The sequence below is a fragment of the Pimephales promelas genome, chromosome 3 (genome assembly GCF_988280905.1).
Source record: "Pimephales promelas chromosome 3, fPimPro1.hap1.1, whole genome shotgun sequence".
Taxonomy (NCBI): Eukaryota; Metazoa; Chordata; class Actinopteri; order Cypriniformes; family Leuciscidae; genus Pimephales; species Pimephales promelas.
In genome coordinates this window covers 9,324,745-9,599,149 of record NC_142771.1, presented here as the reverse complement: position 1 = coordinate 9,599,149, position 274,405 = coordinate 9,324,745, and the positions used below count along the sequence as shown (strand labels likewise).

Genomic DNA, 274,405 nt, shown 5'->3' with positions numbered 1-274,405 from the left:
ACTATGAATTAGAAAGTTGTCTGGCTTGAGGAGTACAATGTATATAACGATTTTTGTAACTGTAGATAAAAATAACAACCCCACTTTTGTCAAAAGGTGGCGCTATTTAGTCCCTGCACCATGCCCGTTTCTGAAACTTTGCACATGTCTACTGGCTAATAAATGTGATGTGTCTGTTGAGTTTCATGCAATTTCAAGCATGCTAAGAGTCTCAAAAGCATCCTAAAATAATTTCAAAGTTTGAAGCTTTGCCACGGCAACAGTTTAAAAGATATCAAGAATCCATTCACAGGTCTACATCTACCGTATGTTTACATTATACAGATGAAGTTTTTCATCTGTTTTTCATCATTATACAGATGACGTTTTCATCTGTTTACATTATACAGATGAAGTTTTTCATTCATATTATTACATGCAAGCGTGTTTGATTTATGGACCAAGTTTTCGGACCCCGTTCCAGGGGGCGCTGTCTAGCCCCCCTGCCACGCCTAGGTACCATCTTCAGCCCGGGCCTGATGGCTGTGGTATATGACCTGTGTGCAAAGTTTCAAGAGTTTTCAAACCCGTTAAGGGCCTCAAAAGCCATTAAGAGTCTCAAAATCATCAAAAAAAAAAAGAATTTTAAAGTTTGATGCGTTGCCACGGCAACAGTATCAAAGATATCAAGAATCCATTCACAGGTCTTCATCTGCCATGTATTTACATTATACAGATGAAGTTTGAAGCAAATCGGGTAAAAATAAGAGGTTGATTTCAAAGCATTTTGAAAGTGACACACTTCCTGCTGCCAGTTGGTGGCGCTATAACTTTGACTCGAAATAGTCACATCCATGTGATCGTCCTCTTACAGCGAACACACTGATGAAGTTTCATCAAGATATGTTAATGTATGCTGAAGTTATAACACACTTCCTGTTTCACGTTTCTCGCCATAATTTCGTTTCCTCGCCACGGCCAAACCGTTTGAGATATCAAAAATCCCCTCACAAACTTTCATCCTCAATGTCTTGACTTCTTGCACACCGAGTTTGGTTGTGATTGGTAAACACATGCGTTGTAATTTGATGTATTTCTCCTAGGACAACTATTCAAACAACCCATAATTCTCAACTTCCATTTTAATTGTCGTAAAACTTAGAGGACGAAAGTTGTTTGGCCTGATGTGATCTATAATTGTACCGAGTTTCATATTAATTCACGCAAGTGTGTTTGATTTATGGACAAATGTTCGAATCCCAGTCCAGGGGGCGCTGTCGAGCCGCCCTGCCACGCCCGATGACCAGCTTCAGCCCGGCCCTGATGGCCATGGGTTCTGACCCGTGTGCAAAGTTTCAAGAGTTTTAGAGGATGTTAAGGCCCCCGAAAATGCCAGAGAAGTCGCACACAGCAAATAAAGGGTTAAAATTAACCTGACAGGCGCCCCTCCTCTCACTCACACAGAGAGACACTGAGAGACTGGCAAAATTCTAAGATTTTCTCTACATTCAAACAAAGATATCTGACTTTCTGTGGGTCCTAGCTAATGAGTGTCAATTAGAAAGTTGTCCGGCTCGAGGAGTACAATATACATACCGATTTTTGTAACTCTAGTTAAAACTAACAACCCCACTTTCGTCAAAAGGTGGTGCTACTGAGCCCTCACCACGCCCGTTTCTGAAACTTTGCACATGTCTACTGGCTAATAAATGTGATGTGTCTGTCGAGTTTCATGCGATTTGAAGCATGCTAAGGGTGTCAAAAGCATCCTAAAAGAATGGTAAAGTTTGATGCGTTGCCAAGGCAACAGTTTAAAAGATATCAAGAATCCATTCACAGGTCTACATCTGCCGTATATTTACATTATACAGATTAAGTTTGAAGCAAATCGGGTAAAAATAAAAGGGTGATTTCAAAGCATTTTGAAAGTGACACACTTCCTGCTGCCAGTTGGTGGCGCTATAACTTTGACTCACAATAGTCACATCCATGTGATCGTCCTCTTACAGCGAACACACTGCTGAAGTTTCATCAAGATCAGTTAATGTATGCTGAAGTTATAACACACTTCCTGTTTCACGTTTCTCGCCATAATTTCGTTTCCTCGCCACGGCCAAACCGTTCGAGATTTAAAAAATCCCCTCGCAAACTTTCATCCTCAATGCCTTGACTTCATGCTGACCGAGTTTCGTGCCGTGTGTTTGAATTCTCTAGGAGGAGTATTGCACATTCCACTGCGAGCGTTTTACAAACAAACCTCAATAGCCGACTTCCTGTTGGGCTGGGGTAAAAAGTAAAAGCACGAGGTATAGATGAAACGATGAGATCAACATGTGTACCGAGTTTCATATTATTACATTCAAGCGTGTTTGATTTATGGACCAAGTGTTCGGACCCCGTTCCAGGGGGCGCTGTCTAGCCCCCCTGCCACACCCAGGTACCATCTTCAGCCCGGCTCTGATGGCTGTGGGATCTGACCTGTGTGCAAAGTTTCAAGAGTTTTCAAACCCGTTAAGGGCCCCAAAAGCCGCTAAGAGTCTCAAAATCATCAAAAAAAAGAATTTTAAAGTTTGATGCGTTGCCACGGCAACAGTATCAAAGATATCAAGAATCCATTCACAGGTCTTCATCTGCTATGTATTTACATTATACAGATTAAGTTTGAAGCAAATCGGGTAAAAATAAGAGGGTGATTTCAAAGCATTTTGAAAGTGACACACTTCCTGCTGCCAGTTGGTGGCGCTATAACTTTGACTCACAATATTCACATCCATGTGATCGTCCTCTTACAGCAAACAAACTGCTGAAGTTTCATCAAGATCAGTTAATGTATGCTGAAGTTCTGACACACTACCTGTTTCACGATTCTCGCCATAATTTCGTTTCCTCGCCACGGCCAAACCGTTCGAGATATCAAAAATCCCCTCGCAAACTTTCATCCTCAATGCCTTGACTTCATGCTGACCGAGTTTCGTGCCGTGTGTTTGAATTCTCTAGGAGGAGTACTTCAAATTCCATTGCGAGTGTTTTATGAACAACCCTAAATAACCGACTTCCTGTTGGGCTGGGGTAAAAAGTAATAGTTTGAGGTATATATGAACGATGAGATCTATATGTGCACCGAGTTTCATATTATTACATGCAAGCGTGTTTGATTTATGGACCAAGTTTTCGGACCCCGTTCCAGGGGGCGCTGTCTAGCCACCCTGCCACGCCCGGGTACCATCTTCAGCCCAGCCCTGATGGCCGCGGATTCTGACCCGTGTGCAAAGTTTCAAGAGTTTTTGAGCATGTTAAGGGCCCCAAAAGTGCCCAAATAGTCGTATAAATAATAATAATAAATATAGCTGCGAGCAGCGATGAAGGGCCCAAGCCGGTGGCACCGCAACCCCGGTTCCTTAGTTACCTAAAAGCACCAGGGTGGCCATGCCATTGGCTTTGGCCCTTCATCGCGGATCACAGCTATATATATATATATATATATATATATATATACTGTATATATATATATATATATATATATATATACTGTATATATACATATATATATATGAAGCCGGTGGCACCGCCACCCTGGTGCCTTTAGGTTTATTGTGCACGACATGCAAAATGTAACCCTGCTTTGACTGATGCAAGCTCTACAGCACAGTTTATAGTAAGAAAGAATATAGTAAGAAAGAAAAGTAAGCTGTTACTCTGAGATGGTTTGGGAAACCAACGTGATCTCATGAGAATACGTATGTATTTATACGTAAAGTGTCGTTCTATCATACGTATATATAATTACGTTTTATATGCGCAGAAACGTATAATACTGACGTATTTACAGTACTAAAACGTAAAATATTTACGTATTGACAGCACAAAAACGTAATTTATTTACGTATGAACAAATCCACCGACGTACACAATGTACGTATCACAATTTATGCATATTAATATCGTAGCAGCATTATGTTTTGACTCTGTTGCATTCCACTGTCTTATTAATGAAGTTTTCAGTCGCATTTATTGATATAATACTCATATGAACATTTTGCTCGTTTCGCCTACATGTTGTTAAACAATACACTATAAAACCTTAAAAATACAGTCTTTAACGTTAGCTACTCATTCAACCATTTTGTAATAGTTTATTTACCTTGAGACACATAAAGCGTTTTCTCCTATAAAACACAACAAAAAATCACAAAAGACATCAATTTGATTAGTTTGATGTAATCCAAATCTTTAGAATCCATAGTTGTTTGTAAGAAACAACTCCTAATTCAGCCTCTTATCCAGTCGTGATCTCTCCTCAGCAGCGACCGTCACCGTACATGTCAAACCCCGCGCTGATGAATTCAAATTCAAAAATTGCGCCCTTGAGAAGCGATACGTCATGTTTTACGGCAGTGATATCAAACGTTCATTGGCTCTTCCCTGCTTCGTCACAGTTTGCGACATGAAGGACTGTGCCGGTTGGTTAGTTTAGTTCATTTGAATTTTGAAATGGAGAAGCGCGAACCGAAGCCGGATTAACATTTTCATTATTTAATTTCTGCTCTGTACTTCATACAAAACTATTACAATACTGCCAGAGACAGAGAGAAGACTGCGACTGCAACGCTTCATCATGTGAACGGCTTTTGGTATCGGTTTTGACATTTTTGCAATAAATAAATTATTGTGATTATACTTGTCTGTTAGTTATGTTTTTCTTAATAATTGTAGTTTGTTACGTAGTTTTAAGGAATTGTTATGGGTAACGTTAGGTTTAGGGGTAGGATTGGTGGCTCAAAATATATTTTAATGTTATATTGTTATTAAAACTACCCTTTCCCAACACCTGTCCGTTACGTTTTATCCTTTTTTTATATTAAGTATAAAATGGGTATGTTTAGGTTTGGGATTAGGGTTACGGGATCTTACATTTATGTATAAAATGGTAAAAAGGGAAATTATACAGATATCTTTATGATATAGAATATACGTAAATAGTTTACGTTTTGTAGCTGTAAAAACGTAATAATGTTACGTTTAAATGTTGCAGATACGTCTATATTATACGTTTCAGCACCTATCCAAACGTACTAAAAAGTACGTTTTTTATCTTTGCAAAAACGTAAAATACCTACGTATTAACAATGAGACCAGGCTGGGGAAACAAACATTCATCATGTCGCATTGGTTTTAGTTACTTGTCCTCGAACAGAGCCCTAATCTGTTTATATTTCAGTTACACATTCTACATTGATTAAAAAAGAAAAATCAAATGTTTTTAATTCATACAGAAATAAAATATTTATAATTCAGCTGAGAATAAAGTTAGTTCAAATTTTAAGAAAAACAAATATATGATCTGAAATATAGCACATTCATTTTTAAATTCATTCAGGTTCAATTACCAAAAATACAATCTTAATTTAATTTAAAGCAAATAATAAATCTAAAATATATGGGTTATATGCATATTTTGTAAAAAAAGAAAAAAAAAGAAAGAAAGATATATATCCAAAAACACAAGGCCTTAAACTTTAACAAGGATGCAACTCTTATCACTACAACAAACATAGTCACACACACAAGTCAAGTCACTTACATTTTAGATGCAATATTGACTTTTTAGATGCAATATTGACTTTTTTCTGTTTCAGCAGAGAAAATAGTTAAACAAAGATCACAGCGACCCATCGCGCATCTCAAAGCAATGTGTTTTCTCATTACTGAATGATTCAGCATTTTGAATCCATGACTCGTTCATTAAGAGGGTCATCTGGCGACACCTTATGGTGATTTAGGGTTATGTTTAAAAGTATCGTTCTTTACAGCGATTTTTAATTGACTCCTGTTAAACCAATCTCGTAACATTATTGTGTAACCGATTTAATTTGATCAGCCTTACCTAGGGTAACAGCCCTATAGTGTCTTATTATTCTAAATTATTGAATTTATTGATCAAATTTACTAATGAAAAATGAAGCATACATTTATTAAGACTAGGCTGCCCTGCAGATATTAGGCTACAATATGGAGATTTAAATATACCATTTATCAAATAATCTGTTTATTTTTAGGTTACACATTACATTGTTTAAAAAATGAAAATCAAATGTGATCCGCTCTGGCGAAATGAGTCGGAAGTTGCAACCTTCCATTTTAAGATATGGGCCGATTATGTGGAAAAACCATGAAATAACAAAAAAAAAAAAAAAATTTTTTTTTTGCTAATTTCAAAGAACAGACATTCAAAAATAATCTCACAGGGTTTCGTAGTCGAGATAATTGAGTAAAGGTATTTAAATAACGATTAAAGTTGTCAAAGCTTTAAATTCGCTGAAATAAACATTGCTCTTCTCAACTCCCCTCGTCACCTCTGAGCATTTCCCGGGTATCCCCTGAAACGTTGAACTCACTGGAGGCTTCTAACCTAAACTGCGTGAGTATATTTATCTGCAAGAAGAATATAGCCTATGTAAGGCTGTAACGATCGCGACACTCAGATCCACGAACCTGTGTCGCGGTGTGAGAAAACAGAATCACGACACCGACACGTCCCTTCAACTCCCGAAGTTATCCTTCACGTCCAGACCCAATGCTAGCTACAACATCTTTAAATTACTATTAGTATTATTTGAAGTTAACATTATAAAATACGTAGACTTGCACCACAAAACTTAAATTACAATTTTTTTAAAAAATTGGGCAATTTCAGCATCCAATTCCCAGATAATTAAATATTTTAATAAATTGGCCTATGTGAACCACACTGCACAAACCAAAAGTAATACTCACCGGATGAAGAAGAGTTGACTCTCTCCAGAACATAAAATCTTTATTTTATTTTCCGTGTTCGCATTTATGAGGAAAAACAATCCGAACGTGACCGTTCTCTGGAAGCAGCACTAAAACTTTCACATAGCTTAAACATGCAAGCACAAAGCCTTTCTTTAAAGTAAATTTCGTTTTAAAATAATTATCTTAATTTAAATCAATGTTTCATCAACCAATTACTAGGATTTAATAATAAGAAATAAATTGCAGACAATAGGCTAGGCCTAATCACGACGCGGAGACGCGCGGCACGTGAACTGAAGCTTGTCTCATGAACCGAAAGTCAGCGTATAAGGTATCCTCACAGACATATATATTGAAATGTCTACTTTTAAACACAACCATTCAAAATGAAAGAAAACAGACTGCTCTCTGCTTATGTGGGCTAATCCGTATGAAAACTGAATTTCTCTCTGACTCCTCTTTAATCTTTCTGATTTTAGAACATTTTTGTAAAAGTGACTTTTTAATTATTTATTTCAAAAAAATTAAAAATAAGTTGAGTTTCAGCCTCGTTAAATTGCATTTATATGTTAATCTATTTGGTCAAATTAAGCTATATAAAATAAATAGTTTATCCCTTAAAATGCTATGGATTTTGAAAGATATCAAAAAAAAAAAAAAAAAAAAACGGGCAAAAAAACTTTAAAAGCGATTTTCTTAGGTTTTCAATTGGAAAAAAAGGACGACCAGAATTCAAATCTGTATATCGTTACAACCATTCAAGGTATGACCAAGGTATCATTTGAAAGCTTACAGTGTCCTCTTTCCATTAATATCAAAATCTCAATTTTTAAATTTGGGTCACTGTGACTAATTTTGCTGGATCAGTTCGGTCACAAATGTGTTTTTTATTGTAGTATTATTTTATACAGAAATACATTATAATTATATATAATATACAAAATATAACCGTGGGCGCGATTAAACAGTGTTACAATAAAACTCAACATTGTGTTTTTTAAAAATAAATTCAAATAATACAAATCCCGAAATTGAGCTAATTTTAAAATTAAACTAAAACTCATGGCTGCACAAGCATTCATAACTGTGCGCGCCAACAGCGAGGAACCAGCAGAACAGAGTGAACGTTCATTCTGTTTAGTTCAATCCTACTTAATAGGAATTTATTTAAAATGCTCGCTCTACTCCACAACATTAATGTCTTGTGCGGATATCTGTATTTTGACTTTCGGTTTTAAGTAAGCGATTTAAAAGTTCCCGAGTCCCAGCGGAGTCACACGTTGATTAACCGGTGGGAATATACACAATAGGCCTAACTAATATTGAACACAAGAGGGCAGTATAGCACTACGTATGACTCAGATTATTTTTTCTTCTTCTGAATTTTAAAACCATTCTGGCTGTTTTTGAACGTAAACATAATTCTTAAATGAAAAAAGGGAAAAACTGGTTTAATTATAATATTTGTATAATTTAATTTAGAAACAAATGATGTATAATTACATTTTTAGAAGATATGAGGCTTTTAGTGTTTACTGTTTACTTTTTTGACATTACTTTAATCTTTTGCCAAAGTTGCACATGCCTACTGGCTAATAAATGTGATGTATCTGTCGAGCTATCTGTATCTATCTATTTCAAGCAATTTCAAGCATGCTAAGAGTCCCAAAAGTATCAAAAAAGAATGTTAAAGTTTGATTTGTTGCCACAGCAACAGTATCAAAGATATCAAGAATCCATTCACAGGTCTACATCTGCTGTATTTTTACATTATACAGATGAAGTTTGAAGCAAATCGGTTAAAAATAAGAGGGTGATATCAAAGCAGTTTGAAAGTGACACACTTCCTGCTGCCAGTTGGTGGCGCTATAACTCTGACTCACAATAGTCACATCCATGTGATCGTCCTCTTACAGCGAACACACTGCTGAAGTTTCATCAAGATCAGTTAATCTATGCTGAAGTTATAACACACTTCCTGTTTCACGTTTCTCGCCATAATTTTGTTTCCTCGCCACGGCCAAACCGTTCGAGATATCAAAAATCCCCTCGCAAACTTTCATCCTCAATGCCTTGACTTCATGCTGACCGAGTTTCGTGCCGTGTGTTTGAATTCTCTAGGAGGAGTATTGCACATTCCATTGCGAGCGTTTTACAAACAAACCTCAATAGCCGACTTCCTGTTTGGCTGGGGTAAAAAGTAAGAGCGTGAGGTATAGATGAAACGATGAGATCAACATGTGTACCGAGTTTCATATTATTACATGCAAGCGTGTTTGATTTATGAACCAAGTGTTCGGACCCCGTTCCAGGGGGCGCTGTCTAGCCCCCCTGCCACACCCAGGTACCATCTTCAGCCCGGCTCTGATGGCTGTGGGATCTGACCTGTGTGCAAAGTTTCAAGAGTTTTCAAACCCGTTAAGGGCCCCAAAAGCCGCTAAGAGTCTCAAAATCATAAAAAAAAAAGAATTTTAAAGTTTGATGCGTTGCCACGGCAACAGTATCAAAGATATCAAGAATCCATTCACAGGTCTTCTTCTGCTATGTATTTACATTATACAGATTAAGTTTGAAGCACATCGGGTAAAAATAAAAGGGTGAGTTCAAAGCATTTTGAAAGTGACACACTTCCTGCTACCAGTTGGTGGCGCTATAACTCTGACTCACAATAGTCACATCCATGTGATCGTCCTCTTACAGCGAACATACTGCTGAAGTTTCATCAAGATCAGTTAATGTATGCTGAAGTTATAACACACTTCCTGTTTCACGTTTCTCGCCATAATTTCGTTTCCTCGCCATGGCCAAACCGTTCGAGATATCAAAAATCCCCTCGCAAACTTTCATCGTCAATGCCTTGACTTCATGCTGACCGAGTTTCGTGCCGTGTGTTTGAATTCTCTAGGAGTAGTACTTCAAATTCCATTGCGAGTGTTTTATGAACAACCCTAAGTAACCGACTTCCTGTTGGGCTGGGGTAAAAAGTAATAGTATGAGGTATATATGAACGATGAGATCTATATGTGCACCGAGTTTCATATTATTACATGCAAGCGTGTTTGATTTATGGACCAAGTTTTCGGACCCCGTTCCAGGGGGCGCTGTCTAGCCCCCCTGCCACGCCCGGGTACCATCTTCAGCCCGGCCCTGATGGCCGCGGGTTCTGACCCGTGTGCTAAGTTTCAAGAGTTTTTGAGCATGTTAAGGGCCCCAAAAGTGCCCGAATAGTCGTATAAATAATAATAATAATAATAATAATAATAATAATAATCCTAAGGAAAACAATAGGGCCTTCGCCCTTTCAGGGCTTGGGCCCTAATAATCCTTAGGAAAACAATAGGGCCTTCGCCCTTTCAGGGCTTGGGCCCTAATAATTTGTGGTTCAGATAACATAAAAAAAACAAAAAAAAAATATAGCTGCGAGCAGCGATGGCGGGCCCAAGCCGGTGGCACCGCAACCCCGGTTCCTTTAGTTACCTAAAGGCACCCGGGTAGCGGTGCCGAAGGCTTTGGCCCTTTTATGATTAAATGTTAAAACGGCTTGCCATACTCTGTCATTTCGACTAGTCACAATTATGTTACAGATGTCTTAAATGATAATACAAACTATCCAAAATGTAATTACGAATAGACAGAAAGACGTTGTTGATATCTACAATGTTAATTCCGGACAGGCAAACTTAGCTTTTAAATGTTAAAAGGGCTTGCCATACAGGGACGTAGGCTCAGAGAGAGGCTCACCATATTCAAACCAAAATATCTGACTTCCTCTTGGTCCGAGCTAATGACTATGTATTAGAAAGTTGTCCGGCTTGAGGAGTACAATGTATATACCGATTTTTGTAACTGTAGATAAAACTAACAACCCCACTTTTGTCAAAAGGTGGCGCTATTTAGTCCTTGCACATTGCCCGTTTCTGAAACTTTGCACGTCTACTGGCTAATAAATGTGATGTATCTGTTGAGTTTCAAGCAATTTCAATTTCAATTTGACTGTTGAAAAGAAGTGCGCCGATTAGATACTCAGGATCGGTATCGGCTCTGACACTGCCATCTTTGACGAGGCTGATTCAAATTCTATATTGTGCATATACTATTCTGTTAGGCACAAAGGCACAAAAACTTTCTAAAGTACCATAAAGTTTTTGTGTACTGTATTATTAGTGTTCTGAAGCTATTATGTGATATAGAAATTAATATTTAAGTCATTAAATTCAAGAACACAAACTTTTCCCTCTCTGCGCCTGTCAGTCATTCTCCATTCAGCATTCAAACAGCACGTCACATTCGGTTACAGTCAATGATGAAACGATCTTCAATGATTCAATGTTAATCCTATTATACTGGATCTTTAAGATAAAGGTCTAAAGGTCTATATTTTCGAATGAAGAAACTTTTTCTTGCTGGACTTTATTGCTGTAACTTAATCGTGTTACTTTCTACCGGGTGTCGGACGCTGTCGGTTAGATCACAACACTAGAGTCAGAGCACTATAATTGTTCTTCACGCGCACACAGTAACTGAAATTTAAAACCTTTAAAAGAAAAGGCTCAATAAACTATTGCATAGATAGATAATGTATAATACACTGTTCATAAATATGTATTTCCTTTGTGCTTTGAACTTTTCAATACGGACTCAATGCGCTGTAACTTCATGTGGCTTCAAGCACATCATTCTCCACTCGGGATGCACATAAGTGCTTTGTGCTGCACCGTATTGGAGCCGTAATATCATAATGCAGTGACGTAATGACAGATTATTAATTGCCTTTCAATTATATGTTGCTTTATAGCAGCCATGGCTATATTTTTTTTTAATGATTTTTGTTATCTTGTTTTTCATGAATGTATTTTTCAAAAATAAGAGCAATGTGTATTATCTATTATTAATATGGTTTATAATAGCATTTTTGTCATAGATTATGACAAAGTAATCATATGATCCACCAGCGAGGAACCAGCAGAACAGAGTGAACATTCTTTCTGTTTAGTTCAATCCTACTTAATAGGAATTTATTTAAAATGCTCGCTCTACTCCACACCATTAATGTCTTGTGCGGACATCCGTATTTTGACTTTCGGTTTTAAGTAAGCGATTTAAAAGCTCCCAAGTCCCAGCGGAGTCACACGTTGATTAACCGGTGGGAATATACACAATAGGCCTACCTGATATTGAACACAAGAGGGCAGTATAGCACTACGTATGACTCAGATTATTATTTTTTTATGAATTTTACAACAATTCTGGCTGTTTTTGAACGTAAACACAATTCTTAAATGAAAAAAAAGGAAAAATTGGGGAAGTTATAATATTTGTATAATTTAATTTAGAAACAAATGATGTATAATTACATTTTTAGAAGATATGAGGCTTTTAGTGTTTACTTTTTTGACATTACTTTAATCTTTTGCCATAGTTGCACATGTCTATTGGCTAATAAATGTGATGTATCTGTTGAGTTTCAAGCAATTTCAAGCAAGCTAAGAGTCCCAAAAGCATCAAAAAATAATGTTAAAGTTTGTTTCGTTGCCACGGCATTTTGAAAGTGACACACTTCCTGCTGCCAGTTGGTGGCGCTATAACTTTGACTCACAATAGTCACATCCATGTGATCGGTCTCTTACAGCGAAAACACTGCTGAAGTTTCGTCAAGATCAGTTAATGTATGCTGAAGTTATAACACACATCCTGTTCCATGTTTCTCGCCATAATTTCGTTTCCTCGCCACGGCCAAACCGTTCGAGATATCAAAAATCCCGTGGCACTTTTTCATCCTTAATGTCTTGACTTCACGCTGATCGAGTTTCGTCGAATTTGGTTCAGTGCTCTAGGAGCAATAATTTAAATTACATTGCATGTGTTTTAAACACAACCCTAAATAGCCAACTTCCTGTTGGGCTGGGGTAAAAAGTAAGAGTGTGAAGTATATATGAAACGATGAGATCTATATGTGTACCAAGTTTCATATTATTACATGCAAGTGTGTTTGATTTATGGACCAAATTTTCAGACCAAGTTTATTGACCAAGTTAATCTGATTAATAAACTAATTATATAAAACTATTGTCAATTCACTACAATTAAACTAGTTATATGCCTTTACTTATAAAAAATAAAAATAAAAACTTATTTAAAAAATACCAGGCTTGAGAAATGTATTTTCTTTATGCAGGTCATACACACAGCAGTGAAATGGTTAAGCCCCCTCCCCCTGCACACACACACACACACAGACAGCCAGCCAGCCAGCCAAAGGCTCAGAGTGGCCATATTCAAACAAAAATATCTGAGTTTCTGTGGGTCCTAGCTAATAAGTGTCAATTAGAAAGTTGTCCGGCTCGAGGAGTACAATATACATACCAATTTTTGTAACTCTAGTTAAAACTAACCACCCCACTTTTGTCAAAAGGTGGCGCTACTGAGCCCTCACCACGCCCGTTTCTGCAACTTTGCACATGTCTACTGGCTAATAAATGTGATGTGTCTGTCGAGTTTCATGCAATTTGAAGCATGCTAAGGGTCTCAAAAGCATCCTAAAAGCATCCTAAAAGAAGGGCAAAGTTTGATGCGTCGCCACGGCAACAGTTTCAAAGATATCAAGAATCCATTCACAGGTCTACATCTGCCGTATGTTTACATTATACAGATGAAGTTTGAAGCAAATCGGGTAAAAATAAAAGGGTGATTTCAAAGCATTTTGAAAGTGACACACTTCCTGCTGCCAGTTGGTGGCGCTATAACTTTTACTCACAATAGTCACATCCATGTGATCGTCCTCTTACAGCGAGCACACTGCTGAAGTTTCATCAAGATCAGTTAATGTATGCTGAAGTTATAACACACTTCCTGTTTCACGTTTCTCGCCATGATTTCGTTTCCTCGCCACGGACAAACCGTTCGAGATATCAAAAATCCCCTCGCAAACTTTCATCCTCAATGTCTTGACTTCACGCTGACCGAGTTTCGTCGAATGTGGATCAAAGCTCTAGGAGGAGTATTTCAAATACCATTGCGAGCGTTTTACAAACAAACCTCAATAGCCGACTTCCTGTTGGGCTGGGGTAAAAAGTAAGAGCGCGAGGTATAGATGAAACGATGAGATCAACATGTGTACCGAGTTTCATATTATTACATGCAAGCGTGTTTGAGTTATGGACCGAGTGTTCGGACCCCGTTCCAGGGGGCGCTGACGAGCCCCCCTGCCACGCCCAGGTACCAGCTTCAGCCCGGCTCTGATGGCCGCGGGTTCTGACCCGTGTGCAAAGTTTCAAGAGTTTTCGAGCACGTTAAGGGCCCCAAAAGTGCCCAAAAGGTAGTAAAATAATAATTATTATAATAATAATAGAGAAGAAAAATAATCGCAAGGAAAACAATAGGGCCTTCGCCCTTTCAGGGCTTGGGCCCTAAATATAGCTGCGAGCAGCGATGGCGGGCCCAAGCCGGAGGCACCGCAACCCCGGTTCCTTTAGTTACCTAAAGGCACCCGGGTGGCGGTGCCGAAGGCTTTGGCCCTTTCATGATTAAATGTTAAAGCGGCTTGCCATACTCTGTCATTTCGACTAGTCACAATTATGTTACAGATATCTCAAATGATAATACAAACTATCCAAAGTGTAACGACTAGACAGAAAGACGTTGTTGATATCTACAATGTTAATTCCGGACAGGCAAACTTAGCTTTTAAATGTTAAAAGGGCTTGCCATACAGGGACGTAGGCTCAGAGAGAGGCTCACCATATTCAGACCAAAATATCTGACTTCCTCTTGGTCCGAGCTAATGACTATGTATTAGAAAGTTGTACGGCTTGAGGAGTACAATGTATATACCGATTTTTGTAACTGTAGATAAAACTAACAACCAATGTAGTAGCACTTCTCTTTTTTTGATTGGCTGATGCGTAGCAGGGTCGACTGCTGAACTCCAGGCGAGACGCGCTTGATTCTCACGTGAGAGCGGCGCGGCCAGAGAAATTGCGTATATTAAATATATTATTAATAGTTTTTCCGCATGAGAAATACAATGTGTGACGGGAGTGTGAGACAAAAGACTGAAACGAGTGACTGTCATGCTCAATGCGTGACACACTACAAAAAAATATTTCACACTGACTCCACATTTAGGGGGCCACAAGGGGGTCCAAGCTTGTTGTCGCAGGGGCACTGGCCCCCCCAGGCCCCCGCCTAGAACCGCCATTGCTCACACACACACACACACACACACACTTTCTCTCTCTCTCAAGAAGCAAAAACATGACTGCTAAAGGTTGTATCAGCGATGGCGGGGTAACATCACTTAACATCACGAGTGCTATTCCCTTAGGCCACGCCCCCTTGTCTCCCCAAAGTATTATAAGCAATCATGCGCATCCCGTGTGCAGAATGATGCACTTGAAGCAACACCAAGTCACAGCACGCAACGCTTCACATTGAAAAGAACATAGCGAAGGGATGGTATCTATAATCTATGCTTAGTAGGGCTGCACGATTTGGGAAAATGTCATATTGCCATTATTGAGCCAATATTGCAATTGCGATTTGCGACTCCGATATAATAAAATGGTTTCATGAGTCCAACTTGCTTGGTTCTAAAGTAAAATGCACACACAGATTAATGTTTATTTCTCAACTCAAACTAAAAACAACAACAACAATAAATGATTGATAACACCTATAATGATCAATAAACCATCAACCAAACCAACATTACAGTGATTCCATCAATTGAAAGCCATCAACTTTTTAAAAAATTATTACGCTTAAAAAAAATATATAACAGCTTTTAAATTAAGTGAACTTCAAACAATCCCCACATAAACCCATAATAAAAAACATATTTACCTGTGCCCTTCCTGTCTTAACAGGTACAGAAATTGAATAAAGTTATCAAACAGTCTGCGCTGCCTGAATCATAAATTATATATATAATAATCCTTATTAAAGCTACAAAAGTTCTTTACTCAAGATCAGTGAGTAATTTTCTAATTTCCCTTTGTTCTTTTAACTTTACTGAAAGAACGCTTTATTCGCTGCTGGCCCTTTAAGAGCACCCGTTGCCGAGACGCGGATCTCACACGCGCCTCATAGCACAACTCTTTTCATCCATAGACTTTTCTTATGTTATGAAGATACTAGACAAAATCACATTTTGGCATAATTGTGTGTGCTATTGTTCGTTCAAGCTCGAAAGAGAACTGTTTATTCTGGGCTGGCACACGGTCAGTGCATGCGCATTATGCGAGTCTCATCTATTCTAATCTAGGGCACTCACAGGCAGCTTTTCACTTCTTGTCGTGCAAAATGCGAAAAGGCATTTGAACCAATAAGAGGGGGATCTTGTAACACTAGTCAAAGGATGACAAAAAAGAAGAGATGCTGCGCTAATAGCCCTACTTTGTTTATTTCATATAAAATCGCGGCATTTTGCGTTATATAATTGCATAGGTTTGAGATCGCTATTACGACTGCGATATAATTAATCGTGCAGCACTAATGCTTAGTGTATTCTAAAGGGCAATAAACTCCACTCCAGCAAGATAGTCATTTTATGCAAATCATAGACCTTTATGCCTTATCTACAAATAAAGTATAATATTGGGAACATTGATCTTGAAGAGAGTGTCGTCGTGTTACTGTCGCAACCGAACGCGACGCGCTAATGCTGATGCATGGAGAATGTCGGACGTCACTTATAGGCTAAACTGTTTTTATAGATAAAACTATTTACATTCGGCAGTCATGAAAACAAATCTCAGATAACGGTTGACTAGGTAACAATGTGATATTTTGCGCCGGAGTTCTCCTTTAACTTACATTAGCTAGCTAACTACGAACGAGCTAACCAGATAACATTAACAAATTGACAAGCACTTACTGGGCAGAATATGGCTCTTCAAATGACGGACGAAATTGGAGGTTGTCATCTGACTGTCCGCGATCTTAACGTTGCATGTCTTGCAAAGCGCTGTTCTTTTGCCATCTTGTTGTAAGAAATTCTTGAATCCAAAAGCGACGACGACCCTCGTTATCCCTCCGGCTGACATGTTGATGTGATCTGATGTAAGTGGGCGTGGTGTGCGCGTAAGGTATGAGAGGGCATGACTGAAGATCTCTGATCCAGTCATGACAGCGCTATTCTCAGCCTGCGCTCCAGCTGGATCAACTTTATTTTTTTTTACATAATTTATATATTTTATATTCAAACTGAAAACATGATGTGATTAACACTCAAGTCATATTATTACATGCAAGTGTGTTTGATTTATGGACCAAATTTTCAGATCAAGTTTATGGACCAAGTTAATTTAATTAATAAACTAATTATATAAAACTATTAATGCACTACAATTAAACTGGTTATATGCCTTTACTTATAAAAAATAAAAAACTTATTTAAAAAAATACCAGGCTTAAGGCATTTATTTTTTATGCAGGCCATACACACAGGAGTGAAATGGTTAAGACCCCTCCCCCTACAAACACACACACATACACAGACAGGCAAAGACAGAGATGTAGGCTCAGATTAAGCAAGACCACATTCAAACAAACATATCTGACTTTCTGTGGGTCCTAGCTAATGAGTGTCAATTAGAAAGTTGTCCGGCTCGAGGAGTACAATATACATACCGATTTTTGTAACTGTAGATAAAACTAACAACCCTACTTTTGTCAAAAGGTGGCGCTACTGAGCCCTCACCACGCCCGTTTCTGAAACATTGCACGTGTCTACTGGCTAATAAATGTGATGTGTCTGTCGAGTTTCATGCATTTTGAAGCATGCTAAGGGTCTCAAAAGCATCCTAAAAGCATCCTAAAAGAAGGGTAAAGTTTGATGCGTCGCCACGGCAACAGTTTCAAAGATATCAAGAATCCATTCACAGGTCTACATCTGCCGTATGGTTACATTATACATATGAAGTTTGAAGCAAATCGGGTAAAAATAAAAGGGTGATATCAAAGCATTTTGAAAGTGACACACTTCCTGCTGCCAGTTGGTGGCGCTATAACTTTGACTCACAATAGTCACATCCATGTGATCGTCCTCTTACAGCGAACATACTGCTGAAGTTTCATCAAGATCAGTTAATGTATGCTGAAGTTATAACAAACTTCCTGTTTCACGTTTCTCGCCATGATTTCGTTTCCTCGCCACGGCCAAACCGTTCGAGATATCAAAAATCCCCACACAAGCTTTCATCCTCAATGTCTTCACTTTACGCTGACCGAGTATCGTCGAATTTGGATCAAAGCTCTAGGAGGAGTATTTCAAATAACATTGCGAGCGTTTTACAAACAAACCTCAATAGCCGACTTCCTGTTGGGCTGGGGTAAAAAGTAAAAGCACGAGGTATAGATGAAACGATGAGATCAACATGTGTACCGAGTTTCATATTATTACATGCAAGCGTGTTTGATTTATGGACCAAGTGTTCGGACCCCGTTCCAGGGGGCGCTGTCTAGCCCCCCTGCCACGCCCGGGTACCATCTTCAGCCCGGCCCTGATGGCCGCGGGTTCTGACCCGTGTGCAAAGTTTCAAGAGTTTTTGAGCATGTTAAGGGCCCCAAAAGTGCCCGAATAGTCGTATAAATAATAATAATAATAATAAATATAGCTGCGAGCAGCGATGGCGGGCCCAAGCCGGTGGCACCGCAACCCCGGCTCCTTTAGTTACCTAAACGCACCGGGGTGGCGGTGCCGAAGGCTTTGGCCCTTTCATGATTAAATGTTAAAACGGCTTGCCATAGTCTGTCATTTTGACTAGTCACAATTATGTTACAGATATCTTAAATGATAATACAAACTATCCAAAATGTAATTACGACTAGACAGAAAGACATTGTTGATATCTACAATGTTAATTTCCGGATAGGCAAACTTAGCTTTTAAATGTTAAAAGGGCTTGCCATACAGGGATGTAGGCTCAGAGAGAGTCTCACCATATTCAAACCAAAATATCTGACTTCCTCTTGGTCTGAGCTAATGACTATGAATTAGAAAGTTGTCTGGCTTGAGGAGTACAATGTATATAACGATTTTTGTAACTGTAGATAAAAATAACAACCCCACTTTTGTCAAAAGGTGGCGCTATTTAGTCCCTGCACCATGCCCGTTTCTGAAACTTTGCACATGTCTACTGGCTAATAAATGTGATGTGTCTGTTGAGTTTCATGCAATTTCAAGCATGCTAAGAGTCTCAAAAGCATCCTAAAATAATTTCAAAGTTTGAAGCTTTGCCACGGCAACAGTTTAAAAGATATCAAGAATCCATTCACAGGTCTACATCTACCGTATGTTTACATTATACAGATGAAGTTTTTCATCTGTTTTTCATCATTATACAGATGAAGTTTTTCATCTGTTTACATTATACAGATGAAGTTTTTCATTCATATTATTACATGCAAGCGTGTTTGATTTATGGACCAAGTTTTCGGACCCCGTTCCAGGGGGCGCTGTCTAGCCCCCCTGCCACGCCTAGGTACCATCTTCAGCCCGGGCCTGATGGCTGTGGGATATGACCTGTGTGCAAAGTTTCAAGAGTTTTCAAACCCGTTAAGGGCCTCAAAAGCCATTAAGAGTCTCAAAATCATCAAAAAAAGAATTTTAAAGTTTGATGCGTTGCCACGGCAACAGTATCAAAGATATCAAGAATCCATTCACAGGTCTTCATCTGCCATGTATTTACATTATACAGATGAAGTTTGAAGCAAATCGGGTAAAAATAAGAGGTTGATTTCAAAGCATTTTGAAAGTGACACACTTCCTGCTGCCAGTTGGTGGCGCTATAACTTTGACTCGAAATAGTCACATCCATGTGATCGTCCTCTTACAATGAACACACTGATGAAGTTTCATCAAGATATGTTAATGTATGCTGAAGTTATAACACACTTCCTGTTTCACGTTTCTCGCCGTAATTTCGTTTCCTCACCACGGCCAAACCGTTTGAGATATCAAAAATCCCCTCACAAACTTTCATCCTCAATGTCTTGACTTCTTGCACACCGAGTTTGGTTGTGATTGGTAAACACATGCGTTGTAATTTGATGTATTTCTCCTAGGACAACTATTCAAACAACCCATAATTCTCAACTTCCATTTTAATTGTCGTAAAACTTAGAGCACGAAAGTTGTTTGGCCTGATGTGATCTATAATTGTACCGAGTTTCATATTAATTCACGCAAGTGTGTTTGATTTATGGACAAATGTTCGAATCCCAGTCCAGGGGGCGCTGTCGAGCCGCCCTGCCACGCCCGATGACCAGCTTCAGCCCGGCCGTGATGGCCATGGGTTCTGACCCGTGTGCAAAGTTTCAAGAGTTTTAGAGGATGTTAAGGCCCCCGAAAATGCCAGAGAAGTCGCACACAGCAAATAAAGGGTTAAAATAAACCTGACAGGCGCCCCTCCTCTCACTCACACAGAGGGACACTGAGACACTGGCAAAATTCTAACATTTTCTCTACATTCAAACAAAGATATCTGACTTTCTGTGGGTCCTAGCTAATGAGTGTCAATTAGAAAGTTGTCCGGCTCGAGGAGTACAATATACATACAGATTTTTGTAACTCTAGTTAAAACTAACAACCCCACTTTTGTCAAAAGGTGGCGCTACTGAGCCCTCACCACGCCCGTTTCTGAAACTTTGCACATGTCTACTGGCTAATAAATGTGATGTGTCTGTCGAGTTTCATGCGATTTGAAGCATGCTAAGGGTCTCAAAAGCATCCTAAAAGAATGGTAAAGTTTGATGCGTTGCCACGGCAACAGTTTAAAAGATATCAAGAATCCATTCACAGGTCTACATCTGCCGTATATTTACATTATACAGATTAAGTTTGAAGCAAATCGGGTAAAAATTAAAGGGTGATTTCAAAGCATTTTGAAAGTGACACACTTCCTGCTGCCAGTTGGTGGCGCTATAACTTTGACTCACAATAGTCACATCCATGTGATCGTCTTCTTACAGCGAACACACTGCTGAAGTTTCATCAAGATCAGTTAATGTATGCTGAAGTTATAACACACTTCCTGTTTCACGATTCTCGCCATAATTTCATTTCCTCGCCACGGCCAAACCGTTCGAGATATCAAAAATCCCCTCGCAAACTTTCATCCTCAATGCCTTGACTTCATGCTGACCGAGTTTCGTGCCGTGTGTTTGAATTCTCTAGGAGGAGTATTGCACATTCCATTGCGAGCGTTTTACAAACAAACCTCAATAGCCGACTTCCTGTTGGGCTGGGGTAAAAAGTAAGAGTGTGAGGTATAGATGAAACGATGAGATCAACATGTGTACCGAGATTCATATTATTACATTCAAGCGTGTTTGATTTATGGACCAAATGTTCGGACCCCGTTCCAGGGGGCGCTGTCTAGCCTCCCTGCCACACCCAGGTACCATCTTCAGCCCGGCTCTGATGGCTGTGGGATCTGACCTGTGTGCAAAGTTTCAAGAGTTTTCAAACCCGTTAAGGGCCCCAAAAGCCGCTAAGAGTCTCAAAATCATCAAAAAAAAGAATTTTAAAGTTTGATGCGTTGCCACGGCAACAGAATCAAAGATATCAAGAATCCATTCACAGGTCTTCATCTGCTATGTATTTACATTATACAGATTAAGTTTGAAGCAAATCGGGTAAAAATAAGAGGGTGATTTCAAAGCATTTCGAAAGTGACACACTTCCTGCTACCAGTTGGTGGCGCTATAACTTTGACTCACAATATTCACATCCATGTGATCGTCCTCTTACAGCAAACAAACTGCTGAAGTTTCATCAAGATCAGTTAATGTATGCTGAAGTTCTGACGCACTTCCTGTTTCACGATTCTCGCCATAATTTCGTTTCCTCGCCACGGCCAAACCGTTCGAGATATCAAAAATCCCCTCGCAAACTTTCATCCTCAATGCCTTGACTTCATGCTGACCGAGTTTCGTGCCGTGTGTTTGAATTCTCTAGGAGGAGTACTTCAAATTCCATTGCGAGTGTTTTATGAACAACCCTAAATAACCGACTTCCTGTTGGGCTGGGGTAAAAAGTAATAGTTTGAGGTATATATGAACGATGAGATCAACATGTGTACCGAGTTTCATATTATTACATGCAAGCGTGTTTGATTTATGGACCAAGTTTTCGGACCCCGTTCCAGGGGGCGCTGTCTAGCCCCCCTGCCACGCCCGGGTACCATCTTCAGCCCGGCCCTGATGGCCGCGGATTCTGACCCGTGTGCAAAGTTTCAAGAGTTTTTGAGCATGTTAAGGGCCCCAAAAGTGCCCAAATAGTCGTATAAATAATAATAATAAATATAGCTGCGAGCAGCGATGGCGGGCCCAAGCCGGTGGCACCGCAACCCCGGCTCCTTTAGTTACCTAAAGGCACCGGGGTGGCGGTGCCGAAGGCTTTGGCCCTTTCATGATTAAATGTTAAAACGGCTTGCCATACTCTGTCATTTTGACTAGTCACAATTATGTTACAGATATCTTAAATAATAATACAAACTATCCAAAATGTAATTACGACTAGACAGAAAGACATTGTTGATATCTACAATGTTAATTTCCGGATAGGCAAACTTAGCTTTTAAATGTTAAAAGGGCTTGCCATACACGGACGTAGGCTCAGAGAGAGTCTCACCATATTCAAACCAAAATATCTGACTTCCTCTTGGTCTGAGCTAATGACTATGAATTAGAAAGTTGTCTGGCTTGAGGAGTACAATGTATATAACGATTTTTGTAACTGTAGATAAAAATAACAACCCCACTTTTGTCAAAAGGTGGCGCTATTTAGTCCCTGCACCATGCCCGTTTCTGAAACTTTGCACATGTCTACTGGCTAATAAATGTGATGTGTCTGTTGAGTTTCATGCAATTTCAAGCATGCTAAGAGTCTCAAAAGCATCCTAAAATAATTTCAAAGTTTGAAGCTTTGCCACGGCAACAGTTTAAAAGATATCAAGAATCCATTCACAGGTCTACATCTACCGTATGTTTACATTATACAGATGAAGTTTTTCATCTGTTTTTCATCATTATACAGATGAAGTTTTTCATCTGTTTACATTATACAGATGAAGTTTTTCATTCATATTATTACATGCAAGCGTGTTTGATTTATGGACCAAGTTTTCGGACCCCGTTCCAGGGGGCGCTGTCTAGCCCCCCTGCCACGCCTAGGTACCATCTTCAGCCCGGGCCTGATGGCTGTGGGATATGACCTGTGTGCAAAGTTTCAAGAGTTTTCAAACCCGTTAAGGGCCTCAAAAGCCATTAAGAGTCTCAAAATCATCAAAAAAAAAAGAATTTTAAAGTTTGATGCGTTGCCACGGCAACAGTATCAAAGATATCAAGAATCCATTCACAGGTCTTCATCTGCCATGTATTTACATTATACAGATGAAGTTTGAAGCAAATCGGGTAAAAATAAGAGGTTGATTTCAAAGCATTTTGAAAGTGACACACTTCCTGCTGCCAGCTGGTGGCGCTATAACTTTGACTCGAAATAGTCACATCCATGTGATCGTCCTCTTACAGCGAACACACTGATGAAGTTTCATCAAGATATATTAATGTATGCTGAAGTTATAACACACTTCCTGTTTCACGTTTCTCGCCATAATTTCGTTTCCTCGCCACGGCCAAACCGTTTGAGATATCAAAAATCCCCTCACAAACTTTCATCCTCAATGTCTTGACTTCTTGCACACCGAGTTTGGTTGTGATTGGTAAACATATGCGTTGTAATTTGATGCATTTCTCCTAGGACAACTATTCAAACAACCCATAATTCTCAACTTCCATTTTAATTGTCGTAAAACTTAGAGCACGAAAGTTGTTTGGCCTGATGTGATCTATAATTGTACCGAGTTTCATATTAATTCACGCAAGTGTGTTTGATTTATGGACAAATGTTCTAATCCCAGTCCAGGGGGCGCTGTCGAGCCGCCCTGCCACGCCCGATGACCAGCTTCAGCCCGGCCCTGATGGCCATGGGTTCTGACCCGTGTGCAAAGTTTCAAGAGTTTTAGAGGATGTTAAGGCCCCTGAAAATGCCAGAGAAGTCGCACACAGCAAATAAAGGGTTAAAATTAACCTGACAGGCGCCCCTCCTCTCACTCACACAGAGAGACACTGAGAGACTGGCAAAATTCTAAGATTTTCTCTACATTCAAACAAAGATATCTGACTTTCTGTGGGTCCTAGCTAATGAGTGCCAATTAGAAAGTTTTCCGGCTCGAGGAGTACAATATACATACCGATTTTTGTAACTCTAGTTAAAACTAACAACCCCACTTTTGTCAAAAGGTGGTGCTACTGAGCCCTCACCACGCCCGTTTCTGAAACTTTGCACATGTCTACTGGCTAATAAATGTGATGTGTCTGTCGAGTTTCATGCGATTTGAAGCATGCTAAGGGTCTCAAAAGCATCCTAAAAGAATGGTAAAGTTTGATGCGTTGCCACGGCAACAGTTTAAAAGATATCAAGAATCCATTCACAGGTCTACATCTGCCGTATACATTATACAGATTAAGTTTGAAGCAAATCGGGTAAAAATAAAAGGGTGATTTCAAAGCATTTTGAAAGTGACACACTTCCTGCTGCCAGTTGGTGGCGCTATAACTTTGACTCACAATAGTCACATCCATGTGATCGTCCTCTTACAGCGAACACACTGCTGAAGTTTCATCAAGATCAGTTAATGTATGCTGAAGTTATAACACACTTCCTGTTTCACGTTTCTCGCCATAATTTCGTTTCCTCGCCACGGCCAAACCGTTTGAGATATCAAAAATCCCCTCGCAAACTTTCATCCTCAATGCCTTGACTTCATGCTGACCGAGTTTCGTGCCGTGTGTTTGAATTCTCTAGGAGGAGTATTGCACATTCCATTGCGAGCGTTTTACAAACAAACCTCAATAGCCGACTTCCTGTTGGGCTGGGGTAAAAAGTAAGAGTGTGAGGTATAGATGAAACGATGAGATCAACATGTGTACCGAGTTTCATATTATTACATTCAAGCGTGTTTGATTTATGGACCAAGTATTCGGACCCCGTTCCAGGGGGCGCTGTCTAGCCCCCCTGCCACACCCAGGTACCATCTTCAGCCCGGCTCTGATGGCTGTGGGATCTGACCTGTGTGCAAAGTTTCAAGAGTTTTCAAACCCGTTAAGGGCCCCAAAAGCCGCTAAGAGTCTCAAAATCATCAAAAAAAATAATTTTAAAGTTTGATGCGTTGCCACGGCAACAGTATCAAAGATATCAAGAATCCATTCACAGGTCTTCATCTTCTATGTATTTACATTATACAGATTAAGTTTGAAGCAAATCGGGTAAAAATAAGAGGGTGATTTCAAAGCATTTTGAAAGTGACACACTTCCTGCTGCCAGTTGGTGGCGCTATAACTTTGACTCACAATAGTCACATCCATGTGATCGTCCTCTTACAGCGAACACACTGCTGAAGTTTCATCAAGATCAGTTAATGTATGCTGAAGTTATAACACACTTCCTGTTTCACGTTTCTCGCCATAATTTCGTTTCCTCGCCACGGCCAAACCGTTTGAGATATCAAAAATCCCCTCGCAAACTTTCATCCTCAATGCCTTGACTTCATGCTGACCGAGTTTCGTGCCGTGTGTTTGAATTCTCTAGGAGGAGTATTGCACATTCCATTGCGAGCGTTTTACAAACAAACCTCAATAGCCGACTTCCTGTTGGGCTGGGGTAAAAAGTAAGAGTGTGAGGTATAGATGAAACGATGAGATCAACATGTATACCGAGTTTCATATTATTACATTCAAGCGTGTTTGATTTATGGACCAAGTATTCGGACCCCGTTCCAGGGGGCGCTGTCTAGCCCCCCTGCCACACCCAGGTACCATCTTCAGCCCGGCTCTGATGGCTGTGGGATCTGACCTGTGTGCAAAGTTTCAAGAGTTTTCAAACCCGTTAAGGGCCCCAAAAGCCGCTAAGAGTCTCAAAATCATCAAAAAAAATAATTTTAAAGTTTGATGCGTTGCCACGGCAACAGTATCAAAGATATCAAGAATCCATTCACAGGTCTTCATCTTCTATGTATTTACATTATACAGATTAAGTTTGAAGCAAATCGGTTAAAAATAACAGGGTGATTTCAAAGCATTTTGAAAGTGACACACTTCCTGCTGCCAGTTGGTGGCGCTATAACTTTGACTCACAATAGTCACATCCATGTGATCGTCCTCTTACAGCGAACACACTGCTGAAGTTTCATCAAGATCAGTTAATGTATGCTGAAGTTATAACACACTTCCTGTTTCACGTTTCTCGCCATAATTTCGTTTCCTCGCCACGGCCAAACCGTTTGAGATATCAAAAATCCCCTCGCAAACTTTCATCCTCAATGCCTTGACTTCATGCTGACCGAGTTTCGTGCCGTGTGTTTGAATTCTCTAGGAGGAGTACTTCAAATTCCATTGCGAGTGTTTTATGAACAACCCTAAATAACCGACTTCCTGTTGGGCTGGGGTAAAAAGTAATAGTTTGAGGTATATATGAACGATGAGATCAACATGTGCACCGAGTTTCATATTATTACATGCAAGCGTGTTTGATTTATGGACCAAGTTTTCGGACCCCGTTCCAGGGGGCGCTGTCTAGCCCCCCTGCCACGCCCGGGTACCATCTTCAGCCCGGCCCTGATGGCCGCGGATTCTGACCCGTGTGCAAAGTTTCAAGAGTTTTTGAGCATGTTAAGGGCCCCAAAAGTGCCCAAATAGTCGTATAAATAATAATAATAATAATAATCGTTAGGAAAACAATAGGGCCTTCGCCCTTTCAGGGCTTGGGCCCTAATAATAATAATCGTTAGGAAAACAATAGGGCCTTCGCCCTTTCAGGGCTTGGGCCCTAAATATAGCTGCGAGCAGCGATGGCGGGCCCAAGCCGGTGGCACCGCAACCCCGGTTCCTTTAGTTACCTAAAGGCACCGGGGTGGCGGTGTCGCAGGCTTTGGCCCTTTCATGATTAAATGATTAAATGTTAAAACAGCTTGCCATACTCTATCTGTCATTTCGACTACTCACAATTACATTACAGATATCTATTAAATGATAATACAAACTATCCAAAATGAAATTACGACTAGTCAGAAAGACGTTGATATCTACAATGTTAGTTCCGGATAGGCAAACTTAGCTTTTAAATGTTGAAAGGGCTTGCCATACAGGGATGTAGGTTCAGAGAGAGGCTCACCATATTCAATCCAAAATATCTGACTTCCCCTTGGTCCGAGCTAATGACTATGAATTAGAAAGTTGTCCGGCTTGAGGAGTAAAATCTATATACCGATTTTTGTAACTGTAGATAAAACTAACAACCCCACTTTTGTCAAAAGGTGGCGCTATTTAGTCCCTGCACCATGCCCGTTTCTGAAACTTTGCACATGTCTACTGGCTAATAAATGTGTCTGTTGAGTTTCATGCATTTTGAAGCATGCTAAGGGTCTCAAAAGCATCCTAAAAGCATCCTAAAAGAAGGGTAAAGTTTGATGCGTTGCCACGGCAACAGTTTAAAAGATATCAAGAATCCATTCACAGGTCTACATCTGCCGTATGTTTACATTATACAGATGAAGTTTGAAGCAAATCGGGTAAAAATAAAAGGGTGAGTTCAAAGCATTTTGAAAGTTACACATTTCCTGCTACCAGTTGGTGGCGCTATAACTTTGACTCACAATAGTCACATCCATGTGATCGTCCTCTTACAGCGAACATACTGCTGAAGTTTCATCAAGATCAGTTAATGTATGCTGAAGTTATAATACACTTCCTGTTTCACATTTCTCGCCATAATTTCGTTTCCTCGCCATGGCCAAACCGTTCGAGATATCAAAAATCCCATCGCAAACTTTCATCCTCAATGCCTTGACTTCATGCTGACCGAGTTTCGTGCCGTGTGTTTGAATTCTCTAGGAGGAGTATTGCACATTCCATTGCGAGCGTTTTACAAACAAACCTCAATAGCCGACTTCCTGTTGGGCTGGGGTAAAAATAAGAGTGTGAGGTAGAGATGAAACGATGAGATCAACATGTGTACCGAGTTTCATATTATTACATGCAAGCGTGTTTGATTTATGGACCAAGTTTTCGGACCCCGTTCCAGGGGGCGCTGTCTAGCCCCCCTGCCACACCCAGGTACCATCTTCAGCCCGGCTCTGAGGGCTGTGGGATATGACCTGTGTGCAAAGTTTCAAGAGTTTTCAAACCCGTTAAGGGCCCCAAAAGCCGCTAAGAGTCTCAAAATCATCAAAAAAAAAGAATTTTAAAGTTTGATGCGTTGCCACGGCAACAGTATCAAAGATATCAAGAATCCATTCACAGGTCTTCTTCTGCTATGTATTTACATTATACAGATTAAGTTTGAAGCACATCGGGTAAAAATAAAAGGGTGAGTTCAAAGCATTTTGAAAGTGACACACTTCCTGCTTCCAGTTGGTGGCGCTATAACTCTGACTCACAATAGTCACATCCATGTGATCGTCCTCTTACAGCGAACACACTGCTGAAGTTTCATCAAGATCAGTTAATGTATGCTGAAGTTATAACACACTTCCTGTTTCACGTTTCTCGCCATAATTTCGTTTCCTCGCCATGGCCAAACCGTTTGAGATATCAAAAATCCCCTCGCAAACTTTCATCGTCAATGCCTTGACTTCATGCTGACCGAGTTTCGTGCCGTGTGTTTGAATTCTCTAGGAGTAGTACTTCAAATTCCATTGCGAGTGTTTTATGAACAACCCTAAGTAACCAACTTCCTGTTGGGCTGGGGTAAAAAGTAATAGTATGAGGTATATATGAACGATGAGATCTATATGTGTACCGAGTTTCATATTATTACATGCAAGCGTGTTTGATTTATGGACCAAGTTTTCGGACCCCGTTCCAGGGGGCGCTGACGAGCCGCCCTACCACGCCCGGGTACCATCTTCAGCCCGGCCCTGATGGCCGCGGGTTCTGACCCGTGTGCTAAGTTTCAAGAGTTTTTGAGCATGTTTAGGGCCCCAAAAGTGCCCGAATAGTCGTATAAATAATAATAATAATAATAATAATAATAATAATAATCCTAAGGAAAACAATAGGGCCTTCGCCCTTTCAGGGCTTGGGCCCTAATAATAATAATCCTAAGGAAAACAATAGGGCCTTCGCCCTTTCAGGGCTTGGGCCCTAATAATAATAGAAAAGAATAATCCTAAGGAAAACAATAGGGCCTTCGCCCTTTCAGGGCTTGGGCCCTAATAATAATCGTTAGGAAAACAATAGGGCCTTCGCCCTTTCAGGGCTTGGGCCCTAAAAAAAAACACAAAGAGATTAAAAAGTAAAAAATGAAATAAAACTGCCAGAGGACAATGTTCTTATAACAAACAAAAGAAAAAGAAGAACAATTCATTCAGACCTGAGTGCTTTTGTGTTTGTTTGTGTAATTATTTCGATGTTTGGAGTGAGAACTGTTACTGAATGCCAAGTCAAAGTTTGAGATCTGTGAAGGGAATTGATCTGTGTTGCCATTTTTATTTTTACCTTAATCTCTGATGTTGTCATTTATCTTTGGGAGATCACAATGTTTAAATTGACCCTTCGCTAAGCCCCGCCCTCCCTAGTTACTGTTGCTACGCCTGTCAAGCTTTCGCGGCTGGCCCATCTATTATAGTGTGGATGCACCCGGTGTCAGACATTCCTAATGAGATAATTAGTAATTTTCGGCGAACAAGTGAAATATCTGAGAGAGCAAGACAAAAGGGACTACAGTATGCATTCGAGGGATATATTCACGACATTATATGCAACCTATTAGAGAATAATTTCTTAAAAATTTAAGTTAAAGCCTAACGTTATAGTCCCAGCGCAAGCAGCAGCGCCTCATACGCTGACCGTTCAAATGGGAAACACAAATCGAGGAACAGCTATGTTCATACACAGCAGGGTATGTGAAAATAATCGTAATAATTATAAATCAAACAGGTTATCAATAAATCTTGTGGAATAACACTAATACCGGGAGAGCCGCGATTGGATTGGGTTAAGTTACTTATTAAGGGGTAGGCTAACGTTAATAGGACGTTGAGTAACAAAATGCTGAAATATATTTTAAAGTATATCAGTGAGCCTTTGTCTTGTCTCTTTAATCGTCTTATTTTACGTTATCATTATGACCAAAGAACCGTCAATATTTCCAAGCAATAGGTGTTTTTGTTAAGCATGTCGACATTTATCAGTAGTTGTGAATGGGTCTCGCACATAAACGCTAGATCACGCCAATCATTTTTTCCCTTGGCTTTCAGATTTTCTGGAAGGAGAACAATTCCTCTCCCCCGTCCAAACTTTTGGTATACCGGTATCAGATTTGCACAATCCATACGCACAATGCTTCAGCATGTTTCCCTCGTTCGAAAGCTTGCCAGACCTCCCGCACATAGTTACGGTTGCCATAGCTGTCAACATTGAACATTGAAAATAAGGGAGTTTTCCCGGAATCCATCCCCAAAATAAGGGATTTTTTTTTTTGCACGATTCTCACCCACAAACTTTAAAAATAAAGCACTAATCCTTAAAAGTCTAAGGTGTTCATAACTAGCCTATGTGTGACAGAGAAAGAGACAGTGTCATTTAAAGGGAAAAAAAATCTACATTCTGATTAGCGTGTGTTGCTCTAGCATTTGGACAACAATTTCAACATTTAGCCTATCACACATCTTCCAAAATCCGCAAAATTGGGAAGTGGGCTGTCTGTTTATTTCAATTACATTTACACATTTTGTGTAGCTTTAAAGAGCCTATTTAGCCTGATGGTGGACCATCACTCAGAAGACACACTATCTTATCTTTATATCCTCCTATAGGCCCAGAACGTTTTTTTTTCTTTCAAGTTTTTCTTCTTCTTCATGTAATCACATTGTTAAGAGCATAAGAAACAAATGGAAAAAAAGAAAATATATTTTATTCATATATTTGAAAATATATTTATAATAATTATTATTTGTTTAAATTACATTGATATCTGAATTTATGTAAAAACCTAGACTTTCAAACATCAAAATGTAATGTATTAATATGTATTCGAGTACAAAATTACATACAGCTAGCCTAAACATCGTTTCCTATTTTTTATTTATTTTTTTGCCTGGAAACGCAAAGAAATTCCAGGCAAAAAACACGCTTGCCTGTCGCGTGAAAAATAGGCGTCAGTTCTATTTCTAGCATGCACGCGTTTTCTGAAGTCACGTCACGCAGGCAGCATGCAATAAAAACAGACACGTCACGCAGCCAGTGTGTCTCCGGCCAGCGTGCGCGGCACCGCATCCGAGGATAAACGACTTCAAGCCGAATCTGTCTGAGCTCGTACATCTCACACAATCAGAGAGTAAAAATACGGTATATTTTACGGGAAAATACTAAAACGGGAAGACAGTGGGAAAAGAGCTAAAATACGTGAGAAACACGGAAAAAACGGGAGGGTTGACAGCTATGACGGTTGCTAAGACATGATTGGCCAGTGGCGGTTTTCGGGCGTGGCTTAGCGAAGGGTCAATTGAAATGTATTGAACAAATACCTCTAAATACTTCATATTAACCCTTTAATGAGAACTGATCTAATAATGATCTAATTCTATTGCAATTAATTCAGTTATGAGAGAATCAAACAAAGTTTAGAATCATATGGACATATAATGGTGTAGTTATTTACTGTCATTCATGTTTTTGTATTACTGAGTAATGTTTGTATTACTTTTATCCATCCCACATTGTGAGCAATAACAGTGTTGTCTTTCAATATAGCAGTTTTACAGGCTTTTATATTCTGACTCAAATAATATGTTTCTAACAGCAAACACTCAGAATAAAGTGAGATGGATCTGCTGATGATCCTGAATGGCTTGTTGAGTGAGTGTTGATAGTCTGAGGCTCATCGAGATTAACAGACCTGCTAAAAACACTCTTTACTTCATGACAATAGAACATGACAATAGAATTTATTATGCTGATGTCTTCACATGTCCTGTAAATGGCCAGTTGAAGCTAATCTAAGAGCCCCTAAAGGGAGATGGTGGAAAATATTTGGGAGGGAAAAAGTAAAACTTTTGCATTCCCTCTCAAAACTTTTACGTTCCTTCGCAAAACGTATTGCGAGCTCGGACAAAGACGTCATGTTTAATGTCCCGCTGGAAATGTTTCAGTGATCTGTATGTCAACATTTATGGAGTTCGGTTAAGTTGGCAATATATTCATATATCTGAAGTTCCCAGATCCATAACTCTTGAGCTAAATTTTGTTCAAACACAAATGCCAGCTATTTCCAAATTATCTCTATGAGCAGTGGAGAGACACATCCTTTAATGTTAAAAACTTGTCACCAAATTCAGTTTTCACATCAATGGTTTCCTATTGTCATGTGCTTTTATATATTTAATACCATTATTCCATGACTCTGTAACACACCAATAGTTCACACAATACTCACGGCTGCTTTTTCAGCCCTTAGTCTCATGTTCACCGCTTTACATGTATTGAACGACCGCTACACAACTCAATATTTGAATGAAGAAGGATAATACTTTTAGGGTTATGACTTGAGCGAGCATCAGTTAATTGATAGACAGATATACATGATTTTATTGTCCTTTTGTATAAAAACAAACTCACTGTGTTTGGCAGATCAGCTCCTCCCACATCAATTCATCATCAGTGAAGCTCCTCCCACAGCAGTTACATAGTCAGTGAAGCTCCTTCCACATAAATGCTGGAATTCCCCTCAGCTACAAGTGAAGACAGCATCAGAAAGAGGCGAGCTGAAATCTATTAAAGAGGACAGTCAGAACATGAGTGATCCAAAACCCTGCAGAATGAAACACACTGAAGAACAAAGAGGTTGGTGTTTATTCATTCATTCATATATTCATTCATGATGCTGAAGAACATTCATGTTAGAAACATTCACTTCATCACATAATGCAGTTAAAGGTGCAATGTGTAACAAAGTTGAGTATCTATTAACAGAAATGCAATATGACATCCATAACTATGTTTTCAGTGGTGTATAAAGAACTTACTTAATTAGCCGTAATGTTTTTATTACCTTAGAATGAGACATTAATAGCTCCATAACCGCGGGAATCCCCTTCTATGAAGGTCGCCATGTTGTGACGTCATATTCCTACCGTAGCCGAACGCGAACAAACAGCGCTACAGAACGCGTTTCATCACTACCTTGAAAGAGAAGTAGCGGAAAGCTGGAAGCTAGCCTTACACTCCGTGAGTAGTGACTTTTCCCTTGTGAGTGGTGTAAAATATGTATTTGGGATTGTTTCATGTAACTTAGTTCTCCCTCGCTGTGTTATGGGTTTGTTATGTTGGGGATAGATGTGCTGTTACGTTCGTGAGACAGCTGATGATTAGTATTCATGTCATTGACCGTAAAACAGTACGTTACAGGAATCACTAACCCGTCGATAGAGACTTTTACTAAAGTCTTTTATCACTAAAGTCGATCGCGAAGAATTTTAAAAATCAGAGAAAAAAAGCCTATTGTGTGTAGTAAATAGTATCTATGGGATGCGGAGATGACATGATTGTAACAGCGCGCGCAGTTCCGACCTTTGGACTCATGCAGACGCGTCCCAGCTCAGCCACAGTAACAGCTCATATTAGCCAGCTAAACTATTACTACCCTGTTAGAAAAAATATATAGCTGCTCCCTCGCTGTATTATGGGTTTGCTACAGTATGTGTGGAGAAATGTGCTGCTGGTTACGTTTGTGAGACAAGAATCAGCTGATTATTATTTTATTAAATTATATATTAAAACCCTTGATCCTCACCTGACTATGGCTTTGTAAACAGACAGTATTCATGATGTGGTTTATAATGGACTGTGGTACAGAAACAGTGACAATGTTACACACTCTTGGCTTACTCTGGCTATTCTCTGCTGTCTCAGCCGACGAGATGTTTGTCCCGTTTTCGCAACCGTAGCTTCTTCGAAAGGGAGGGGTGAGCAGTGGGCGGAGCCCTTAGTGCAAACCTGGTGCAAACTCGCAACCGAACCACTAGATGTCGCTAAAAGTCACACATTGCTCCTTTAAGGCGAGACACGGCAGACAAAAACATCGATTTTCATGCAGTGATCAGTTTTGAGAATTTGGGCTAACTTAATTTACTCCTTCAATAAGTGTTCTTTCACGCTGCAAAACGTCGAAAATATTAAATAAATTTTTTGTTTTATTACATTTAGTTTACCTGCGACAGTAAATTTCTCCCGAATTTACCGAGAAGTTAGCATTCCAGCGCGTCATACCGCGCTCCGTCTGTTTACTGAAGTAAAACGGTAAAGCTCTGATTCTTGTGCACAACGGTGTGTAGCCCAAATATGGGCATTTCCTTTCTATCAGTAACCAATCGTGAATATCCAAAGGGTGGTCTAATGAGGAAACCTCATTGGCTACTGCTGGTTTCTGCTAACGTGATTCGCTCAGACGCATATAAATATAATGCAATATAAATGTATTAAATTCCCTACTTAAATCCTTAAATGCCTTTTTCTCAACATATTTTTTTTTATCATTCTCCAATAGAAATATCTCAGCCTTTGTAGCACCTAAGTACAATAAAATACATGGCGAAAATCGTTTTTTTTTTTTTTTTTTTTTTTTAAGGGTATGGACAGTATATTTTGATTTCCAAGGTAATGAAAGCATATATCCTGTAATCCCTCTGAACTTTTTTTTTTTCATCTTGTGTGTAAACAAAATGAAAAAGAATTTTGCACCTGGCTTTATCACATGTTCAGATCTATCTACCGAAAATAAATGTAAAATTGTGCATATTTAATGAGATAATTGCATAATTAAACATACAAATGTCAAGATTTTCAACAAATGGTCGGTAAAGGGAGGAGAAACTTTCATATTGATTGTGAACATCAGATCAAACTAAAAATCTGGTCAAATTAGCTCCTTTCTTTTACACTTAGGCTATGGTTTGACTTTTCTTTTGTTGTTTTGTAATCCCAATTCACCCCTTGGCCCTACACCTCCATTTTGAGCGTTCACCCTACCTACGGGGTAGGGTGTACAGATGCTTGTTGAGATTGAGGGGTAGGGCGAAAGGGTAGGGCTACATAGCCCTCAAAACAGAGATTTTTCAGAGAGACACTAAAGAGAAAGTTCACAGAATGCATCGCAAATCACCGGTGAGATGGCTTCGCAAACAGTTAAAGAATTCAATTTAGCGCCAGATGATTCCACCACGCACTTTATTTACTCTTATAATAACACTATAGTTGTTTAAATTAAGAAATGGTATAATAAATTACCTTTCCGATCAGAAAAGACATACATTTCGAGGAAGGGATGTTATAATCATCATGTTTATTCAAAGTTAAGAGCAGCTGCGCTGATTGTCAGTTGTTGTCATGGAGAAATTCCTGTAGAAACTCGGTAACGGCAGAGCCATCGCCGACGACTGATGACGTTTCAGGTTCATGAAGGGTTGTTCCATTTCGTAGGGGAATATTTCAACCCCTTGGCCCTTGTAACTCTGTTTTAAGGGCCAGGGGGTACACTCGAAAACAAGGGGTGAATTGGGATTAAGCCTAGTCTCATTATTTGATACATTGAGTATCCTTACCCCTTTTAAAGAAGGGTGTGAAATAATAACTGATGGCTTTCTTAAGGCTGATGATCTGCTGAATTTAAAATGTGCTACAACTTCATGATTTCTTATATTCTGCGTCTGCTCTCTTCCCCTTTGGTAAACGGGTTGCATGTATGTATGTGTATGTATGTTAGAGTAGTTTAAATGTTTAGTCTAGTTAATAAAGTCTTGTTTATATCACACGTAAAGTTGTCTGTGTCTCAAGCTCATATCCGGAGTCACTAATCATACCGATTTTGACTTCTTGCTCTTAGTAGTACTTAGTAGAAAAGACGTTTCCTATGCCACGGAAATGTACATTTCTATTAATCAATTAATAACCAATATTGAGGGTTCACAGGATGAACTGAGTAATCAGGTGTAATGTTAAAGGACAACTCCGGCGCAAAATGAACCTTTGGTCTAATTACACATTGTTACCTAGTCAACCGTTATCTGAGATTTGTTTTCATGATTGCCGAATGTAAATAGTTTTATCTATAAAAACAGTTTAGCCTATAACGCTAGTATAATGCTAGTATATAGGGCATACAGTAATGAAAAATAAAAATCGCTTGTTATTACCACTAACAAGGCTCAAAATAGCCCCACACTAACACGACAGCATAATAAGGGTCCCTACATTCAAACCGAAGCATTGAGAACCTTGTCAGTGTCCATACAGTTTAATAAGAATATATTTTATACACACAGTCAACTTCACAAATACAGGAAGAAGCCATCTTTGAAAAATAGTCTCTACCAGTCGATCTACGAGCGCCGATCCAAGTGCGCTGGTGAAATGTGAATAAGGTGATAAGGTGAGCGCGAACAGTAGGCTACATGTACATATTGAAGAGAAGAAAATGGTTCGTGTTTGTGTTTCTTCCGAAAACAACAGACCATATGATATTCTGCACAGTTCAGCGCACATAGATCGGCGTTCGTAGATCGACTGGTAGAGACTATTTTTCAAAGATGGCTTCTTCCTGTATCCGCTAAGTTGACTATGTGTATAAAATATCTTCTTATTAAACTGTATGGACACTGACAAAGTTCTCAATGCTTCGGTTTGAATGTAGGGACCCTTGTTATGCTGTCGTGTTACTGTGGGGCTATTTAGAGCCTTGTTAGTGGTAATAACAAGCGATTTTTATTTGTCATTACTCTATGCCCCATATACTAGCATTATATAGCGTTATAGGCTAAACTGTTTTTAGAGATAAAACTATTTACATTCGGCAATCATGAAAACAAATCTCAGATAACGGTTGACTAGGTAGCAATGTGTAATTAGACCAAAGGTTCATTTTGCGCCGGAGTTGTCCTTTAATGTAGCTAGCTCAATTTAATCCGACAAACTGATTCAAATATTCAAAATCAATTATAACAAGTTATGATTGGTTATTAATATTTCATAGAGCTCATTTCTAATTTTGATGTACTGTCAATGAAATTACACCTTTTTTTCCTTTCATTTCAGACCCGATGGAAAAGAACGAGGAGAGTGAAGAGGAGGAGGAGAGTGAAGACCTGAGTGAAGAACCGAGTGAAGAGGAGGAACATCACGTCAAACCTGGAGAAAAACCTTTGAGGCGCTCAAAGACTAAAGATACATTTTTAAAGAAAAGAAAAGCCCAGAAATCTTTTACCTGTACTCAGTGTGGAAAGAGTTTCACAAGCAAACCATATTTTAAACTTCACATGAGAGTTCACACCGGAGAGACGCCGTTCACATGTGATCAGTGCGGAAAGAGTTTCTCACAGAAACAAACTCTTAAACTTCACATGAGAGTTCACACCGGAGAGACGCCGTTCACATGTGATCAATGCGGAAAGAGTTTCTCACAGAAACAAACTCTTGAGCTTCACATGAGAGTTCACACTGGCGAAAAGCCGTTCTCGTGTGATCAGTGTGAAAAGAGATTCTCACAAAAACCACATCTGATCGAACACAAGAAGATCCACACTGGAGAGAAGCCGTTCTCGTGTGATCAGTGTGGAAAGAGATTCTCACACAAACAAACTGTCAAAGGTCACATGAGAGTGCACACCGGAGAAAAGCCTTTCCCATGTGATCAGTGTGACAAGAGCTTCTCACACAAACAAAATCTCAAAATTCACATGAGCGTTCACACCAGAGATAAGCCTTTCGCATGTGATCAGTGTGACAAGAGCTTCTCAAACAAACAAAATCTCAAAAGTCACATGAGAGTTCACACCGGAGAAAAGCCATTCACATGTGGTCAATGTGGGAAGAGTTTCACACACAAAGCAGGGCTCACTGGGCACATGAAAATCCACAGTGAAGAGAAACCATATGAATGCAATCAGTGCGGAAACTGTTTCAAAGACAAATGCTACCTTGACGTTCACATGAGGATCCACACTGGACAGAAGCCGTTCACATGTGATCAGTGTGGAAAGGGTTTCACGCAGTCAGCACATCTTAAAGTACATATGAAAGTGCACACCAGAGAGAAGCCGTTCATGTGCGATCGGTGTGAAAAGAGTTTCTCAACCAAAAGCGGTCTTAAGTGTCACATCAGGGTCCACACCGGAGAGAAGCCGTTCTCATGTGATCAGTGTGGGAAGACATTTTCTAGGGCATCACAACTGAAGGTACACCTGACAGTTCATATGAAGGAGAAGCCGTATTCATGTTCTGTGTGTGGAAAGAGTTTTTATCAGCACCACATGTTGCTTAACCATGGGAAAATACACACTGGTGTGAGAGAGTACATGTGCTTTGAGTGTGAGAAGACTTTTATGACAGCGAGCTGTTTAAAAAAGCACCAGCGGATTCACACTGGAGAAAAACCTTACAAGTGTTCACACTGCGACAAGAGATTCACTGTGTCAGAAAATCTGAAAACACATGAGAGGATCCACACTGGAGAAAAACCTTACAAGTGTTCACACTGCGGCAAGAGATTCAGTCATTTAACAAGTGTGAAAACACATGAGAGGATCCACACTGGAGAAAAACCTTACAAGTGTTCACACTGTGGCAAGAAATTCGGTCATCCAACATGTCTGAAAAGACATGTGAGGATTCACACAAGAGAGAAACCGCACACATGTAAGACCTGATTTTCCTGCTGAGCTGAGATGAAACTCACCCTGCAATAAAGTAAATAAAATAAACCCTGGACAGAAGATCTCAAAGGAGAAGAAGATGACCGTGACCTGTCCAAACTTTTCTCCAACGTTGGGCAGTATGATTAGACCGAAACAACTCTAAACAAAATTTGTACAAGTCTGAGTATGTAGGGGTAAGTGGAAGAGCAGTCTTCAGGAAATCCCCAATGCAGTGTGTGTCAGTGTTAGCTCACACACCACTGTGTATCTCTGTCAGGAATGCATTTCTTACTCTTGGAGTCATCTTTGTCATGTATTTAGTATTTCTGAATTGGCTTTTAATCATTTACTTGTGTAATTGGGATGATACAATTTTACCTGACAAATAAAATGATATATTTGAATCATTCTGCATTTTTCTGGAATCATTATTCCTAGCACACTGTTAGACCTCACCAGGTTTTTTTTTTTTTTTTCAAAGTAAAATAATGGCAACACTGTTGCCAGTAATTCAAGGTTAATTATACACTGTAAAAAAAATATTGTTGGTTTAACTTAAAAAGTAAGTAACCTGGTTGACTTAAAAATTTAAGTTGATTGAACTGGAAAAAGTGAGTTAATGCAATGAAGGAGATTAATTGAATCATCAGAAAGTCAAAATAATAAGTTATCTCAACTAAATAAATAATTTAAGTTGATTTGACAAAAGAAAAAATGTTGTGATAACAAATCTTGAAAAAAATGTTTTTAGTTATTTACTGCAATCTACAGTATGTTACTGTACTAATGCACTAAATTAAAACTCAACTTGTTTCATTGGCAGAAATGGACTGCCTTAAATTGAACAACTGTCATTATAAATGTATTAACTAAACTATATAATGTATTAATAATGTGAGCAAAGTATTACTGTGAACTTGTTTAATTTGAGACCACTTGAACATAAAGAGATTTCCACTGGACCAGAAACTACACATGCACTGCACGTTAAATAAAGCAACATGCAGCATATCATCAATGTTTTTAGATTTTCTCCTGGACTGAAGAACTGGACTTCATTCAAATTGAGCTGTTTGTGTGGTTACAACACCCTGTTTCCGAAAGGTTGTTGGAGTTTAAGGCTTTTTTTATATTTCCATCAGGATAAACTCAGGATTAAACACAAATCATGATCATCATCCCAAGCATAGACCCTAGACATGCTGCGCGAGTGTTATTTCAAGTTTGAATAATAAGCCTGAGTGTTATTTATTTGTGGAGACCGATTTCAAAATTTTTTAGACAGTCATCCCCATAGACATGTCATTCCAGTTGCATAGCTCGCCGATGCTAGGCTAGCGCGAATCAACTGTAACTGCTAGCCTGCCATTAAAAACATTTTACCCACCCCAGTACACCAAAAGCAAATAAATTATAACGCCAGACTATTGATGTAAATGTCTGTTCAGAGAATAATGTTAGAAATCAAAACTACTCTTTCATTACATTGCAATCGTTTTTTTCTTTTTTTGTGTTATATTTAGTTTAATAGTTAATTTATTAGCACAATCTACAGCAGCAACGGATTGATATGTAGTTACCTAGGCAACCGAGAGAGGTAGTGCAGGTAGCCGACGGCGTACCCCTGCAGACGCGAACCCATCTCCAACCCCTCCGCCGTAGCTCGACGTGCACCTCAAAAAATTTGTAACTCGTCGAGGCGACTGCTCAGGTTTCAGGAGTGTAGCTTTTCCGGTTTCCCCTTCCCACTATAGCACCATTTGTAACATTTGCACCCTCTTACTGATTTATTTACCCTCTACACTTATAAAGAAAGTAAATAAAGAATTAAACTAAAAATAAACTGTATTGTTTTTTTATGTCATTGTTATGTCTATATTCTTTTCTTTCTTATTTGCTCGCAATAAAATTTAATCAATCAATAAATCAATGTTCGTTTTGAAACACAGTTTGTTGTCTATTAACAATACAATGTCCACGGTTACATCATTGATAATCACCAAAACAAACTAGCAAAGAGATTCGCGAACCACATACCCCCCTAGCTAGCGTTCTGCCGGTGAAATGCACCGCGATGCAACACAACGTGACGCAGAAGCATAAAATGGCCATGGCACCGGTTTAGCTATGCCGTGGAGTTGATGCAAAGCATAATGAGGCCTTAACCGGAGCAAAGTAAAACTCTGCCGTTGCTGAGAAACTATTTCCTTTGGGATCACTGAGATGCAAGAGCAGTTTGATTTTTAACGTTATTCTCTTAACAGACATGTACATAGATAGTCTGGCGTGATAAGTTATTTGCTTTTGGTGTACTGTGGAGTGGGTAAAACAATTTTTTATGGCAGGCTAGCAGTTACCGTTGACTCGCGCTAGCCTAGCACCAGTGAATTATGCAACTGGAATGACTGGATACAATTTTTTTAAACTGTCTGCACTCATAAATAACACTAAGGCTAACTTGGAAATGAGGCCCGATGTCCAAAATCCTGAACCTTAAGCTGTGGTCAGCAGGCGAAAAAAATTAGCAGGGCCAACATAAAGAAACCGAAACTAAAAAGAGCATAGTATGCCTATAGGCAAAACATAAAATAATGTCAAAATAAGGGTCCACATAATATAATACCAGATCATAAACCTACATTTAATTTTAACTTTGAGCTCTACTTTACAAGGCTCAGCTGAGCAGCAATGCGGCACATGGGCAAGCTGATGCATAACAAAAATCAATCGTGTGATGCAGGCGAGCGTGTGTTTCAGAGTTGGCAACCCTGTGATTAATTAACGGGCTCCGCCCTAAAGACGTCCTGATTGCCTGAGAGTGTTAATTCAACCTGTTCTGAATTATTAAGAGCGTTTAAATAACACTGGCATCAGTGCAGCTGATTTAGAGTTAAGCTGTAGAACAGTGTGGGTCTCAACAGAAGTGGTGCAGGGTTTGTGAAAGAGACTCTTGATTTCTGTCTAGTCTTGGATGATTGCTCTTCATGGCTGTGAGGGAGATTTGTGTTTGGAGAGGGCTCATTTTAGCCCTTTTCCTCTTTGCTGTTGATGGACAGAAAAGGCCGTAAGTGCTATGGGCTTGAAGTGAAAAGTGGTCTAATGTCTAATCTTTGCAGAATGATGCAGTTTTAAAGATGGCAAAATGAAGCACCAAAGCATGAACCATTTGGTAAAAGTTCATCACGTTGTAGTTTTTCTCATCAAGTGGTCAAAGGATGAGTGGGACCCAACTGCTGTTCATTAACACTCGTCCTTTGTCTTTTAAATACAAGTCACTGAGTTCTTGTGCTGTTGGGGTTATTGTTCCTCAAATATATTTCTGAACAAAATGGCTGTCTTGTGCTCATGTTTTGTGACCCTAGCACAGTTGCCAAATCAGTTTGATTTTTCCCATGTTTTTTTTAAAGGTTTGTCCCACCAAGACAATCAACCTGTGTTTGTTACTTCAACCCACTTGCTGATGGAGAGAACTGCTTTGTCCCATGTTTGTTTGATTGGCTGTTAAGCTTGTTTTGATGCACAGGCCTGTGATTGCCACTTTCTGTGAATGTTCAATCAACATGTTAATCTGACCCGATTTCCTTTAGTCTCTGAAACTAAACGTCATGATTTTTCCACAGGTTATTTATGGTGACGTTCCCTGCAGTGATTGAATCTGGATCAGATGCCAAATTGTGTGCAAGTCTTCTGAAACCCCAAGAAAGTCTCACAATGACCGTTTCCCTGCTTGACAAAAGGACGACTCGACTTGTGCAGCAAGTTTCTTCAAAGCCATTTCACCGCTGCTTTAGTTTCCAGGTTTGTTATCACAAGACATGGCTTTTTTTTTGTCTGATGGTTTAGTTAACTGAGTTTCCCTACAGGCTCCTCGAGTAGATGGAGAATCTGTTCAGATGCTGAAGGTAGAAGTTCAAGGGAATGCCTTCAGGGCGTCTGATGAGAGGAAAGTCCTGTTCAAACGTTACTTGCCTTTGACCTTCATCCAAACAGACAAACCCATCTACAATCCAGGACAAACGGGTGAGTTGTGAATGAGCCTTGGTTGAATATGAGAGGTGTAGAAAGTCCATTATGGTATAAGTTCTGATCTTTAATCGCATAATGCATGTGTGTTTATTGCTGTTTTTACAGTGAATTTCAGAGTTGTCACCATGGATGCCAAATTTGTGCCTCTTGATCAGATGGTAAGGATCAAATTGAACAAATGCAAATTTATTGTTGGTTATTTTTTCTTGCACAGTTTTGCAGTTCTCTTCAATGACTGCTGCAATATGATCTTTTAAATGCTTAATATTCCTGTCTTTGTCTTTCAGTACAATCTGGTGGTGGTGGAGGTGAGAATTTGATCTGGTCCGAGTCTTTGAATGGAGCAGCTGCCACTTTGCTCATTTTGTTTTCCGTTTTTATGAGCTGTTACTGTTTTAATAGGACAATAACAATAACCGGATTGGTCAGTGGACAAACATTTCCTCAACGGACTGGATATTGCAGCTTTCTCACGAGTTAAACCCAGAGGCTCAGATGGGGATGTACACATTAAAGGCTTTTATTGGTGAACAAACAATCTCCCATGTGTTTGAGGTGAAAAAATACGGTAAGTTGATGTGAATATGTGCAACAGTACAACGACAGATTTGAGGTATTACAGCATTTAATTTTTTGTCTTAGTTTTGCCCAAGTTTGATGTGACCGTAAACACACCACAGATGTACAGTGTTGGAGATGTGGGACTGAAAGTTGAGGCTTGTGCCAAGTGAGTTAAACATACAGATATTTATTATCTTGTGGTTGGGTAGTTCTTGACTTTGTTCCTTGTGGTGTTTCTCAGATACACATATGGCCAACCTGTACCTGGCCAAGCCTTGGTGGAAGTGTGCCGTGATCCCTTTCCATACGCTGCGGTTCCTGATTTGACCCGTCGTTGCCTGACTAAAACTGCAAAGGTTTGACTCCTGCCTTACAGTGGAGGGTTTTTCTTGTGCTTGAATTTAATGTGACTCTTTGTTCTGCTACCAGATGAATGCCACTGGCTGTGTCTTCCTAACTGTCGATGCATCAGTGTTTTTTGGCACCAAATTTGAAAATAATATGCAAGACACTTTTCTTGTAAATGTGAACGTCACTGAGGAGGGAACAGGTGAGCTATTGGCTGCTCTGAACCAATGTCATGTGAATGAACAGGATTGGTTTATTCAGTTTCTTTCTCTTCTTCAGATGTAGTGATGTCAAAATCTGCAACAGTGTCCATTACGTTTGAAGTTGGCAAAGTCAAGTTTGTGGACATCCCGGAATATTTTGAACCTGGATCAATGATTGATGGAAAGGCAAGTACATTTTTAATCCCTGTTGCAGAAGCCTTCACAATGGTTGGAAAGATCAAGGGTTTTCCATCTCTGCTCCAAGGCTTTGGAATACTTTACCTATTAGCTTAAGACAAACTCCATTTCTTCTGACTTTAAAAATCCAGATTAAAAACTTAATTTCTAAGACTTGATTAACACCGTATCTTGTTTTGTAATTTTTTTTTTTGTATTTTGTTTTTTTTTTTTTTTTTTAAACTTTGTGAGCTTTAGGTTTTTTTTTTTTTGTGTCACTTAGAACTTGGCTACATTGTGGAAAGCACATTGGTCAAAAGCGGTTTTAAATTGTGTTATACAAGTTGTCATTGGTTCCCTTTCCTAATCTTGATCATTCCCGACAGATATCAGTGTCTCGTTTCGATGGTACTCCAATTGCAAACAAAGTTGTTTATCTCCTGGATGGCAACAGCTGGCCCAATAAACTGCTGATGGATCGGACCACAAACCAGGACGGACTGGCCACATTCTCTCTCAACACTGCCAATCTTCCTAAAGCTGCTCTCAATCTGGTGGTACGATTTGCTCTTTGTATTATGAGATGTAGACGTCTTAATTACTGCTACAAGAAACTGATTTAATTTGTTGTTCCCCAGGCAAGTGTGACTGCAGTGGTTGATAATGGTTACAAATCGCCATACTTCACTTCAGATACAAGGGTTGTTCAGCTTCTCCAGCCTGATTCCTCCAGTAACCCATCTAGTGCACTGACTATAGTGAAGCTCGAGCAGCCGCTCAAATGTGATGCTACGTTTCCAGTGACCGTGAAGTATTCTTTTGTTGGAGAGGCTGGTGACTACAGCACTGACATCATCTATATGGTGAGTGGACATGAATTGTAGCTTATTTTATTAGGAACATGTTATGTATCTGTCTGCCTTTTGTCAGGTCTTGTCCAGAGGAGTGATCGTCCTCCATGGATTTGAGACGGTTAAAGCGAGGGCTTCTAGTACAGTCACAAGTGGCTCGGTGTCGTTCCAGCTATCTGTCCGTGTCGATATGGCTCCAGAAGTGCAGATTCTGGTCTACTGCGTTCTGCCCAGTGAGAATGTGGTTGTTGGTAGTGCGTTGTTTGAGACCGAAACTTGTCTCCCAAACCAAGTATGTGCACTGGGCTCTTTTAGTTTAAGGGACTTGGAATGGTAACTTGTCCTGAGGTTTTTTTTTGTTTTTTTTGTTCCAGGTGTCTCTAAAGTTCTCTCCTGCTACGGCTGTTCCTGCGGAGAAAAATGTTCTGACAGTCTCTGCTCAAGCAGGATCTCTGTGTGGCATCAGTGCTGTAGATCAGAGCATCCGGATCTTGGAGCCAGGAAGACGCCTGAGTGCAAAAATGGTATCAATGTGCAGTTTATTGAAAATCTTGGTGGTCTTGACCGACTTTCAGCTTTAAAATGAGTAATACTGATAGATCAATTAGACAAATCTATTATCAGGGCTTGACAGTAACTTTTTAGCTTGCTAGCCAATGTGGCTAGTGGTTTTGCAAACAAACTTGACACATTTGTGAAACTACCTGATTAGTTGACACTGGTGTGCTTAAATAGGCTCTATGCCAAACTTGCGTCCCCATTCTCTGCACTCAAGGCCTGGTGCCTCTTGAAGCTGATGTATTAAGGTACAAATCTTGCATGATGCTCTTTCAATAAGAGATCTGTGAGGTGTTTATGGGTAGGCCTACTAAAATATTAGACTTTATAGCCAATAATGAATTTCAAACCTGAGCTGAACTTGGATCAACAGTCTGTCTTAGTCTGCCATTAAAAAAAGCCATGTCAACAAAACGAATAAGTAAAAATTTGCTTATCTACATCTTGGTAGAACTTGAAAAGATGCCTCAGCCAATGAGCCACCGGTGGATTACTTGTCGTGATTATCGCAAGATTTGTCGGGAGCTCCTCTCAAACTCGCATTGCTGGTTTTTCCAGCAGCATCCCCCCCTAAACTTTACTAGCAGGACTATTCATTTACCACTGAAATGCACTTTAAGAATGAGAGGCAGGCCTGAATTTTATTTGTTTTGTGTGACCATGAAGGACTGCTTTCCTTTTTGTATTTGTTTTGTCATTAATGTATTTGTTCTCGCCTCCTTTAATACTCATGAGAGTTGTAGCGTCGCACTGCAATATGGCTTTACAGATGTCTTTTTTTTTTTTTTTCGTTATGGTTCTTTTCATGTTTACAGGTGTTCGACTTGCTCCCAGTGCGATCACTGACCGGTTACCCTTACAATGTTCAGGATGAACCAGAGTGTCTAGGTTTTCGACCCCGTCTAGCTTTAGTCAGAGATCCTGCCTACACTGCTCCTACAAATGAAGCCTATACAACCTTCAAGGTAGAGAATGTATTTTGTCACTACATGGACATGAATGGAGTCATTGACTTAATCTGTCTTGTGTTTTGACCTGTCACTCTGACAGAGCTTAGGAATGAAGGTCCTAACAAATCTCGCTGTACAAGCCCCTCCGTGCCCGCTGTATCCCAGATTTCCAGAGGGTAGGTCTATGCAGATGCCATTATTTTAGTGAAAAATTCTGCATGACTTGTTGAACTTGCATTCAGTTTTGTAAGATTACAACTCCTTTGTGAATCAGCAAATTGTTTTGTTGGGTGCGTTAATTTCTTCCATAAACGCAATAAGAGACAGATTATTCTATAGAGACAGTTTAGTCTAAAATTGCTTTTCTCTTTCAGTGATGGTTATGAGACGTCCAGAGGCTCTTCCAGATGGAGGCGACACTTCCTTTTCTGTAGTGACTGTCAGGAGTTACTTTCCAGAAACATGGCTTTGGCAGCTTGTTCAAGTGGGGTTAGTGAAGCATCTGGTTCCTTCTAAAGCTACTAACCCAATTTTTACTTCTGTTCCTCTCATTTCTCTTGTTTCAGAAACACTGGATCTACACGAGTTCCTCTCACTGTTCCTGACACAATCACTACATGGGAGACTGAGGCGTTCTGCCTGTCCTCTAAAGGTTTTGGTCTGGCTCCTCCTGCTCTGCTGACTGTCTTCCAGCCCTTCTTCCTGGAGCTCTCCCTGCCCTATTCCATCGTCCGTGGAGAGTCGTTTGATCTGAAGGCCACGGTCTTCAGCTATCTGTCCAAATGCATCATGGTCTGCCATGGGTTTTTTCTCTTTCTTCTGTATAGAGAAGTTCATGTGTCTTAGCCCTGTGCTCTGTTTCATTGGCAGGTTAAAGTAACGCCAGATTCTTCCACGACCTTCACTCTTCAACCATATTCTGAACCGTATGTGTCCTGTCTTTGTGCCAATGGGAGAAAAACATTCAAATGGGCTCTATCAGCTTCAGTTCTCGGTCAGTTTTGCATCCTCTCTCTAAGTTAAGTGTATATTAGGTGGTGCTCAATTCCTGTCTGTCACTGCAGGAGCTGTCAATGTGACTGTCAGTGCTTCAGCTGAACCATCCCGGACTCGATGTGGCACTGAGGTTGTGACTGTGCCGACGAGAGGACGTATTGACGTAGTCACTCGAAGTCTACTTGTCCTCGTAAGTGGTTAAAAGCCTTCTGGAGTTTGATCACAGATCTCCTGCAGGTTTACTAATGTGGTGTTTTGTTGCTTTAATAGCCTGAAGGAGTTGAAAGGACCAACACCCAGAGTTGGTTACTGTGTCCAAAGGGTTTGTTTGCACTCAATTCCCAATACAATTTCCCTGTACAGCCAAACATCAGCCTTCCCCTCAATGCTATCCATTCTGTTCCGTCTGCAGGAAACGTTCTTTATGAAGACGTGACTCTGACATTTCCAACAAACGTAGTTCAAGGATCTGCCAGATGCTCCGTTTCAGTCCTTGGTAAATCATCTCAATGATTAGAAACTGAAATGTCAAGATTAGTAGAACTGTTTCTGATGTGGGTTTTATGCTTGACCTTTTGTAGGGGACATAATGGGTCGTGCACTGAAGAATCTAGATAGGTTATTACAGATGCCATCTGGCTGTGGAGAACAGAATATGATCATTCTTGCTCCCAATATTTACATCTTGCTGTACCTGAAGGTCACAGGGCAACTCACTGCAGCCATCCGAGAGACCGCCACAGGCTACCTTCAGAGCGGTATGAGTGACCAAATCCACTGTACATGTATAGGATACTTAATTTCAAGTGAGCTTAGTCCAGTCCTTTCCGTTGGAATATCATTTTCCTTTTGACCAATCAGGATACCAAGGACAACTGAACTACAGGCACACTGATGGATCATTCAGCACATTTGGTTATGATGCGTCCAATACATGGTGAGTTTCACACTGTTCTACGGTTGTCTGTAATCTGTGGCACCAGTATTTTAATTTGTTTGACATCTCTATGGCCAGGTTGACTGCCTTTGTCATGAGGTCCTTTGGTCTTGCGAGGGAGTTTATCTTCATAGATCCGAATGTCCTGCAGAGTGCAAAGGATTGGTTGATCAGCACGCAGGGTTCAGATGGTTGTTTCATTCAGCAGGGAACTCTGTACCATAGTGAAATGAAGGTGCATTTCATCTTTCTTAATGCACTGGCACCAATGGACCAACAGTGAGTGTTCTTAATATTTCTTTTGTTTTCCTTTTTGTTTAGGGTGGGGTTGGTGACAGTGTGACCATGACTGCCTACATTGTTGCAGCGCTGCTTGAACTAGGTGTCCCTACCACGGTAAAACCGGTCCAGTACTTGGTGCTCCTTGCATATGATCTTCCTGTTCTGGCTCTGATATCTGCTTTGTGTTTTTTTTTTTTGTTTTTTTTGTTTTTTTTTTAGGATCCTGTAGTTACCAACGGTCTGTCATGCTTGAGGCCGGTCATTGGGAACCTGGGAAACACTTATGCCACAGCTCTGCTGACCTACACCTTCAGTCTGGCTGGAGAGACCACCACTCGATCACAGCTTCTAACTGCCTTAGACAGCCTTGCTATTTCTGAAGGTAAGATTTACCATCTGCTTGTTTGAGATGTTCATCAGGGTCTTTAGCATCAACTTTCTCCCCTCCATCTCATCCTAAGGCACTAAACTCCATTGGTCTCAGACGACATCTGGTGATACTCTGGCGGTGGAGATCAGCTCTTACGTGCTGCTAGCAGTTCTCGCTGTTCAGCCTCTCACAACGGCTGATCTGGGCTATGCTAACCGCATTGTCAACTGGCTCGTGACCCAGCAGAATCCCTATGGAGGCTTCTCCTCCACCCAGGTGCCTATGACTACCAAACATAAGTGCACATAATTGAGGTGTTTTTAATCTGGTGCTTGTTTTTAGGACACAGTGGTGGCTCTTCATGCCCTGTCTGTGTACGCTGCTCAAGTGTTCAGCTTGGACGGCTCCAGCTCTGTTACCGTACAGTCTTCAGGAGGAGACTCTTACAGCTTCAAAGTGAATCGGGACAACAGGCTGCTGTATCAGGAGAAGCCGCTGAAGAACGTTCCTGGCAAATATAGTGTAAAAGTGTCAGGATCCACCTGTGTGTCTTTACAGGTCTGTATCTTCACCCACTCTATGTATTGTGCACATCCAAGTATAAGTGTCTTTGTTCTACTTGTACTATAGGTTGCGTGTTTCTACAACATCCCAACACCCGTTAAAGTCTCCAAGACGCTGCGTGTCGAAGCGAAGGTGACTGGAGACTGCCAAGCGCGTGTAGCCAATCTCATGTTGAAGTTCACTGTGAAGTGAGTAGCATTGTGTCCTGAAACTTTTTTTGACTTCCAAAATTGAAGGGTGTTCTTACCTTGTCAACCTTCTATTCCCCACTCAGATACGACGGTGTAAAATCAAGCACTAACATGGTTATCGTGGACATTAAACTCCTGTCGGGCTTCACTGCAGATACATCACTGGTTTGTATTTAAGATTTAGAAAGTCAATTTTTTTTTTTTTTTTTTCAATTTTTTACTGTGTAAATGATGGTGTCTTCCCCTCAGCTCGGTTCTTCACCCCAATCGTTTGCTCCGCTAGTGGAACGGGTTGATGCTGAAGATGATGGTGTCATAGTGTATCTGAAAGAGGTGAGACTGTACACTTGGTATATTACTAGCTGCCATTTTCTCATACGCTGCTGTTCATCCTTCTCGCAGGTTCCCAAAGGCGTCCCCATGAGTTACACTCTGCAGCTGAATCAGGTTCTTGCAGTGGAAAATCTCAAGCCTGCAGTCATAAAGGTTTATGACTACTATCAGACAAGTATGCTTTCTAATCGTGCTTTGCTCTGGCTGAATTCCCTGAGAACGATCTGGTTAATTCTTTTCCTCTTTTTTTCAGGTGATTCGTTTGAGACTACCTACACATCTCCCTGTTCATGATTTGGTTCAGTACTGGCTATAGGATGCTTGACAAATAAAACCTCTTTTATAACCAGTTCTGTTGCCTCTTGTTCCTTCTGTGACTGTGGTTTGAATTAGAAGCAGCAGTGTTCATGAGTGTCTATTTGTCTTGTGACTTCAAATCCTTAACATGGCTAATTCTACAGTTGTGGTTCTTTGAACTTCTTTTTTTTTTTTAATTACTTTCAAATTGTGGCACTTTGCTTGCAGGTGAGCCTTCATTAATAAACTGCCAAACTTAACCTTTTCATTTCCAACCATGGTAATAAGCTTTAAGTGAATTTAGGGTGTTTTACACTGAACTTAACCCTGGGTTATTGTCCTTCTTAAAGGGGTCATGAAGGCTACTGTTAGCCTAGCATTAGAAAACGCTAGCTTCTGGCAGCAATGTATATCCTGTCACTTAACGTGTCTGTAAATAACCGAGATAACGAATGTTAACAATGTTGGGCTGAATGACTCCTGTAAATAATGTAGTACCAAACGGTGATGCAACTATATGTGGTTTACACAAGCCACTTGTACATTTTTGCCTGGAGCTGAAGCTTTTCATTGACCACCTCTATGGGCTATATGCACGCATAAGTTCTGCATTTGACGCAAGGATGCTCATCCATTTCCGGTTGTGGAGATTAAAGCGGAGGAAAACTGAGGAAAACGGGATTATGGCAGAGTCTTCAAAATTGAAACAAAACGTACATGTTTTAGATGAAATTTTATTTATAGTTATGTTTATTTAATATAATTTTATAAAGAAGCATAAACACAATGAGGGCTGTCTGTTTTATCTGTTTTTGTGACTAATGTTTTTTTGGTATAACCATGGAGTATAAAATTCAATATAAATTCTCGGTATTGCATTGGACTCTACGATCGGCGGAAGTTATCGAGCATCCTTAAACCTTCACCGGAAATACTGCCGTGGCCAACACAGCTTTTTGTACTTTTGCTTTGTTTGTGGTTTTTCCTCTGAGCTGACAATTGTTTTATTAGGACAGTCATAACCAAATTGATCAGTGGACAAATGGGCTACGGGGCTTTCTATGATGCTTTCGTCTCAAACGGTTTCAAAGATTTTCGCAAATGATTTTTAAATGCTTATTTACAATTTTGTGCTAACCATAAGGCAAAATCTAAAGAAAAAAAAAAGTTTGTCGGCATGGTCTGAAAAAGATCTGGTTCAATTTTTGTGAAAATTGGATCAACCATCTAGGATGAGTTTGAAGTGGTTTTATCATTGCTAGCTTAAAGGTTTTTGGTACGTATCCTAGTGACAAAGACGAATTAATGATATTAAGAAGAGGATCTATGACCTCTGGAAGCATTCCTTTCAGTAGTTTAGTCAGTATATGGTCTAGCACACAGGTTGTTGATTTAGATGAATAAACGAGTTTGCAAAATTCTTTCTCTCCTATAGCAGCAAATGAAACAAATCTTTCCTCAGAGAGACAACAATGCACCCCCTGATGCGATACTGTAGTAGACAGTTGCATAGTTATAATGGGTGAAATGCTCCTTTAATTAGCGGGGCTCCGCCCTAAAGACGTCCTGATTGCCTGTGAGTGATGAATCAACCTGTTCTGAATTATTAAGAGTGTTTAAATAACACTGGCATCAGTGCAGCTGATTTAGAGTTAAGCTACAGTGTAGGACTCAATAGAAGTGGTGCAGGGTTTGTGAAAGAGACTCTTGATTTCTGTCTAGGCTTGGATGATTGCTCTTCATGGCTGTGAGAGAGATTTGTGTTTGGAGAGGGCTCATTTTAGCCCTTTTCCTCTTTGCTGTTGATGGACAGAAAAGGCCGTAAGTGCAATGGGATTTACAGCGAAAACTGGCCGAATGTTTAATCTATGCAGAATGATGCAGTTAAACCGTTCAGAAAAAGTTAATCCTGTTGTACTATTTCTTATCAATTGGTCAAAGGATGAATGGGACACCAAATTGCTGTTCATTAACTTCTTTTTTTTTTTTTAAATACAATGTTCAATTGAGTTTGTGTGCTGTTGGAATAATACAGTAGTTCCTCGAATATATTTCTCAACAAAATGGCTGTCTTGTGCTCTTATTTTTTGACACAGGCACTGTTGCCAAATCTGAGCTTTTCCTGTGTGTTTTCAACTTTCATAATGTTAAAAGCTTGTCCCACCAAGATGACCAACCCATGTTTGTTATTTCAACCCACTTGCTGATGGAGAGAACTGCTTTTGGCCCAATTTTGTTTGATGGGCTGTTAAGCTTGTTTTGATGCACAGGCCTATAGGAACCCTGTGATGGCCACTTTCTGTAAATGTTCAATCAACATAAATAATCTGACCTGATTTCCTTTAGTCTCTGAACTTCATGATGTTTCCACAGTTTATTCATGGTGACGTTCCCTGCAGTGATTGAATCTGGATCTAATGCCAAATTGTGTGCAAGTCTTCTGAAACCCCAAGAGAGTCTCACAATGACCGTTTCCCTGCTTGACAAAAGGACGACTCGACTTGTGCAGCAAGTTTCTTCAAAGCCATTTCACCGCTGCTTTAGTTTCCAGGTTTGTTATCACAAGACATGGCTTTTTTTTTTTTTTTTTTTTTTGTCTGATGGTTTAGTTAACTGAGTTTCCCTACAGGCTCCTCGAGTAGATGGAGAATCTGTTCAGATGCTGAAGGTAGAAGTTCAAGGGAATGCCTTCAGGGCGTCTGATGAGAGGAAAGTCCTGTTCAAACGTTACTTGCCTTTGACCTTCATCCAAACAGACAAACCCATCTACAATCCAGGACAAACCGGTGAGTTGTGAATGAGCCTTGGTTGAATATGAGAGGTGTAGAAAGTCCATTATGGTATAAGTTCTGATCTTTAATCGCATAATGCATGTGTGTTTATTGCTGTTTTTACAGTGAATTTCAGAGTTGTCACCATGGATGGCAAATTTGTGCCTCTTGATCAGATGGTAAGGATCAAATTGAACAAATGCAAATTTATTGTTGGTTATTTTTTCTTGCACAGTTTTGCAGTTCTCTTCAATGACTGCTGCAATATGATCTTTTAAATGCTTAATATTCCTGTCTTTGTCTTTCAGTACAATCTGGTGGTGGTGGAGGTGAGAATTTGATCTGGTCCGAGTCTTTGAATGGAGCAGCTGCCACTTTGCTCATTTTGTTTTCCGTTTTTATGAGCTGTTACTGTTTTAATAGGACAATAACAATAACCGGATTGGTCAGTGGACAAACATTTCCTCAACGGACTGGATATTGCAGCTTTCTCACGAGTTAAACCCAGAGGCTCAGATGGGGATGTACACATTAAAGGCTTTTATTGGTGAACAAACAATCTCCCATGTGTTTGAGGTGAAAAAATACGGTAAGTTGATGTGAATATGTGCAACAGTACAACGACAGATTTGAGGTATTACAGCATTTAATTTTTTGTCTTAGTTTTGCCCAAGTTTGATGTGACCGTAAACACACCACAGATGTACAGTGTTGGAGATGTGGGACTGAAAGTTGAGGCTTGTGCCAAGTGAGTTAAACATACAGATATTTATTATCTTGTGGTTGGGTAGTTCTTGACTTTGTTCCTTGTGGTGTTTCTCAGATACACATATGGCCAACCTGTACCTGGCCAAGCCTTGGTGGAAGTGTGCCGTGATCCCTTTCCATACGCTGCGGTTCCTGATTTGACCCGTCGTTGCCTGACTAAAACTGCAAAGGTTTGACTCCTGCCTTACAGTGGAGGGTTTTTCTTGTGCTTGAATTTAATGTGACTCTTTGTTCTGCCACCAGATGAATGCCACTGGCTGTGTCTTCCAAACTGTCGATGCATCAGTGTTTTTTGGCACCAAATTTGAAAATAATATGCAAGACACTTTTCTTGTAAATGTGAATGTCACTGAGGAGGGAACAGGTGAGCTATTGGCTGCTCTGAACCAATGTCATGTGAATGAACAGGATTGGTTTATTCAGTTTCTTTCTCTTCTTCAGATGTAGTGATGTCAAAATCTGCAACAGTGTCCATTACGTTTGAAGTTGGCAAAGTCAAGTTTGTGGACATCCCGGAATATTTTGAACCTGGATCAATGATTGATGGAAAGGCAAGTACATTTTTAATCCCTGTTGCAGAAGCCTTCACAATGGTTGGAAAGATCGAGGGTTTTCCATCTCTGCTCCAAGGCTTTGGAATACTTTACCTATTAGCTTAAGACAAACTCCATTTCTTCTGACTTTAAAAATCCAGATTAAAAACTTAATTTCTAAGACTTGATTAACACTGTATCTTGTTTTGTAATTTTTTTTTTTTTTTGTATTTTGTTTCTTATGTTTTTTTTGTTTTTTTTTAAACTTCCTTTGTGAGCTTTAGGTTTTTTTTTTTTTGTGTCACTTAGAACTTGGCTACATTGTGGAAAGCACATTGGTCAAAAGCTGTTTTAAATTGTGTTATACAAGTTGTCATTGGTTCCCTTTCCTAATCTTGATCATTCCCGACAGATATCAGTGTCTCGTTTCGATGGTACTCCAATTGCAAACAAAGTTGTTTATCTCCTGGATGGCAACAGCTGGCCCAATAAACTGCTGATGGATCGGACCACAAACCAGGACGGACTGGCCACATTCTCTCTCAACACTGCCAATCTTCCTAAAGCTGCTCTCAATCTGGTGGTACGATTTGCTCTTTGTATTATTAGATGTAGACGTCTTAATTACTGCTACAAGAAACTGATTTAATTTGTTGTTCCCCAGGCAAGTGTGACTGCAGTGGTTGATAATGGTTACAAATCGCCATACTTCACTTCAGATACAAGGGTTGTTCAGCTTCTCCAGCCTGATTCCTCCAGTAACCCATCTAGTGCACTGACTATAGTGAAGCTCGAGCAGCCGCTCAAATGTGATGCTACGTTTCCAGTGACCGTGAAGTATTCTTTTGTTGGAGAGGCTGGTGACTACAGCACTGACATCATCTATATGGTGAGTGGACATGAATTGTAGCTTACTTTATTAGGAACATGTTATGTATCTGTCTGCCTTTTGTCAGGTCTTGTCCAGAGGAGTGATCGTCCTCCATGGATTTGAGACGGTTAAAGCGAGGGCTTCTAGTACAGTCACAAGTGGCTCGGTGTCGTTCCAGCTATCTGTCCGTGTCGATATGGCTCCAGAAGTGCAGATTCTGGTCTACTGCGTTCTGCCCAGTGAGAATGTGGTTGTTGGTAGTGCGTTGTTTGAGACCGAAACTTGTCTCCCAAACCAAGTATGTGCACTGGGCTCTTTTAGTTTAAGGGACTTGGAATGGTAACTTGTCCTGAGGTTTTTTTTTGTTTTTTTTTTTGTTCCAGGTGTCTCTAAAGTTCTCTCCTGCTACGGCTGTTCCTGCGGAGAAAAATGTTCTGACAGTCTCTGCTCAAGCAGGATCTCTGTGTGGCATCAGTGCTGTAGATCAGAGCATCCGGATCTTGGAGCCAGGAAGACGCCTGAGTGCAAAAATGGTATCAATGTGCAGTTGATTGAAAATCTTGGTGGTCTTGACCGACATTCAGTTTCAGCTTTAAAATGAGTAATACTGATAGATCAATTAGACAAATCTATTATGATCAGGGCTTGACATTAATTTTTTAATTTGCTAGCCAATGTGGCTAGTGGTTTTGCAAACAAACTTGACACATTTGTGAAACTACCTGATTAGTTGACACTGGTGTGCTTAAATAGGCTCTATGCCAAACTTGCGTCCCCATTCTCTGCACTCAAGGCCTGGTGCCTCTTGAAGCTGATGTATTAAGGTACAAATCTTGCATGATGCTCTTTAAATAAGAGATCTGTGAGGTGTTTATGGGTAGGCCTACTAAGACTTTATAGCCAATAATGAATTTCAAACCTGAACTGAACTTGGATCAACAGTCTGTCTTAGTCTGCCATTAAAAAAAGCCATGTCAACAAAACGAATAAGTAAAAATTTGCTTATCTACATCTTGGTAGAACTTGAAAAGATGCCTCAGCCAATGAGCCACCGGTGGATTACTTGTCGTGATTATCGCAAGATTTGTCGGGAGCTCCTCTCAAACTCGCATTGCTGGTTTTTCCAGCAGCATCCCCCCCTAAACTTTACTAGCAGGACTATTCATTTACCACTGAAATGCACTTTAAGAATGAGAGGCAGGCCTGAATTTTATTTGTTTTGTGTGACCATGAAGGACTGCTTTCCTTTTTGTATTTGTTTTGTCATTAATGTATTTGTTCTCGCCTCCTTTAATACTCATGAGAGTTGTAGCGTCGCACTGCAATATGGCTTTACAGATGTCTTTTTTTTTTTTTTCGTTATGGTTTTTTTCATGTTTACAGGTGTTCGACTTGCTCCCAGTGCGATCACTGACCGGTTACCCTTACAATGTTCAGGATGAACCAGAGTGTCTAGGTTTTCGACCCCGTCTAGCTTTAGTCAGAGATCCTGCCTACACTGCTCCTACAAATGAAGCCTATACAACCTTCAAGGTAGAGAATGTATTTTGTCACTACATGGACATGAATGGAGTCATTGACTTAATCTGTCTTGTGTTTTGACCTGTCACTCTGACAGAGCTTAGGAATGAAGGTCCTAACAAATCTCGCTGTACAAGCCCCTCCGTGCCCGCTGTATCCCAGATTTCCAGAGGGTAGGTCTATGCAGATGCCATTATTTTAGTGAAAAATTCTGCATGACTTGTTGAACTTGCATTCAGTTTTGTAAGATTACAACTCCTTTGTGAATCAGCAAATTGTTTTGTTGGGTGCGTTAATTTCTTCCATAAACGCAATAAGAGACAGATTATTCTATAGAGACAAAGTTTAGTCTAAAATTGCTTTTCTCTTTCAGTGATGGTTATGAGACGTCCAGAGGCTCTTCCAGATGGAGGCGACACTTCCTTTTCTGTAGTGACTGTCAGGAGTTACTTTCCAGAAACATGGCTTTGGCAGCTTGTTCAAGTGGGGTTAGTGAAGCATCTGGTTCCTTCTAAAGCTACTAACCCAATTTTTACTTCTGTTCCTCTCATTTCTCTTGTTTCGTTATCTTTCAGAAACGCTGGATCTACACGAGTTCCTCTCACTGTTCCTGACACAATCACTACATGGGAGACTGAGGCGTTCTGCCTGTCCTCTAAAGGTTTTGGTCTGGCTCCTCCTGCTCTGCTGACGGTCTTCCAGCCCTTCTTCCTGGAGCTCTCCCTGCCCTATTCCATCGTCCGTGGAGAGTCGTTTGATCTGAAGGCCACGGTCTTCAGCTATCTGTCCAAATGCATCATGGTCTGCCATGGGTTTTTTCTCTTTCTTCTTTATAGAGAAGTTCATGTGTCTTAGCCCTGTGCTCTGTTTCATTGGCAGGTTAAAGTAACGCCAGATTCTTCCACGGCCTTCACTCTTCAACCATATTCTGAACCGTATGTGTCCTGTCTTTGTGCCAATGGGAGAAAAACATTCAAATGGGCTCTATCAGCTTCAGTTCTCGGTCAGTTTTGCATCCTCTCTCTAAGTTAAGTGTATATTAGGTGGTGCTCAATTCCTGTCTGTCACTGCAGGAGCTGTCAATGTGACTGTCAGTGCTTCAGCTGAACCATCCCGGACTCGATGTGGCACTGAGGTTGTGACTGTGCCGACGAGAGGACGTATTGACGTAGTCACTCGAAGTCTACTTGTCCTCGTAAGTGGTTAAAAGCCTTCTGGAGTTTGATCACAGATCTCCTGCAGGTTTACTGATGTGGTGCTTTGTTGCTTTAATAGCCTGAAGGAGTTGAAAGGACCAACACCCAGAGTTGGTTACTGTGTCCAAAGGGTTTGTTTGCACTCAATTCCCAATACAATTTCCCTGTACAGCCAAACATCAGCCTTCCCCTCAATGCTATCCATTCTGTTCCGTCTGCAGGAAACGTTCTTTATGAAGACGTGACTCTGACATTTCCAACAAACGTAGTTCAAGGATCTGCCAGATGCTCCGTTTCTGTCCTTGGTAAATCATCTCAATGATTAGAAACTGAAATGTCAAGATTAGTAGAACTGTTTCTGATGTGGGTTTTATGCTTGACCTTTTGTAGGGGACATAATGGGTCGTGCACTGAAGAATCTAGATAGGTTATTACAGATGCCATCTGGCTGTGGAGAACAGAATATGATCATTCTTGCTCCCAATATTTACATCTTGCTGTACCTGAAGGTCACAGGGCAACTCACTGCAGCCATCCGAGAGACCGCCACAGGCTACCTTCAGAGCGGTATGAGTGACCAAATCCACTGTACATGTATAGGATACTTAATTTCAAGTGAGCTTAGTCCAGTCCTTTCCGTTGGAATATCATTTTCCTTTTGACCAATCAGGATACCAAGGACAACTGAACTACAGGCACACTGATGGATCATTCAGCACATTTGGTTATGATGCGTCCAATACATGGTGAGTTTCACACTGTTCTACGGTTGTCTGTAATCTGTGGCACCAGTATTTTAATTTGTTTGACATCTCTATGGCCAGGTTGACTGCCTTTGTCATGAGGTCCTTTGGTCTTGCGAGGGAGTTTATCTTCATAGATCCGAATGTCCTGCAGAGTGCAAAGGATTGGTTGATCAGCACGCAGGGTTCAGATGGTTGTTTCATTCAGCAGGGAACTCTGTACCATAGTGAAATGAAGGTGCATTTCATCTTTCTTAATGCACTGGCACCAATGGACCAACAGTGAGTGTTCTTAATATTTCTTTTGTTTTCCTTTTTGTTTAGGGTGGGGTTGGTGACAGTGTGACCATGACTGCCTACATTGTTGCAGCGCTGCTTGAACTAGGTGTCCCTACCACGGTAAAACCGGTCCAGTACTTGGTGCTCCTTGCATATGATCTTCCTGTTCTGGCTCTGATATCTGCTTTGTGTTTTTTTTTTGTTTTTTTTGTTTTTTTTTAGGATCCTGTAGTTACCAACGGTCTGTCATGCTTGAGGCCGGTCATTGGGAACCTGGGAAACACTTATGCCACAGCTCTGCTGACCTACACCTTCAGTCTGGCTGGAGAGACCACCACTCGATCACAGCTTCTAACTGCCTTAGACAGCCTTGCTATTTCTGAAGGTAAGATTTACCATCTGCTTGTTTGAGATGTTCATCAGGGTCTTTAGCATCAACTTTCTCCCCTCCATCTCATCCTAAGGCACTAAACTCCATTGGTCTCAGACGACATCTGGTGATACTCTGGCGGTGGAGATCAGCTCTTACGTGCTGCTAGCAGTTCTCGCTGTTCAGCCTCTCACAACGGCTGATCTGGGCTATGCTAACCGCATTGTCAACTGGCTCGTGACCCAGCAGAATCCCTATGGAGGCTTCTCCTCCACCCAGGTGCCTATGACTACCAAACATAAGTGCACATAATTGAGGAGTTTTTAATCTGGTGCTTGTTTTTAGGACACAGTGGTGGCTCTTCATGCCCTGTCTGTGTACGCTGCTCAAGTGTTCAGCTTGGACGGCTCCAGCTCTGTTACCGTACAGTCTTCAGGAGGAGACTCTTACAGCTTCAAAGTGAATCGGGACAACAGGCTGCTGTATCAGGAGAAGCCGCTGAAGAACGTTCCTGGCAAATATAGTGTTAAAGTGTCAGGATCCACCTGTGTGTCTTTACAGGTCTGTATCTTCACCCACTCTATGTATTGTGCACATCCAAGTATAAGTGTCTTTGTTCTACTTGTACTATAGGTTGCGTGTTTCTACAACATCCCAACACCCGTTAAAGTCTCCAAGACGCTGCGTGTCGAAGCGAAGGTGACTGGAGACTGCCAAGCGCGTGTAGCCAATCTCATGTTGAAGTTCACTGTGAAGTGAGTAGCATTGTGTCCTGAAACTTTTTTTGACTTCCAAAATTGAAGGGTGTTCTTACCTTGTCAACCTTCTATTCACCACTCAGATACGACGGTGTAAAATCAAGCACTAACATGGTTATCGTGGACATTAAACTCCTGTCGGGCTTCACTGCAGATACATCACTGGTTTGTATTTAAGATTTAGAAAGTCAATTTTTTACTGTGTAAATGATGGTGTCTTCCCCTCAGCTCGGTTCTTCACCCCAATCGTTTGCTCCGCTAGTGGAACGGGTTGATGCTGAAGATGATGGTGTCATAGTGTATCTGAAAGAGGTGAGACTGTACACTTGGTATATTACTAGCTGCCATTTTCTCATACGCTGCTGTTCATCCTTCTCGCAGGTTCCCAAAGGCGTCCCCATGAGTTACACTCTGCAGCTGAATCAGGTTCTTGCAGTGGAAAATCTCAAGCCTGCAGTCATAAAGGTTTATGACTACTATCAGACAAGTATGCTTTCTAATCGTGCTTTGCTCTGGCTGAATTCCCTGAGAACGATCTGGTTAATTCTTTTCCTCTTTTTTTCAGGTGATTCGTTTGAGACTACCTACACATCTCCCTGTTCATGATTTGGTTCAGTACTGGCTATAGGATGCTTGACAAATAAAACCTCTTTTATAACCAGTTCTGTTGCCTCTTGTTCCTTCTGTGACGGTGGTTTGAATTAGAAGCAGCAGTGTTCATGAGTGTCTATTTGTCTTGTGACTTCAAATCCTTAACATGGCTAATTCTACAGTTGTGGTTCTTTGAACTTCTTTTTTTTTATTATTACTTTCAAATTGTGGCACTTTGCTTGCAGGTGAGCTTTCATTAATAAACTGGCAAACTTAACCTTTTCATTTCCAACCATGGTAATAAGCTTTAAGTGAATTTAGGGTGTTACACTGAACTTAACCCTGGGTTATTGTCCTTCTTAAAGGGGTCATGAAGGCAACTGTTAGCCTAGCATTAGAAAACGCTAGCTTCTGGCAGCAATGTATATCCTGTCACTTAACGTGTCTGTAAATAACTGAGATAACGAATGTTAACAATGTTGGGCTGAATGACTCCTGTAAATAATGTAGTACCAAACGGTGATGCAACTATATGTGGTTTACACGGTCACTTGTACATTTTTGCCTGGAGCTGAAGCTTTTCATTGACCACCTCTATGGGCTATATGCACGCATAAGTTCTGCATTTGACGCAAGGATGCTCATCCATTTCCGGTTGTGGAGATTAAAGCGGAGGAAAACTGAGGAAAACGGGATTATGGCAGAGTCTTCAAAATTGAAACAAAACGTACATATGTTTTAGATGAAATTTTATTTATAGTTATGTTTATTTAATATAATTTTATAAAGAAGCATAATCACAATGAGGGCTGTCTGTTTTATCTGTTTTTGTGACTAATGTTTTTTTGGTATAACCATGGAGTATAAAATTCAATATAAATTCTCGGTATTGCATTGGACTCTACGATCGGCGGAAGTTATCGAGCATCCTTAAACCTTCACCGGAAATACTGCCGTGGCCAACACAGCTTTTTGTACTTTTGCTTTGTTTGTGGTTTTTCCTCTGAGCTGACAATTGTTTTATTAGGACAGTCATAACCAAATTGATCAGTGGACAAATGGGCTACGGGGCTTTCTATGATGCTTTCGTCTCAAACGGTTTCAAAGATTTTCGCAAATGATTTTTAAATGCTTATTTACAATTTTGTGCTAACCATAAGGCAAAATCTAAAGAAAAAAAAAAAGTTTGTCGGCATGGTCTGAAAAAGATCTGGTTCAATTTTTGTGAAAATTGGATCAACCATCTAGGATGAGTTTGAAGTGGTTTTATCATTGCTAGCTTAAAGGTTTTTGGTACGTATCCTAGTGACAAAGACGAATTAATGATATTAAGAAGAGGATCTATGACCTCTGGAAGCATTCCTTTCAGTAGTTTAGTCAGTATATGGTCTAGCACACAGGTTGTTGATTTAGATGAATAAACGAGTTTGCAAAATTCTTTCTCTCCTATAGCAGCAAATGAAACAAATCTTTCCTCAGAGAGACAACAATGCACCCCCTGATGCGATACTGTAGTAGACAGTTGCATAGTTATAATGGGTGAAATGCTCCTTTAATTAGCGGGGCTCCGCCCTAAAGACGTCCTGATTGCCTGTGAGTGATGAATCAACCTGTTCTGAATTATTAAGAGTGTTTAAATAACACTGGCATCAGTGCAGCTGATTTAGAGTTAAGCTACAGTGTAGGTCTCAATAGAAGTGGTGCAGGGTTTGTGAAAGAGACTCTTGATTTCTGTCTAGGCTTGGATGATTGCTCTTCATGGCTGTGAGAGAGATTTGTGTTTGGAGAGGGCTCATTTTAGCCCTTTTCCTCTTTGCTGTTGATGGCCAGAAAAGGCCGTAAGTGCTATGGGCTTTACAGCGAAAACTGGCCGAATGTTTAATCTATGCAGAATGATGCAGTTAAACCGTTCAGAAAAAGTTAATCCTGTTGTACTATTTCTTATCAATTGGTCAAAGGATGAATGGGACACCAAATTGCTGTTCATTAACTTCTTTTTTTTTTTTAAATACAATGTTCAATTGAGTTTGTGTGCTGTTGGAATAATACAGTAGTTCCTCGAATATATTTCTCAACAAAATGGCTGTCTTGTGCTCTTATTTTTTGACACAGGCACTGTTGCCAAATCTGAGCTTTTCCTGTGTGTTTTCAACTTGAATTTTTCATAATGTTAAAAGCTTGTCCCACCAAGATGACCAACCCATGTTTGTTACTTCAACCCACTCGCTGATGGAGAGAACTGCTTTTGGCCCAATTTTGTTTGATTGGCTGTTAAGCTTGTTTTGATGCACAGGCCTATAGGAACCCTGTGATGGCCACTTTCTGTGAATGTTCAATCAACATAAATAATCTGACCTGATTTCCTTTAGTCTCTGAACTTCATGATGTTTCCACAGGTTATTCATGGTGACGTTCCCTGCAGTGATTGAATCTGGATCTAATGCCAAATTGTGTGCAAGTCTTCTGAAACCCCAAGAGAGTCTCACAATGACCGTTTCCCTGCTTGACAAAAGGACGACTCGACTTGTGCAGCAAGTTTCTTCAAAGCCATTTCACCGCTGCTTTAGTTTCCAGGTTTGTTATCACAAGACACGGCTTTTTTTTTTGTCTGATGGTTTAGTTAACTGAGTTTCCCTACAGGCTCCTCGAGTAGATGGAGAATCTGTTCAGATGCTGAAGGTAGAAGTTCAAGGGAATGCCTTCAGGGCGTCTGATGAGCGGAAAGTCCTGTTCAAACGTTACTTGCCTTTGACCTTCATCCAAACAGACAAACCCATCTACAATCCAGGACAAACGGGTGAGTTGTGAATGAGCCTTGGTTGAATATGAGAGGTGTAGAAAGTCCATTATGGTATAAGTTCTGATCTTTAATCGCATAATGCATGTGTGTTTATTGCTGTTTTTACAGTGAATTTCAGAGTTGTCACCATGGATGGCAAATTTGTGCCTCTTGATCAGATGGTAAGGATCAAATTGAACAAATGCAAATTTATTGTTGGTTATTTTTTCTTGCACAGTTTTGCAGTTCTCTTCAATGACTGCTGCAATATGATCTTTTAAATGCTTAATATTCCTGTCTTTGTCTTTCAGTACAATCTGGTGGTGGTGGAGGTGAGAATTTGATCTGGTCCGAGTCTTTGAATGGAGCAGCTGCCACTTTGTTCAGTTTGTTTTCCGTTTTTATGAGCTGTTACTGTTTTAATAGGACAATAACAATAACCGGATTGGTCAGTGGACAAACATTTCCTCAACGGACTGGATATTGCAGCTTTCTCACGAGTTAAACCCAGAGGCTCAGATGGGGATGTACACATTAAAGGCTTTTATTGGTGAACAAACAATCTCCCATGTGTTTGAGGTGAAAAAATACGGTAAGTTGATGTGAATATGTGCAACAGTACAACGACAGATTTGAGGTATTACAGCATTTAATTTTTTGTCTTAGTTTTGCCCAAGTTTGATGTGACCGTAAACACACCACAGATGTACAGTGTTGGAGATGTGGGACTGAAAGTTGAGGCTTGTGCCAAGTGAGTTAAACATACAGATATTTATTATCTTGTGGTTGGGTAGTTCTTGACTTTGTTCCTTGTGGTGTTTCTCAGATACACATATGGCCAACCTGTACCTGGCCAAGCCTTGGTGGAAGTGTGCCGTGATCCCTTTCCATACGCTGCGGTTCCTGATTTGACCCGTCGTTGCCTGACTAAAACTGCAAAGGTTTGACTCCTGCCTTACAGTGGAGGGTTTTTCTTGTGCTTGAATTTAATGTGACTCTTTGTTCTGCCACCAGATGAATGCCACTGGCTGTGTCTTCCAAACTGTCGATGCATCAGTGTTTTTTGGCACCAAATTTGAAAATAATATGCAAGACACTTTTCTTGTAAATGTGAACGTCACTGAGGAGGGAACAGGTGAGCTATTGGCTGCTCTGAACCAATGTCATGTGAATGAACAGGATTGGTTTATTCAGTTTCTTTCTCTTCTTCAGATGTAGTGATGTCAAAATCTGCAACAGTGTCCATTACGTTTGAAGTTGGCAAAGTCAAGTTTGTGGACATCCCGGAATATTTTGAACCTGGATCAATGATTGATGGAAAGGCAAGTACATTTTTAATCCCTGTTGCAGAAGCCTTCACAATGGTTGGAAAGATCGAGGGTTTTCCATCTCTGCTCCAAGGCTTTGGAATACTTTACCTATTAGCTTAAGACAAACTCCATTTCTTCTGACTTTAAAAATCCAGATTAAAAACTTAATTTCTAAGACTTGATTAACACTGTATCTTCTTTTGTAATTTTTTTTTTTTTTTGTATTTTGTTTCTTGTTTTTTTTTTTTTTAAACTTCCTTTGTGAGCTTTAGGTTTTTTTTTTTTGTGTCACTTAGAACTTGGCTACATTGTGGAAAGCACATTGGTCAAAAGCTGTTTTAAATTGTGTTATACAAGTTGTCATTGGTTCCCTTTCCTAATCTTGATCATTCCCGACAGATATCAGTGTCTCGTTTCGATGGTACTCCAATTGCAAACAAAGTTGTTTATCTCCTGGATGGCAACAGCTGGCCCAATAAACTGCTGATGGATCGGACCACAAACCAGGACGGACTGGCCACATTCTCTCTCAACACTGCCAATCTTCCTAAAGCTGCTCTCAATCTGGTGGTACGATTTGCTCTTTGTATTATGAGATGTAGACGTCTTAATTACTGCTACAAGAAACTGATTTAATTTGTTGTTCCCCAGGCAAGTGTGACTGCAGTGGTTGATAATGGTTACAAATCGCCATACTTCACTTCAGATACAAGGGTTGTTCAGCTTCTCCAGCCTGATTCCTCCAGTAACCCATCTAGTGCACTGACTATAGTGACGCTCGAGCAGCCGCTCAAATGTGATGCTACGTTTCCAGTGACCGTGAAGTATTCTTTTGTTGGAGAGGCTGGTGACTACAGCACTGACATCATCTATATGGTGAGTGGACATGAATTGTAGCTTACTTTATTAGGAACATGTTATGTATCTGTCTGCCTTTTGTCAGGTCTTGTCCAGAGGAGTGATCGTCCTCCATGGATTTGAGACGGTTAAAGCGAGGGCTTCTAGTACAGTCACAAGTGGCTCGGTGTCGTTCCAGCTATCGGTCCGTGTCGATATGGCTCCAGAAGTGCAGATTCTGGTCTACTGCGTTCTGCCCAGTGAGAATGTGGTTGTTGGTAGTGCGTTGTTTGAGACCGAAACTTGTCTCCCAAACCAAGTATGTGCACTGGGCTCTTTTAGTTTAAGGGACTTGGAATGGTAACTTGTCCTGAGGTTTTTTTTTTGTTTTTTTTTTTGTTCCAGGTGTCTCTAAAGTTCTCTCCTGCTACGGCTGTTCCTGCGGAGAAAAATGTTCTGACGGTCTCTGCTCAAGCAGGATCTCTGTGTGGCATCAGTGCTGTAGATCAGAGCATCCGGATCTTGGAGCCAGGAAGACGCCTGAGTGCAAAAATGGTATCAATGTGCAGTTGATTGAAAATCTTGGTGGTCTTGACCGACGTTCAGTTTCAGCTTTAAAATGAGTAATACTGATAGATCAATTAGACAAATCTATTATGATCAGGGCTTGACATTATTTTTTTAATTTGCTAGCCAATGTGGCTAGTGGTTTTGCAAACAAACTTGACACATTTGTGAAACTACCTGATTAGTTGACACTGGTGTGCTTAAATAGGCTCTATGCCAAACTTGCGTCCCCATTCTCTGCACTCAAGGCCTGGTGCCTCTTGAAGCTGATGTATTAAGGTACAAATCTTGCATGATGCTCTTTAAATAAGAGATCTGTGAGGTGTTTATGGGTAGGCCTACTAAGACTTTATAGCCAATAATGAATTTCAAACCTGAACTGAACTTGGATCAACAGTCTGTCTTAGTCTGCCATTAAAAAAAGCCATGTCAACAAAACGAATAAGTAAAAATTTGCTTATCTACATCTTGGTAGAACTTGAAAAGATGCCTCAGCCAATGAGCCACCGGTGGATTACTTGTCGTGATTATCGCAAGATTTGTCGGGAGCTCCTCTCAAACTCGCATTGCTGGTTTTTCCAGCAGCATCCCCCCCTAAACTTTACTAGCAGGACTATTCATTTACCACTGAAATGCACTTTAAGAATGAGAGGCAGGCCTGAATTTTATTTGTTTTGTGTGACCATGAAGGACTGCTTTCCTTTTTGTATTTGTTTTGTCATTAATGTATTTGTTCTCGCCTCCTTTAATACTCATGAGAGTTGTAGCGTCGCACTGCAATATGGCTTTACAGATGTCTTTTTTTCATGTTTACAGGTGTTCGACTTGCTCCCAGTGCGATCACTGACAGGTTACCCTTACAATGTTCAGGATGAACCAGAGTGTCTAGGTTTTCGACCCCGTCTAGCTTTAGTCAGAGATCCTGCCTACACTGCTCCTACAAATGAAGCCTATACAACCTTCAAGGTAGAGAATGTATTTTGTCACTACATGGACATGAATGGAGTCATTGACTTAATCTGTCTTGTGTTTTGACCTGTCACTCTGACAGAGCTTAGGAATGAAGGTCCTAACAAATCTCGCTGTACAAGCCCCTCCGTGCCCGCTGTATCACAGATTTCCAGAGGGTAGGTCTATGCAGATGCCATTATTTTAGTGAAAAATTCTGCATGACTTGTTGAACTTGCATTCAGTTTTGTAAGATTACAACTCCTTTGTGAATCAGCAAATTGTTTTGTTGGGTGCGTTAATTTCTTTCATAAACGCAATAAGAGACAGATTATTCTATAGAGACAGTTTAGTCTAAAATTGCTTTTCTCTTTCAGTGATGGTTATGAGACGTCCAGAGGCTCTTCCAGATGGAGGCGACACTTCCTTTTCTGTAGTGACTGTCAGGAGTTACTTTCCAGAAACATGGCTTTGGCAGCTTGTTCAAGTGGGGTTAGTGAAGCATCTGGTTCCTTCTAAAGCTACTAACCCAATTTTTACTTCTGTTCCTCTCATTTCTCTTGTTTCGTTATCTTTCAGAAACACTGGATCTACACGAGTTCCTCTCACTGTTCCTGACACAATCACTACATGGGAGACTGAGGCGTTCTGCCTGTCCTCTAAAGGTTTTGGTCTGGCTCCTCCTGCTCTGCTGACGGTCTTCCAGCCCTTCTTCCTGGAGCTCTCCCTGCCCTATTCCATCGTCCGTGGAGAGTCGTTTGATCTGAAGGCCACGGTCTTCAGCTATCTGTCCAAATGCATCATGGTCTGCCATGGGTTTTTTCTCTTTCTTCTGTATAGAGAAGTTCATGTGTCTTAGCCCTGTGCTCTGTTTCATTGGCAGGTTAAAGTAACGCCAGATTCTTCCACGGCCTTCACTCTTAAACCATATTCTGAACCGTATGTGTCCTGTCTTTGTGCCAATGGGAGAAAAACATTCAAATGGGCTCTATCAGCTTCAGTTCTCGGTCAGTTTTGCATCCTCTCTCTAAGTTAAGTGTATATTAGGTGGTGCTCAATTCCTGTCTGTCACTGCAGGAGCCGTCAATGTGACTGTCAGTGCTTCAGCTGAATCATCCCAGACTCGATGTGGCACTGAGGTTGTGACTGTGCCGACGAGAGGACGTATTGACGTAGTCACTCGAAGTCTACTTGTCCTCGTAAGTGGTTAAAAGCCTTCTGGAGTTTGATCACAGATCTCCTGCAGGTTTACTGATGTGGTGTTTTGTTGCTTTAATAGCCTGAAGGAGTTGAAAGGACCAACGCCCAGAGTTGGTTACTGTGTCCAAAGGGTTTGTTTGCACTCAATTCCCAATACAATTTCCCTGTACAGCCGAACATCAGCCTTCCCCTCAATGCTATCCATTCTGTTCCGTCTGCAGGAAACGTTCTTTATGAAGACGTGACTCTGACATTTCCAACAAACGTAGTTCAAGGATCTGCCAGATGCTCCGTTTCAGTCCTTGGTAAATCATCTCAATGATTAGAAACTGAAATGTCAAGATTAGTAGAACTGTTTCTGATGTGGGTTTTATGCTTGACTTTTTGTAGGGGACATAATGGGTCGTGCACTGAAGAATCTAGATGGGTTATTACAGATGCCATCTGGCTGTGGAGAACAGAATATGATCATTCTTGCTCCCAATATTTACATCTTGCTGTACCTGAAGGTCACAGGGCAACTCACTGCAGCCATCCGAGAGACCGCCATAGGCTACCTTCAGAGCGGTATGAATGACCAAATCCACTGTACATGTATAGGATACTTAATTTCAAGTGAGCTTAGTCCAGTCCTTTCCGTTGGAATATCATTTTCCTTTTGACCAATCAGGATACCAAGGACAACTGAACTACAGGCACACTGATGGATCATTCAGCACATTTGGTTATGATGCGTCCAATACATGGTGAGTTTCACACTGTTCTACGGTTGTCTGTAATCTGTGGCACCAGTATTTTAATTTGTTTGACATCTCTATGGCCAGGTTGACTGCCTTTGTCATGAGGTCCTTTGGTCTTGCGAGGGAGTTTATCTTCATAGATCCGAATGTCCTGCAGAGTGCAAAGGATTGGTTGATCAGCACGCAGGGTTCAGATGGTTGTTTCATTCAGCAGGGAACTCTGTACCATAGTGAAATGAAGGTGCATTTTGTCTTTCTTAATGCACTGGCACCAATGGACCAACAGTGAGTGTTCTTAATATTTCTTTTGTTTTCCTTTTTGTTTAGGGTGGAGTTGGTGACAGTGTGACCATGACTGCCTACATTGTTGCAGCGCTGCTTGAACTAGGTGTCCCTACCACGGTAAAACCGGTCCAGTACTTGGTGCTCCTTGCATATGATCTTCCTGTTCTGGCTCTGATATCTGCTTTGTGTTTTTTTTTGTTTTGTTTTTTTTTTAGGATCCTGTAGTTACCAATGGTCTGTCATGCTTGAGGCCGGTCATTGGGAACCTGGGAAACACTTATGCCACAGCTCTGCTGACCTACACCTTCAGTCTGGCTGGAGAGACCACCACTCGATCACAGCTTCTAACTGCCTTAGACAGCCTTGCTATTTCTGAAGGTAAGATTTACCATCTGCTTGTTTGAGATGTTCATCAGGGTCTTTAGCATCAACTTTCTCCCCTCCATCTCATCCTAAGGCACTAAACTCCATTGGTCTCAGACGACATCTGGTGATACTCTGGCGGTGGAGATCAGCTCTTACGTGCTGCTAGCAGTTCTCGCTGTTCAGCCTCTCACAACGGCTGATCTGGGCTATGCTAACCGCATTGTCAACTGGCTCGTGACCCAGCAGAATCCCTATGGAGGCTTCTCATCCACCCAGGTGCCTCTGACTACCAAACATAAGTGCAATAAATTGAGGAGTTTTTAATCTTGTGCTTGTTTTTAGGACACAGTGGTGGCTCTTCATGCCCTGTCTGTGTACGCTGCTCAAGTGTTCAGTTTGGACGGCTCCAGCTCTGTTACCGTACAGTCTTCAGGAGGAGACTCTTACAGCTTCAAAGTGAATCGGGACAACAGGCTGCTGTATCAGGAGAAGCCGCTGAAGAACGTTCCTGGCAAATATAGTGTTAAAGTGTCAGGATCCACCTGTGTGTCTTTACAGGTCTGTATCTTCACCCACTCTATGTATTGTGCACATCCAAGTATAAGTGTCTTTGTTCTACTTGTACTATAGGTTGCGTGTTTCTACAACATCCCAACACCCGTTAAAGTCTCCAAGACGCTGCGTGTTGAAGCGAAGGTGACTGGAGACTGCCAAGCGCGTGTAGCCAATCTCATGTTGAAGTTCACTGTGAAGTGAGTAGCATTGTGTCCTGAAACTTTTTTTGACTTCCAAAATTGAAGGGTGTTCTTACCTTGTCAACCTTCTATTCCCCACTCAGATATGACGGTGTAAAATCAAGCACTAACATGGTTATCGTGGACATTAAACTCCTGTCGGGCTTCACTGCAGATACATCACTGGTTTGTATTTAAGATTTAGAAAGTCAATTTTTTTTTTCAATTTTTTACTGTGTAAATGATGGTGTCTTCCCCTCAGCTCGGTTCTTCACCCCAATCGTTTGCTCCGCTAGTGGAACGGGTTGATGCTGAAGATGATGGTGTCATAGTGTATCTGAAAGAGGTGAGACTGTATACTTGGTATATTACTAGCTGCCATTTTCTCATACGCTGCTGTTCATCCTTCTCGCAGGTTCCCAAAGGCGTCCCCATGAGTTACACTCTGCAGCTGAATCAGGTTCTTGCAGTGGAAAATCTCAAGCCTGCAGTCATAAAGGTTTATGACTACTATCAGACAAGTATGCTTTCTAATCGTGCTTTGCTCTGGCTGAATTCCCTGAGAACGATCTGGTTAATTATTTTCCTCTTTTCAGGTGATTCGTTTGAGACTACCTACACATCTCCCTGTTCATGATTTGGTTCAGTACTGGCTATAGGATGCTTGACAAATAAAACCTCTTTTATAACCAGTTCTGTTGCCTCTTGTTCCTTCTGTGACGGTGGTTTGAATTAGAAGCAGCAGTGTTCATGAGTGTCTATTTGTCTTGTGACTTCAAATCCTTAACATGGCTAATTCTACAGTTGTGGTTCTTTGAACTTCTTTTTTTTTTATTATTACTTTCAAATTGTGGCACTTTGCTTGCAGGTGAGCCTTCATTAATAAACTGGCAAACTTAACCTTTTCATTTCCAACCATGGTAATAAGCTTTAAGTGAATTTAGGGTGTTTTACACTGAACTTAACCCTGGGTTATTGTCCTTCTTAAAGGGGTCATGAAGGCAACTGTTAGCCTAGCATTAGAAAACGCTAGCTTCTGGCAGCAATGTATATCCTGTCACTTAACGTGTCTGTAAATAACTGAGATAACGAATGTTAACAATGTTGGGCTGAATGACTCCTGTAAATAATGTAGTACCAAACGGTGATGCAACTATATGTGGTTTACACGGTCACTTGTACATTTTTGCCTGGAGCTGAAGCTTTTCATTGACCACCTCTATGGGCTATATGCACGCATAAGTTCTGCATTTGACGCAAGGATGCTCATCCATTTCCGGTTGTGGAGATTAAAGCGGAGGAAAACTGAGGAAAACGGGATTATGGCAGAGTCTTCAAAATTGAAACAAAACGTACATATGTTTTAGATGAAATTTTATTTATAGTTATGTTTATTTAATATAATTTTATAAAGAAGCATAATCACAATGAGGGCTGTCTGTTTTATCTGTTTTTGTGACTAATGTTTTTTTGGTATAACCATGGAGTATAAAATTCAATATAAATTCTCGGTATTGCATTGGACTCTACGATCGGCGGAAGTTATCGAGCATCCTTAAACCTTCACCGGAAATACTGCCGTGGCCAACACAGCTTTTTGTACTTTTGCTTTGTTTGTGGTTTTTCCTCTGAGCTGACAATTGTTTTATTAGGACAGTCATAACCAAATTGATCAGTGGACAAATGGGCTACGGGGCTTTCTATGATGCTTTCGTCTCAAACGGTTTCAAAGATTTTCGCAAATGATTTTTAAATGCTTATTTACAATTTTGTGCTAACCATAAGGCAAAATCTAAAGAAAAAAAAAAAGTTTGTCGGCATGGTCTGAAAAAGATCTGGTTCAATTTTTGTGAAAATTGGATCAACCATCTAGGATGAGTTTGAAGTGGTTTTATCATTGCTAGCTTAAAGGTTTTTGGTACGTATCCTAGTGACAAAGACGAATTAATGATATTAAGAAGAGGATCTATGACCTCTGGAAGCATTCCTTTCAGTAGTTTAGTCAGTATATGGTCTAGCACACAGGTTGTTGATTTAGATGAATAAACGAGTTTGCAAAATTCTTTCTCTCCTATAGCAGCAAATGAAACAAATCTTTCCTCAGAGAGACAACAATGCACCCCCTGATGCGATACTGTAGTAGACAGTTGCATAGTTATAATGGGTGAAATGCTCCTTTAATTAGCGGGGCTCCGCCCTAAAGACGTCCTGATTGCCTGTGAGTGATGAATCAACCTGTTCTGAATTATTAAGAGTGTTTAAATAACACTGGCATCAGTGCAGCTGATTTAGAGTTAAGCTACAGTGTAGGTCTCAATAGAAGTGGTGCAGGGTTTGTGAAAGAGACTCTTGATTTCTGTCTAGGCTTGGATGATTGCTCTTCATGGCTGTGAGAGAGATTTGTGTTTGGAGAGGGCTCATTTTAGCCCTTTTCCTCTTTGCTGTTGATGGCCAGAAAAGGCCGTAAGTGCTATGGGCTTTACAGCGAAAACTGGCCGAATGTTTAATCTATGCAGAATGATGCAGTTAAACCGTTCAGAAAAAGTTAATCCTGTTGTACTATTTCTTATCAATTGGTCAAAGGATGAATGGGACACCAAATTGCTGTTCATTAACTTCTTTTTTTTTTTTAAATACAATGTTCAATTGAGTTTGTGTGCTGTTGGAATAATACAGTAGTTCCTCGAATATATTTCTCAACAAAATGGCTGTCTTGTGCTCTTATTTTTTGACACAGGCACTGTTGCCAAATCTGAGCTTTTCCTGTGTGTTTTCAACTTGAATTTTTCATAATGTTAAAAGCTTGTCCCACCAAGATGACCAACCCATGTTTGTTACTTCAACCCACTCGCTGATGGAGAGAACTGCTTTTGGCCCAATTTTGTTTGATTGGCTGTTAAGCTTGTTTTGATGCACAGGCCTATAGGAACCCTGTGATGGCCACTTTCTGTGAATGTTCAATCAACATAAATAATCTGACCTGATTTCCTTTAGTCTCTGAACTTCATGATGTTTCCACAGGTTATTCATGGTGACGTTCCCTGCAGTGATTGAATCTGGATCTAATGCCAAATTGTGTGCAAGTCTTCTGAAACCCCAAGAGAGTCTCACAATGACCGTTTCCCTGCTTGACAAAAGGACGACTCGACTTGTGCAGCAAGTTTCTTCAAAGCCATTTCACCGCTGCTTTAGTTTCCAGGTTTGTTATCACAAGACACGGCTTTTTTTTTTGTCTGATGGTTTAGTTAACTGAGTTTCCCTACAGGCTCCTCGAGTAGATGGAGAATCTGTTCAGATGCTGAAGGTAGAAGTTCAAGGGAATGCCTTCAGGGCGTCTGATGAGCGGAAAGTCCTGTTCAAACGTTACTTGCCTTTGACCTTCATCCAAACAGACAAACCCATCTACAATCCAGGACAAACGGGTGAGTTGTGAATGAGCCTTGGTTGAATATGAGAGGTGTAGAAAGTCCATTATGGTATAAGTTCTGATCTTTAATCGCATAATGCATGTGTGTTTATTGCTGTTTTTACAGTGAATTTCAGAGTTGTCACCATGGATGGCAAATTTGTGCCTCTTGATCAGATGGTAAGGATCAAATTGAACAAATGCAAATTTATTGTTGGTTATTTTTTCTTGCACAGTTTTGCAGTTCTCTTCAATGACTGCTGCAATATGATCTTTTAAATGCTTAATATTCCTGTCTTTGTCTTTCAGTACAATCTGGTGGTGGTGGAGGTGAGAATTTGATCTGGTCCGAGTCTTTGAATGGAGCAGCTGCCACTTTGTTCAGTTTGTTTTCCGTTTTTATGAGCTGTTACTGTTTTAATAGGACAATAACAATAACCGGATTGGTCAGTGGACAAACATTTCCTCAACGGACTGGATATTGCAGCTTTCTCACGAGTTAAACCCAGAGGCTCAGATGGGGATGTACACATTAAAGGCTTTTATTGGTGAACAAACAATCTCCCATGTGTTTGAGGTGAAAAAATACGGTAAGTTGATGTGAATATGTGCAACAGTACAACGACAGATTTGAGGTATTACAGCATTTAATTTTTTGTCTTAGTTTTGCCCAAGTTTGATGTGACCGTAAACACACCACAGATGTACAGTGTTGGAGATGTGGGACTGAAAGTTGAGGCTTGTGCCAAGTGAGTTAAACATACAGATATTTATTATCTTGTGGTTGGGTAGTTCTTGACTTTGTTCCTTGTGGTGTTTCTCAGATACACATATGGCCAACCTGTACCTGGCCAAGCCTTGGTGGAAGTGTGCCGTGATCCCTTTCCATACGCTGCGGTTCCTGATTTGACCCGTCGTTGCCTGACTAAAACTGCAAAGGTTTGACTCCTGCCTTACAGTGGAGGGTTTTTCTTGTGCTTGAATTTAATGTGACTCTTTGTTCTGCCACCAGATGAATGCCACTGGCTGTGTCTTCCAAACTGTCGATGCATCAGTGTTTTTTGGCACCAAATTTGAAAATAATATGCAAGACACTTTTCTTGTAAATGTGAACGTCACTGAGGAGGGAACAGGTGAGCTATTGGCTGCTCTGAACCAATGTCATGTGAATGAACAGGATTGGTTTATTCAGTTTCTTTCTCTTCTTCAGATGTAGTGATGTCAAAATCTGCAACAGTGTCCATTACGTTTGAAGTTGGCAAAGTCAAGTTTGTGGACATCCCGGAATATTTTGAACCTGGATCAATGATTGATGGAAAGGCAAGTACATTTTTAATCCCTGTTGCAGAAGCCTTCACAATGGTTGGAAAGATCGAGGGTTTTCCATCTCTGCTCCAAGGCTTTGGAATACTTTACCTATTAGCTTAAGACAAACTCCATTTCTTCTGACTTTAAAAATCCAGATTAAAAACTTAATTTCTAAGACTTGATTAACACTGTATCTTCTTTTGTAATTTTTTTTTTTTTTTGTATTTTGTTTCTTGTTTTTTTTTTTTTTAAACTTCCTTTGTGAGCTTTAGGTTTTTTTTTTTTGTGTCACTTAGAACTTGGCTACATTGTGGAAAGCACATTGGTCAAAAGCTGTTTTAAATTGTGTTATACAAGTTGTCATTGGTTCCCTTTCCTAATCTTGATCATTCCCGACAGATATCAGTGTCTCGTTTCGATGGTACTCCAATTGCAAACAAAGTTGTTTATCTCCTGGATGGCAACAGCTGGCCCAATAAACTGCTGATGGATCGGACCACAAACCAGGACGGACTGGCCACATTCTCTCTCAACACTGCCAATCTTCCTAAAGCTGCTCTCAATCTGGTGGTACGATTTGCTCTTTGTATTATGAGATGTAGACGTCTTAATTACTGCTACAAGAAACTGATTTAATTTGTTGTTCCCCAGGCAAGTGTGACTGCAGTGGTTGATAATGGTTACAAATCGCCATACTTCACTTCAGATACAAGGGTTGTTCAGCTTCTCCAGCCTGATTCCTCCAGTAACCCATCTAGTGCACTGACTATAGTGACGCTCGAGCAGCCGCTCAAATGTGATGCTACGTTTCCAGTGACCGTGAAGTATTCTTTTGTTGGAGAGGCTGGTGACTACAGCACTGACATCATCTATATGGTGAGTGGACATGAATTGTAGCTTACTTTATTAGGAACATGTTATGTATCTGTCTGCCTTTTGTCAGGTCTTGTCCAGAGGAGTGATCGTCCTCCATGGATTTGAGACGGTTAAAGCGAGGGCTTCTAGTACAGTCACAAGTGGCTCGGTGTCGTTCCAGCTATCGGTCCGTGTCGATATGGCTCCAGAAGTGCAGATTCTGGTCTACTGCGTTCTGCCCAGTGAGAATGTGGTTGTTGGTAGTGCGTTGTTTGAGACCGAAACTTGTCTCCCAAACCAAGTATGTGCACTGGGCTCTTTTAGTTTAAGGGACTTGGAATGGTAACTTGTCCTGAGGTTTTTTTTTTGTTTTTTTTTTTGTTCCAGGTGTCTCTAAAGTTCTCTCCTGCTACGGCTGTTCCTGCGGAGAAAAATGTTCTGACGGTCTCTGCTCAAGCAGGATCTCTGTGTGGCATCAGTGCTGTAGATCAGAGCATCCGGATCTTGGAGCCAGGAAGACGCCTGAGTGCAAAAATGGTATCAATGTGCAGTTGATTGAAAATCTTGGTGGTCTTGACCGACGTTCAGTTTCAGCTTTAAAATGAGTAATACTGATAGATCAATTAGACAAATCTATTATGATCAGGGCTTGACATTATTTTTTTAATTTGCTAGCCAATGTGGCTAGTGGTTTTGCAAACAAACTTGACACATTTGTGAAACTACCTGATTAGTTGACACTGGTGTGCTTAAATAGGCTCTATGCCAAACTTGCGTCCCCATTCTCTGCACTCAAGGCCTGGTGCCTCTTGAAGCTGATGTATTAAGGTACAAATCTTGCATGATGCTCTTTAAATAAGAGATCTGTGAGGTGTTTATGGGTAGGCCTACTAAGACTTTATAGCCAATAATGAATTTCAAACCTGAACTGAACTTGGATCAACAGTCTGTCTTAGTCTGCCATTAAAAAAAGCCATGTCAACAAAACGAATAAGTAAAAATTTGCTTATCTACATCTTGGTAGAACTTGAAAAGATGCCTCAGCCAATGAGCCACCGGTGGATTACTTGTCGTGATTATCGCAAGATTTGTCGGGAGCTCCTCTCAAACTCGCATTGCTGGTTTTTCCAGCAGCATCCCCCCCTAAACTTTACTAGCAGGACTATTCATTTACCACTGAAATGCACTTTAAGAATGAGAGGCAGGCCTGAATTTTATTTGTTTTGTGTGACCATGAAGGACTGCTTTCCTTTTTGTATTTGTTTTGTCATTAATGTATTTGTTCTCGCCTCCTTTAATACTCATGAGAGTTGTAGCGTCGCACTGCAATATGGCTTTACAGATGTCTTTTTTTCATGTTTACAGGTGTTCGACTTGCTCCCAGTGCGATCACTGACAGGTTACCCTTACAATGTTCAGGATGAACCAGAGTGTCTAGGTTTTCGACCCCGTCTAGCTTTAGTCAGAGATCCTGCCTACACTGCTCCTACAAATGAAGCCTATACAACCTTCAAGGTAGAGAATGTATTTTGTCACTACATGGACATGAATGGAGTCATTGACTTAATCTGTCTTGTGTTTTGACCTGTCACTCTGACAGAGCTTAGGAATGAAGGTCCTAACAAATCTCGCTGTACAAGCCCCTCCGTGCCCGCTGTATCCCAGATTTCCAGAGGGTAGGTCTATGCAGATGCCATTATTTTAGTGAAAAATTCTGCATGACTTGTTGAACTTGCATTCAGTTTTGTAAGATTACAACTCCTTTGTGAATCAGCAAATTGTTTTGTTGGGTGCGTTAATTTCTTTCATAAACGCAATAAGAGACAGATTATTCTATAGAGACAGTTTAGTCTAAAATTGCTTTTCTCTTTCAGTGATGGTTATGAGACGTCCAGAGGCTCTTCCAGATGGAGGCGACACTTCCTTTTCTGTAGTGACTGTCAGGAGTTACTTTCCAGAAACATGGCTTTGGCAGCTTGTTCAAGTGGGGTTAGTGAAGCATCTGGTTCCTTCTAAAGCTACTAACCCAATTTTTACTTCTGTTCCTCTCATTTCTCTTGTTTCGTTATCTTTCAGAAACACTGGATCTACACGAGTTCCTCTCACTGTTCCTGACACAATCACTACATGGGAGACTGAGGCGTTCTGCCTGTCCTCTAAAGGTTTTGGTCTGGCTCCTCCTGCTCTGCTGACGGTCTTCCAGCCCTTCTTCCTGGAGCTCTCCCTGCCCTATTCCATCGTCCGTGGAGAGTCGTTTGATCTGAAGGCCACGGTCTTCAGCTATCTGTCCAAATGCATCATGGTCTGCCATGGGTTTTTTCTCTTTCTTCTGTATAGAGAAGTTCATGTGTCTTAGCCCTGTGCTCTGTTTCATTGGCAGGTTAAAGTAACGCCAGATTCTTCCACGGCCTTCACTCTTAAACCATATTCTGAACCGTATGTGTCCTGTCTTTGTGCCAATGGGAGAAAAACATTCAAATGGGCTCTATCAGCTTCAGTTCTCGGTCAGTTTTGCATCCTCTCTCTAAGTTAAGTGTATATTAGGTGGTGCTCAATTCCTGTCTGTCACTGCAGGAGCCGTCAATGTGACTGTCAGTGCTTCAGCTGAATCATCCCAGACTCGATGTGGCACTGAGGTTGTGACTGTGCCGACGAGAGGACGTATTGACGTAGTCACTCGAAGTCTACTTGTCCTCGTAAGTGGTTAAAAGCCTTCTGGAGTTTGATCACAGATCTCCTGCAGGTTTACTGATGTGGTGTTTTGTTGCTTTAATAGCCTGAAGGAGTTGAAAGGACCAACGCCCAGAGTTGGTTACTGTGTCCAAAGGGTTTGTTTGCACTCAATTCCCAATACAATTTCCCTGTACAGCCGAACATCAGCCTTCCCCTCAATGCTATCCATTCTGTTCCGTCTGCAGGAAACGTTCTTTATGAAGACGTGACTCTGACATTTCCAACAAACGTAGTTCAAGGATCTGCCAGATGCTCCGTTTCAGTCCTTGGTAAATCATCTCAATGATTAGAAACTGAAATGTCAAGATTAGTAGAACTGTTTCTGATGTGGGTTTTATGCTTGACCTTTTGTAGGGGACATAATGGGTCGTGCACTAAAGAATCTAGATGGGTTATTACAGATGCCATCTGGCTGTGGAGAACAGAATATGATCATTCTTGCTCCCAATATTTACATCTTGCTGTACCTGAAGGTCACAGGGCAACTCACTGCAGCCATCCGAGAGACCGCCATAGGCTACCTTCAGAGCGGTATGAATGACCAAATCCACTGTACATGTATAGGATACTTAATTTCAAGTGAGCTTAGTCCAGTCCTTTCCGTTGGAATATCATTTTCCTTTTGACCAATCAGGATACCAAGGACAACTGAACTACAGGCACACTGATGGATCATTCAGCACATTTGGTTATGATGCGTCCAATACATGGTGAGTTTCACACTGTTCTACGGTTGTCTGTAATCTGTGGCACCAGTATTTTAATTTGTTTGACATCTCTATGGCCAGGTTGACTGCCTTTGTCATGAGGTCCTTTGGTCTTGCGAGGGAGTTTATCTTCATAGATCCGAATGTCCTGCAGAGTGCAAAGGATTGGTTGATCAGCACGCAGGGTTCAGATGGTTGTTTCATTCAGCAGGGAACTCTGTACCATAGTGAAATGAAGGTGCATTTTGTCTTTCTTAATGCACTGGCACCAATGGACCAACAGTGAGTGTTCTTAATATTTCTTTTGTTTTCCTTTTTGTTTAGGGTGGAGTTGGTGACAGTGTGACCATGACTGCCTACATTGTTGCAGCGCTGCTTGAACTAGGTGTCCCTACCACGGTAAAACCGGTCCAGTACTTGGTGCTCCTTGCATATGATCTTCCTGTTCTGGCTCTGATATCTGCTTTGTGTTTTTTTTTGTTTTGTTTTTTTTTTAGGATCCTGTAGTTACCAACGGTCTGTCATGCTTGAGGCCGGTCATTGGGAACCTGGGAAACACTTATGCCACAGCTCTGCTGACCTACACCTTCAGTCTGGCTGGAGAGACCACCACTCGATCACAGCTTCTAACTGCCTTAGACAGCCTTGCTATTTCTGAAGGTAAGATTTACCATCTGCTTGTTTGAGATGTTCATCAGGGTCTTTAGCATCAACTTTCTCCCCTCCATCTCATCCTAAGGCACTAAACTCCATTGGTCTCAGACGACATCTGGTGATACTCTGGCGGTGGAGATCAGCTCTTACGTGCTGCTAGCAGTTCTCGCTGTTCAGCCTCTCACAACGGCTGATCTGGGCTATGCTAACCGCATTGTCAACTGGCTCGTGACCCAGCAGAATCCCTATGGAGGCTTCTCATCCACCCAGGTGCCTCTGACTACCAAACATAAGTGCAATAAATTGAGGAGTTTTTAATCTTGTGCTTGTTTTTAGGACACAGTGGTGGCTCTTCATGCCCTGTCTGTGTACGCTGCTCAAGTGTTCAGTTTGGACGGCTCCAGCTCTGTTACCGTACAGTCTTCAGGAGGAGACTCTTACAGCTTCAAAGTGAATCGGGACAACAGGCTGCTGTATCAGGAGAAGCCGCTGAAGAACGTTCCTGGCAAATATAGTGTTAAAGTGTCAGGATCCACCTGTGTGTCTTTACAGGTCTGTATCTTCACCCACTCTATGTATTGTGCACATCCAAGTATAAGTGTCTTTGTTCTACTTGTACTATAGGTTGCGTGTTTCTACAACATCCCAACACCCGTTAAAGTCTCCAAGACGCTGCGTGTTGAAGCGAAGGTGACTGGAGACTGCCAAGCGCGTGTAGCCAATCTCATGTTGAAGTTCACTGTGAAGTGAGTAGCATTGTGTCCTGAAACTTTTTTTGACTTCCAAAATTGAAGGGTGTTCTTACCTTGTCAACCTTCTATTCCCCACTCAGATATGACGGTGTAAAATCAAGCACTAACATGGTTATCGTGGACATTAAACTCCTGTCGGGCTTCACTGCAGATACATCACTGGTTTGTATTTAAGATTTAGAAAGTCAATTTTTTTTTTCAATTTTTTACTGTGTAAATGATGGTGTCTTCCCCTCAGCTCGGTTCTTCACCCCAATCGTTTGCTCCGCTAGTGGAACGGGTTGATGCTGAAGATGATGGTGTCATAGTGTATCTGAAAGAGGTGAGACTGTATACTTGGTATATTACTAGCTGCCATTTTCTCATACGCTGCTGTTCATCCTTCTCGCAGGTTCCCAAAGGCGTCCCCATGAGTTACACTCTGCAGCTGAATCAGGTTCTTGCAGTGGAAAATCTCAAGCCTGCAGTCATAAAGGTTTATGACTACTATCAGACAAGTATGCTTTCTAATCGTGCTTTGCTCTGGCTGAATTCCCTGAGAACGATCTGGTTAATTATTTTCCTCTTTTCAGGTGATTCGTTTGAGACTACCTACACATCTCCCTGTTCATGATTTGGTTCAGTACTGGCTATAGGATGCTTGACAAATAAAACCTCTTTTATAACCAGTTCTGTTGCCTCTTGTTCCTTCTGTGACGGTGGTTTGAATTAGAAGCAGCAGTGTTCATGAGTGTCTATTTGTCTTGTGACTTCAAATCCTTAACATGGCTAATTCTACAGTTGTGGTTCTTTGAACTTCTTTTTTTATTATTATTACTTTCAAATTGTGGCACTTTGCTTGCAGGTGAGCCTTCATTAATAAACTGGCAAACTTAACCTTTTCATTTCCAACCATGGTAATAAGCTTTAAGTGAATTTAGGGTGTTTTACACTGAACTTAACCCTGGGTTATTGTCCTTCTTAAAGGGGTCATGAAGGCAACTGTTAGCCTAGCATTAGAAAACGCTAGCTTCTGGCAGCAATGTATATCCTGTCACTTAACGTGTCTGTAAATAACTGAGATAACGAATGTTAACAATGTTGGGCTGAATGACTCCTGTAAATAATGTAGTACCAAACGGTGATGCAACTATATGTGGTTTACACGGTCACTTGTACATTTTTGCCTGGAGCTGAAGCTTTTCATTGACCACCTCTATGGGCTATATGCACGCATAAGTTCTGCATTTGATGCAAGGATGCTCATCCATTTCCGGTTGTGGAGATTAAAGCGGAGGAAAACTGAGGAAAACGGGATTATGGCAGAGTCTTCAAAATTGAAACAAAACGTACATATGTTTTAGATGAAATTTTATTTATAGTTATGTTTATTTAATATAATTTTATAAAGAAGCATAATCACAATGAGGGCTGTCTGTTTTATCTGTTTTTGTGACTAATGTTTTTTTGGTATAACCATGGAGTATAAAATTCAATATAAATTCTCGGTATTGCATTGGACTCTACGATCGGCGGAAGTTATCGAGCATCCTTAAACCTTCACCGGAAATACTGCCGTGGCCAACACAGCTTTTTGTACTTTTGCTTTGTTTGTGGTTTTTCCTCTGAGCTGACAATTGTTTTATTAGGACAGTCATAACCAAATTGATCAGTGGACAAATGGGCTATGGGGCTTTCTATGATGCTTTCGTCTCAAACGGTTTCAAAGATTTTCGCAAATGATTTTTAAATGCTTATTTACAATTTTGTGCTAACCATAAGGCAAAATCTAAAGAAAAAAAAAAAGTTTGTCGGCATGGTCTGAAAAAGATCTGGTTCAATTTTTGTGAAAATTGGATCAACCATCTAGGATGAGTTTGAAGTGGTTTTATCATTGCTAGCTTAAAGGTTTTTGGTACGTATCCTAGTGACAAAGACGAATTAATGATATTAAGACGAGGATCTATGACCTCTGGAAGCATTCCTTTCAGTAGTTTAGTCAGTATATGGTCTAGCACACAGGTTGTTGATTTAGATGAATAAACGAGTTTGCAAAATTCTTTCTCACCTATAGCAGCAAATGAAACAAATCTTTCCTCAGAGAGACAACAATGCACCCCCTGATGCGATACTGTAGTAGACAGTTGCATAGTTATAATGGGTGAAATGCTCCTTTAATTAGCGGGGCTCCGCCCTAAAGACGTCCTGATTGCCTGTGAGTGATGAATCAACCTGTTCTGAATTATTAAGAGTGTTTAAATAACACTGGCATCAGTGCAGCTGATTTAGAGTTAAGCTACAGTGTAGGTCTCAATAGAAGTGGTGCAGGGTTTGTGAAAGAGACTCTTGATTTCTGTCTAGGCTTGGATGATTGCTCTTCATGGCTGTGAGAGAGATTTGTGTTTGGAGAGGGCTCATTTTAGCCCTTTTCCTCTTTGCTGTTGATGGCCAGAAAAGGCCGTAAGTGCTATGGGCTTTACAGCGAAAACTGGCCGAATGTTTAATCTATGCAGAATGATGCAGTTAAACCGTTCAGAAAAAGTTAATCCTGTTGTACTATTTCTTATCAATTGGTCAAAGGATGAATGGGACACCAAATTGCTGTTCATTAACTTCTTTTTTTTTTTAAATACAATGTTCAATTGAGTTTGTGTGCTGTTGGAATAATACAGTAGTTCCTCGAATATATTTCTCAACAAAATGGCTGTCTTGTGCTCTTATTTTTTGACACAGGCACTGTTGCCAAATCTGAGCTTTTCCTGTGTGTTTTCAACTTGAATTTTTCATAATGTTAAAAGCTTGTCCCACCAAGATGACCAACCCATGTTTGTTACTTCAACCCACTCGCTGATGGAGAGAACTGCTTTTGGCCCAATTTTGTTTGATTGGCTGTTAAGCTTGTTTTGATGCACAGGCCTATAGGAACCCTGTGATGGCCACTTTCTGTGAATGTTCAATCAACATAAATAATCTGACCTGATTTCCTTTAGTCTCTGAACTTCATGATGTTTCCACAGGTTATTCATGGTGACGTTCCCTGCAGTGATTGAATCTGGATCTAATGCCAAATTGTGTGCAAGTCTTCTGAAACCCCAAGAGAGTCTCACAATGACCGTTTCCCTGCTTGACAAAAGGACGACTCGACTTGTGCAGCAAGTTTCTTCAAAGCCATTTCACCGCTGCTTTAGTTTCCAGGTTTGTTATCACAAGACACGGCTTTTTTTTTGTCTGATGGTTTAGTTAACTGAGTTTCCCTACAGGCTCCTCGAGTAGATGGAGAATCTGTTCAGATGCTGAAGGTAGAAGTTCAAGGGAATGCCTTCAGGGCGTCTGATGAGCGGAAAGTCCTGTTCAAACGTTACTTGCCTTTGACCTTCATCCAAACAGACAAACCCATCTACAATCCAGGACAAACGGGTGAGTTGTGAATGAGCCTTGGTTGAATATGAGAGGTGTAGAAAGTCCATTATGGTATAAGTTCTGATCTTTAATCGCATAATGCATGTGTGTGTTTATTGGTGTTTTTACAGTGAATTTCAGAGTTGTCACCATGGATGCCAAATTTGTGCCTCTTGATCAGATGGTAAGGATCAAATTTATTGTTGGTTATTTTTACTTGCACAGTTTTGCAGTTCTCTTCAATGACTGCTGCAATATGATCTTTTAAATGCTTAATATTCCCGTCTTTGTCTTTCAGTACAATCTGGTGGTGGTGGAGGTGAGAATTTGATCTGGTCCGAGTCTTTGAATGGTGCAGCTGCCACTTTGTTCATTTTGGTTTCTGTTTTTATGAGCTGTTACTGTTTTAATAGGACAATAACAATAACCGGATTGGTCAGTGGACAAACATTTCCTCAACGGACTGGATATTGCAGCTTTCTCATGAGTTAAACCCAGAGGCTCAGATGGGGATGTACACATTAAAGGCTTTTATTGGTGAACAAACAATCTCCCATGTGTTTGAGGTGAAAAAATACGGTAAGTTGATGTGAATATGTGCAACAGTACAACGACAGATTTGAGGTATTACAGCATTTAATTTTTTGTCTTAGTTTTGCCCAAGTTTGATGTGACCGTAAACACACCACAGATGTACAGTGTTGGAGATGTGGGACTGAAAGTTGAGGCTTGTGCCAAGTGAGTTAAATGTACAGATATTTATTATCTTGTGGTTGGGTAGTTGTTGACTTTGTTCCTTGTGGTGTTTCTCAGATACACATATGGCCAACCTGTACCTGGCCAAGCCTTGGTGGAAGTGTGCCGTGATCCCGTTCCATACGCTGCGGTTCCTGATTTGACCCGTCGTTGCCTGACTAAAACTGCAAAGGTTTGACTCCTGCCTTACAGTGGAGGGGTTTTCTTGTGCTTGAATTTAATGTGACTCTTTGTTCTGCCACCAGATGAATGCCACTGGCTGTGTCTTCCTAACTGTCGATGCATCAGTGTTTTTTGGCACCAAATTTGAAAATAATATGCAAGACACTTTTCTTGTAAATGTGAACGTCACTGAGGAGGGAACAGGTGAGCTATTGGCTGCTCTGAACCAATGTCATGTGAATGAACAGGATTGGCTTATTCAGTTTCTTTCTCTTCTTCAGATGTAGTGATGTCAAAATCTGCAACAGTGTCCATTACGTTTGAAGTTGGCAAAGTCAAGTTTGTGGACATCCCGGAATATTTTGAACCTGGATCAGTGATTGATGGAAAGGCAAGTACATTTTTAATCCCTGTTGCAGAAGCCTTCACAATGTTTGGAAGATCAAGGGTTTTCCATCTCTGCTCCAAGGCTTTGGAATACTTTACCTATTAGCTTAAGACAAACTCCATTTCTTCTGACTTTAAAAATCCAGATTAAAAACTTAATTTCTAAGACTTGATTAACACCGTATCTTGTTTTGTAATTTTTTTTTTTTTTTTTTTGTATTGTTTCTTATGTTTTTTTTTTTTTTAAACTTCCTTTGTGAGCTTTAGGTTTTTTTTTTGTGTCACTTAGAACTTGGATACATTGTGGAAAGCACATTGGTCAAAAGCTGTTTTAAATTGTGTTATACAAGTTGTCATTGGTTCCCTTTCCTAATCTTGATCATTCCCGACAGATATCAGTATCTCGTTTCGATGGTACTCCAATTGCAAACAAAGTTGTTTATCTCCTGGATGGCAACAGCTGGCCCAATAAACTGCTGATGGATCGGACCACAAACCAGGACGGACTGGCCACATTCTCTCTCAACACTGCCAATCTTCCTAAAGCTGCTCTCAATCTGGTGGTACGATTTGCTCTTTGTATTATGAGATGTAGACGTCTTAATTACTGCTACAAGAAACTGATTTAATTTGTTGTTCCCCAGGCAAGTGTGACTGCAGTGGTTGATAATGGTTACAAATCGCCATACTTCACTTCAGATACAAGGGTTGTTCAGCTTCTCCAGCCTGATTCCTCCAGTAACCCATCTAGTGCACTGACTATAGTGAAGCTCGAGCAGCCGCTCAAATGTGGTGCTACATTTCCAGTGACCGTGAAGTATTCTTTTGTTGGAGAGGCTGGTGACTACAGCGCTGACATCATCTATATGGTGAGTGGACATCACTTGTACCTTATTTTATTAGGAACATGTTATGTATCTGGTTGCCTTTTGTCAGGTCTTGTCCAGAGGAGTGATCGTCTTCCATGGATTTGAGACGGTCAAAGCGAGGGCTTCTAGTACCGTCACAAGTGGCTCGGTGTCGTTCCAGCTATCTGTCAGTGTCAATATGGCTCCAGAAGTGCAGATTCTGGTCTACTGCGTTCTGCCCAGTGAGAATGTGGTTGTTGGTAGTGCGTTGTTTGACACCGAAACTTGTCTCCCAAACCAAGTATGTGCACTGGGAACTTTTAGTTTAAGTGACTTGAAATGGTAACTTGTCCTACAGAGTGTTTCTTGTTCCAGGTGTCTCTAAAGTTCTCTCCTGCTACGGCCGTTCCTGCGGAGAAAAATGTTCTGACGGTCTCTGCTCAAGCAAGATCTCTGTGTGGCATCAGTGCTGTAGATCAGAGCATCCGGATCTTGGAGCCAGGAAGACGCCTGAGTGCAAAAATGGTATCAATGTGCAGTTGATTGAAATTCTTGTTGGTCTTGACCGACGTTCAGTTTCAGCTTTAAAATGAGTAATACTGATAGATCAATTGGACAAATCTATTGTGATCAGGGCTTGGCGTTAACTTTTTAGCTTGCTAGCCAATGTGGCTAGTGGTTTTGCAAACTTACTTGACGCATTTGTGAAATTACCTGATTACAGAATGGGGATGCAAGTTCGGCATAGAGCCTATTTAAGCATACCAATGTCAACTAAACAGATCGTATCGTTTCCGGTTCAGGTATTTTGGATGTGCTTCATTAAACTTTACGGTTTTACTAAAGATGACTTGACAGGAGCGAGCAAAGATTAGCATAACCAATGTCCCTCACATGTGCGGACTGATATTTATCCATTTATATTTTTTCTTCACAGTAACGTTTAAATATTTAAATGGAATAAAATGCCAAAAACAAAGTGAACTAGGTAGGTTAACTGATTACCATAAAAATCCATAGATGTTGTTGTCTTATTAAGGCTGTTAACACTTTCTCTGACAAGCGGATGCGACGAGACCCGTTTTCCGGTTTTGTCACGTGACACTCGGCATAAAGCCTATTTACTTAGATTTACAACCCTTTTAAAGGCACACTGTAAGAATTCCATTTGTCAAACAGTGACCCCTAGAGTCGCTGTGGAGTAGTAATATTTAACGTTACTGTCATAAATGCCACTCAAGTAGAGCGTCTCTGCGCTCACAGCCTGATGCCTCCTGAAACTGTTATTAAGGTACAAATCTTGTATGATTCTCTTTAAATAAGAGATCTATGAGGTGTTTATGGGTAAGCCTACTAAAATATTGGACTTCATAGCCAATAATGAATTTCAAACCTGAACCAAACTTTGATCAACAGTCTGTCATTAGTCTTAGTCTGCATTAAAAAAGCTATGTCAACAAAATGAATAAGTTTGCTTATCTACATCTTGGTAGAACTTGAAAAGATGCCTCAGCCAATGAGGCACCGGCGAGTTACTTGTCGTGATTATCACAAGATTTGTCGGGAGCTTCTCAAACTTGCATTGCTGGTTTTTCCAGCAGCATCCCCCCTAAACTTTACTACCAGGTATATTCGTTTACCACCGAAATTACTTTGAAGCTGCTATATTAAGGTATGATTTTTTTTTTTTTTTTTTTTTTTTTTGCATAGCGTGCCTTTTAAATGTAGGCCTAAAACCACTACACACCCAAATCAAAACTACAAATGTGGAAGATGACTGGTCATTCTCATTAGCTCTAAGGTTGTGTAAAGCTTATTTTACAAATAAAACCATGTATTACAAGACAAAGTAGCTTATTGTATATAATTTGTCCATGATTTAGAAAATTAATGAAACTTAACTGAACTTATTACAAAAGCAGTGTTTAAAACTCAGAATTACTTTGACCTACTTTCCATAGCAACTTGTAACAGAACTTCTCATCAGGGCTCAGTCTTGATCTCACAAAATGCATGATATGATTTGGACAAAGTTGCTTTTATTAACAATAAAATTTGAGGCAACGTTCATCATGACACCTCAGTTTATTTATTTATTTTTGCGCGTTCATGCCCTATGACTACTGGTAAGCTTGACAAGAAATTGGATGCAAATTTTTAATTTAACGATATTAAATCTAAATGCTCCTTAACGGCTGTAAATAATAGAAAATGACAGTAGAAAATATCTCTGCATTAGAACAAGCAAAGAACTAATTTTTGGCTAGGGATGGGGAATTTTAGTCATTACTCTTGCACTTTAAGAATGAGAGGCAGGCCTGAATTTTATGTTTTTTGTGGCAGCAGTTGACCATGAAGGACTGCTTTCCTTTTTGTATTTGTTTTATTGTCATTAATGTATTTGTTCTCGCCTCCTTTAATACTCATGAGAGTTGTAGTGTCTCACTGCAATATGGCTTACTTCAGATGCCTTTTGAAAAGACAATTATTCCACCTGCCAAAGTGGCTAGTTGGAGTGACTTATCTACCACAAGAGAAATCTAACCGCATTTGGCGAGTGTTGATATCAAGCTCTGTTTATGATTATAGCAGTTTTAGGGTACATTTATGTACTTCGACATACCAAACATTAATGAGTTTAGTTCAACTTTAAGGACTTTTTTTTTTTTTTTTTTTTTTTTTTTCATGTTTCCAGGTGTTCGACTTGCTCCCGGTGCGATCACTGATGGGTTACCCTTACAATGTTCAGGATGAACCAGAGTGTCTAGGTTTTCGACCCCGTCTAGCTTTAGTCAGAGATCCAGCCTACACTGCTCCTACAAATGAAGCCTATACAACCTTTAAGGTAGATAACGTATTTTGTCACTACATGGACATGAATGGAGTCATTGACTTAATCTGTCTTGTGTTTTGACTCGTCACTCTGACAGAGCCTGGGAATGAAGGTCCTAACAAATCTCGCAGTACAAGCCCCTCCATGCCCGCTGTATCCCAGACTCCCAGATGGTAGGTCTTTGCAGACGCCATTCTTTTAGTGAAAAATTCTGCATGACTTGGTGAACTTGCATTCAGTTATGTAAGATTACAACTCCTTTGTGGATCAGCAAATTGTGGTGTTGGGTGTTAATTTCTTCCATAAACGCAATGAGAGACAGATTATTCTATAGAGACAAAGTTTAATGTAAAATTGCTTTTCTTTTTCAGTGGTTTTGAATACAGAAGCCTCTGAAAGAGCCACTGGACTAGTGACTGTCAGGAGTTACTTTCCAGAAACATGGCTCTGGCAGCTTGTTCAAGTGGGGTTAGTGAAGCATCTGGTTCCTTCTAACACTACTAACCCAGTTTTTACTGCTGTTCCACTTATTTCTCTTGTTTCATTATCTTTCAGAAACACTGGATCTACACAAGTTCCTCTCACTGTTCCTGACACAATCACTACATGGGAGACTGAGGCGTTCTGCCTTTCCTCTAAAGGTTTTGGTCTGGCTCCTCCTGCTCTGCTGACGGTCTTCCAGCCCTTCTTCCTGGAGCTCTCCCTGCCGTACTCCATCGTCCGTGGAGAGTCTTTTGATCTGAAGGCCACAGTCTTCAGCTATCTGTCCAAATGCATCATGGTCTGCCATGGGTTTCTTCTCTAATTCTTCTGTATAGAGAAGTTCATGTGTCTTAGCTCCATGTGCTCTGTTTCATTGGCAGGTTAAAGTAACTCCAGATTCTTCCACGGCCTTCACTCTTAAACCATATTCTGAACCGTATGTGTCCTGTCTTTGTGCCAATGGGAGAAAAACCTTCAAATGGGCTTTATCAGCTTCAGTTCTCGGTCAGTTTTGCATCCTCTCTCTAAGTTGAGTGTATATTGGTGCTCAATTCCTGTCTGTCACTGCAGGAGCCGTCAATGTGACTGTCAGTGCTTCAGCTGAATCATCCCGGACTCGATGTGGCACTGAGGTCGTGACTGTGCCGACGAGAGGACGTATTGACGTAGTCACTCGAAGTCTACTTGTCCTGGTAAGTGGTTAAAAGCCTTCTGGAGTTTGATCACAGATCTCCTGCAGGTTTACTAATGTGGTGTTTTGTTGCTTTAATAGCCTGAAGGAGTTGAAAGGACAAACACCCAGAGTTGGTTACTGTGTCCAAAGGGTTTGTTTGCACTCAATTCCCAATACAATTTCCCTGTACAGCCGAACATCAGCCTTCCCCTCAATGCTATCCATTCTATTCCGTCTGCAGGAAACGTTCTTTATGAAGACGTGACTCTGACATTTCCAACAAACGTGGTTCAAGGATCTGCCAGATGCTCCGTTTCAGTCCTTGGTAAATAATCTCAATGATTAGAAACTGAAATGTCAAGATTAGTAGAACTGTTTCTGATGTGGGTTTTATGCTTGACCTTTTGTAGGGGACATAATGGGTCGTGCACTGAAGAATCTAGATGGGTTATTACAGATGCCATCTGGCTGTGGAGAACAGAATATGATCATTCTTGCTCCCAATATTTACATCTTGCTGTACCTGAAGGTCACAGGGCAACTCACTGCAGCCATCCGAGAGACCGCCACAGGCTACCTTCAGAGCGGTATGGATGAGCAAATCCACTTTACATGTATAGGATACTGAATTTCAAGTAAGCTTAGTCCAGTCCTTTCCATTGGAATATCATTTTCCTTTTGACCAATCAGGATACCAAGGACAACTGAACTACAGACACAGTGACGGATCATTCAGCACATTTGGTTATGATGCGTCCAATACATGGTGAGTTTCACACTGGTCTACAGTTGTCTGTAATCTGTGGCACCAGGGTTTTAATTTGTTTGACATCTCCATGGCCAGGTTGACTGCCTTTGTCATGAGGTCCTTTGGTCTAGCGAGGGAGTTTATCTTCATTGATCCGAATGTCCTGCAGAGTGCAAAGGATTGGTTGATCAGCACGCAGGGTTCAGATGGCTGTTTCATTCAGCAGGGAACTTTGTACCATAGTGAAATGAAGGTGCATTTCATGTTTCTTAATGCACTGGCACCAATGGACCAATAGTGAGACTGTTCTTAATCTTTTGTTTTCCTTTTTTTAGGGTGGGGTTGGTGACAGTGTGACCATGACTGCCTACATTGTTGCATCGCTGCTTGAACTAGGTGTCCCTACCACGGTAAAACCGGTCCAGTACTTGGCGCTCCTTACAGATCTTCCTGTTCTGGCTCTGATAGCTGCTTTGGTGTTTTTAGGATCCTGTAGTTACCAACGGTCTGTCATGCTTGAGGCCTGTCATTGGGAACCTGGGAAACACTTATGCCACAGCTCTGCTGACCTACACCTTCAGTCTGGCTGGAGAGACCACCACTCGATCACAGCTTCTAACTGCCTTAGACAGCCTTGCTATTTCTGAAGGTAAGATTTACCAGCTGCTTGTTTGAGATGTTCATCAGAGTCTTTGGCATCAACTTTCTCCCCTCCATCTCATCCTAAGGCACTAAACTCCATTGGTCTCAGACGACATCTGGTGATACTCTGGCGGTGGAGATCAGCTCTTACGTGCTACTAGCAGTTCTCGCTGTTCAGCCTCTCACAACGGCTAATCTGGGCTATGCTAACCGCATTGTCAACTGGCTCGTGTCCCAGCAGAATCCCTATGGAGGCTTCTCCTCCACCCAGGTGCCTATGACTACCAAACATAAGTGCGATAAATTGAGGTGTTTTTAATCTGGTGCTTGTTTTTAGGACACAGTGGTGGCTCTTCATGCCCTGTCTGTGTACGCTGCTCAAGTGTTCAGCTTGGACGGCTCCAGCTCTGTTACCGTACAGTCCTCAGGAGGAGACTCTTACAGCTTCAAAGTGAATCGGGACAACAGGCTGCTGTATCAGGAGAAGCCGCTGAAGAACGTTCCTGGAAAATATAGTGTTAAAGTGTCAGGATCCACCTGTGTGTCTTTACAGGTCTGTATCTTCACCCACTCTATGTATTGTGCACATCCAAGTATGTCTTTACAGGTCTGTATCTTCACCCACTCTATGTATTGTGCACATCCAAGTATAAGTGTTTTTGTTCTACTTGTACTATAGGTTGCATGTTTCTACAACATCCCAACACCCGTTAAAGTCTCCAAGACGCTGCGTGTCGAAGCGAAGGTGACTGGAGACTGCCAAGCGCGTGTAGCCAATCTCATGTTGAAGTTCACTGTGAAGTGAGTAGCATTGTGTACTGAAACTGTTTGACTTCCAAAAATGATGCTTGTTCTTATCTTGTCAACCTTTTATTCCCCACTCAGATACGACGGTGTAAAATCAAGTACTAACATGGTTATCGTGGACATTAAACTCCTGTCGGGCTTCACTGCAGATACATCACTGGTTTGTATTTAAGATTTAAAAGTCCCAAGATTCTTTAACCTGCATTAAGTTGGCCCCCAAGACAAAACATCATTAAAATATATATTTTTGCATGTTGGGTGGGGGTGGCAACGTCACAGGTGATGCAGCTCCTTCAATTTTTAACTGTGTAAATGTTCTTTTCCCCTCAGCTCGGTTCTTCACCCCAATCGTTTGCTCCGCTAGTAGAGCGGGTTGATGCTGAAGATGATGGTGTCCTAGTATATCTGAAAGAGGTGAGACTGTACACTTGGTATATTACTAGCTGCCATTTTCTCATACGCTGCTGTTCATCCTTTTGTCTCGCAGGTTCCCAAAGGCGTCCCCATGAGTTACACTCTGCAGCTGAATCAGGTTCTTGCAGTGGAAAATCTCAAGCCAGCAGTCATAAAGGTTTATGACTACTATCAGACAAGTACGCTGTCTAATCATACTTTGCTCTGGCCGAATTCACTGAGGACAATCTAGTTAATTCTTTTCCTCCTGTTTCAGGTGATTCGTTTGAGACTACCTACACATCTCCCTGTTCATGATTTGATTCAGTACTGGCTATAGGATGCTTGACAAATAAAACCACTTTTATAACCACTTCTATTGCCTCTTGTTCCTTCTGTGGTGTTTGATTGAATTAGGAAGTTGCAGTGTTCATGAGTGTCTATTTGTCCTGTGACTTCAAATTAACATGGCTCACTCAACAGTTGTGGTTCTTTGAACTTGTTTTTTTGTTTTTTTTTTGTTTTTGTTTTTTACTACGCATTTTAAATGGTGGCACTTTGCTTGCAGATGAACCTTTATTAATCAATTGGTTAATTTAACGTTTCTTTTCCAACCATGGTAATAAGCTTTTAGTGAATAGGGCTTTTTACACTGACCTTCACCCTGGGTTCTTGTCTTTCTTAAAGGGGTCATGAACTAGGAATCCAAATCATCCTTGACTTTGACAGATAAGGGTTTGTTAAACTATTAAATGTCAACTTGCATATTCCAAAAAAATAGCCTTAATTGCAACAAAGGTCAGAAAACCGCAGTATCTCTATAAGTGGAGACTCAAGGTCACAGGTCAGCTGTAGACTGCCTTTGCAGAAGAATATCAACAGCGTTAGTGAATGGTTACTTGAGAATGACAGGATCAAAACCATTACCTTCCAAATAGGAAAGGAAAGTGCATTGCAGTGTTTGGTATATTTCACAGGTGATTTGGTAATTCAGTTGTTTTTATGCAGGCTTTGCAAAAAAGCTTGCATAAAAGCCTGCATCCAGTTGTTGCTGGATTTGCCAGCAACAACACTCAAGGAAGTAATTAATCAAGTTCAGGCAATCGTTCAATACTCTTTATGCACCTTTAAATCAAGACAGTGACTAAAATAACAACTTAACATTTCTCTTAAGATGAAAATAATTTTATTTAAACTGAAATGTATACTGGACACTTGCCAAAACTTGTTATCAATGATGTTGTTACACTGTGCAATGAAGCTCTTACTATATTCACATTGTGTTTGTGTTTTTTATTTGGTGAAAGAATTTGTAAGTTAAAATTGCCTTGCAATGATATCTTTTAATTTCATGTGATCAACAGACTGTCAACTAAATACTTTAAAAATGTCCTACTTTTTGTTAATTTCGATAGCTGTAATTGTAAAAACATCGTGAAAGCATTTGAGAGATTTCCACGCTTTTTCAAATGTGAACATATCAGCCAATCACAGCAGTGGGTGTTTACACAACTTTAGTCTGACACTTGCTTTGATTTTCAGGATCCCATCATTACCAACTCTTTATCCCCTATCCATTGACTCCATTGGTCTGAGACTACACCTAGTGATTCTCTGGCCGTGGAGATCAGCTCTTTCGTGTTGCTAACGGCTCTCACAGTTGAATCCCTCACAACGGCTAATCTGGGCTATGCTAACCCATTGTAAACTGGGTGATGACCCAGCAGAATCCCTGGAGGCTTTTCATCCACCCAGGTGCCTCTGACCACCAAACATGAGTGCAATCAAGCCATATCTGAGAGTTTAATCATTTGTTTGTTTTATGACACAGTGGTGTCTCTTCCAAGTGTTCAGCTTGGATGGCTCCAGCAGTCCTATCTTACAGTCCTAGTATAGTTTCAAAATGATCGGGACAACAGGCTGCTGTATCAGTAGAAGCCGCTGAAGAACGTTCTCTGCAATCAGGTTCTTGCAGTCAAAAATCTCAAGCCAGCAGTCACCAACGTTTGACTACTATCAGACAAGTATGCTTTCATCATTATGCGTTTGGCTGCATTTCCTGTAGAATGGTGTGCATATGCTCAAGATAATTTCTTGTCCTTTTTCAGGTGATCAGTTCGAGTAGACACGTCCCCCTGTCCATGATTGCACTGTAGTACTGGCTACAAAAAATGAATAAACTTTCTATACAATCAATGATTGGGTGTTGCCTGTTTCTGTGGATTAAAGTTCATTTGGGCTACAGGGCTTTCTATGGTGGCTTTGTCTCGAACGGTTTCATAGATATTCGCAAAAGTTTTTTTAAACGCTTATTTACAATGTTGTGCTAATAAGGCAAAACCTGAAGAAAAAAAAAGTTTGTCGGCATGGTCTGAAAATGATCTGGTTCAATTTTTGTGACAATTTTGAAAAATTAGGTACAAAAAAATTCTAAACGGCAGAAAGATTCACATGACGGAAGATGATGTCCTCTATCAGTGTGCCAAATGCCATAACTTTCCCGCAAGCGGTTCTATGGGCTGCCAGAAACTACTTGAGTGGAAGAGGTCGTTTACACAAATTGTGCGTGTAAACGGCCCCTAAATATCTGTAAACATTTGTGGCCATGTTTTCTGAATCTTTTTTTATAGAAGTGAACTACTGTAACTTAATTACTACAACAAAGTTTGAAGTAAAATTATGATATAAAACATGAAAACAAAAACAATCCAGAAAAATCCAGCATCAGTTTCTAATTAAAATTCATATTAAATTATTCACATTATGGAGTATTTGAGTATTTGAGTGAGAGACACGAGACCAACGCATGCCTCACAGATGTCTTTCATTATCACTCATGCCACCGGCCTCGCGCCGTCCTCTTACGTCCCTCGCCCTCGATCGTCCTGCTCGCCGCAGCCAACTAACTAGACATTTTGTGTGAAATGAATTTCTAACTTTGGTGACAGCTAGCGTTAGCCTGTAGACGGAAGAGTGATTTCTCTGTTTGCGCTGTTCTGGATTAGTGGGTGTGGCTTGTTGAGCTGTACTATGTGCTGCATTGTGGGAGTTGTTCTACATACAAATGCACCCCTCAGTTATTTTCTGTCTTTTCTCCATCAAGAGGGCACCAAATTCAAAAACATTTTTACAATTCTACTATATGATCCACTTTAAATAAAGATTAATGTTGAAATGAGCCCTCCTTTAATTACCGGGCTCCGCCCTAAAGACGTCCTGATTGCCTGTGAGTGATGAATCAACCTGTTCTGAATTATTAAGAGTGTTTAAATAACACTGGCATCAGTGCAGCTGATTTAGAGTTAAGCTGTAGAACAGTGTGGGTCTCAACAGAAGTGGTGCAGGGTTTGTGAAAGAGACTCTTGATTTCTGTCTAGTCTTGGATGATTGCTCTTCATGGCTGTGAGAGAGATTTGTGTTTGGAGAGGGCTCATTTTAGCCCTTTTCCTCTTTGCTGTTGATGGACAGAAAAGGCCGTAAGTGCTATGGGCTTTGAAGTGAAAAGTGGTCTAATGTTTAATCTTTGCAGAATGATGCAGTTTTAAAGATGGCAAAATGAAGCAACAAAGCATAAACCATTTAGATAAAGTTCATCACATTGTAGTTTTTCTCATCAAGTGGTCAAAAGATGAGTGGGACCCAACTGCTGTTCATTAACACTCGTTTTTTGTCTTTTAAACACAAGTCACTGAGTTCTTGTGCTGTTGGGGTTATTGTTCCTCAAATCTATTTCTGAAAAAAATGGCCATCTTGTGCTCATAGTTTGTGACCCTAGCACAGTTGCCAAATCAGTTTGATTTTCCCATGTGTGTTTTTTTTTTTTTTTTTTTTTTTTTTTTTTTTTTAAAGGTTTGTCCCACCAAGACAATCAACCTGTGTTTGTTACTTCAACCCACTTGCTGATGGAGAGAACTGCTTTGGCCCATTTTTGTTTGATTGGCTGTTAAGCTTGTTTTGATGCACAGGCCTAGCAACCCTGTGACGGCCACTTTCTGTGAATGTTCAATCAACATGTTAATCTGACCTGATTTCCTTTAGTCTCTGAACCTAAACTTCATGATGTTTCCACAGGTTATTTATGGTGACGTTCCCTGCAGTGATTGAATCTGGATCTAATGCCAAATTGTGTGCAAGTCTTCTGAAACCCCAAGAGAGTCTCACAATGACTGTTTCACTGCTTAATGACAAAAGGACGACTCGACTTGTGCAGCAAGTTTCTTCAAAGCCATTTCACCGCTGCTTTAGTTTCCAGGTTTGTTCTCACAAGACATGGCCTTTTTTTTTTTTCTTTTCTTTTTTGCCTGATTGTGTAGTTAACTGAGTTTCCCTACAGGCTCCTCGAGTAGATGGAGAATCTGTTCAGATGCTGAAGGTAGAAGTTCAAGGGAATGTCTTCAGGGTGTCTGATGAGAGGAAAGTCATGTTCAAACGTTACTTGCCTTTGACCTTCATCCAAACAGACAAACCCATCTACAATCCAGGACAAACGGGTGAGTTGTGAATGATCCTTGGTTGAATATGAGAGGTGTGGAAAATCCATTATGGTACAAGTTCGGATCTTTAATCGCATAATGCACTTGTGTGTGTTTATTGCTGTTTTTACAGTGAATTTCAGAGTTGTCACCATGGATGCCAAATTTGTGCCTCTTGATCAGATGGTAAGGATCAAATTGAACAAATGCAAATTTATTGTTGGTTATTTTTACTTGCAGAGTTTTGCAGTTCTCTTCAATGACTGCTGCAATATGATCTTTTAAATGCTTAATATTCCCGTCTTTGTCTTTCAGTACAATCTGGTGGTGGTGGAGGTGAGAATTTGATCTGGTCCGAGTCTTTGAATGGAGCAGCTGCCACTTTGCTCATTTTGTTTTGCGTTTTTATGAGCTGTTACTGTTTTAATAGGACAATAACAATAACCGGATTGGTCAGTGGACAAACATTTCCTCAACGGACTGGATATTGCAGCTTTCTCACGAGTTAAACCCAGAGGCTCAGATGGGGATGTACACATTAAAGGCTTTTATTGGTGAACAAACAATCTCCCATGTGTTTGAGGTGAAAAAATACGGTAAGTTGATGTGAATATGTGCAACAGTACAACGACAGATTTGAGGTATTACAGCATTTAATTTTTTGTCTTAGTTTTGCCCAAGTTTGATGTGACCGTAAACACACCACAGATGTACAGTGTTGGAGATGTGGGACTGAAAGTTGAGGCTTGTGCCAAGTGAGTTAAACATACAGATATTTATTATCTTGTGGTTGGGTAGTTATTGAGTTTGTTCCTTGTGGTGTTTCTCAGATACACATATGGCCAACCTGTACCTGGCCAAGCCTTGGTGGAAGTGTGCCGTGATCCCTTTCCATACGCTGCGGTTCCTGATTTGACCCGTCGTTGCCTGACTAAAACTGCAAAGGTTTGACTCCTGCCTTACAGTGGAGGGGTTTTCTTGTGCTTGAATTTAATGTGACCCTTTGTTCTGCCACCAGATGAATGCCACTGGCTGTGTCTTCCTAACTGTCGATGCATCCGTGTTTTTTGGCACCAAATTTGAAAATAATATGCAAGACACTTTTCTTGTAAATGTGAACGTCACTGAGGAGGGAACAGGTGAGCTATTGGCTGCTCTGAACCAATGTCATGTGAATGAACAGGATTGGTTTATTCAGTTTCTTTCTCTTCTTCAGATGTAGTGATGTCAAAATCTGCGACAGTGTCCATTACGTTTGAAGTTGGCAAAGTCAAGTTTGTGGACATCCCGGAATATTTTGAACCTGGATCAATGATTGATGGAAAGGCAAGTACATTTTTAATCCCTGTTGCAGAAGCCTTCACAATGGTTGGAAAGATCGAGGGTTTTCCATCTCTGCTCCAAGGCTTTGGAATTCTTTACCTATTAGCTTAAGACAAACTCCATTTCTTCTGACTTTAAAAATCCAGATTAAAAACTTAATTTCTAAGACTTGATTAACACCGTATCTTGTTTTGTAATTTTTTTTTTTTTTTTTGTATTTTGTTTCTTAGGTTTTTTTTTTTTTTAAACTTCCTTTGAGCTTTAGGTTTTTTTTTTGTGTCACTTAGAACTTGGCTACATTGTGGAAAGCACATTGGTCGAAAGCTGTTTTAAATTGTGTAATACAAGTTGTCATTGGTTCCCTTTCCTAATCTTGATCATTCCCGACAGATATCAGTGTCTCGTTTCGATGGTACTCCAATTGCGAACAAAGTTGTTTATCTCCTGGATGGCAACAGCTGGCCCAATAAACTGCTGATGGATCGGACCACAAACCAGGACGGACTGGCCACATTCTCTCTCAACACTGCCAATCTTCCTAAAGCTGCTCTCAATCTGGTGGTACGATTTGCTCTTTGTATTATGAGATGTAGACATCTTAATTACTGCTACAAGAAACTGATTTAATTTGTTGTTCCCCAGGCAAGTGTGACTGCAGTGGTTGATAATGGTTACAAATCGCTATACTTCACTTCAGATACAAGGGTTGTTCAGCTTCTCCAGCCTGATTCCTCCAGTAACCCATCTAGTGCACTGACTATAGTGAAGCTCGAGCAGCCGCTCAAATGTGATGCTACGTTTCCAGTGACCGTGAAGTATTCTTTTGTTGGAGAGGCTGGTGACTACAGCACTGACATCATCTATATGGTGAGTGGACATGAATTGTACTTATTTTATTAGGAACATGTTATGTATCTGTCTGCCTTTTGTCAGGTCTTGTCCAGAGGAGTGATCGTCCTCCATGGATTTGAGACGGTTAAAGCGAGGGCTTCTAGTACAGTCACAAGTGGCTCGGTGTCGTTCCAGCTATCCGTCCGTGTCGATATGGCTCCAGAAGTGCAGATTCTGGTCTACTGCGTTCTGCCCAGTGAGAATGTGGTTGTTGGTAGTGCGTTGTTTGAGACCGAAACTTGTCTCCCAAACCAAGTATGTGCACTGGGCTCTTTTAGTTTAAGGGACTTGGAATGGTAACTTGTCCTGAGGTTTTTTTTTGTTTTTTTTTTTGTTCCAGGTGTCTCTAAAGTTCTCTCCTGCTACGGCTGTTCCTGCGGAGAAAAATGTTCTAACAGTCTCTGCTCAAGCAGGATCTCTGTGTGGCATCAGTGCTGTAGATCAGAGCATCCGGATCTTGGAGCCAGGAAGACGCCTGAGTGCAAAAATGGTATCAATGTGCAGTTTATTGAAAATCTTGGTGGTCTTGACCGACATTCAGTTTCAGCTTTAAAATGAGTAATACTGATGGATCAATTAGACAAATTTATTATGATCAGGGCTTGACATTAACTTTTTAGCTTGCTAGCCAATGTGGCTAGTGGTTTTGCAAACAAACTTGACACATTTGTGAAACTACCTGATTAGTTGACACTAGGGGTGTCACGATTCTCCAAATCCTCGATTCGATTAAGTTATCGATTCTAAGGTCACGATTCGATTCGATTTTCGATTTTAAAAAAAAATGTAAAGCGCAGATTGCTATGCAATTTTTAGACTACACATTTATGCATTATGCAATATAAATTTGTTGACAATGTACAGTACACCATTGCTAAATTTTAAATATAACAAAAACAAGTAACATAACTTAATAGTATAACATTTAAAGCCCCTGAAATGACTAGAAAAAAAGTTTAGTTAATTTTGATGAACGAGATTGAACAATAGAGTCAGTAAAACGATCCGAACTTTCCATCACGGACGCGACATGGGGCGTGGCAGTATTGACGATACCATTTTTTATTTCGATTTCGATACCATTGAATTAATTTCGATCGATTTCGATTTAATATCGAAATCGTGACACCCCTAGTTGACACTGGTGTGCTTAAATAGGCTCTATGCCAAACTTGCGTCCCCATTCTCTGCACTCAAGGCCTGGTGCCTCTTGAAGCTGATGTATTAAGGTACAAATCTTGCATGATGCTCTTTAAATAAGAGATCTGTGAGGTGTTTATGGGTAGGCCTACTAAAATATTAGACTTTATAGCCAATAATGAATTTCAAACCTGAGCTGAACTTGGATCAACAGTCTGTCTTAGTCTGCCATTAAAAAAAGCCATGTCAACAAAACGAATAAGTAAAAATTTGCTTATCTACATCTTGGTAGAACTTGAAAAGATGCCTCAGCCAATGAGCCACCGGTGGATTACTTGTCGTGATTATCGCAAGATTTGTCGGGAGCTCCTCTCAAACTCGCATTGCTGGTTTTTCCAGCAGCATCCCCCCCTAAACTTTACTAGCAGGACTATTCATTTACCACTGAAATGCACTTTAAGAATGAGAGGCAGGCCTGAATTTTTTTTGTTTTGTGTGACCATGAAGGACTGCTTTCCTTTTAGTATTTGTTTTGTCATTAATGTATTTGTTCTCGCCTCCTTTAATACTCATGAGAGTTGTAGCGTCGCACTGCAATATGGCTTTACAGATGTCTTTTTTTTTTTTTCGTTATGGCTTTTTTCATGTTTACAGGTGTTCGACTTGCTCCCAGTGCGATCACTGACAGGTTACCCTTACAATGTTCAGGATGAACCAGAGTGTCTAGGTTTTCGACCCCGTCTAGCTTTAGTCAGAGATCCTGCCTACACTGCTCCTACAAATGAAGCCTATACAACCTTCAAGGTAGAGAACGTATTTTGTCACTACATGGACTTGAATGGAGTCATTGACTTAATCTGTCTTGTGTTTTGACCCGTCACTCTGACAGAGCCTAGGAATGAAGGTCCTAACAAATCTCGCTGTACAAGCCCCTCCGTGCCCGCTGTATCCCAGATTTCCAGAGGGTAGGTCTATGCAGATGCCATTATTTTAGTGAAAAATTCTGCATGACTTGTTGAACTTGCATTCAGTTTTGTAAGATTACAACTCCTTTGTGGATCAGCAAATTGTTTTGTTGGGTGCGTTAATTTCTTCCATAAACGCAATAAGAGACAGATTATTCTATAGAGACAAAGTTTAGTCTTAAATTGCTTTTCACTTTCAGTGATGGTTATGAGACGTCCAGAGGCTCTTCCAGATGGAGGCGACACTTCCTTTTCTGTAGTGACTGTCAGGAGTTACTTTCCAGAAACATGGCTTTGGCAGCTTGTTCAAGTGGGGTTAGTGAAGCATCTGGTTCCTTCTAAAGCTACGAACCCAATTTTTACTTCTGTTCCTCTTATTTCTCTTGTTTCGTTATCTTTCAGAAACACTGGATCTACACGAGTTCCTCTCACTGTTCCTGACACAATCACTACATGGGAGACTGAGGCGTTCTGCCTGTCCTCTAAAGGTTTTGGTCTGGCTCCTCCTGCTCTGCTGACGGTCTTCCAGCCCTTCTTCCTGGAGCTCTCCCTGCCGTACTCCATCGTCCGTGGAGAGTCTTTTGATCTGAAGGCCACGGTCTTCAGCTATCTGTCCAAATGCATAATGGTCTGCCATGGGGTTTTTTTTCTCTTTCTTCTGTATAGAAAAGTTCATGTGTCTTAGCCCTGTGCTCTGTTTCATTGGCAGGTTAAAGTAACGCCAGATTCTTCCACGGCCTTCACTCTTAAACCATATTCTGAACCGTATGTGTCCTGTCTTTGTGCCAATGGGAGAAAAACCTTCAAATGGGTTCTATCAGCTTCAGTTCTCGGTCAGTTTTGCATCCTCTCTCTAAGTTGAGTGTATATTAGGTGGTGCTCAATTCCTGTCTGTCACTGCAGGAGCCATCAATGTGACTGTCAGTGCTTCAGCTGAACCATCCCGGACTCGATGTGGCACTGAGGTCGTGACTGTGCCGACGAGAGGACGTATTGACGTAGTCACTCGAAGTCTACTTGTCCTCGTAGGTGGTTAAAAGCCTTCTGGAGTTTGATCACAGATCTCATGCAGCTTTACTGATGTGGTGTTTTGTTGCTTTAATAGCCTGAAGGCGTTGAAAGGACAAACACCCAGAGTTGGTTACTGTGTCCAAAGGGTTTGTTTGCACTCAATTCCAAATACAATTTCCCTGTACAGCCGAACATCAGCCTTCCCCTCAATGCTATCCATTCTGTTCTGTCTGCAGGAAACGTTCTTTATGAAGACGTGACTCTGACATTTCCAACAAACGTAGTTCAAGGATCTGCTAGATGCTCCGTTTCAGTCCTTGGTAAATCATCTCAATGATTAGAAACTGAAATGTCAAGATTAGTAGAACTGTTTCTGATGTGGGTTTTATGCTTGACCTTTTGTAGGGGACATAATGGGTCGTGCACTGAAGAATCTAGATAGGTTATTACAGATGCCATCTGGCTGTGGAGAACAGAATATGATCATTCTTGCTCCCAATATTTACATCTTGCTGTACCTGAAGGTCACAGGGCAACTCACTGCAGCCATCCGAGAGACCGCCATAGGCTACCTTCAGAGCGGTATGAATGACCAAATCCACTTTACATGTATAGGATACTGAATTTCAAGTGAGCTTAGTCCAGTCCTTTCCGTTGGAATATCATTTTCCTTTTGACCAATCAGGATACCAAGGACAACTGAACTACAGGCACACTGACGGATCATTCAGCACATTTGGTTATGATGCGTCCAATACATGGTGAGTTTCACACTGTTCTACGGTTGTCTGTAATCTGTGGCACCAGTATTTTAATTTGTTTGACATCTCTATGGGCAGGTTGACTGCCTTTGTCATGAGGTCCTTTGGTCTAGCAAGGGAGTTTATCTTCATAGATCCGAATGTCCTGCAGAGTGCAAAGGATTGGTTGATCAGCACGCAGGGTTCAGATGGTTGTTTCGTTCAGCAGGGAACTCTTTACCATAGTGAAATGAAGGTGCATTTCATCTTTCTTAATGCACTGGCACCAATGGACCAACAGTGAGTGTTCTTAATATTTCTTTTGTTTTCCTTTTTGTTTAGGGTGGGGTTGATGACAGTGTGACCATGACTGCCTACATTGTTGCAGCGCTGCTTGAACTAGGTGTCCCTACCACGGTAAAACCGGTCCAGTACTTGGCGCTCCTTGCATATGATCTTCCTGTTCTGGCTCTGATATCTGCTTTGTTTTTTTGTTTTTTTTTAGGATCCTGTAGTTACCAACGGTCTGTCATGCTTGAGGCCGGTCATTGGGAACCTGGGAAACACTTATGCCACAGCTCTGCTGACCTACACCTTCAGTCTGGCTGGAGAGACCACCACTCGATCACAGCTTCTAACTGCCTTAGACAGCCTTGCTATTTCTGAAGGTAAGATTTACCATCTGCTTTTTTGAGATGTTCATCAGGGTCTTTAGCATCAACTTTCTCCCTTCCATCTTTATCTAAGGCACTAAGCTCCATTGGTCTCAGACGACATCTGGTGATACTCTGGCGGTGGAGATCAGCTCTTACGTGCTGCTAGCAGTACTCGCTGTTCAGCCTCTCACAACGGCTGATCTGGGCTATGCTAACCGCATTGTCAACTGGCTCGTGACCCAGCAGAATCCCTATGGAGGCTTCTCCTCCACCCAGGTGCCTATGACTACCAAACATAAGTGCACATAATTGAGGAGTTTTTAATCTGGTGCTTGTTTTTAGGACACAGTGGTGGCTCTTCATGCCCTGTCTGTGTACGCTGCTCAAGTGTTCAGCTTGGACGGCTCCAGCTCTGTTACCGTACAGTCCTCAGGAGGAGACTCTTACAGCTTCAAAGTGAATCGGGACAACAGGCTGCTGTATCAGGAGAAGCAGCTGAAGAATGTTCCCGGCAAATATAGTGTTAAAGTGTCAGGATCCACCTGTGTGTCTTTACAGGTCTGTATCTTCACCCACTCTATGTATTGTGCACATCCAAGTATAAGTGTCTTTGTTCTACTTGTACTATAGGTTGCGTGTTTCTACAACATCCCAACACCCGTTAAAGTCTCCAAGACGCTGCGTGTCGAAGCGAAGGTGACTGGAGACTGCCAAGCGCGTGTAGCCAATCTCATGTTGAAGTTCACTGTGAAGTGAGTAGCGTTGTGTCCTGAAACTTTTTATGACTTCCAAAATTGAAGGGTGTTCTTACCTTGTCAACCTTTTATTCCCCACTCAGATATGACGGTGTAAAATCAAGCACTAACATGGTTATCGTGGACATTAAACTCCTGTCGGGCTTCACTGCAGATACATCACTGGTTTGTATTTAAGATTTAGAAAGTCAATTTTTTTTTCAATTTTTTACTGTGTAAATGATGGTGTCTTCCCCTCAGCTCGGTTCTTCACCCCAATCGTTTGCTCCGCTAGTGGAACGGGTTGATGCTGAAGATGATGGTGTCATAGTGTATCTGAAAGAGGTGAGACTGTACACTTGGTATATTACTGGCTGCCATTTTCTCATACGCTGCTGTTCATCCTTTTGTCTCGCAGGTTCCCAAAGGCGTCCCCATGAGTTACACTCTGCAGCTGAATCAGGTTCTTGCAGTGGAAAATCTCAAGCCAGCAGTCATAAAGGTTTATGACTACTATCAGACAAGTATGCTTTCTAATCGTGCTTTGCTCTGGCTGAATTCCCTGAGAACGATCTGGTTAATTCTTTTCCTCCTTTTTCAGGTGATTCGTTTGAGACTACCTACACATCTCCCTGTTCATGATTCGATTCAGTACTGGCTATAGGATGCTTGACAAATAAAACCACTTTTATAACCAATTCTGTTGCCTCTTGTTCCTTCTGTGACGGTGGTTTGAGTTAGAAGCAGCAGTGTTCATGAGTGTCTATTTGTCTTGTGACTTCAAATCCTTAACATGGCTCATTCTACAGTTGTGGTTCTTTGAACTTCTGTTTTTTTGTTTTTAAATTACTTTCAAATTGTGGCACTTTGCTTGCAGGTGAAGCTTCATTAATAAACTGGCAAACTTGACCTTTTCATTTCCAACCATGGTAATAAGCTTTAAGTGAATTTAGGGTGTTTTACACTGAACTTAACCCTGGGTTATTGTCCTTCTTAAAGGGGCCATGAAGGCTACTGTTAGCCTAGCATTAGAAAACGCTAGCTTCTGGCAGCAATGTATATCCTGTCACTTAACGTGTCTGTAAATAACCGAGATAACGAATGTTAATGTTGGGCTGAATGACTCCTGTAAATAATGTAGTACCAAACGGTGATGCAACTATATGTGGTTTACACGGTCACTAGTACATTTTTGCCTGGAGCTGAAGCTTTTCATTGACCACCTCTATGGGCTATATGCACACATAAGTTCTGCATTTGACCCAAGGATGCTCATCCATTTCCGGTTGTGGAGATTAAAGCGGAGGAAAACTGAGGAAAATGGGATTATGGCAGTCTTCAAAATTGAAACAAAACGTACATATGTTTTAGATGAAATTTTATTTATAGTTATGTTTATTTAATATAATTTTATAAAGAAGCATAAACACAATGAGGGCTGTCTGTTTTATCTGTTTTTGTGACTAATGTTTTTTTGGTATAACCATGGAGTATAAAATTCAATAGAAATTCTCGGTATTGCATTGGACTCTACGATCGGCGGAAGTTATCGAGCATCCTTAAACCTTCACCGGAAATACTGCCGTGGCCAACACAGCTTTTTGTACTTTTACTTTGTTTGTGGTTTTTCCTCTGAGCTGACAATTGTTTTATTAGGACAGTCATAACCAAATTGATCAGTGGACAAATGGGCTACGGGGCTTTCTATGATGCTTTCGTCTCAAACGGTTTCAAAAATTTTCGCAAATGATTTTTAAATGCTTATTTACAATTTTGTGCTAACCATAAGGCAAAACCTAAAGGAAAAAAAAAGTTTGTCGGCATGGTCTGAAAAAGATCTGGTTCAATTTTTGTGAAAATTGGATCAACCATCTAGGATAAGTTTGAAGTGGTTTTATCATTGCTAGCTTAAAGGTTTTTGGTACGTATCCTAGTAACAAAGACGAATTAATGATATTAAGAAGAGGATCTATGACCTCTGGAAGCATTCCTTTCAGTAGTTTAGTCAGTATATGGTCTAGCACACAGGTTGTTGATTTAGATGAATAAACGAGTTTGCAAAATTCTTTCTCTCCTATAGCAGCAAATGAAACAAATCTTTCCTCAGAGAGACAACAATGCACCCCCTGATGCGATACTGTAGTAGACAGTTGCATAGTTATAATGGGTGAAATGCTCCTTTAATTACCTGGGCTCCGCCCTAAAGACGTCCTGATTGCCTGTGAGTGATGAATCAACCTGTTCTGAATTATTAAGAGTGTTTAAATAACACTGGCATCAGTGCAGCTGATTTAGAGTTAAGCTACAGTGTAGGTCTCAATAGAAGTGGTGCAGGGTTTGTGAAAGAGACTCTTGATTTCGGTCTAGGCTTGGATGATTGCTCTTCATGGCTGTGAGAGAGATTTGTGTTTGGAGAGGGCTCATTTTAGCCCTTTTCCTCTTTGCTGTTGATGGACAGAAAAGGCCGTAAGTACCATGGGCTTTGAAGTGAACACTGGCCGAATGTTTAATCTATGCAGAATGATGCAGTTAAACTGTTTAGTAAAAGTTACTCCTGTGTTACTTTTTCTTATCAAGTGGTCAAAGGATGAATGGGAACCACCAAACTGCTTTTCATGAACTTTTTTTTTTTTTTTTTTTGAAAATACAAGTCAATGTTTAATTGAGTTTGTGTGCTGTTGGAATTATAGTTTCTCGTATTTCTGAACAAAATGGCCGTATTGTGCTCTTATTTTGTGACACTGGCACAGTGCCACAAATCCGAGCTTTTCCTGCATGTTTTTGACTTTAATTTTTTTATAAGGTTAAAAGCTTGTACCACCGAGATGACCAACCCATGTTTGTTACTTCAACCCACTCGCTGATGGAGAGAACTGCTTTGGCCCATTTTTGTTTGATTGGCTGTTAAGCTTGTTTTGATGCACAGGCCTAGCAACCCTGTGACGGACACTTTCTGTGAATGTTCAATCAACATGTAAATAATCTGATCTGATTTCCTTTAGTCTCTCAACCTAAACTTCATGATGTTCCACAGGTTATTCATGGTGACGTTCCCTGCAGTGATTGAATCTGGATCAGATGCCAAATTGTGTGCAAGTCTTCTGAAACCCCAAGGGCGTCTCACAATGACCGTTTCTCTGCTTGATGACAAAAGGATGACTCGACTTGTGCAGCAAGTTTCTTCAAAGCCATTTCACCGCTGCTTTAGTTTCCAGGTCTGTTATCATGAGACTGAATTTTTTTTGTTTTGTTTTTTCTGATTGTGTAGTGAACTGAGTTTCCCTACAGGCTCCTCAAGTTGATGGAGAATCTGTTCAGATGCTGAAGGTAGAAGTTCAAGGGAATGTCTTCAAGGCGTCTGATGAGAGAAAAGTCATGTTCAAACGTTACTTGCCTTTGACCTTCATCCAAACAGACAAACCCATCTACAATCCAGGACAAACGGGTGAGCTGTGAATGATCCTTGTAGCGTAATGAACTCTTTACACCTCAATCAACGAAGTTATGATCTCTAATTGCATAATGCACTTATGTGTGTATTGCTGTTTTTACAGTGAATTTCAGAGTTGTCACCATGGATGCCAAATTTGTGCCTCTTGATCAGATGGTAAGGATCAAATTGAACAAATGCAAATTTATTGTTGGTTATTTTTTCTTGCACAGTTTTGCAGTTCTCTTCAATGACTGCTGCAATATGTTCTTTTAAATGCTTAATATTCCTGTCTTTGTCTTTCAGTACAATCTGGTGGTGGTGGAGGTGAGAATTTGATCTGGTCCGAGTCTTTGAATGGAGCAGCTGCCACTTTGCTCATTTTGTTTGCCGTTTTTATTGAGCTGTGACTGTTTTAATAGGACAATAACAATAACCGGATTGGTCAGTGGACAAACATTTCCTCAACGGACTGGATATTGCAGCTTTCTCATGAGTTAAACCCAGAGGCTCAGATGGGGATGTACACATTAAAGGCTTTTATTGGTGAACAAACAATCTCCCATGTGTTTGAGGTGAAAAAATACGGTAAGTTGTTGTGAATATGTGCAACAGTACAACGACAGATTTGAGGTATTACAGCATTTAATTTTTTGTCTTAGTTTTGCCCAAGTTTGATGTGACCGTAAACACACCACAGATGTACAGTGTTGGAGATGTGGGACTGAAAGTTGAGGCTTGTGCCAAGTGAGTTAAACATACAGATATTTATTATCTTGTGGTTGGGTAGTTCTTGACTTTGTTGTTCCTTGTGACGTTTCCCAGATACACATATGGCCAACCTGTACCTGGCCAAGCCTTGGTGGAAGTGTGCCGTGATCCCTTTCCATACGCTGCGGTTCCTGATTTGACCCGTCGTTGCCTGACTAAAACTGCAAAGGTTTGACTCCTGCCTTACAGTGGAGGGTTTTTCTTGTGCTTGAATTTAATGTGACTCTTTGTTCTGCTACCAGATGAACGCCACTGGCTGTGTCTTCCTTTCTGTCGATGCATCAATGTTTTTTGGCACCAAATTTGAAAATAATATGCAAGACACTTTTCTTGTAAATGTGAACGTCACTGAGGAGGGAACAGGTGAGCTATTGATTGCTCTGAACCAATGTCATGTGAATTAACAGGATTGTTTATTTCAGTTTCTCTTTCCCAGATGTAGTGATGTCAAAATCTGCAACAGTGTCCATTACGTTTGAAGTTGGCAAAGTCAAGTTTGTGGACATCCCGGAATATTTTGAACCTGGATCAGTGATTAATGGGAAGGCAAGTAAAAGTTAACTTGTTGCATAAGCCTTCACATTGGTTCCCTTTCTTAATCTTGATCATTCCCAACAGATCTCAGTGTCTCGTTTCGATGGTACTCCAATTGCAGACAATGTGGTTTATCTCCTGGATGGGAACAGCTGGCCCAATAAACAGCTGATGGATCTGACCACAAACCAGAAAGGACTGGCCACATTCTCTCTCAACACTGCCAATCTTCCTAAAGCTGCTCTCAATCTGGTGGTACGATTTGCTCTTTGTATTTTGAAATGTAGCCATCTTAATTACTCCTACAAGAAACTGATTTAATTTGTTCCCCAGGCAAGTGTGACTGCAGTGGTTGATAATGGTTACAAATCGCCATACTTGACTACAGATTCAAGAGTTGTTCAGCTTCTCCAGCCTGATTCCTCCAGTAACCCATCTAGTGAACTGACTATAGTGAAGCTCGAGCAGTCGCTCAATTGTGGTGCGACGTTTCCAGTGACCGTGAAGTATTCTTTTGTTGGAGAGGCTGGTGACTACAGCACTGACATCATCTATATGGTGAGTGGTCATCACATATAATATTTTATTAGGAACATGTATGTGGCTATATTTATGCATCTGGCTGCCTTGTCAGGTCTTGTCCAGAGGAGTGATCGTCCTCCATGGATTTGAGACAGTCAAAGCGAGGGCTTCTAGTACCATCACAAGTGGCTCGGTGTCGTTCCAGCTATCTATCAGTGTCGATATGGCTCCAGTAGTGCAGATTCTGGTCTACTGCGTTCTGCCCAGTGAGAATGTGGTTGTTGGTAGTGCGTGGTTTGAGACCAACACTTGTTTTCCAAACCAAGTATGTGCACTGGGATCTTTTAGTCTAAGTGACTTGAAATGGTAACTTGTCCTACGGAGTGTTTCTTGTTCCAGGTGTCTCTAAAGTTCTCTCCTGCTACGGTCGTTCCTGCTGAGAAAAATGTTCTGACGGTCTCTGCTGAAGCAGGATCTCTGTGTGGCATCAGTGCTGTAGATCAGAGCATCCGGATCTTGGAGCCAGGAAGACGTCTGAGTGCAAAAATGGTATCAATGAGGAGTTGATAGAATTTCTTGTTGGTCTTGACCCACATTCTGTTTCAGCTCTAAAATGTGTTGTGTTGATGGGGTCAATTGGACAAATCTATTATCAGGGCTCCAGACTAACTTTTTTTACTAGGAGCGCTGTTGCCCCTGACTGAAAATTTTAGGAGCGCAAGCAAAAAATTTAGGGGCACACCTTAAATAAGCTTGCAATGCAATTATTCAAATTTCCCACAAAATAACTGTAATACTGACAAATTCTTTAATAATAAATAGACTTAACATTATATTATGCTGTTTTATTTTAACTTCACAGGGCTCCAGACCCAAAGTTGAGGGCAGCATCACCTCAAATGAGAACTCGCAGTTCTATATATAAAAAAAAAAAAAATCTGGTAGCACTGGGGCCAACAATAAATCACTAAGCTTAATTTAGGGTGTAGATGAAATTAACTTTAGTTTTTATCATTTATAATGTCTTAATATTAATTAATAAAAGTAGTGAAAATATGTATTATGGAGTGAAAATAGCCAATAAACATCCTACTGTTTACAATGGTATTATTATTGTTATTTTAAGTGTTTAAATAAGAGTTTTCCAACATCTTAAAATTGTTCGTTTAAGGACAATCTTAAAGGATGAACAAAAAATGTGTTGGTATGGTAATCACATAAAAAATACCAAAAAAAAAATAAAACACTTATATATGATATATTATTGAAGTGCTGGGAAAGGATGTGTAGTAGGCTACTTACACATTATCATATTTATGGTAAGAGTTAACTTGCCTAAATTCATGGTTCTGTTAGGCTGATTTGTGGACTGAAAGCCTTCTGTAAGTGTTTCCTGGTTTCCACGTCAGCGCTGTTTGATCTGATATGGTTTATAACAGAACTCTGCACCGAATCGGAGTGTTCACTGGATCTCGTGGTGTTTATGTTATTAATTTTGAGGCGAATTCAATGGATTTCTTCACTGGCTCTCCTAGTAATAGTGTTGCGTGAGCGAGATCGGCCCGCGACTGGCAAGTTCGGGGCTTTATTTTGTCAATGGTTCGGATCGCTGCTGCAGCTCCACGGTCCTAATCATACATGAGTGGCGTATTTTCGTTCCACTTTCATTTTGTTTGCATTCGTTGCTAGGTAACGACTAAAGAGTCGATAGATCGCTGATTGCTCAGACGCACATCAGGTTGTGATATTTGTTTCCGTCTCCTTCCCACAAACGTTTACGCGTGCTATTCTTGTCACGGATTCATTGACGCGCCTCTTCCACGCTTTACCATGCGTTTAACGTGTGGCAAATTTACTGGTCGCACATGTGCGACTGGATGTAAAATTCAGTCGCACACTCTCAATTTTTGGTCACAAAATGCGACCATTTGGTCGCAGTCTGGAGCCCTGTTATGATCAGGGCTTGACGTTTAACTTTGTTTCTCAGTAACCAATGTCGCTAATGGTTTTCCTAGCCTCATTTGTGAAAGTACCTGATTAGTTGACAGTGGTGTGCTAATGTACTTGAAATACGTTTTGATTTTGTTTAAAAAGAACTCCTACAGAGTCACTGGGGAGTACTTGTATTTAACGTTAGTGTTGTAAAAAAAACTCAAAAGACCCCTTTGAATCTGTTATGTTAAGATACAAATCTTGCATAATGTGGCTTTTTAAATAAGATCTAGGGGGTGTTTATGGGTAGGCCTACTAAAATATTAGGCTACGTTGCCAATGGATTTCAAACCTGAACCACAATTGGATCAACAGTCTGTCATTAGTCTTAATCTGTCATTAGTCTTGGTCTGTCCCTAAAAGCCATGTTGTGGTTCCGGTACACCAGCCATGTCAACGCAACAAATAAATGAGAATTTGCTTATCAAGGTATAGCTTATTTAAATTCGCACCTACATCTTTATAGAAATCAAAAAGAAACCGAAAAGAAGCTGCAGAGTGTGCCTTTTTAAATGTAAAACCACTGTACACACCCAAATCAAAACTACAAATGTAAAACAAAGGTCATCCTCACTAGCTCTGATAAGGTTATGTAAAGTTTTTCTTTGTCTGTCTATCTTCATACATTATATTTTTGTTATAAAAAAGTAGTTTTGTTGCATGTAAGTTTTCATGTTTTCAGGTGTTTGACTTGCTTCCGGTGCAATCCCTATCGGGCTACCCATACAATGTTCAGGATGAATCTGAGTGTCTAGGTTTTCCACCCAGTCTAGCTTTTGACAGAGATCCTGCCTACACTGCTCCTACAAATGAAGCCTATACAACCTTCAAGGTAGAGAACGTTAGTGACCATGTAGTCACAAAATAAGGAGTCATTGACTTGAAATCTGTCTTGTTATGACTTGTCACTCTGACAGAGCCTGGGAATGAAGGTCGTAACAAATCTCGCTGTTCAAGCCCCTCCGTGCGCGCTGTATCCCAGTTTCCCAGATGGTAGGTCTATGCAGAGCCATCCTTTTAGTGAACTTTCATTCAGTTATGTGAGTTTACAACTCCTTTGTTGATCAGCAAATTGTGTGGTGTAAATCACGTCTGTAAATGCAATGATGGCCAGATTATTCTGCAGATACTAAGAGTTTAGAGTAAAATTGCTTGTCTTTTTCAATGAATTTGAATCCTCCTGTAGCTCTTCCAGCTCTTCCAGTGGTTCTTTCAGAGGCTCTTCCAGATGGAGGCGACACTTTCTCTTCTGTAGTGACTGTCAGGAGTTACTTTCCAGAAACATGGCTCTGGCAGCTTACTGAAGTGGGGTCAGTGAAGCATCTGGTTCCTTCTAAAGCTACCAACCCAATTTTTACTTCTGTTCCTCTTATTTCTCCTTTCACGATCTTTCAGAAACACTGGATCCACACGAGTTCCTCTCACTGTTCCTGACACAATCACTACATGGGAGACTGAGGCGTTCTGCCTTTCCTCTAAAGGTTTTGGTCTGGCTCCTCCTGCTCTGCTGACGGTCTTCCAGCCCTTCTTCCTGGAGCTCTCCCTGCCCTATTCCATCGTCCGTGGAGAGTCTTTTGATCTGAAGGCCACGGTCTTCAGCTATCTGTCCAAGTGCATCATGGTCTGCCATGGTTTCCTTCTCAATAATTCTTCTGTATAGAGAAGTTCATGTGTCTTAGCTCCATGTGCTCTGTTTCATTGGCAGGTTAAAGTAACTCCAGATTCTTCCACGGCCTTCACTCTTAAACCATATTCTGAACCGTATGTGTCCTGTCTTTGTGCCAATGGGAGACAAACCTTCAAATGGGCTCTATCAGCTTCTATTCTCGGTCAGTTTTGCATCATCTCTCTCTAAGTTAAGTGTATATTAGGTGGTACTCAGTTCTTTGGTCACTGCAGGAGCTGTCAATGTGACTGTCAATGCTTCAGCTGAATCATCCCGGACTCGATGTGGCACTGAGGTTGTGACTGTGCCGACGAGAGGACGCATTGACGTAGTCACTCGAAGTCTACTTGTCCTGGTAAGTGGTTAGCCTTCCTATAGTTTGATCATGGAGCTCATGCTGCTTTACTGATGTGGTGTTTTGTTGCTTTAATAGCCTGAAGGAGTTGAAAGGACAAACACCCAGAGTTGGTTACTGTGTCCAAAGGGTTTGTTTGCACTCAATTCCCCAATACAATTTACTTGTACACCTGAACATCAGCCTTGCTCTCAATGCTGACCCATTCTGTTTGGTCTGCAGGAAACGTTCTTTATGAAGACGTGACCCTGACGTTTCCAAAAAACGTGATTCAAGGATCTGCCAGATGCTCAGTTTCAGTCCTTGGTAAAACCGGTCATTGAATAGAAACTGACATGTCAAATAACTGTTTCTGATGTGGGTTTTATGCTTGACCTTTTGTAGGGGACATAATGGGTCGTGCACTGAAGAATCTAGATAAGTTATTACAGATGCCATCTGGCTGTGGAGAACAGAATATGATCATTCTTGCTCCCAATATTTACATCCTGTTGTATCTGGAAGTCACGGGCCAACTCACTGCAGCCATCCGAGAGACCGCCACAGGCTACCTTCAGAGCGGTATGGATGACCAAATCCACTTTATATGTATTGGATGCTAAATTCCAAATAAGCTTAGTCCAGTCCTTTCCGTTGGAATATCTTTTTCGTTTTGACCAATCAGGCTACCAAGGACAACTGAACTACAGACACGGTGACGGATCATTCAGCACATTTGGTTATGATGCGTCCAATACATGGTGAGTTTCACACTGGTCTACGGTTGTGTGTAATCTGTGGCACCAGTGTTTTAATTTGTTTGACTTCTCCATGGCCAGGTTGACTGCCTTTGTTATGAGGTCCTTTGGTCTTGCGAGGCAGTTTATCTTCATAGATCCGAATGTCCTGCAGAGTGCAAAGGATTGGTTGATCAGCACGCAGGGTTCAGATGGCTGTTTCATTCAGCAGGGAACTCTTTACCATAGTGAAATGAAGGTGCATTTCATGTTTCTTAATGCACTGGCACCAATGGACCAACAGTGAGACTGTTCTGTATATCTATCTTTTTTTTAGGGTGGAGTTGATGACAGTGTGACCATGACTGCCTACATTGTTGCATCGCTGCTTGAACTAGGTGTCCCTACCATGGTAAAACCGGTCCAGTAGTTGGCGCTCCTTGAAGATGACCTTCCTGTTCTGGCTCTGATATCTGCTTTGGGCTTTTTTTTTTTTTTTTTTTTTTTTTAAGGATCCTGTAATTACCAATGGTCTGTCATGCTTGAGGCCAGTCATTGGGAACCTGGGGAACACTTATGCCACAGCTCTGCTGACCTACACCTTCAGTCTGGCTGGAGAGACCACCACTCGATCACAGCTTCTAACTGCCTTAGACAGCCTTGCTATTTCTGAAGGTTAGATTTACCAGCTGCTTGTTTGAGATGTTCATCAGGGTCTTTAGCATCAACTTTCTGTCCGTCTCATCCTAAGGCACTAAACTCCATTGGTCTCAGACGACATCTGGTGATACTCTGGCGGTGGAGATCAGCTCTTACGTGCTGCTAGCAGTTCTCGCTGTTCAGCCTCTCACAACGGCTGATCTGGGCTATGCTAACCGCATTGTCAACTGGCTCGTGACCCAGCAGAATCCCTATGGAGGCTTCTCATCCACCCAGGTGCCTCTGACTACCAAACATAAGTGCAATAAATTGAGGAGTTTTTAATCTTGTGCTTGTTTTTAGGACACAGTGGTGGCTCTTCATGCCCTGTCTGTGTACGCTGCTCAAGTGTTCAGTTTGGACGGCTCCAGCTCTGTTACCGTACGGTCCTCAGGAGGAGACTCTTACAGCTTCAAAGTGAATCGGAACAACAGGCTGCTCTATCAGGAGAAGCGGCTGAAGAACGTTCCTGGAAAATATAGTGTTAAAGTGTCAGGATCCACCTGTGTGTCTTTACAGGTCTGTATCTTCACCCACTCTATGTATTGTGCACATCCAAGTATAAGTGTCTTTGTTCTACTTGTACTATAGGTTGCATGTTTCTACAACATCCCAACACCCGTTAAAGTCTCCAAGACGCTGCGTGTTGAAGCGAAGGTGACTGGAGACTGCCAAGCGCGTGTAGCCAATCTCATGTTGAAGTTCACTGTGAAGTGAGTAGCATTGTGTCCTGAAACTGTTTTTGACTTTATGAAGCGTGTTCTTATCTTGTCAACCTTTTATTCCCCACTCAGATACGACGGTGTGAAATCAAGCACTAACATGGTTATCGTGGACATTAAACTCCTGTCGGGCTTCACTGCAGATACATCACTGGTTTGTATTTAAGATTTAGAAAGTCAATTTTTTTTTTTTTTTCAATTTTTTACTGTGTAAATGATGGTGTCTTCCCCTCAGCTCGGTTCTTCACCCCAATCGTTTGCTCCGCTAGTGGAACGGGTTGATGCTGAAGATGATGGTGTCATTGTGTATCTGAAAGAGGTGAGACTGTACACTTGGTATATTACTAGCTGCCATTTTCTCATACGCTGCTGTTCATCCTTTTGCCTCGCAGGTTCCCAAAGGCGTCCCCATGAGTTACACTCTGCAGCTGAATCAGGTTCTTGCAGTGGACAATCTCAAGCCAGCAGTCATAAAGGTTTATGACTACTATCAGACAAGTACGCTTTCTAATCATACTTTGCTCTGGCTGAATTCACTGAGAACGATCTAGTTGATTCTTTTCCTCCTATTTCAGGTGATTCGTTTGAGACTACCTACACATCTCCCTGTTCATGATTTGATTCAGTACAGGATGGTTGACAAATAAAACCCCTTTTAGAACCAGTTCTGTTGCCTCTTGTTCCTTCTGTGGTGTTTGATTGAATTAGGAAGTTGCAGTGTTAATGAGTGTCTATTTGTCCTGTGACTTCAAATCCTTAACATGGCTCACTCAACAGTTGTGGTTCTTTGAACTTGTTTTTTTTTTTTTTTTTAACTATGTGTTTAAAATGGTGGCACTTTGCTTGCAGATGAACTTTTATTAATCAACTGGTTAATTTAACCTTTTCTTTTCCAACCATGGTAATAAGCTTTTAGTGAATAGGGCATTTTACATTGAACTTAACCTGGGTTTATGGTCCTTCTTAAAGCAGAACTAAGTAACTTTTTTTACCTTAACTGAACAGCTTTGGAGTCATTGTAATGTTAATATTACTGATTTCGTGTTGAATGGTGATCGTCTCGCACCCCCCTGGTGCCTGTGAGCCGCAAAACCACCCTTGCAACTTTGGGCCGGCGGCTCGCCGGCCTCAGTGTTAGGAAGTATCGTGAGATTTCAGGTCTCGCGAGGTAACGAATTGCTTTACGGCACTATACGCGCACACGCATGCGTACACGCCCCCGGCCATCCAGGAGCCGGCTAGCTATAAGAAAAAGGTAACGCTAGATATTGAATTCTTCAAGTTTTCGTGATGGCTGATGTAAAAGAAGAAGACAGCTCGGAAGTGTTTATCAGAGAAACAAAGAAGAGAAAACGGACCGGCTTTTTCAGAATAGAGAGAACTGAAAGAAAGCGAAGCCTGCAAAACCGATGCTGACCTGGCCTTCTTGCTGTTGCACTTGTAAGTATCTTTATAATAAACTGTGTTTAATGTTTGTATTTCTTGTAATTGTGACCTCGGGAGTCGGGATGTTTGCTATTGTCTGTTTTTTTTTTATTATTATGCTCGCTGTCTGTTACCGGCTTACTAGTACGTTAGATACTGTAACTTAGATGATAGCATTTTCATTAGCAAACAAACTTGCTTGTTTTCTGTAAGTAAGTGTTTTGTCCGTTCCTCTATCAGGGTTTATTTGTGTTTCCCAGATCGCCTATAAATCGATATGAAATTCTACAAATTATGCATTAGTTTAGCTTGTCGTCAGCCTCAGAATTAGTAACGTTATACTGTGCTGCTGACTTGATAATGCATAAACCGACACGAGAGCTGCTAGCTAATAATGCAACTTTTTTATATTTATTTACCCACATTTACACAAACAGAACTATAAGTAAACGATAAATTGCATTGCAACTTCACACATGCAACTCCATCTGTGCTATTTTGACCTTGTCTATAAATGATATGTTGATAAAAGATTGATACATTTTCTTTTTCCTTTTTAGCTACAAGCGTTGGCAAGTGTTATCAACTCCGAGGCACCCCAGACCACCAGTACCACCGGTCTCAAGCTTCAATAATAAAATAAACAAACTTGTAATAAACAAATTAAACGTGTTTGACTTTCTTTGGTCAATCGTTACGATAGACAACTCGGATCACCAGAAAAATTATGAATGTAACGTAACATGTATTTTGATAATGCATAATCAAAGTAGCTATAGCTGTAGGCTAAACTAAAAATAAATAAATAGCGGAAATATTTCTTATAGTATTATTGATTTTTAACCATAATGTTACTGATAACGTTTGGTAACACAATAAAAATATACACTATCTCAACATTTGAATAATATTGTTCTGAGAATCATACCTCAGTGGATATGGCTCGGGCGTCAGTTTGGTTTGAAATGTGCTGGGGACAGAGACGCATTCGGAAGGGCATTTTCAAAAGTGCTGGGTAACGCATTCATTCTTTTTTCTCTTTCGAGTTGGTAATGTTTTGAACGACGATGTCCATAGCTTCCTGATGCACATAAATAAAAATGAGCACAATACAGTGATGGTCCGGCCAGAGGTTCCGCACTCGAATAGTTTTTATTTCCCCCTCATCAAAACCAATAATGTTTATCAGTGGTTGAATTGATATAATGTTTATCAGTGGTTTTATATGTTTTGATGAGTGGGGAAAAATCTCCGCAACGGATTGAAGCGCGTTTCTGAGAGAAGCCAACACATTTCAGTGCTAGATCGCCTGTTATTTAACAAACAAATGAAACGAATGCTGTTAACTGGAGATGTTTTATTTGCATTGGTACATCTGTGCCGCGAGATGTTTCAAAAGTGGTGGGGACAAAATCCATTTGTTCGCCGGCTTCTCTGAAAACAAATTCACATGGCCTGCCTGAACGAGATGGGAGGGGGAGTTGACAACGAGTCTACGACAGTTTTCTCATATATACTCCGAAACTGTAGGGGGAGCTCGAGAGAGAAACCTGCGAGAAAACAGCAAAGAAGTTTCCAGTCTTACTGAGCGCTGCTTTAAAGGGGTCATGAACTGGGAATCCAAATCATCCTTAACATTTAATAGTTTAACAAACCCTTACCTATCAAAAGGTCAACTTGCATATTCCAAAAAATAGCCTTGATTGAAACAAAGGTCAGAAAACAGCAGTATCTCAAAGTGGTGACTTGAGGTCACAGGTCAGCTGTAGACTGCCTTTGCAGAAGAATATCAACACTTGTCTACATCTCTGCTCCTTTTGCCTCGCCCACTGGAGCGTTAGTGAATGGTTACTTAAGAATGACAGGATCAAAACCATTACCTTCCAAATAGGAAAGGAAAGTGTGTTGCAGTATTTCACTGGTGATATTTGGTAATTCAGGTTTTTACGCAGGCTTTGCAAACAGAATTTTACAATATTGATCTACCAGCAATGCCACACATGGAAGTAAATGAGTTCAGACAATCTTTCTCTTCAATCGTTTATACGGTTTATGTACCTTTAAATCAAACAGTGACTAAAATAACTTCACATTTCTCTTGGAATGAAACTAATCTTATTTAAACTGAAATACTGGACACTTGCCAAAACTCGTTATCAGTGATGTCATTACGCTGCACAATGAAGCTCTTACTGTATTCACATTGTGTTTGACTTTTTTTTTTTCTTTTTTTTTTCCTCACCGTTTGGCCCCTAATCATTAGTTAAAAGATTTAGTAACTGTATTTTTATGTGAGGATTGATCATTTTAAAGGGGTCATGAACTGTTTTTTTTTTGTTGTCTGAGGTCAACTTATGACGTTCGCTTGGTTTTTGCATTCAAAAACATCAAAATGAATAAGTAATAGGCAATTTTGTACCCTAATTTTGAGCCTAGCTGAAAAATGCTGGATTTTTATGGGCGTCTCACACTGACTTGGAAGTAAACACCCACTGCTGTGAAGTTTTGCATATTATAATAAGTTTCAACTTAACTTACCTGGTCGATGCACTTGTATTGTTTTGAAACGTCCAATGTTGTAAAATGGCAGCCGGAATGACCCAAAGTCTGTGTGTTGCACAATTCCTGTCAGATAGAGGGCACATGCACCGTTCTTTACTCTTAATCGGTCTGCAAATCCAGTCTTGTTTACAGGACAATCCTCAGTGAAATGAAGCGAACGGACGACGATGTTTTACCTCATCAGCTGGAACGTCATTAAAAATAAAGTTTATCCATGCAATCCTATTGGAATCCAGAGGAAGCTTATGCAATGACTGTCGTCTTTCACAACCAGGTACTGCACAATATTCTGTGTTGCTCGGTAGATTGATCCAGTTTGTCATCATGAGGTACTGGTAGGCTGTTATTCAGCTGCGTGTAATGCGAGAATCGGTGGGCGGGGCTAAACTGGTAGAAGTAGGAGTTGATCAACTTCTGCTGGGGTGGTGTTTTATCCTTTGTCGTCATAGTTCCCCACTTTTAAAAACGAGTCGTTTTCAGAGGCTGGTGTCAATAAAAGCTTTTATTGGACTAACAAGGACGTTTTCAGTTCTGAAACTTACAGGATAGTTTTATAATATGATCACCTCTTAGATGTCAAAAGCTCAAAGAAAATTTGATTTCTTAGTTCATCACCCCTTTTACGCAACAGTGCGGTTACTACATTGTGTTGTTTTTTTAAATCAATGTCTGGGTCAGAACAATCAAACTGAATATTCTGCTACACAGCAAAATCCCCACCATTACTTTAACTCTGCTCAGAGTATAGGTCTCACTCTAAAGAATGATAAATAAGATAATTAAGTGATTAAGTGCAGTTTATTCAAAACATGATCAAATACACCATGAATGTATAGTAGTCATGCAGTTCTCTGGGTCAGTGATCATAATAAACTCAGGAGGGAAAAAAAAGAAAGAAAATACAGTAGGCCTACAGCAGTACAGTTAACTTGGTTTAGTTAACACACTCCTGTGTGCCTGAATCTCAAGAACACGTTTACATGACAATAATGTCCTAAAACAGAAAAGTATTTCCTTTGTGTTTTTCAAATAGAGACAACAACATTGTCAGAATGATCCCCATTCACACAGATCTGCAAAAATGCGGTCCTTTTCATGTGACTCGTGAAGCATTACACACCTATAGACTGAACACATAATACACATAATGTCACAGTTTTCTTAAAATCACATTTTTGTAGTTTATACTGAGACAATAAAGATATTGTTGTGAAAATGTTTACATTTCAGGCCCTCACATTGCAGTTTTCGTGTCAGTGAGAGGCCAAAACAAGGGTTTTCACGTAAAACCTGACAAATTGTGCGTGGAAACGGCCCCTAAATATCTGTAAACATTTGCGGCCATGTTTAAAGAAGTTTACAACTGTAACTTAATAACTACAACAAAACTCAAAGTAAAATGATGATATAAAACAAACACAAAAACAGTCAATTTCTTATAAATATTCATATTAAATTATTCACATTATGGAGTATTTGAGTATACATATATAATCAGTATGTTCATTAAGCATCTGTCACCTAAAATAACAGTGAGTGTAAAGCATGTCTGGATGCATGATCATTACGCCGCCTGTATTTCCTGAAAGCATGGAGTTACAGGACGCGCTCCTGCTCCAGCCACACCACCGCCCTCTGCTGGACCAGGATGGTGCTGCGTATGACGGCGAGCAGCTCGTCTGTGGAGCTCCACATGTTCGGCTCCAGCGTACTGAACATCAGGGGAAGAGTCTCCAGCTGCAGCTCTTCCATCTGACACGCCTCCATCAGATCCTCCTCTCTGTGACCTGATAACAGCTTCCTGACACACACAAACACACACAGATTTCATTGAGCTCTTAAAGGATTAGTTCACTTTTGAAAAAACTTTTGCTGATAATTTACTCACCCCCATGTCATCCAAGATGTCCATGTCTTTCTTTCCTCAGTCGAAAAGAAATTAAGGTTTTTGATGAAAACATTGCAGGATTTTTCTCCATATAATGGACTTCGATGGGAACCAGACGGTCCAAGGTCCAAAAGACAGTTTCAGATGCAGCTTCAAATGTCTTTAAACGACACCAGACGATGAATAAGGGTTTTATCATGCGAAACGATCGCTTATTTCAAAACTTATTTCAAAAATGTAACTTTTCTAAGGACAAATGCTAGCCTTGCTCTATTCTGTGAGGCGCGTTTGTAACGTCACGTATTACGTAATTACGTTCAAAAGGTCACGGGCGACGTAGCCGGAAGTACAGAATCAAAATCGTCCGACATCGTTGTTTTACCTTTTAATTCCTTTTTTTTTGTAAACGGCGTTTGAGTTAGTTTGCACGTTCAACCTATGCGTTCAACTTGTAAACACTGACTCTGTACTTCCTGCTACGTCGCCCGTGACCTTTTGAACGTAATTACGTATTACGTGACGTTACAAACGCGCCTCACAGAACAGAGCAAGGCTAGCATTTGTCCTTGGAAAAGTTACATTTTTGGAATAAGTTTTGAAATAACCGATCGTTTCGCATGATAAGACCCTTATTCATCGTCTGGTGTCGTTTAAAGACATTTGAAGCTGCATCTGAAACTGTTATTAACTGCCTTTTGGACCTTGGACCGTCTGGTTCCCATTGAAGTCCATTATATGGAGAAAAATCCTGGAATGTTTTCATCAAAAACCTTAATTTCTTTTCGCCTGAGGAAAGAAAGACATGGACATCTTGGATGACATGGGGGTGAGTAAATTATCAGCAAAAGTTTTTTCAAAAGTGAACTACTCCTTGAATGCTTGCGTGATATCAAAAGCTTGATCTTGATCCACTAACCATTTGTCATCTATTAGGCATTCAAACTTTAAGGCGTTTGAACTTTTGTCACATACTTCGAAAGCACCTTTTAAAGTTTAATTCCCTCTGCCGAGAGACACACAGACACAGACGCGCACCTGAACTTGCGGCCCTTCTTGTCTCTGGGTTTGATGTAGATGATGATGGGATAGATGCTCTGCTTCAGGAGGTGCTCCACATGATTCAAGCCTAGCTGAAGCAGACAGTGTTTGTCCTGAACACACACACATACAGAGTTTAACACAGTGGTGACTCTCGAGTATGTTTTGTGTGTGAGTGTGTGTTTACCTGGTTAATAACCTCTTGAATACTCTGTAGTTTGATTCCCAGTGGTTGATCTGAAGAGTCTAAGAGGAACACACTTTTATCCTGACGCACACAACCCTCCAGCGGCTCTGCACAACAATAATAATAATGGGACAAAACCCAGAAAAACGATAATAAATTCCTGACATTATGAACAGAAAGTCATTTTACATTTAAAAGATATACATTTTTTAAGTTTTTTAATATAAATTTCCGATGACATTTTTTTCAGATGACATCTTTAGTAGTTTTTTGTGTGTGTGTGTGTGTCATTTTTAGTACTATAGTATAGGCTACATCCATATTTTCCATTTATATTGACATTTTAGTTTAACTTGTAGTAATTGTGCTGGGTTTTTCTCATTTAACTAGTAAGTATTATACAGTAGTTGCCACAACCCCTGTATCATTGTTATTTTTATGTGTATGAGGTATTTATTTCAGATCTAGTTAAACATATTTGACGTCAAGCAGTTACGAAAGCAAAATATTTTGTATTATTATCTCATTTATTAACATTTATTTTATTACAAGTAACATGTTTTTAGTTGATGCTGAGATTGTGTACCTGGATGGCAGGTGTTGAAGTCCAGACCGGATTCGACCGGTTGCAGAAGCCGCTCGATGATCCCGCGTGACAGCAGAGACGGACAGAACACCACCGGTCGTTTGCTGGAGACCCGAATCATCTGAACCAGACTGAACGGGATCAGCTGCTCCTCATGACCTACACACACACAAATACATGTACAAATACACACTCATTGCTAATGTTGGCATTTAGTGTTCCTTTTATTCCGTCTGATTGGTTGCATGTATAAGTGGGCGGGGCTTACGGTTACTGAGTGTGTAGAGCACCTGATTGGACGAGCCGATCGCACGATAGTTTGAAGCGACCGCTTTAATGAGCCGAATGTGTTCGGGGGTTTTCTTACTGAACTGAAGACAGACACACAGCAAAAAAGCTCAATCTCTGTGACAGAGAGACAGATGGAGAAAGACAGACAGGTATCTAAAGACAGACCATCACCTTCTTCCTGCATTGATTCTGTTCAATCGCCATCGTACGAAGTCTCACCAACAGCAGCTGCTGAGCTCTGAATGAGAAAAACACCCGTTCAGACATTTAACAAAGAAATGCAATATTATATTAGCAAAAATTCTCATTTTTGGATGAACTATCCCTTTAATACCTTTTCATTTTACATGTCCAGTAAATGTATCATGATTTAATGATGCATTTGTAAAGGAAAACAAAACAAAAATACCAAGTAAGAAAGTATTTTTATTTCAGCGCTGTCCACATCGATGACATCGTCAGCATATTTACATACTGTGCTTGAAAAATAGAGTTTTTGTTATATAGCCAAAATCTTGTGAGTATTTTTTGCTTTCTAGAGCTGTTTATGTGATGTCATCAACAAAATACTCTCTAAACAAATACTTTTAACGTTGAAAAATTTAGTTTTTGCTATATAGCCAATCACAATTCAGTATGTAAATATGCTGATGATGTCATCGCTGTGGTCAGCACTGGAAAATTTTTTACAAATGCATTATTAAATCATGACACATTTACTGGACATGCAAAATGAAAAGGTATGTTTTACGTGATATAATATAAATACAATACAATATATACAAATATAAATACAAATATAATGATAACGGCCATGTGAAACGATATAGTTGGAATCGTTATCAGAATCCAGCCAATCAGAATCCATCCTGCATTTTAAAGCGGTAGATGACAAAATGGCAGCGCTCACTTATTAACAGAATTTATGAATAATAAATGTATAAATGATAATAAACAAAACATTAAAGAGTCTTTTGATGTAAACACGGATATAGTTATCATAATAGTTATCTTTATAATTATCATTTTTGGTGTGAACAGGAATTTAATTTAAATTCTTTATAATATTTCAATGTTTAGTGTGTTTTTGTGTACCGGTTGTAGTTGGGCACGGCTCCGGCCTGCAGCGGCGCCCCCGTGTGTTTGTCCACGCAAACGCAGCGCCACTGATATTTGCCGTTATAACGCGTGTCGGTGACGTGCAGCACATCGTCACAGCGAGCCCTGAGACATGGCGGGTCGCCGTGGGAACTGAGGTCAAGGTTCACGCGCACATAGAACGAGTCGGCACCGGTGAAGGATGGAGACGAGAGTTCAGCCAATAAACGAGAGTAACCTGAAAGAAAGTTATTGAATTAGATACAAATTATAAATTCTGATCTCTCTACTTTTTTTGAATTGAATTACTTTTTTATGTATATACTGTATATGGAAAAAAAGCATTGCACTGCAAAATAATAATTACTTGTTTCACAATGAAGTTATAATCTTAAAGAGATACATTTTTTTGCAATTACATTAATATGTCACGTATTGTTTTAAGGACGTCTAGGAGTTGACTAAACAACAAAAAAAGTCAATTTTTCCTAGATTTTCTTCTGCAGTTTCTTGTTTTCCAGCACAAACATGCAAACCTTGTCAAATCAAGAAATGTTTTCTTGATATGCAAAATTATGTTATATTTATTAAGTGTTGAAATTGACCAAAATAAAGTGAGTTTATGCTTAAAACAAGACAAAATATCTACCAATGCGGTCAGAAAAATAATCTTATTTGCCCTTTGAATCAAGTTTATTTTTCTGACCCCATTTGGTAGGGATTAGTTCTTGTTAAAGCATAAACTCTAGCCTGATTTCGTCATAATCATATTTTTGTCAGAATGTGAGTCTGAAACTGCTCCGTAAGGCTTTGATTTTGAGGCGTGTCTCAACCGAACCAGGGAAAAAAAAACCTCTGCACTTAATTGGATAGTCGGTAGACCTACAACCAATCAGAGCAACGCAGTAAGTGAACTACTTTGCATACAGTTGTCAACTACAGAACTTATTTATTTTAGAAGTTAAATAACGAGTGTTGCTTCTTTTACTTACTCCTCCATGAGGTCCACCAAACCACAACGACCACAGGCTTTTCATTACGTCCCATCTTCTTAGCGACCAATCACGTTGGAAGGACGGCAAAAATATCTTTCCGATCGACAAATGCCTTGATTGCAGTTTTCTGTTCGTCTATTGAAATTAATGCGCTGTCGATTCATTTTACAACAGACGCGACAGCGGAATCTATACATCTCAATTCTCCAGCTGCAGTCATCTTTGAGAGAAACCAGTTTAACGCTCTTTGATAACGTGATGATTACGTCTCTGCAGATCATCTGTCCATCATCGTATAAAGCCCGTCCTGGCAATTTGATTGGCCCGATCATTTTTTGACTGATCATAATTACTCCTCAATGGATCGCGTCCAGAGCGAACTTCCCGACCAAAAAAATGTTGTGGGCGGGGTCCGGGCTGGCATCCTGGCTACATAAACTCACTTCATTACGATCAATTTCAACACTTAATATAGTAAACGTATCTTGATTTGGAAGGTTTTAACCATTTTTGAAGGTTTACATGTTTGTGCTGGGAAACAAGACACAAATAGTCACATTGTGTAGTGAACTACAGATGTCAGTGGATGTTTGTCTCTCACCCTCCTGGTTGTGTGTGTGTTTGAGTGCGCTCGGTTCGGTCCACCACTGCAGTGAGAAATGAGCCACTTCAGCCGTACACTGACTGAGGCGAACACGACCCTCACCCAACAACACCTGATCCAACTAACACACGCACAAGAAAACAAGCATTCAAATGATTAATGATATGAAACAAGAGGTTCTGGAAAGGGGCAGGGCTTAGACATCATCTCTGATTGGTCAGTTACAATTAATCGAATAAATAAAATTCTTATTTGAGATATTCACTGTGGATTTTTTATATAATGTCTATTAGAGTTGGTCTTATCAATATTCAGGTTTAAATTATTATCCAAACCAGAATAAGGCACAAGATACCTAAAACTTTTCGGCACTGGTCAGGATGGACCAATCACAGTTGTTCACATTTGGTCAAAAAATGATTATTTTCACTATGATACAGGCACTTTACTACAGTGGTTCACTTTTACCTCGAGAATAGGACTTTTTCTGTAAATTTAGGAACTTTTTCCTCATCATCAGCACCTGTCTTTTGTGGTGTGCCCCAGGGATCCGTTTTGGGACCTTTATAGTTTTCCCTTTAAATGCTTCCCTTGGCCCTCATTTTTCAGAAATACAACACTTCATTTCACTGTCATGCAGATGATTCTCTGTTTTACCTTCCAGTAAGGTTTGACACCACTGTTTCATTCGATGTGTAAATATTTTAAGAGTTGGATAACAAATAATTGTCTGAAGCTAAATTGAGGAGAAGTTACAGTAGATGACAGGAAGTGATGTCGTGGTCTGAGACAGCAGAGAGTAGCCAGTTCAGCAATGAGGTTTCTTTACAAATATACATTAAGAAATTAGGTTTACTTAATTATTCAGTAAAACGGTGCGTTATAAATTAATGTTTAAAATGTGAGAATAATTTTCATTGAGACATCAGTAGCTATATTAATATATATCAGTGATACTGGCCTTCATTCATAAACAGATGCCATTAAACAATTATTTTAAATATACTGTCTTTATGTTGTTTCTACATTACAGTGGAAATTGAAGCTCAAATTATTTACAAACAAAACATTAATGGCTAATATTTTGACTATAAAACGATTCTCTAAAGTGTTGGTGATCGGCCCATATAAACAATAAGACATATTTTTCTTATACATATAGCCTACTATTCTTTTTGTCAGAATTTAGCATTATAATCTAATTATTTCCTGGTTTTTGTATCACCATAATCCCTAAATACATGTACATCCAGGAAATGGGATTTAAATCAAAAACAATTTCCCCTCATTGGGTGTCCCACTTCTCAAACCAAAGTTACGCCCTTGTACACTCACCTAAATTATTATTAGGAACACCTGTTCAATTTCTCATTAATGCAATGATCTAATCAACCAATCACATGGCAGTTGCTTCAATGCGTTTAGGGGTGTGGTCCTGGTCAAGACAATCTCCTGAACTCCAAACTGAATGTCAGAATGGGAAAGAAAGGCGATCTAAGCTATTTTGAGTGTGGCATGGTTGTTGGTGCCAGTCTGAGTATTTCACAATCTGCTCAGTTACTGGGATTTTCACACACAACCATTTCTAGGGTTTACAAAGAATGGTGTGAAAAGGGAAAAACATCCAGTATGCAGTAGTCCTGTGGGTGAAAATGCCTTGTTAATGCTAGAGGTCAGAGGAGAATGGGCTGACTGATTCAACCACTTGACTGAAATAACCACTCGTTACAACCGAGGTATGCGGCAAAGCATTTGTGAAGCCACAACACGCACAACCTTGAGGCGGATGGGCTACAACAGCAGAAGACACCACCGGGTACCACTCATCTCCACTACAAATAGGAAAAAGAGGCTACAGTTTGCAAGAGCTCACCAAAATTGGACAGTTGAAGACTGGAAAAATGTTGCCTGGTCTGATGAGTCTCGATTTCTGTTGAGACATTCAGATGGTAGAGTCAGAATTTGGCGTAAACTGAATGAGAACATGGATCCATCATGCCTTGTTACCACTGTGCAGGCTGGTGGTGGTGCTGTAATGGTGTGGGGGATCTTTTCTTGGCACACTTTAGGCCCCTTAGTGCCAATTGGGCATCGTTTAAATGCCACGGCCTACCTGAGCATTGTTTCTGACCATGTCCATCCCTTTATGGCCACCATGTCCCCATCCTCTGATCTCTACTTTCAGCAGGATAATGCACCACATCACAAAGCTCAAATCATTTCAAATTGGTTTCTTGAACATGACAATGAGTTCACTGTACTAAAATGGCCCCCACAGTCACCAGATCAAACCCAATAGAGCATCTTTGGGATGTGGTGGAACGGGAGCTTCATCTCCTGGATGTGCATCCCACAAATCTCCATCAACTGGAAGATGCTATCCTATCAATATGGGCCAACATTTCTAAAGAATGCTTTCAGCACCTTGTTGAATCAATGCCACGTAGAATTAAGGCAGTTCTGAAGGCGAAAGGGGGTCAAACACAGTATTAGTATGGTGTTCCTAATAATCCTTTAAGTAAGTGTATATGATATTACATTTATGTCAACATATCCTCCTAAATATTCCACACTTCACCTTTAATTCTGGTCTCCCTCAATCTTTATTATCACGACTGCAGTAAAAATGTGTTTCAGTGAAGGAGGAACTTCCTTGTCTTACAGTTTTGAGTCTCTCACCTCGAGCAGTTCACTGCCTTCCTTCAGACCGCATCGCTCCGCGGGCGACCCCGTCCTCACCGTCTGCACGAACACACCCGTCCGGTTGCCCCCGATGATGGTGATGTCACTCGCCAGACTGATGCTTTTGGGCGAAGAGGAGAGAACTGGATCTAAGCTGAAAAACGAACGAAAGTAGAAAGAAGAAAAGTTTAGGGTCTACTGGTGAAATCGAACCCTGATTCAGATCAGCCGAATCTGTGTGAAAGCAGCCTGTTTCCAGTGATGATGAAGAGCTCGTACCGCGGTGAGGATGAGGATGATGAAGGTTCGATCACGTTGATCACGTCAGGAGGAAAGAGTTGAGACGGCAGGGAACTCCACGAACTCAACAGACACGAGTCTAAATCCTCTACAACAGACACACAGTATAGACGTGAATCTTCACTGACCTCACGATTCAGATTGATTCAAATGGTAAAGATTTGCCTGAAAAATTATTCTGAAAGCAACGTCATGCAAATTTATTTTACAAATGAATACACAAAAACTAACCAGTTTTGTCAAAATACCAAAATTTCAGAAGCCGGAAAAATTCTAGTGAAATGCAATGATTCTCAACACCAAATATTCTCAATACCAAAAATATCAAAAAAAGCCATTAAACACTTATTAATAACGGTTTTACTACGTTAAATATTTACTCAATTATTCAATTTAACCATAATAAAATAACAATTGTTTTTAATTAATTATTAATATTGTTAAGTAAACACACTTTATAATCATCAAATCATTATTTTAACACAAAATCCACTAAAAATGTCAACAGACAAGGAATTAATAGGCCAGATTAATAAGTTGTAAGTGGTCAAGTCATAGTCCCAATTCCTGCCACTAAGAGAAAAAAAATAATAATGCTTTGGTAAATCATAATTGTGACTTAAAAAGTGAGATAAAAAGTCATAATTATTAGATAAAAAGTCAAAATTATGAGATAAAAAGACAAAAAGATATAAGGAAAAAATCCTACTTTGGTAAATCATAATTATAACATTAAAAATAATAACGGCATCAAGCCAATTGGTCATTACGATGAGATAATGAGTAATAATTATGAAAAAAGTCAAAATTGTGACAAAATAAATCGTAATTATGACATCAAAATTATTACATAACAATTAGTCAATATTATAATATAAAAAAACTAAATGACAATTATGACATAAATAATTACGAAAAGTCAAAAGAGGTCAACATTAGACAAATTAAATCATAATTATGACATAAAAAGTCAAAATTATGGCAAAAAAATCATAATTATGAGGGAAAAAAATGTGAAATTATGATATACCAAGTCATTATTATTAGATAAAAAGTCCAAATAATGAACTAATGTCCTAATTATGACTAAATTATGTTAGATTATGAGATTACATTTATTTTAATAGTGAAATCAAGCAATTAAAAGCGTTTAAGAGTCTGAAAGTTTCCAGATAAGTGCAGTGAGAGATTTTTCTCTTTATTGCCATTTGATTATTATCTATATATGACATGCAATGAAGCCAGTAATTGGGCTAATAATTGACATTCATAATACTAATTCAAGGGTTTTTTTGTGTGAAAGAAGCACGAAGCAGAAGACACTGCATGGCTGAAATGAACCTTCTGCAGTTCATAAGAATCAATTCATAATTTCTTGAACAAAGTAATCTTTTTCCCTGCTATCTTGGAGGAAGATACACAGACAGACAGACGGCTGTACACACACCTGTAGGTGTCTCGTTCTCGTCGCTCCCCCAGGAGTTCAGATCAAACCTGCAAACACAGGCAGACAGTGAGACGGCAGTGAATCACATATATTTACACTGTTTTCTCCACTGCGCGTCTTACTCCACGTTTGCTCTGCGGTGGATGGAGTTCATGCAGGGAGGAAAGGGGAATGTCGAGAGTCTGTTGATGTCCTTCTCCGTGTTACACTCCTGCATGATCACAAAACTTACAGTGAGATTTCAACCTGAGCTCATGATCATCAGCACATCAAAGAGTAAAATGAATTTTTTACTCACCGGCGTCAGCAGATTCTCCTCTGAATTTGAGCAATACGAGTCTGTGACACAAACACACAACATCAACAAATCAAGTCACGTTTATTTCTATAGTGCTTTACATCAGACAGATTGTGTCAAAGCAGCCTCACAGAAATAAGCAAGATTCCTAGTTTGTTTCTATGGTTACTTATTAGCATCACATGTGTATGGTTATGTTTGCCATGTGACAAGTTTTAGTTCCCGAAATGTTGTCAATATTACAAAAAATGGAAAGTTTCCTTCGTATTTTTCGAAAAGTAACGTATTTAGAACGTATTTTTGTTTAAATAATTAAATAATTCCACTATAAAGCTAAGCGGCAAAGCTAGTTAGCGTTTTGATCTCATCCGATAGCGTTAGTGCAGTCAAATGAATAATATTACTCACCTTCAGACAGCTCACAAATCTGAGCTTGAGAGGTTGACTGTGAAAACAAGATAACAACATGAGAGATCAAGTACACACCTTTGCTGTTGTTATTATTTTGTGTGAGTGTGAACTCTGACCTTTTGAGCTCTGAGTATGAGTGGGCTGGGACTCAGATCGCCTGAACAGCACGGCCCGAAACATTGATCCTCACTGAACAACGACAGATGAGACTACACACACACACACACACATCTGTTAGGATCTGTTGAGGTGACAACATTCAATTTAACAGATAAATGTAGACTAAACACAACTAAAATAAATGAAAACAGCTAAAATTCACTATGTAAACAGACATATTGTATTTTTAATAAGTAATTAGATCCCATAAAAACATAAATATTTCTGAAACTGTATATGTCCTGGTTGCTTTTATTTATCAGTTGATTCCTTTTTATTAGTTTTTTTTTTTTTTAGTTTTTTTTTTTTTCTATTTTAATTCTATATTATTGTTATTAATGGTGGATGATGGTGAATTATTCATTCTGTTGTTTCTGTTGATATTATCATTCATTGAGTTGTATACATCTAAATGTATTTTGTTTTCTTTTGCTTTTTTGTAAAATTTAAAATCCTAATAAAAATACTTGAAAAAAAAAAAAACATAAATATTTTATGTATAATTAAAAAGATCTTAAAAAGTCACGTAAATTCATAAAATCTTACATTTTCATGAAATTCTTAAAGTTTTTAAATTCTTAAAAACTTAAATATTCACGTAAATCAATAAAATCATAATGTCAAATATTAAGAAAACTAATATTTATGTATATTAATAAGACCAAAAAAAATGATGTTTCATTATTTGGACTAATTTAGACTAAGTTTGGACCAAATATTCCTGAAAATGACTGAGTGGTGCAGTCGTACGCAGTGCAGACAGGGGGCGCTCTGCTCTCTCTGCCCTCGATGACTCTCCGTCTCTCTCTGCTGCTGCTCCAGGCTGTTCTGAAGCTCCGCCATGCGTTTGCGAAGACGGTTCTTGTCCAGCAGGCAGTCGGTGAACTCCAGCTGCAGAGCGTCACGACTGCGCAGCGCCTTCAACACACACAGTAACAGAAGAGTGGATATGTGTGTGTGTGTGTGTGTATGTGTAATAGTGTTAGTGTGTGTGTGTACCTGGTCTCTCTCTCTCTCCAGCTCCATGATCTGGGTGAAGTAGGACACACTCCTGCTCTGCTCCGTCTCCCAGTCCAGCTGCAGAGCCCTGAGCCGCAGCTGAAGCTGCTCACACTGAGACGCCAGCTACACACACATTTTTTTATATATATAAAATCTCATTCAACAGACTACATGAACTTAATATATTCAATGTATATAAAATGTATGGATTTAGAAGTCACTGAAAATTTTAACTTAATGACACTATCATTTTTAAAATTACAATTATTATGCAAATATAAGTGAACTGATAAATTAAAGAACTGTATATATATATATTTATATATATTTAAAAGGTCTCTGAAGTAGCTGTATTGTATAAAGCGCCATATAAATAAACTTGACTTACATTTTTTCTAAAACATTTTCAACCTACATATTATAATCCGAATTTAGCAATTAGTTAGGGCCAATGTACTTACGATTGATTGGACTTCATCTTTTATTCTTTTAATTAGTTTTTTTAACTTATCAAATAGTTTTTATTCTCTATTTGTATTGTTATTTTATGATTGTTTTTATTCCTTTTCTATCTTTTCTTCGAATCCACTGTGAGACGTCAATGTAAAATCAAGTCAAAGTTTATTTATATAGCACTTTTTCAAAAACAACAAGTGTTTAACAAAGTGCTGTACACATACATACAGTACTTATACGATAAGGACCAAACCAACATGACCAAGATACAAGAAATAAAAGACAGTAATACAATAAAATAATAAGAAAATAAAACAAACTCTCACACAGGGTCAAACGCCAAACTGTAATAATAAGTTTTAAGATTAGATTTAAAAATAGTAATGGTTTGGGACTGCCTGATGTACAAGGGCAACCTATTCCACAACTTCGGTCCTGCCACTGAAAATGCTCTTTCACCCCTAGATTTTAGTTTCACATGTGTCCCTGAGCAAGACACTTAACCCCTAGTTGCTCCTAGTAGAGAAGTAAGTCGCTTTGGATAAAAGCGTCAGCTACACAGCGCACACAAAACTAGCATACTATCATACAACTCGTACTGTTTCTGTCACATATGGCAGAGAAAGTTAGAGAAGTATGTTGATATGTGATTCTGAATTCAGGAAAATACAGGTTCCCTTTCAGTCGGTCACATTCGACGTCAGTCTTAGGGAGCCTCTCATCGTCGAGTATTGATAAAATAAGCCAATGCACATTGGCGTGCGAGATTTGCAACTCAATACCAACAGCGCAGGAATAAATACAGAAGCAGAGGGACGCACCCTTTGTTTTTCGCTTCGGAGCTGATCGGTGTTGATGTCTCTGAAAAGTGTCACACGAGCAAGTGTGTCGGCGCTTCTTCGGGAAGTCTCCTTTGGTGCTGGTGTTTCTACAGCTTGAGTGCAGCGAAGGTCGCAAGCTTCGGAGCTCTCAACTGCTGTTTGTTTGACGGTTGGTTAGAGGGCGTTCAGAAGTGAGTGCTGCTCCATCCCGTGTCAGTGTTGCCACGGCCGTTCCCCTGTGCGCTCCAGCACTAATGAGAGAGCTATTTCCTGAAAGAGCAACACAGGTGTGTCTGCGTCTTTTTCAAGATGCGGTTCGGGGAGCGATTCGGTTCGAGGACCCGATTACGACCTCTCACGCACCCCTGCAGGTATGTGTTGCACCAAACACACTCAGACCCGACTTAGGGACACTCCCGAGACTTTTGAGTTGGGTCCCTGTCTTTCACCTCGCTGCCCCACCGTGGGTCAACTGTGGTACCCTTGCTACCCCTGGCTGAGTTTATGGAAGCCTACAAAGTGCCTCCCAACCATCAGACTTGGCTACACGATTCAGTTCGCCTGGCAACCGCCCAAGTTCAGGGGTGTTGACTGTCTTCACTACAGTGTTAAGTGAATGGGCCCCTGTTATGAGTGCAGAGATTGCAGTCCTACTGGCGAAGCAACACGTTCTCATCCTAGGGCGTCATATAGTGACACCTTTGAAATTTCGTCTAAATCCAACGGACATGGCACCCTTTAGCGTCAATATAACACGCGCCAAGCTTTGTTCGGTTATGGGTAGGTTTAGTTCTGAGGTAGACCACTAGGAGGCGCATTCTAGTCCATATGTATCTGCGTCACATATTGACGCTAAAGGGTGCCGTCTGCGTTGGATATAGCCGAAATGTCAAAAGCGTCAGTATATAACGCCTTGGGATGAGAACGGGCTGGGTGAAGGGCGCTTTAGAGCTTGTCCCTCCAGCCGATATGAAAACCGGCTTCTACAGCCGGTACTTTATTGTACCCAAGAAAGGCAGTCGGTTATAGCCATATAATCTTGGACCTGCGAGTCTTGAATCGGCCCTTTACAAGCTTCCGTTCAAGATGCTCATGCAGAAATGCGTTTTCGAATGCATCCATCCCAGATATTGGCTTGCAGCGATCGACCTGAAGTACGTGTACTTTCATGACTCCATCCTCCCATGACACAGGCCATTCCTGCGCTTTGTGTTCAAGGCTCGAGCGTATCAGTACAATGTCCTACCCTTCGGGCTGGCCCTGTCGCCAAACGTCTTTACGAAGGTCACAGAGGCAGCCATTGCTCCCATGAGAGGGCAACCATCAAGGTGGTCTACGCTGCCCTCACATTTAGCAACTCACCCAACATCTCCTCCAAAGGATTCAGGAGCATCTGAAGTCGCTTTGTGCCACTTATATCCCCGGCCTGCTCAATCCTGCCGCCGACGAGCTCTCACGACAGCTTGAGGCCCCAGGAAAGTGGAGACTCCATCCCCAGGCGGTCCAGCTGATCTGTAACCAATTCGGGGCTGCACAGACAGATCTGTTTTGGCACTTTTCCACTGCATAGTACGGTACGGTTCGGCTCAGTACGCTTCGACTCGGCGCGGAACAGTTCGAATCGCTTTTCGTTTCCACTGCAGTAGTACCCCTTCAAAGTGTGTGGGACTGATCGTTATTTGCGCGCGCCTCTACTGCGATGACATCATCTTAAAAGCGGCACATTTTCAAACCCACAACACAGGAACAATGGAGACTATCGAGGGGATGGTGTTCCTGATTCTCGGTATGTGGTTGTTTTTAACTGCTAGACGGAAAAATGTGTTTAAAATGAGGCTGATGGCAGCAAAACAAAAATACTGCTAAAAAAGTGTCTCGTGTCTCGTGTCGCAAATCCAATGACGCTAGTAGTGACGTTGGTAGTGACGATTCTGTCTGACCAATCAGTGATCTGCAGTGTTTCACGTCACATTTTAGTACCGGTACGGTACGCTTGGAACCTCAACAGACCAGGTACCATTTAAAGCGACCTGAAGCGAACCGTACTGTACCGTACCATGCAGTGGAAAAGCACCATTTGCCTCTCTGGACTCATCCCATTTCCAGTTTTTCCATTCCCTGACCAAGGGGACCCTTGGCACAGGTGCACTGGCACACACTGGCACACAGCTGGTCCCCTGGGCTTGCACAAGTATGCATTTCCCCCACAGACCCTTCTCGCAAAGACACTGTTTAAAGTCAGGGAGGAAGGTCTTGCTAGTTGCCCCTTTTTGGACCAACCAGGCCTTGTTCCTCAAACTGATTCTCCTCTCAACTTTCCAATTCCTCTCAGGGAGAACCTCCTCTCTCAGAGACAGGTCACTGTATGGCACCGTATGTCTGGTTCCTGGATGGGACATGGTGGTTCTAGGTGATCTACCACAAGCTGTCGTAGACACCATCCTTTCTGCGAGAGCACCCTCTACGGGTGTGCTTAGATTTTGAAGTAGAACCTATTCATTGAGTGGTGTTCTTCACAGAGAAGACCCCCGAAGATGTTCAATCGGTAATGTGCTATCCTTTCTGCAAGTTGTGTTGGGAGTGAAGGCTTCCTCCACCCTTAAAGTGTATGTTGTCTCTATTGCCGTATATCACAATGGAATTGATGGAATATACGTAGGGAAGCACAAACTTATCGGCAGGTTCCTGAGGGGCGCGAGGAGACTGAATCTCTTTAGCGAAAAACAAATAGAGTGCATGCATCCGCTTCCGTATTAATACCAGCGCTGCTGGGCGGAGCATGAGATGCAAATCTCGCATGCCAATGTGCATTGACTCGTTTCATTAATACTCGAAGATGACAGGCTCCAAAAGTGTGATCCCAATCATTATGTCTCTGTGCCCTCCTTCAGGGAACGAGAGTTATACACATAACCGAGATGTTTCCTCTCACCCGCTCTCTCTGCATCTCCGAACTCTCCAGCTCTCCCTGCAGTCGGGCGATGGCGCCGCACAACTCCTGCCGCTGCTCCACCGCCTCCCGCCGGTCCTGCTGGAGGATGTCCAACAGAGCCTACACACACACACATTACTCACACTCCTGTATGTGTAATGATGAGCTGAGAGAGTCTTGTGACTGACCTGATTTCCAGAGTTATGCTCCGTCTTTCTCACAGTGAGCGGCTGCGTCTCCATCGGGCCTGGAGACGGGCTATCACACGCCTCATTGCTCATATGACGCATCAGTGAGGGGGCGGAGCCATCGTCTGCTCTTTTCTCCACCTCCAGCAATCTCTTCCTTAGCTGCTCCACCTGCACGGACACACCCTCTATAAGCCTGACGTGAACTAAGTGCAGCTCTAAACTACATTTTACACAGTGTCTCAACAAGTCAAGTCGAGTCACTTTTATTTATACGGTGCTTTTTACAGTACAGATTGTTTCAAAGCAGTTTTACAGTGATAACAGGAAAATAATTCAACAATGTTTGTTTTCTAGAAGAAAATAGCATCACAGTCCAGCTTGAGTAAGTTCAGTGATGGTTAATCTTTGTTGTAAAAAAGTTGTTAATTAAGTTAATTTATATATATATATATATATATATACTGTATGTATTAGTCGCACTGGAGAATACAGTCATCGTCCAGCTCATTTCAGTTCTCATATAAAGGTGTCAATGCAGGCAGAACAATAATAATTTTTAATATTAACCCTCTGGGGTTGTTCGTTTCAGAGTCACACTCGGGGTGTTCGGGTCCAAATGGACCCAAAGGGTGGGATTCATATTTTTAAAAAAAATTTTTTTTCTTTTTTGGTGTTTTGAGAAAATTAAAATATATATATATATATATATATATATATATTTTAAAAAATATATTTTTTTTATTTTTTTTTAAAGCTGTATTTCATTTTAGAGTCAAGCCTAGGCCTCATAAAAGCAATTTTTGAAATGAGATGGATGCCATCTGGTGGACAAACTGAGCATTTTAAAAATGCAAAACACATGTATAATCTGAATTTTTTGGTGTGTTTGTGTATAAAAGTGTGTTTGTGTGTGTGTGTCTGGATGTGTCGGTTTTGCACTCTTGATGTTTTATAGATTCACCCCTTCACTGTCGTGTGCTTTTTTTCAAGATTGTGGCTGATTTGTAGATTTTACGCACAAAAAACTCAGTATTTTCACATTTTTGCCAATTTCCCATTCATTTTCCATGCGGGTCCATTTGGACCCGAACACCCCAAGTGTGACTATTTTTTTACAACCACTTAGACTACTCACATCCTGTCCCCAATTTTTTGGGTGTTCAAATACCAACAAAGTCACCAGATTTCGGACCATTCCGAGGAAGCTGTGATTTAAAAAACATTTTTTATTTAAATTCTTCGGGTCTATTTGGGCCGAACAACCCCAGAGGGTTAAACAAAGAGTTTAGTGTTTATCATATTAATTTTCCGTGTATTGTACCTCTGTGAGTAGTTCTTTCTCGCGCACAGAAGCTCTGCGCTGTTCCTCTAGCGCTCGCGAGTATTTCACAGCCTGTTCCAGGTGTCTGTCCTTCAGCAAACCCAACTCACGAGTACAAGACTCCTTGTCATGCCTCAACCTGACCCAGAAACAAACAGGTAGAAACGTTTTTACACTCAGGCATTTGACTTGCAATGTATTTAAGGTACACATTTTAATCATTTTGGCGCTTTTCCCCTGCTGGTACGGTTCGGCTCGGTGCAGCACGGTTTGGCTCGCTTCGCTTTTCCACTGCGTGGTATGACTCGGCTCGGTCCGGCACGGCTCGGTTCACTTTAGCTCAGTTTGCTTTTCCACTGCAGTTAATACCGCTTCAAAGTGGGTGGGATTATAGTCTGACGGATGAACCATGATGTAAGTGCATGCCGAACCGTAGGTGGAGAACAGTACGGTTAGACCTCTAACATATACATATATATGCACCTCTCCAGCTGTATCCGGTCCTGTCGCAGCTCTTGTGCTTTGCGTTCGGCACGACTGCGCTCCTCCTCGGCCACACGGCAGCGCTGAGACAGACGTCGTTCGCACAGACGACTGCCGCGCAACTGTTCTCGCAGCTTACGCACCTCCAGCAGCAGAAACTGAGTCAGACCCTCAGGACCCTCCTCATCTACACACACAGTATTACAAAAATAACATTAAACTGCTGCATGAATGACCATTAAAGTCATCTTTTCTTGCCTCTAGTGACGTATATCCACATGAAACCACTTCTCAAACAAGAACAAATGTAGGGCAGGGCTTGATTTGGTCCGTGTGGAATTGATTGAATGTTTGTGGTTTGCTATTGGTGGATCTGGTTTTGATTTACAGGTTGCCCCGCCCTCACGCCAATAAACACGTCATCAGAGAAGAGAGATGTAAGAAGGAGGGGAGGTTATTTTGAATCAAGATTACGAAGAATATGAAAAAAGAATGCATGTGCAAAAATCCTCATTGACCAAATCCAATCCCATTTCAACGGATATACGTCACAACAGGGAAGAAAAGACTGGAGCAACTTCCGTTAAGACGGCAGAAACGTGACGCATTCACACACCCAGCATGATGGAGCAGCGTTGAGTCGGTTGTTGTCCGGTCAGCTGTGTGAACTGCTCCGGATGATAAAACTCCAGTGACTCCATGAAAGCCTGCAGACCGCGCTCGCCACGCCCCCTCAGGATGTCCAATAAACGGCCTGCACACAACAACCAATCAAATCACTGCTGATACTGACACACTGGCCAACCAATCACAGCACACTGTATATTCTCTCTCTGTAAATGTGAAGGTTTGCTTCTAAATTCACATATTATCCATCCTAAATAGTATGTGATGTGAGGATGAGTGCATAATAAATCAAAGCACACTAAAAACGGTATGTCAAAGAGGAGAGTGTGCTATTTAGAGTAATATTTGCATTGGTAAATGAGTGTTGATGAGTGTGGTAATATTAGGCCAAGTCATGTTTAGTTATATAGTGCTTTATAAAATTCAGATTTCTTCACAAAAAGAAAAAAAAAACAGGGAAATATTAGTGTTGTAAAATTCACCAATTATGAAACAACTTGAAATTATGAAGTTTCAGCTGTTAAGCAGCTCTTGAATATATTCAACTTAATTCAGTTAAAGTTTTGTTCTCATCCGATTGTGTCAAGTGTAGTCAAATCGATAACATTTGTAATTGTTAATTATCTTTAAGCCCATATTTGACTCACAACCCCGTTCTTTACACAAGAGGAGAACTTGTTTCCCTGTTGACTTTTCCAGATGTGCGTGTGAGGCTGACGATTTTTAATGAATGAACCTGAGCGCAAACAGTAAGAACAAACCGCTCGTGGTACCATGACTCAATCTTATGACGTTGCAGAATTTCCAAAACGGCCGTACTGTCTTACTACACGCTCTGAACTATGAACTTTACACTAGTGAGTGAACAAACGGAGCTGACGGCTGAATCAATTGAGCCAACTGATTCACTCTTTTGAAATGAACATCATCCTAACCTTTAAATTACCTTCTATTAACATTAAGGAAACTGGACATTGGTATGTTCTTAGAATGTTACAAAACAGCATTATTATAATTTTGAGTTGTTAATAAAAAAATAAGTTGAAAGCAGAGATGGGAGTAAGTCCCACGTCCCACATGTTGAAGTCTCAAGTCCCTACCATCAAGCAGAGGTGGAAAGTCAAAGTAAAAGTCCTGCCATATTTTCATTTCACCCATGAACTCACACAGCAAAAACTCCAGTGTTAAATGAACTTTCCTAGGATTTTTTTTTGGCTCCAGAAGCGTTAAACACTATTGAGTAGGGGTGTAACGGTACATGTATTCGTATTGTACCGTTTCGGTTCGAGGCTTCCGGTTCGGTACGCATACAAACCGAACGGTTGCTTGGACCATTTTTCTTGCCGGCAAAATTCGTGCTGACGCGGCCAACACAACGTTGCGCAACATCCAAATGGCAAGGGTAATGAAAGCAGAACGAAACTGCGCTCCTCGTTATGTGCTTCACGGATCGTTTATCAGTTCGGACCAGCAACATCTGTGCAGCGCGAGCCGATCTCGATCAAGCAACACTGTTACCACACCGTGCTAAGAGATCCGGTAAAGAAAACATTTGAATTCGCCACTGAGGTAATAACATCGCTGCGAGATCTAGTGAGATGCATTCACATTTCTCCGTTATTAACCGTAGATCTCTATTAGATCAAACAGCGCTGTCATGGAAACCAGGAGAAACATTGTGCCATGAATAAACTAGTAATACTTTCGTCCACAGACCAGCAACATTCACCATGGATTTAATATAGTAACACTAACTGGAACCAGTTTGGCTGGAATGGTGAAATGCTTTCAAGTACTTCACACATCTTTTTTCCAGCACTTCAAAATTCAAATATTATATAAATAAATATATATTTAAATGTTATTTTTAATGTGATGACCAAAACATTATTTGTTCATCCTTCAAAGATGACCCCTATTTATAAACCTGAAAGTTTCAAGATCTAGGAAAACTCACACTTATTTAAAAATATTTTTTCTTTAAACAAATAGGAAATTTCTCTGGCATTTCTTTCTTTTTGCTGTATCGAAAACGTACCGAACCGTGACTTTAAAACCGAGGTACGTACCGAACCGTGATTTTTGTGTACCGTTACACCCCTACTATTGAGTGTTAATTTAACAGTCATTTTAAGTTAATGAACTAATTAAGTGATTGATTGAGTGATGATTGACCATTATTGAAGACACCTGATGTTAACAAGCAGAATCAACAAAGGAGAAAATCACATTTTAGTCACCATTATAGTGATCAGTATTTGCTTTAGTTGGTCTCTTCATCCTTAAACTATTAAAGGGTTAGTTCACCCAAAAATGAAAATTCTGTCAGTATTTACTCACCCTCATGTTGTTCCAACCCCGTAAGACCTTCGTTCATCTTCGGAACACAAATTAAGATATTTAAGATATTAAGATCGCTCCTGCATACAGTCCATAGGCTTCTTGAGGGACTGGCTCTTGCTGTCCTCGAAAAGTCATTAAAGACATCGTTAAAATAGTCCAAGTGACTACAGGGGCTCAATCTTAAGTTTATCAAACGACGAGAACACTTTTGTGCGCAAAAAAACAACAAAAATAACGACTTTATTTCAACTATTCGTTTATTTCTCCCTCTGCGCTTGTCAGGTTACTAGTTTAATAGCGTAAGCTTCTGTTATTGTACGTCACACGCATCACACACACATGACCAGCGTCGGCCAATAGTGAGCCTACGTGTGACGTAGCTCTACGCAATCACACTACGTTAACTGACTTACAGGCTCATGGAGAAGGAAGTGATAGTTGAAATAAAGTCGTTATTTTTGTTGTTTTTTTGCGCACAAAAGTGTTCTCGTCGTTTGATAAACTTAAGATTGAGCCCCTGTAGTCACTTGGACTATTTTAACGATGTCTTTAATGACTTTTCGGAGACAGCAAGAGCCAGTACCTCAAGAAGCCTATGGACTGTATGCAGGAGCGATCTTAATATCTTAAATATCTTAATTTGTGTTCCGAAGATGAACGAAGGTCTTACGGGGTTGGAACAACATGAGGGTGAGTAAATACTGACAGAATTTTCATTTTTGGGTGAACTAACCCTTTAAAGTTAGATTAAGTTTTGCTGCTGTAATTGAGTTAAGCAGCATTTCGAAAGCACCCATGCCTACTTTCTGTGTTTTGCATCCTCACCGGCTCTGCTGATTCTCATCGGATACTGACTGGAGTTGAGCACCTCGTCCTCGTCCTGCTCGTCGATCACCTTACACTGCCGCAGATACGGTGTCAGCTTCGCCGGGTTTAAAACGCGGGTCAGTTTGTGTCGGACTCCTTCCACTCGCTCCCAGAGCTCCTCGCACTTCTCCTCCTCTGACGGGGTCATGACCGAGCTCTCGTCTCCCTGCAGCCATTCACCTGTGGAAACACAAGATCTTCACAGGGGGCTCTTCTCAAATGTAGGAGGTTTCGGTAGCAAGAAAAGTGGCAAAATTGTGCCCATTTCCTGTTTTTGTGGTTGTTGCAGTTGCTACATCAATGATGGTAATATAAAGGTCAAAATATAGCTTATTATAGGTCACAACTCCTACACCTCATATACTTACACACACAACAAATCATCAACACTCCAGATGTAAGATATTCTCTAAATTCAGTATATAAGCAGTGCTACAGCACACAGTGTAAAAGATTATCAAAAAAAGAGATTTGTTTGTGAATAAAATATGTACCTTTTTCCAAACCTGACCTGCATAAATTAACTTGAAAATTCAAAAGAAAAATATAACTTAGAAAAAAAATGAAACGCCCAAACAAATAATGGATTTAAAATTAATTTCTTCTTTGCTCCCTTTGGTAAAAGCACCTTTAAAATAATGAAAATCTCGATCATGAAACATTTCATGCCAGTGAATCGGTGAGTGAATCTCTGAACAAGCTTGCTTGACAATATGATTCAAAAGATTCAAATCTCAGGGTCACAATGACTGTAGAGTGATGAGAGATCCAAAGTCTAAATCTGTGGCGCACAAATGCATGCAACACACTCTTTGCGGCAATTCATCGTTATTTTTCTATTTGGTGGAAATTTATGTCAATTTTAAGTTTTGGTGGCAATTCATATTTTATGTTTTGTTCGTAATTTAAAGCCATTTAATGTTTTGGCTGAAATTTGTTTCAGCATCAATTCAAAACTATTTTATGTTTTGCCGGCAAAGCTGTTTTACATTTTGGTATCAATCCGAACATTCGTAGATTTTTTATGTTTTGCTGGCAATTCGTTGATAATTTAAGTTTTAAATTGAGTTTATTTGACATAAAAAGTAGTAATACGGTAACCATAAAGTTAACACAATTAAGTTGCATTATTTCTATTGTGGTCCTTGATTTTTGTTCAAACTTGGACAAACGTCCAGCTAAAATGTTTCATGGAAAAAAATCTATATTAATTATGTATATATTATGTTTTTATGCTAAAGTTTTGAGAATTTTATTGAAGACCAGATAATGTTGAACGCGTTTGTTCATAACTTTCAGAAAACCTTGCCAGAACGTTTGCCAAAGTTCGGAAAAACGTTTCCTGTTAGCTGGGTTCATGCTTGCTTCATTGTACAAATGAATACAGCATCTCTTCGTTTTTCAAGAGATTGAGGTGAACACACATGATGAAGGTGAAATATCACAGATCCACATAATCATAAAACACAGATGTGAGCGTATGCAGTTCATGAGGGCCGACAGAGCGACTGTAAGACAGAAGTTCTCTCACAGCAAAAGAATGCAGGCGGTACCATCCTCTCACTGTACACGAGACATCATCAAACAGAGACAGAGTGATAACACTGCCGGAGGAACTATGGGAAACAAACTTTATTTTCACCCAACCCTGTCGATACCTGGACACCCACAGGAGATATGGAGATATCACTTACGTTTCGTTTAACTCTTAACTTTGTCTCACAAGATGTTTGAAACATAGCTTTTTGTCTTAAGCTCAAAAAATAATAATAAATAAATAAATAAATAAATTCTACCAGTAGGACTTTCCAAACAAACAATGGTCTACCTCCTGAGAGATGATGAAGATTAGGGGTGTGTGAGGGGTACTTATGCGTCTCTGTTCAGGTGAGGCAGGTCCGAACACATGCTGGAATCTCAATGAATGTCTCATAGTGAAGGAATCCACAGCTGGGAACTTTACAACTACACACTACAGACTACATTACAAACAAAACACACAACAACACTACAACAATTTGAACATAATGCTAACATAAAACTACTACAGACACTACACTAAAAACTAACAACCCAGCTAACCTGGAACGTTCTCAGAACTTAAGGTTTTCTCAAAGTTATGAACAATTGTAGTAATGTTAAAAGAACCTTCGTTCAGAACAATTGTAGTAATGTTAAAAGAACCTTCGTTCAGATTTATCTGTTTTTTTTTTAATAATGTAGTACAAAACATTACACATTCTTCATGGAACTTTTTTTTTTATCTGACACATTTTAGATGAGATGGTCATCATGTAAACAAATTTCAATGTAACAATTTTTACAACGTTCAGAAAACATTCCGAAATAACGTTCCCATAATGTTTATAAAATGGAGCGTTCCCTCAATGTTCGCATGACCATGAAAACAAAAACAAAAAAGAAAAAGAACATTCAGAAATGGAACGTTAGCAAAACGTTTTTAGAACATAGGTTATGTGTTAGCTTGTAGTAAAACAACAACACAAGTTTGACGTTTAAACGTGTTTTAGTCCATAATATCACATAACGCCAAAGTATCGTTCTTTAAATCTATAATTAATGAATTTATTAACTCTGATCGTGTTCTGTATTATGAATCGACTCATCAAGCAGCTGATGAGGCTGAACATAAACTTACCGCTCATGATCCACAGCAGATGAGCAAACGAGATGAGCGAGGGAGAAAACACTTCAGACTCAAGTCAGAGAAGGTGACAAGCCAAGTTTGATGAGCAAACCGTGTCTCTCTCTCTCTCTCTCTCTCTCTCTCTCTCTCTCTCTCTCTCTCTCTCTCTCTCTCTCTCTCTCTCTCTCTCTCTCTCTTTCTCTCTCTCTCTCTCTTCTTTTATATCACCTCTCACTCCGTCAATGTCTATATCCAAGTATAATGAGAGAATAATCCTCAAAATGCCCGAGTCACTCAACATATGAGTGTGTCACAGTGTGTCACAATGTTCGTGTTAATATTTCACTAGTGTAATAATTAGTCACGTTACGGGTGGGTCCGAGTCAGAGAGTTCAGTGACCTCCTGTTAATGCCATAGACAGTAATGCCGGTGAGGGTGAGGATGAGGATGATCCACTGGAGGGAGACATGATACTGGATATCAACACGTCTCTTTTACGACGTCCGAAGTATTATTAATGCAAAAATTACAAATGCCCTTCAGATACCTGAATGACGCACTTCATTAACCGAAAATATGAAGAATATAAATATGAATGCTGCTGGATTCACTTAGCTTTAAGCTTTTCTTCCCAGGTGAAAAAGACGTTGTATTAAATGTATTAAAAATATATTTGAAATACAAATAGTGTGTTTATAATACATTTGTATTTACAACATGCTTATTTAAAGTGTACTAAAAATGTATTTTATTGCATTTTAGTATATTTCTAAAAAGTATACTAGAAGTACATTGGTAATAAATATATATTTAATTACACTTTTAAGAAATATACTATAGAAAAGCATACTTTTAATGTATTTATAAAAAGTATATTAGTAATATATTGGTAATAAATGTATGCTTTATTATATTTTTAATAAATATGCTAATGATAATTATACTTTAAATGTATTTCTAAAAAGTATATTAGAAGTACATTGGTAATAAATATATGTTTAAATACACTTTTAAGAAATACACTATAGAAAAGCATACTTTTAATGTATTTCTAAAAAAGTATATTACTAGGCTAGTACATTGGTAATAAATGTGTGCTTAATTATATTTTTAATAAATATGCTAATGACAATCATGCTTTAAATATGTTTCTAAAAAGTGAACTAGAAGTACATTGGTATTTAATTACATTTTTAAGAAATATGCTAAATACAAACATATTTTAATTATATTTAAAAATGTTTTACTAGAAACGCAATGATAATAAATATACACTTAATTACACTTTTAGAAATATGCTAAAAACAAACATAGTTTTAGTGAAGTTTTAGTGTATTTACAGAAAGCATACTTGTTGCTAAATTAAAGTATTTTTGTGTTCACTTCAAGTTTAAAAATTCAAGTCCCTTTAATTCCCTTCCTAACATGAAGGCAATTAAACATGTATCGAAATTAATTGTATTTTTCTACAAAGACTAGAAGTAGCACTTTAATTATAAATATGTGCTCAGTTAAGCTTTTAAGAAATATACCAAAAACTACCACACTTTTTGTAATACTACCAACACTTAACTCAATGCATATGTATTTCACACTTTATATTATGTGTTTTAGGTTTAACTTTTTTAAATTAATTTGTTATAATTATGAAAAGCACTAAAATTTGACTAACAAGTAATGCACTTCTATACTTCTGCATTAATTAATCAAATAGTCTTTTCCACAAAACAAGTGAATACCAGTACTTGCACACATCAACATAAAAGATCAGGTGTACATACTAGAAAAACAAAATAAATTTCTTAAAGCTTGACTCTTACATTTGTTTAGTCAAAATGAATAAAAAAACTTGTTATAAAGCATGTTAGGTTTATATTAACAGAGTTGTTTCTTTTTTGTGGATGTTAGTTAATATTTCCAGTTGCATTCATTTGGACCAATCAGAGCCAATCTTTTCAAAACAAGCTTGCCGGCAATCGTCCAATCACACACTGCCATTTGAACTTACATGTTGGGCGGGGCGCGTACAACGGATACTGACCGTCTGTGGTATTCCATTATAGCTTCGGATATCTCAACCGAAATCATGTATTTTCCAAATTTTGCTTTGTTATTTCACTGACTCGGACCTAGTGAATGTGGATAGCACCGATCTAATATTAAGAGAACACACGAGCAGATTAGGTCGTCAGCTCCCGCGAACAATTTAGCAGTGAAGAGGACAACGCAGAGCTGCGCCGCCACGACATGGACAGAGCAAGATACTGCCAGAAAAGATCTTACTTCTTGGTGGTAAGTTTATTAGTTTAAGTGATTAGTGTAATTGGCTTTATTCTCACTTTGGGTTTAGAAAATATTTTCAGAAGTTGATGACGATGTTCTGTGGATTACTGGCGTTTCTGTTGATTTGACACTAAAGCGAGTTAGCAACGTCTATCCATTGACGTCTATCAACTTAATTGTTATAGATCTAGACAGTGACATAATACAACTATAAAAACATTGCACACTGTGTTTTCAGAAAAAAGGTTATTAATGGTGATTACACGACAGGCTTGATTGTCCCTAAGTAACTTCTTGTGTTTTAAATATTATAATATATTTTAAGCTCTAATAAAACTTTCACATTTGTGATATTTAATTCATAGTAAAATCTAATTAATTATTAGTAGGCTGTCAGTTTTCATGTCAATTCGATAAATAAATTAAGTTGTAATCACCAACTATAAGCTTTCATAAAACCAATTATTAAATATCTTGCACTGAGAAATTAAAACGATGTTAAATAATGAAATGAGAGTTTTTATATTTAATATTTAGCCTAACCAAGGAATTTGCACATTGCAAAGACATTTTTTTATATTAAACCTAACCGTGAGTAGATGAGGTCAAGTCGAGTAGTTGATCCTCTTGATTTGTATAACAACAAATCAATGAATAACAACAAAAACAGTCAATAGTGTGTCATGTAGCAGCTAAGTAGCTAAGTGACCTATTATTATATATTAACACGTATTTGAAAAATTGCGTCCCCCGGCCCCCGCATGAATATGTATTTTGCCTGATTATGCATTGAATTATGCAATCGCATAATCGTATTTTTCTCTAGGGACTGATTTATATGATTTTATGTGTGGTATTCAGCTTTTTTACATTTAATCAAGTCGTTATCAGCTGTCACCAACTTGTAACTTTCAATAGAATGTTCTGTCTTTATTAATAATGAATAATTACTTTAATAATAGCGTGGAAGTTACAGTAATGGTTCATTAAATATGTTTTACCATTTAAACAAAATACAAATTATATATGAAGAACACAAACTAGTGTTTGTTCTGCCCTAACTTTGTATAACATGCAACTTTATTTTTTTTTGTAGAGCTTCCAGGGATACTATCATCTCTCAAAGAGGCCCTGGAGTCCATGAAACGAGGTTCATTCAGCTCAAGCCCAAGATCATCTGAGCTGTGTCTTCCTGAAACCTCAGACATGGTAAGAAAATTCTTTATGATAAAGAAAAATCCTATTTGTTATAATAATTATATCTGACTTTTGTGCATTAATACTTCAGTAAGTGTTCTGAATTAAGTAACAAAGTGACAGCTTTTTATTAGAATTATAAATGAACAAGTTTATACTAATGCTTGTTTTTTTTTATTCTTTCCAGATTTCCCTCGGTGGTTCTGATGTCCCCAAAAGAGTCTATGGCAGACTGAACAAGTCACGAACTTCTCTTTTTACTCACGACTTGGCCACTTTACTTTTTGCTATTGTATTTCACTTTGTTTGACTTAAAGGATTAGTTCACTTAAAAAAAAAAAAAACTTTTGCTGATAACTTACCCACCCCCATGCCAAGATATCCATGTCATTCTTTCTTCAGTTGAAAAGAAATTAAGGTTTTTGATGAAAACATTTCAGGATTTTCTCCATATGGACTTCATTGGGAACCAAACGGTTCAAGGTCCAAAAGGCAGTTTCTGTGCAAACTGTTCAAAGGGCTTTAAACGATTCCAGACGATGAATAAGGGTCTTATCAAGCGAAACGATCGGTCATTTAAAAAAAAAAAAAACAACATTTAAGTTTTATAGGCTCAAATGGTCGCCATGCTCTTTTCTGTTATGCATGTTCATAACTCTCCTATTCAAACTCGTTCATCAAAATTAACAAATCTTTTTCTGAGTCATTAGGTTCATTCAACGAACGAAATGAATGAATTGACTTGAAAAAAGATTTGTCAGGGCTGCCAACTCTCAAGCATTCAGCACGAGACTCTCGCAATTGAGCAATTCTCATGCTTTCACGACAAATTGACTGTTAGCCATTGGACCTTGAACCGTTTTGTTCCCAGTGAAGTCCATTATATGGAGAAAAATCCTGGAATGTTTTCATCAAACCTTAATTCCTTTTCGACTGAAGAAAGAAAGACATGGACATCTTGGAAGACATGGGGGTGAGTAAATTATCAGCAAAAGTTTTTTTTTAAAAGTGAACTACTCCTTTCAGTTAGTTTATTTATTTATTTATTTATTTTTTGTTCTGTTTAATACCTCTGCAAATCAATGCATTTTATGTTAATGTATTTTGTTTAGTTTTCATAATGCTTTACTGATGTAGTGCATTAAAGTTTATCTTTCAAAGAGTGTTTGTGTGTTTTGTAGAAATATTTTTTTACTGGGTTTTGTTGAATTAAAATGTTTAACTGTATTTTTAATACATTAAAATATATTATTTTTATATTAAATGGTTTTTGGAAAAAATATATTTTTAATATGTTAATAGTGGGTCCTATAGTGATCTACAAATACATTATTAATAAGCTGAAATTAGAACGCATTAATGTGAAGCTAAAATATACTAATGCTGTATTTCTAAAATCGATTTAAAGTGTATTAAAATACACTTTAAATAAGTGCTATTATATTACATTAAATGTACTTAAAATGGTTCCATTTTAGCACAATTTAATATAATAAAATATATTACTATTACCTTAAAATTGAACTTAAATACATATTAAAGTACACTTAATATACTTGAAGTTGTTTCAATTTAGCACATTTAATACATATTTAATACGGTGCACTTAAAATACATTAAGTATATCAAAATAAGTACAATTTAAATACATTTCCTTTTCACCTGGGTTGCTTCCAGCTTCCCGACGTTGAATGTGGACGGAATCTTTTAGTAATGTACTTAGGTTAAACATATTTGGTTGAAAATGTACAGCTCATTGATGGTGATAAAAACGTAAATAAATTTAAAAAAAAAATAATTAATTAGACCATAATTGTGACTAAAATAACGAGCAAATAATGTATTTCAATCGCGATTATTACATCCAAAATAAAAGTTTGTTTGTTTGTGTTTGTGTGTGTGTGTGTGTGTGTGTGTGTGTGATGTGTATTATTATTTTTCTTGTATAAATACACATGCATATATTTAAGAAAAAAATGTGTTATTTATAAAATATTTTTTTGTGTAGGCTAATATAAATTATGTATAAATATATATACAGTATACATGCAAATATTTCTTAATAAAAATGTCTTTTTCTTCAATTTCTTACTAAATAAAAATGCACAGTAGGCTGCAGACATACAAACTTTTATTTTGGATGTAATTGCTGCCCAGCAATAATTGTAATTATTATATTTGCTCGTTTAGTATAGTCATTAATTACTAATGAACTATTTAAAACTGACATAAACTTAAAATACACACATTAACACACAAAATAACACACATCTGTTTAGCTGTGCATTTACTGAATGAGCACTGTGCCACTGTTCGTCCGTACTGCACTTCATTTTATTTTAATTGGTTTTAATTTACTGTATTTTATTTTTATCATAATTTTTATTTTTCATTATTTCTTATTTTTTATTCTAAACTGTTTTAATTATTCTGATTTCTTTTTTGGATTATTTTTATTTCTTCTATGTAAAGCACTTTGAATTGCCATTGTGTATGAAATGTGATATATAAATAAACTTGCCTTGCCTTGCCTTGCCTAAAATTAAAAACCATTTAACTGTTTAAAATGTACAATGTTATTCTGTTGTTTTTTTCTTTTATATACCCCTATAGGTCATTTGTGCAACATGCTTATTCCTCAATAAAATAAATAAATACATAAATAGACAACTTAGACAGTACAGTGTATAATAGAAGTAGCCTACATTTGGGCAAAACCTTCTTATATTATTATATAATTTTGCATTTAGATAACGTTCCCACATTTAAATTGGAATAACTTAAAAATCCAAGTAGTCTCTCAATGCAACTTCACATTTCAAGTTGACCAAACTTAAAAACTTCAAACACTTGCAACTACTTTTCACAGTATAAATAAATTGCCTATTTGTTTTAACATTTTTATGTAGATGCCGTACTGATTTTATGTGGATGAAAAAGAGGTTGTGAGAGCTAAACAATTTCTTCAGCTAAACAATTGGCATGTTGTTAAACAACAGTACAACCATTGAATGAGTCCGATCACAGCCCCGTTTTCATTCCTGACAAAAATGAAATATGTGTTGATGTGTTTCAGATGTCCAGCTCAGAGTTTGATGTCTCATCACTGACAGCGTGTTCATGTTCTGTCTGTTCATCTGTCTTGCGCTCAATCGTCTCTCTGTCCCACCAGCACAACACTGAACACTCGGGCAGAAGCTGAAGATCAGGAGACGTCCAGCGGTTCAGCGAGGGAGGAATGTGGCAGCCGAGCATCGAGTCCCATCCAAACACATAATCAGAGCTTTGTCCTGCAGAAGAATGACTCTGTATGACTCCTTTCAGACAGATTTAACTGCTTTTGTGCCATTAATAGACAGCACAGAACAGGATCTGACATCATCTGAGCTGATTAGCATTTCAACACTTGGATGAAAGGAAGGAGCATATTTTTCAAGTGCTTCTAAAATGTCATACAAATCGTTGTCGTACAGTAAGATTTTAAAACTAAAAAATGAATGATGAAAAATGGTTGAGTTCAAATAGATATATCTCCCTTTAATACCGGTAAAAGTATGGAAATAATTCGATTTTTGCAGTTTCACGAGTTCACACTTACATATAATTTTGAGTGAGTAAGATTCAATGCGTATTTGGCGTGCTGTCCGGAGGGAGGGCTCCGTGCTCGGAATTCTGCCCGAACCCAGAGTACTCCCCCCGTATGTAAGTGATTTTTTAGAAAGAGGAGTGTGCAGGACTAGGAGTGTGGAGAAGGGGTGGAGGAGGGATGCTGCAAACTGCCAATGGATCGAGGTAAGACTGCTGAGTCTATATATACCCTCTTATCATTGGTTGCTGATTGCTGATTGCCGTCCACTCGTGTTAATTATCTGAACGTGCTCCTCCCGAACTTAGTTATTAACAAAACTTCATTTCACGAGTTCACACTTACATATAATTTATAATTTTGAGTGAGTAAGATTCAATGCGTATTTGGCGTGCTGTCCGGAGGGAGGGCTCCGTGCTCGGAATTCTGCCCGAACCCAGAGTACTCCCCCCAAAAGGCTAAAGAGCAGAGGACAGCCGCCGGACTAAAGACCCCCCAAAGAGTGCCAAGAAATGGCGGGCTGGCATCTCGAGAAGGGGCCTGGATGCTTGGTCAGGGAGGCCCGTGATGTTGGCTCACTGCCTGGACTGATGGCCCTTGTTGACTGCGAACAAGGTGTGGTTGTTGTATACTTGTCCAGGAGGTTTTCACGCTGCATCCACTGTAAGACCAAATATTCGCTGAAATGAAAGAGAAAACATGAGTGCTCTACCTGGAATTTTCTCGCTCCGTCCGATGTGAGACCAATGCTCGCTGGACGGAAAGAGGAAACCTGAAAAGAGGAAAATGAGTGCTTATCCAGGAGATTTTCTCGTACTCTCGTCCACGGTGAGACCGAATGCTCACCGGATGAAAGAGAGAAAATTTAAGTGCTCTACTGGGAAAGCTCTCGCTCCGTCCGCTGTGAGACTAATGCTCGCTGGACGGAAAGAGGAAACCTGACAAGAGGGGAAAATGAGTGTTTGCCCAGGAGATTTCTCGTATTCCATCCGCTGTGAGACCAGCTGCTCGCTGGATGAAAGAGAAAATTTTAAGTGCTCTACTGGGAAAGCTCTCACTCCGTCCGCTGTGAGACTAATGCTCGCTGGACGGAAAGAGGAAACCTGACAAGAGGGGAAAATGAGTGTTTGCCCAGGAAATTTTCTCATGTCCGTCCGCTGTGAGACCAACTGCTCGCTGGATGAAAGAGAAAATTTTAAGTGCTCTACTGGGAAAGCTCTCACTCCATCCGCTGTGAGACCGATGCTCGCTGGATGGAAGAAGGAAAACTGAAAAGTGGAAAAATTGAGTGCTTGCCCAGGAGATTTTTTCTCACACTGCATCCGCTGTGAGACCAACTGCTCGCTGGATGAAGGAGAAAAATGTAAGGGCTCCTCTGGGAAAGCACTCACTCTGCTCATAAAGTGATGGCGGTTTTTTGAGTGTCTAAGAAAAACGAAAAAGGGTAATTTAAACGTGGCATTGAGTGTGTGAGTGGAACTGAAGGGCTGGTAGCTTATGCGGAAAGCCGAATACATTTAATGAGAATTTCCAGTGTTATGGGGTGTCCGGAGTCGGGGGCGGGTGGGCTGGGATCTTTGGATCCCTTTAATCAGGGTTTGTGAATTGTTTAACTCCACAGAAGTAGTGCCGTACGACAGTTTATGGGAAAAACTGGATTGCCGCTCAAATAACCTTTAATAGGAGATAAAAGATTTGATTGGAAAGAGAAAAATCGGGGGAAGGCAAGTTATAAGAGACGTTATATTTATCGTTTCCTTTCTTTATGTTACCTCCAAGCGGTAATATAGGATTGAAGGGTCCTGGGAGATACCGCTTGGAGGATAAATTTTGATGCGTGCGACGTTAGCTTGGAGACCAAGCTTGCTGGACAGAGGAAATAATCAATTAAGGGTTTTAGCAGGAATAATAATTCTAAATGGTGATGTACTGGAGAGAAAACATCATTGTTATAGCAGTGTAGAAAATAAGCCAGAGGAACAGAGCTCCTGCGGGAGCAGAGAAGAGGTCACTGCTTGAGCAGTGTAGAAAATTATCCAGAGAAACAGAGCATCTGTGGGAGCAGAGGAGACGTCACTGCTGTGGCGGTGTAGTAAATTAGCCAGAGAAACGGAGCTCCTGTGGGAGCAGAGTAGACATCATTGCTGTGACGGTGAAGAAAATTAGCCAGAGAAAAGAGTTTCAGATGGAGCAGAGGAGACGACACTGCTGTGGCAGTGTAGAAAGTTAGCCAGAGAAACAGGGCTCCAGTGGGAGCAGAGGGGACGTCACTGTTATAGCAGTGTAGAAAATAAGCCAGAGTAAGAGAGCTCCAGTGGGAGCAGAGTAGACATCACTGCTGGGGCCGAGTGAAAATTAGTCAGAGAAAGAGAGCTCCAGTGGGAGCAGAGTAGACATCACTGCTGTGTCAGTGTAGAAAAAATAGCCAGAGAAACAGAGCTCATATGAGAATTATTCAGAGAAACAGAGCTCCTGTAGGAGCAGATGAGACATCACTGCTGGGGCCGAGTAGAAAAATTAGCCAGAGAAACAGAGCTCCTGTGGGAGCAGATGAGACATCACTGCTGGGGCAGAGTAGAAAAATTAGCCAGAGAAACAGAGCTTCAGTGGGAGCAGATGAGACGTCACTGCTGGGGTAGAGTAGAAAAATTAGCCGAAAGAAACACGGCTCCTGTGGGAGCAGAGTAGACATCACTGCTGGGGCAGAGTAGAAAAGATTAGCCAGAGAAACAGAGCTCCTGTGGGAGCAGATGAGACATCACTGCTGGGGCAGAGTAGAAAATTAGCCGGAAAAAAAACGCGGCTCTTGTGGGAGCAGATGAGACATCACTGCTGGGGCAGAGTATAAAAGATTGGCCAGAGAAACGGTGCTCCTGTGGGAGCAGAGTAGACATCACTGCTGGGGCAGAGTAGAAAAGATTAGCCAGAGAAACAGAGCTCCTGTGGGAGCAGATGAGACATCACTGCTGGGGCAGAGTAGAAAATTAGCCGAAAGAAACACGGCTCTTGTGGGAGCAGATGAGACATCACTGCTGGGGCAGAGTATAAAAGATTGGCCAGAGAAACAGAGCTCCTGTGGGGGCAGAGGAGACATCACTGCTGGGGCGGTGGAGAAAATTAGCCAGAGAAACAGAGCTCCAGTGGGAGCAGAGGAGACGTCACTGCTGGGGCAGTATAGAAAATTAGCCGGAGAAACAGAGCTTCAGTGGGAGCAGATGAGACATCACTGCTGGGGCAGAGTAGAAAAATTAGCCGAAAGAAACACGGCTCCTGTGGGAGCAGAGTAGACATCACTGCTGGGGCAGAGTAGAAAAGATTAGCCAGAGAAACGGAGCTCCTGTGGGAGCAGAGTAGACATCACTGCTGGGGCAGAGTAGAAAAATTAGTCAGAGAAACAGAGCTCCTGTGGGAGCAGAGTAGACATCACTGCTGGGGCAGAGTAGAAAAATTAGTCAGAGAAACAGAGCTCCTGTGGGAGCAGATGAGAAATCACTGTTGGGGCAAAGTAGAAAAATTAGTCAGAGAAACAGAGCTTCTGTGGGAGCAGATGAGACATCACTGTTGGGGCAAAGTAGAAAAATTAGTCAGAGAAACAGAGCTCCTGTGGGAGCAGATGAGACACCACTGCTGGGGCAGAGTAGAAAAATTAGTCAGAGAAACGGAGCTCCTTTGGGAGCAGAGGAGACGTCACTGCTGGGGCGGTGGAAAAAAATAGCCAGAGAAACAGAGCTCCAGTGGGAGCAGAGGAGACGTCACTGCTGGGGCAGTATAGAAAATTAGCCGGAGAAACAGAGCTTCAGTGGGAGCAGAGTAGACGTCACTGCTGGGCAGTGGAGAAACGTACCTGTGCAAATGAGCTGTGGTGTGAAGCCGAGCAAGAGCGGGAAGTAGATTGGGGCCTGGCTGGCCGATTATCATCTTCTTGAGCGCAAACAAAGATGCGAAAAAGAGGGGCGATTTAATCTTTGCAGGATTATGCACATCTTTATTAACGTTTCAAAATGGCTTAGGGAACTTTCACCCTGGCAGTTAAGTCCGTAACGGGGAAAGGTTCGCATGAAAAATCGCTAATGTGAACGCCATTATGGGAACCGGGTGCGCACTGGGGTACCGGACCCGAGACTACCTGGAGGAGGTGGTGGTAGTACTGACTACCCAGCACGGACTCGGGTGCGCCCTTGTTCAGGAAATAAGGTATCCTGTGCATGCGTTTTAGCTTATTGTGATGTATTCAGTTAAATGAGTAAGGGATGATAGTGTTGAGGAATTACCCTGGATACGAGCGAGAGTGAGCCTGCAGTGTATTCGAGCATTGTACGTGGAATCAGAGCAACATATTTGTAAATCCACTGTATTCTTACGGGTCCGTTTGCAAGCAGCAGAAAACCACCTTATGCGACACACGTACAATAAACCTGTATTGTTCACTTAACTGCGCATAGTAGAAGCAATTTTACTAAAAATAAATAAGTAAATACACAATATTTACCCACGTTCTGCTTTCCATCGAGCGCCGTGCACGTTTGCAATGACATAAGATGCACGCGAACGCACCAAGGTTCGATAGAATTAAATTGGGTGTGGAACCGGACCCACGCTGCGGGGGGCGTCGGGGACAAATGCGCTCGGACCGCTGCAAACACAGGATACGAACCATATATGGCATTTCACCGTAACAAGCCTAGTGTAAAAGCTCCGTTGTTTCTCATTTATTTATTTGTCATTTCTAAGGGTGGTTCCCTGCCGATTTGTTCGTTCTGGATTAGTAAACCAAATGGTGAAGCTGCGGGTTAGAATTGGTCTGAACTTCTGAAATCTTAAAAGAGGAGTCGATTCCTGTTAATGGAATCGATTCCTAGCTTTGGAATCGACTCTATATTCCTAACGCCTCGGATCGAGGAATCGATTCTTTTTGGGATCGAGGAATCAATTCTTTAGAATCGATTCCCAGCCCTACTGTTTACGTGTGAGTTTTACGCCATAAAGAAGCATCGCGTTTAAGGAACGCAAATCATTGTACAGAAACTATTTATATCGATCACAATTAGTATCCGGATAGCGTAAATGCTCGACATTCAACGATTGAAGCGATGCGAAGTTCAATCAGGGACGCGAAAGTTTTCAGCTAAGCACTCACAGAGTTGACCCGGCAGATGTTTGAGAGTGTGGATCAGCCGGGACTGGATCTGCAGCGTGGCTTAACTTACTTACTGCCTGTTGCGACGGCCGACGCTGGAGGAATGTCCATTCCTTTGCGTTAAGATGGCAGCATTGCCTTGTCCATATCTCTATGGCAGGAATTATTGAATGGTCCGGTTTAAAGATACCGCGGAAGTAGATTGCGGATGTTTCGCCCGGGGTGGCGATGACCCGTTTGTTTGGCCTGACGCCCATGGGATGATACCGGGTTGCGGAAAAGATTCCTAATTCTGGACGAAAGATTCTCTATCGAAAACAGGAAGAGCTAGATTCGGACATGGCCAAATGCTGCAAACTGCCAATGGATCGAGGTAAGACTGCTGAGTCTATATATACCCTCTTATCATTGGTTGCTGATTGCTGATTGCCGTCCACTCGTGTTAATTATCTGAACGTGCTCCTCCCGAACTTAGTTATTAACAAAACTTCATTTTGCGAGCAGCTGTGTCGAGCATAATATATTGTATTGTAATATATTTGGCCTATTTAGTACCATATATAAGGATACGGCAGAAATAATAGCCTACAAGTATGCAACTACTAGCCTATTCTGAATGCAGCCTCTGATTCATATTCACCTAATAGAGGAGTAATTTAAATACAGTGATTCAAAGTACTGATTCATTCGAGTCATCATTGTTCCCACAGCCTCTTTAAAGTATTTTTTGCTCTACTTAAATGCTTATATTAAGAGCTTGTACAAACACTGATGAGTTCCACATGTCCGATCAATCAGAAAGGGTGCGTCAGCGTCAGGTGATCAAGTCTGAACATGAGTGAGTATCACTGGAATCTGCATCATACAGGATTCAGATATTATCCTCATACCAGACACAAAAACCATGAGAAACTACAGACCGGGAACCATTATGTTATTGTATTACGTCCAAAATTAGCCTTACCTGTGATTCCTGCCACTAGTCACCACGTAATTTTTCACATGACCACAGACTGAGCCCCTACATGTTTTAGTAGAGATAACCATGCCCACTTCAAAAATTCACCCTATTGCAAATGTTAATGGAAATTGACTTGATAATTTATAACCAGACTCCAGAGAATCAGGCAAAAAACAAAAAAAAAACTAGGTCTAGCTCACGAAAGTATACAAGTTTCTTGAAAACATCCCCTGAATTTCACTGAAATCACCTGAGTTTTTAAAAATGTTGTATCAAGCCCATACACGAGTGTTGTTCGACTTGAACTGATCACAGAGTGATCAGTGAATAACATCAAAATATAGCAAGAGCGACAGCTCCATATGCTTTTCAATCACTCTCGCGGTACTTTGATGTCATAAACCGAAAGTGGCAAGTACAAGTGGCAAGTGGGAGAGATGAGGGAGGCTAACCAGAGTTGGAGGATTCTCCAGTGTCATATGAGTCTGGTTTGTGGGAACATTTTGGATTTTGTTATTTAAATACATACAGGGGCATTTTAAGTTTAGACTCCAGTCATGTTTCCAAATACTGCACTTTTATTTCAAGTGAAAAAAAAAAAAAAAAAAAAAAAGTACCCTCACTCTCAGAATTAGAAGAATTGTTTATACTGTCTGTGGACATTGAGCTTGTTTCACTTCGACCATGGCCTTTGCTATAGCCTAATTATAGGCAATTGTTTCATGCACTTTGAAATAAGACAGTTTTAAGAGTTCCCCTCTTTAAAAAAAAATAAAATTAAGAGCTAGACTTAAATTGGCATTTTAATAAGTACAAGTTATTTTCAAACTTTGCATGCTAAAAAAAATAAAAATAAAAAAAAAAGCACATAAGTTCATTTAAAGATAGTGATACACATTCCACTTTCTTGCCAAATAAACAAAACGCATGTGATCAAGGTCTTCTCTTCCATTCTCTTACCATTGATGGTCCCAATATAATGTGCTTAAGGTCGCATCAAAATCAGTTTGTGCATGATATCTTTAATACTGGATCCTAAATTGGATAATTAAGTTATACATCATATGCTAAAGAACTTCTGGAGTGTTTAAGATTAAAAGAAAAACAAGAACCGAGAACCTTGACCCAAACACCGTGATAAAAACTGAACCGTTGGTTTTGTGAACCGTGCCATACCTAGCTTTTAATGAAACATCTGAACCGAACCATGTAAACTAGATAAATGTTTGTATATTATTTGTGCAAGTAAAGACAAGTAAAAATATATATATACATTTGATCACCATTTATTTCAAATTCACATGACATTTCCAGTTATTTCTGGCCATAGCCATATTCTTTAACATTGATTGGGCCGACAGATGCTTTCTCCCAGCGTAGATCTGAGGAACAAAGGATTAGTGAGAACTAAAGCCATGAATGACAATAAATTATCAGTGTTAGTCCATACCTGTAACCAGTTGATCACTTCCACTTCTGATGCTACACGTTGTGTCACAGCAGCCACAAACCTGGTCAGAATCATCTGCAGACACCCACCTGACAGAACAAACCCTCAATTAAGGGAATGCAACTAATTCACATGTACACTTATCTAGCAGGAAACATACCCATTAGAAGAGAAGGAACAAGCTTTCTGTTCAGGGCTTGAGGTTGCTGCAGCCACCTTCAAAACACATGTGATGTAGACCTGCAGAGACAATTGTTTGTAAACCATGGATATCATATACAAAGAGTTGTACAACTACAGGACATGCATACCAGCCCACTGTCTGCTTGCTGGAACCTGAAGGCCTCTAGCTGAAACCTCAACTTATCAACTTGAGTCCTGGGCATAAAGCGAGACGTGGAGCCTGTGAGCTTGGCATCAACCAGGCACCTGTGAACAGAACCCAGTTAGAAATCACACAACCTCTCTGGAAGCTGGGAGACATGAGGTAGCACCTCTTACCCATTATTCTCAATAAAGGAGTATCTGGGGACAGAAGCAAAATCAGGGACTGCAGTAGCCACGCAGCTGTCCACAAACACACGGATGGAAACATGGTTGTACAAAAGCACAGATGCTTCAAGATTTATCATGTCACCCAGGAAGTACTGGTTAGAAGGTCTCTCAAATCTCCAGTCATCTGCAAAGAAAACAAGTCTTAAAGATGATTCACAACCATTCTACAAATCTGTATGGGATACACGAACCAGTCATGAGCTTGAGGGAGAAGACGAACACATCCTCTGCAACCTTAGTTGAGGCATATGGGATCCAAGTGGGCATTAAGGCATTGCTGCTCAAATTATGTGTTCTGTGGGAGTTAAACAAGCAGTCATCTCTTGCCCATAAACTGCAGGATTAGAACATCCAGTGAACATGAACTCATTGAATAATAACCACCTTGGATAATGACACTCGATACCAACCACTGCACTACTACTCCTGGCAATAGGAACACCATATGAAGCCTCTTGTGGGGTGTAGATAATGTTGAACCTATAGACAAGCTCATCCTCAGTCATCTAAACAGAAAGGTTAACAGAACAGTCACATGGATGGTTCAGAATACCTGTGATTATCACAACAGAACCTTACCAATGATGTGCTGCTACATCCATGCAGTTCAGACTCAAAGATCAGCACTTGAGCAGAAGAATCCTCTCCAGTTAAAGTACAGCCTCCCAGTGTGAAACCAGAGGACAACAATGGGCGTCCAGTCCCAAAGAAGTCCTTCTTCACTTCCACATATACAGAGTTTTCTCCACACTGAGCAGCTACACTGTTGGCAGGGACAGGATTAGGCAACTCAAAAGGAACATCTGGCTGCTGTGGTTCCTCAGGTAGACTTGGAAAGCTCCACGTCAGTTTCGCCACTGGACCCTGCAACAGCTCCTTTAATTGAACACCCATGAGATCTTGAGAAGACTTTCCAGAGTCAGTCCTGACTTGTGTCTGGACAGGAAATGTTTGTGGTGCAAATGCAATGTCACTGGGAACCAAAGACATGCTGGAATCAGACTGTTGAGGAGCTTGAGCGAATGTTCTAGGCCGAAACGCACTTGGACTCTGATTCTGTGCTGCTCTTGCTCTCCATTGTGCTTCAGAAAATCCAAGTGCAAGGATAAACACCAATCCAAATCCAACCTGCCAAAACCCCATTATTGCTAAGCTTGTTTCAATGACTCCTTAGGGTGCTCCCATCCACATTTATGCAGATGTAGATCACAATGGCTCCACCTCTCTCGTGATGAGCTTAATTTTTCTCTGCACCTGCCAATTAACTCAATCAATCTGTCACAGGTGAAAGTCATAGATTCTTTATACGCAGAATAAAATGAATTAACATATATGGGTGTTTTATTGGTAGCTAAATCAAATGATTGCTTATTTGAAAAAAATAGATTGAAAGGACCAATCCACTGAAACACAAACAACCTCAAGTCTTTTTGTGTCTTACATTTTTTATCAATTCAGAAACATAGCTACTGACATAATTGCACACTAGAGTATCCAGATTAATAAAGTTTAGTATGTTTCAGGTTTAGATTATAACCAACGTTCTTCCTTCACATCAACAGCAATCTTAACAGGCATCTAAAATGATGAACTTTAGATCAGAACCAAAGGATCAAATCATTATTTGATTACAGAGTCACTGATATATTTCTTTCCCATTACAACTTTTATTTTAAAGTTTAGGATTTACAACCCACTATGTACTTTTGATCACTGTAGCACCAACATCAGGTCGATTGCAATGAGCCTTGGTGACATAAGGGGCTTTCGCATCAGGTACACTCTAAAAAATGCTGGGTTGTTTTAACCCAATTTTGGGTCAAATATGGACAAACCCGAAATGTTGGGTTAAAAATGTAATGTAAAAATTTAACCCAACGGCTGGGTTAGTCCATATTTGACCCAAAGTTGGGTTAAAACAACCCAGCATTTTTTAGAGTGTAGTTCTAGGAACTAGCCACCAGGGTAGCGCCCCTTCAAACCAATGGTTCCCCTGGGAATGTTTTCCTGGTTGCATTTACACCGCCAGTAGGAACTAGAAGTGACGTAAGCACCACTTGTTGTGACTTATTTTGACCACGTCAGAGCACACAGTGCTCATGTACTCATTATTTTATGAGTAGTCGAATAGTCCTGTCTCATGTTTTTAGATGGACCTGTTATACATAAAGTAGACAGTAATGCAAAGTTATAAGCACATATCATGTGGTGGATGTCCAATGTTGCTAGATTAGCAGAAATACTTATTTCACTTGGGCCCCTCAGTTGCAATGGATTCTCTCCTCAGCATAAAGGTTGATGTCTATCTATCACTGTTTTACATTCCTAGAGTTTCTAAATATATAGGTTAAAATATGTGCTAACACTAGGGTTGGGTATCGAGTATCGATTGGAACCGGGACTAACTTTTCGTTTATCCCGGAATCGTTCAAAAGTTAAAATTTCAATTCCTAGTTTCGATATTCACAGTCCGCCGAGCGGAAGAAGAAACCGCTGAACAACACCAACGAAGAAGCGTCTACCGGAAGTGTTGGCATAACCGCACGAGTCGAACATGAGTAGCTTACGTCGGCGGTCCAAAGTGTGGCTTCACTTTTCTAAAAATTAACGAAATCTCGGCAAAATGCAAAATTTGTGACAAGTATTTGTGACAGAAGGAGTATTTCCTTCAGAAAGACCGTTGGTTAGCTAAACTTTTTTGACCCTGCCTCTTAAAAGAATCGAAATCGAGAATCGTTAGGAACCGAAACAAGGAATCGGAATCAGAATCGTTCAAATTCAAACGATACCCAACCCTAGCTAACACAGACGTTCCTATACCTCTTTTGGAATGAACAAAACAAAATCAAGGTACTACCGCCAATAGTTGGAACTATGAAAAGGTTCTGGTGCAAAAGCCCCCATAAAAAGGGTGGGTATATTAGTACCACTCAAAGTTTCATGTCCTTACTTGGTAAATTGTAAGCACAAAATGGTTTCAGCATACACACTTGAACCACAATGGTTAATCATCTAGTTAGCACAAGTATATGAAGCTATTGAAATGCCCTTTTGTGTTGGAATAAGTCCAAGTCCAACAAATGGCCTGGTCTATGTGTGTGGACATCTAAATAGAAAGGCTTTTTAGAAAGGTACATAATCTGAATAGAAACCATGTAAACTGGATAAATGTAGAATTTGTGCAAGTAAAAGACAACTAACAAATACAGTATATTCACAACATTTATTAAACCACCAGAAGTCTCATGACATTCCTAGTTATTGTTGGCCATGGCCATATTCTTTAACGTTGATTGGGCCGACAGATGCTCTTTCCCAGCGTAGATCTGTGGAAGAAATGATTAGTGAGAACAAAAGCCATGAATGACAATAAATTATCAGTGTTAGTCCATACCTGTAAGCAGTTGATCACTTCCACTTCTGATGCTACACGTTGTGTCACAGCAGCCACAAACCTGGTCAGAATCATCTGCAGACACCCACCTGACAGAACAAACCCTCAATTAAGGGAATGCAACTAATTCACATGTACACTTATCTAGCAGGAAACATACCCATTAGAAGAGAAGGAACAAGCTTTCTGTTCAGGGCTTAAGGTTGCTGCAGCCACCTTCAAAACACATGTGATGTAGACCTGCAGAGACAATTGTTTGTAAACCATGGATATCATATACAAAGAGTTGTACAACTACAGGACATGCATACCAGCCCACTGTCTGCTTGCTGGAACCTGAAGGCCTCTAGCTGAAACCTCAGCTTATCAACTTGAGTCCTGGGCATAAAGCGAGACGTGGAGCCTGTGAGCTTGGCATCAACCAGGCACCTGTGAACAGAACCCAGTTAGAAATCACAACCCTTCTGGAAGCTGGGAGACATGAGGTAGCACCTCTTACCCATTATTCTCAATAAAGGAGTATCTGGGGACAGAAGCAACATCAGGGACTGCAGTAGCCACGCAGCTGTCCACAAACACACGGATGGGAACATGGTTGTACAAAAGCACAGATGCTTCAAGATTTATCATGTCACCCAGGAAGTACTGGTTAGAAGGTCTCTCAAATCTCCAGTCATCTGCAAAGAAAACAAAAGTCTTAGCAAAGTTTATTCACAACCATACTACAAATCTGTATGGGCTACACAAACCAGTCATGAGCTTGAGGGAGAAGACAAACACATCCTCTGCAACCTTAGTTGAGGCATATGGGATCCAAGTGGGCATTAAGGCATTGCTGCTCACATTATGTGTTCTGTGGGAGTTAAACAAGCAGTCATCTCTTGCCCATAAACTGCAGGATTAGAACATCCAGTGAACATGAATTCATTGAATCCTCACCTTGGATAATGACACTCGATACCAACCACTGCACTACTACTCCTGGCAATAGGAACACCATATGAAGCCTCTTGTGGGGTGTAGATAATATTGAACCTATAGACAAGCTCATCCTCAGTCACCTAAACAGAAAGGTTAACAGAACGGTCACATGGATGGTACAGAATACCTAGGATTTTCACAACAGAACCTTACCATTGATGTGCTGCTACATCCATGCAGTTCAGACTCAAAGATCAGCACTTGAGCAGAAGAATCCTCTCCAGTTGCAGTACAGCCTCCCAGTGTGAAACCAGAGGACAACAGTGGGCGTCCAGTCCCAAAGAAGTCCTTCTTCACTTCCACATATACAGAGTTTTCTCCACACTGAGCAGCTACACTGTTGGCAGGGACAGGATTAGGCAAATCAAAAGGAACATCTGGCTGCTGTGGTTCCTCAGGTAGACTTGGAAAGCTCCACGTCAGTTTCGCCACTGGACCCTGCAACAGCTCCTTTAATTGAACACCCATGAGATCTTGAGAAGACTTTCCAGAGTCAGTCCTGACTTGTGTCTGGACAGGAAATGTTTGTGGTGCAAATGCAATGTCACTGGGAACCAAAGACATGCTGGAATCAGACTGTTGAGGAGCTTGAGCGAATGTTCTAGGCCGAAACGCACTTGGACTCTGATTCTGTGCTGCTCTTGCTCTCCATTGTGCTTCAGAAAATCCAAGTGCAAGGATAAACACCAATCCAAATCCAACCTGCCAAAACCCCATTATTGCTAAGCTTGTTTCAATGACTCCTTAGGGTGCTCCCATCCACATTTATGCAGATGTAAATCACAATGGCTCCACCTCTCTCGTGATGAGCTTAATTTTTCTCTGCACCTGCCAATTAACTCAATCAATCTGTCACAGGTGAAAGTCATAGATTCTTTATACGCGGAATAAAATGAATTAACATATATGGGTGTTTTATTGGTAGCTAAATCAAATGATTGCTTATTTGAAAAAAATAGATTGAAAGGACCAATCCACTGAAACACAAACAACCTCAAGTCTTTTTGTGTCTTACATTTTTTATCAATTCAGAAACATAGCTACTGACATAATTGCACACTAGAGTATCCAGATTAATAAAGTTTAGTATGTTTCAGGTTTAGATTATAACCAACGTTCTTCCTTCACATCAACAGCAATCTTAACAGGCATCTAAAATGATGAACTTTAGATCAGAACCAAAGGATCAAATCATTATTTGATTACAGAGTCACTGATATATTTCTTTCCCATTACAACTTTTATTTTAAAGTTTAGGATTTACAACCCACTATGTACTTTTGATCACTGTAGCACCAACATCAGGTCGATTGCAATGAGCCTTGGTGACATAAGGGGCTTTCGCATCGGGTAGTTCTAGGAACTAGCCACCAGGGTAGCGCCCCTTCAAACCAATGGTTCCCCTGGGAATGTTTTCCTGGTTGCATTTACACCGCCAGTAGGAACTAGAAGTGACATAAGCACCACTTGTTGTGACTTATTTTGACCACGTCAGAGCACACAGTGCTCATGTACTCATTATTTTATGAGTAGTCGAATAGTCCTGTCTCATGTTTTTAGATGGACCTGTTATACATAAAGTAGACAGTAATGCAAAGTTATAAGCACATATCATGTGGTGGATGTCCAATGTTGCTAGATTAGCAGAAATACTTATTTCACTTGGGCCCCTCAGTTGCAATGGATTCTCTCCTCAGCATAAAGGTTGATGTCTATCTATCACTGTTTTACATTCCTAGAGTTTCTAAATATATAGGTTAAAATATGTGCTAACACTAGGGTTGGGTATCGAGTATCGATTGGAACCGGGACTAACTTTTCGTTTATCCCGGAATCGTTCAAAAGTTAAAATTTCAATTCCTAGTTTCGATATTCACAGTCCGCCGAGCGGAAGAAGAAACCGCTGAACAACACCAACGAAGAAGCGTCTACCGGAAGTGTTGGCATAACCGCACGAGTCGAACATGAGTAGCTTACGTCGGCGGTCCAAAGTGTGGCTTCACTTTTCTAAAAATTAACGAAATCTCGGCAAAATGCAAAATTTGTGACAAGTATTTGTGACAGAAGGAGTATTTCCTTCAGAAAGACCGTTGGTTAGCTAAACTTTTTTGACCCTGCCTCTTAAAAGAATCGAAATCGAGAATCGTTAGGAACCGAAACAAGGAATCGGAATCAGAATCGTTCAAATTCAAACGATACCCAACCCTAGCTAACACAGACGTTCCTATACCTCTTTTGGAATGAACAAAACAAAATCAAGGTACTACCGCCAATAGTTGGAACTATGAAAAGGTTCCGGTGCAAAAGCCCCCATAAAAAGGGTGGGTATATTAGTACCACTCAAAGTTTCATGTCCTTACTTGGTAAATTGTAAGCACAAAATGGTTTCAGCATACACACTTGAACCACAATGGTTAATCATCTAGTAAGCACAAGTATATGAAGCTATTGAAATGCCCTTTTGTGTTGGAATAAGTCCAAGTCCAACAAATGGCCTGGTCTATGTGTGTGGACATCTAAATAGAAAGGCTTTTTAGAAAGGTACATAATCTGAATAGAAACCATGTAAACTGGATAAATGTAGAATTTGTGCAAGTAAAAGACAACTAACAAATACAGTATATTCACAACATTTATTAAACCACCAGAAGTCTCATGACATTCCTAGTTATTGTTGGCCATGGCCATATTCTTTAACGTTGATTGGGCCGACAGATGCTCTTTCCCAGCGTAGATCTGTGGAAGAAATGATTAGTGAGAACAAAAGCCATGAATGACAATAAATTATCAGTGTTAGTCCATACCTGTAAGCAGTTGATCACTTCCACTTCTGATGCTACACGTTGTGTCACAGCAGCCACAAACCTGGTCAGAATCATCTGCAGACACCCACCTGACAGAACAAACCCTCAATTAAGGGAATGCAACTAATTCACATGTACACTTATCTAGCAGGAAACATACCCATTAGAAGAGAAGGAACAAGCTTTCTGTTCAGGGCTTGAGGTTGCTGCAGCCACCTTCAAAACACATGTGATGTAGACCTGCAGAGACAATTGTTTGTAAACCATGGATATCATATACAAAGAGTTGTACAACTACAGGACATGCATACCAGCCCACTATCTGCTTGCTGGAACCTGAAGGCCTCTAGCTGAAACCTCAGCTTATCAACTTGAGTCCTGGGCATAAAGCGAGACGTGGAGCCTGTGAGCTTGGCATCAACCAGGCACCTGTGAACAGAACCCAGTTAAAAATCACAACCCTTCTGGAAGCTGGGAGACATGAGGTAGCACCTCTTACCCATTATTCTCAATAAAGGAGTATCTGGGGACAGAAGCAACATCAGGGACTGCAGTAGCCACGCAGCTGTCCACAAACACACGGATGGGAACATGGTTGTACAAAAGCACAGATGCTTCAAGATTTATCATGTCACCCAGGAAGTACTGGTTAGAAGGTCTCTCAAATCTCCAGTCATCTGCAAAGAAAACAAAAGTCTTAGCAAAGTTTATTCACAACCATACTACAAATCTGTATGGGCTACACAAACCAGTCATGAGCTTGAGGGAGAAGACAAACACATCCTCTGCAACCTTAGTTGAGGCATATGGGATCCAAGTGGGCATTAAGGCATTGCTGCTCACATTATGTGTTCTGTGGGAGTTAAACAAGCAGTCATCTCTTGCCCATAAACTGCAGGATTAGAACATCCAGTGAACATGAATTCATTGAATCCTCACCTTGGATAATGACACTCGATACCAACCACTGCACTACTACTCCTGGCAATAGGAACACCATATGAAGCCTCTTGTGGGGTGTAGATAATATTGAACCTATAGACAAGCTCATCCTCAGTCACCTAAACAGAAAGGTTAACAGAACGGTCACATGGATGGTACAGAATACCTAGGATTTTCACAACAGAACCTTACCATTGATGTGCTGCTACATCCATGCAGTTCAGACTCAAAGATCAGCACTTGAGCAGAAGAATCCTCTCCAGTTGCAGTACAGCCTCCCAGTGTGAAACCAGAGGACAACAGTGGGCGTCCAGTCCCAAAGAAGTCCTTCTTCACTTCCACATATACAGAGTTTTCTCCACACTGAGCAGCTACACTGTTGGCAGGGACAGGATTAGGCAAATCAAAAGGAACATCTGGCTGCTGTGGTTCCTCAGGTAGACTTGGAAAGCTCCACGTCAGTTTCGCCACTGGACCCTGCAACAGCTCCTTTAATTGAACACCCATGAGATCTTGAGAAGACTTTCCAGAGTCAGTCCTGACTTGTGTCTGGACAGGAAATGTTTGTGGTGCAAATGCAATGTCACTGGGAACCAAAGACATGCTGGAATCAGACTGTTGAGGAGCTTGAGCGAATGTTCTAGGCCGAAACGCACTTGGACTCTGATTCTGTGCTGCTCTTGCTCTCCATTGTGCTTCAGAAAATCCAAGTGCAAGGATAAACACCAATCCAAATCCAACCTGCCAAAACCCCATTATTGCTAAGCTTGTTTCAATGACTCCTTAGGGTGCTCCCATCCACATTTATGCAGATGTAGATCACAATGGCTCCACCTCTCTCGTGATGAGCTTAATTTTTCTCTGCACCTGCCAATTAACTCAATCAATCTGTCACAGGTGAAAGTCATAGATTCTTTATACGCAGAATAAAATGAATTAACATATATGGGTGTTTTATTGGTAGCTAAATCAAATGATTGCTTATTTGAAAAAAATAGATTGAAAGGACCAATCCACTGAAACACAAACAACCTCAAGTCTTTTTGTGTCTTACATTTTTTATCAATTCAGAAACATAGCTACTGACATAATTGCACACTAGAGTATCCAGATTAATAAAGTTTAGTATGTTTCAGGTTTAGATTATAACCAACGTTCTTCCTTCACATCAACAGCAATCTTAACAGGCATCTAAAATGATGAACTTTAGATCAGAACCAAAGGATCAAATCATTATTTGATTACAGAGTCACTGATATATTTCTTTCCCATTACAACTTTTATTTTAAAGTTTAGGATTTACAACCCACTATGTACTTTTGATCACTGTAGCACCAACATCAGGTCGATTGCAATGAGCCTTGGTGACATAAGGGGCTTTCGCATCGGGTAGTTCTAGGAACTAGCCACCAGGGTAGCGCCCCTTCAAACCAATGGTTCCCCTGGGAATGTTTTCCTGGTTGCATTTACACCGCCAGTAGGAACTAGAAGTGACGTAAGCACCACTTGTTGTGACTTATTTTGACCACGTCAGAGCACACAGTGCTCATGTACTCATTATTTTATGAGTAGTCGAATAGTCCTGTCTCATGTTTTTAGATGGACCTGTTATACATAAAGTAGACAGTAATGCAAAGTTATAAGCACATATCATGTGGTGGATGTCCAATGTTGCTAGATTAGCAGAAATACTTATTTCACTTGGGCCCCTCAGTTGCAATGGATTCTCTCCTCAGCATAAAGGTTGATGTCTATCTATCACTGTTTTACATTCCTAGAGTTTCTAAATATATAGGTTAAAATATGTGCTAACACTAGGGTTGGGTATCGAGTATCGATTGGAACCGGGACTAACTTTTCGTTTATCCCGGAATCGTTCAAAAGTTAAAATTTCAATTCCTAGTTTCGATATTCACAGTCCGCCGAGCGGAAGAAGAAACCGCTGAACAACACCAACGAAGAAGCGTCTACCGGAAGTGTTGTCTTAACCGCACGAGTCGAACATGAGTAGCTTACGTCGGCGGTCCAAAGTGTGGCTTCACTTTTCTAAAAATTAACGAAATCTCGGCAAAATGCAAAATTTGTGACAAGTATTTGTGACAGAAGGAGTATTTCCTTCAGAAAGACCGTTGGTTAGCTAAACTTTTTTGACCCTGCCTCTTAAAAGAATCGAAATCGAGAATCGTTAGGAACCGAAACAAGGAATCGGAATCAGAATCGTTCAAATTCAAACGATACCCAACCCTAGCTAACACAGACGTTCCTATACCTCTTTTGGAATGAACAAAACAAAATCAAGGTACTACCGCCAATAGTTGGAACTATGAAAAGGTTCTGGTGCAAAAGCCCCCATAAAAAGGGTGGGTATATTAGTACCACTCAAAGTTTCATGTCCTTACTTGGTAAATTGTAAGCACAAAATGGTTTCAGCATACACACTTGAACCACAATGGTTAATCATCTAGTAAGCACAAGTATATGAAGCTATTGAAATGCCCTTTTGTGTTGGAATAAGTCCAAGTCCAACAAATGGCCTGGTCTATGTGTGTGGACATCTAAATAGAAAGGCTTTTTAGAAAGGTACATAATCTGAATAGAAACCATGTAAACTGGATAAATGTAGAATTTGTGCAAGTAAAAGACAACTAACAAATACAGTATATTCACAACATTTATTAAACCACCAGAAGTCTCATGACATTCCTAGTTATTGTTGGCCATGGCCATATTCTTTAACGTTGATTGGGCCGACAGATGCTCTTTCCCAGCGTAGATCTGTGGAAGAAATGATTAGTGAGAACAAAAGCCATGAATGACAATAAATTATCAGTGTTAGTCCATACCTGTAAGCAGTTGATCACTTCCACTTCTGATGCTACACGTTGTGTCACAGCAGCCACAAACCTGGTCAGAATCATCTGCAGACACCCACCTGACAGAACAAACCCTCAATTAAGGGAATGCAACTAATTCACATGTACACTTATCTAGCAGGAAACATACCCATTAGAAGAGAAGGAACAAGCTTTCTGTTCAGGGCTTGAGGTTGCTGCAGCCACCTTCAAAACACATGTGATGTAGACCTGCAGAGACAATTGTTTGTAAACCATGGATATCATATACAAAGAGTTGTACAACTACAGGACATGCATACCAGCCCACTGTCTGCTTGCTGGAACCTGAAGACCTCTAGCTGAAACCTCAGCTTATCAACTTGAGTCCTGGGCATAAAGCGAGACGTGGAGCCTGTGAGCTTGGCATCAACCAGGCACCTGTGAACAGAACCCAGTTAGAAATCACAACCCTTCTGGAAGCTGGGAGACATGAGGTAGCACCTCTTACCCATTATTCTCAATAAAGGAGTATCTGGGGACAGAAGCAACATCAGGGACTGCAGTAGCCACGCAGCTGTCCACAAACACACGGATGGGAACATGGTTGTACAAAAGCACAGATGCTTCAAGATTTATCATGTCACCCAGGAAGTACTGGTTAGAAGGTCTCTCAAATCTCCAGTCATCTGCAAAGAAAACAAAAGTCTTAGCAAAGTTTATTCACAACCATACTACAAATCTGTATGGGCTACACAAACCAGTCATGAGCTTGAGGGAGAAGACAAACACATCCTCTGCAACCTTAGTTGAGGCATATGGGATCCAAGTGGGCATTAAGGCATTGCTGCTCACATTATGTGTTCTGTGGGAGTTAAACAAGCAGTCATCTCTTGCCCATAAACTGCAGGATTAGAACATCCAGTGAACATGAATTCATTGAATCCTCACCTTGGATAATGACACTCGATACCAACCACTGCACTACTACTCCTGGCAATAGGAACACCATATGAAGCCTCTTGTGGGGTGTAGATAATATTGAACCTATAGACAAGCTCATCCTCAGTCACCTAAACAGAAAGGTTAACAGAACGGTCACATGGATGGTACAGAATACCTAGGATTTTCACAACAGAACCTTACCATTGATGTGCTGCTACATCCATGCAGTTCAGACTCAAAGATCAGCACTTGAGCAGAAGAATCCTCTCCAGTTGCAGTACAGCCTCCCAGTGTGAAACCAGAGGACAACAGTGGGCGTCCAGTCCCAAAGAAGTCCTTCTTCACTTCCACATATACAGAGTTTTCGCCACACTGAGCAGCTACACTGTTGGCAGGGACAGGATTAGGCAAATCAAAAGGAACATCTGGCTGCTGTGGTTCCTCAGGTAGACTTGGAAAGCTCCACGTCAGTTTCGCCACTGGACCCTGCAACAGCTCCTTTAATTGAACACCCATGAGATCTTGAGAAGACTTTCCAGAGTCAGTCCTGACTTGTGTCTGGACAGGAAATGTTTGTGGTGCAAATGCAATGTCACTGGGAACCAAAGACATGCTGGAATCAGACTGTTGAGGAGCTTGAGCGAATGTTCTAGGCCGAAACGCACTTGGACTCTGATTCTGTGCTGCTCTTGCTCTCCATTGTGCTTCAGAAAATCCAAGTGCAAGGATAAACACCAATCCAAATCCAACCTGCCAAAACCCCATTATTGCTAAGCTTGTTTCAATGACTCCTTAGGGTGCTCCCATCCACATTTATGCAGATGTAGATCACAATGGCTCCACCTCTCTCGTGATGAGCTTAATTTTTCTCTGCACCTGCCAATTAACTCAATCAATCTGTCACAGGTGAAAGTCATAGATTCTTTATACGCGGAATAAAATGAATTAACATATATGGGTGTTTTATTGGTAGCTAAATCAAATGATTGCTTATTTGAAAAAAATAGATTGAAAGGACCAATCCACTGAAACACAAACAACCTCAAGTCTTTTTGTGTCTTACATTTTTTATCAATTCAGAAACATAGCTACTGACATAATTGCACACTAGAGTATCCAGATTAATAAAGTTTAGTATGTTTCAGGTTTAGATTATAACCAACGTTCTTCCTTCACATCAACAGCAATCTTAACAGGCATCTAAAATGATGAACTTTAGATCAGAACCAAAGGATCAAATCATTATTTGATTACAGAGTCACTGATATATTTCTTTCCCATTACAACTTTTATTTTAAAGTTTAGGATTTACAACCCACTATGTACTTTTGATCACTGTAGCACCAACATCAGGTCGATTGCAATGAGCCTTGGTGACATAAGGGGCTTTCGCATCGGGTAGTTCTAGGAACTAGCCACCAGGGTAGCGCCCCTTCAAACCAATGGTTCCCCTGGGAATGTTTTCCTGGTTGCATTTACACCGCCAGTAGGAACTAGAAGTGACGTAAGCACCACTTGTTGTGACTTATTTTGACCACGTCAGAGCACACAGTGCTCATGTACTCATTATTTTATGAGTAGTCGAATAGTCCTGTCTCATGTTTTTAGATGGACCTGTTATACATAAAGTAGACAGTAATGCAAAGTTATAAGCACATATCATGTGGTGGATGTCCAATGTTGCTAGATTAGCAGAAATACTTATTTCACTTGGGCCCCTCAGTTGCAATGGATTCTCTCCTCAGCATAAAGGTTGATGTCTATCTATCACTGTTTTACATTCCTAGAGTTTCTAAATATATAGGTTAAAATATGTGCTAACACTAGGGTTGGGTATCGAGTATCGATTGGAACCGGGACTAACTTTTCGTTTATCCCGGAATCGTTCAAAAGTTAAAATTTCAATTCCTAGTTTCGATATTCACAGTCCGCCGAGCGGAAGAAGAAACCGCTGAACAACACCAACGAAGAAGCGTCTACCGGAAGTGTTGTCTTAACCGCACGAGTCGAACATGAGTAGCTTACGTCGGCGGTCCAAAGTGTGGCTTCACTTTTCTAAAAATTAACGAAATCTCGGCAAAATGCAAAATTTGTGACAAGTATTTGTGACAGAAGGAGTATTTCCTTCAGAAAGACCGTTGGTTAGCTAAACTTTTTTGACCCTGCCTCTTAAAAGAATCGAAATCGAGAATCGTTAGGAACCAAAACAAGGAATCGGAATCAGAATCGTTCAAATTCAAACGATACCCAACCCTAGCTAACACAGACGTTCCTATACCTCTTTTGGAATGAACAAAACAAAATCAAGGTACTACCGCCAATAGTTGGAACTATGAAAAGGTTCTGGTGCAAAAGCCCCCATAAAAAGGGTGGGTATATTAGTACCACTCAAAGTTTCATGTCCTTACTTGGTAAATTGTAAGCACAAAATGGTTTCAGCATACACACTTGAACCACAATGGTTAATCATCTAGTAAGCACAAGTATATGAAGCTATTGAAATGCCCTTTTGTGTTGGAATAAGTCCAAGTCCAACAAATGGCCTGGTCTATGTGTGGGGACATCTAAATAGAAAGGCTTTTTAGAAAGGTACATAATCTGAATAGAAACCATGTAAACTGGATAAATGTAGAATTTGTGCAAGTAAAAGACAACTAACAAATACAGTATATTCACAACATTTATTAAACCACCAGAAGTCTCATGACATTCCTAGTTATTGTTGGCCATGGCCATATTCTTTAACGTTGATTGGGCCGACAGATGCTCTTTCCCAGCGTAGATCTGTGGAAGAAATGATTAGTGAGAACAAAAGCCATGAATGACAATAAATTATCAGTGTTAGTCCATACCTGTAAGCAGTTGATCACTTCCACTTCTGATGCTACACGTTGTGTCACAGCAGCCACAAACCTGGTCAGAATCATCTGCAGACACCCACCTGACAGAACAAACCCTCAATTAAGGGAATGCAACTAATTCACATGTACACTTATCTAGCAGGAAACATACCCATTAGAAGAGAAGGAACAAGCTTTCTGTTCAGGGCTTGAGGTTGCTGCAGCCACCTTCAAAACACATGTGATGTAGACCTGCAGAGACAATTGTTTGTAAACCATGGATATCATATACAAAGAGTTGTACAACTACAGGACATGCATACCAGCCCACTGTCTGCTTGCTGGAACCTGAAGGCCTCTAGCTGAAACCTCAGCTTATCAACTTGAGTCCTGGGCATAAAGCGAGACGTGGAGCCTGTGAGCTTGGCATCAACCAGGCACCTGTGAACAGAACCCAGTTAGAAATCACAACCCTTCTGGAAGCTGGGAGACATGAGGTAGCACCTCTTACCCATTATTCTCAATAAAGGAGTATCTGGGGACAGAAGCAACATCAGGGACTGCAGTAGCCACGCAGCTGTCCACAAACACACGGATGGGAACATGGTTGTACAAAAGCACAGATGCTTCAAGATTTATCATGTCACCCAGGAAGTACTGGTTAGAAGGTCTCTCAAATCTCCAGTCATCTGCAAAGAAAACAAAAGTCTTAGCAAAGTTTATTCACAACCATACTACAAATCTGTATGGGCTACACAAACCAGTCATGAGCTTGAGGGAGAAGACAAACACATCCTCTGCAACCTTAGTTGAGGCATATGGGATCCAAGTGGGCATTAAGGCATTGCTGCTCACATTATGTGTTCTGTGGGAGTTAAACAAGCAGTCATCTCTTGCCCATAAACTGCAGGATTAGAACATCCAGTGAACATGAATTCATTGAATCCTCACCTTGGATAATGACACTCGATACCAACCACTGCACTACTACTCCTGGCAATAGGAAAACCATATGAAGCCTCTTGTGGGGTGTAGATAATATTGAACCTATAGACAAGCTCATCCTCAGTCACCTAAACAGAAAGGTTAACAGAACGGTCACATGGATGGTACAGAATACCTAGGATTTTCACAACAGAACCTTACCATTGATGTGCTGCTACATCCATGCAGTTCAGACTCAAAGATCAGCACTTGAGCAGAAGAATCCTCTCCAGTTGCAGTACAGCCTCCCAGTGTGAAACCAGAGGACAACAGTGGGCGTCCAGTCCCAAAGAAGTCCTTCTTCACTTCCACATATACAGAGTTTTCTCCACACTGAGCAGCTACACTGTTGGCAGGGACAGGATTAGTTAAATCAAAAGGAACATCTGGCTGCTGTGGTTCCTCAGGTAGACTTGGAAAGCTCCACATCAGTTTCGCCACTGGACCCTGCAACAGCTCCTTTAATTGAACACCCATGAGATCTTGAGAAGACTTTCCAGAGTCAGTCCTGACTTGTGTCTGGACAGGAAATGTTTGTGGTGCAAATGCAATGTCACTGGGAACCAAAGACATGCTGGAATCAGACTGTTGAGGAGCTTGAGCGAATGTTCTAGGCCGAAACGCACTTGGACTCTGATTCTGTGCTGCTCTTGCTCTCCATTGTGCTTCAGAAAATCCAAGTGCAAGGATAAACACCAATCCAAATCCAACCTGCCAAAACCCCATTATTGCTAAGCTTGTTTCAATGACTCCTTAGGGTGCTCCCATCCACATTTATGCAGATGTAGATCACAATGGCTCCACCTCTCTCGTGATGAGCTTAATTTTTCTCTGCACCTGCCAATTAACTCAATCAATCTGTCACAGGTGAAAGTCATAGATTCTTTATACGCAGAATAAAATGAATTAACATATATGGGTGTTTTATTGGTAGCTAAATCAAATGATTGCTTATTTGAAAAAAATAGATTGAAAGGACCAATCCACTGAAACACAAACAACCTCAAGTCTTTTTGTGTCTTACATTTTTTATCAATTCAGAAACATAGCTACTGACATAATTGCACACTAGAGTATCCAGATTAATAAAGTTTAGTATGTTTCAGGTTTAGATTATAACCAACGTTCTTCCTTCACATCAACAGCAATCTTAACAGGCATCTAAAATGATGAACTTTAGATCAGAACCAAAGGATCAAATCATTATTTGATTACAGAGTCACTGATATATTTCTTTCCCATTACAACTTTTATTTTAAAGTTTAGGATTTACAACCCACTATGTACTTTTGATCACTGTAGCACCAACATCAGGTCGATTGCAATGAGCCTTGGTGACATAAGGGGCTTTCGCATCGGGTAGTTCTAGGAACTAGCCACCAGGGTAGCGCCCCTTCAAACCAATGGTTCCCCTGGGAATGTTTTCCTGGTTGCATTTACACCGCCAGTAGGAACTAGAAGTGACATAAGCACCACTTGTTGTGACTTATTTTGACCACGTCAGAGCACACAGTGCTCATGTACTCATTATTTTATGAGTAGTCGAATAGTCCTGTCTCATGTTTTTAGATGGACCTGTTATACATAAAGTAGACAGTAATGCAAAGTTATAAGCACATATCATGTGGTGGATGTCCAATGTTGCTAGATTAGCAGAAATACTTATTTCACTTGGGCCCCTCAGTTGCAATGGATTCTCTCCTCAGCATAAAGGTTGATGTCTATCTATCACTGTTTTACATTCCTAGAGTTTCTAAATATATAGGTTAAAATATGTGCTAACACTAGGGTTGGGTATCGAGTATCGATTGGAACCGGGACTAACTTTTCGTTTATCCCGTAATCGTTCAAAAGTTAAAATTTCAATTCCTAGTTTCGATATTCACAGTCCGCCGAGCGGAAGAAGAAACCGCTGAACAACACCAACGAAGAAGCGTCTACCGGAAGTGTTGGCATAACCGCACGAGTCGAACATGAGTAGCTTACGTCGGCGGTCCAAAGTGTGGCTTCACTTTTCTAAAAATTAACGAAATCTCAGCAAAATGCAAAATTTGTGACAAGTATTTGTGACAGAAGGAGTATTTCCTTTAGAAAGACCGTTGGTTAGCTAAACTTTTTTGACCCTGCCTCTTAAAAGAATCGAAATCGAGAATCGTTAGGAACCGAAACAAGGAATCGGAATCAGAATCGTTCAAATTCAAACGATACCCAACCCTAGCTAACACAGACGTTCCTATACCTCTTTTGGAATGAACAAAACAAAATCAAGGTACTACCGCCAATAGTTGGAACTATGAAAAGGTTCTGGTGCAAAAGCCCCCATAAAAAGGGTGGGTATATTAGTACCACTCAAAGTTTCATGTCCTTACTTGGTAAATTGTAAGCACAAAATGGTTTCAGCATACACACTTGAACCACAATGGTTAATCATCTAGTAAGCACAAGTATATGAAGCTATTGAAATGCCCTTTTGTGTTGGAATAAGTCCAAGTCCAACAAATGGCCTGGTCTATGTGTGGGGACATCTAAATAGAAAGGCTTTTTAGAAAGGTACATAATCTGAATAGAAACCATGTAAACTGGATAAATGTAGAATTTGTGCAAGTAAAAGACAACTAACAAGTATATTCACAACATTTATTAAACCACCAGAAGTCTCATGACATGTCTAATTATTGTTGGCCATGGCCATATTCTTTAACGTTGATTGGGCCGACAGATGCTCTTTCCCAGCGTAGATCTGTGGAAGAAATGATTAGTGAGAACAAAAGCCATGAATGACAATAAATTATCAGTGTTAGTCCATACCTGTAAGCAGTTGATCACTTCCACTTCTGATGCTACACGTTGTGTCACAGCAGCCACAAACCTGGTCAGAATCATCTGCAGACACCCACCTGACAGAACAAACCCTCAATTAAGGGAATGCAACTAATTCACATGTACACTTATCTAGCAGGAAACATACCCATTAGAAGAGAAGGAACAAGCTTTCTGTTCAGGGCTTGAGGTTGCTGCAGCCACCTTCAAAACACATGTGATGTAGACCTGCAGAGACAATTGTTTGTAAACCATGGATATCATATACAAAGAGTTGTACAACTACAGGACATGCATACCAGCCCACTGTCTGCTTGCTGGAACCTGAAGGCCTCTAGCTGAAACCTCAGCTTATCAACTTGAGTCCTGGGCATAAAGCGAGACGTGGAGCCTGTGAGCTTGGCATCAACCAGGCACCTGTGAACAGAACCCAGTTAGAAATCACAACCCTTCTGGAAGCTGGGAGACATGAGGTAGCACCTCTTACCCATTATTCTCAATAAAGGAGTATCTGGGGACAGAAGCAACATCAGGGACTGCAGTAGCCACGCAGCTGTCCACAAACACACGGATGGGAACATGGTTGTACAAAAGCACAGATGCTTCAAGATTTATCATGTCACCCAGGAAGTACTGGTTAGAAGGTCTCTCAAATCTCCAGTCATCTGCAAAGAAAACAAAAGTCTTAGCAAAGTTTATTCACAACCATACTACAAATCTGTATGGGCTACACAAACCAGTCATGAGCTTGAGGGAGAAGACAAACACATCCTCTGCAACCTTAGTTGAGGCATATGGGATCCAAGTGGGCATTAAGGCATTGCTGCTCACATTATGTGTTCTGTGGGAGTTAAACAAGCAGTCATCTCTTGCCCATAAACTGCAGGATTAGAACATCCAGTGAACATGAATTCATTGAATCCTCACCTTGGATAATGACACTCGATACCAACCACTGCACTACTACTCCTCGCAATAGGAACACCATATGAAGCCTCTTGTGGGGTGTAGATAATATTGAACCTATAGACAAGCTCATCCTCAGTCACCTAAACAGAAAGGTTAACAGAACGGTCACATGGATGGTACAGAATACCTAGGATTTTCACAACAGAACCTTACCAATGATGTGCTGCTACATCCATGCAGTTCAGACTCAAAGATCAGCACTTGAGCAGAAGAATCCTCTCCAGTTGCAGTACAGCCTCCCAGTGTGAAACCAGAGGACAACAATGGGCGTCCAGTCCCAAAGAAGTCCTTCTTCACTTCCACATATACAGAGTTTTCTCCACACTGAGCAGCTACACTGTTGGCAGGGACAGGATTAGGCAACTCAAAAGGAACATCTGGCTGCTGTGGTTCCTCAGGTAGACTTGGAAAGCTCCACGTCAGTTTCGCCACTGGACCCTGCAACAGCTCCTTTAATTGAACACCCATGAGATCTTGAGAAGACTTTCCAGAGTCAGTCCTGACTTGTGTCTGGACAGGAAACATTTGTGGTGCAAATGCAATGTTACTGGGAACCAAAGACATCCTGGATTCAGCCTGTTGAGGAGCTTGAGCGAATGTTCTAGGCCTAAACGAACTTGGACTCTGATTATGTGCTGCTCTTGCTCTCCATTGTGCTTCAGAAAATCCAAGTGCAAGGATAAACACCAATCCAAATCCAACCTGCCAAAACTCCATTATTGCTAAGCTTGTTTCAATGACACATTGTGGTGCTACCATCCAAATTTATACAGATGTAATTTAGAATGGCTCCACCTCTCTGTGACAAGCCTCAGTTTTCTCTGCAGCTGCCAATTAACTCAATCAATCTGTCACAGGTGAAAGTCATTGATTCTTTACTAGGCTACGCAGAATAATATGAATTAACATATATGGGTGTTTTATTGGTAGCTAAATCAAATGGTTGCTTATTTCAAATAACAAAATGAAAGGATCAATCCTCTGAAACACAAACAACCTCAAGTCTTTTTGTGTCTTAAATTTTATATTTATTATTCAGAAACATGGCCACAGACAGAATTGCACACAAGAGTATCCAGAATAAAAAAGCTAAGTATGTTTCAGGTCACACCCACTGTTCAGGATTGTGTAGTAAGTTTAGGAAGTTGATTCTCTATGTAACAGACAAAAATGTAACTTGAAGTATCTTGATTTCATTTTTCAAACACTACATGCCACAGTAAATCATCAGAGCCTGACACACACTCCTCACATGTGCAAACACTCATGGCTTTACCGAACACCAAACAATCAGGCCTATAAATAGACCAAAGTTATAGGTTTTTTGGTCTGTGTAAGTCTGCATTCTCAACCACAAAAGCTTACAGTAAACAACTTTCGCGTTTACCATGAATTTTTCTACATCAATCTACCAATTACTTTCAATCTTGTACAGAAATGTACATATGAGCTCATGAAAGAATAGCTTTAGGCTTTGAACAACCATGTGTAAATGATATATCCACAAATATAATATGCTGGCAAAGGTATTTAGACAAATGTTTACTTTTTGTGATATTTTGAATGCAGGGCTTCATTTTTCAAGGGATGTGAGGCAGTTCGCATTTAGTGTGTGCAACTCTTGGATTTGTGTGTAAAGTTTTGAAGAAAAAGAGAAAAGAGGCAAGGCAGTTGAAAATAACTGTAACGTTACTGGAGGACTGTTTGTTCATAACTTTGAGAAAACCATGCCAGAACGTTAGCCAAAGTTATGAAACGTTTCCTGTTAGCGGGGCCCATAAAATGCTGATATCTGTGCAGGAATGTGCAGCTTTACACTGTAAGTGTTTGGTGTGTGTGGACTCTCTTCTGGACGGTTGGGAAAACGAAACCAGGGAGACGGCGTTCAGGAAGCTGAGGAATCCTGCTCTTAAACTGGTTCATTTGCATTGAAATCTGCTTAGACTGTGAACTTCCTTCAGCTGTGATTGATTCCTCAGAAACATACCCCGCGCTTCTGTCCCGAGCTGCTTTCCCGAGCGCTCCGGTTGTCCCGACACCAAACGAACCTTAATAGCGTTTCCAGGAGACACCAACATTTATCAGAGATTTAGCCTACTGCTTTGATTGGACAAACTATTAAATAATCATAATCCACTTTAAATTGAAAACCACATCAGCCATAGAAATGTTGGAATATTAACTCAATGTCATACTATCATGATATATTACTCATTTATACCCAAAGCAGTGCGTGACCTCATCCAAATGAGGATAGAGTAGCCTATCTGTTTGTTTCCCATGAGAAAGATTGTGTCAGCGTGACGACGTGTTCACGGATGAGTGTGTGGGGGAAACCTGCACCCTGATGAATGAAACACCTCAAATACACTCATACTAATAATAAACGTTGAAAGCATAAATCCGTTGGGGGGAAATGGAAATTGATGTGATTTTTCAGCAGTCAGTTCAAAACTGATGGCAGATGTCCTCCATAGTGACTTCGTGATTTATATTTGATCAGTCTGAATGTTGCCTGGGAACATGAAAACCATCAGCCCACACCAGAAGACTCCAGCAAAACCATTTCTAAGCATAACCCGGGCCATGATGGATCCTCGTCTGACGTCTGGACAGTCTGAGGCTTCACGAACCCCACAGACGCTAGTAAAGCTTGCATGGATGCTGTGAGAAGGTTGTAAAGTGTTGTGGGAAGCCAGTGTGGGCAGCGAGAGCGTTTGGCTGGAGGCTCAGGGTGTGTCTGTCTGTGGTCACCAGCATGAGAGAGAGAGAGAGAGAGAGAGAGAGAGAGAGAGAGAGAGAGAGAGAGAGAGAGAGAGAGAGAGAGAGAGAGAGAGAGAGAGATTAATGTGTTAAATTAAATTAATATGTGATATAAATGTGTGTGAGAGTGAGTGGAAGTAGTGCAGAAGTGAAGGTGAAAGTGTAATTTTGTCCTCACTGGAGAGCGTCTGTCCGGCGTCCAAGTCCAAAAAACATTTTCTCTTCATATGAATATTTCTTCAGCCGGAGACTGTTTTTCTTGGAGGTGACTGGGATGAGAATCAGAAGGAAAAGAGGAAAAAGAAACAACAGAACATATTATTCTTCTTGTTTTTGTTCTTGACTGGGAGGAAACATGTTGTAGAGCGAGTGAGAAGGGATCTAACCCTTGTTAGTAGCCTAACATAAATAGCCTGATATGGGTTGCGTTTTCTTTTCTTTTTTTCTTTTGTAAAAAATAATAAAATAAAAAAATACTGTTAAAGTCATGTAGCCTTTACATATGTCCTGTAAAACATTTCGTAGATAAACATAACAAAACAAATATTTGTTTGTCAAAAGTGAGCATGCTTCTGCAGGCGCGTGTCTGTCCCACTGCGCATGCGCGTCATCATCGGCTCGCGGCCGACCAGTAGCGGGTGCGCGCATGGCGCTGAGCGATCTCTGGAGAATTATTCATCAACGCTCTGAGTCTGAAACTTTGACTTTATTCTGTGTTTTTGGTAAGTTTGATGTTTATTACTTCAAAAATAAAATAAACTGCTCGCGTGAATTACATTTTAAAAGGCTTTAACAAAGGTGAATATCCATGTTTGGTTATTTTATTCGCTATAAGTATAACGTTAATCATCGCGTTTAATTATTGTAAGTAAACAAACGAAATGTTATTTGTTTTCAGGCAGAATGTCAATGATTCATGGTTCATTTTGTGTTTGTGAACTGCTTTTTTCCTACAACAGAGACAATAACGTTAGTTGTCTTGTCGAATATGTCATAAATGTCGTCACAAAACAACTGTTCCCCTTACAGCAATGAGAATGAGATTATTTTGCATTTGCAGTAAGGATATTTTGGTGTAAATGAACTGTATCGTTATTAAAATAATGTCAGCATACATATCGCACTAGTTTGGACTTAATTTTCTATAGCTATGCCAAATATAATTTTGTATTTCTTTCTTTTGATTTTGGTGTGAAAACGGTTGAATTGTCATTTGTCAATCATCACTATACAGTGAGGATCTGTTACATTCAGATTAAGAAAAAAATAGTAGAAAACAGCACACTTCATCACAAGAAAATTGAGACCATCGTATAAATATTAATGCATGTTTGAAAGAAACAGAAAAACACACACAGATTGTTTCCTTTAGTTCCCTCTCGCTTCCTCAGTCTGTCTGATGGGCTGAACGTGGGTGGGTGTGTGTGTGTAGAGAGAGACTCACACAGTTGTAATTAAACACAACAACAGTCTGGATGGATGGAGACAAGTGTTTGTGTGTGTATGTTAAAGCATGTAAACAAGCAGACAAAATAGAGCCAGATGCTGCTGTTTCTCTACACTAACTGTGTAAATTAAAAGGGCGACAGGAAAATCTCGCTGACAACAAAGTTTGGGGCTCATTAGAGTCACTTTATCCTTTAACTCTAATGTCACAGGAGTGCTTTTCCATTTAAAATAACTTTTATTTGAAGTGTTTCCTTAATATAAAATACTGATCAATCCTCACTTCATCTAGTGATTTTATTTGACAAAAATGGAAAATCATGAAGATAAAAAACAACTATTTATGAAGACAATCAAGTTCTGCATTTAATCATTTGAGAATCATTGTGACCAATATTTTCATAATGATTAAGCTCTTTTCTCTACATGTTTTGTTTACTATTAGCTACTATTTGTTAATTTTAATACAGTGTTTAATACAGTATTGATTTAGCCTATGAAACTGCTGCATAAATGATGATCATTATTGCTTAACAGAGTAAAGATTGTTTAACAAAAGAAAGTGACGTTGTCTGTTTTTTACTCTCTCTTTCTCTTTCTCAGGACGCGTGTCACGGTGTGAACAGAAAATACTGACTGACGGGCGGCTAAATGGATTGAGACAGTCGGGCGAGAGAAAGAATAAGAGAAGTGAGAGAGCGAGAGAGGGGGAGAGAGAGAGTGGGGACTAATAATCCCGCTAATCCAGGCCAATCCCAGCCGCTCAAACTCAGACGACTCACAGACAAAACACAGCGGATCACACGCACGCCTGATGCGCTTTAGACCGGGTGTTTTGGGGGATTCTGGGACGCCGAACGGCCTGCGGTGGGATTCATAAACACTAACACATCGGATCAGGGCGACAGTGGAAGACAGGTGTGCCGGGACTGAAGAAAAAGCACAGCGCTGCAAGTCACAAATCTAACGGAAAGCCAAATCTTTGGAGAAACAGTGCATGTTCAAAAAGAGACATAAGAGGTGATGAAGGAGCAAAACGGATGTTTGGAAGAAGTCTCTAAAAGCAGTGTGCTGTTTTTTAAAGACATTTTTTGCAAGAAAGCCATTTTTTTCCACTATCAGAGAGAGTGCAGGGTTTTTGTGCTCACTGGAAGGTGTTTAAACTCTTGGTAAATCCTATTAGGCTTCTTTACGGGGTTATTTTTAAACTCCGGGTCGGGATGGGCAGCGGCTCACGGACTGATGGCGCTCGTACAGTACAGGATGAATGCGTGTCTCTATATGAACTCTTGATGAATATGTAGATGGTATTTATTAGTAGATGTGCTGTCATCACGATCTCGATGGCACTCGTATCAGAACAGCCGAGAGTTTGTCAAAACTGACATTTTTTTGCAGAGTATTATAATCAAACAGAGTTGTTGTGTTTTTTTGCACATCTAGAAGTTTGAATCTGAAAAAAAAACCCACTTTTAATTAACCTATGCTGTTTTGTTTAATTAATGCATTTAAGCTTACAGCATTAGGAAATTTATTTGAGCATTTTGGATCTCATTAATACTAATTATTTCACATTAATTTAGTGTTTTTTTAATCTGGATTTATTCAGTTATTTGATTGATTCCTTCAACTATCACTGGAATTTGTTTTTTATTTTTCAGATTTCTTTAAATATTTTTTTCTCTCTTTTTTATCTGTCTAGGGATTACTTTAGCATTGTTTTAGTTGCATTTATCTGTGTGTTTTTTTGTAGTATTTTTCTGATATTTTTTTTTCTCTCTGGAACTTTTTAAAAAATATATTCAACATTATTTTAGCATTTATTGAGCTTCGCTTATCAGGGTATTTTATTGCTTCGTCAAACTAGTGTTAAGCATTTTTTATATGCTCTTCCACCATCTGTTTTAAGGATTATTCAACATTAATTTGGCATTTATTGAATCATTTATCGTTTTTATCTGGGTATTTTATAGCTTCATAAAACGATCTCTCTCTTTCCGGATCTGTTTTGGGGATTATTTGACATTAGTTTAGCCTCTATTATGACCCATTTATCTGTAAATGTTTGATTGGACGTTTTTTTTAGACACCTTCTATCTTTCCAACACATTTTGGGGAATTAATTTACTACTTATGCTGCATTTACAGTAAGTCCAACGTCTGTTGGACTTACTGCACATCATCATCAACAGCTTGCTATATTTTTGACAGCCATTTTGGATCTTCTTTAAGGATCATATAAATCCAATATTTCTCGTCATGAGTCTGGGAAAGCTGCCGGCGATCAAAGGCCTGGTGTCCACGTCTCATGCCAAACGGCGGTTTAAAAGCGACCTGTCGGTGGACATGATCAGCCCGCCGCTCGGCGACTTCCGCCACACGATGCACGTGGGCCGCGGCGGAGACGTCTTCGGAGACACTTCGTTCCTGAGCAACTACGGCGGATCGGCTAACAACGATGGTTACCCAGATTCACCCACTGGCTCCAGAACGACACGTTTTTTGTCTCGAACTCTACAGCACGTAAGGAAACCCCCCATGCCCCGGATGAGGGGAGGGTCACGTGACTTCTCGTCCCCCCCGCCACCCATCTCACCCATCATTAAAAACGCCATCTCGCTGCCTCAGCTGAACATGACCAACGATGGCCTGATGAGGTCGCTGCTGCCCACCTCCACCAGCTCGTCTGACGAGCCGCTCTGCTCATACGGTACGAACACAGGCACCAAACATATCAAACACCACTGTAGTTTTGTCTAGTGATGCTTCCGAATTATAGACTGTAAAAAAATATAGACTTAGGGTCTGTTACGTCACCTGTAGGTTTCTGGAGAGCATTTTTAAAGCCCAAAGTGGGCCGAGGCGGCCGTCACCATCTTGGCAGCGTCACTCTCAGATAGCCAAAGGTCCGAGGAGACGTGACGCTAACAGACAGCTGACAAACGGCTAGTAGTGACTTCACCAGCAATCAACCGATCACTCAAGTGGCCACACCCTTAATTATGCAGAACTTTGAGGCTTAATATAATTTAAATTTAAAAAAGTAAAAGTTGTCATGAAGGGCAAAATTAGCTTTATAGAACAAAACCAATTTCTGCACTTTTTTTCTGCTGTAATGTTGGCCAATTTAACATGGGGGTCTATGGGATTGGCTCTCTTCTGCAGCCAGTCGATGAATTGCAGTTTAAGTCACACTTCCGTGTTCATTTCAAGAGATAGGCAGGCAGGTTGTTCCGCTTGGTCAGAATATGCCTTCTTCTCTACTAGGCTATCTAGTATATAAAACCAATATGTGAAATGAGTGTCTGAATTCGTAGTATTCATAAAACAATAGACGAAAAGTACCACTACTAAAGTTTCAACCCAAATTTGGGTCAAATATAAACAAATCCCACCATTGGGTTACATTTTTAACCTGCTTCAGGTTGAATATAAAATGCTGGGTTTTTGCAACCCAAATTTGGTTAAAATATGGGGAAATCCGCCCACTGGGCTACATTTTGAACCCAATGGTTGGGTTTCTCCATATTTGACCCACATTCGGGTTGGAAAAACCTTGCATTTTTTAGTGTACTTTCACCAAGAATCTGAAATGCGCATCTGATGAACACTATCCCATGAGGCCATGGGGCCAGAATGCAGTAGCTGCGTCTGAAAGAGACAATGTCTTATCAGGCAATGACTTTGCAGGTAGCACTTGGAACCTCACGAAACTGCGAAAGGCTGCGTAACGGTTTAATGATCTACAGCAACGTAAAGAGAGCTTTAGTGATAACTAAGCAAATATTTAATTAGCCATGCATCCATCTTCTTCCGCTTATCTGGGGCAGGGTCGCGGGGGCATCAGTCTTAGCAGAGACGCCCACACTTCCTCCAGTTCTCCCGGGGGGAATACCATGCGTTCCCAGGCCAGCTGGGAGACATAACCCCTTCAGCGTGTCCTAGGCAAGGGGGTAATCCAGCACCCGGAAAGCAGACCTCCCATGGGGGCAGCCATTGGTTAGCAAGCCTTCACCTGCTGTTAGAACTCTATTGACTCCCATTCATTTTGGGATTTGACAGTGAATAACTTTAAATCTGAGGCGTTTAAAGAATCCATTTGTTTTATTGTATTTATTTCTAAAGAAACACAAAAATGTATAAAAGGCTCCATTACCATCTTACATTATGTAGAAGCCGTTTTTGTAAAAAATAGCCTAAGGATTGCATCGTAAGGCCGGATTCACATATAGCGCCTAAAAACGCGTAGAAAACGCTTGGCGCTCCGCATTCTCCATTTTCCAAAGCGCCAGGGCGGTTGTGCTTCAGTTGGTTCTTGTCACATGACCTATTGTGTGCGTATGGTGGGCTTGCGGTATTCTGAAAAGTCTCGACGCGGCGCGGACGCGCATGGAAAAAACGAGCGCGTCGCACCGCGACCGCATCGCTTCCATTATGAGCGCGCATACCGCGCGCCTACATTTGAAATAATGAACTTGAGCGCGCAAAAGACGCGATATGTGAACCGGCCCTTACTCTCTTCACTGTAGAGAAATTACCATATAGACAGGAGGAGAAGCTTGTGGGCAATCCAGGGGACATGGAGGCATAAAGTCCGACAAAGTCGAGGGAGAAGCCCATAGAGAGTCATAAAGTTGCTCCTACTCACGCTCTCCGTCTCTGCAATATTCGGAAGGGAATGATTCAGATTTATCTCGGCACAGCTACTAGAAGACGTACAACTGTCAGACTGGTTGCTCACGTCACATCTACGTCCTCAAACTCAGTTTGAGCCTACGCAGTTGCTCAGCCATCAGGAAGTGAGTGCTTCTAATTGACTTCACTTTTCTCCGTTGAAGTCTATGGGGTCGCTGTATCCTTTTCTTTTACTGTCTATGGTCCAAGGTCTTCCTTGGGCTCTCCTCCCAGTATGACCCACCCAGAACACCTTTCCAGGAAGGTGTCGAGTTGGCATCCGGAACAAATGCCAAAGCCATCTCAGCTGACCCCTCTCGATGCGGAGGAGCAGCGGCTGTACTCTGAGCTCCTGCCGAGTGACAGAGCTTCTCAGCTTATCTCTAAGGGATCGCCCAGCCACCCTGCGGAGAAAGCTCATTTCGGCCACCTGCATCCGGGATCTTGTCCTTTCGGTCATGACCCAAAGCTCATGACCACAGGTGAGAGTAGGAACTTAGATTGACCGGTAAATCGAGAGCTTCGCCTTACGGCTCATTCTTCACCACTGCAGACCAGTACATCGACCGCATTACTGCAGAAGCTGCACCGATCCGTCTGTCAATCTCCCGTTCCATCCTTCCCTCACTTGTTAACAAGACCCCAAGATACTTGAACTCCTTCTCTTGAGGCAGGAATTCACAACTTACCTGAAGTGGGCAAGCCACCCTTTTCCGACTGAGAACCATGGCCTCGGATTTGGAGGTGCCGATTCTCATCCCAGCCTCTTCACACTCAGCTGCTAACCATCCCAGTGCATTTAATCAGCCTTCTACAATACCTAGAAATTACATAAAAAGTAGAAAAACATACATTTACACACAAGCTGACCAACAGCTGACTGCAACTTTTAGATATCCAACTACTTTTGTTGCTCAATTTTCAGGGAATAGATTCAGACGGGACTTGTCCTACAATATTATGGCAGATGTTCATCCGGTTTACATTCGTACTATATAGAACATACGTTTTTTTTGTTCCTTGTCAATAGCTACTCGGACAGTATGCGATTTCAGGCACACCTATAGACCATTTGGGTGTTTGCAATCATCGACAACGTTTTCAAGATTGCGTCAAAGATTTAGTCATAGTTTTGGTCCTTTTATAAACGAGTCTGCACTGAACGCTGCAGTGGAAATGAACAAAAACTGCATTTATAACCATTAAATCCTGTACAATCTTGAAAGTGAGGTCAATCGTCTGCACTGCATGTCTACAGTTAAGCTGTTTTTAACATGACGCGTTTTTCTTAAAGGATGTCAGCTGAAAACATGAGATGCTGAGACAACAGAGATACGATCTGTAATTACCAAAGAATGGGAAAGAGTGAATGACCTTTACCAGGAATGATTGTAGTACACACCTGCTCACACACACAGGCATGCACGAACGCACACACCCACACAGAGAGAGTGGGACTGAAGAAAAGTGCAGTGCTGTTTTCAATGGAGTGTGTTTTATGGCTCAGGAATTCTGGAATTTCCCTCATTCTGGGAAATCCAAAATCCTCAAAGACTGACAGCTAAATATAACACACACACAACACAAAGATCTCATACTGCCACCCTCTGGACATATTACATATAGCGACAATATAACAAGAGTTCTAACTTACATTTATTGTAGACGCAATTAATCATGTGACTCATTGTACAGCTGGTCAAATGTTCACCAGGTTTGGTTTATTTAGCTCCAGTGATGCTAATATGAAATTTTTACATTTATGCATTTTGCAGGCACTTTTACCCAAAGTGACTTAAACTGCATTCAAGATGTAGATTTAAAAGGATGTTAATTCTCAAATTTATGTTTGTCCTTTCAATAAATAAAAATAATAATTAAAAAAATGACACTTTATTGAACCCCTTATATATATGGATTACTAATTTTGGGTACTAGAATACAGAATCAGGTTTAACCCTAAAACCGTATTCTGGACAAATGTTGGCAAAATAGTTTTGATTTATTTTTAAAAAATACTTCTCTTGATCTGAGCGGTACAAGACTTGGCTACTTTTCCTAAGTTTGCCTCCTGAACACACAATTTTTTTTTCTTTCCATTCTACAATGTTAAGTGGGTAAAAAAAAACACTCCTTAATCTTGTATTTGGGTAAAAAATGGGCACTCATAGAAATGAATGGGAAAAACTATAATTTAGAGCATTCTAAAATAAGCCAAAACCAGGTGACAGCAAAGTCACTTCATCTTTAGGTATTAGCTCTAAGAACTTACTGGAATGATATTTTAATGTAGTTAAAAAAAAATCAAACATAAAAATAAGCACAATTTACGTAGAAAATATGGTACTTTTTGGAGTAAATAAATTCAAAAATACCCCCAAAATAAAAAAAACACACCATAAATGGATAGGCAAAACTTTATCGAAGACAGTGATATAACATTTATAATAAATAAAAATTAGCATCACACCTGGGTCCTCTGTGCTCAAATTTGTCCACAATTACAGGATTAAGGGCTTTAAAGTGAATACGGTTTGAACTTTGAGGGCTACATAAGGTATTATGTTATGACAAATAGACACAAAGCAAAACAATCTTTCCTAAAATACGCTTCTTTGAGGCAAAATATGGAGGGTGGAATATGTATGGAAGCCATAAGAGGATATATATCATATTTTTCCACCATTTTTTCAACAAAAGCTGAAAAATAATAATGAACGGACTTTAAGAGTTTCCTTAATATGAGCTGAATGCTGTTCATAACCTATTTGAGGTTCGAGAAAATACAGGATAGGACTTGATTTTCTTCATGAGGAATTGATTGGATTGAGAAAGTGTCTCAATATAAAGGTGTTTGTAAAATAAGAGGGACTGGCGATGTCAAAATGCACACATGCGGATGTGATAAATAATTCACTATATAACCATGTGAATTAAGAAAGTAAATAGTCAATACTTGATTATCTTAGTGCATCTCGGCATGCTTAACTAATGTAAAAGATGTTGTGACACGTGTTGTTTTTTTTCTCCTCCCCTACAGGTCATCGTTCGGGTTTCATCACGCTGCCTCGTTCATCACGACTGGACCAAAGCTTTGCAGAAACGTCTGAACTGCTCAGTGAAGACAGTCGACAGAGTTCCCTACCGGAGAACAGTGACGTCTCCATGACACGATCTGATTCGCTCTCGTCCTTCACGGTGGACCTCGGCCCCTCCCTCATGAGCGAGGTTCTGGAGTTGATTGACAGCTCTTGCTGCCTCATTACGAGCCGTCAAGAGGAAGAGGAGGAGCCAAGCTCTGTGTTTGAGATGGATCATAATGGGCCGGAGACTAACACTTTAATCAGGCGTCCAATCACAGCAGACGCCGGGATCGAGCCCAAGAAGTTCCAACAGGCTGCTAGCATGCTAACACGTCACTTTGGAGGAGGAAGATCTGAAGAGGAGCGACAGAGAGCTTCATCTTTCAGACACACAAGGACACCGTACAGCTTCACTGAGGCGGATGAAGAAATCAAAGTATGAAGATCAGTTAAGATATTTAAAACCAGTTGGATTTCAAAGACAATTTAGTTTTTAATAAAAGGATCTTTTCTTAAAATTCTTAAATCCATCCAAATTTTAAAATTAGGAAATAAGGATACATTTTCACATTTTAAAGGACCTGAAAGAGACATGCTATACAGTCTGTTCATGAATGGAGAGTATTTCCCTAACTACGAGCACCATTGTGATGAACCAACATTCAGCTGTACATGTCTTTCTTTGTCATGCAATTAAACTTGCAATCGAGTGTATTTGAAGAATCTCTCCTTACATATTTTGTAATGTATAAGTACATTCTTCACTTTAAGCAGGTGAGTGAACATTATTTTGTAGGGAAGAAACTATGCTAAAGGGCATTTTATATTCAAATGACCATATTTAATTTCAGTAGTTGGTCTAAGGATAAAGATATAATTAGTATAGAAGTGGCATTTGTGAATTAATCTTATGAGTGTGTGTGTGAACAACTTAGTCAACTCAACTCAGACTCGCTACTAACATTTATCCCCACATACCGTTGAAACCCTACAGAAGCAAGTCATTTACAGTCATTGTTGGCATTGCAGTATTTCCACAATGTAGTATTAAGATAAATAGTACAGAAAATGAATGGGGTAAAAGAAATTAATGGTATATTCAGTCAATTCTGGTATTACCTTAAATGAGTCCACCCCCAAAGATTACTGTGCTAAAAACGATCCTCATCTAAAAAGGAAAAGTGGGAGTTGTTGCTGTAATTTATTTAGCAAAATCATCAGTATTACTCAGAGGTCTAGTTTTAAATATAATTATTTTGAAATGATAGCAAAAAGTGACGAATCCCGCTTGACATGTGTGCTAGCTACTGTATTCAGGCCACCAAACAGATGATATCAAAGAATCTCTTAAGAGGGCCGAACACTTGCCATATCATTTATCTGGTGCTCAAGTGAGCTTAGAAAAATAACTAGTTGAGAAGAGGCCAAGCTACTCACTACAGGTGATACTTTTTTTTAAAATAAACATCCCCTTATTCTCCTTTCCAAAGGGAGTTGAGGTCCCTATAATCTTTCAGAGTGCAAAGCTCAACCTGTGACTTCAAAATCAGAGGCCTTAAATGTAAGAGGCCTGCCATACTCTTACAGCCTGAAAGGGTCCACTCACTACCAAGTCCAGTGCCGGGCCTTCAAATGGGTTCCAAAACACCCATCATTGGCCCAGGCTAAGGCCTGATGTTTTGAGCGCCTATGGAGGAAGTGCACAGGGGAAAAGAAAGCTGTGAAGGATCATCAGAGGGAAGGATAATTCCTTTGACTCTGGTTGCGACTTCTGATAAACCATAACAGATTGATTGGTGAATTGTTTGCATTTCTTGCAGTTAACAATCTGTCCATTAAAACCTGCAATTTCACCACTTTTGAGTTTTCTACGATTAATAAAATTGGTCAACTAAACCTTAGACTAAGTGTTAGTTGACTATTAGGGGCAACCCTAATTATAGCTGTACATCATTCTTACGAAAAAACCCAAGATGGCTCATTTTCTTCATGTTTGTTGAACTACTATTCAATCATATTGTGAGTCACAGGACAAATAAATCATGAACACCAACTTCCTGCTTCAAACAAATGTCTCAGATTGGCAACAAAAGGAGGCAAAGAGAACTGATTGTATAAAAGCAGTTTTATTTAAGTCACATGTCCTACAGCCAGTACTGAAACAATCATGGACAGGGACACGTATAGGTGGTCTCGAACGAATCACCTGAGAGAGGAATAGGAAAGTCAAGTTAAGTTGGGAATTCAGCCATATTAAAGCATGATTAGGATGAAAGCTTACTTGGCTCATAGTAGTCATAAATGTTGATGACTGCTGGTTTGAGATAGTTCACTTTAAGAACCTGTTTCAGCTGCAGACTGTAACTCATGGGGACGCCTTTGGGAACCTGCGAGACCGAAAGGATGAAAAGCAGCACATACTGTATACAGAACATCAGATGGCATTAAGTAATGCTCAGGGTGAGTCTCACCTCTTTCAGATATACCAAGACATGATCATCTTCAGACTCAACCCGCTCCACTAGCGGAGCAAACGATTGGGGTGAAGAACCGAGCTGAGGGGAAAAGACCATTTACACACAGAATCACAATTGAAAGAGCGCCAAACATCTTAAAACTTCCTAAATCATCTTAAACATACGAACCAGTGAGGTATCTGCCTTGAAGCCTGACAGGAGCTTAATGTCCACGATAACCATGTTTGTGTTTGCTTTTACACCATTGTACCTGAATGAGGTGATGGGGGAATACAGAGGTTTAGTCAACAATATCAAGAAACAGGATCTCATAAAAATGAGCTGGTTTCAGGCCACAAAGTGAAAGGTTCTTACTTCACCGTGAAGTCCAACATGAGATTGACTTCAAGCTGTTGGCAGTCTCCAGTCACCTTTGCGGCAACACTAAGTTTTTTGGAGTCTTTAGCAGGTGTCGGGATGTTGTAGAAACACGCAACCTACCATGAGTGCAGAGCAAACAAAAGGACAGTAGGATAAGGATGTGTACAAAAGAAACCGAAAGAGGGGGTGAAAATACAGACCTGCACAGACACACAAGAGGATCCTGACACTTTAACACTATATTTGCCAGGAACGTTCTTCAGCCGCTTCTCCTGATACAGCAGCCTGTTGTCCCGATTCACTTTGAAGCTGTGCGAGTCTTCTCCCACAGAGGACTGTACGGTAACAGAGCTGGAGCCGTCCAAACTGAACACTTGAGCAGCGTACACAGACAGGGCATGAAGAGCCACCACTGTGTCCTAAAAACAAGCACAAGATTAAAAATCTCCTCAAATGATTGTACTCATGTTTGGTAGTCATAGGCACCTGGGTGGAGGAGAAACCTCCATAGGGATTCTGCTGGATCACGAGCCAGTTGACAATGCGGTTAGCATAGCCCAGATCAGCCGTTGTGAGAGGCTGAACAGCGAGAACTGCTAGCAGCACATAAGAGCTGATCTCCACCGCCAGAGTATCACCAGATGTCGTCTGAGACCAATGGAGCTTAGTACCTTAAGATTAGATAGAGAGAAAGTTGATGCAAAAGAACCTGATGAGCCATCAAGAGACTGGTATCTCACCATTAGAAATTGCATTGTTTTCCAAGCTAGCTAAAAGCTGTGATCGAGTGGTGGTCTCTCCAGCAAGACTGAAGGTGTAGGCCAGAAGAGCCGTGGCGTAAGTGTTTCCCAGGTTGCCAACAACAGGCCTCAAGCATGACAGACCGTTGGTAATTACGGGATCCTGAAAGCAAAGGTCAGAAAACAGCTAGAAAAAGGTCATCTGCAAGGAGCTCAAACAACTACTGAAGAAGTTTACCGTGGTGGGGACACCTAGTTCAAGCAGCGATGCAACAACGTAGGCGGTCATGGTCACCTCATCACCAACTCCACCCTAAAACATCCCATAGACTGATTTAGAAGAACCATCACACCAAGTCATTGGTTGGAGCATAGTTTAAGAACCATGTAATGCACCTTCATGTCAACGTGATGCAGAGTTCCCTGCTGAATGAAACAACCGTCTGAACCCTGTTTGCTGATCAACCAATCCTTTGCACTCTGCAGGACATGTGGATCAATGAAGATAAACTGCCTCGCTAGACCAAAAGTCCTCATGACAAAGGCAGTCAACCTGGCCATGGAGAATAAGTCAAACTGAACTTAGAACAAAATAGGTGCCACAAATTATACACAAAAGAACAGTGTGAAACTCACCATGTATTTGATTCATCATTACCAAAGGTGCTGTAAGAACCATCGTTGTGTCTGTAGTTCAGTTGTCTTTGGTATCCTGATAAGTCCAAATGCAACATGTAAATTGGTCAGGAGTTAAACAATCTGGCACTCCAATTGAAAAGCAGGACTGAACCTCCTTGGAATTAAATCCCCTACATATGTAAAGTGGATTGTCAATCATACCGCTCTGAAGGAAGCCTGTGGCAGTCTCTCGGATGGCTGTGGTGAGCTGATCCGTGACTTCCAGATACAACAGGATGTAAATATTGGGAGCAAGAACAATCATGTTCTGTTCTCCACAGCCATACGGCATCTGTAATAACCGATCCAGATTCTTCAGCGCACGACCCATTATGTCCCCTACAAGAGGTCAAGCATAAAACCCACATCAGAAACAGTGATTAACCAAGTTTCACATGTAAATTGCTACTCAATGAAATGCTTTACCAAGGACTGAAACTGAACATCTGGCTGACCCTTGAACCACATTTTTTGGAAACGTCAGAGACACGTCTTCAGAAAGAACTTTTCCTGCAGACAGAACAGAATGGTTCAGCATTAAATGATAGGCTAATGTTTGACTGTACAGGGAGAATGTGTTGGGTATCATTGAGTGCAAACAAACCCTTTGGACACAGTAGCCAACTCTGGGTGTTGGTCCGTTCAACTCCTTCAGGCTATAAAATGCAAGAACACCACATCAGTAAAGCAGCTTGAGATCCGTGATCAAACTCCAGAAGGCTGTTAACACTTACTAGGACAAGTAGACTTCGAGTGACTATGTCAATGCGTCCTCTCGTCGGCACAGTCACAACCTCAGTGCCACATCGGGTCCGGGATGGTTCAGCTGAAGCATTGACAGTCACATTGACGGCTCCTGCAGTGACAGACAGGAAGTGAGCAACATCTTATATACACACTAATTTAGAGATTATCCAAAACTGACCAAGAACTGAAGCTGATAGAACCCATTTGAACGTCTTTCTCCCATTAGCACAAAGACAAGATGAATATGGTTCAGTAGATGGTTTAAGGGAGAAGGCTGTGGATGACTCTGGAGTTACTTTAACCTGCCAATGAAACAGAGCACATGGAGCAAAAATACATGACCTTCTCTATACAGAGCCATTATATAAATAAACCATGACAGACCATGATGCATTTGGACAGATAGCTGAAGACTGTGGCCTTCAGTTCAAAAGACTCTCCACGGACTATGGAGTATGGCAGGGAGAGCTCCAGGAAGAAGGGCTGGAAGACCGTCAGCAGAGCAGGAGGAGCCAGACCAAAACCTTTAGAGGACAGGCAGAACGCCTCAGTCTCCCATGTGGTGATGGTGTCAGGAACAGTGAGGGGAACTTGTGTGGATCCAGTGTCTCTGAAGGACCGCACAAGAGAGAAATGATAAGTAAAATATGCCGGCAGGTAGCTTTAGAAGGAACAAGATGCTTCACTAACCCCACTTGAGCAAGCTGCCAGAGCCATGTTTCTGGAAAATAAGTCCTGACAGTCACTACAGAAGCAGAAACTGCAGAATCTGCTGGAGGGGGAACTTCGTCTTCTGGAGAAGCCATTTCAGGAGAAGCCATTGCCATAGGCCTTGCTTCCGCAGCCATGGGCACAGGACCACCACGAAACCTCATCACTGGAGAGACAAGCAACTTTACAAACACTTACCCCGCACTTTCTTAGTCTCTGCAGAATAACCAGAGTCCACATGCTTCATTTATAAAAAGATTAAAAACAACAATTTGCTGATCCACAAAGAACGTGGAATAACCCATCAAGGCAAGTCATGCAGAATTTCCCATCCGCATAGACCTACCTTCTGGGAATCTGGGAAACAACGGGCACGGAGGGGCTCGTACAGGGAGATTTGTTGCGATCTTCATTCCCATACTCTGTCATAGCAACAACCCAAAACAGATTTAAAGTCTTTGACTCCATATTATTCGTTGACTACGTGGTCATGAATGATTCGCTACCTTGAAGGTTGTGTAGGCTTGATTTGTAGGAGCAATGGAGGGAGGATTTATTGGAATTGCTGGACGGGGTCGAAAGCCTAGACACTCTGGTTCATCCTGGACATTTTTTGGGTAACCTGCTAGCGATCGCACCGGGAGCAAGTCAAACACCTATGACCATAAAACAGTGTTGTCATGTTTCTGGAAAATGGATTAAATGCATTAATGTTTGGCATGTTATGGCAAGTTTATATAGGTGAAAAATTAGACTATTGTGCAAAAATGAATTACAGTAATTCTAAATAAAAGATGAAAAAGACAAACAATTATACTTTGCGGTCCAACATCTCTGCATTAAAAATTAGCTTAATTGATTTCATGTATACACACTTTTCTGAGATTCTGAATTTGGGGTTCATAAGCTGGTAATAATTCTTACTTTTGCACAAGATTCTAATTTTTCGAGTTTTGTAGTGAATGAAGACCAATAAGAATTTAAAATCAACTGCACATGGATACCATTTTAGCACTCAGGCGTCTTCCTGGCTCCATGATCCGGATGCTCTGATCTACAGCACTGATGCCACACAGAGATCCTGCATCAGCAGAGACAGTCAGAACATTTTCTTCAGCTGGAACTGCCGTAGCAGGAGAGAACTGTAGAGACACCTGGAACAAGACGCAAACACGCTGTAGGACACGTCACTATTCCCCACTTTAAGTCAAAATATGGTTTTATACCCATATAAAATTATACCTGGTTTTGGAGACATGTTTCGGTGTCAAACAACGCACTACCAACCACTACATTCTCACTGGGCAGAACGCAGAAGACCAGAATCTGCACTACTGGAGCCAAATCACCACTGACAGATAGCTGGAACGATACTGAGCCGCTAGTTACCGAATCACAAGCCTTTGCTTTGACAGTCTCAAATCCATGGAGGACGATCAATCCTCTGGACAAAACCTGACAACACAAACGGGTGCTTAAAACTGGCAACAAGGTTCATTTAAAATAGACAAAACCTCTGGTTATCTCACCATATAGACGATGTCAGTGCTGTAGTCACCAGCCTCTCCAACAAATAAATACTTCACGGTCACTGGAAACGTAGCACCACATTTAAGCGGCTGCTCGAGCTTCACTATAGTCAGTGCACTAGATGGGTTACTGGAGGAATCAGGATGGAGAAGCTGAACAACCCTTGTATCTGAAGTGAAGTATGGCAATTTGTAACTATTAACAACCCCTGGAGTCACACTCGCCTGGGGAACAAATGGAACGGGTTTAATGCAAAAGAGATTGGGAGAAATCTACATTTCACAAGAAAGAACAAATCGTACCACCAGATTGAGAGCAGCTTTAGGAAGTTTAGCAGTGTTGAGAGAGAACTTAGCCAGACCATCCTGGTTTGTGGTCAGATTCTGAAGCAGTTTATTGGGCCAGCTGTTACCATGTAGGAGATGGACCACTTTGTTTGCAATTGGAGTACCATCGAAACGAGACACAGAAATCTGTTGGGAATGACCAAGGTTAGGAAAGGGAACAAATGTGAAGGCTGACAGAAATAAGAAAAAAAAGAAAAGAAAGAAAACCTTGCCTTTCCATTAATCATTGATCCAGGATCAAAATGATCTGGGAGGTCCACAAACGTGACTTTACCGACTTCAAAAGTAATGGATACTGTTGCAGATTTTGACATCATTACATCTGGGGAAACAAACAAACCGAATTACCAAGTCAACTTCCTCCATACATGTGCTGTTGGTTTAGACCAGCCAATAGCTCACCTGTTCCGTCCTCAGTGACGTTCACATTTACAAGAAGAGCATCTTTCATTTTATTTTCATATTTGGTGTTGAAAAACATTGAAGTATCGACGGTAAGGGAGGCACAGCCAGTGGCATTCATCTGGTAGAAGAACAGAGTCACATTTAAGTCAAGTACAAGCAGAAGAAAAACAATCCACTGTAAGGCAGGAGTCACACACCTCTGCGGTTTGATTCAGACACCAACGGGTCAACTCAGGAGCCATGATGTATGAAAACGGCTCACGGCATACTTCCACCAAGGCTTCACCAGGTACAGGTTGGCCATATGTGTATCTGGGAAAAAGGTCACAAGGAACAAGATAAGCGAGACAACAAGACATGTGGGAGCAAGAAAAAAAAAGGTAAAGGTCACTCACTTGGCACAAGCCTCAACTTTCAGTCCCACATCTCCAACGCTGTACATCTGTGGTGTGTTTACGGTCACATCAAACTTGGGTAAAACTAAATCAGGAACATAATGTTTTAAGATTAAGACCTTAGATCTGGTGTTGTAATGTTTCACATTATATACAAAGACTTACCGTATTTTTTCACCTCAAAAACCTGGGATATCATTTGCTCGCCAATAAAAGCCTTTAGATTGTACATCCCTAACTGAGCCTCTGGGTTTAACTCATGAGAAAGCTGCAATATCCAACCCGTTGAGGATATGTTTGTCCACTGACCAATCCGGTTTTTCTGATTGTCCTATTTAAAAAAGAATTAACAGCTCAAAGGAAAAACTACAAACAAAGCAAGAATACAATAAGCTGTGTTGGCTCCATTCAAAAACTTGCACCGGAGCAAGTTCTCACCTCCACCACCACCAGATTGTACTGCAAGACACAAAGCATAAACATCAATGCAGCCAAGTCTTTGAAGAAAAGAGAAAAACTGTGCACAAATAACCTGCAATAAACTTGCATTTTGTTCATATTCAGCTCTTACCATCTGATCGAGAGGCAAAAATTTGGCATCCATGGTGACAACTCTGAAATTCACTGCAAAAACAGCAATAAACACACAAGTGCATTATGCAATTAAAGATTAGAACTTGTAGCAAAATGAACTTTCCTCCACCTCTCATTCAACCAAGGGACATTCACAGCTCACCCGTTTGTCCTGGATTGTAGATGGGTTTGTCTGTTTGGATGAAGGTCAAAGGCAAGTAACGTCTAAACATGACCTTCCTCTCCTCAGTCGCTCTAAAGACCTTCCCTTGAACTTCTACCTTCAGCATCTGAACAGAATCTTTATCCACTTGAGGAGCCTGTAGGAAAACTTAGTTAAACCAGACAAAAAAAAAAAAATAAGATAAGAGATACCTTGCATCTAATGACAGACCTGGAAACAAAAGCAGCTGTGAAATGGCTTTGAAGAAACCTGCTCCACAAGTTGAGTCATCCCATGTTCATCATCAACCAGGGAAACGGTCATTGTGAGACTCTCTTGGGGTTTCAGAAGACTTGCACACAATTTGGCGTCTGATCCAGATTCAATCACTGCAGGGAACGTCACCATGAATAACCTGTGGAAACATCATGAAGTTTAGGTTTAGAGACTAAAGGAAATCAGGTCAGAACATTTACATGTTGATTGAACATTCACAGACAGTGGCTGCCACAGGGGTCTCGAGACCGAATTCGGCTTTCTCGGACTTGTTCCTTCAAAGACTCGGTCTCGGCATTGGTGGTCTCGTCCCCATCTCTAACGACTGCTCTAAACAACTCCCAATCTAGCTTAGTCTGTAGGCCTAACTGTTGATTATTAACTGGGGCGATATTAATTCATCAATATCAAAACTGATATGTCGGGACAAAATCTCGACTCGGACTTGCTTCCTCAAAGACTTGGTCTCGACTCGGACTCGGCATAAGCAGTCTCGTCCCCATCACTAGCAGCACCAACACAAACTTAAATTGCCAAAGGTTTAATAATCCAGCTTCTTAAATTACAGATTTCATTTAAAGATAAGATGTGCTTGAATCGAGTTAACAATTTGGTACTCCAACATAAAACCTAGAGCTGCATGAGAGTAATCATTAAGAGGTTGAAGTATGTGGGATTAAGTGTCAAAGAAAAAAAGATAAACAAAACTAAAGTACAACATGATTAATTAACCTTTAACATATGGTTAAAACTCTGGTGCATCATTTTGCTATATTTAAAACTGCAAAAGCATAAACACTAGGCCACTTCTGTTCACGTCAAAGCCCATGGACTTACGGCCTTTTCTGCCCATCAACAGCAAAGAGGAAAAGGGCTAAAATGAGCCCTCTCCAAACACAAATCTCCCTCACAGCCATGAAGAGCAATCATCCAAGACTAGACAGAAAGCAAGAGTCTCTTTCACAAACCCTGCACCACTTCTGTTGAGACCCACACTTGCTCTACAGCTTAACTCTAAATCAGCTGCACTGATGCCAGTGTTATTTAAACGATCTTAATAATTCAGAACAGGTTGAATTAACACTCTCAGGCAATCAGGACGTCTTTAGGGCGGAGCCGCGCTAATTAATCACAGGGTTGCCAAGTCTGAAACACACGCTCTTTCCTCTGTCCATCAAAAGCTCATGCCAAGCTCATAAATAAGGGGTTAGAATTGTTGCATTATTCCAAATAAATAGATTGAGATGCACAAAAATATATCAAATTCACAAATAAATAGATTAAGATCCACATACACATGTAAACAGTTTCACAAATAAATAAAATGAGATTTGAAAATATTTACTAATGTGTTTTATGTCATAAACACAATTCTGCCTGCCATGTATTTACGAATTGTGTTTTGTACATTTGTAAATAGCTGCACACGTTTGAGAATCACTTATTGTGCATTTAAAAAATCCCCTTGTGCATAAAACACAGAATGGCAGAACAGATAGCAACACTAGAGATCGAACACAAGGAATTTCCTGTAGGTTTAAAATTCTAAATAAGGCACGTCTAATGTCCAACAACAAATATGTTAGCAAATATATTTTATGTACTTTATTTTGTCTATCAATTAAAAAACATTTAACACAATTATACAAATGGACAGTTCCTATTTCCCCCAATTCCCTATTTTTCCTTTTACTTTTTCCTTTACCCACCAACACATCATTAGAACCAATAAGCACATACACTTTTACATATGAAAGAGGGGGAAAAAAGACAAAAAAATCTAAATAATTATTAATAAAAATTAAACATTCACATATTTATATCAATCTCTTATAATGACAGATAATTCCTTGTTATTCACAAAATATTATAGATAACATTAAGTTAACAAGTAGAAAATGAGTCAACATTTGATATCAAACCTATTGTCTTTTTCGCAAAACATTCGTTTGCAGCTGAACTCCATACAAACATCAGCATAAACGACATTTCCGAGGAACTTTTGCCTATGGTTTTCACAAAAATACCACCCTTAAAACACTAACTAATACTTATTACTAAAGACAAGTAGTCAGTAATGAAATAAGAACAAAAAAAGTACAAATTAACAATAACACAAATAAGTACAACTCTACAAAAATCCAGGTGGGCCTACAGAAATGTAAATCAAAAGTAAAATAACACTAGATGGTTTTATTTTTATAAATAAATGATAGATTAATACAGATGAAAGTTACAAAAGTTATTGGAATTGTTGCATGGTAGTGTTGTGGAAATTCTTAATGTGTACAATCTACTTAATCTGTCTTCTTCCCCACAGATGATTAACATAACTTGCAGTTGTTAAATAATAACTACAGTAGCTCAAGATAATTTCCTGAATACTTACACACTTCAACACTTCTGATTTTTTGAGGCAGAGCAGATTTGTTTTTTACCCAATGTTACTTGTTGAGACATGCCTTCACAGGCACTCGTAACACCAGGTACACACACTGTTTTCTGTTTGCACTACGATTAATAAAATTGGTCAACGAAACCTCATCGACTAAGTGTTAGTCGACTATTAGGGGCAACCCTAATTATAGCTGTACATCATTCTTACGAAAAAACCCAAGACGGTTTTTCGTCATGTTTGTTGCACTACACTTCAGTCATATTGTAGGTCACAGGACAAATAAATCATGAACACCAACTTCCTGCTTCAAACAAAGGTCACAGATTGGCAACAAAAGGAGGCAAAGAGAACTGATTGTATAAAAGCAGTTTTATTTAAGTCACATGTCCTACAGCCAGTACTGAAAATCATGGACAGGGACACGTATAGGTGGTCTCGAACGAATCACCTGAGAGAGGAATAGGATAGTCAAGTTAAGTTGGGAATTCAGCCATATTAAAGCATGATTAGGATGAAAGCTTACTTGGCTCATAGTAGTCATAAATGTTGATGACTGCTGGTTTGAGATTGTTCACTTTAAGAACCTGTTTCAGCTGCAAAGTGTAACTCATGGGGACGCCTTTGGGAACCTGCGAGACCGAAAGGATGAACAGCAGCACATACTGTATACAGAACATCAGATGGCATTAATTAATATGCTCAGGGTGAGTCTCACCTCTTTCAGATACACCAAGACATGATCATCTTCAGATTCAACCCGCTCCACTAGCGGAGCAAACGATTGGGGTGAAGAACCGAGCTGAGGGGAAAAGACCATTTACACAGAATCACAACTGAAAGCGCACTAAATATCTTGAGACTTTCTAAATCTTAAACATACGAACCAGTGAGGTATCTGCCTTGAAGCCTGACAGGAGCTTAATGTCCACGATAACCATGTTTGTGTTTGCTTTTACACCATTGTACCTGAATGAGGTGATGGGGGAATACAGAGGTTTAGTCAACAATATCAAGAAACAGGATCTCATAAAAATGAGCTGGTTTCAGGCCACAAAGTGAAAGGTTCTTACTTCACCGTGAAGTCCAACATGAGATTGACTTCAAGCTGTTGGCAGTCTCCAGTCACCTTTGCGGCAACACTAAGTTTTTTGGAGTCTTTAGCAGGTGTCGGGATGTTGTAGAAACACGCAACCTACCATGAGTGCAGAGCAAACAAAAGGACAGTAGGATAAGGATGTGTACAAAAGAAACCGAAAGAGGGGGTGAAAATACAGACCTGCACAGACACACAAGAGGATCCTGATACTTTAACGCTATATTTGCCGGGAACGTTCTTCAGCCGCTTCTCCTGATACAGCAGCCTGTTGTCCCGATTCACTTTGAAGCTGTGCGAGTCTTCTCCCACAGAGGACTGTACGGTAACAGAGCTGGAGCCGTCCAAGCTGAACACTTGAGCAGCGTACACAGACAGGGCATGAAGAGCCACCACTGTGTCCTAAAAAAAAGCACCAGATTAAAAATCCTCAAATGATTGTACTCATGTCTGGTAGTCATAGGCACCTGGGTGGATGAGAAGCCTCCATAGGAATTCTGCTGGGTCACGAGCCAGTTGACAATGCGGTTAGCATAGCCCAGATCAGCCGTTGTGAGAGGCTGAACAGCGAGAACTGCTAGCAGCACATAAGAGCTGATCTCCACCGCCAGAGTATCACCAGATGTCGTCTGAGACCAATGGAGCTTAGTACCTTAAGATTAGATGGAGGGGAAAGTTGATGCAAAAGAACCTGATGAGCCATCAAGAGACTGGTATCTCACCATTAGAAATTGCATTGTTTTCCAAGCTAGCTAAAAGCTGTGATCGAGTGGTGGTCTCTCCAGCAAGACTGAAGGTGTAGGCCAGAAGAGCCGTGGCGTAAGTGTTTCCCAGGTTCCCAATGACAGGCCTCAAGCATGACAGACCGTTGGTAATTACGGGATCCTGAAAGCAAAGGTCAGAAAACAGCTAGAAAAAGGTCATCTGCAGGGAGCTCAAACAAATACTGGAGAAGTTTACCGTGGTGGGGACACCTAGTTCAAGCAGCGATGCAACAACGTAGGCGGTCATGGTCACCTCATCACCAACTCCACCCTAAAACACCCCATAGACTGATTTAGAAGAACCATCACACCAAGTCATTGGTTGGAGCATAGTTTAAGAACCATGTAATGCACCTTCATGTCAACGTGATGCAGAGTTCCCTGCTGAATGAAACAACCGTCTGAACCCTGTTTGCTGATCAACCAATCCTTTGCACTCTGCAGGACATGTGGATCAATGAAGATAAACTGCCTCGCTAGACCAAAAGTCCTCATGACAAAGGCAGTCAACCTGGCCATGGAGAATAAGTCAAACTGAACTTAGAACAAAATAGGTGCCACAAATTAAACACAAAAGAACTGAGTGAAACTCACCATGTATTTGATTCATCATTACCAAAGGTGCTGTATGAACCATCGTTGTGTCTGTAGTTCAGTTGTCTTTGGTATCCTGATAAGTCCAAATGCAACATGTAAATTGGTCAGGAGTTAAACAGTCTGGCACTCCAATTGAAAGAGCAGGACTAAACGTCCATGGAATTAAATCCCCTACATATGTACAGTGGATTTGGTCATTCATACCGCTCTGAAGGAAGCCCGTGGCAGTCTCTCGAATGGCTGCGGTGAGCTGATCCGTGACTTCCAGATACAACAGGATGTAAATATTGGGAGCAAGAACAATCATGTTCTGTTCTCCACAGCCATACGGCATCTGTAATAACCGATCCAGATTCTTCAGTGCACGACCCATTATGTCCCCTACAAGAGGTCAAGCATAAAACCACATCACAAACAGTGATTAACCAAGTTTCACATGTAAATTGCTACTCAATGAAACGCTTTACCAAGGACTGAAACTGAACATCTGGCTGACCCTTGAACCACATTTTTTGGAAACGTCAGAGACACGTCTTCAGAAAGAACTTTTCCTGCAGACAGAACAGAATGGTTCAGCATTAAATGATAGGCTAATGTTTGACTGTACAGGGAGAATGTGTTTGGGTATCATTGAGTGCAAACAAACCCTTTGGACACAGTAGCCAACTCTGGGTGTTTGTCCGTTCAACTCCTTCAGGCTATAAAACGCAAGAACACCACATCAGTAAAGCAGCTTGAGATTTATGATCAAACCCCAGAAGGCTGTTAACACTTACTAGGACAAGTAGACTTCGAGTGACTATGTCAATGCGTCCTCTCGTCGGCACGGTCACGACCTCAGTGCCACATCGGGTCCGGGATGGTTCAGCTGAAGCACTGACAGTCACATTGACGGCTCCTGCAGTGACATACAGGAAATGAGCAACATCTTATATACACACCAATTTAGAGATGATCCAAAACTGACCAAGAACTGAAGCTGATAGAACCCATTTGAACGTCTTTCTCCCATTAGCACAAAGACAAGATGAATATGGTTCAGTAGATGGTTTAAGGGAGAAGGCTGTGGATGAATCTGGCGTTACTTTGACCTGTCAATGAAACAGAGCACATGGAGCAAAAATACATAACCTTCTCTATACAGAGCCATGATATAAATAAACCATGACAGACCATGATGCACTTGGACAGATAGCTGAAGACCGTGGCCTTCAGATCAAAAGACTCTCCACGGACGATGGAGTACGGCAGGGAGAGCTCCAGGAAGAAGGGCTGGAAGACCGTCAGCAGAGCAGGAGGGGCCAGACCAAAACCTTTAGAGGACAGGCAGAACGCCTCGGTCTCCCATGTGGTGATGGTGTCAGGAACAGTGAGGGGAACTTGTGTGGATCCAGTGTCTCTGAAGGACCACACAAGAGAGAAATAAGGGGAACACGATAAGTAAAATATGTCGGCAGGTAGCTTCAGAAGGAACAAGATGCTTCACTAACCCCACTTGAGCAAGCTGCCAGAGCCATGTTTCTGGAAAATAAGTCCTGACAGTCACTACAGAAGCAGAAACTGCTGGAGGGGGAACTTCGTCTTCTGGAGAAGCCATTTCAGGAGGAGCCATTCCCATAGGTCTTGCTTCCGCAGCCATGGGCATAGGACCACCACGGAACTTCATCACTGGAGAGACAAGCAACTTTACAAACACTTACCCTGCACTTTCTTAGTCTCTGCAGAATAACTAGGGTCCATATGCTTCACTTATAAAAAGATTAAAAACAAAAATTTGCTGATCCACAAAGAACATGGAATAACCCATCATAACTCAAGGCAAGTCATGCAGAATTCCCCATCCACATAGACCTACCTTCTGGGACTCTGGGAAACAACGGGCACGGAGGGGCTCGAACAGGGAGATTTGTTGCGATCTTCATTCCCATACTCTGTCATAGCAACAACCCAAAACAGATTTAAAGTCTTTGACTCCATATTATTCGGTGACTACGTGGTCATGAATGATTTGCTACCTTGAAGGTTGTGTAGGCTTGATTTGTAGGAGCAATGGAGGGAGGATTTATTGGAATTGCTGGACGGGGTCGAAAGCCTAGACACTCTGGTTCATCCTGGACATTTTTTGGGTAACCTGCTAGTGATCGCACCGGGAGCAAGTCAAACACCTATGACCAAAACAGTGTTGTCACGTTTCTGGAAAATGGTTTAAATGCATTAATGTTTGGCATGTTATGGTCAGTTTATATAGGTGAAAAATGAATTCCAGTAATTCCAATTAAAAGATGAAAAAAAATGTATATATATTTTGAGGTCCAACATCTTTGCACTTAAAATTAGTTTAATTGATTTGATGTATACACACTTTTCTGAGATTTTGAATTTGGGGTTCATAAGCTGGTAATAATTCTAACTTTTGCACAAGATTCTTATTTCGAGTTTTATACTGAATGCAGACCAACAAGAATTTAAAATAAATTGCACATGGATACCATTTTAGCACTCAGGCGTCTTCCTGGCTCCATAATCCGGATGCTCTGATCTACAGCACTGATGCCACACAGAGATCCTGCATCAGCAGAGACCGTCAGAACATTTTCTTCAGCTGGAACTGCCGTAGCAGGAGAGAACTGTAGAGACACCTGGAACAAGAACAAACACCCTGTAGGACACGTCATTATTCCCCACTTTAAGTCAAAATATGGTTTTATACCCGTATAAAATTATACCTGGTTTTGGAGACATGTTTCGGTGTCAAACAACGCACTACCAACCACTACATTCTCACTGGGCAGAACGCAGAAGACCAGAATCTGCACTACTGGAGCCATATCGCCATTGACGGATAGCTGGAACGATACTGAGCCGCTAGTTACCGAATCACAAGCCTTTGCTTTGACCGTCTCAAATCCATGGAGGACGATCAATCCTCTGGACAAAACCTGACAACACAAACGGGTGCTTAAAACTGGCAACAAGGTTCATTTAAAATAGACAAAACCTCTGGTTATCTCACCATATAGACGATGTCAGTGCTGTAGTCACCAGCCTCTCCAACAAATAAATACTTCACGGTCACTGGAAACGTAGCTCCACATTTAAGCGGCTGCTCGAGCTTCACTATAGTCAGTTCACTAGATGGGTTACTGGAGGAATCAGGATGGAGAAGCTGAACAACCCTTGTATCTGAAGTGAAGTATGGCAATTTGTAACTATTAACAACCCCTGGAGTCACACTCGCCTGGGGAACAAATGGAACGGGTTTAATGCAAAAGAGATTGGGAGAAATCTACATTTCACAAGAAAGAACAAATCGTACCACCAGATTGAGAGCAGCTTTAGGAAGTTTAGCAGTGTTGAGAGAGAACTTAGCCAGACCATCCTGGTTTGTGGTCAGATTCTGAAGCAGTTTGTTGGGCCAGCTGTTACCATGTAGGAGATGGACCACTTTGTTTGCAATTGGAGTACCATCAAAACGAGACACAGAAATCTGTTGGGAATGACCAAGGTTAGGAAAGGGAACAAATGTGAAGGCTGACAGGGGGGAAAAAAAAGAAAACAAAGAAAACCTTGCCTTTCCATTAATCGTTGATCCAGGATCAAAATGATCTGGGAGGTCCACAAACGTGACTTTTCCGACTTCAAATGTAATGGATACTGTTGCAGATTTTGACATCATTACATCTGGGGAAACAAACAAACCAAATTAACAAGTCAACTTCCTCCATACATGTGCTGTTTGGTTTAGAACAGCCAATAGCTCACCTGTTCCCTCCTCAGTGACGTTCACATTTACAAGAAGAGCATCTTTCATTTTATTTTCATATTTGGTGTTGAAAAACATTGAAGTATCGACGGTAAGGGAGGCACAGCCAGTGGCATTCATCTGGTAGAAGAACAGAGTCACATTTAAGTCAAGTACAAGCAGAAGAAAAACCATCCACTGTAAGGCAGGAGTCACACACCTCTGCGGTTTGATTCAGACACCAACGGGTCAACTCAGGAGCCATGATGTATGAAAACGGCTCACGGCATACTTCCACCAAGGCTTCACCAGGTACAGGTTGGCCATATGTGTATCTGGGAAAAAGGTCACAAGGAACAAGATAAGCGAGACAACAAGACATGTGGGAGCAAGAAAAAAAAAGGTAAAGGTCACTCACTTGGCACAAGCCTCAACTTTCAGTCCCACATCTCCAACGCTGTACATCTGTGGTGTGTTTACGGTCACATCAAACTTGGGTAAAACTAAATCAGGAACATAATGTTTTAAGATTAAGACCTTAGATCTGGTGTTGTAATGTTTCACATTATATACAAAGACTTACCGTATTTTTTCACCTCAAAAACCTGGGATATCATTTGCTCGCCAATAAAAGCCTTTAGATTGTACATCCCTAACTGAGCCTCTGGGTTTAACTCATGAGAAAGCTGCAATATCCAACCCGTTGAGGATATGTTTGTCCACTGACCAATCCGGTTTTTCTGATTGTCCTATTTAAAAAAGAATTAACAGCTCAAAGGAAAAACTACAAACAAAGCAAGAATACAATAAGCTGTGTTGGCTCCATTCAAAAACTTGCACCGGAGCAAGTTCTCACCTCCACCACCACCAGATTGTACTGCAAGACACAAAGCATAAACATCAATGCAGCCAAGTCTTTGAAGAAAAGAGAAAAACTGTGCACAAATAACCTGCAATAAACTTGCATTTTGTTCATATTCAGCTCTTACCATCTGATCGAGAGGCAAAAATTTGGCATCCATGGTGACAACTCTGAAATTCACTGCAAAAACAGCAATAAACACACAAGTGCATTATGCAATTAAAGATTAGAACTTGTAGCAAAATGAACTTTCCTCCACCTCTCATTCAACCAAGGGACATTCACAGCTCACCCGTTTGTCCTGGATTGTAGATGGGTTTGTCTGTTTGGATGAAGGTCAAAGGCAAGTAACGTCTAAACATGACCTTCCTCTCCTCAGTCGCTCTAAAGACCTTCCCTTGAACTTCTACCTTCAGCATCTGAACAGACTCTTTATCCACTTGAGGAGCCTGTAGGAAAACTTGGTTAAACCAGACAAAATAATAAGAGATACCTTGCATCTAATGACAGACCTGGAAACAAAAGCAGCTGTGAAATGGCTTTGAAGAAACTTGCTGCACAAGTTGAGTCATCCCATGTTCATCATCAAGCAGGGAAACAGTCATTGTGAGACTCTCTTGGGGTTTAAGAAGACTTGCACACAATTTGGCATCAGATCCAGATTCAATCACTGCAGGGAACGTCACCATGAATAACCTGTGGAAACATCATGAAGTTTAGGTTCAGAGACTAAAGGAAATCAGGTCAGAACATTTACATGTTGATTGAACATTCACAGACAGTTGCTGCCACAGGGGTCTCGAGACCGAATTCGGCTTTCTCGGACTTGTTCCTTCAAAGACTCGGTCTCAGCATTGGTGGTTTCGTCCCCATCACTAACGGCTGCTCTAAACAACTCCCAATCTAGCTTAGTCTGTAGGCCTAACTGTTGATTATTAACTGGGGCGATATTAATTCATCAATATCAAAACTGATATGTCGGGACAAAATCTCGACTCAGACTTGCTTCCTCAAAGACTTGGTCTCGACTTGGACTCAGCATAAACAGTCTCGTCCCCATCACTAGCAGCACCAACACAAACTTAAATTGCCAAAGGTTTAATAATCCAGCTTCTTAAATTACAGATTTCATTTAAAGATAAGATGTGCTTGAATCGAGTTAACAATTTGGTACTCGAACATAAAACCTAGAGCTGCATGAGAGTAATCATTAAGAGGTTGAAGTATGTGGGATTGAGTGTCAAAGAAAAAAAGATAAACAAAACTAAAGTACAACATGATTAATTAACCTTTAACATATGGTTAAAACTCTGGTGCATCATTTTGCTATATTTAAAACTGCAAAAGCATAAACACTAGGCCACTTCTGTTCACGTCAAAGCCCATGGACTTACGGCCTTTTCTGTCCATCAACAGCAAAGAGGAAAAGGGCTAAAATGAGCCCTCTCCAAACACAAATCTCCCTCACAGCCATGAAGAGCAATCATCCAAGACTAGACAGAAAGCAAGAGTCTCTTTCACAAACCCTGCACCACTTCTGTTAAGATCCACACTTGCTCTACAGCTTAACTCTAAATCAGCTGCACTGATGCCAGTGTTATTTAAACGATCTTAATAATTCAGAACAGGTTGATTCATCACTCACAGGCAATCAAGACGTCTTTAGGGCGGAGCCCCACTAATTAATCACAGGGTTGCCAACTCTGAAACACTTCTTGTGCATTTAAAAAAATCCCCTTGTGCAAAACACAGAATGGCAGAACAGATCCCTATATCAATCTCTTATAATGACACATTATTCCTAAAAAGTAATTCACGTAATATTATAGATAATCTTAAGTTAACAAGTAGAAATTGAGTCCAACGTTTAGATATCAAAAAAAAATTTTTTTGCAAAACATTCGTCTGCATCTGAACACCATATACAAATATCAGCAGCTAAAATAAACTAAAATTAAAAAAAAAACATCAGCAGGATTATAAAAAAAAATCCAAGATGGCGGCATGTATGGTCTGATGTGTGTTTGTCTCCTTTATACTCATTTATACTCATTTTCTTTGCTTTTATACTCATATATGGAGTAAAACATTTTAGCAGATTCTATGATTGAGCTCTTTGTTTTTTTAGATGAAATAGTTTTTATTGGATTATGGACTACTTTGCTGCAGAAAAGCTTCCATCTCCAGGCTCTACTTGGATACTGAGGCCCTGGTAGCCTCTCTAGGCCTTAGCGGCCCAGCTAGGCTAGGCCCTAGCAGCCTAGCAGCCCAGCTACCGTCCTCCTTCTCTAGCCCAGCTCTAACCCTGCTACCATCTCTAGGCTTCAGGTCCTAGCAGCCCAGATATTGTCTCTAGGCACTGCTTGGATCCTGTGGCCCTGCTAGCCCTTCCAGGCTTCCCTTGGATCTGAGGTTCTGCTCGCTTCTCTAGGCCCTAGCAGCCCAGCTAACATCTCCAGGCTCTGCGTGGATCCTGAGGCCCTGTCAGCTCCTTCGGGTTTTGCTAACATCTTCTGCTAACATGGCTCTTCTTTTAATGCTAAGTGGAAAAGCTAAGATCAAGTGATTTATACTGGGTGAGTACATCTTACAACATTTGTGGCTCTTTGGACATAGCCTATGGATTCAACTGCTCAGCCTTTTTGCATTCCCCTCAAATGCCAAAAGAGTTGGCAGAGGACTTAAATTTATCCTGGTCTCTACCCAGAGATATTCTTCAGCTTCAAAATCTTTTGATTTTAAATGACTATTTTGCATTTGATGACAGACATTACTGGGACTCTCATTTTAAAAACTCATATACTGATGGTAAACAGAGACGGTTAATATTTTTATTGCTGCTTTTATCTAGCAATGTGCAGCCAAATCCAGGCCCTGAGTTGCAGTGTATTCCATTGCCATCTGATGTGAAATCCATGTCTGGTTTGACTGTAATTCACCTTAATGTTCGCAGTTTGTTACCCAAAAAGGGATGCTTAGAATTTGGGTGAATTTAACAGTTGCTGATATTGTTGTGCGATCTGAAACCTGGCTGACAAAATCAATCACTGATATGGACATTGGAATGGGTGATTATAACGTGTTTCGTGCTGACAGATTAAGGAAGGATGGGGTTGCTATGTATGTGAAATCTAAATTTAACGTGAAGCTAGTCCATTCAGAATCAATCGGTAAGCAGCTAAAATTTTTGGCAGTGAAGGTGGAGTTGGCCAAGGGCCTTTATGTTACTGTTGTTGGGTGTTATAGGCCTCCTTCTGTCTTGAGTATTGCAGACTCTTATTCAACTCCTCTCCAGATTGGACTACTCTGAAATTATTTTAGCTGGTGATCTAAACTGGGACTGGCTGAAACCTTGTTCAGATGAATTTAAGTCATTTTGTGACAAAAAAGTACAAATTAACAATAGCACAAATAAATACAACTCGACAAAAATCCAGGTGGGCCTACAGAAATGTAAATCAAAATTAAAATAACACTGCATGGTTTTCTTTTTATAAATAAAAGATAGATGAATCCAAATACAAATGAAAGTTAAAAAAGTTATTGGAATTGTTGCATGGTAGTGATGTGGACATTCTTAATATGTCTGATCTAATCTGTCTTCTTCATCACGGACGATTTACATAACTTGTAGTTGTTAAAATAATAACTTTCCTGAATACTTACAATACTTCCATGAAGTAAGGTGACAGCGTCCCGTCAAGAAGCTTCTATCTACCCCAATCACACATAGATGTTTTATTGATGTCTTTTGAGTGTAGAATCTGTGTCTCAGCTGTGCAGCATATACCAACCTGACACGACCAAAGTTGCTCTTTGTAGAAATGACGTTTTCTTCACGGCCGGGCCACAACAACCAAGTGGGTCTCCAGAATAGAAAGTTACATGTACATTTATATCATACAGTTGCGTATAAATCATTGTCACTCAAGTCTTCTTCACTGCGTTTTGTTCTGGTGATAGGTTTGTAATGTTGTTAGTTCTACTGTGTAGCACTTTTTGGTTGACCTGAGCATCCTTGTTCTGTATTTCTCTGTATTTAATGGTGAAAATACCCATTACAAAAAATATTTCTATCACAGTAACAATAACAGAAGAAAGGATTTTTGCTTTGTGTGTCTCTGCAGGGCACAAATGCAATTTCCAGTCTAATCTTTTTAAATAAACACATGATGCCATTTAGCTTTTAGAAAATCTGTACTGAGAAGGACTGTTCTTTAAAAAATGTGGAAAGTAAAACTGTTTTAATCAATGCAACAATCCAGGGTAAAAATAGCGATTTGTTTGAAAATCTGACATTTAATAAATATCATAAAGGTTCTGTATAGAAAGGGTTTTTAGCATAATGGAACACTTTTACTTTTACTTTCTGTTATGTCATGTGACTTCGAGGAATTGTTGTACTTGTGTCTAAAGGCCTGCAGAGAGCTTTCACTTGCTATCTGGAAACCAAAGAGGAGGACGGACATACACCGGGAGACATCAGCACTCAGGTTTGACTTAAAATGCTTTATTTGATAGATTTATCACAATCACTTTTTAAAATTAAACACTTTTAAACACTTTTTAAATTATTTATAATGATGATTACCACAGCCCCCTGACAGCAGATATATTTAATGTTTTCAGATGACTCTGCTATTTCAGTGTCCTCCACGCTGCTGAAACTAATCATTGTTTTGTCATAGATTACTTTGTACATTGGTGTTACACAGATTTTCTTTACTTAAATATAAAAACAGGACATGCTCATTGACTCCACGCTGAAGCTCTCAGTTCCTCAGAGTATGATCATTGCAGTTCATCAATCATGGCAGTTTGACAATAAGAGGAACTGTAATTGTGATGCAGATGGTTTATGAAAAGGACAACAATTGTTTTTCATGTTAAAACCTTTTGATACTCTGACAAATTCCACACTGAGTGTGTATTAACATTTTCAGTAACATAATGTTATAAAAAAATATCTGGCACGGTAGAAATGCTCTTTTTAAAATTATCTAGGTATTTTATAATTATTTTAGGCATTCAGCCAAGTAGTCTTACTAACCTTTATAATAACCATGTGGTACAGAAAGCTAAATCCATCTTATCAGTGGAAAGAATTATACTGTCAGCCTGCTCTCAAGTAAATGTGTCTCTATAACACGCATTGTGTATTGTCGTGTAATTTATACACGAAAATGAGTTTTTACGTGCATATGAGACAAAGTTTTCACGTGCATTTGATACGCAGGTCATTTGTGTGTAATACACACGCACCCCACACCACTAATTCTACCCAAACGTATAATACACACACCCCACAGCACTACTAAACCTACCCTAACCAACCTGTATCCTATGCACGTAAAAACTCACTTTAGCGTATAAATTACACGGCAATACACATGCGTGCTATAAAGACACATTTAGTGTGATCGGGTTGATATACTGTAGATACATTCCCACTACAATATCCATTGTATAGATGGCTTCTGTGCGTAAGATGCTATGCCTATCGAGGTGAGCTCCAATAACACTTTTTTTTCTATTCTATATCCATTTAAAAAAACTAAAATAACATTTTTATACTGCGTTGGACTAAGCTGGGAATGGTCGCAGCACTTGCATACAGTATTTTTGTCATATTGTTAGTTTAAAGGTCCCGTATTATGCCCCTTTTCACAAGATGTAAAATAAGTCTCTGATGTCCCCAGAATGTGTACGTGAAGTTTCAGCTCAAAATACCCAACAGATCATTTTTTACAGCGTGTTTAAATTGTCATTTTTTGGGGCTCAGAAAAACGTGCCGTTTTAGTGTGTGCCCTTTAAATGCAAATGAGCTGCTGCTGCTGTCGGCACAGGGGGCGGAGCTTCATGACCTCGCGCTCAGTCTCTCAGGACAATCTCACCTCATGGAATGATGATAATATCAGAAACTCTCAGTAACGGTGTTCATTTCGAGTCGGACAATATTGCCTACAGAGTCAGAGGGCTGTATAGAGATGGAACAGGTATAGTTTAGTAGTTTAATTACGGATATTATAACGTATTTGTCATCTGCTTGTATGTATCCATTATTGCCTTAATTTAATAGCCTTCAAGTCTGCTGTTTCGGACCAGGTCCGAATGATGATCACACATATACTGATGAGTTTAATAAAGTTTATTGTACATCACACAAAAAATAAAGCGTCAGTTTTACTCCATAAAATCACCGTAAGAGCTGAGTAAACACAGTAAGTTACAAGAAGTTGAGGGAGCATTCCTGTGGGCGGACGTTCATTGTACTGACGTCATTAAAGAAGGAAGTAGAGGTAGTCCAAACGGGCCGTTCGATGTAGGCTACTTCTGTTGAATAAAATATCTCGCTTGGCATTGAACTTTGAGCTTCATTATTTTACAGATATTACTTATACTCTAACAGATCACGAAGAATGGGACCTTTAATTGTATTGCCCTCCTCATTTGTAAGTTGCTTTGGATAAAAAAGTGCTGAATGATTAAATGTAAATGATTAATCAGTGAATGTTGACATTGTAGGATTGAACAATCAGCAGAAGTGAACATCTAAATCTGCTGGCCATGGAGAAACGGTCACCTGTGTCCTGAACCATTGACTCATCACACAGTGACATCATGGGTAGGAAAAACACAATATTCAATGCATCCAATCATTCACAAAAATAATCAATAATGATCAGATGATTCAGATGACATCAGATTTCTGATGAATTTAAGAGTTTTCTTTGTGTATTTATTCTAGATCACACGTTTCCCAATGTGACCGCTGTGTTCTTTGGGAATTCTTCATCAGTCCAGTTTGGACATGAAAACATTCTTCTAGGAGAAAAACAGACTAATACAGAAAATGCAGAAATGTCCAGAATTGTTCCTTTGCAGAGGAAGATATCAGAACGTCACATCTCTGTGCTCAACATAACTGGTTTACATGAGACTGAACTTTACCTGGACTGTGTGGATACTCTCATTGGTCAGCTAGTGAATGAAAATGAAATCCATGCCTTCATCTTTGTTGTGCGACTGGGCCAGTTAACCAATGATGATCAGATGGTTCTGGAATGGCTTCAGAGAGTGTTTGGTGACAAAGTTCTTCAGTTTGTGATGATTCTCCTCACCTACGAGACAGAAGAAGAGTCTGACATTATAATAGATGATCTGAAGAAAAACCCTGTTCTGGAGCAACTGCTGGAGAAATGTGGAGGAAGATATCACACCTGCAACAAAAGGATGAACAACCAATCAGAGATGAGAGAACTGATGAACAAGATTGAGCTTCTGTTTAATGAGAATCAACAGCAGTGTTACACAAAAGAGATAAACAATACAGCATTAAGACAGAAAGAAGAGTTGAAAAAGAGTGAATGTGAAAGTGGTGAGAATGCTTTTTAATCTATTTTAACTAAACGTCCTAGACATGTGTGGATGGAGATAGGACTTCATGATACATCAGTAAGAAATGTTAATTGTTTGGAAAAAAGTTGCTCCCTCAACCAAGGAGTGTCATTTTGAAAATGTCAGTTAAAAAAGCTAAATTTATTTTGGTTGTTTTATTACAACTTATTGCAGTTACAAATAAAGATAGTATGGTGTACAAAGTCATAACAAATCCCAACCACCTTATATCAGATCTATGCGATGATCTTATGTGAATCTGTGGTATAGTGATTTATTCCACCCATCTAAGTGGAATTGGGTGCTCTATCCAGATCTAATGAAAGTATGACAGGAAAACTGCAATAATATATGTTAGATAAGAACAAAATCTACAACATGTAATTTATATTTATCTTTATTTCATAAGATGAACATTCAATCAATAAAGAAACAAGGGAGCACACCGCAACAGAGACAAGAGACCCACACAAGGTAAGAGCTGGTTTGTGCACATTTATTAGCCGACTCGTATCGCTGCTTGATAGGAACATCCTCCAATTCAAAATTCAGTTGTTTTAATGATAATAAAATAGACCCACATCATCACATACCCTTCATCATACCTAGAAATTGGCATGGGGTACTTTCTATAAGATCATCTCTCAATGCAAATCAAACCAGCTATTAGGCTAGCTGAAATAAAAACCATAACGATCTCTAGGTATGTGAAGGGTATGTGATGATGTGGGGATTTTTGAATTCCAAAGGCCAAGGGAACTTTATCAGGATGCACAGCACCCTGGATCCATGAAATAACTGGCCTTTAAAAATAAAAATCTGCCTGCCTCTATGGGGATTTAAAATAAGGGTGTCCTGACTTATGCACCCTGTATTTTAAGGAAGAATTTTCTGTTTTAATTTATTATAAATCTTTTGATTTTTTTTTTTTTTTTACAGTTTTGCTCTACCTGGTGGTGATTTTGTGTCACATGTTGTATTTAACGCTGCACTCTTGTGGTGGCGGTAATAGGCATTTTGGTTGACTAACTACGTGTAATTTAACAAATTATTGTTTTTAAAGTACGATATAATATAAAAAATAAACAGACAAATAAATAAATATACAGCAAACTAAAACACTTCAAAGAGAATACTCAGTGCAAACATAATCAGGCTGATAAACAAATAGCCTTAACATCAACAAAATAAATATGCATTATACAAAGCAAAATCCCTGAGAGTGTTAAATTAACACTGAGAAGTGTGAATTATATAAACTCTGAGCAGAGTGTTAAATGAGCACTGAAGCAGTGTTAAGGTTAATGAGATAATTAAGTGAATACTTGAGTGATGATTGAGCATTATTGAAGACACCTGATGTTAACAAGCGGAATCTCTGAAGGCGAAAAACGTAATTTTTAAGTCACCATTATGGTGATCAGTGTTTGGTTTAGCTGGGCTCTTGACCCTTAAACCATTAACTTTAGATTTTGTTTGGCTGCTGTATATGATTTATAACATGAACAAATAGAGAAGGCGATCTGATGGTGTTGGTTGTGTTTTAACATAACCATTAACTGACCTGAATCAATGAACTCATCAAGAGCATGAATTCTGAGTTAAATTTACCTTAAGGATTTTAACAGCACATCATTTTAGACCATTTTTAGCCTTTTCAATGAAATCCAAACGATCAAATAAAAAAATAAATAAATATGTAGGCATACACAGACAACTAGAATTAGCGTATAAATCTCAGCAATGGTGACAAACAGATCACCTCTAAACATAAGCTCATTATTTATTCATGCAGCAATGCATGATGGGAGCCATGAAAGAGTTTTGATTGGTGGCACCCAGAATGCACTGCAACATGCTTTATAATTGTCACCATTGTTGAGATTCACAGGTTAATTATTGATGTCTGTCTTAAAAAAACATTTAAGAAATTATTTTGAATAGATTATAAAAGTTCACCATCAGATCACCTTTTCTATTTGTTCATCTGGCTGTTATAAATCATGTACTGCAGCCAAACAAAATCTAAAGTTAATGAATTGAGGGTCAAGAGCCCAACTAAAGCAAACACTATTCACCATATTGGTGACTTAAAAATTCCGGTTTTGTCCTTCAGTGATTCTGCTTGTTAACATCAGGTGTCTTCAGTAATGCTCAATCGTCCCTTAATTATTCACTTAATTATCTCCTTAACTTTAACACTGCTTCAGTGTTCATTTAACACCGGGGATTTTGCTGATTATCTAAAAATAAATAAAAAGAATTCCAGCTGAAATATTACACTGATATGGACAATTAGGCTATCTTTTCTCATATTTGGAGAAAGGAACACTAGTTTGTTCATGTTGTCTGGGAGAAATATCTTATTATTAAGACATTAAAACTTGCCTTTGAGAATATGATCTCCGATGGTGGACATGGAGGTTAAAGGGATAGTTCACCCAAAAATGAAAACTCTGTCAGTAATTTCTCACCCTCATGTGGTTCAAACCCCGAAAGACTTTCATTCATCTTCGGAACACAGATAAAGGTATATTTTATTAAATCTGAGAGCTGTCTCACTCCTTCATAGGCTTGTATCTATGTAATTTCATTCTGACGGCCCAGAAAAGTTAGTAAAGACATTGTTTAAAGTCCAAGAGACTACAGTGGCTCAACCTTAAGTTTATCAAGTGACGAGAATAGTTTTTGTGAATAGAATAGTTTTTCGATGCATGCGTGAGAACTGAGAAGATCATGCAGATGTAAATGTTTTATTTTTACATACAGTAAATGTTTATTAGTGGAAAAAGAACAACCATGCAACCTAACAATCTCAACATTTGCTACAAATCAGTCCTGCATGAAAAGTTTAAGTGTTCACAATATGAATAAACTGTTACAATTGTTCTAATTGGAATAATAATAATAAAAGTAACAACATTTATAAAGAAATAAAAATAATAATGTAACATAATAATATTTTTTTTCTCACAGGGAACTACAGAAGAGCTTAGAACACACAGAGAGAAACCAGATCAACAAGAAAAGGAAATGCTTACATGCTCAAAAAAGCTCTTTGACAGACTGAATCTTAAAGCCAGGAATGATCATGAACTGAGAGCTGCAGATGTTGTTCAGTTAACTGAACATTCCTTACAGTCTCGTGAATCTTGTGCTGAAGAGGAGCTGATTCAGACTCTCCTACAAAAACTACTGATGATGGACTACAGAGCAAGATATATTCATGTTAATAAGGCCAATGAATGGGGACAAATACAACAAAGAGATAATGACTCAGCTAAATATGAGTGTGACATTTTCGAAGAAATGTTTTTGTCTAATGAAGGATCAAATCAGTCTGAGCGAATCCACCCAATGGATGTTCAGATGGCTGTGTTTCATTGTGCTGATGGTTTCCTGAAGCAGTTGATGGTCACTAAACTGTCCCAGTGTCAGTACGCTCTGCCTCTGCTTGTTCCTGATCCATTCACACAACAGATTGAGTTTCCTCTCTGGACATTCAGACAAATCAACAAGAGCTGGAAGATGAAAAACACCAACAATGAGATCATCAGTCAAACCCAACCGATCTACAAGGCACAAACTCCAATGGTGTCTTTCTTCAGGTTTGGCTCTGTGTCTTCATCCAAGTCTCAGCTGATGAACAGTCTGATCAATGAGAAACACAACACGTTCTTCCACAGGAACTGTCCAGGCAGCAGCAGAACCAGAGTCCTGATGGATGGAGTGGTGGAGATCGCCTGGTTCTGCCCGTCTGGGAAAAACACGGATAAATTCACTGACTGTGTTGCGTTCTGTAATCTACACGGTGATGCTGGAGATCAAGAGAAACAACTGAAGATCCTCACTGAAATGGCCTCAGTCAATGTTGTTCTTCTACCACAACTTCAGAGGGATGACAGAAGCATAATAAAAGTTCAAAACCTCTACAAGGACTCAAAGCCACTCATTTGTCTTTTTACCGAGGATGTTTCAACTCTCATTGAGACACGGAAAGGAAAATACAAGATTGGTCTGAAAGACAGAAATCAATCAGATGTGTCTGAAGAACTCAGAAGAGCTATAAATATTTGTCTCTCATCTTCAGAATCATCTTCCACTTTCAGACTTGAAGATGTGTCCAAACACTCAGACATCAGAGTAGATGAGGAAGATGATGAAGACTGCAGGAGAGGAAGAGAAGCAGCACAGCAGATGATGAGTTTACTGGAGAAGAAAGATCTGACAGAAATCAAAGACTCATTTCTGCCTCATCAGGGGAAACTGTGGCATCAGTGGAGTCAGAAGAACAAAGAACTACATCGACCTAAAGCAGATGAGATTGAAAAGGAAATAAGTAAAAAACAGACAGAAATGAAGAAAATTCGCCAACAACAGCATACGCATGGCATCAGCGAGTTTATGAAGTCTTTTATTAAAGAAATGAACTCAAATGCTGCAAATAAGAACATGTTTTTTCTCAAATGGCTCAGAATCCTCCTGGATGAATATACATCAGCTGACCTTTCTAATCTGCATCACAAATATGATGAAACATGGTCAAATGTCTTAAAACTGAAAGAGAAAAATGATAATTCTGAAAAACTTAAAGATGAACAATCTGACCTTGAGAGAATATCTGAGGAACTTCAAGCAGCAACATTTGGGGTGGAGCACATCATGAGGGAGATCGGTCAGATCTATGAATCATGTTCATCTGTGGAGAAGAACAAGAAAGATCTGCCGTTTCACTTCTCTTCTCTCCCGAGTCTCGCAGCAGAGATGATGATATCTGGATTTCCACTGGAGCTGATGGATGGAGATGCTGCTCATGTTCCTGTGATCTGGATCTCTGCTGTTCTAGATAAACTCATCCAGAAACTGGGAGACCAGAGAGTCTTTGTGCTGTCAGTTTTAGGGATTCAGAGCTCTGGGAAATCCACCATGCTGAATGCCATGTTTGGACTGGAGTTTGCCGTCAGTGCTGGCAGGTGCACCAGAGGAGCTTTCATGCAGCTGGTCAAAGTCTCAGACGAGATGAAAACACAGATGAAGTTTGACTATATTCTGGTTGTTGATACTGAGGGTCTTCGTGCTCTAGAACTGGCTGGACGATCAATACAGCATCATGACAATGAATTGGCCACATTTGTTGTTGGTCTAGGAAATCTGACCTTGATCAACATCTTTGGAGAAAACCCATCTGAGATGCAGGACATTCTTCAGATTGTTGTTCAGGCCTTCCTGAGGATGAAGAAGGTCAGACTGAATCCCAGCTGTGTGTTTGTGCATCAGAACGTTTCAGACATCACGGCTGGAGAGAAAAACATGGAGGGAAGGAGACGACTGCTGCAGAAACTGGATGAGATGACAAAACTTGCTGCTGAAGAGGAAGTCTGTGATGCAGAAAGTTTCAGTGATGTCATTGAATTTGATATTCAGAAAGATGTGAAGTATTTCGCTCAGCTCTGGGAAGGCAGCCCACCGATGGCACCACCAAACCCAAACTACTGTGAGAATATTCAAGAACTAAAAAAATCTATCCTTTCTCATGCTTCAAGATCAGATGGAATGATGCTGAAAGACTTCAAAGATCGTATTAAAGATCTCTGGGAGGCTTTACTGAATGAACGATTCGTCTTCAGCTTCAGAAATTCTCTGGAGATTTCAGCCTACAGGAAACTTGAGACAAAATACAGCAAGTGGTCCTGGAGTCTTCGCAGTGCCATGATGGAAACTGAGAACAAACTACACAACAAAATAGAAAATGAAGCTATTAATGAGATTGAGGAAACTGATCTTCAAAGTGAACTGAATGAGACAAGTGAAGAGGTGAAAAAATCAATGTCAGAATTCTTTGAGAAAGACACGGATGCTAATATACTCATTCAGTGGAAAACATCATTTGAAATCAAAATCAAAGATATCGAGGAAAACATTGTGAGAGAAACAAAGAGAAAATTAAATGATATTCTCCAGCAGCGAGACCTGAAGAAAAAGATTGATGACAATAGGACACATCATGAAAACACTCTCTTTGAGAAGAGCAAGGAACTTGCCTTAAGACTCAAAGACAAAGCAAATGATGAAGAAACACTAAAGAAAGAATTTGATTTGTTTTGGAAACAGTGTGTAAAGAAGATCATCACAGACACTCCTCTAATCAGAGATATTGACATACTCACAGATATGAGAGAGATCCTCAGTGACGTCTATGAAAGTGCCCCTGTAGACCACAGAAAAGAGGGTAGCGAATATAACCATGTTTTTACTGTATCAAGTTATTCTGAATATGTTATTTTCAAAAAGTCCACAAAAGGTGGGTTTAAAGGAGCTGTAAAGGGTGCTTGCAGAACAGTTATAGAAACATTTGGATTTTCTCAAACTCTGTCTCCAACTGATGAAGGCCAGATAAGATCATTAGTCTCAGATGTTGCTCTGCAGACAGACAGAATGATTCAGTCATTTAACATTTCAAAGATGGGATACAACATCAGCTGCATTCAACAGCTCATAGATTACATCAAAGCAAGAGTAATTGAATATCAGGAAGGACCATTAAAATACGTGTTCAAAAATGACTTTTTTATGGATTTGGTTTTTTCCATCTGTGAGAGAGCAAACAAAATGATCACCGACCAACACAAAATGTTCAGGGAAGCCAATGATCCTGAAATATATGTTGAGAAGAAGAGAGAAGAGTACTATAGTATTTTCCAGAAATACTGTCACGGAGCAACATCAGCTGCCATATTTGGAGAGATCATCTGTCAGAAACTGAAAGAGCCCATTGAGCAGAGTGTCTACAAGAAGACTGCCAGAGATCTGACAGGTGAAATGAAAACAAACTGTGAATCACTGAATGGAAACAGATCAAATCTGGAGAAACACATCCTGAGGACACTGGCAGAGAAAGAGGATTTTGACAAATACATGAACTACATTAAAAATCCCAGAGATCACTTCAAGAGTTTTATCAGAGATGAAGTCAGTTGGTACATCGGTAAAAAGTTCAGTGACAGTGTTTTACCCAAGATGGAGGAGAATATTAAACTCCTGCAGCAGAAGATCATGAAAGCTGCACATGAATCTACTGAACATGTTCAAGAGAACAGAGATGTTGGTTTATGGTTGAAGAGTTTGACACAGCAGCTCTCAGACGTGTTGATCTTCTCCGAAAAAGACCTCAGTGGAGTCAAACATGATAGTGTTGATGATTTCAAACTCCTAGAAGATGTGATGAAAAAAGAACTTCCTGTTATAATGTCTGCCATCAGCAGTAACTTCAGCAAAACAACATTTCCAGTAAAGCTGGACTATAAGTTCAGGCCAGATGAGCTTCTGATTGAGCACTTCTGTCAGTGCTGTTGGGTTCAGTGTCCGTTCTGTAGAGCCATCTGCACCAACACTATAGAAAACCATCATGGAGATCACAGTGTTCCTTTTCATCGTATTACTGGAATAAAAGGGCTTGCATTCAGGAATACAACAAACTTGTCTGTTAGCATCTGCACATCAGCAGTAGCAAGCAATCGATCTTTTTATCCCAGTTCATCAGAAGATAAAGTCCTCTGGAGAGATTACAGAACAGCAGGAGAAGTTTATGCTAACTGGAGCATCACCCCTGATCTCTCTGAACTGCCCTACTGGAAGTGGTTTGTCTGCAGATTCCAGAAAGATCTAGAAACGCACTACAATAAAACATTTGAGGGGAGTGGTCAGATCCCAGATGAATGGAGAGAATACTCAAAAAATGAAGCTTTGGACAGTTTGGATGAATGCATTTAACAGAACAAAATTCAACAAGTAAAGAAAGTTTCTTTGATTCACAGGACATAATATGAAAGGAATTTCTTTTCCTCACATCAGTGACTCTGAAATCGCCAAATCACAGAATACATCAAAGATGTAAATGTAACAATTCCAGTAAAGGTATAAGAGGCACAACTTTAACCACTCACAAGATGCATGGAAATAATCAATCCAGCAAGATTTGCAGAAAGAACTTTTAAATATATGCCAAAAAATATTCTTCAAGTGATCTGTTTAAAAAGCTTGTCTGTACCAGTAGCAATGAATTTATCTTTACTTTAAAACAATAGAAGGTGATACAATTTACCAAATTTTTGAGAAAAAGATAAAAGTTCTGCAATCAAGCATGATGATCTAAATTATATTTTGAGTGTTTGTTGAGTGTTTAGTATTAATTTTATTTTTCATCTCTCATTCTGTCAACACCTATTTTAAAGTGGACCATTATGCTTCTTCATTTAGTATACCTTTCATGTAGTTCATGTAGTGTATAATATACTGTAGCTGTTTGTGAATGTAAAATGTCCACAAAAAGTTTTAAAGATCAAAGTGCATGATAAATAAAGTTATTGTCTCCCAAAAGAAAGGAGCAATTCCGAACTGATGAAATGAGTCATCAATAATTCCAGTCTCACTTCCATTACGTTCCGACGTAACAATGTAACAAATATGCATAATTGCCAAATACACAGTAAAACTTAATATCCTGATGTTGAATTTCAAGGGATTAACACGGCTAGTGTAAACAGCACCCTCTGGCTGGTGAAAATACTAGAGTTAAACCTCAATAACACTGAGAGTATAATTAGTTCCCTTTCTATCAGTCAGTCATGTTAGATGTTACGTCAGAACTGAACTGATGAATTAGGATCTGAGAGCCCAATCACCTTTGAGTGGTAACAGAACTAGCCAATGCACATTGCCGAGTTAGATTTGCATCGCAAGCCCCTCCCCCACTTCCAGGTATATAAGGCAGTGTGCAAATGCCAGAGATGGGATTAAGTCACAGATGTTCAAGTCTCAAGTCCCAACTTCCTACCATCAAGCAGAGGTGGAAAGTCCAGGGTTCAGAAAGTAAAAGTCCTGCCATATTTTTATTCCACTCATGTACTCACACAGCAAAATTTCAGTGTTAAATGAACTTTCCCAGGAGTTAATTTGGCTCCAGTCTCAAAAGTGTTAAAGTGTTACAATGAGTGTTAAATTAACACTCAATAGTGTTAAAGTTAATGAGCTGATTAAGGGATTGATTGAGTTATGATTAACCATTATTGAAGACACCTGATGTTAAAAAGTAGAATCAAAAAAGGAGAAAAATCACATTTTAGTCACCATTATGGTGATTGGTATTTGCTTTAGTTGAGCTCTTGATCCTTTTATTATTTATGTTAGATGTTATGTTAGATTCAGTTTGGCTGCTATATTTGAATTATAATTGCTAGATGAACAAAGGGACACGTTTATTTGGTTTATTTGGTTATGTTTTAACATAATCATCATTTGACCTGAATCACTGAACTCATTTAGAGGCCAGAAGGCACTGCAACATGATTCATTATTGTCACCATTGTTGAGAATCACAGGCAGATTCTTGATGTTTGTGTGTCCAAATAAAATATTTTTTCAAAGTCTTCTGATCAGACCAACTTTTAAGAAATCTTTTGGATTAAATTGAAAAAAAACTGAAAAGGGTATACCGTAGAATCACAGGCTGCTGTAATTATCAATGTAAACCTGGCTCTGTAAATGGGTTCAGTGATTCAGGTCAAATGATGATTATGTCAAAACATAACCAATACCATTTGATCAGCTTTTCCAGTTGTTTATCTGTCAGTTATAACTACATTATAGCAGCCAAACTAAGTCTAACTTTATTTTAAATAAGCACCAGATGGCACTGTTCTTGACACTCGTAAAGCTTTGAATCTTTCCCCGGAAGAGTCGGGGGAAAGCCTCATTGATTCATGAGGTTTCATTTTCCCATCCCTACTGTGTGGTTTCAAAACAGTCTTGTAATCCTGAAGTAGCTTCCTGTAGCCACATTCTGTCTCACCCTGGGTCTACCTGCTGGTGTGAGCATAACAGCCAGGTGGTCAGAGTTGCTAACGTCAGGGAGGGGGGCTGCTTAATATAGGGCTGGGCGATATATCACAACCTGACTGCCCTGCCGGAACGTTTGCAGCTGGCTACACGATGGATGCATGGGATAGGTGGCGGGTTGTGTGTCTGGCGGCTCTTTCCGTGGAGGACGTTGAAGATATCTACCTATTCGGAACCATGATAACAGGTCTTCTGCTGATTGGATTAGGCATTGCCCTGGTTTATCGAGGAATTAAAAAGACGGTGACAGCTGTCCAAAGCCTCACAAGGCTGCCCGTCATGATTGAAGCGGTGGGCAGAGCTGTCAGCACTGGAACTGTGTCTATGAACCAGAATATGGATAACATCATAGAGAAGCTTACAGCTTTGCAGAAGGATTTGGATCGTTTCAGAGACCAGAGACTATGAGAATTAGCCGTGTAAATTGAATGCGGCTTTTCATCCCAAGACCAAACAAGCCCAATCTTATCTGTTTTCGGCCGCCCCGAACTAACACTGGCTTTGGCCAAGGCCACTGTTGGAACAACAACTCCCCTGGAAGAGCACTGCAGTGAGCCGTTCTCTTGCGTTCCTTCCCCGACTCCCCAAGACACCTGGTGATTGTTGACTTTGTCTGGGACATGATCAAGGTTTTCTCCATGGCAACTTGCTGTGTATCGCTTTCACAATCCTGCGGACTTGACGCACCTAGATTGTGATTCTCCAGCGACTCTCCAGGCCTACACATACACAAACTCTTACACATACATACAGATATGCAATCATACGCCCCTCACCCCATCCCTCGCCTTCGCCGCTTTGTACCCCTGGTCTGACAGGCGGGTCTGTGACCAGCGCAGAGAATGGCTGCAGGACCATATGGCTGCTTGCCTGTGCTAGGTTACCCCCACCCCCCACTCCCGTACCCTGTTGCAAGTCTTGTCTGTTCATGTTGTAGAGTGTACTAATTATGTGCCAATGTTGCTGAGGTGTTTTTTTTACTGTTCCCAAACTGTTCTCCTCACAGGAGCATAGTCTGGGGATTAAAAGGGTTGCCTTTTTTCTCCTCACCTCTCCTCATGTTATGCTGTATTTCTTCCTCAATGCCCTGTCTTCATGTCCTGTCTACCTCCTTGTCTTATTGTATGTATGTCTGTATGGACAGGTTGATGGCTAATTTCACTGGTACTTGTGACTAAGTGAAAATAAAGGCTACTACTACTACTAACTAATTGAATATTCTGCTCATCACCATTGTTGAGATGCATTGACTGAATCTTGACGTCTGTGTGTGCTTTAAAGAGAGATTTTAATTTAAACAACTTTTAAGAAATCCTTTATATTATATCTAAAATTCTGGATATTTATGCAGAATCACAGTAATGCTGTAACCAAGAGCATAAATCACAAACATAAAGTTCAAATGATGATTGTCATAATATAACCAACATCATTAGATCCTTTTTTTATTTGTCCATCTGCCAGTTATCACTCAGATACAACAGCCAAACAAAATCTAAAGTTAATAATATAAGGGTCAAGAGACCAACTAAAGCAAACACTGATTGCCATAACGGTGGCTTACAAATTTAGATTTTCTCCTTCAGTGATTCTGCTTTAGGTGTCTTCAGAAGTGAGAAATATACATTTGAGTATCCATCTTTGACTTTGTCTGTAATGTGGCGTAAAACAATTGGTGTTGGAACCAAAACATCTTAATGTGAGAAAATAAATTATCCTTTCAATTTACTTTAGTTTTGAGTGTTCAACATTTTCAGTGGCTTCTAGTTTTAGTTTATATATATACAGTATATATATATATATATATATATATATATATATATATATATATATATATTGAGCATGTTTTAATTAAAATTATTCAAATCTTCTTAACTATGTTAAATGAATATCTAGAACTAAAAGATATGTGGTCATTGTTAGTTTTTGAGTTATGAAAATGTATTTTAGTGTGCAACAATGTTTGCAAAATTTTTACAAAAACTGTATAAAACTTTAAAACTGGTCAAAAATATAACATTTGTATCATGTAATACACACATATTTTTTATTTTGCTATTGAATGGTTTAATTGTTAAAACTAATAAATTAGAAGTAGACATTATTTAATCTTTCAATAGCCTACAGTAAAGTAAAAAAAATCATTCCCCATGTTACGCTACTTGTTGAGATAGCCTATGCCTTCACAGACACTCATAACGGCATAATCTGACACATACTCCGTTTACAGTGTAAACAAATTCTCAGAGAAAAAATAAATTGACCTTGTCAAGGGTCAAGAGCACATCTAAATCAAACCATACTATTTTTTTTCGATAAAACATCAACATCTAAACATCAATTAATTCTAATAAAGAACTTCTGTAGGCGTCTGACAGAAATAAAGTCAATTTGGTTAGTAATAAGTGAAGCTGGTAAGCTAAGTATTTTTCATGTATATATATTTTATGACGTTATTTTCGATTTGATCAAGAACGTAAACCAATGCCAACGCTGTTTGTGTGTTATGTAGTTGCCAGTTAGTTCGATGCTGTTGTGTAAAACAAATGTGTATAAAGTTAGAAAAATATATAGGCAAATTACCATTCAGAAACGTTTAGTAAGAGCCGTGTGTGGCGAGGTTCTGCATGACTCTCTTCATCGCCGCTTTCTGGGTCTGATTCTGCTCACTGATACTGCACTATCGACACCATTATTTACATGACAGGAACACATAACTCCGCCCGTAAAGGTAATGGGCGATAGTATCCGGACAACGTGAACAACTCAGTTTAGCCAATCACAACACACCGGCCCAAATGAACCAATCTGAGCCCATTGCCTGTTTCTGGGGGAGTGGTTTCATAGACTCAGGAAGTACGGTCGTTCAGAGGACAGAGGAGAATGCGGCTTACAATAAAGGTAAAATTTATGAAAAATAAGACTTTTTAAAAAAGAAAAAACACAAATACATTTTATATTGCACCCCATAAACACAATCATGCAAAGAAAAAAAAGCAGTAAACCCCCCCTTTAATTATTCAGTTTGGGAAAAACTATGTTTTAGAAATATTATACTGGACAGATACAAAACGAGCAAACTAGTCAGAATACAAGCTTTTCTTTTAGTTTATGTATAGCCTGCACAGACAGGTAGCCTACATGTCCAAATCAAACCTAGTGTAGGCCTACTTTTTTATGTTTGCTGTCTTGTCATAACATAACATAAGTATGACTGAAAACAAAATATCAGAGCTGTTTTGTTGGTTGTTTTTGTTGTTTACCATTTACATGCAATTGTTGTATACTTTCCATCTTAACAAACTTCAAGAATCAAGTTTATTAATGACCAACTTCTAAAAAGAGAATGTTTCTTTGTAAAGAAATGCGTGCGCACACACGACTTGTAAGAGCAATATTTCCAAGTTTTGTTTTTCCCTATAAAAATTTCAAATGTCATGATTTGCCAATGCAAGAGAGTACCGGCACCTTTTTTCCCCCACTTCAAGCACTGCGCTGTTGTGATGATGCAAGAGTTGCAACTATGGCAGCTGAGAAGGACATTCTTTGTGTTCTTTGTGAAGAGTTTTCGGAGCCAGATGAAGTCGGTATAAATATATGTTTAATACTACAAAATATGCCTGATTTTACAGTTACTGCACTTGCCTCCCAGAACACAAGAGAACATCCTAATCGAGTGAAGGGATTTGTGGAAACTGAAATGGAGGCACACAACTTACCTAATTTAGACTAAAACCATTATGTTGATATTTTACAATAAAACTGACAAACATGTCTTGTGTATCCCGAGCTGTATCGAACACATTTGTAAATGACTTTCCTTGAACCCATTGTGCGAGTTCACTTTAATACCATGTGCTTTATATACATGTTGCTGCTGATTGGACTGCAGTTCTGACACACCCACCAAACAAGAAAAAACGTATCTCAAACCCTGTTGCACACTATTTTCAGGAAACATGACATTCAACCCGGAAACCGCAGCAAAACTTTGCGCACCGTTTTGAACTTGAACGTGCTCTAGTTGTGTTTCTCTTTCCTTCAGTGATTGCTTGTTATCATCATTCAATAATCTAACAATCTTCTTCTTCTTCTGTTGTTTAACAATGCACCAACTAAAAGTGCATTGTCCGCCAACCACTGGATTGGAGTATGGAGAACTACTTAATGGAATACACTTGGTGTAAAAAAAAATCTCTTTCTCTATTGTATGCTACATATTCTAATAATATACGTTTTACTGTTCCTGGATATCCATATTTATCGCAATTACCACCCACATGTTTTCCTATTTTATGTAAACTTTGATTTAGTGTTGTTTGTCCAAAACGTAATCTTGTCATTATCACATCCTGTTTCATGTTATTAACGGTTGTTCTTTCCACCCCCACATTTCTTTGTATACTATACAGATGTCTTCTGGGACTAATTTCATTGTCCCATATCTTCTGCCAACTCTTTTTCACTTCAGTCCAAATCAGGCCCTTAATATCCGCATTACTCATCTGTACTCTGATGTTGATCTCAGGATATTTCAACGACTTTGCCAGTTTATCAGCTTCCTCATTTTCCTTACATGGACTGGCACCCACAAAAACGTCTCGGTTACGTATGTAACCCTCGTTCCCTGAGTAGGGAACGGAGACGTTACGTCAGAAGTGACGGAGATTGGGGGGGATTTCGCATAGAAAGCCAATCCTCTTCGAGTATTAAAACACGAGCCAATGGCATGCAATGCCTTGGGGCTGCGGAAATTTGCATAGCGTACTCCGCCCTACTCCGTGAGTATAAAAGGAGGAAGTGAACGCAACCGCAGTATGTCTTCGCTGAGGAGCCAAGACTGAACTCGGCCTCTACCCAGCGATACAGCAGAAGTGGCAGGGAGACGTAACGTCTCCGTTCCCTACTCAGGGAACGAGGGTTACATACGTAACCGAGACGTTCCCTTTCGTAGTCACTTCGAGTTACGTCAGAAGTGACGGAGATTGGGGGTCTGTGCCATCACGCCATCTTCAAGCTGTCTTCCAGTGCCCTGCGAAAGACTGAACCCCCGAGCCTTACCTCTTTTTTTTTTTTTTTTTTGGGGATCCGACTTTGACACAGGATTACCAAGGTACACTGGGAAACATATCCCGAAGGGGACATGCTACCAGCTGCCTACCGAAGGGAGGACTTATGAATACACATATGGCCACATAGGAACGCATATGGAACACTGGAGTACCAACCGCAGGTGGCTACTGATTTAAACTCCAGGGGTGGCAGATGGCTTGCCAAGGGAAGACACATGCTCAGAGAGGCTTACAGTGGATAATACACATGAGACGGTTACCATGGGGAACCGTGCGCATGGAGGCACCTAGCTAGCATCCAGAGCAACGCAGTGGTGCCCGCATCGTCGGTGCTGGAGGACTCGAGACTTCAATGGAAGAACTGAGGAAATATCGCACTTATCCAGTCCGGGGAGTGGAGTGGCGAGCAAGCGAAGACACCTGAGCGGATCCAGAACTGGCCGAAACGAGTACGTGAGAGGATACCGGCTCAATTCGCAGATTATAGAATCTGGCGAAGGTGTTGGGTGTCGCCCAGCCTGCAGCTCTGCAGATGTCTGTTAGCGAGGCGCCGTGCGCTAAAGCCCAAGAGGAGGCTACACTCCGAGTGGAATGGGCCGTCACACCAAGGGGGCACGGAAGGCCTTGCTGCTGGTAAGACAAAGCAATGGCATCCACTAACCAGTGGGACAGCCGTTGCTTTGAGAGAGCCCTTCCCTTCTGGCTCCCTCCATGACAGACAAAGAGCTGGTCTGAGGTCCTGAAACACTGCGTTCTGTCGACATAGGTGCGGAGAGCACGTACCGGACAGAGCAGTGCCAAGGCTGGGTCTGCCTCCTCCGGGGGCAGCGCTTGCAGGTTCACCACCTGGTCCCGGAAGGGAGTGGTGGGAACCTTGGGCACATATCCAGGCCGGGGTCTCAGGATCACGTGAGAGTAAGCCGGCCCGAACTCCAGGCACGCTTCGTCAACGGAGAATGCGTGCAGGTCCCCCACCCTCTTGATGGAGGCCAATGCAACCAGGAGTGCTGTCTTCATGGACAGAAACTTTAACTCCACTGATTGCAAAGGCTCAAAGGGATGCCTCTGCAGAGCACTTAAAACTACCGAGAGGTCCCAAGAGGGTACGAGGGGAGGACGAGGCGGATGCAGCCTCCTCGCTCCCCTCAGGAACCTGATGACCAGGTCGTGCTTCCCTAAGGACTTACCTTCCACTGCTTCATGAGAAGCGGCAATGGCCGCGACGTAAACCTTAAGGGTGGAGGGCGACAGCCTGCGCTCCAACCCTTCTTGCAGGAAGGAAAGCACGACACTGATCGAACATCTCCGGGGGTCTTCTCCGCGAGAAGAGCACCAATTGACGAAGAGGTTCCACTTCAACGCATAAAGGTGTCTCGTGGACGACGCTCTTGCGGAAGTGATGGTTGCCGCCACCGCAGGTGGCAGCGAACTCAAACCTGCCTCGTCCCGTCCAGGAGCCACACGTGCAGCCTCCAAAGATCGGGACGAGGGTGCCACAGAGTGCCCCGTCTCTGAGAGAGTAGGTCTTGTCTCAGAGGAATAGGCCAAGGAGGTGCTGTCGCGAGGAGCATGAGATCGGAGAACCACGTCTTGGTGGGCCAGTAGGGGGCTACCAGCAAGACCTGCTCCTCGTCCTCCTTGATCTTTCACAACACCCGTGCAAGGAGGCTCAATGGGGGAAACGCATACTTGCGTGGGCCCCGTGGCCAGCTGTGCGCCAGCGCATCCGAGCCGAGAGTGCCGCGGGTCAGAGAATAAAACTGGGCGCAGTGGGACGAGTCCCGAGAGGCGAACAGGTCTATCTGTGCCTCCCCGAACTCGTCCCAAATCAGCTGGACCGACTGGGGATGGAGTCGCCATTCGCCGGAGATGGGGCGGACCCGGGACAGCTCGTCGGCTGCCCAGTTCCGGTCTCCAGGAATGTAAACTGCACGAAGGGACCTCAGGTGCTTCTGACTCCATATCAAGAGGTGGCGGGCGAGCTGCGACAACTGGCGTGAGCGTAGACCCCCCTGGTGGTTGATGTACGCTACTGCCGTAGTGTTGTCTGAGCGGACAAGCACATGCTGGCCCTTGAGCAACGCTCGGAAGCGGCGTAGGGCGAGCCGTACTGCCAACAGCTCGAGGCAATTGATGTGCATGAGGCGCTGGGCTCCTGTCCAGGAACCCGCGGCTGCATGCCCATTGCACATGGCACCCCAACCCGTGGTAGATGCATCCGTGGAGACAACGAGATGCCTGGAAACTCGCTGAATAGGGCGGCGGTCCGTAAGAAGCTGAGGTTCGACCACGGGAAGAAGGTTCGGCGGCACGCTGGAGTCACTGGAACTCGGAGCGAGCCGCGATGCCATGCCCACCTCGGGACTCGATCGCGAAGCCACAGCTGAAGCGGTCTCATATGAAGCAAACCGAGCGGCGTTGCCGCGGCCGCGGATGCCATATGCCCCAGGAGCCTCTGAAATAGTTTCAGTGGAACCGCACTCTTGCCCTCGAACTGTCGAAGACAAGTCAGCAGTGAGTGCGCGCGCTCGTTCGTGAGCTGCGCGGACATGGCGACCGAGTCTATCTCCATGCCGAGAAAAGAGATCCTCTGCACGGGGCAAAGTTTGCTCTTCTCCCGGTTGACCCGAAGGCCCAAACGGGCTAGGTGCCGGAGCACCAAGTCTCTGTGTTCGCAAAGCTGAGCTCGAGAGTGTGCTAGTATCAGCCAGTCGTCGAGATAATTCAGGATGCGAACCCCGTGTTCGCGAAGGGGAACAAGGGCTGCCTCGACGATCTTCGTGAAGACGCGAGGGGACAGAGCTAACCCGAATGGGAGAACGGCGTACTGATATGCCTGGCCCTCGAAGGCAAACCGAAGAAACGGTCTGTGTCGAGGTAAGATGGACACATGGAAGTACGCGTCCTTCAGGTCGATCGCTGCAAACCAATCCTGATACCGAACACATTCGAAAGTGCGTTTGGCCGTGAGCATTTTGAACGGTAGTCGATGGAGAGAACGGTTCAAAATGCGCAGGTCCAGGATCGGTCGTAACCCACCGGTCTTCTTGGGGACAATGAAGTAGGGGCTGTAAAACCCGGACTTCACCTCGGCTGGCGGGACCGTCTCGATTGCACCCTTCGCCAGCAGGGTCGCAATCTCCGCTCTCAGGACTGGGGCATTGCCACCAACTATCGTGGAGCGAACTCCCCTGAAGCGGGGAGGAGACCGTGCGAACTGAATCGCGTAGCCGAATCTGATCGTTCTGATGACCCAGCGGGAAATCCCGGGAAGCGCTAGCCAGGCTTCCAGGAAATGAGCCAGCGGGGTCATGCGAACCACAGACGTCCCCCCGGAGGGGCAGCGGTGCGGGTCGACTGGCACGCGTGCAGGAGTTACCCCGCTCGGATGCGTCGAAGCCCGCTCCCCGACAGAAGGGACCAGGGAAAGCGGAGCGTTCCACGGGGGTCTGTTCTGCCGGGGGTCTGGCGACAGAGGGGGAAGGGATTGGTGTAGCCCTGGGACGACACACGCACCCTTCCGCGCCCTCAGAGACAGAGAGGAGTGTGTGGGCCGACGCACGGGGGCATCGGGCGCACCCACTCCAGTCTGTGAGCTCAGTGAGGATGTCAAGTCTTTCTTTAACCAGTTCAGGGTGCTGCCCACCCGTGGGTGAGCAGCGGGGAGCTGAGAACAAAAGATTCTCCCCCGGCCCTCCACCGGGGGAAGGAGGGGGCCTGCTACCGCCTCCTGTGAAAGACTCGAGATCGTCACTGAGCGGCCCGTGTCAGGATCTTCGCTTGGCCTGGCGTTTAGCGGGGCGAGCGGCCTGAGGGGGCTGAGACGCCGGCCTGCGGCCTCCTCGACGCCGGGGCCCGGGTGAAGGCTGCTGCTGGGGCCGGGCGGGAGGGAGGGGAGCCGCAGGGGGGCGTCCTCGGCGGCGAGCAGCGGGAGGCACCTGCGCCGACGACTGGGTGGAGGCAGCAGCTGGTCGTCGGGGCAGGATGTGTTTAATGGCCTCCGTCTGCTTCTGGGCGGTGGAGAACTGCTGGGCGAAGTCCTCGACCGCACCGCCGAAAAGGCCAACCTGGGAGAGCGGAGCGTCGAGCAGACGAGTCCGCTCAGCGCTCCGCGTGTCTGCCAGGTTGAGCCAGAGATGTCGCTCCTGAACCACCGAAGTGGCCATCACCTGACCGACGGCGCGAGCGGCCACTTTCGTTGCCCGGAGAGCAAGGTCAGTGGCGGACCGCAAATCTTTAAATGCCGTCGAGTCAGTCCCGCCCTCGTGCATGTCTCTGAGCATCTTCGCTTGGAAGACCTGCAAAGTGCTCATGGCATGCAAAGCGAAAGCCGCCTGTCCCGCCGCTCTATAGGCTCGCGCCGCCATAGCAGACGAGAACCCACAGGCTTTGGATGGGTGCTTAGGAGGACCACGGGTGGAGGCGCTCTGTGGACACAGCTGCATCGCAACAGAGCGCTCCACCGGGGGCATCCCAGTGTACCCACGGGCGGCCCCACCGTCGAGGGGGGGAAAGGCGGGGGAGAGATCGCGCTCTCGAGTGGACAAAGGAGCCCCCCAAGAGCGCGATAACTCCGCATGCAGCTCGGGGAAAAAAGGTATTGGAGTTGGCCGTGGCCTCGCGGCGGCAGCTTTGTCCAGATACCAATTATCCATCCGCGAGAGATCGGGGCAGGATGGAGGTTTCCATTCTAGCCCGATACTCCCAGCGGCTCGAGACAGCATGGCCGTCAGCTCGGGATCTGACACGGGCAACGCTGGCACTCCCGAAGGGGGCAACGCAGCCGCATCTTCCTCTCCCGAGGACTCAAGCCCGCCTAGTGATGCTGTGATAGACATCACATCATCATCTGGAGCGCTGCTCGAAGCAGCCGGTGCCGCCGAAGAGACAACCGACCGAGTCGCGCTAGCGCTCGCTGGCTCACGCACTGAGGCGGGAGGTGTGGCCCGAGGAATCGTCGGGGCTTTATCCCACACCGTCACCGTTAGATCGCCGGGTCCCCGGGTCGACGGGCCCCCTTCCGTGAAGGAAGCCGATCGAGTAGGGGGGACCGGGGCTCTCACTCTAGTGAGATCATTGAGCCTCGACCTCAGTGTGGAGATGGTCATGCTCCCACAGAAGGAACATGAGTCATCCACGAACGCTGCTGCTGCATGCTGAATGCCCAGGCATACAAAGCAGCGTTCGTGACCATCAGATGATGACAGAAATCTACCACATCCAGAAGGGCACGGGCGAACCATCTTTAAAAAGACGTGCCGCGTGCAGCTCTTTCACTTTCACTTTTAGAGAAAGGAGAAATTCACTCTTTCAGCGCTGAAGCTACCAGGGAGAAGTGCAAAGTCTGGCAGACCACTGCTCAGATCGCAGGCAATGCAAAATCTCGCTGGGTACCGCCGTCACACCAACACTGAAGAGGACGCTCGTTCTCGAAGAGTCTTGAATCAGCTTTTAGGAGTGAAGAGGTTCTCTTGGCTCCGAAGCGAAAACATACTGCGGTTGCGTTCACTTCCTCCTTTTATACTCACGGAGTAGGGCGGAGTACGCTATGCAAATTTCCGCAGCCCCAAGGCATTGCATGCCATTGGCTCGTGTTTTAATACTCGAAGAGGATTGGCTTTCTATGCGAAATCCCCCCCAATCTCCGTCACTTCTGACGTAACTCGAAGTGACTACGAAAGGGAACTCACCTTTATGGCTAAGTATTTTATGGTATTTAACTTCTGCAATGTTTCATTTAAAATATATTGTCTTGCTAAAGATGTTCCACTTTCTAAAACTGTATGTCACACTTCTATTAGGCTTTTTTTATTCTATCCATTGTAAATGTAATGATATGGCCATCAGTTCTATTGTAAAAAACAGGTAAATGATTTGTTACTCTTGTCGAACAATCATCACTCTATTAATCTAATTAAGTCTAACATCAGTGTTTTTTAACACACTGCTGGAGGGAATTCATTTGCACTTTTTATCTTCTCTGGTCTTTCTTGTCTTATTTTAAATGTTTTTCCCCCTAGTGCAGAACAATACTCTGATTTCTTCTTTTGTTCATTTTGGATTCATAGAATCTTTCAAATACCGGAGAGAGAAAGGGAAACTAAAGTTCAAAGAAAGTTCTCCCTCCTATAAGCACTGAGAAACTTCCTCCTTGTTCATAGAGATTCAACGACACCTCGACACGCAGGTATCACCTTTCTTTATGGATTTCTTTATTGAATATAAATGTAAAAATGTAAAACAATTTAAATAAATATTTAACAGTTTAAGATATAACAAGTGCTATAAATGTACTGTCTATAATGGCAGTGGCTTTCATTTTGATCTTGACATTTTTATCTCAAAAACGAATATCTGTGTTTGTTTAGTGTTGTGAACAAAAATTTGGTAACATATATATAGAGGCTACACTATATAAAAATATAAAATCAAAATAATAAAAAAAAATGTTGCAATTAGCTGAATGATTAATTGTAAAGATTGTCATTGGGTGTAGGTGGTTTAATTCAAAACAAAATGCATTCAGTTAAACATTCAATTATGATTCAGCTTGCATTATGTTGCTTTTAGCTTCAACCTAAACTAATTAAATATAAATAAAGATTATATGAACAGAACTAAAACACATTGAGAAATAAAACCTGTTCTACTGGTTCAGTGGAATGAGATGGATCACATGGTGTAGGTTCAAATTACACAAAGCAGATAGACAAGTTACTTTGACTTATAGCACTTTATGTACAGTTGGCCTCAAAGCAGCTTTACAGAAAAAAAAAAATCTTTATTTTACAAAAAGCAGAACACTTTGTTTTTATTGTTGATCTAGTATTTCGGTTTTTAGAAATTTCACATTGTGCTTAATTTGAAGTCTTGTCAGTCCGATTACTAACATATTATTTAACCCTAAAACCGTATTCTGGACAAATGTTGGCAAAATAGTTTTGATTTATTTTTAAAAATTACTTCCCTTGAACTGAGCGGTACAAAACTTGGCTACTTTTCCTAAGTTTGCCTCCTGAACAAACACATTTTTTGACTCAATTCTACAATGTTAAGTGGGTGGAAAAAAAACTCAATCTTGTATTTGGGTCAAAAATGGCCACCCCTAGAAATGAATGGGAAAACTGTAATTTAGAGCATTCTAAAATAAGCCAAAATAAGAAGAAAAAAAAAAGCAAAGTCACTTCATCTTTAGGTTTTAGCTCTAAGAACTTATTGGAATGATATTTTAATGTAGTTAAAATAAAAAATAAAAACCATAAAAAATAAGCATAATTTACATAGAAATTATGGTACTTTTTGAAGTAAATAAATTCAAAATACCACCAAAATAAATAAATAAAAAAAATACCATAAATGGATAGACAAAACTTTTATCGAAGACAGTGATATAACATTTATAATAAATAAAAATTAGGATCACACCTGAGTCCTCTGTGCCCACATTTGTCCACAATTATAGGATTAAGGGCTATAAAGTGAATACGCTTTAAGGGCTATGTGCACGTATGTAAACATAGTTACTGATCATTGGGGTCTTTGCTGCGGCACTAGCGTTGTTGAAGTACGGGTCTGTGTTGGTCTTTTTCTTTATTTGGTTGTGGTCTTAGCTAGCTGTCCGTAAATCTGGTCAGTCTGGCCCTGGTTATCTTGGTCAGATATCTCTGGTCAGTCTGGCTCTGGGATAATCCTGAAGATATTAAATCCAGAGGTTTTACTGGGCCATAGGTACACTATATTTACCAAAAGGTACGCTGTAAATTTGTTTTACTTAAGCAGTATTACCAGGCTGTAATCTAAAGCGCTACCCAAAGCTTTATACAACATTACACAGTCAGACAAAGTGACACACTTCACATGTCACTTCTCAAATGCTTTGTTTATTTGTTTATTTTTTGGTAGAAGCAAACAGTTGTTCAATCCTAAATTAACGATATTCCCCTGCCCAGGAGGACGAAGCCCACAGGAAGCTCAGATGCCAAGTGTGTTTATTCAGCGCTAAATAAAGGCACTGGTGACATTCGTGGACGACACAATGGCCAACAAGGAAAGCGAATGTGAGTACACAAAGTGTCTAAGAAACTTTCTTGATCAGTCCTACCAATGTGATCTTGGCCACATTCAGCTGCAGAATATGGTTGTTAGTCCAGTTAAATATGTTCACACCATTCAGTTATTGTTGTGAGTGACAACTGCATTTTATAGCCAAACTGATCTGGCAGCATCAAAGTTTCAAGGATTCACAGAATGTATTATGTATTGCTATAATAGTGCAATTTTGAAACAATTAAAATACTTTTTTTTTTCTGGTCATATTTTTGCATCGGTAAAATTTCTTAAAGTTATGATTTGTAAAAAAAATTAACAAGAATGTCAATTTAAATTTTATAATTTTCAAATCTGTCTAAAGCTTTGTTTTAATGCTTTTTGCTCAGCAGCAGGTGTTCTGACTTCTCCCAGAAGAATAAAAAGCATGGAAATAAACCCCCCGAAGTGTAAGTATCTGTATGAAATTATGAACTGTTTATAGATTTGAACTGCTTGCACTACTTTTTTTTTCATTACATAATGTTGATCGCACTAACAGTAAGAAACTGAAATGATTTGACAAAAACAGACGCGTGTGATATTACAATTACTCTGAAGTGATAATTGATCAGATTATTGATTGTGGTCCAATTACTATTTTGTTTTTGTTGTTTATTTAGTTCGGACTGTTGTAGTGTTTGGAAACTCTGCATCTGTCCAGTATAATGCTGAAAACATTCTACTTGGAAAAGAAAACCCTTTTAAAACTGTAAAAACATCCAGGATCGGTCCTGTACTGAAGGAGATATCAGAGCATCTCGTCTTCTTGATCGACATTCTTGATTTACATAAGACTGACTCTGTGGATCATCTCATTGATCAACAAAATGAAATCCATGCCTTCATCTTTGTTGTGCGACTGGGTCAGTTAACCAATGATGATCAGATGGTTCTGGAATGGCTTCAGAGGGCGTTTGGTGACAAAGTTCTTCAGTTTGTGATGATTCTCTTCACCTATGAAAGAGAAGAAGAGTGTGACACTATAATTGATGATCTGAAGAAAAACCCTGTTCTTGAGAAACTGCTGGAGAAATGTGGAGGAAGATTACACACCTGCAACAAGAGGATGCACAACCAATCAGAGATGAGAGAACTGATGAACAAGATTGAGCTTCTGTTTAATGAGAATAAACAGCAGCGTTACACAGGAGAGATGTATAACGCAGTGTTAAAACAGAGAGAGGGCCTGCAAAAGTGTCAAAGTCAAAGTGGTAAGAACACAGATTTGGTTTCCTGATGTTTCACATTTCTGTCAGGACCACTTTCGTCAAATATGATTGACAATTAGCATACAGTTTGGATTGGCGGTATGGTTCTGTTCTAGGCAAGAACTCCCTGGGCATCCATGCAGCCTAGCATGGATAAGAGCAGCAATAACCCCACTTAGGGTAAACAGAACAGAACCAACATGAATGTTTTGCAGATATCAATATTTCAATATTTTACTGTACAACATAATTTGAGAATTTAGTTCAAAGGGGAACTTAATGCCATCAGAATGCCAAATCCTGACTGTCGAGAGGAGGAGCTGGGGATGGAGGAGGGTAAAGAGCTCCTGAGAAACGCGATAGCTGTTGATAATACTGAAGGAGCATATATATGGATGCTGTGATATGTGTTGTATTCCTAAAAGTAGATGTGGATCAGCTGAGAGTCAGCTGATGTGAGCTTGACTAACATGACCTGCCAGAACTGGCACTGTGTTTGATGTTGTTTATTCTGATTTGTATTTGCCTCTGATTATATTCTATAATTTTTATTTAAATATTAAATAATTATAAAAAATTATAGAATTAAATGTCCTAGCATAAAATGAAATGCATCTGATACACCAGCTCAATGCTAAATTTAAAATTTTATATTAAATACGATTTTTAAATACATGTATTTAATTAGGCTGAAAATTTAGTCAGCACTGCGTCGATGATGCTATTGGGGAAGAACTCCACGTGAACCAGTGTCTGAAACGCTTTTCCAATCACCGGCGACAGCCTATGACGTCACTACTAGTGCGACTTGGAAGTATGTAAGGGGCGCCTCGAGAACATGTCATCCTCATTTCGTCTTCAGGGACTTTGAATCGCAATCACCTGAAAAATATTCAAGGTAAAGATTATGGCTGGCGAACATCTCAAGAAGTGTGTGGATCCATGTTCCAGGTTTTTGACATCTGATTCCTTCAATATGGAATCGTTCTGAAGGTCTGGCCACGGACTTGGTAGTGAATGCGCCCTTTTCAAGCTTTAAGAGTTGTAGGCCTTCATTCTGAAAAGTGTTAAAGCCACTGCTCTCCAAGGAGCTTTGCAGGTCTCCTCCCTTTAAGAGAGTCAGTAAGATTGAACAGTAGACATTGGTTCCCTGTTTAGAAAGAATAAGGGGTGTGTTGGTTAAGGTTTCTTACCGTCGGTGTGTGAATGAATGTATGAATGGGTGGATGTGAGGCATATGTAAAGTGACTTGGTGGCCATTGGGTCTATGAAAGCGCTATAGTCCATTTGCCATTTACCATACGAGTATATTATTAGGGCCCTGAAGTTCCCTTATAGGTAGGCTATGCACACCCTTTCCATAGGGGTTCCTCCTGTGTTAAGAGTTGTCAGGTTAATGTAGTGGGTAGTGCCAATCTATGGTCAACCAGTAGTGAAAAGGTTGGCTTCATCTCATGGAGAATTCTCTAGTGTGGCCACAGTTCATCCAAGCATCAAACAGTGTAGCGTGAAATGGCAGTCACACTATCAAGTAGTTAGGCCTTAAAAGGCGGCTCCCCAACAATTTGGATGCTTAGCATTGCAAAGGCTTGAGTATCAAATTCCAGGCTTCCACGGAGCTTCCCTCATTCTAGCCCAGAGCCTGGTCAGTACTTATCAGGTTGAGTATAGTGTTCCAGACTCTATCTGAGGTTCGCTCTGTAAGAACATTTATCTCCTTAAGTCTGGCCGTAGGGAATACTGTATGTGACCTGAGAGTAACCGGGAGAGTGTTTGGCATTTCAGTGCAACTGCCGTTTTCTTACGTTTTTGTAACAGCCATAATTGACTGTTCGCAAAAGCCATGCCCCCTAGTTATTATTACTATGCCAGTCAAACAAATGGTCAAACACGACAGATTGCCAAGACAAGAAGAGGTATACCCGTGCATGTCAGTGATTTTTTTTGGAGCAGTAGCTCTGCGATTCCCTCCAGATCGAGGCACAAGGGTTTACAGTATGCATTGGAGGGATATATGTAACCCCTCCAGCCGGGTCCCAGTCGACTTGCTCCGAGCGGGCTTCGAACCCGGGTCTCTCCCGGGTCGGCATGAGAGTCAGGCGCTCTAACAAGGAGGCTAAAGCCTGCAGCCCCTAGCGTCTGTCGCTAGAGCACCTATTGAGATAACACAGTCTCATCCCAAATCGTCATATAACTGACGTTTTGGGACGTATTTTGACCATACGTCAATATCCGCCTTTTTAGGGCCCCCTTAAACGTCGGTAGATGGCGATCCCGGGCCGTCATACAACTGACGCTTTACCTTTAACGTCAGTTAGGTGACGGGTTAGGTTTAGGGTTAAGTTTAGGTATGGGGTAGAGTTAGGATCCCATAACCTCATCTACCGACGTTTAAGGGGGCCCTAAAAAGGCGAATATTGACGTATGGTCAAAAGACGTCCCAAAACGTCAGTTATATGACGATTTGGGATGAGACCGGGTTGATTGAGATCAGAGGAGTGAGGTTTACTTGCACAGCAAGTACTAGCTGGCCTCCGTTACACTCACCCCCCTAAACCTCAGTCTCATCCGGGTCACGGCACCAATATAACCCCTACACTCCGGTCCCACTCGACCCGCTCCGAGCGGGCCTCGAACCCGGGTCTCTGGCATGAGAGTCAGGCACTCTAACAAGGAGGCTAAAGACTGCAGCCCCTAGCGTCTATCGCTAGAGCGCCTATTGAGATCAGAGGAGTGAGGTTTACACTCCGTTAGGCGGCAGTGGCTCAGTGGTTCATGTAGGTTGTCTACAAACCAAAGGTTGGTGGTTCAATTCCCGGTTCCACCTGACCAAGTGTCGAGGTGTCCATGAGCAAGACACCTAACCCCAGCTGCTCCCGATGAGCTGGATGGCGCCTTGTATGGCTGACACCGCCGTCGGTGTATGAATGGGTGTGTGAATGGGTGAATGTGAGGCAATAAATGCAGTCCATTTACCATTTACCGTTACATATATTCAAAATATAAAAATACGCAATGAAGGAGACACAACTACTATCGAGACGAATGCTTATAACAGTCTCAAGTGAAATTTAAGAAACCCTGTACCTCAAATGCAACCAGCACAGTCTAGAAGAAGATTTTATCAGCTGGTTCAGTGGCTAATTGTTTGGAGTTAGAAATATATAATTCGCGCCACATATTTAGTAATTTTGCCTCAGATACAGGATTATACATTCACTTTAACAAGCAGGTTGTTCATTACCACGGCAACCACTTGCGTGTCATGCTGAATGCGATTTCCGTGAAGCCAACCTTTCCACATAAGGGACGGAAAGATGCAGATAATCATACATTATTTGAGGTTATTTCTATTCGTTAAAATATTGATAAATTAACTGATGTTGTCAAGTAAGCTTTATGATTTCCCCGTTGTGAGCGTGCACTCCTCTAAACTGTAGCTACGGGTGCTGCACTGCTAGTTGACTGCTGCTCATTGTCCCCCCGAGAATATCATGTTAACAACAACACTTTAGAAAACATAATTCATTTGTGGATGCTCTTGATCTGATCTTGATCTTTCTCCATGTTGTGCAAGTCTCTCGCTATGTTTTCGGCTTTGGAAACGGAAAGAACACAACTCCTCTAGACAATCTATCGAGGTATCTCTCGGGGTACTCCAAACAATCTAACACCCATAGGAACACCGCTTCACCATCTTGCTTGGAGTCAATGTTTGACAGATCTGCTCACATAGTAACGGTTGCCATGATGTGTGATTGGACAGTTGCCGTTTTGGGGCCAACAAAAGGTCAATTGTTATGCACTCCCCCCTCAGCATAGTGTGTAGGTCTATTATTCCCCAGTAGCATCATCGACACAGCATCTTGTTCCCTGTTATCAGTGAACAGAGGTTACAGTCGTAACCTGAGACTTTTGTACGGTAATCATTTTCTAAGCTGAAGAAAGGCTTTCTTTTAAATTGCATGTTTTTTAAATTTATTTCTGCTTCTTACTGCAGATTGTTTTTCAGAATTTACAATCAATGAAGAAAGAATTGAAGACACTACAAAATCAAAGACTGGAGAAAAACATGGCGTGAGTGCACATTTTTTTATATTGGATGCATTGATAAAACCAACTACTACCCTATTTCTATATAGGGGATATATACCTCTTGCTCAGCACACATGAAGCTTGCCGCAAAAGTAGCCTAATGAATATCGATGTGTCGGGAAATAATAGCAAGTATATATTTTAATTGTTTATTAATGAACAAGTGTTTAATAAGTGTTACACATTTATCGTCTTCTCAACTGGAAATAATTGAGACGTTGCTTCGATTTAGACGTTTAATAAAAGAAAACAAATAAAATACAGCAAGCTTGTTCAGCAGTCATTCACCAGATGGCGGTTGCCCAAATAGTCCAACATAAAAATTCACATGGATCACGTGTCCACGCCCATTGCTCAATGCCTAGTGGGTAATGAAGTCAATTCACAAATCAAATTAAACATGTTTTTAACCACATATATCTGATAACATGAATTGTTACTCTTAGTGTTGAGTATCAAAATGTTAACACAAACTATTTATTTCTAATTGTTTTGTTTAAAAGTAGACATATTTTGACCTATAATAGGCAATAGGCCTATTTCTCATGTCTATGAGGCAAGTATCCTATACATGCTGAGTTTCGGTTCATTTGTGACGCACACCAGTTCTTTCTATTTTCTACTCTCAGGTGTCGGTAAATCTGAAAAGGCACTGAAAGTTTATCAGTGTTACCGGTCTTGGTGGCAAATATCTTGTCAAAAATATTGCATCGCGTGCTTCTGGCATCGAGTCTGACACCACTTTGGTACCGAAAAACAAGCCATGTTTTGATACACGGTAGTACCGAGGCAATTCGGTCGGTACCTAAAAAGTACCGAACTCGGTACCCAGCCCTAATGCTATACGTTATTTAGATAGAGAGTAGCATTATATTATAAAGTTAAACTTGTCCAGAGCTTGCTCTAAAAAAACTAAAATGCTTAAGGAATTTTGAGAAACTAAAATGTAGGAATTGTGTTTATAGTTATAGTAACTGTTTTCTCTCAATAAATAGCAATATGGTATTCGATGTTTGGTTAAAAGAATGGACAAATAGAAGCAATTAAGGAAAAATAAGTTTTTCTACAATGAGCTTTTGTGCAAAATTCAACACTCAAACAAAAATAATTGTAATGTTCAGTTCTTTAAAACCACTAGTCAACGTGTTGTTTATTTATTTAACAGGGTAAAAACAAAGACTTGGAAACAAGAGTCAGACCTGATCAATGCCTACAACATGAAGATGCTAAAAAAAATAATCTATTCCATAGACTTCATCTTGCAGGCTGGCAACAGGATAAACTGAAAGCTACATATGTTCTTCAGTTAACACCACATTCATTACAATCACATGAGTCTTGTGCTGAAGAGGAGCTGATTCAGACTTTCATTCAAAAACTACTGGTGATGGACTACAGAGCGATGTACATAAATATTAATGAGGGCAAGGAACAAGATCAAACAAAACGAAGAGACAAAAACTCTGAAAATGAGGGTGATATTTTTGATGATGTCTTTAAAGATACAACTTTATCCAACAAAGCAACAAGCCAATCTGAGCAAATTCACCCGATGGATGTTCAGATGGCTGTGTTTTATTGTGCTGATGGTTTCCTGAAGCAGTTGATGGTCACTAAACTGTCCCAGTGTCAGTACGCTCTCCCTCTGCTTGTTCCTGATCCATTCACACAACAGATTGAGTTTCCTCTCTGGACATTCAGACAAATCAACAAGAGCTGGAAGATGAAGAACACCAACAATGAGATCATCAGTCAAACCCATCCGGTCTACAAGGCACAAACTCCAATGGTGTCTTTCTTCAGGTTTGGCTCTGTGTCTTCATCCAAGTCTCAGCTGATGAACAGTCTGATCAATGAGAAACACAACACGTTCTTCCACAGGAACTGTCCAGGCAGCAGCAGAACCAGAGTCCTGATGGATGGAGTGGTGGAGATCGCCTGGTTCTGCCCCTCTGGGAAAAACACGGATAAATTCACGGACTGTGTTGCGTTCTGTAATCTACACGGTGATGCAGGAGATCATAAGAAACAACTGAAGATCCTCACTGAAATGGCCTCAGTCAATGTTGTTCTTCTACCACAACTGGACAGGTATGACAAAAGTGCAGAAAAAATCCAAAACCTGTACAAGGGCCGAAAGCCACTCATTTGTCTTTTTACAGAAGATGAATCTGCAGTAAATGAGATGAAAAAAGGAAAATTCAAAATAGGTTTGAAAGACAAAAATCACCCTGAAATAACTAAAGAACTCAGAAGAACTATAAACGAGTGTCTCTCAGAATCATCTTCCACTTTCAGACTTGAAGATTTGTCCAAACAATCAGGCATCAGAGTAGATGAGGAAGATGATGAAGACTGCAGGAGAGGAAGAGAAGCAGCACAGCAGATGATGAGTTTACTGGAGAAGAAAGATCTGACAGAAATTAAAGACTCATTTCTGCCTCATCAGGGGAAACTGTGGCATCAGTGGAGTCAGAAGAACAAAGAACTACATCGACCTCGAGCAGATGAGACAGAAAAGGATATCAGTAGAAAACAAACAGAGATGAGGAATATCCGTCACCAACAGCATGAATCTGATATCAGTGAGTTTATGAAATACTTTATTGATGAAATTAATGAAGATGCTGCAAATAAAAATATATATTTTCTGAAATTCCTTGAAATATACCTGGATGAATATATGTCTACTGACCTTTCTGCTATACATAAAAAATATGATGAAAAGTGGTCAGCAGTTGTAAGACTGAAAGAGAATGATGATAAATCCAATGAATTGGAAACTGAACAAGCAGAACTTGAGAAAATATCTGAAGATCTTCAAGCCGCAGCCTTTGGGTTGCAGCACATCATGAGGGAGATCGGTCAGATCTATGAATCGTGTTCATCTGTGGAGAAGAACAAGAAAGATCTGCAGTTTGACTTCTCTTCTCTCCCGAGTCTTGCAGCAGAGATGATGATCTCTGGATTTTCACTGGAGCTGATGGATGGAGATGCTGCTCATGTTCCTCTGGTCTGGATCTCTGCTGTTCTAGATAAACTCATCCAGAAACTGGGAGACCAGAGAGTCTTTGTGCTGTCAGTTTTAGGGCTTCAGAGCTCTGGGAAATCCACCATGCTGAACGCCATGTTTGGACTCGAGTTTGCCGTCAGTGCTGGCAGGTGCACCAGAGGAGCTTTCATGCAGCTGGTCAAAGTCTCAGATGAGATGAAAACACAGATGAAGTTTGACTATGTTTTGGTTGTTGATACTGAAGGTCTAAATGCCCTAGAACTGGCTGGAAGATCAACAAGACATCATGACAATGAATTGGCCACATTTGTTGTTGGTCTTGCAAACCTGACCTTGATCAACATCTTTGGAGAAAACCCATCTGAGATGCAGGACATTCTTCAGATTGTTGTTCAGGTCCTCATGAGGATGAAGAAGGTCAGACTAAATCCCAGCTGTGTGTTTGTGCATCAGAACGTCTCAGACGTCACGGCTGGAGAGAAAAATAAGGAGGGAAGAAGACGACTGCAGGAGACACTGGATGAGATGACAAAACTTGCTGCAGAAGTGGAAGTCTGTGATGCAGAATGTTTCAGTGATGTCATTAGATTTGATGCACGAAATGATGTGAAGTATTTTGCTCATCTTTGGGAAGGAAACCCACCCATGGCACCACCAAACCCAAACTACTGTGAGAATATTCAAGAACTAAAGGAAACTATTATGTCTCATGCAGCAAAATCAGATATAATGATGCTGATAGACCTAAAAGATCGTATCAAAGATCTCTGGGAGGCTTTACTGAAAGAGCAATTTGTGTTCAGCTTCAGAAATTCTCTGGAGATTTCAGCCTACAGAAAACTGGAGACTGAATACAGCAAGTGGTCCTGGAGTCTTCGCAGTGCCATGATGGAAACTGAGAACAAACTACACAACAAAATAGAAAATGAAGCAATTCATGAGGTTGAGGAAGCTGATCTTCAAAGAGAATTGAAGGAGACAAGTGATGAAGTGGAGAAATCAATGTCCGAATTCTTTGAGAAAGACAAAGATAAAGATATTCTGATTCACTGGAAATCATCATTTGAAATCAAAATCAAAGATGTTCAGGGAAACATTGTGAGAGAAACAAAGAGGAGATTAAATGAGATTCTTCAGCAGCGAGACCTGAAGAAAACAATTGACGCTCTGAAGATACATCATGAAAACACTCTCTATGAAAAGAGCAAAGAACTTGCCATAAAACTCAAAGACAAAGCAAATGATGAAGAAACACTGCATAAAGAGTTTGATTTGTTTTGGAAACACTATGTAAAGAAGATCATCACAGACACTCCTTCAATCAAAGACATTGACATTCTGACAAATGTAAAAAGTCTTCTCAATGACATCTATCAGGGATGTCTCCCAATAGACCATCTAAAAGAGGCCAGTGATTACAATATTTTCAATGTGTTGAGTTTTTCTGAGTACATTATTTTCAAAAGGTCCACAAAAAAAGAGATTCGAGATGCTGCAAAGGATGCTTGCCGAACAGTTAAAGGAACATCTGGATCTGCTCAAACTTTGTCTCCAGAAGATGAAACCCAAATAAGATCATTAGTCACAGATATTGAACAGCAGACAGACACAAAGATTCTGTCATTTAACATTTCAAAGATGGGCTACAACATCAGCCGTGTTCAACAACTCATAGATTACATTAAGAAGAGAGTAACAGAACATCAGGAACAATCAGTGAATTATAAGTTCAAGAATGAATTCTTCGTGGATTTAGTCATTTCCATCTGTAAGAGAGCAAACAAGATGATAACTGACCAACACAGAATGTTTAAAGAAGCCAATGATCCAGAAATATATGTTGAGAAAAAGAGAGCGGAGTACTATAGTATTTTCCAGAAATACTGTCACGGAGCAACATCAGCTGCCATTTTTGGAGAGATCATCTGTCAGAAACTGAAAGAGCCCATTGAGCAGAGTGTCTACAAGAAGACTGCCAGAGATCTGGCAGGTGAAATGAGATCAAACTGTGAATCACTGAATGGAAACAGATCAAATCTGGAGAAACACATCCTGAAGACACTGGCAGAAAAAGATGGTTTTGACAAATACATGAACTACATTGATAATCCGAAGGATCACTTTAAGAGTTTCATCAGAGATGAAGTCAGTCGGTACATCTGCGATAAGTTCAATGTCAGTGTTTTACCCAAGATGAAGGAGAACATTAAACTCCTGCAGCAGAAGATCATGAAAGCAGCACATGAATCTACTGAACATGTTCAAGAGGACAGTGGAGATGTTGGATTATGGTTGAAGAGTTTCACACAGCAGCTCTCAGACGTGCTGATCTTCTCTGAAAAAGACCTCAGTGGAGTCAAACATGATGATGTTGATGATTTCAACCTCCTCGAAGATGTGATAAGAGAAGAACTTCCTGTTATAATTTCTGACATCATCAGTGGATTCAACACAAACACTTTTCCAGTAAAGCTGGACTATAAAGACAGATCAGATGAGCTTCTGATTGGTCACTTCTGTCAGTGCTGTTGGGTTCAGTGTCCGTTCTGTGTAGCCGTCTGCACCAACACCATAGAAAACCATGATGGAGATCACAGTGTTTCCTTTCATCGTGTTATTGGACTAAGTGGAATATTTTACTCTAATACATCTAACCTGTCTGCCCATATCTGCACATCAGCAGTAGCAAACAGCAATCTATCTTTTTATCCCAATGAATCGCAAAAAGTCCTCTGGAGAGATTACAGAACAGCGGGAGAAGATTATGCAAAGTGGAGCATCACCCCTGATCTCTCTGAACTGCCCTACTGGAAGTGGTTTGTGTGCAGATTCCAGACAGATCTGGAAAAACACTATAGTAAAACATTTGAGGGACAGGGTAAGATCCCAGATGAATGGAAAAAACACTCTAAACAGGATGCTTTAGAGAGTTTGGATAAATACATTTAGTTCCTCATTTGCAAGTCACTAAAAGTGGCTTTGATTTACAGAACACAGTTTGAAATTACTTTGTTCCTAACTTAAGTGAGTCTGAAATCATTTATTCATCAGTTCTGTCGGGACCACTATCATCAAATACGATTGACAAGTAGCATACAGTTAGGATTAGCGATTAGTTCTGTTCCGCATAAGAACTCCCTGCGCATCCACACAGCAAAATCCCCAGTGTTTAATTAACAGAAACCAAATCAGTCAGTCTCCCGTAAAGAATTATTCTAACACACACACAGCTTCTTCAAGGTTGGATTTGGTCAGCCTCTAACAATAAACAGGAGAGGCTTCTCAAAACATCAAGATAATACTCTATTTCTCTCAAGGAGAGGACAGCAACACAGTTCTCAAGGAAAGGACACTTTTAATCTAACAGAAAAAGTATGACTTTAACAAAGAAATGGTCCCTTAAATTATAAACTACTGTCATGAACCCTGTGACAGTAGTTGTTAGGGTACTCTAGAAAAGCATGTATTGACACATGTTGAAGACCTTTCTCAAAAACATACCAAGTCCATATTTAATTTCTGGAAGCCGGGCTAAATGTGCAAGCACTGTTACTGTATTCCTGACATGGGCCAGAACCTTCAGTCACCTCTCAGATATGTAATACAGAAATTACAGATACATGAAAAGAACATTTCAGTAATCACACTGGTAAGTTCTATAACAAAGTAAAATCTCACAAGCCTCGAGGAGTCATTCAACTCATTTGATATTTAGACGAAAATATATTGATTAATACCTTGATTATAATCCCTCATTAAATATGCATTGAAGTAGCAGTGGATTCCAATCCACCCCTTTCACCTCTGTCCCAAAGTTTTTGGAATGTGTTGTATACATCAAAACAAAACAAAAATGTTTAAATTGAAAAAAAATACAAATAATTTGGTCTGTAAATCCTTTGAAATATTTTCCTTGTACCTTTGTGAGTGAAATAAAGTTTAAGACAATTTACTAATCAGGATTGTTGATTTTATTGCATTTAAAAAAAAACTTTTCTGGAAATGGGTTGTACATTTCTACAGCTTTCCTTGTGTGGATGAGTTCATGAATTATAGAAAAGACAGACACAATGAATAAGACAAACTGCTGACAACTGTGATGATCAGCAGCCGTGGTGCCCTCGAGAGCCACTAGAGGGCACTCTCTCCCCATGTTATGTTTCCCCATGGACTCTTTGTGTTTTATTATGTTCAGCTGTGTTTCATTATTGGTTATTGGGTTCCTTATTTAAGCCTGAGTTTTCTCTGTGTCCCTTGCGAAGTCTTGTTACCCTGTAAGCATGCAATTCCGAGCGTTAGTCCCTGTTCTGTGTCTCAGTGTTTCCCTGGACTCTTGACCCTTGCCTGTTTCCTGGACTGTTCACGAACCTGTGCTGCCTGCCTCGACCATTGCCTGTTTAGACCACGAGTTTCTGGATTGCCCCTTTGTTTAAGTGTTTGCCTGTGTTCATGTCTACTTGTTTCAGTTTTAATAAAGTGCTGCACATGGATCCGACCGTCTCTGTCCGTAAGTTACAACAACACCTTTGAACATATTATTTTTAAGAATAAGATTTAAGGTATTGTAGGTAGGATTGGAATAAAAAACTTTTTTCCAAATTTGTTTAAACTTTCTGTATATATCAATGCATAATTAAAATGTAAGAAAAAAATCGAGTGTCTGTAGACCTCTCACGACTGTTTTTAAGACAGCTCATTATTTCCATTAGCATTAGCATTTTCCAGAGCTAAACTCTTCAGGACAGTGGCCCTCCAGGATCAACGTTCCCCACCCCTGCCATAGTACGATGTAATTCTGTACCCAACCCTAGTGTGCATGTGTCTCATGTTTGTTCCTGCCCTACTTCCTGTGCCCTTCCCTGCCCTACTCTCCTGATCTAGCAGCCAGTCTGGTGTTTCTGCATTTACATCTCCCAGTGTCAAGCATCTGGTTCCTTAAGCCACTGCCTTGACACCATTTTTGCCTTGGCATCTGAAGCTTACTCATCCCCAACCAGCCTGTTCTCCTGTTGTGTGCCCTGCCCTTTTCTTTGGACTGTGTTCCCGCCTAACCAATCTTGTGCTGTGTCTTCTTTTGTTAATATATATCATTCTAATTCTGGGTGGTACCTCTAAGAATCTTGGCAGTTAAAGGCGCAGTACACTTGCCTGTGTGTACATGAGTAGGATTTTACCACCTTCACCTCATTTTGAGCCAGGAAAACCCTGTGTACACACAGAGAAACTTCAACACACAGGTATTAAATTTCTTTCTTTCTTTCTATATATATACATATTTGATTGATTGTTTTATGGAAATATATAGATAAGTGTAAGAATTATAAATGCACTTACTATCTTTAATGGTAGTTTACTTGTAAAAGAAAACTGTCTGTCCATTTAGTGTTGTGAACCATAAACATTTCGAAACAAATATACTTAATATAAAAAATGTAAGGGATATTACTACAATGTGTTGCAATAATTACATTTTATACTCAGAAAGTTGTTTTTGGATGTTCCTGGAGGGCCACAACCCTGTAGAGTTTAGCTTCAACCCTAATTAAACACACCTGATCAGCTAATCAAGTCCTTCAGGCTTATTTAAAAACTGCATGTGTGTGTGTGTGTGTGTGTGTGTGTGTGTGTGTGTGTGTGTGTGTGTGTGTGTGTGTGTGTTGAAGCAGGGTTGGAACTAAACTCTGTAGGGCAGTGGCCCTCCAAGAACTGAGTTTGACAACTGTGGGCTAGACCAAATTCAAAATATTTGACTGGAAATTGATGCTGAAATTGATGCTGTATAAGGAATTTACTGAGCGCTCTCTCCTCTCATATGTGTATTTGGTGGTTCAGATAATCTCAATAATTCAAATGATGGTGAAATTCCTGCTTTTTACTTTAATAATCACTAAACAAGGCCTGATGCTGCGGTTAAGTCATCTCATATAGATCGTAATTACGAGTTGAACGCACTTGAACGCCACCACAATGTCGTAAATATCAGTGGGGAGCTCGGGATTTTCTTTAAGCCCCGATCTGTACGAGATGGGGGCGTGTCAGTGAGAAACGTTCATTCAACGTCTGTTGACGGTACATTTTAATTGAATTTCAATGTTTACTCACTGACATTGTAAGGCTTTTTCATTTATAAAGCAAGCTCTCTGACATCATTATAATATAAAAATTATACCTAATGACAGTGTTTACATTGGCTTCATAAGCTAATAAAAAACATAAAAAGAAAAACACACCTGATGCGCATTCTTTGTTCTTCATTTTTTTATTAGCAGAGTTAACAAACCTTGCTGTATTTTCGTGAACGCACCTCACGTCGTAAACACGACTTCCCACCTCGTACGTATGAACTTCCCAGGAGGACTTGAACGCAGCATGAGATCCGAATCGTTTGTGTTTTCACTAATGTGTTTATCAATGTGCAAACTTCAGCACAAAAGCAAATTATATTAAATGATTATTGTTCGAATTGTTTTAGTTCTTCGCGTTGCTGTCATAGCAAAATGTCCATAAACTCAAACTTGCATTTTATTTAAACAGGATTAGATTGGATCTTTGTTCTGTCCCAGCCACTGCTACGTTCTGACAAGAGTACCTTATTGAACAAGGGAGAATAATCATTTAAGATAATAACTTAAATGAATTTGGAAAAAATTACTCATTGAGAGATTTAGAATTTTGAGGGTATAATAGCCTAATTTTTCTTTTTTTTTTCATATTTAGTAAGTCCAAGATTGCATTAATTTGAACAGCTTTAATGGGAGTGGCTTGAGAGTTGCAGATAACTTTGTTGTGCAATTAGAAAAATGTTCTTGACCCTTAAGAAACTGCAATGCTGTCACGTAAGAAATCTACTTCAAAGGTAAAATAAAGAAATTGCTAAATACAACATTGAAAAAAAAAATGTAAAGCCTGAAGCCTAAATATACTAGAAATTGTGTTATAATGAAAATAAATGGGAATACTGTAGCAAACAGACCCCTGGAGGCCACATGAAGACAATCTCAGACATTGCCTTGCTTCCAAAATCCTATTGTAATTAATACAATACTACAACTTGTCAACTTCAATGGATTAAAATAACAGTAAAAACAGTGATCTTGTGAAATGTTCCAATTTAGTATAACTTTTTTCTATTTGAATATTTTTAACAAGTTATTCATGTGAAACTAAGCTGACTTTTCAGCATCATTACGCCACACACTGTAAAAAAATCTCCTTTAAAGGAATGGTTATATCCTACCAAAAAAGTTGCCAGTAATTCACTGTTAATTTGTACAGATATTTACTGTACTCCTTACTGTAAAAAAGTCCTTAATTAAAACGCAAGTTAACTAATTTCATTTGTAGAAACAGACTGTCGTAAATTAGCAGACTGCCATTTAATTTAACTTCCATTTTTACTGTGAACTTATTTTATTATTATTTGAACCCACTAAATAAAATTACAAAATGTAAAAAGTAACTGAGTTTAACACACAGAAAAAATAACCATAACTTGAAACAATTTTAATTTAAATCTCTTGCAGATAACTGCTGGCTAAGAAATAATGAAAATAGTAAGACAGTTTAGCTACATAATTCATTCATGCCACCATGCATGCTGGGAGTTTTTTTAAGTATGCTGGCACCTAGCAAGTATTTTAGGACATAAAACCTTCGATAGTCACCATTGTTGAGATCCATATGCTGATTCTTGGTAAATGTTTTATGCACCAGGTGTTTTTCAAAATAACTGATTACAAAACATAGCTGGATCTCATACTGTAGAATCAGAGAGATACTACAATTAACAAATATTAAATTAAAAGACCCATAACATCAGAATTAGACAAATTTATGACGATTACGGCATCATCAGAGTATAGCCAAAAACTCTTGATTAACTTTGCCACAACAAATGTGCTTTACAAACCCAGTTACGGCAGCCAGAAAGAAATTAATGTTAAAAAGTGCCAAAAGTCCAACTTAAGCACACAATGATCACCTTAATGGTGACTTAAAACTAAACTATTGTTTCAATAAAATATCAACATATAAACCTCTGTTATTCTTAACAAGAAATGCTGTCCATGGAAATTGTATGAAAGAAATGTCTAACTGGTTTGCAAACTGGTTTTACACTTAGTGTGTAAGGCTGTGGCTGGATGTCAGTTGTAGTTAGCACAAATGTCTGCATGTCTACACTTGCTTCACATGCCCCACCTTTAAAACCATTTTTAAGACAAGTGTCACTTGTCTTATTCACTTTTTTGCTGCATTTTTTTCCAGCCAACAGCCTACAATTCACTGTGTAACCGCTATTCAGAGCCTAAAATAAAATAAAATTCACGTTTATTTGTATAGCACTTTTCACATCATATAATTTCAAAGCAGCTGTACAGGAAGTGCAAGCATCTGTTATCAGAGGTAACCGTCTAAGTATTTCAGAAATGTACAAAATCACATTTAGTTTAAACTTTATAATTATAAACAATGTAATAATTTAATGAGATACAATGAGCTCATTGAAAAAACGAATACTTGCTTGTAAACAAATGATTATGATTTAGAAAATATAGCATTGGAACAACATTACCCGAATAGACAAAGTCACACTAATATACAAGTACAAAACAACTATTTCTGTGTTTCTCCATCTTCTCACTTGTATTTTTATTAGAAGCAACTGATTTTTCAAAGCTGAAAAGAATATAAATTAATAAAATTGTCCACAGGGCTGCAAAAGGAAGCTCAGATGGCGGTATGAACTACAGCACTGAATAAGGACACTGACAACATCAGTGGACTTCAGAATGGCCGACGGGGAAGGCAGATGTGAGTGCACAAAGTTCATGAAACATTCACCTTTGGCTTCTTAATGTGATCTTGGCCACATTCAGCAACAGAATATTGCAGAATATTGTTGTCAGTCTGGTTTTTAAGTGCTAAATACAGATTTGAATCTCCCAGTAAGTCAGTTAAATTATTCGACAGCAAAATAAAAGTATATTATAGTTTTTAGTTTTGATGAACTATTACTGCTCAACATTTGTTTAATATACAACAAATACGTTGTGAATAAGAACATTTGAAATTCACCAGTGCACAAACACTAATAGGCACTGAAGCGTTTGCCAAATCTATTTCACCAATGATATTATTATAGTATCGACTAAGGATGCTCTTGCTTTCGGTTAAGGGTTCTTATATTTAAATTTGACTTTGTGACGTTTTTTTACCCATTTAGAAAATTAACAAAAAATTATTTGTGATCAAACATTACTTTGCATGCCCCCTATAGTACCGTTGCGGACCCCTGTTTTAAATTGATTCATTTTTTTTTCTTTACACCTACAAATGTGACTACTTAATTTTTTTAATGTGCAGGTGTAAGATTCTAATGAAAAATAATAAAATTAACTGCATTTTACAATAATTATTTTTATAATTGACATTCAATCCCCTATGAGGTCTAAGACTGTGATTTTCAACCTGGGGCTGCCGCCGACTATAGGACTAACAATAATTCACATTAGTACACACTGTACAAGTCAAGGACTTACTTTCAATGAATGCATGTGATGTGAATAAGCACAGTGAGTTCAAAGCTAAGAAATCTCTGAATATTAAGACAAATATATATATATTCTCATCCCAATCCCAAACAGTACACATACAAAAAAAAAAAAGTTATTTCACTTACGTGATTGCAAATTTAGTGTCTGTGACAAAGGCACAGTGATATTTGGGCATGAATATTTGCCGCTAACACAATCTCATCCCAAATCGTCATATAACTGACGTTTTGGGATGTATTTTGACCATACGTCAATATCCGCCTTTTTAGGGCCCCCTTAAACGTCGGTAGATGGCGATCCCGGGCCGTCATACAACTGACGCTTTACCTTTAACGTCAGTTAGGTGACGGGTTAGGTTTAGGGTTAAGTTTAGGTATGGGGTAGAGTTAGGATCCCATAACCTCATCTACCGACGTTTAAGGGGGCCCTAAAAAGGCGAATATTGACGTATGGTCAAAAGACGTCCCAAAACGTCAGTTATATGACGATTTGGGATGAGACCGGGTTGTTGCCGCATACTGTAACTTATCCAAAGACACTGGATCTGAATTTAGGTGGAAACGCATTTTGAATTGCATGTGAGATTGTGATGGCATTTCAGGCTATTTTAAAATTTAGAGGCATGATCATTAAATAAGTTACTGCTATGGGCTGAAAAGCAATGTTTTTAATATCCTCCATACCTGTAATTTGATAAACACATTAACAAAAATTGACTTTATGCATGTTATTGATTTTCTATATTGTAATTTGACTGCATAATGCATTTAGCATTACTAAATTCTGCTCTTTTATATACAGCACAGTATACCGAGTTACATTCTGTTGAAATCTTAATTGTAACATTTTTTTGCTCTGTAGCTGTTGTTCAGACTTTTCACACAATTCCCCAGAGTCCCATGAGTAAGTATTTAAATAAAACTCTGAATTGATGTAAGATTTATTTTGCTTGTACTGCTTTTTCATAACACAGTGTGTGTTTCAGAGAGTGATCTGAGGATTGTTCTACTGGGGAAGAGCTTGGCAGAAAACAGTCGCGTGGGAAAACTCATATTAGGGAATGAAAAGTTTGACAGTAAAGCGCCATCAGATCAGGTGCAGACAGAAAGAAAAATGCACAAGACAGTGATCAACGCTCCTCACCTTCTCCAGCCACATCTCTCAGACAATCAGATCATAGAGACAGTGAGAAAGTGTCTGTATCTGTCTGATCCAGGACCTCACGTGATCATTCTGGTCCTTCAACAAGATCAAAGTTCAACAAAAGATCAAGAGCATGTGGAGAAGGTGCTCAACGCTTTCTCTAACAAAGTTTATGAATACACCATGGTGCTCACGACACAAGAGTCAGACAGTGTTGAGCCAGCCAAAGTCAATGGCTTTATAAAGGAAATGATAAAAAAATGTTTTAACAGACATTACAAACTTACAAAGAACAGGCCTTCTGCTGATCTTAAAGAGAATTTAGAGAAATTTGCACAAATGAACAGTGGACACTATCTGATTTGTGATGAATTTGAAGGTTCAGAGAATTCAACCGAGCAACAGGACAGAGAAAGAGGTGAGTCTGAAAATATTTTATAAAATTGTGATTTTACTGATTCCTAATAAATATAAGTAAATTACAAAAGTAGATTAAAAAATAAGTAAAATAAATGAATCAGATAAGAATTTGAATTTCAGATGGTCATCCTTGATCTTTTTCTGTGGTGCATTTTATTGTAGAGATCAAAGTTAGTTTTTTGTTTTTGTTTTTTTACTTCAGGTCGTAAGAAGTCACCTTTGACCGTTGCACTATTTGGCAACTCTGCATCAATCCAGTTTCGACATGACAACATTTTACTTGGAGAAGAAGAGTACTGTTTTAAAACTACAGACACATCCATGATCATTCCTTTACCAAGGGAAATAGCAGAACACAACATCTCTGTGATCAACATGACTGCCAGAAATGAGACTGAAGTTAACAAGGACTGTGTGGATCATCTCATTGATCAACTAGTGAATGAAAATGAAATCCATGCCTTCATCTTTGTTGTGCGACTGGGTCAGTTAACAGATGCTGATAAGAAGAGTCTGGAATGGCTTCAGAGAGTGTTTGGTGAGAAAGTTCTTCAGTTTGTGATGATTCTCTTCACCTATGAGACAGAAGAAAAGTCTAAAACCATAAAATACCCTGTTCTTGAGCAACTGCTGGAGAAATGTGGAGGAAGATTTCACACCTGCAACAAGATGATGAACAACCAATCAGAGATGAGAGAACTGATGAACAAGATTGAGCTTCTGTTTAATGAGAATAAACAGCAGCGCTACATTGAAATAAGGCGAAACTTTGAAAAGAGTGTAAAAGAAAGTGGTAAGAAATCAGTTTTGTTTTCTGTATGCGTTATAGCTTAAATATAATATGGTAGTACCAAAGTGAGTTGTGATTCAAGCGCAGGAATTACCACTTCAGAGAACCAAATATTTCAGTTTTCCACCTTCGTTTGTTTTAACAGATAGAATCACAATCACGAAAGAGAATACGCAGCGAATCTCGACAACCATGGGGAAAGATACACACAAGGTATGTGCTGGCTGAAATATAACTACAGAATATCAGCACTCAAAAGGTCACATTTCAAAAGGAAAGTCAGCAAGTCAAAAGGAAACATTTTTAACATCTATGTAGGATACAAGCTGAAGTAATGGTGTGAAGTTAGAAAATGTTCCTTTGTCACATTTTAGAACAAATATCTGGGATGCAAAACTGTAGAAAAACTAATAATGTACTGAAAGTAAGGTATGGAAAGTGACCCAATTAAAGGTTCTCTAAGCGATCCTGGGTGTTGACGTTCGGAATATTTTTAAACAAATCGGAGGCTAGCTAGACCCGCCCTCCTCCGCATCTCATCTCCTCCCCCTCCCTTCCGTGCTTCCTGAAATAATTGTGAACGTGCATTTCTAGCTAATTACATCCTTGTGTGGGTTTGGCGAACATAAGCGTCAATTTAGAAGAAAAAAAACAATTTAACGTTACCCACCTGTCCAGCAAAAACAGAGCAACCTGAATGTCGGACTGGAAGCCCTTCTGCCGCCGGAGTTCTCGCCATCGTTCAAACGCTTTGCTACCGATGTAAATTCGGAACTTCGCACGTTCTTTATCCGACTCCTTCTTTTTAATTTGTTCTTCAGAACGACGTCTCTTTGGTCGTGTGTCGGCCATTTTTCAAACTTCCCTCTGATGCTTCTCTTCTTTCACACACACACCCCCTTCATGTGCACGCGCACTAACCCCCCAGACCCACCCTCAAATACTTCCTGCCAGTGATTGGCTGGAACACTGTTTGTTAGGTTTCGTGGTCCGGGTGAGACATGATTGTTTTTGTTGCCGTTTGTGGAGCCTGTGGTGTCTACAGAGACCGCGTTTTTTTACAGTGTGTTTAGGGGACAGGCAGCTAGCCGATAGTGAGGAGACGTTTGATGTATGTGACAAAAAATGTTTTGGCCCCACATCGCTTAGAGAACCTTTAAGGCAACAAATATCCCAGTTTTAATTGTTTTCATATACTGTAGATACTTCAAATACAGTATTAAATGGATTTAGATTTAGTTCTCAATTAAACATTTATGTTAAGTTTTATCATAGATTTACAAAATTAAAGATGGCATTGTGACATGGATTTTATAAAATTAAGTTACTTAAACAATTAATCCACAAGTTTTAAAGTGGACATACAGGAGATATACACACAAGTTTCCGAAGTGATATATACGCACAAATTTGGAGGAATTTAACTCTGTTAAAAACTCCCTTCTATTTAGAAGCGCATATTTTATTGAACATCATTATTTTATTGAACACCTATTTTAACTGCAGTGTTTACATGGCCATAGGACGTATAGGCTGCATATGTTAAAGTGAAGTGCACTACTTTAGCGCCAACTTGCTGAGCATGTGCTTATTAAACAGGATTTTCAGTGTCTCAGAGCAGTTCAATTTGCAGTAGGCCTTGGCAATATGGCCAAAGATCTTTTCATAATTACGTTCGCATTTTATATTTTTAAATTTCAACATTTATTAATATTCAATATTAATATTAATTCGATGTCATTTCATACCATATTGTAGAGATGTGGTGGTGGGCTAATTTTACTTTGGGAACTGTAGTGAAGCCATTGTATATATTTGTTTTCGATAGCCTTAAATTTTGACCAGATGTGGTATTACATAGCAACATATGTTTTTTCAATATTTACAAAATATAAAATGTGGCTTTTTATCTTAATTAAAACTGATTTATTGATTAATTGTTAAGCTCAAAAGTTGCATTCCTGCATCAATGAACAATGTCCTTCATTAAATAAATGGCTGTTTCTTTCACAGGTAATAGCTTTAGAAGAAGAAACAAGATTGGAACAAGACAATGCAAAAGAAATTGATGGAAAAACAAAGCATCTCTTGAATAGACTTCATCTTAAAGGCAGGCATCATAAACTGACAACTGCAGATTTTCTTCAATTAACAGCACATTCATTAAAATCCACTGAATCTTGTGCTGAAGAAGAGCTGATTCAGACTTTCATGCAAAAACTACTGATGATGAACTACAGAGCAAGATACATTCATGTTGAGAAAAACGGACAGCATCACAAAAAACAAAGAGACTATGACTCATATGCAGATATGGATGATATCTTTAAAGCAATGTCTTTTTCTAATGAAGGAATCAATCAATCTGATCGCATTCACCCAATGGATGTTCAGATGGCCGTGTTTCATTGTGCTGATGGTTTCCTGAAGCAGTTGATGGTCACTAAACTGTCCCAGTGTCAGTACGCTCTGCCTCTGCTTGTTCCTGATCCATTCACACAACAGATTGAGTTTCCTCTCTGGACATTCAGACAAATCAACAAGAGCTGGAAGATGAGAAACACCAACAATGAGATCATCAGTCAAACCCATCCGGTCTACAAGGCAGAAACTCCAATGGTGTGTTTCTTCAGGTTTGGCTCTGTGTCTTCATCCAAGTCTCAGCTGATGAACAGTCTGATCAATGAGAAACACAACACGTTCTTCCACAGGAACTGTCCAGGCAGCAGCAGAACCAGAGTCCTGATGGATGGAGTGGTGGAGATCGCCTGGTTCTGCCCCTCTGGGAAAAACACGGATAAATTCACTGACTGTATTGCGTTCTGTAATCTACACGGTGATGCAGGAGACCATGAGAAACAGCTGAAGATCCTCACTGAAATGGCCTCAGTCAATGTTGTTATTCTACCTAAACTTCAAAACAATGACAAAAGTGCAACAGTAATCCAAAATCTTTACAGGAACAGAAAGCCATTTATTTGCCTTTTTACTGAGGATGAATCTCCTGTAACCGAGCCGATAAAAGGAAAATACAAGATTGGGTTGAAAGACAGAAATCAGTCAGAAGTATCTGAAGAACTCAAAAGAACTATAAATGAGTGTCTCTCAGAATCAGCTTCCACTTTCAGACTTGAAGATTTGTCCAAACACTCAACAGACATCAGAGTAGATGAGGAAGATGATGATGACTGCAGGAGAGGAAGAGAAGCAGCAGAGCAGATGATAAGTTTACTGGATAAGAAAGATCTGACAGAAATTAAAGACTCATTTTTGCCTCATCAGGGGAAACTGTGGCATCAGTGGAGTCAGAAGAACAAAGAACTACATCGACCTCGAGCATATGAGACAGAAATGGACATCAGTAGAAAGAAAACCGAGATGAAGAATATCCGCGAACAGCAGCATGATTCTAACATCACAACTTTTATACAGTTGTTTTTTAAACAAATCCAATGTCACGCTGAGAATAAGATGTATTTTCTGAAATGGCTTGAAATCTTCCTAACCTCAAAAAATATTTTTGTTCCTTACAAATACTTTAAATCTGAACAACTAGAGGTTGAACAAACTGGCCTTGAGAGAATATCTGAGGAACTTCAAGCCGCAGCCTTTGGGGTGGAGCACATCATGAGGGAGATCGGTCAGATCTATGAATCATGTTCATTTGTGAAGAAGAACAAGAAAGATCTACAATTTGACTTCTCTTCTCTCCCGAGTCTTGCAGCAAAGATGATGATATCTGGATTTCCACTGGAGCTGATGGATGGAGATGCTGCTCATGTTCCTGTGATCTGAATCTCTGCTGTTCTAGATAAACTCATCCAGAAACTGGGAGACCAGAGAGTCTTTGTGCTGTCAGTTTTAGGGATTCAGAGCTCTGGGAAATCCACCATGCTGAACGCCATGTTTGGACTCCAGTTTGCCGTCAGTGCTGGCAGGTGCACCAGAGGAGCTTTCATGCAGCTGGTCAAAGTCTCAGACGAGATGAAAACACAGATGAACTTTGACTATATTCTGGTTGTTGATACTGAGGGTCTTCGTGCTCTAGAACTGACTGGAAGTTCAACAAGACATCATGACAATGAACTGGCCACATTTGTTGTTGGTCTAGGAAATTTAACCTTGATCAACATCTTTGGAGAAAACCCATCTGAGATGCAGGACATTCTTCAGATTGTTGTTCAGGCCTTCCTGAGGATGAAGGTGGTCAAACTGAATCCCAGCTGTGTGTTTGTGCATCAGAACGTTTCAGACGTCACAGCTGGAGAGAAAAATGAGGAGGGAAAGAGACGACTGCTGCAGACACTGGATAAGATGACAAAACTTGCTGCAAAAGATGAAGTCTGTGATGCAGAACGTTTCAGTGATGTCATTAAATTTGATGTTCAGAATGATGTGAAGTATTTTGCTCATCTTTGGGAGGGAAACCCACCCATGGCACCACCAAACCCAAACTACTGTGAGAATATTCAAGAACTAAAGAAAACTATTATGTCTCATGCCTCAAAGTCACATGGAACGATGCTGATAGACCTAAAAGATCGTATTAAAGATCTCTGGGAGGCTTTACTGAATGAACGATTCGTCTTCAGCTTCAGAAATTCTCTGGAGATTTCAGCCTACAGGAAACTTGAGACAAAATACAGCAAGTGGTCCTGGAGTCTTCGCAGTGCCATGATGGAAATTGAGAACAAACTACACAACAAAATAGAAAATGAAGCAATTCATGAGGTTGAGGAAACCGATCTTCAAAAAGAACTGAAGAAGACAAGTGAAGAAGTGGAGAAATCAATGTCAGAATTCTTTGAGAAAGACACAGATGCAGATATACTGGTTCAATGGAAATCATCATTTGAAATCAAAATCAAAGAGATTCAGGAAAACATTGTGAGAGAAACAAAGAAGAAATTAAACGAGATTCTTCAGCAGCGAGACCTGAAGAAAAAGATTGATGATCAGAAGACACATCATGAAAACACTCTCTTTGAAAAGAGCAAAGAACTTGCCTTAAAACTCAAAGACAAAACAAATGATGAAGAAACACTAAAGAAAGAATTTGATTCATTCTGGAAACACAGTGTGAAGAAGATCATCAGAGACACTCATCCAATAAAAGACAATGACATAATGAGAGATGTGAAACTCTTCCTCAGTGACATCTATGAAAGTGCTCCTATAGGTCACTGGATGGAGAGCACGGATATTTTTTCTGTGCCAGGTTATACTCAATACGTTCTTTTCAAAAAGGAGTTCAAAGAGTCTGTAATCAAGTCATCTAGATACACTCAAACATTGTCTCCAGAAGATAACATAAGAAATTTCATCACAGATGTTGCTCAGCAGACAGACAAAATGATTCAGTCATTCAACATTTCAAAGATGGGCTACAACATCAGCTGCATTCAACAAATCACAGATTACATCAAGATGAGAGTAACAGAACATCAGAAAACATCTGTAAAATATGAGTTCAAGAATGAATTCTTCATGGATTTAGTTCATTCCATCTGTAAGAGAGCAGAGCAGATGATCTCTGACCAACACAAAATGTTCAGAGACGCCAATGATCCAGAAATATATGTTGAGAAAAAGAGAGAAGAGTACTATAGTATTTTCCAGAAATACTGTCACGGAGCAACATCAGCTGCTATTTTTGGAGAGATCATCTGTCAGAAACTGAAAGAGCCCATTGAGCAGAGTGTCTACAAGAAGACTGCCAGAGATCTGACAGATGAAATAATGAAAAACTGTTCATCACTGAATGGAAACAGATCAAAACTGGAAAAACACATCCTGAAGACACTGGCTGAAGAGGAGGATTTTGACAAATACATGAACTACATTTATAATCCCAGAGATCACTTCAAGAGTTTCATCAGAAATAAAGTCAGTCAGTACATCACTGATAAATTCAAAGGCAGTGTTTTACACAAGATGAAGGAGAATGTTAAACTCCTGCAGCAGAAGATCATAAAAGCAGCACATGAATCTACTGAACATGTTCAATTGAACAGAGGAGATGTTGGTTTGTGGTTGAAGAGTTTCACACAGCAACTCTCAGACGTGCTGATCTTCTCTGAAAAAGACCTCAGTGGAGTGAAAATTAGTGTTGCTGATAATTGCAACCTCCTAGAAGATGTGATAAGAGAGGAACTTCCTGCTATAATGTCTGATATCTACTGTAAATTCAACACAGAGGCATTTCTAGTAAAGCTAGACTATACGTTTAGGCCAGATGAGATTCTGATTGATCACTTCTGTCAGTGCTGTTGGGTTCAGTGTCCGTTCTGTAAAACAGTCTGCACTAACACCATTGAAAACCATCATGGAGATCACAGTGTTGCTTTCCATCGTAGTATTGGACTGAGCGGAATTCATTACGACAATACATGCAACTTGTGTACTCATATCTGCACATCAGCAGTAGGAAACAGCAATCTATATTTTTATCCGATTGGATCAGAAGATAAAGTCCTCTGGAGAGATTACAGAACAGCAGGAGGAGTTTATGCAGACTGGAGCATCACATCTGATCTCTCTGAACTGCCCTACTGGAAGTGGTTTGTCTGCAGATTCCAGAAAGATCTGGAAAAATACTACATGAAAACATTTGTGGGGAGTGGTAAGATACCAGATGAATGGAAAATATACTCCAAACAGGATGCTTTAGAGAGTTTGGATAAATACATTTAACTGAACAAGTACAAGTTTCTTTTAGTTCTTTGATTTACAGAAGTTACTTCACTGAAGCTGAAATCATCTAAATATCTTTGATACCTTGGGACACTTTAGAGAGAAGAGTTTAAAGATTTAATAGCATTCTGTTTCAAAAGACTATGTATTGGTAAACTGATCAATCAATTAAGACTTATAGTTGTTGGAACAAAATACCTAAATGGTGACAAAATAATCGTTAAAGTCTTTATTTGTCCTTTATAATTTATTTTGAGCACTTCACAGCATCCAGCTGACTTAAAAAAATATATCTTTGCTTTCGCTATTTCTTAATGCCCTCCTTGCTCTAGCCTGTACTATTCTAGACATTGTTTAAACATTTATATTATCAACACTTCTCATGTAATTGTCTCCCTGAGATGAATCCTTGTTTTACTTATTTACAGTACAAGTCATTTTGGATAAAAGCATCTGCTTAATCAATATATGTGAAAATGTGCGTGTAGTTTACATTACTTTTCGTTGTTCAATTTTATTTATGTATTGTAGTTATAGTTGATTTCATTATATTTAGATTTTTAATTTATATTAAAAATATAGTGGCTGGCAAAGGTAATTGTTTTATTAAGATAATTTAGGGGTTTAACTATGTTCAAGTTCAATGAAGGCGAGTCATGAATTTTAAAATGTACTGGGTTTATTTTAGTCTCCAGAGTTTGTTTTCATTTCATATTACTAATTACTTTTTGCATTCTTTCTAAAACCTGCCACAAAATTGTAAAAATACAAATATGATACCTGATAGTACTTTCAGTACTGTCCAATAAATTCCTGCAAATGTGCAGCTTTATGTCTGTCCATCTAAGTTTCTACTGTGTTTAATTGAGTGTGAATGGTAGACAAGCATGTTTGTAATTATTATGTTTAGTAAGGCCATATGCAAATATATTTGAATGATCATGAATTATGATGTGATTCACACCTGAGAAGATTAATCCGATACCCAAATGAGGCTTTCAGTGAGGAATGTGAGAGGGAACTACAAGAAAGAATGTGAGAAAAAGAGAAATGTTTTTGTCTTTGTCTTTTTTTTGTTGTTGTTGTTGTTTTAGAGTATAGATAACAATATAATACAAATATAAATGAAGGTCAAAATCACATTTTGATTTCCATACCTGGAAGCAAATCATGTTCTAATGTATAAGTGAACATCACATACCTGGCATTTCCAAGGTGTTCGATGTTTCTGGAGAAAAAAAAACATGATTTTTGTAATACACACATGCATGCAGTAGACAGTACATGAACAAAATATGTATATTATGTTTTAATTTAACATTCAAAACCTACATCTGAGCAGAAATTCGCAAACAAAAGCTTCATTCATGTTGCATATAACAAAAACACTTTATATTTTAACATATTTCAGTCAATTTCAAGCATCTATGTCAGTATAGTGAATTTGGGAAATGCAAAAATAGTTAATATGTAGCCTACATGTTTATATAAAAAAAGCGTGTTTACTAATGTAAGTAAAAAACATACCTGTTAAATCCACTGAATCAAGTTGCTCCTCAAAATGGAACCGGAACCAGTCGTGATCTTCTTCTGAAGTTTTTTTTTTTGTCAGGATTGTTCATCACCACGTCCCAAAACGATAAAGTAAATTAATCTGATAAAACTTAATGTGTTTTATCGAGTTGATGTGGGCGTTGACTAGATACAATCAGATACTTGTTATAAAATAAAATCTTGATTCCTCTTATCGATTCCTTTGTGAGCATTTCAATCTGGCTTAAAACAAATCAAGCTTGAGTGGTTCATGTGAGTTTTGTGTCATATGTGAACACTCAAATCTATCTGAAACCCCTTAAAAGTGAAGAGACCATAAACAGGTCACATTAACAGTTAGCTTTGTCTTAAGTGAATGTAAACTTCAGTTTAAACAAGAACTTTTAATTGCATACTCCTTTTCAAGTTTTCCTTAATTGTCTTATAGTTTCCCATTTTAAGAGGGGGTAGGCCAAAAAACCAAATGGTCGCATTTTCCAACCAAAGTTTGAGAGTGTGCGACTGAATTTTACATCCAGTCAAACGTGCGGCCAGTAAATTTGTCTCCCCCTTTTTTGTAACGTTAAATCAGAGTTCAAATGCATTGTAATTTCTGCCTTTATTAGCATGTATTAGTAATACACTGGAAATTGAATTAGTAGAAATGTGAATATTTGGTTAGTATGATGATTTACAGTGTGTGCTCCTAAATTTTCTGGTTGTGCCCCTAAAATGTTCAGTTGGGGGCCACTGTTCTTCTAGTGAAAAAAGTTAGTCTGGAGCCCTGCCCCACATGAATAAACTGCAACCTTGGACTTTGGGACCTTTGTATCATGCAAAAGGAAATGCCGAAGTTCCCTTTTCTTTACTCATTACTGTCCGTTCTTCCAAAGCCCTCACCTATTCAGTAGTCTTGGAATTGGACTTCATTTTCTTAAGTGGCACGGACAATACTTTTTCCAAGTCAAATTCAGAAGAGTAACACTTTTTTTAACCTAGAAATGCCACCACTGTGCCTACAAGTAGCCCACAATGACACAAAAAACACTACAGAGTATGTCCTTTCTAAGTGCTATACCTCCACTTCAACACACACTCTTATCAAGCTTTGATAACACATTAAAAACATAAAAACTCTGATTGAAAATGTTGTGAACAATGCCCACTTACCTCCTGATGGCAAACTTCAAATTACGGGAAATCCTGGAAACTTAACTCAAGTATGTAGTCTTCAATTGTAGCTAGCATTTACCTGGTAAAGAGAGAACTTACCTCATGTTGCCAGTCAAGAAAGCTCTGGTAAAAGAACAACTGGAAAAGATGCTTAAAGCAGGAATTGTGGAAACATCATGCTCGGGTAGGGTCGTTCTATAGTCGTTCTCCAGTCGAATGCCATAACAAAAAATGATGCTTACCCCAGGCGCAGTGATTTTCTCCACAGTAGACCTCAACATCGGTTATTGGCAAATAAAAAAAAACTTTTTGGCTTAAGCCTTTTTGGCTTAATGCACCCGCAACTTTTCAACGGTAAATGGATACCATATTTGCGAGGAAAACTGTGTTTTGTCTACATTGATGATATAATCATCTATTCATCAGACCTAACTCAGCATTCACATGACCTCCAGACTGTCTATCACAGTCTACAAGAAGCGGGATTGACCATCAATTTAAGGAGAAGTCAATTTTGCCTCCAAGAAATTTAATTTCTGGGCCATGTAGTGAACACTCAAGGTAGTATGGCAAAGTTGAGGCCATTTAGTCTTGTCCAGTACCCACCAACCTCAAATAGGTACAGTGGATTCTTGAACTAGCTGGATGGTACCATTGATTTGTTCTGGAACTTTTCCCATGGGTTTCCCTTGAGAACCCATTAATGTTCCAAATAAAGGTGGAAAACATTTTGGTCAGATCAATGTCAAAGGGCGTTTGAGCAGCTCAAGACAAGTCTGTCTTCACCCCCCATCCTTAGTCATCTAAATCTGCAACATCCCTTCACAGTATACACAGACTTTAGCAAAACACAGGCTTAGGAGCTGTGTTAACCCAAAGAAAAGAACAAGGGATGGCTTATGCATGCAGAAGCCTAAACCCAGCAGAAACAAACTACTCATTCACAGGGAACATAGAGTGTCTGCCAGTTGTCTGGACACTTGAGAAATGGCAGAACAATATTACATTGGAGAAGACAAAGTGTGCAAGAATATGGATGTAGTACTTATTTGTGCAAAATATAAACAGCTTGGAGTTTAGCTCATTCAACAGCATTTGTAGCAATGTCATTTTACAAAATAATACTAATAATAATCTTTAAACAAATATCTTGGTTTGTGAGGCACATGAATGGGATCAAACTTTGAAGGCCGTAGGGTCAGCCATCAAACACTGAACTGGACTAGATCCTAGATCATAACTAGACTAGAAGTTCAGGGACAGGGACAATGTAAGAAAACTGGATTATTTTTCACTTAAAGCAGTGTGAGTCTGGTTCTTTTAAAGAGGACTTAAGTGTGAAAACACACTAATATTATTTTAAAATATTATTGGCAATGTCACTGTCATCAGACTGCTCAATCGACCATGTGGAACGTAAATATCACTTAACTAAACCTCTTTCCAGAGACCTTGGCATTTTCTAATTTACATTAGAGGTAATATATCTGATTATGGTCATTAACAAATAGATAAATCTTAAAAAAAATATCTTTAATTTATTTGTTTGATGCATAAGGTTCTTCAACTTATTAGTTTCAGAAAAACAACAGTTTATCCTTTATAAGATATACGTAAGATAACGTAGCTCTTTCATAGCCACACTCAAAGTGCATAAGACGTAAAATACGATTAGGTTATTTCTTTTTCCATCCATGATGTGTTTTAGTAGTTGTGTTAGTTATACTTGTTTATCTTTTGTAAATACAAACTTATTTTATTACACTTGTCTTCCTTGTGCTGATAATACAGAAGAAACTCTTCTGCATGTTCTGGTGTGCTCATAACCACACCTTAAAGGTTCTCAAAGCGATCCTGGGTGTTGACGTTCGGAATATTTTCAAACAAATCGGAGCTAGACCCTCCCTCCTCCGCATCTCATCTCCTCCCCCTCCCTTCCATGCTTCCTGAAATAATTGTGAACGTGCATAGTTCTAGCTAATTATATCCTTGTGTGGGTTTGGCGAACATAATTTAGATTTAGAAGAAAAAAAACAATTTAACGTTACCCACCTGTCCAGCAAAAACAGAGCAACCTGAATGTCGGACTGGAAGCCCTTCTGCCGCCGGAGTTCTCGCCATCGTTCAAAAGCTTTGCTACCGATGTAAATTCGGAACTTCGCACATTCTTTATCCGACTACTTCTTCTTTTTAATTTGTTCCTCAGAACGACGTCTCTTTGGTCGTGTGTCGGTAATTCAAACTTCCCTCTGATGCTTCGCTGCTCTCCTTCACACACACACACACACACACACCCTTCATGTCCACGCGCACTAACCCCCCAGACCCACCCTCAAATACTTCTTGCCAGTGATTGGCTGGAACACTGTTTGTTAGGTTTCGTGGTCCGGGTAAGACATGATTGTTTTTGTTGCCGTTTGTGGAGCCTGTGGTGTCTACAGAGACCGCGTTTTTTTATGTGTTTAGGGGACAGGCAGCTAGCCGATAGTGAGGAGACGTTTGATGTATGTGACAAAAAATGTTTTTGCCCAGCATCGCTTAGAGAACCTTTAAGTGATGTATGATCCAAAAAACACAATGTCAGCAGTGATTTGAAAAACCAAACACTACATAGAATGAGGTCATATAGCTTTGCGTGACAAGTACATACCTTTAAATTAGTTACTCACAAATAACAGATCCTCCCCGCTCTATTGCAGCGGTTTTCCTTTCCTTTCCTTTTTGGGAGCTGTGTTGCCAGATCAGGTCGATGCTAACCCAAGTCATTCACTGCAAAAAGAATGCAATATAATTTTACTGTCATGGCAACCAAGGTTAATAAGTACCATTAACCTCCTTAAATACGAACTAATGATGACAAAATAAAATTATAAAAATGAATCAATCCTGCCAGGAGAACGATACAACAAGAAAACAGATTGAAACATGGCAAATTTAGTAAAAGAAAATTAGCAAATAACATAAAATCTTTCTACTATTAAAACTATTAA

At 40.3% G+C, this 274,405-nt stretch overlaps 20 protein-coding genes and 2 long non-coding RNA genes across 30 annotated transcripts; 13 read left to right on the top strand and 9 right to left on the bottom strand.

Annotated features, from left to right (window-relative positions):
• Positions 1-32,535: 32,535 nt before the first annotated feature.
• Positions 32,536-38,892, top strand: LOC120490189 (uncharacterized). The gene is made up of 2 exons (XM_089128174.1): positions 32,536-32,658; positions 36,904-38,892. Exons 1-2 carry the CDS (start codon positions 32,610-32,612, stop codon positions 38,511-38,513), a joined length of 1,659 nt encoding a protein of 552 aa, XP_088984300.1. The 5' UTR covers positions 32,536-32,609; the 3' UTR covers positions 38,514-38,892.
• A 2,487-nt stretch (positions 38,893-41,379) lies between these two features.
• On the top strand, positions 41,380-50,198 carry LOC148981969 (alpha-2-macroglobulin-like). The gene is made up of 34 exons (XM_089128166.1): positions 41,380-41,565; positions 42,122-42,299; positions 42,365-42,521; positions 42,633-42,685; positions 42,815-42,835; positions 42,930-43,095; positions 43,170-43,254; positions 43,330-43,444; positions 43,518-43,638; positions 43,716-43,825; positions 44,203-44,373; positions 44,455-44,679; positions 44,747-44,959; positions 45,042-45,191; positions 46,041-46,190; positions 46,276-46,351; positions 46,550-46,664; positions 46,742-46,967; positions 47,046-47,169; positions 47,240-47,361; positions 47,442-47,493; positions 47,584-47,667; positions 47,753-47,929; positions 48,033-48,108; positions 48,187-48,343; positions 48,430-48,504; positions 48,610-48,772; positions 48,852-49,036; positions 49,103-49,318; positions 49,391-49,512; positions 49,599-49,680; positions 49,765-49,848; positions 49,918-50,023; positions 50,102-50,198. Exons 1-34 carry the CDS (start codon positions 41,486-41,488, stop codon positions 50,140-50,142), a joined length of 4,278 nt encoding a protein of 1,425 aa, XP_088984292.1. The 5' UTR covers positions 41,380-41,485; the 3' UTR covers positions 50,143-50,198.
• A 1,596-nt stretch (positions 50,199-51,794) lies between these two features.
• Positions 51,795-71,004, top strand: LOC148981968 (alpha-2-macroglobulin-like). 3 transcript variants are annotated; one of them, XM_089128170.1, is made up of 34 exons: positions 51,795-51,966; positions 62,943-63,120; positions 63,187-63,343; positions 63,455-63,507; positions 63,637-63,657; positions 63,752-63,917; positions 63,992-64,076; positions 64,152-64,266; positions 64,340-64,460; positions 64,538-64,647; positions 65,035-65,205; positions 65,287-65,511; positions 65,579-65,791; positions 65,878-66,027; positions 66,856-67,005; positions 67,091-67,166; positions 67,365-67,479; positions 67,567-67,792; positions 67,871-67,994; positions 68,065-68,186; positions 68,267-68,318; positions 68,409-68,492; positions 68,578-68,754; positions 68,858-68,933; positions 69,012-69,168; positions 69,255-69,329; positions 69,428-69,590; positions 69,670-69,854; positions 69,921-70,136; positions 70,209-70,330; positions 70,417-70,498; positions 70,575-70,658; positions 70,728-70,833; positions 70,909-71,004. In XM_089128170.1, exons 1-34 carry the CDS (start codon positions 51,887-51,889, stop codon positions 70,947-70,949), a joined length of 4,278 nt encoding a protein of 1,425 aa, XP_088984296.1. In that variant the 5' UTR covers positions 51,795-51,886; the 3' UTR covers positions 70,950-71,004. The 3 variants fall into 3 exon arrangements, with proteins under 3 accessions (XP_088984296.1, XP_088984295.1, XP_088984294.1); XM_089128169.1 differs by lacking the exons at positions 62,943-63,120; positions 63,187-63,343; positions 63,455-63,507; ... (28 more) ...; positions 70,728-70,833; positions 70,909-71,004 and adding exons at positions 52,519-52,696; positions 52,775-52,931; positions 53,043-53,095; ... (28 more) ...; positions 60,337-60,442; positions 60,521-60,617; XM_089128168.1 differs by lacking the exon at positions 51,795-51,966 and adding an exon at positions 62,202-62,384.
• A 1,589-nt stretch (positions 71,005-72,593) lies between these two features.
• Positions 72,594-81,395, top strand: LOC148981967 (alpha-2-macroglobulin-like). The gene is made up of 34 exons (XM_089128167.1): positions 72,594-72,775; positions 73,334-73,511; positions 73,578-73,734; positions 73,846-73,898; positions 74,028-74,048; positions 74,143-74,308; positions 74,383-74,467; positions 74,543-74,657; positions 74,731-74,851; positions 74,929-75,038; positions 75,426-75,596; positions 75,678-75,902; positions 75,970-76,182; positions 76,269-76,418; positions 77,247-77,396; positions 77,482-77,557; positions 77,756-77,870; positions 77,958-78,183; positions 78,262-78,385; positions 78,456-78,577; positions 78,658-78,709; positions 78,800-78,883; positions 78,969-79,145; positions 79,249-79,324; positions 79,403-79,559; positions 79,646-79,720; positions 79,819-79,981; positions 80,061-80,245; positions 80,312-80,527; positions 80,600-80,721; positions 80,808-80,889; positions 80,966-81,049; positions 81,119-81,224; positions 81,300-81,395. Exons 1-34 carry the CDS (start codon positions 72,696-72,698, stop codon positions 81,338-81,340), a joined length of 4,278 nt encoding a protein of 1,425 aa, XP_088984293.1. The 5' UTR covers positions 72,594-72,695; the 3' UTR covers positions 81,341-81,395.
• A 1,588-nt stretch (positions 81,396-82,983) lies between these two features.
• LOC120490173 (pregnancy zone protein-like) lies at positions 82,984-93,210 on the top strand. The gene is made up of 34 exons (XM_089128171.1): positions 82,984-83,166; positions 83,724-83,901; positions 83,967-84,123; positions 84,237-84,289; positions 84,404-84,424; positions 84,519-84,684; positions 84,759-84,843; positions 84,919-85,033; positions 85,107-85,227; positions 85,305-85,414; positions 85,803-85,973; positions 86,055-86,279; positions 86,347-86,559; positions 86,634-86,783; positions 88,954-89,103; positions 89,189-89,264; positions 89,463-89,559; positions 89,647-89,872; positions 89,955-90,078; positions 90,145-90,266; positions 90,347-90,398; positions 90,489-90,572; positions 90,658-90,834; positions 90,938-91,013; positions 91,092-91,248; positions 91,331-91,405; positions 91,482-91,644; positions 91,724-91,908; positions 91,975-92,190; positions 92,317-92,438; positions 92,523-92,604; positions 92,775-92,858; positions 92,932-93,037; positions 93,115-93,210. Exons 1-34 carry the CDS (start codon positions 83,087-83,089, stop codon positions 93,153-93,155), a joined length of 4,260 nt encoding a protein of 1,419 aa, XP_088984297.1. The 5' UTR covers positions 82,984-83,086; the 3' UTR covers positions 93,156-93,210.
• A 2,910-nt stretch (positions 93,211-96,120) lies between these two features.
• Positions 96,121-105,467, top strand: LOC120489102 (alpha-2-macroglobulin-like). Its single transcript, XM_089128165.1, has 34 exons — positions 96,121-96,313; positions 96,909-97,089; positions 97,171-97,327; positions 97,443-97,495; positions 97,625-97,645; positions 97,740-97,905; positions 97,980-98,064; positions 98,140-98,254; positions 98,328-98,448; positions 98,526-98,635; positions 99,023-99,193; positions 99,275-99,499; positions 99,566-99,778; positions 99,864-100,013; positions 101,318-101,467; positions 101,553-101,628; positions 101,829-101,943; positions 102,031-102,256; positions 102,338-102,461; positions 102,532-102,653; positions 102,734-102,785; positions 102,876-102,959; positions 103,045-103,221; positions 103,325-103,400; positions 103,479-103,635; positions 103,722-103,796; positions 103,885-104,047; positions 104,127-104,311; positions 104,378-104,593; positions 104,666-104,787; positions 104,874-104,955; positions 105,031-105,114; positions 105,188-105,293; positions 105,371-105,467. Exons 1-34 carry the CDS (start codon positions 96,234-96,236, stop codon positions 105,409-105,411), a joined length of 4,281 nt encoding a protein of 1,426 aa, XP_088984291.1. The 5' UTR covers positions 96,121-96,233; the 3' UTR covers positions 105,412-105,467.
• A 1,584-nt stretch (positions 105,468-107,051) lies between these two features.
• LOC120490206 (alpha-2-macroglobulin-like) lies at positions 107,052-116,840 on the top strand. Its single transcript, XM_089128164.1, has 34 exons — positions 107,052-107,235; positions 107,804-107,984; positions 108,058-108,214; positions 108,324-108,376; positions 108,506-108,526; positions 108,622-108,787; positions 108,862-108,946; positions 109,025-109,139; positions 109,213-109,333; positions 109,407-109,516; positions 109,589-109,759; positions 109,838-110,062; positions 110,139-110,351; positions 110,426-110,575; positions 112,701-112,850; positions 112,936-113,011; positions 113,205-113,328; positions 113,414-113,639; positions 113,724-113,847; positions 113,918-114,039; positions 114,118-114,169; positions 114,262-114,345; positions 114,424-114,600; positions 114,704-114,779; positions 114,858-115,014; positions 115,093-115,167; positions 115,268-115,430; positions 115,507-115,691; positions 115,758-115,973; positions 116,046-116,167; positions 116,249-116,330; positions 116,412-116,495; positions 116,569-116,674; positions 116,752-116,840. The coding sequence occupies exons 1-34, from the start codon at positions 107,156-107,158 to the stop codon at positions 116,790-116,792; spliced, it is 4,290 nt and encodes a 1,429-aa protein (XP_088984290.1). The 5' UTR covers positions 107,052-107,155; the 3' UTR covers positions 116,793-116,840.
• A 3,807-nt stretch (positions 116,841-120,647) lies between these two features.
• Positions 120,648-146,172, bottom strand: LOC120490175 (caspase recruitment domain-containing protein 10). Of its 3 annotated transcripts, XM_089128161.1 has the most exons (25): positions 145,850-146,172; positions 143,149-143,370; positions 139,970-140,107; positions 139,354-139,540; positions 138,871-139,009; positions 137,547-137,717; positions 137,359-137,478; positions 133,147-133,272; positions 132,898-133,065; positions 132,105-132,197; positions 131,986-132,022; positions 131,578-131,618; positions 131,402-131,490; positions 131,280-131,326; positions 129,812-129,920; positions 129,530-129,686; positions 126,848-126,971; positions 125,249-125,489; positions 124,325-124,391; positions 124,131-124,233; positions 123,863-124,021; positions 123,277-123,383; positions 123,087-123,202; positions 122,052-122,081; positions 120,648-121,964 (listed from the first exon to the last, which is right to left on the bottom strand). In XM_089128161.1, exons 1-25 carry the CDS (start codon positions 145,854-145,856, stop codon positions 121,760-121,762), a joined length of 3,003 nt encoding a protein of 1,000 aa, XP_088984287.1. In that variant the 5' UTR covers positions 145,857-146,172; the 3' UTR covers positions 120,648-121,759. The 3 variants fall into 3 exon arrangements, with proteins under 3 accessions (XP_088984287.1, XP_039543532.2, XP_039543533.2); XM_039687598.2 differs by lacking the exon at positions 122,052-122,081 and having other exon boundaries at positions 145,850-146,171; XM_039687599.2 differs by lacking the exons at positions 120,648-121,964; positions 122,052-122,081; positions 123,087-123,202; positions 123,277-123,383 and having other exon boundaries at positions 123,873-124,021; positions 124,153-124,233.
• Positions 146,173-147,925: 1,753 nt separating this feature from the next.
• Positions 147,926-150,481, top strand: LOC120475050 (uncharacterized). Of its 2 annotated transcripts, XR_016154373.1 has the most exons (3): positions 147,926-148,130; positions 149,218-149,330; positions 149,506-150,481. It is a non-coding gene; the product is annotated as an uncharacterized LOC120475050 (long non-coding RNA). The 2 variants fall into 2 exon arrangements; XR_016154367.1 differs by lacking the exon at positions 147,926-148,130 and having other exon boundaries at positions 148,779-149,330.
• Positions 150,482-160,272: 9,791 nt separating this feature from the next.
• On the bottom strand, positions 160,273-162,200 carry LOC120490187 (zona pellucida sperm-binding protein 3). Its single transcript, XM_039687612.2, has 8 exons — positions 161,587-162,200; positions 161,392-161,513; positions 161,199-161,302; positions 160,954-161,131; positions 160,764-160,881; positions 160,613-160,692; positions 160,453-160,541; positions 160,273-160,384 (listed from the first exon to the last, which is right to left on the bottom strand). Exons 1-8 carry the CDS (start codon positions 162,148-162,150, stop codon positions 160,317-160,319), a joined length of 1,323 nt encoding a protein of 440 aa, XP_039543546.2. The 5' UTR covers positions 162,151-162,200; the 3' UTR covers positions 160,273-160,316.
• Positions 162,201-164,215: 2,015 nt separating this feature from the next.
• Positions 164,216-166,147, bottom strand: LOC120490210 (zona pellucida sperm-binding protein 3). Its single transcript, XM_039687650.2, has 8 exons — positions 165,536-166,147; positions 165,341-165,462; positions 165,151-165,254; positions 164,901-165,078; positions 164,713-164,830; positions 164,562-164,641; positions 164,402-164,490; positions 164,216-164,333 (listed from the first exon to the last, which is right to left on the bottom strand). Exons 1-8 carry the CDS (start codon positions 166,097-166,099, stop codon positions 164,266-164,268), a joined length of 1,323 nt encoding a protein of 440 aa, XP_039543584.2. The 5' UTR covers positions 166,100-166,147; the 3' UTR covers positions 164,216-164,265.
• A 1,849-nt stretch (positions 166,148-167,996) lies between these two features.
• LOC120490184 (zona pellucida sperm-binding protein 3) lies at positions 167,997-169,955 on the bottom strand. Its single transcript, XM_039687609.2, has 8 exons — positions 169,321-169,955; positions 169,126-169,247; positions 168,936-169,039; positions 168,686-168,863; positions 168,498-168,615; positions 168,347-168,426; positions 168,187-168,275; positions 167,997-168,118 (listed from the first exon to the last, which is right to left on the bottom strand). Exons 1-8 carry the CDS (start codon positions 169,882-169,884, stop codon positions 168,051-168,053), a joined length of 1,323 nt encoding a protein of 440 aa, XP_039543543.1. The 5' UTR covers positions 169,885-169,955; the 3' UTR covers positions 167,997-168,050.
• Positions 169,956-171,781: 1,826 nt separating this feature from the next.
• On the bottom strand, positions 171,782-173,714 carry LOC120490185 (zona pellucida sperm-binding protein 3). The gene is made up of 8 exons (XM_039687610.2): positions 173,106-173,714; positions 172,911-173,032; positions 172,721-172,824; positions 172,471-172,648; positions 172,283-172,400; positions 172,132-172,211; positions 171,972-172,060; positions 171,782-171,903 (listed from the first exon to the last, which is right to left on the bottom strand). The coding sequence occupies exons 1-8, from the start codon at positions 173,667-173,669 to the stop codon at positions 171,836-171,838; spliced, it is 1,323 nt and encodes a 440-aa protein (XP_039543544.2). The 5' UTR covers positions 173,670-173,714; the 3' UTR covers positions 171,782-171,835.
• Positions 173,715-175,566: 1,852 nt separating this feature from the next.
• LOC120490186 (zona pellucida sperm-binding protein 3) lies at positions 175,567-177,500 on the bottom strand. The gene is made up of 8 exons (XM_039687611.2): positions 176,891-177,500; positions 176,696-176,817; positions 176,506-176,609; positions 176,256-176,433; positions 176,068-176,185; positions 175,917-175,996; positions 175,757-175,845; positions 175,567-175,688 (listed from the first exon to the last, which is right to left on the bottom strand). The coding sequence occupies exons 1-8, from the start codon at positions 177,452-177,454 to the stop codon at positions 175,621-175,623; spliced, it is 1,323 nt and encodes a 440-aa protein (XP_039543545.2). The 5' UTR covers positions 177,455-177,500; the 3' UTR covers positions 175,567-175,620.
• Positions 177,501-179,351: 1,851 nt separating this feature from the next.
• On the bottom strand, positions 179,352-181,268 carry LOC120490211 (zona pellucida sperm-binding protein 3-like). Its single transcript, XM_089128146.1, has 8 exons — positions 180,671-181,268; positions 180,476-180,597; positions 180,286-180,389; positions 180,036-180,213; positions 179,848-179,965; positions 179,697-179,776; positions 179,537-179,625; positions 179,352-179,468 (listed from the first exon to the last, which is right to left on the bottom strand). Exons 1-8 carry the CDS (start codon positions 181,232-181,234, stop codon positions 179,401-179,403), a joined length of 1,323 nt encoding a protein of 440 aa, XP_088984272.1. The 5' UTR covers positions 181,235-181,268; the 3' UTR covers positions 179,352-179,400.
• A 2,593-nt stretch (positions 181,269-183,861) lies between these two features.
• Positions 183,862-185,648, top strand: LOC148981966 (uncharacterized). Its single transcript, XR_016154285.1, has 2 exons — positions 183,862-184,002; positions 185,330-185,648. It is a non-coding gene; the product is annotated as an uncharacterized LOC148981966 (long non-coding RNA).
• A 657-nt stretch (positions 185,649-186,305) lies between these two features.
• On the top strand, positions 186,306-193,197 carry cdc42ep1b (CDC42 effector protein 1b). The gene is made up of 2 exons (XM_089128145.1): positions 186,306-187,436; positions 192,441-193,197. Exons 1-2 carry the CDS (start codon positions 186,986-186,988, stop codon positions 192,923-192,925), a joined length of 936 nt encoding a protein of 311 aa, XP_088984271.1. The 5' UTR covers positions 186,306-186,985; the 3' UTR covers positions 192,926-193,197.
• A 1,396-nt stretch (positions 193,198-194,593) lies between these two features.
• On the bottom strand, positions 194,594-202,913 carry LOC120490170 (pregnancy zone protein-like). Its single transcript, XM_039687592.2, has 34 exons — positions 202,723-202,913; positions 201,841-202,024; positions 201,610-201,766; positions 201,445-201,497; positions 201,312-201,332; positions 201,039-201,204; positions 200,874-200,958; positions 200,676-200,790; positions 200,476-200,596; positions 200,286-200,395; positions 200,029-200,199; positions 199,726-199,950; positions 199,439-199,651; positions 199,201-199,350; positions 198,703-198,852; positions 198,543-198,618; positions 198,176-198,362; positions 197,870-198,095; positions 197,664-197,787; positions 197,473-197,594; positions 197,343-197,394; positions 197,165-197,248; positions 196,901-197,077; positions 196,697-196,772; positions 196,457-196,613; positions 196,299-196,373; positions 196,061-196,223; positions 195,807-195,991; positions 195,521-195,739; positions 195,315-195,436; positions 195,129-195,210; positions 194,955-195,038; positions 194,765-194,870; positions 194,594-194,689 (listed from the first exon to the last, which is right to left on the bottom strand). Exons 1-34 carry the CDS (start codon positions 202,800-202,802, stop codon positions 194,649-194,651), a joined length of 4,359 nt encoding a protein of 1,452 aa, XP_039543526.2. The 5' UTR covers positions 202,803-202,913; the 3' UTR covers positions 194,594-194,648.
• A 1,721-nt stretch (positions 202,914-204,634) lies between these two features.
• Positions 204,635-212,921, bottom strand: LOC120490171 (pregnancy zone protein-like). The gene is made up of 34 exons (XM_039687593.2): positions 212,736-212,921; positions 211,854-212,037; positions 211,634-211,790; positions 211,469-211,521; positions 211,336-211,356; positions 211,063-211,228; positions 210,898-210,982; positions 210,700-210,814; positions 210,500-210,620; positions 210,309-210,418; positions 210,054-210,224; positions 209,751-209,975; positions 209,464-209,676; positions 209,227-209,376; positions 208,753-208,902; positions 208,593-208,668; positions 208,228-208,405; positions 207,911-208,136; positions 207,705-207,828; positions 207,514-207,635; positions 207,384-207,435; positions 207,205-207,288; positions 206,942-207,118; positions 206,735-206,810; positions 206,495-206,651; positions 206,337-206,411; positions 206,099-206,261; positions 205,844-206,028; positions 205,560-205,778; positions 205,354-205,475; positions 205,168-205,249; positions 204,999-205,082; positions 204,807-204,912; positions 204,635-204,731 (listed from the first exon to the last, which is right to left on the bottom strand). Exons 1-34 carry the CDS (start codon positions 212,813-212,815, stop codon positions 204,691-204,693), a joined length of 4,350 nt encoding a protein of 1,449 aa, XP_039543527.2. The 5' UTR covers positions 212,816-212,921; the 3' UTR covers positions 204,635-204,690.
• A 2,849-nt stretch (positions 212,922-215,770) lies between these two features.
• On the top strand, positions 215,771-227,142 carry LOC120490166 (interferon-induced very large GTPase 1). Its single transcript, XM_039687586.2, has 5 exons — positions 215,771-215,834; positions 217,867-217,966; positions 218,090-218,719; positions 219,149-219,213; positions 221,716-227,142. Exons 2-5 carry the CDS (start codon positions 217,963-217,965, stop codon positions 226,507-226,509), a joined length of 5,493 nt encoding a protein of 1,830 aa, XP_039543520.2. The 5' UTR covers positions 215,771-215,834; positions 217,867-217,962; the 3' UTR covers positions 226,510-227,142.
• A 12,636-nt stretch (positions 227,143-239,778) lies between these two features.
• Positions 239,779-254,604, top strand: LOC120490164 (interferon-induced very large GTPase 1). Of its 3 annotated transcripts, none has more exons than XM_039687583.2 (6): positions 239,779-239,892; positions 241,655-241,762; positions 242,144-242,200; positions 242,414-243,004; positions 247,002-247,078; positions 248,262-254,604. In XM_039687583.2, exons 2-6 carry the CDS (start codon positions 241,741-241,743, stop codon positions 253,056-253,058), a joined length of 5,544 nt encoding a protein of 1,847 aa, XP_039543517.2. In that variant the 5' UTR covers positions 239,779-239,892; positions 241,655-241,740; the 3' UTR covers positions 253,059-254,604. The 3 variants fall into 3 exon arrangements, with proteins under 3 accessions (XP_039543517.2, XP_039543518.2, XP_039543515.2); XM_039687584.2 differs by having other exon boundaries at positions 242,141-242,200; positions 247,014-247,078; XM_039687581.2 differs by having other exon boundaries at positions 242,141-242,200.
• A 443-nt stretch (positions 254,605-255,047) lies between these two features.
• LOC120490163 (interferon-induced very large GTPase 1) lies at positions 255,048-269,649 on the top strand. 2 transcript variants are annotated; one of them, XM_089128130.1, is made up of 7 exons: positions 255,048-255,346; positions 258,821-258,920; positions 260,525-260,566; positions 260,649-261,224; positions 261,429-262,019; positions 262,162-262,229; positions 264,030-265,913. In XM_089128130.1, the coding sequence occupies exons 2-7, from the start codon at positions 258,899-258,901 to the stop codon at positions 265,809-265,811; spliced, it is 3,081 nt and encodes a 1,026-aa protein (XP_088984256.1). In that variant the 5' UTR covers positions 255,048-255,346; positions 258,821-258,898; the 3' UTR covers positions 265,812-265,913. The 2 variants fall into 2 exon arrangements, with proteins under 2 accessions (XP_088984256.1, XP_039543513.2); XM_039687579.2 differs by having other exon boundaries at positions 255,049-255,346; positions 264,030-269,649.
• Positions 269,650-274,405: the final 4,756 nt, after the last annotated feature.

Excerpts from the sequence above, each read along its gene's own strand:
- LOC120490210 (XM_039687650.2), bottom strand. The coding sequence starts at position 166,099 with ATGGGGTTTTGGCAGGTTGGATTTGGATTGGTGTTTATCCTTGCACTT. Across the intron at positions 165,079-165,150 it reads CTCCCTCAAGCTCATGACTG|ATGACTGGAGATTTGAGAGA; the intron begins GTTTGTGTAGCC and ends TTTTCTTTGCAG. Across the intron at positions 164,334-164,401 it reads AAGTGATCAACTGCTTACAG|ATCTACGCTGGGAAAGAGCA; the intron begins GTATGGACTAAC and ends TTTCTTCCACAG.
- LOC120490171 (XM_039687593.2), bottom strand. The coding sequence starts at position 212,815 with ATGGCTGTGAGGGAGATTTGTGTTTGGAGAGGGCTCATTTTAGCCCTT. Across the intron at positions 209,677-209,750 it reads GCACTGACATCGTCTATATG|GTTTTGTCCAGAGGATTGAT; the intron begins GTGAGATAACCA and ends TTGTGTTGTCAG. Across the intron at positions 207,119-207,204 it reads ATGTTCAGTTTCAGTCCTTG|GGGACATAATGGGTCGTGCA; the intron begins GTAAAGCGTTTC and ends GACCTCTTGTAG.
- LOC120489102 (XM_089128165.1), top strand. The coding sequence starts at position 96,234 with ATGGCTGTGAGAGAGATTTGTGTTTGGAGAGGGCTCATTTTAGCCCTT. Across the intron at positions 103,797-103,884 it reads AACTAGGTGTCCCTACCACG|GATCCTGTAGTTACCAACGG; the intron begins GTAAAACCGGTC and ends GTTTTTTTTTAG. Across the intron at positions 104,594-104,665 it reads CCACCTGTGTGTCTTTACAG|GTTGCGTGTTTCTACAACAT; the intron begins GTCTGTATCTTC and ends CTTGTACTATAG.
- LOC120490170 (XM_039687592.2), bottom strand. The coding sequence starts at position 202,802 with ATGGCTGTGAGGGAGATTTGTGTTTGGAGAGGGCTCATTTTAGCCCTT. Across the intron at positions 197,395-197,472 it reads CTCGAAGTCTACTTGTCCTA|CCTGAAGGAGTTGAACGGAC; the intron begins GTAAGTGTTAAC and ends TGCATTTTATAG. Across the intron at positions 195,992-196,060 it reads AAACAATGCAATTTCTAATG|GTACTAAGCTCCATTGGTCT; the intron begins GTGAGATACCAG and ends TCTAATCTTAAG.
- LOC120490211 (XM_089128146.1), bottom strand. The coding sequence starts at position 181,234 with ATGGAGTTTTGGCAGGTTGGATTTGGATTGGTGTTTATCCTTGCACTT. Across the intron at positions 180,214-180,285 it reads CTCCCTCAAGCTCATGACTG|ATGACTGGAGATTTGAGAGA; the intron begins GTTTGTGTAGCC and ends TTTTCTTTGCAG. Across the intron at positions 179,626-179,696 it reads TGTTCCTTCTCTTCTAATGG|GTGGGTGTCTGCAGATGATT; the intron begins GTATGTTTCCTG and ends TTGTTCTGTCAG.
- LOC120490164 (XM_039687581.2), top strand. The coding sequence starts at position 241,741 with ATGGCCAACAAGGAAAGCGAAT. Across the intron at positions 241,763-242,140 it reads GGCCAACAAGGAAAGCGAAT|CAGCAGGTGTTCTGACTTCT; the intron begins GTGAGTACACAA and ends CTTTTTGCTCAG. Across the intron at positions 243,005-247,001 it reads AAAGTGTCAAAGTCAAAGTG|ATTGTTTTTCAGAATTTACA; the intron begins GTAAGAACACAG and ends TTCTTACTGCAG.
- LOC120490206 (XM_089128164.1), top strand. The coding sequence starts at position 107,156 with ATGGCTGTGAGAGAGATTTGTGTTTGGAGAGGGCTCATTTTAGCCCTT. Across the intron at positions 108,215-108,323 it reads CTACAATCCAGGACAAACGG|TGAATTTCAGAGTTGTCACC; the intron begins GTGAGCTGTGAA and ends CTGTTTTTACAG. Across the intron at positions 115,015-115,092 it reads TTTACCATAGTGAAATGAAG|GGTGGAGTTGATGACAGTGT; the intron begins GTGCATTTCATG and ends TCTTTTTTTTAG.
- LOC148981968 (XM_089128170.1), top strand. The coding sequence starts at position 51,887 with ATGGCTGTGAGAGAGATTTGTGTTTGGAGAGGGCTCATTTTAGCCCTT. Across the intron at positions 67,995-68,064 it reads TCTATCAGCTTCAGTTCTCG|GAGCCGTCAATGTGACTGTC; the intron begins GTCAGTTTTGCA and ends CTGTCACTGCAG. Across the intron at positions 69,169-69,254 it reads TGTACCATAGTGAAATGAAG|GGTGGAGTTGGTGACAGTGT; the intron begins GTGCATTTTGTC and ends CTTTTTGTTTAG.
- LOC148981967 (XM_089128167.1), top strand. The coding sequence starts at position 72,696 with ATGGCTGTGAGAGAGATTTGTGTTTGGAGAGGGCTCATTTTAGCCCTT. Across the intron at positions 72,776-73,333 it reads GTTGATGGCCAGAAAAGGCC|GTTATTCATGGTGACGTTCC; the intron begins GTAAGTGCTATG and ends ATGTTTCCACAG. Across the intron at positions 81,050-81,118 it reads TCATAGTGTATCTGAAAGAG|GTTCCCAAAGGCGTCCCCAT; the intron begins GTGAGACTGTAT and ends TCCTTCTCGCAG.
- LOC120490163 (XM_089128130.1), top strand. The coding sequence starts at position 258,899 with ATGGCCGACGGGGAAGGCAGAT. Across the intron at positions 260,567-260,648 it reads AATTCCCCAGAGTCCCATGA|AGAGTGATCTGAGGATTGTT; the intron begins GTAAGTATTTAA and ends TGTGTGTTTCAG. Across the intron at positions 262,020-262,161 it reads AAAGAGTGTAAAAGAAAGTG|ATAGAATCACAATCACGAAA; the intron begins GTAAGAAATCAG and ends TTGTTTTAACAG.
- LOC120490184 (XM_039687609.2), bottom strand. The coding sequence starts at position 169,884 with ATGGGGTTTTGGCAGGTTGGATTTGGATTGGTGTTTATCCTTGCACTT. Across the intron at positions 169,248-169,320 it reads GATGTAGCAGCACATCAATG|GTGACTGAGGATGAGCTTGT; the intron begins GTAAGGTTCTGT and ends CTTTCTGTTTAG. Across the intron at positions 168,864-168,935 it reads CTCCCTCAAGCTCATGACTG|ATGACTGGAGATTTGAGAGA; the intron begins GTTTGTGTAGCC and ends TTTTCTTTGCAG.
- LOC120490185 (XM_039687610.2), bottom strand. The coding sequence starts at position 173,669 with ATGGGGTTTTGGCAGGTTGGATTTGGATTGGTGTTTATCCTTGCACTT. Across the intron at positions 172,401-172,470 it reads TCCTTTATTGAGAATAATGG|GTGCCTGGTTGATGCCAAGC; the intron begins GTAAGAGGTGCT and ends TTCTGTTCACAG. Across the intron at positions 171,904-171,971 it reads AAGTGATCAACTGCTTACAG|ATCTACGCTGGGAAAGAGCA; the intron begins GTATGGACTAAC and ends TTTCTTCCACAG.
- LOC120490186 (XM_039687611.2), bottom strand. The coding sequence starts at position 177,454 with ATGGGGTTTTGGCAGGTTGGATTTGGATTGGTGTTTATCCTTGCACTT. Across the intron at positions 176,610-176,695 it reads ATCGAGTGTCATTATCCAAG|AACACATAATGTGAGCAGCA; the intron begins GTGAGGATTCAA and ends TAACTCCCACAG. Across the intron at positions 175,997-176,067 it reads AGCAAGCAGACAGTGGGCTG|GTCTACATCACATGTGTTTT; the intron begins GTATGCATGTCC and ends TTGTCTCTGCAG.
- LOC120490173 (XM_089128171.1), top strand. The coding sequence starts at position 83,087 with ATGGCTGTGAGAGAGATTTGTGTTTGGAGAGGGCTCATTTTAGCCCTT. Across the intron at positions 85,034-85,106 it reads GCCTGACTAAAACTGCAAAG|ATGAATGCCACTGGCTGTGT; the intron begins GTTTGACTCCTG and ends TTCTGCCACCAG. Across the intron at positions 90,079-90,144 it reads TTTATCAGCTTCAGTTCTCG|GAGCCGTCAATGTGACTGTC; the intron begins GTCAGTTTTGCA and ends CTGTCACTGCAG.
- LOC120490175 (XM_089128161.1), bottom strand. Across the intron at positions 131,491-131,577 it reads AGGAGAATCTGCTGACGCCG|GAGTGTAACACGGAGAAGGA; the intron begins GTGAGTAAAAAA and ends GTGATCATGCAG. Across the intron at positions 123,203-123,276 it reads TTCAAGAGGTTATTAACCAG|GACAAACACTGTCTGCTTCA; the intron begins GTAAACACACAC and ends GTGTGTGTTCAG.
- LOC120490166 (XM_039687586.2), top strand. Across the intron at positions 218,720-219,148 it reads AAAGAGTGAATGTGAAAGTG|ATGAACATTCAATCAATAAA; the intron begins GTGAGAATGCTT and ends TTATTTCATAAG. Across the intron at positions 219,214-221,715 it reads AGACAAGAGACCCACACAAG|GGAACTACAGAAGAGCTTAG; the intron begins GTAAGAGCTGGT and ends TTTTTCTCACAG.
- LOC120490187 (XM_039687612.2), bottom strand. The coding sequence starts at position 162,150 with ATGGGGTTTTGGCAGGTTGGATTTGGATTGGTGTTTATCCTTGCACTT. Across the intron at positions 160,882-160,953 it reads TCCTTTATTGAGAATAATGG|GTGCCTGGTTGATGCCAAGC; the intron begins GTAAGAGGTGCT and ends TTCTGTTCACAG. Across the intron at positions 160,542-160,612 it reads TGTTCCTTCTCTTCTAATGG|GTGGGTGTCTGCAGATGATT; the intron begins GTATGTTTCCTG and ends TTGTTCTGTCAG.
- LOC148981969 (XM_089128166.1), top strand. The coding sequence starts at position 41,486 with ATGGCTGTGAGGGAGATTTGTGTTTGGAGAGGGCTCATTTTAGCCCTT. Across the intron at positions 42,522-42,632 it reads CTACAATCCAGGACAAACGG|TGAATTTCAGAGTTGTCACC; the intron begins GTGAGTTGTGAA and ends CTGTTTTTACAG. Across the intron at positions 47,362-47,441 it reads CTCGAAGTCTACTTGTCCTC|CCTGAAGGAGTTGAAAGGAC; the intron begins GTAAGTGGTTAA and ends TTGCTTTAATAG.
- LOC120490189 (XM_089128174.1), top strand. The coding sequence starts at position 32,610 with ATGAGTGATCCAAAACCCTGCAGAATGAAACACACTGAAGAACAAAGA. Across the intron at positions 32,659-36,903 it reads ACACACTGAAGAACAAAGAG|ACCCGATGGAAAAGAACGAG; the intron begins GTTGGTGTTTAT and ends CTTTCATTTCAG.
- cdc42ep1b (XM_089128145.1), top strand. The coding sequence starts at position 186,986 with ATGAGTCTGGGAAAGCTGCCGGCGATCAAAGGCCTGGTGTCCACGTCT. Across the intron at positions 187,437-192,440 it reads CGAGCCGCTCTGCTCATACG|GTCATCGTTCGGGTTTCATC; the intron begins GTACGAACACAG and ends CCTCCCCTACAG.